This window comes from Sparus aurata, chromosome 3 (assembly GCF_900880675.1).
Source record: "Sparus aurata chromosome 3, fSpaAur1.1, whole genome shotgun sequence".
In the NCBI taxonomy this organism is placed as follows: Eukaryota; Metazoa; Chordata; class Actinopteri; order Spariformes; family Sparidae; genus Sparus; species Sparus aurata.
Window position 1 is genome coordinate 9,037,354 of NC_044189.1, and position 248,824 is coordinate 9,286,177.

Sequence of the window (248,824 nt, forward strand, 5' to 3'; positions counted from 1 at the left end):
TCAAACCCACAGGACTCGCTAATCTCTGCTGTCACTGTGCAACCATCAACCAATCATATCTCTGCTTTTTCACCACGGCACAATGCCAATATAACACGATTCCCTCTTTGAGACAAAACCTAATACCAAATCATATCAGTAAGTGGGAATTAGTTATAGTTATATAAATTACAGTTTGAAAACAGGGTTATAGGCTGGTGGGGATTGGCCATTGGGTACACTGGGAGAATTCCTTGCAAGCTGATTGGCCTGCAGTGTCAGGGTTGGCGTTAAAAATGCTATATTGAAATTGGTATGATCTCTTTCTGTCATCACGCCATCGGCTGCATGCACATACACATCAACACAGCCAGGGCATGGAGTGCGAGTGGTCGCAGTGTGGCGAGAAAATCGAAAGAGCAGGAGAGAGAGAGGAAAAGTAGAGCTGAGGGGGAGCACATCGAAAGGAGCAAAGCCCAGGAGGAAGTGCCGCTAAACGCTGTAAAATTAGAGATATCTTCACGAGCAGGACACATGGCGGGGCCACCCTCAGCACATCGCATCACAACCACCATTTAGGGATAGACGGGTTTTTTTCAGCCTGGCTGATTATCAGGGCCGATATTCAGCATTTCTCAGATAATTGGTATGTGTGTTTCTTGTGTCCGATCGCCGATAAAACTAATTGATTTAAAAATGCATTACTTTTGCTCTGATTAAGCACCTTTTCTCCGTCTGTAGTCACCACTATCACTACCACTATCTGATTGGTCTCGCATCACAAGCCTGTCAACGTTGAATAATCTGAATCCGCAAATTAACTAGAAACTGAAATGGAAGTCTGAAATGGTAAAATACCTCGAGATGTTACATTCAATCGCGGGTCGATCTCAATTTTGACGCCAACATGATTTTTTTCCTTGGTTAATGATGATCGGTATCGGCCCTGAAGAAACCGTATCAGTCGATCGCTACTTCTTCTTCTGAGTTGATTCCGTGTTATAAAAACCTCATTACGCTGTGAAAAAAAGAGGATGCATACACCTGGAAATAATCTGGAAAATAAAGACCTGTATACTTCTTTTTTTTCTGTCAGGTGGAAGACTCGCATTCAGAGCAAGCAGAGCACCATGGTGATAAATTCATTTCCAGTCAGAGCTCCGACGGAAATGCCAGGCGCAAAACAAACACTCAAAAAAAGATATTTATGAATATTTATCGCCGTAATTATGGCCATGCAGCTGAATCACTCTTAAAACTGAAGACACTTGGTTGCTTTGAACTATTTCAGAATTTTTCTAACTTGTAAAAAAAAAAAAAAAACGTTTTGAAATGTTACTGGAATAAACAGTGTACTTAGGAAAATGCAATAAAAACTCAGTTTAAGTGGTCGGTTGTGGAGAGACTGAATGTGGAGCCCCTGGTTGAAGGGCCAACATGTTTCCCAGTCTCTCTATAATAACTGAATTAATCATTTCAGAGGGCAGCAATACAGGCGAACACAGAAATAAACTGGAAGTTGGTTCATCTGTGCTCTGATATTTGTGCTCGGAAGGTCGCTGGTTCGATACCCCTGGTCTGCATGTTGAAGTGTCCCTGGGCAAGATACTAAACCCCGAACTGCTCCTGATGTGCTGGTTGGCACCTTGCATGGCAGCGACCGCTATCAGTGTGTGAATGTTTGTATGAATTACTGTAAGTTGCTTTGGACAAAAGCGCCTGCTAAATGTAATGGAGTGTGAAATAGTTTGGAATTTTTTGCCATTTCTTTTTCATTCTTATTCCAAACCTATATCAAGTAACGCTCTAAATGCACCCTAGCAATGGCTGCACGCCGCCATCAAATCTGATGCCGTCATGTCTGCAACCTAATCCACTTTCGATTGTGTTAATTTCATGTTAACATACCCGCTGATTGCTGTGGGGGATCCCTGATGACTGGGGAGCTCACATGATTAGGGATGATGTGTCAATGAGTTCTCATTGATTGACTGAAGGATGGATGCAGACTAATGACACTCGTGTGGTTGGGGGACAGAGTTGTGTGTGTGTGTGTGTCTCATCTCATTTCAGTATTTAGCCATCTGAGACTCGTACCAACAATAAACATCGCATCCCAAACTCCACATCCCCGAGGATAACAAGGCTTTTTCACGCCGTACCTTTATGTCACAGATGCGTTTATGCCTCCCTCTTCACATAATCTCCTTTGCTCTCTTTCCTCTCCCCCTCCCCCCTTTTTGAACGTCCTCCCTCTCTCCACCCCTCTGCTAAACCCGCTATCTGATGTGTTAATGAGGCACTAATGAGACAAGGTCCATCTTAATCTCGGGCACAGAACCGAAACGCCGGACAATTTTAAACAGTCCGTGGGATTAAAGGAGAGGAGAGAGGGGGGGGGGGGGCTTCACGAGTTAAGGGGCGTGAGAGAAACACACCGAAAGGAAAAAGAAAGTGAGAGAGAGAGAGAGAGAGACAAAGGTGAAAGGCAGAGTTGTATTATGCATGTGTGGCGTACATCAGTCGGATGTAGTGAAATGCTCCTCATGTGCAAATGGCTATAGAAAGTGAGTGGGTGGAAGGACTTGGTATGGAAAGGAGCGGTGACCCTGATGGGAAACAAATAATGAGGCACACTTAACACCCACACACTTGTTTTTAAGAAGACGACGGAGACGAAGTGCAACCTTCTTCCCTCCCGAAGGCTCCTCACTGTCTTTAAAGCCTTTTGCTTCTTTCATCTTCCCTCCCTCCTCTCTCTCTCAGGTCCGGTCTGGCCGTCCTGTGGCCGCCTCTTTGTCTTTGGACGTCCTCCCTGAAAGATGAAGGCTGTCCTCTATCTCTCTCGACTGAAACGCTGGGTAGCTCCACTGCAGATGTTCTGTCGCCTCCACCTCGCTCACCGCTGGGATCCCTCTAATCAATCAAGTCAATTACCACTGAAGTCTCATCATTTCCCCTCATCACGGATTGATTCGTGTTTGATTTACTTGAAAGTTTGCCAGAGCGACTTTATCCTGACTCGCCAGAACTCGTGGTCTGTAAAAGTTTTTTGATTCCCCCCCCCCCCAAACTTGGAAGCATAAATTAATTCAAGAGTAGTGACTTCCTTTCTTTTAAAGTGTCACTGCTGGCTTTGCTATGACTCAGGGGTTTGAGAACTTTTGACTTGAGGCGGACATGTAAAGCTGACAGCTGATTTCAGCTGTCCCAGCCTGAACTGCTGCTGTGAAGTTGCCCTCCCGCCTGCCTTCACACTCTTTTTGTCTGACGCCATATGTTGCTTTTTTGACCGAGATTCTGTCTAGGGATTATCTCGGGATTATCCAAAAGTCTCGTCTTCGAGCTCCAATCCCACTCCTGGCTCCTTCCCCTGACTTCTGATTCCCCTCTGCAACCAGAAACTTTTCTCTGGATGGTACAGGCAGAATTGTCCATCACCTCATTACCATTGTAATAAAATGCAAAACACTCTGAGCACAGATGGGTGGATTGCCTGAAACCGTTAATCAAATTGGTTACAGATGACAAGAAGTCATTTTCTGTAGAATGATAAAAGTGTAAATTAATTTCACTTACTGGAAATGTAAATTCCATGAACTATGAAATACATGTAAAGAAGGAAGACAATATTATAGGCCAGTTTATGTTTGACAAATATTTTTTTTGAGTTGAGGTCCACTGACTAGCTATCTCCAGTGAATGGACAACTTCTTGTTGTCTTCCTCATTAGGTACAGTTTGCTCAGTTGTAACCAGGTGGCTGAAGTATTAAACTTTGTGATATTATGCAGACCAGTTGCCATAGTGAAACGTTAGCAGCTAATGTTTTTGCAACATTCAATCTGAACTTGTCATATCACATTTATAGTACATTGTTATTATCTGTCGGGAGGGTGGAGGGCGGTGCCGAAGTTAGAGGCGACAAGGCTGCTAAGTCTGTGACAAGTCTGTTTCAACTTTTGTAAGGGTGACACCACTAGATATTTTGGTGACCTTGGGACAATTGCCAGCCATGTTTGTGGCAATAAAACTGGGTGTTTTTCATGTGACCTTGGGACCATCTTCAACCATGTTCGGAGACCATAACAGGTATTTTGAGGCAAAACACGATGTTTTCCTAAAACCCAACGGAATGTTTTTGTGCCTAAACCTGACCAGAGCATAGGCATTTTTGATATTGATCATAAAGAAACATTAAGTTGCAACAAACAGACGCTTCAGAAACCTGAAGTTTTAACTTTTCTTTGAAATGTAGAAATGTTCTTTGCCAACATTTATTCTGGCGATTGGGTTGTATCATTACCACTTTCTCTTTGAACAGAGACAGGGGTGACAAGATCCATCGACTCCTGGTTGATAGATTTGACCCTTTTTACAGTTTATGAACACATCAGAAAAATCTAGCAAGTGGATCCTTGAGTTAAGGGTTTATAAACCTGATTTGTTTTTATCTATTGTCTCATATGTAAAAAACAAAAACAAACAAAAACCTTATACTGCATATTGTTTTTCATTTGCTCCTGTTTGCAGTGTACCACTCTTAAATAATGATGATGTAATTCAACATCTGTTGAAGCCAAGCACTTTAGTTAAAAACTTAATTAAGTTGAATTACTTAATGTAATTTACTGGCTTTATGAGGCCAGTGTAGTAGCTACATCACAGATATATTACAAAAGATTAATCACATCATTTAAAAAGTTGATCAAAACATTGTTAATCGACTCTGTGTTCCAATTCACTTAACCATGACTGCATTTATGGTTGCAGCTTCATAGTGAAATTGAACTTTTTAGATATATTACAGTACACTGTAAGATGAGATCTGAGAGGTGCAGGGGGGGGTTCATGCAACACCAAAACATCAAAGACTCAATCTGGGGATCTGAACTGAGGCCAGTTTCTGATCAGTCCTCTGTGCGTGTGCCTCTTCATATCTAAATTGTTGCAATGTTGTTGATCCACTTGTTCTGTATGAATTCAGATTGGTGAGGAGCCTGATGTCTGTCTCGGTTTTTTTTATATAACAGTACAAAAAAATGGATGACCCTTACAGTTAATTCCACCCGTGTGGCTGCCTTTCAGTTATGCATATATTACTATATGTCATAACTCACAAGAGGAACTTCACAGCTAAAAATAAGCTTCAGCAGTGCACGGTAAGCAGCGAGAGATTTAAGCAATTTTCAGTTTTCCACCTTTACCTTTGCAAATGTGTATATTTTCCAACTCCATTGGAGTTACCGAAACATGTTAACATACACTTTTTTTTTTGTGGCTATATTCATCTAGTGGCGCAGAATGCATGCAAGAATACATACGATAACATACAGCGGGACTAAGTGACAGTGGGATTATGGGAAGTGGTGCCGCAGCAATCTGTCTCCTCGCTAACAGAACTGGGTCTCATGACACATCACGCCACGTGGGGAAAGTGTCAGAGAAGTGATCTCTTTTGAAGGATTTGCTGCTGTAATATTTAGGACACACGCGAGACACTCATAGGCACGCTGGCGGCGAGGTACACATTCACACACCCATACGCAGTGAGTGTGTAAAAAACGGCTTTTTGTACATAATGCACAGATGCTTTATGTACGTGCGCACACAGACACACATGCATACATAAACAAACACTGCAAATCTGCTCCGGGCGGGCATCCTGTGCACTCACAGGCACACCAGAGGCAGCTCTCCTGTTTGCATGCCAACTGTAACATACTTGAATTGTGTGAACTCGAAATCCACTCGGCTGATTTATGCAGGAAACGTTCAAAACAGCGACCTGCAATAGAGAGAGAGAGAGCGAGAGAGTGAGAGTGTGAAGGGATGCTGCCCCACTTGAAAACTGAATATTTATGACACCGTGACACAATGCACTCACACTAAGGCGTTCTCTCCCCCCCTCTCGCTCTTTCTCCCTCTCTCTCCTGTTTAAGTGATAAATCTCTTTTTCAAGGTTGGTATTACCTACCATTGTTTCATTTCTCACCCCTGTGTGTCCCTGAGCAAAATATACTGAATGAAGCAAAAAACTAAACTGAATTTAAATGAAGTCGCAGGAAACTGTAATATGAATATAAACACATCTTCCCTCTCGTGTGGTCAACAAACAGCAAACATTCTCCAGGCTGTCCGGCTTTCCCACCTGAGCTGACTGGTACGTGAGCGTTCACCTGCTGTATGTGTGGTTATTCCATCACTTCCTCCCATACGAGGAATGAGATATACGGACCATGCATATTGTATTAATATGTCAGCTAGAGAAGCTGATAGCGTAACCTAATACACTAATGCATAATGATATGTGGAACTATAAGAAGATTGGTTACGCTCCGGCACACACGGTAATGCGCTCTAATACATATGTATACACACACACACAACACCATTCCCCCTCATTCATAGCAGCTACCCTGCACACACAGCAATGAGTTAGACTGTGTACAAAGTATGAATGCTATGAATTTTTAATATGACGCTTAAACCATGATATTCTTAAAGAGTGGCACCTTAAAATCTGACTGTTTCTCGTATTTCATCAATATTTCAATTTAAGTTTTACACATTTCTGGATCACCCATTGTCGTCTTTCCAAGTTTCCAACATGAGAAATCATCTCGGTTCTACTCTTTGTACTAGTAATCAGTGCTTAGACAAGCTGTCAGATCCGTCAAATAGAAAATGTCTTATTCCCAGATGAAACTCTTGGCACTAAAAAGCTTAGTGTTTCTTCTGCCTGTCAGTGCTGACTGTCAATCGCGTATGACACACGTCTGCTGGATATAAAATCTAACACCTAACACAACAGAAATTAAGTTCAGAGAACCGAGATAGCGAGTGTAAAGAGTGAGCTGTATGTGCATGTGAGCGGCACTTAAGATTTTCTGTGTCGGAGACAAAAGCACTGACAGAAGAGCTGTGAAAGTATGAAGGCACTGGCCGTGGTTTATATTCAGCACAGTCTGATACCACAGTGTTGGTGTAGCTCCAGGAACATCGTGATTAATGTTGCTCCTGGACCATCACCAGATTATGTCTTAATAATACAACTTGTGGGTTAATGTTGTGTAAGGGTCTATTCATCTATCTTTTATCCAAGTTTTTTTTGCTAACCAAAAGCAAACCAAACTGTGACAGACAACTGAAATTAAAAACTATGAAACAGAACAGAAACAGAGGATTTAAGTTAACTTAGTTTAAAATAAATGAAAAAGAGGCTGTTATGTTCCAAACAGGATACAAACCTCAGTCTCGTAGGTGAGCGTCATGTACAACCCGCTGCATTTTGGTCAGTTGAAGTGATGGTCCGAAAGCAACATTAATTATGACTGATAAAGTTATTATTACAGGAACAACAATAACATGAGTTGCAACGGTTGGCTGCTATGTGAAAGTCAGGACTGTCAGTTAGTGCCGTTGCCCTCATTGGTGCACACCATGCGCACTTGTCGACCCTTGTTGGTGGCTCTTACGCCAACTGAACTTATAATTACGGCAGAGCTGTCAGTGAGAGAGATCACAAGAATATAAGCGTCAGCAAACCACTTCGGAGCAAAGCAGTCCTGTTGAGCTCCAACCAAGGGCAGCCACTCCATGGATTCACTCCTCTTTGTCTCTGCCTCTCTGCCAGTGCCATTTGCAACATTTGTATCAGACATATTTACGATTGGAAGTGGCTATATGAGCGAGAGTGGTGTGAATAATACGTTGCTTTATCATAGCGAGGGTTTGTATGTACACAAACGGCATAATTAAAACAGAAAAACAGTAAACTGGTGGTTCAACCATCTCCCAGCAGACGGTATTAATAAATGTAGCATGCAACTGAACAACAAACACACACGCACATATATATGCGTACACACAACACAACAAGGCTCATCAGCATAAATCCAGCATAACTAATCGCATTCAACAAAACATTGGACTCATTAGACGGTCAGCTCTCCCACGTGCCCGCTGAGGTGACAATCACCATCTGTATCCAAAGCCTTTTCATTGTGTTTGACAGTTGGAGCCAAAGGTCCCTTTACAGTTTATGTGGAATATATGATTTAATTTGATGCTGATTAAAATGCGTATCATGGAAATTTACATATAGATGTTGTAATGTGAAGAAACATATAATTATGTGTGTGTGCGTTAAACACTAATATGCTGTGATACATGTGCTATAGTGAACGATGTACATTATTCTTTTGCAGTAAATGGACCAAGGACACAGGCGGTCTCTGAGGGATACAATCGGTTGCCGTAAAGCCTCGCTAAAATTAACCGACCTTCAATAAACGCGTGAATGATTAGTGTTTGTTGGAACTGTTTAAGCAGGCCAGTTGCTCCAACCTACTCACAAATATCACAACTTTAGTAATCTGAATGACATGCAGTACGTAAGCCAAAGTCAAAATGTGTTTGCAGGTGATTCATCTTTCAGTTACGTTCTTTGGAAACAGACCAATATCATGCATCAAAAATAGCACTATAAAGAGCAATGGGGTCCAAAAAGGTTAGAGGCTGATGTTTAAGGATGGGTCGAACAAACTAAGTGCTAGACCAGTTCATGACCCATGTTAAACCAGAGCTCAGCACTGAACTTAGGTCACATACTGACCTTAACATAACCTTACCCCAATCCATGATCTTTTTCTGAACCTAACAGGCATGTTCTCACGCTGAACTCATGGTTAGGTTTAGGAAACCATCATCCTTTGGGTTAAAAAAAACAGTGGTAGATGATGTAATTTGAGTCACATAACTTAAGTGATATAAATTCATCACTCACGTTACGTGAAGTTATGTCATCAACGTATGGGAAGTTAACTATGTAAGACAATTTAAAAACAAACCACCCTTGACTCTTGGTCACAAATGGAACCCGAAAACCAGTGTATAACTCATCCGACCACCCTGACCGCTGCCAACTTGGACTTTTTTCGCTGATTAAGTGAGGAAGTGATGCCAGGGAGGCAATTAACCAGGCAGCTGTATTTGACACATTGGTAGTGAGAACAGGCCAGATTTGGTGCCTAAACCTAACCAAACTGTGACCTTTGCACAATATTAACAACATATTTACTTCCATTACTGCGAAGACAAGTCATTTGACGATGATGATAATCTTTATTGACCATAAACATGTGCAAATGGTCAATAAACAACTAAATCATTTTAGATTAATCAAGACAACAATGATGAACTGGACTCTTGGGTGACTGTACTTGAGCTAAAACAGATCCAAATACATACATGTGTCAGTAAAGTAATTATTACTTGCAGCTGTATAACCATTCCCTATGCCTGAATATAAAGGTTATTATGACTATGCAAATCTTTAAGATGTAAATTACAGAAAATGCAGCTGTTGCATCATATTCCTTAAAGTCTAAAGGTTTAAATGTGTACAAGGAAGATGCCTGATGATAACCTCACCGAAGTAGCCGCTCACCTTGCTGTTCTCTGCAAAGATTATGATGAATGATGAATTCAGAGCAAATGGCTCCATAAAAAATCACTCCGTTGTAACTGCTTTCCAAAAGACTTTTTGTTGTTGTTGTTCTCTCTGCACCAGACTCAACCATTCTTCTTGCAAACCTGCCAGAGTAAATGAAACAGACGTTTATTCCCTCAAATCATCTGCCTTTTTTATTGGAAAACTTTAGAAATTCAGCAGACCCTCTAAGCTTCAAAGTGGTGCTTCGTAACACGAATGATGTTATTCAGCATCGCTCCATGTCAGATGGAAAAAAAAACGTGGCCTCCCACTTTTTTTAAAAGCAGCCAGATGAGATGGAGTAGTAAATCTTTCACCACGCGAACTGTAGACACTTGCCAGGCCCCTGTGTGTACTGATGTGTTTTTCAGGGCGGCTAATTAAATACCTGTCTTATGACCTGTCCCCGATTATGATAATCGACTGCCAAGCAGGCAAGTCTCTGCAGATCAGACAGAGGATGTCCTTGTGATTAGAAGTGTAGCAGAGCAGGGGAGGACCAGGGAACAGATCATTAGTAGGTATAAATGTGGTAGCCCCACTCAGGGGGTCCTATGATCACTCCTGAGAGAGCGGGAGGCACGGGGAGAGGAGGAAGATTGAAGATTGTGTTTGTGTAAAGGCCTGTTTCCACTCAATTTTGTTCCACGGGGCTGAGGCGGAGAGGGGAGATGGGCTTTGGGGTAGATTAAACATCAAGAAGATAAGAAATGATGGATATCTTTACTCGAGCACCTGAGTCTCACCTGATCCGATTCCAAACTGAGTTACTTTGATGTAGAGAGCTGTGGGAGCACAGAGTGAGGCAATGAAAAGGCCGGGTTTCACCAGATATCCATTGTGTTTTTGAGACGATCACAAGCTGAACATGACAAACATACAAAACAATGGACACACTTGCCAGAGTTCATTATCCTGGCTAGATTAACCTGTTCAGCTTTTTTTGGGGGGGGTTTGAATGGCTAGGTCTTCTGGTGACCCGTGCCAGGACTGATTTCAGTAGTAGGTCAGCAGTCTCATGGAAAACTGGCCACACTGTTTATATTTGTACATCTTATGTATATACAATTCTTCATCTATATCTGCTCTAGCTCTTCCTCTTAGCTTTGTATCATATTGTTACAACACTACACTGTTATTACTGTTTGTTATACTGAACTGTCCTTGCTGTTTCCCTGTTTTCTTGGACTAATAAAGGATTTTCTTCTTCCTCTGAGATATATGAGATGCAATGAAATATGACTTTTTAAGTGTAATTAAAAATTCATTTAATTATAAAGCTGACATTTCTTTTATAAAGTTGAATTAACTCAATCTTGCTTTTAAATGCAAAACTTGTGTTGATACCACAAAGCAAAAAACAATATCAAACCAGTATCCAAAAAATGTATACACTTAGACTTGGAGGACTTTATTTATTCCTTTGGGAGGTTCCCTCAGGAAAATTGAAGCTCCATGTCACACACAGCAGCACTGACATATACAAATACGAAATAAATATACACACGCGCACATCTAAATAAATATAGAATATAAAACAAAATACATATACATGCACATCCAGCTGGTGTGTCTGGAGTGTCCTCTCATCATAAAAATGAAGAATTAAGTTGAAATAGTTACGTTCATGTTCAATGGGATCTGGCTCCAGAACAGCACATTTGGTGCTCGGTTGACGGGCTCAAATTAAAGGCAGTTGCATGGGAAGCCAGAAACACCTAAAGCTTAAAGCTGTAAGAAAGAAACACCTGTCATCACCTGAATTCACATCAGGAGCACCACCGAAGTTTAACCCCAGTGCGACTCAGTGCTGACAACGCTAACTCCTGCGACTCACCGTAACCTCAGGTCAGGGGGTTTAGATGTGGAATAGGTCTTCAAAAGTGTTAAAACCTGCAGAAACCTTTCTGTTGAGGTAGCGCAGCAAAACTGTCTGCTGTCACCCAGCCCCTTTTCTACATTGCGTACCCAGTCGTCATCGTGTTTTCATACAGTGAAAAGGCAGCTTCATTATACACCCACGGACCAGAATATCAGGCATTACTCCCGTGCTGGAATAATTAGTCTGTGGTATGATTTGATTTAACAACTTTAATTAAGAATATTAATCTTTAACCTGAAATAATGGAGGTTTAAACACCAGATTTTGACACAGGGCTCCTTTACGTGAAATATCGGGTAATGATGTGTTGTTCAGGGTTTTTAAAAACATTTGTTTTACTTTGATTGTACAAATTCCCTGACAAATACAGAATTAATCAACTACACACAATTAAACTGCCAAGGGAGGATTTTTTTTTTTTATCAGACCTGGGGAAGTGTTTTTTTTTATGTTTTGGATATTTGCATGTACATCTGCATTTTAAATGGATATCTCGTTGTCTGTTTTCTTTGTCTGTTGACGTTGTCTGCATTGTGTTAATGGTCCTAACGCTGCTTTCATGCTGCCCTCTCTCTTGAATGCCTGATGATCATCTTAATCGGATGTTAACCTGGTGAAGTAAAAGGAAAAGAAAGAAGAGGAAAAAGAGAATATGGTGGAACTGACAGAGGCGGTAAAACATGATGCAATGGGAAACAACTTTTCATACCATCTACAGATCCAAATATTAAGTGTTCTTTTACATCGTCAGTATTTTTCAGGTAAATAAAGGTAAAAGTCATAATCAGAAACAAAAGCATTTTATTTAAATGATTAATGATTAAAAATTGTGCATCTGCTTCCAGTCGATTTTTTTTTTTTTAAAACAGCCCCTCGAAAAAGGTATTTATGAGCAGAGGTCAAAACGAGATTAACATTTCTAGAAAACTGACTGGTGCTGGCAACTGTTGGTATGTTTACGTCATGCAAAATATAGGAATGCTGGGAAACAGAGATTGCATGATGGTAAATGCGATGTTAAAACTGCTCGGAGCGCTGATTAGGTCTGAGCCCTGGGATACGTGATGAGATTAGTTGCGCAGCCATGGCAACAATATCTGACCTTAATATGTATGGAATATATATAAATATATTCATAACGGTAATGCCTACCCGTTGACATGTGTTTGCGTGTGTGTGCATCACGTTCACATTGCACAGCAACTGTCTGTTACTGACATTCTCCATCTGTCACACACACACACACACACACACACACACACCCCATACAGATCCGGCTTCTAGACCGGCCCAGCGCCTGCCCTCTGTGCGCACAACAGAGTGCATGCTTTGTGTGTGCTCGGAGACCGCTGTGCTCTATTTGACATCATATTGAATTCGGTGGGTTGAAGACAGGGTGTTTGCTGAGCCTAATTTACCTGGGCTAGACCTCACAGAGGGCCTGGGAGGGGCTGATAATTAAAATGGCTTGCTGCTGCTGGGATGGAATATTCATGGGAGATTACTTCCACCCTCAAACATCCCTGCACTTACAAAAGATGCGTGTGAGTGTGTGCGCGGACATGCTTGTGTGAGCCGTGTTGAGTTCTAGACATCAGTGTGTTGTGTGTGTGTGTGTGTTTTTATTAGTCGGCGTGCGCGTGTGTTTTTGTGCTTGTCTACACCCCTCTGTGACCTTTCCCGTTCCCGGTAAAGTAAAGTCATCAACACACTGCAGAAGATATTCAGGTCAGTACGGGACACCGTACGAGAGATGAGATGAGAGACAGGCGGAGTGAGAGACGGACAGAGAGGGAAATAATGAAATTGACGGGTCCCATGAGGTGATGACAGCAGGCTGTCCTCGCTCGCTGATGGATGACAAATGCTCGGTGTCCATGTCTGTCAGCGTCGCCGCACATCTCTGTCAATACGGCACAAGTTAAACAGAGAAATCTGTCCTTTTGGGCTTTAATTAACTTTGTCACTGACATTTTCTCCCACAGATAATGTTTTCCTGACGTGTGAATCAGGTATGACACATTAGAAAATACCCAACCCGATCGCTGGAATAAATGGGAGCTCAATTCTGCCAAACCACAGACAAGTTAAAGCTTTACGCTTGCTCATATTGCGACTTTACATTGATTTAGACCCTTTTTTTTTATGTCTCTCTTGTCACAATCCTGTGATCATTCTCTGATTAGGTTTAGGCTTGGTTATAATTAAGAAAATGTCATGGTTTGAATTGAAATGTTAGTTTTGTTCACCACAAACACAGCTGGAAATTTCACAAGGTCACCAAACAGCTGGAGAAGGTCCGATATCCCATGAAAAATATCCACAATCAGGTCTTCACAAACGTAATTGTGGTGATTGTGGTTCCGCCACCACAATCACGACTGCAGATCGCCTGACGTCATGTGGTTAATATCGAATTTTTGTCTTCACAAACACAGCTGGAGATGGCCAGATTCCTGGGAAAAAATATCCAGCATTGGTCCTCACAAACACGGCTGTAAACGTTACGAGTTCCCCTTAAAAATACCTGGTTTCTTCAAAACAAACACGGCTGGAGAAGGACCATTTACAGATGTTGAGACGCCGTGGTCCCTCGACAACAAGGCCCATTTCGTCGCCTGTAACTTAGCCACCATCCTCTCCACCCCCGATGTGAAAGTCTGGTAATAAACATGTGACGTGAACGTAACATGGCACGTTTTGTACAAATATCAATATGGTATATAGCCTTTTTGACATGTACAACTAGACTGGACTTAAAATGCCATAAACTCAACTTTGCTTTCCTCAAATCCCTCTCAACCTGGACGCCAGAGGACAAATTTTCAAAACACACTCCTTGACTGACTTTTTCATGTTTTCAAGCTCAGCCAAATGGCCCGTGATGGCCATTCTCTTTATGATGTGTCCTTATGTGCCTGTGAATGACTCAATGTGTCCTTTGTGGGCAGATACTCAGTCTGGAAAGTCTTGACCTTTTTATCCAAGTGGGCGAATGGACTCCGCACCTCCGCTCAGCCTCTCTTTTTTTTTTTTTCTCCCCCCCTTCCTCTCCCGCTCTTCCTCGCCTCATTAGGGTGAATTTCAATCTGAGGCCATTAAGGAGCGCGAAGCGAGAGTCTGAAATGAGATGAAAACAGTAGGAAGGCAATAAAAAAAGCCTTGTTAGAAGAATTTTATTACCGTTGACTCGGCTCATCGTCTGGAGAAACAGCCTGCGTCACGCCAGGCGCTGGATCTATATCCGTCATAATGGAGCTGAAAAAGGACCTTTGCTTCTTTAAAATCTCCTCATATTTAATGCAGACAACGTGAGAGGGGACGTTCGCGGACATTTTCGCTTATTTGCAAAACCAACAGCAGTGAATTTCCCCTCTGCTGACGCCTTGAAACACTCTCCCGTCTCATCTTTTGTTATGGTTTCTTAGAAAATCGAGCAGCACATGATGTGACCTCCCTGGTATTTCGCGTGAGGCTCTAAACAGGAGCGTCTTTCATACAATATACCTGAGCAGACCTCGACTCCAACCATTAATCATAATTCCGTGGCTTTGTGTGCGCGCGAGAGATAGAACAGCAGATGAAGACACGGAGCAGATTGAGCTATTTGTTATCACAGCTTATCCCAACACCGGGATGCCCGCTATTATCCTGCCAACACTGGGAATGGCAGGTGGAAAATGGGATTCCTCCCTCTGTTCTGCTATTTTATTGGATTTCTACCCCCCCCCCTCCTTTATTCTTACTACCTGCTTTTTTTTTTCTTTTTTCTTGACGGATCGAGAATAATTTTCCCGCGTTGCATTCATGGAGGTCACGGAGACGAAAAAAAACTCTGAGGATCGCGGGCCGAGGGCGAGCTGGGAGGGGAGGCGAGGGCGGCTGACATGCTGATAGCGAGAGATAAACATTTTTCTGCGGCTGTTATCCTAGGTGAGGCTATGACCTCTCTGGCTTGTTGATTGTAATGTTTGGCCGAGGCGTTATCTCTCTACCGCAGAGAGCGGCGGATACTGTCTGGAATATTAGCCTCGCGTTAGCCGGGAGAAGACACTGGGACGCTCCAGCTTTGCTCTCCATAGGAGTGCGTGCACATGTGCGTATTTCTGAGTATGTGGGTGAACAAACACATCCGGTGTCGTTGCAGGCTGCAGGTTTGAAGGTATGGCCCTGCGTGTCACGCGGCTCGTTTTGCCTTTCGTTTTTTGCGTGGGAGAGAGAGAGAAAACACGAAGCTCCAGCGGCCTCGGCATGAATGGGCGAGGGGAAGACATGAAGCGTATATTTATCTCGGACCTGTATGCGTGCCTTTACCTCCTGAGGTCAGCTCACTGGGGGGGTTGAGGGGGATTAAAGATAGCGTTCGAGCAGATTCATTATTTATTCATCCACTTCCATCGACCACCACCACGCCACTTACATGCCCGTGGGTGAGTGCAGCGCAATTAGATCTCTGCAAATGAAGACGTAGCTTATCTGGAGCCGCGTGCGGGGATGAAACGCAGGCACAACGGGTTACTTAGCACTTTACTAGTCTTGTGTTCAGACGGTCTTGAAAGATCGGCCTGCAGGCTGGATGCTGTGTGAAGGATTAGGCGGCGATGAAGCTGAGGAGGACGTTTCGCGCAGAGTGCGTGATGCAATGGCATGTGAGAGAGGCAGAATGCGGGGAAAAGGAGATGGCATGAGTTCTTGGGGATTTGTGTCAGTGGGTGATTTTCATGTGCGAGTGGACTGTCGGCACGTTCCGGTGGTTTGTGCGTGGCGGGAAATGAGGGCATGTGTGCATTATGGCGTGCGACGGTGGCGTGAGCGTGTCTATATGCATGTGTGCGACCATCTCCATAGCCTCCGGTCAGGTTGTAGCACTTGAGATTGGGTCAACTTACCCCTGCCGAACAGATGGGGGTCAATTGGATGCACCCATGCAGAGCCAGCCTAACCTTGAACACTGGCACTGGGTGCAGGTTACCTTTCCAATTTACCCATGGCTCCCCCTGCCAAGTAGAAGAGCCATGCCAGCCGTAACCAGCCCCCTCCTCCTCCCACCCAATCTACAGCGCTCACAGCTGCCAACTACCCCCTAAGCTACCAGTCAGAAAGGAGAAAGAGAGAGAGAGAGATGAAGTGGGGGAGGGAGTGTGGAGCGTGTGAGAGAGACAACAGGAAAAAAAGGGCAAAAATTGGCAATAATGAGGATTTACAGTTAAAATGAAAGGAGAAAAGAGAGATGAAGAGGGGGCGTGGTGGGGACGGGAAGGGGAGATTGAGACAAAATGAGAGGATTGACGGAGAGAATAGGTTAAATTGGGGAGGATGTATTTGAGCGAGAGGGGCCAACGGGGAGGGAGAGGGAGAGCCTGAGCCCCGGTGGCTCTCTGGTGAGCATGCATGCAGGGCCTTCTGATTATTGTATCTCATTGGCAGCCATCGCAGGGCTCCCTTCATGTGTGCTAATTGTCCCACTGAAAAAAAAAATGCAGACAATGGATTGTCTCATATATGACACTGGTCACGATTTGCTGCAGGCGAAAAAAAGGGGGGGCGAAAGACAAAGAAGCAAAATGCCACTTTTTTCTGCAAGGGGGCCAATTACAATAAGCCGAGAAGACACTCTGTAGTGGCGAAAACAGAAAATTACTTCTACTGATGGTTTTCCTTTTTGTTGAAAATGTAATAATTACTACTTAATAATAGTTTTTTGGTATGCAAAACACTAAAAGAGTGCATTTTGTTTGCAAAATTGATCCCATTTTCCATAGAAAACTGAAAATGGACTTTTGACAAATGCAGCTTTGCCCTCTCTACTTCATCAGTAATTGGATGTGTGTGTGCATGTGTGTGTGTGTGTTTACCGCCAAAATACAACTTTTAATGGCTGCCCAAATAACCATCCAAATTAAAAATACGGAGGTTGCATAGATGTCGCTCCCGGGCGCTATGGTTTATAAACGCTGTCTTTTGCCATCAGCTTTGTCGATGGGTCAAATGAAGTGGCATCATAATGATGAGTTGAATTAGTTTGAATTGAGCTGAATCCAAGTCAAATGCCAAAGTCGGGCCATTAACACATTTTGACAGTTTTCAACAACTTTAACTGTGTTGCCGTTACAGCAAAAGTTTGTTTGGAACATGCCAGGGAGAGCTTGGACAGGAAAAACATGGCACATACACAAAATACAAAAGACAAGCTAAAATGAAATAGTCCCCCAAAAAAGGGCTGAGTCAAACAGCCCAGGGTTAGGTGGAGTGTTAAAGTTCCTAAATAAACAATTTTATGAAGAACAAGTACAGTGAAGAGAAAAGGTACCTCAAAGTCCCAAAGATGTGTCAAGCCGTCTGATCAGCCTCAGGAAAGTCCTTTTTAGAGCTGCTTGGATATAAAAGGACTTTAAAATGAGGTGTCTACATTCCTTCCAGAAGGCATTTCCTTAACGAGGCAAGATGCTGGGTGATAATCATCTCTAATGATATTTAGAGCATTTTGCTAATCCCTGTGAACAAATATCTGCATATGAATGCAGAATCTGTAGGCAAGGGACACAGTTTTGGTGCTGGCAGCATTCTGGTTTCTGTTTGTCCGCCAAGTATTGACCAACCGTCCGCGTGGAGAGCGAGGGAGGCAGAACAGCACCGGCCAAAATGCAATTCTGGAACCCATCAGCTGTCGCCTGACAACTATTTATACCTTATTTTAGCTCGTTTTAAATTAATCTGCCTCCACATGCGGATGTATGCTTGTATAAAACAGCCAAAAGGTTGTCTTGTGTCCATCCAAACAATGACATGGCAGAGAGGTCCTTGGCCCAGATCTCAGTTACCTGGATACACCCTGGCTGCACCGAAAGACCTGAAACATTGGCCGGGGCCCTCAAAGGCTAAATTGTCAATTGAGACAACATCTTATACAATCAGAGACTGGCATGTCGCTGAAGCCAATCTTTGTAAATAGAAGGGAAAGATGGCAGGATGTCACGGTTTGGATGTTTGGTTTAGTAATTTCAGTTTTATTTTATAGTTTATATCCTTGTTTTCTTCTTCTTCTTCCTTTTTTTTTTTTACCGCCTGCACCGGTTTTGTACTTAGTTTTGTTTTTCCTCTTGGATTAGTTCTGTTTGGTTGCTTGGATTTTGGATTTTGGACTCGGCTATCATTAAAGCTCAATTTAATTTTTTCACCCTGCCTGTTGTTCTGCATCTGGGTCCTGTTTTGATAACCTTGACAGATGCAGTCTTACCCTTTTCCTCTAATTCATTTAATCATCAGTTTTGGCAGGAGTCAAGCCACCAAGATGAACCGGGATAGAGATTTTTTTTTTTTACACAACTGTTAAAAAAAGCTTGCCTCAAAATCCCACATTAAAGGGGTGCTTTGTGGCACTTTGTGTAAGAGATTCAAACTCATAATTTTAAGATTTACAATATTAATGAGGTAATAACACAAACTCAGAAATATTTGTCATTGCCATAACTGAATAAACAAGCTGTTCTCAGAGGAAAATAAGGTCCAGAACACTGTTTGAAGCTAGGAAAGGTGGCCGGGTCCGCAAAATATAAACAAAGTTGAACTGTGTTTAGGGTCAGTTGGTTTATTCAGTCTTGAAAACAGAGTTGTTTACTTACTTTGTTTAGGCATATATATATAAAAGATCAGTCAATGAAGATGTTTCCCTTCTGTTTAAAATTACGTATTGCTCCTTTAAAGAATGGGAAGCAACCAAAAAAAAGAAAAAGGCTTAGCAGGACAACTGTTAAGTAGATATCCCCTCTCCCGGAGATACACACTGCATGAAAACACACAAAGTGATAGATGTTCTGTCTGACACTAAGATAATACATAGGGTATCTGATGCAGACAGATTTATGTGTGTGTGCGTGTGTGTGTGTAAGAAAGAAATGAGAGTATATACAGCAAGTGCTGTCAAGTCCGTTTAATTCATTCAGACACACACACACACACACCCACACGCACACACACACACACACACACACACACACACACACACACACAGATAAACACACCTCCACAATCCCCCAACATCTTCACACTCATCATGTTCAGAATCCGGTATTCCCCGTGTCCGGCGTGACAGATCGCAGACCGGGGCCAAGCGCTTCCTGGTTTCTGCTCTGCTTCTCCTATCAGAGGCCACCATCTCATCTGACACGGCCGGCCGAAAAGCCCGTCCCGTAATCACATCAGAGAGAGCAGAGGGAGTGACAAATCACATTACAAGCACTGACTCACTGCAGTCATTGTGTAGCCTCGGTCCCGTTCTCCGTCTTTGTCCGTATCTCCCTGAATGAAGATTCATGGTTTGGCCTGTGGGAGGAAGAGTAATGTGATAGAGAGGCAGGCTGCGAGTTAGACAGAATCAGTGTGTTTGTGTGTTTGTAGGTGTATGAAGTGTATAAAGCTGACAGTCAACAGCCCACAGGCAGTCGGGATTGGGTTTGGGTGGGCTGGTATATCAGCTGGCCCGCGTTGGTTATAAGTCAGGTGACGTCATTTCTTTACATTCACTGAACTTTTTGTCATCCATTCCTCACAGCCACGGAAGACAGCATATGTATTTGTGTTTGTGTGGAGGTGTGTGTTGATGTGAGGAAGCATCAAACCATATTCTTTTGATATTCATATACAGCATATATGCAGCGGTTGGGGAGGTTATAGTGAAAGAGTTCATTTGAAGATACAGTATGTTAATAAAATGCAGCTTATTCTTATTCATCTGGAGTTTCACTTTGAGTATCATCAGATGTATGAGAACACAGAAAATGTAAATGGTGATTTGTTATTAGCAAAAATGTCATTGATTAATTGTTAAAAGATATTAAGTTGCTGTAGGTAGATATTAGATCAACTGAAATTGATGGCTTATGTCTGTGCTTTGAGCCAACTTTCTAATTGCTTTACAGCACTCCATCAAAGCTGCTCTAATCAATATTTTTATATTACAAATAGTTTAACTGACTACAGTGACAACCCCACAGAGAATAATTACCCAACTCTGCAGTTCCCTTCAGCTCTTCTGAGCATTTTAGCGTCTTTCAGTTTACTGTTTTGTTTTTTTCAGCTTTTACCTCTTATCAATAGCCTTGTTTCAAGCAAGTGTAAACCTTCTGGGTGGTTTGAGGACTCCCATTCTGAAGCCTCGAACTTGGTGTTATGTCTGCCGCCATCTTGTTTTATTTTTGGAACAAGAAGTGACCCTACTTGGATGAAAGGCTGGAGCAGGGGAGGAGATCCAGATTGGATTTGACTTGTCAATCACAGGGTAGACGAACACTAAAGCACACCCTGTTTTATTGTCTGTACTCTAAATGGGACCACCTAACTCTAGAGCAAGAAGTCTTTTCTGTCTGTTTGTTTGTTGTTCACATATCTGGAGAACCGTCCATTCGATCTACTTCACACTTTGCAGGTTTGATGCTGAGGACCGATGGAAGTGCAGTGTCAAATTTGGCGCAATTTGGAAAAGCATCATATTTAGTTAAAACACACCTCTGAGCGCAGCTAGGACGCTCCCAGGACATGATCCCTCTCACATGATCTCATGGGGAGGCAGACGTAAACAAAATGGAGATTAGCGTGGCGCAACAACTTACCGAGGTGACGTGTTGCAGTGACAACAAAGCATAAGCAAGCTAGCCTTGATGAGCGGGGAGCTGCTAGTTAACGCCGGCCTAAAGGGCTGGAATGTTTACCGTTGCTTTGCAGCACCATCAGCTGCGCCACAAAACCTCTCTAATGGTTCTTGTGATCCGGCTCGGAAAGTATGGATGTTGTCATTCAGATTTAAAATCGTTAATATTTTTAAATTTGTAGACGTGAAACTTGCAATTGAGACCATAAACTCATGAAGAAACTGTTATTTTCTCATAAGCTTACATAAAATCAATCCTCTTTCGCCCCCTGCTAGCTGTTAGAACATTACAACACATTATTATGAATGCATTTTAACTTTGGATATGATATTTTAACAAGACTTTACTGCTAGGTCCTGGTTAAGAGGATGCCTCTTGCCTCCTAATTGTGTGTTTCACACTGCTCAGGTTTAAAATACTGAATTATGTCTCTGTCTTCTGAGGAATACAATGCAGCAATAATTTGAGTGGCACTGGCGACGCATCATGAATAAAGCAAATCATGTCCAAATCGCTTAGGTTACAGATAACCCTATTAGTGCAGTGCCTTTGGAACATAATTACAGCATTTTTTAGGCTTATGAAGCCCAAAGTTATGGATAGCAAATTTTGTGGAACAAACAGGGGAAAGAAAAAAAAGGGCCTTTTTTCCTGTGTCATTTACATAATTAGGATGTAGACCAGCGGTAGATAGCCAGGTAAATATGTTTTGGGGGGGGGGGGCTGTATGAAAATGACATTTTGAAAATGAGACAACTGTTTCTCTGTGCCGTGTTATTATGTCTGTATTCATGCTCCAACAGGCAAGGTTCTGGTGGTACTTAACTTTGATCAGACACACCGCTGGTGTAATATATTTTGGCTCATACTGAAGAGGGCCTAAATTGCAGACTGCAGGGGATTTTCATCTGGGTGTAAGATGTTTTTTTTACCCCGGGAACTTCTCTTCTCTTCTCTTCTCTTCTCTTCTCTTCTCTTCTCTCTGCATATTGATCTGTCAGCAGTAGAGCAGTGGGACATGTATGTATTCCTGCCTCCCTCCTGCCTGGGAATCCAATACACGAACACACACGAGCTACACCACGGTGCTGTAATACAAAAGCGCCACACAACGACAAGCACCTAGTTAAATCAATGTGCACCAGGTACAAACACGAACACACAAGAGAGACCCGAGGCTGCATGAAGAATGGGCTTCCTACAGGAGTCGGAGGGAGGGTAGTGAGATAGGAGTTCAGAGATGTTTAGAAGCGAATGATTGAGAGATCGGGGGAGATGAACGGAAGAGGGTCTGAGGTATTCAGGGCTTTAACAGCAGCGCTCGAAATTGTTTCATTTCCGCTCATTTCTTGACAGCGGCAGGGGGGGTTTACACGCTCGCATTGCATTTGTGTCTAACCTCCGAGATACTGTTTGTGTGTGCAGACACTGTAGATGCCTGCCGTCGAAGTCTATGTTGCAATCCAGACAACTCCCGTCGAGCTCCTGCAGGAAAATCTTCATTCCGAACGCCACTCAAAGTCAGAACTCCTGCTTGTAGTCTCGAGGCAAATCTATCTACCCCGACCTCGTGAGGGAAGAGTTGTCCGACGTCACACTACAAAGGCAGCACCCATGAGGACGGGGTAGGAAACGGGATATTTAGATACGTCCCAAAGTATAAATGTATAAATAAAATGTATAAGGGTGTCTCTTAACTCATGTTGGTTTCCCTCCTCTACTCTATTTTTATATGTAAGGGGGCTGAACTGCCGAGGGTTCACTCGTGTGTGCACTCGCCAAAGAGGCATTGTTTTTGTTAAGGTCAGCCAAGTTTTTTTTTATTAACTTTTAGCATCATGCAGCTGGAACGCTTTGAGGATGGAAATGGGAAGTTCGAACAAACAAAATTCCGACCTCAAGCCCTGACTGAACCGCAGCAGAAAAGACTAACCTTCCACAGCAGGTTTGCATCCATGAGTTTCACGGTCCTCTTGTCTAAATGTGAACTTAAATACAGTAATATTTTCAAGGTTCAGCAGATACTTCTGTATCTTTTGGCAGCAAGGCTGAACACCACAGCGGTCAGACATGGAATAACCTCCCATTCTTGCTGTTGAGAAATTACTTTTATCTGATTAATTTTTCTATTTTTTTGCATATTTCTTGTCAGTGGGTCAGTTTAGATTAAAAAAGTGTTTTTTTAACAACATATACAAAAGTATTAGTTTGGTTTTTCTTTTCATTTGCAGTTGTCCAAAAAGATGTAAAGTGTATAGTGTATACCAATACGTATATTTTGTTTATGTGAGTAACCATATGTGCAGTATGTTTTTTGCACTGTGCTCATGTGTACATTTATGCGCGCGTGTTACTGTGTACATATTATGTTTGTATGTGTGAATAATAAAGTGTTTTCTGTCCGCTGGAAGAGATCATTAGGGAGACTGATGTAAGCAAAGTGTCAACCGCGTGTCAGACGATATTTCCATAAGTGTTTTCTCGATCTCGAGCTCCACTTGTGAAGTGTGATGTCTGCGCCGTCGAGTACAGTCGGAGAACAAGATGCCTCTTTATCTACAGCAAGCCTTGCAAACCTGAGAGTTATGTGGAAATGAGAAGTCCAGGAGACAACACTTTGTTTCCCTGCATTTTCTATACAGATGACATTCTTGGTTGAAACACAAAGTTTCCCTCCGCTCCGACTTGGTAAAGTTTGCTGATCTTTTGGTCAAAGCAATAAGGGCATCAATTTCTGAGTCCAATTAATTTGCCACCAACCGTCTCCACAGTGCGCTGTAATCCCCCGAAAGCCTCAGGTGCCCATATTTGGCCTTTCATCTCTTCATTTGGGGCCGAGAGGGAGGAAATCCTTTACCTGATCTGCACACTAACTCCCCTCGTCACTCGCCACGCTTTACCCGATTTATGCATTTAGAGGTGACTTTTACACACTTCTAAAGAAACTGTTAAAAGTGTCATCGCATTTCATCGCGAATGCAAATGGCGCGCACAAAGCAATTTTGAAAAACCAGATGTGATCTCAAAGCATACGCACGTGCCGGAACACATATGTGCGCACAGTCACGCCCGCATGCAGCACAAGAAGAACAGGATCTTGGATGCGGATGAAAAGAAAAGACTGTCGAGTGCGAGCAACATGCCACACAAGCAAATATAAACAAAAAAAAACAATGTGCCAAAAAAATGCGCCGGCTCATAAAAACCTCCTTAAAAAGAAAAACTGCAGATTTTTTCTTGTGTCTACACAACCCAAATTTAGCTACATATTTAATGCCAGTGGAGGGTAGAGAAAGTTCAGCCAAAGTTTGAGAAACAATTTTTCAGCCACACGCCTCCAGAAATCATGGAGAGAGAGAGAGGGAGCCTGCAATCGGAAAGCATGAATATTCTGCTTTGAATTTGCATGTGCTTAGCTCCTCATCCTCTGGCCCACTTGTACCTTGCTCCGTAGACTGTAGGTATAATCAATTATGCAAATAGCGCTGTTGTCCCAGCAAAATTGAGCACCGTCAGCGCACATCGGAGACGTCGGGGAGGAGAGTCGCAGGATGTTGACACACCTTCTTATCTTGTACTTGTAAATAAAGCAAAGCTTTAAGTGGCCGTGCGTGTTTGGAAGTTGTCGGGTAATGTCAACATGCCGATGTTGAGACTCGACAACTTCCTTTTAAAGGACTGACTGACAGCCCAGAAACACGATCTTGAAAAAAAAGCGTCAGTTTTGCTGAAGTGGCAGAGAGGGAGTCCTGTGTCTTCCCGTCGCTCTCTCGCACAAGCAGTTTCAAAAGTTTGGTATGCTGAAGAAATTCTAGCAGAGTTAGCAAGTCACGATTGCTTGTTTTTTTGGATTTCCTTAATTGACCATATTGTTCACAGAGACGCAACACGTTGGCTAGGTGTCGCCTGCATGTCTTCTTTCCCCAGAAGCAATTTGAAGGGAAAATTTGGATACTAATAATGTTGGTATCTGGTCTCTCTTGGTAACCACGACTGCAAAGAAATCATTCATATTAAAAGGCCAATCAATGTTTCCCACAGAGCCTGTCCCATAATGATTGCCTACACTGTGGGTGAAGCTTTTTTGGTGGGATTTTTTTCAAAAGTTAAATTTCCTGTGTCACTCCTTACTCCACAGATGTCCTACAAAATGTCACCAGACTTTTTTTTCCCTTTTTCATCTGCCTACAAGATGCTTTAACAGGGGCGAGTAATGTCTGTGGGGTTTTATGATATCCTCACCTTATACCCTCGCCAGCGCAATGAAGCAATAAGGACATGATCCCTCACCGGCTTCCCACTTCCCATTGAGATTCTCAGAATAATGCCATTTCTTCCCCCAATGGATAATCACTTCAATCAAAAACCCCTTCATTAAAGCATGCTCATTGGGACATTTCTGTGTTTTTGACAAATAACTGCAAGCAGCATACCAATGCACAGCAGCCAAGCAGATAGCACACATGCGTGTTGCCAACGTTGGCTCAACGAACAGAAGTTACATCTGAAGGCGTTTGCTAATTGGGAACACGGTGAGACATCAGCATTCGGTCGACGGCTCACCAACGTCTTCCCAATTAGCAAACACTCTCCGTACTATGTCTTTCCAACATAACACCTACAAGGCGACACCTACAAGACATGTGTGTGCTACTTGGGCAAGCAATGGCTACTTTTAATGTATTCAGTAACGGAAACATGTCACATCCCTGAGCTTTCTTCAAGAGCTATACTGGCCATTTTCACACCAGGTTCAGTTAGGTCAAGGCCCAAAAAACACTTGGTTAGGGTTAGGAAAATATCATGTTTTGGCCTGAAATACCTGTCTCGGGATTAGAAATAGCATGCCCAGGGGTTAGTGGTTAGGGTTGGAAATGTTATGAGCTCCTACCAAAAATATCTGGTTGTTTCACCATAAACACCACTGGAAATTGTCCTGAGGTCTCCTTAAAAATATCCCGTAGCGTGACGCTTGCAAATGTTAAAACACAGTCTCGAATTGCAGTCACTGGCTCGGTTGCCTTCTCGTCTGTATCTCCACCACCACACCTCCAACTCTAGATTTGAAAGTCAGGTCATGTGACGTAAATGCGATGTGATACACTGTCAAAAAGATGCGTATAAATGTGAACATATTGGTGGTGTGCAGAAATGTTAACTATCAGCATTTTATCCTGCCGACTGGGCGGGCTGTAAAACCGAGAAAAAAGTCCTCTTTGGGTCTGACATCTTGTTCTAGAAACTTCCAGTTCCTTGAAAATTCCATCGCAATATAAAGTGGGGCATCATTTCCAGCCAGAACAAAACTATCCAAACTCTCTCTTTTTGTAATCATAAACAGCTCACACTGGGAGGCTTTTTTCTGCGCCGAGCTATCAGCTGTAATCTACCTCCAGTGATTCTTTTTCCGAGAGCGGCCAGAAAAAGAGAAAAGAAAGAAGATCTGCCATCTGTTAAGCTTCAAGATAACAGCGATGAATGCCTCAGTTCTTGCTGCAGTCCAATCTATGGCAGTGTATTGATATGAGATTGGCTTGTACTTTAAGTGGACCTCTTGGACCGGTGTTATCGCCAGCCTCCAACCATAATATTCATATTCATTTTTTTTTTTCGTAAGATCCAATCTTGGTGCAATTTGAAGTCCCCATCATCCGGCACCGAGGAGTAAACAGGGGTGATAAAAACAGTTTGACCCCGGTCATAGACCTCGATAATGCCCCTCATCTCTGCAGGAGTCGGGCTGTGTGGCTGTCTCTTTCTCTTCTCCTGGCCATGCATATTTCGCTCTGTTTATTGTCTCCCTCAGTCGGCCCCACGGTAACCTAATGTCTGCCAACCGTCCAGCCAATGCCGGGACCCCCTGAGCTGGACGGCTCGGCAATATGTGAATCTAGAATCTCTCTCCGTGGTGATTTTATGTGCTTTTTTCCACTGTATGTACTTTTGATACTTAAATTCTTTCCGCGTCTCCTGTTTTTCAACTTTTCAATTTGAGTCTTTTGCTCCTCATTGTTTCCCTAAAATTATCTTCTCATCCTTCCCCTCTGATATGCAAGCAGCTCCTCGCGGCGAGCGTCTCCGTGTGTGCATTATTTTCCACTGATGCTTCGTAATGAGGAGCGGCAGGAGGGTGAAGAGTTGATTTCTCGCATGTTTCTATGACTACGGCGAGCACAAAGTTTTACGTCTTAATTGCGGCGGGGGAAGATTTTTATTAAACCACCTCTGATTTTTTTTTTTTTCTGTAGCTGTAATCTAATTTATACACCCTGTGCGCCCTGCATTAGGAAGTCGCTTAATTACACAGCGCGCCACACGTGCCGGTACACATTTTCTTTATTTGTGTAGCGAGGCTGAACCCCGCGTCTCACAGCTAGGTCGGGGTGACTCTTGCAAAATAATAACTGTGTCTTCACGGTGACATGCTGTACATCGAGAACATGTTCCAGTGGGCTGCATTCAGACATTAAGGGCTCCTTGTTATTATAGCTCCTGCTACAGATGATGTAGTTTTTTCCAACACTACATTTACATACATCTAGCAGACGCTTTTGTCTAGAGTGACTTACAGTAATTCATACATGGCGGTGGCGGCCTGCAAGGTGCCGACCAGCACATCAGGAGCAATCTGGGGTTTAGTATCTTGCCCAAGGACACTTTAAAATGCAGAACAGGAGAATCGAACCTGCGAACTTCCAATAGCAAGACACTGGCTCTACCTCCAAGCCACAGCTGCCCACATAACAGGTCAATATCTGTACTTGATAAAGGAAAGCCCTCATCGGGTGAAGCTTTTGCATTCCAGTTCACAAAAAACCTCGCTCTTTAAAAAAAACGTGTCTCACTCTTGCGATGAAAAGCATCGACCTGAAGCAAAGGCTGTTCTGTAAATAGTTTTCTGATAAATAATAAATACAGCAGCTTCTGATCAACTCTGAGAAGTATTTCACCCCTGGAAAGATGGTCCGTGCATGAGACTGGGCCTCCTATGCAGAAGGAAGACAAAGATATATTTGAAATAAACAAAAGGAAAAAGGCAGCGGCGTCTCCAAGCGTAAAAAAACCTTCAACAACCAGAATGCAATAGCTGGACCCAATTGGCCACTAGACACTACCAACAATATTGTGTCACAGCCAAACATTGTACAGCTGTAACACAGAAGGTAGAGCGGCTAATCTAGTGATCGGAAGGTCGCTGATTTGAATCCCGGCTCCTCCTAGCTGCATGTCAAAGTGTCCTTGAGCAAGGCACTGAGCCCCAAATTGCTCCTGATGAGCAGCTGGCACCTTGCATGGCGCTCAGTATATGAACGTGTGTGAATCTGACAGGTGTTGTAAAGCACTTTGAGCACTGATCATTGATCAAACACTGCCTTGTTCTACTGTTCAGCCTCACTTTTCACAATACAGGAACAGGATGGAGCCACTTCCAAACTTGGCTAACTTTCTCTGTTGCAATCACACGGTAGGCTACGCTGAAATATATTTCCTTGAACAATTTGGGCAAGTTCATCAGCACTGCCTAACTTAGACAGTTTGATCAGAGTTCGGTGGGCCACCCCTCACTCGATCCACCTGGGAGAGAGAGTGGCGGCTCTCTTTCTCGATCCGACTGCACTCTTCGCGTCAGTACAATCTGTGGTTGACGCAACAGCGCTAAAATCTGCCAGACGACCCTTTGTTGATACAGATACGGATAATTTATTTGGTCTAACTGTTAAAGATACAGATGATGGTGTACTCGCTCATCCCTGTAAAAAAAAGACAATAACACTGTAATTTTGCAGCGCAGACTTTAAGGGTAGCCTCGCAAGAGTTTTCAAACAAGATATCATGAAATTACCTACACGGACACACTAACTGTGTGTGTGTGTGTGTGTGTGTGTGTGTGTGTGTGTGTGTTTGCAACCTGCACACACTCACGCAGGCGAAAAGAGGGATACCACTGCAATATAATCTGTCTCTCGTGATGTATTCCCCCCGGTGTCTCCCGAGACATCCAGCCCCTGCTGACGAACCAACACATTTTTCACTCTCCCTCGACTGCTCCCCCCTCTCTCTCTCTCTCTCTCCCCCTCTTCTTTCTCTCCATTTCCCCCTCATTCTTAAATCAATTGATTTTCTTTTTTCACGCCCTCCTCTCCCTCACCTCGTCTCCGCGAGGGGGTGAAAAATTTACATGACCCTAAAAAAAAAGAAAGGAAAAAAAAAAAAACTGCGGCTAATGGCTGCCGGAATCGTTCTGGTTTATTAAGAGCACAGAATTTCGATTTGCCGTGGGGTCTGACTCCTGCAGAACACACCACGCTGTGCTCTCCCCTCTCAGCTGGAGCTCAACACAGTCAGTTTTTTTTTTGCTTGTTTGGCCGTGTTGATGGTTCAAACTCTTGGCACATTGCCTAACATGTCCCCCCCCCACCTCCCTCCCACAGCTTTGTGGTAAAGATGAAACGCACTGCTGTATTTTCTCTTTTCCCCTTTTACATTTTTAATGAGGAACAATTTAAGTTTTTTAATTTTCTCAAACTGCAAAAAAAAAAAAAAGCTCAAATAGAGACATCACTTTGCAGCGCCGTCACTGCGAGAAGAAACGGCGGTAGGAAAAGCAGGCCAGTAAGAAGGGAGGATGGAGGGTATGCAGAGGGTGAAAAGGAGGAGGGGGGGGGGGAGAAAAAGGTGGTTATCGAAAAGGAAATGGAGGTGAAGGAAAAAGCAAAAGAAGTCACAGTTGTTCCATTTTCCCGGCTGTCTGAACTCGGCTCTAAAAATTGGAAACAGTGGCGTTCCCTAATCTCCCATCACCTGCACAGAGTGTATTCAGCCGTCTGATAAAACCGCCCCTGCAACCCCGAAAACTACCGAACACACACACTCGCACGCAGATTTAAATATAAAAGGATCATCCCTCTAAAGACGAACGCGCACGCACACGGCTCCATACGAACCAAAGCCGCCTGTGTAAACTGTATAATTGAACTTTATCTAAAGTCACGATAGGTTTGCGCTATCTGTGTTGATATTTAAAAATACCGGCACAAGGAGCAGTGGTGGCTGGAATAACAATCCCTTTGGAGGGAACGATATCGGATTCGGTTCCCGCCGAGTGAGCCGCCTCAGAACCGGCCTGCTGTGGTTGAGAAATGAGGCCGCCGGGCAGATGTCATATCCGGGGAATGTGTCGGCGAGCAGTAGATCACACTGTATATTCCTGATTACTTAGTCACAGGCCTTATCTGCAGACTGCCACATGGCTACTTGACAGTTGGCTTGGCCCCGCCATTACCGTGTCCTCCTTTTTGCGCCCCGACATCCCCCTCATTCTCCTGCTCTTTTTAAGTCCTTTCCTCAAATTTACATTTCACTCCACACCTTTTTTTTTTCTGTCTCGGTGTCCATCTGCTGTCTTTTTACTTCTGTTCCACTCTCCTCCCTTTTGTCACCCCTCCCGGCTAACGAAATTAAACGACGAGTTTCACGGGAGAAAGATAAAAAGTTGGTCAGTAACAACAGAGCAGGATTTGTGTCTCATGTTTATCTCTTTTGCCAAAAGCTATCTAATACTTTTCAGGATGGCTTAGCACTTATTATAATCTCTTTTTTTTTTTTTTTTTTTTCAAATGTTCCTGTCCTCTTAACTTCAGAAAATTGGAAGCGAAAATGGTGTAAGTGAGATCTTGTTTGTGACTAGCATTCAAAATCCGGACCCGCTGTGCCGCCTTGTTATTCCAATTGCCTAAGTGCTCAGGCAGAAATGTCAGGTCAGAAGTAAAGAAGCGTCCCCCGTCTGGAAACAGTGCCACTTCAAAAGCAACATCACCTCAATTACATGAGATCCTTTATTTTTGGCCACAGCCTCCGCGAGTGGTGTTATCAAGCTAATTGAAGAGTCTAATTCCAGAGCGAGATAGGTGGCGGCTGCTCTGAGAGAATTAATTTCAATCCAGCCATAACAACATCCAGGGGAAGAGGTACGGCGAGCAATATAAGCTGCTTAATCATCAACCGGCGTTTGAAATGAATATTTAAGGTTGGTGGAATGCTAAAATGGATTGGGGAGCATTTGAGATCGGAGCTTGTAAATGTCAAATATGTTGTCATTTTATTTTTGGACTTGAGTACTTCAGGCAACTTTTCAACTTTTCCCCTCCTCCCCAGCTTTGTATCACTGTTGCACCGTTGTCACAAAGACAGCGTTAGCAGCATGGCTAACACTAGCAGCTGTCCAAAGAAACAACAACCGTAACAATCTCAGTTCTGTTGGATGCAGGTTTTGTTTCTTACTGATCTGGTAGAAAGAATCAGACTTTCACACGACACCATCCAGAGTTGTATCTCGCTTTCTTTGCCTCCTCCATCAGCTGCGTTCTTTTTCTACTGCAGTGTAGAGTTTCCCCAGTTATTCCAGTTGTTCCTCCATCACCTGGAGATGGTGACCAGGTTGAACAATGCCTCTTCCTGTTTTGGTTGCACAACGGCAGAGGCACTTCCTCTCTGTCGTAATTTGACCTTCATTTCTTTTGGAAAGATTCTAGACCAATGGCACACTGAATAACACAGTGAAAGCGAGGCTTATTTATTTATTCATTTATAACTTATTTATGCCTCTGCAGGCCGATGATTGTATCAGTATTTAAGCAAAAACACCTTGTAATTAAAACCTTATTTCGCCCATGTCCTAGTTCCGATGTATATGAAATGTCAAAGAGTCAAAGAGTATTCTCATTTGTTGACTTCTCAGATGGTAAATTTAAATAACTGATCAAAGCCCACAGTCAAAACTTTCCAACATTTCACGTAAATAATTCGACGAAATTTAGGAAAACTTTTTGTTGCTGAACTTTTCTCTTCTTTTCTGCTACGTTAATCTCTTGACCCCTAAAGCGTATCCACCTGTACATCGTTGCAACAATCTGATAATGTCACATATAGTTTTCTGCAGATCAAGTTTTTTTCCTCTTGACACTTTCTAAGTACAATTTCCTGGTAATACTTTTGTACTTTTGTGTTTTTTGTATGTGTTGCTCCCTTTATCTACTGAGTTAATAATCTGAGCCCTTCCTCTGCTGAGACCACGTCCTGTCCCCGTGCGACTCTTTCATATGACCTTGGCGACACTATAAATTCCTGTACCCGGAACAAATTGCGACACCAGGACTCATTAGTTGATGGCAGTCGTCCTCCCGTGGGCTGCTTTACCCGCTTTTCTCCCAGGACGAGCCACCGGGACACCAGCGTGACCTGCTTCTCAAACCAGGCTGATGTACTGATAAAAAGTAACTCCACACCATCCTGGTTAACTCTTAAAGTTATAGTCCAGGTCTTTTGATGTGGGGTTTATGAGGCACTTATGCCTTGTCAGTATATCACCTACAGCGGATGACCGTCAGCTCTCCCTCCTGTGTGGAGAAGCAGCATGTAGCACCGGCAGGGAAGCGGAACACTGTCCTGCGAAACATACTGACGCAGAGAAGACGTATTTTAGCCAACTTAAGGAAGGCAGGCCCATAGAAATACATATCCATTTAAGTGTAAGCTACATTTTGAACATTTCTGGTGCTTTACATAGCTGGGTAACGCAGTGCGGGATAAACACAGCTGTGCTCGTGCGTAGGAATACGTACGTCGTGCGGTTGGGGGAATGTAGTCCCGCAGGAGAGGGCGGTCTGACGGCAATGTGAAGCGCCCAAACTGTTCGATAAATAGCGTACACTTCCTGTCGGTGCCATTCAGCAGTACGACCTCTCCTCCCTCTGACCTCGCTCTGACACCACCCGCGACGTTCAGAATCTGATTTACAGTCCAGCCCGCTCATAAAGGTTATCATCTCATTGGCATTAATAAAAGAAAAAGTATGATTGTAATAAATCCACTTAAGAAACCACAAACAGCCTATTAGAGAAATACTAATGAAGGTAATAAAAACAATCTGTCCGGAGATATTGTCGGAGCATACCGCTAATCTAATTTCATTACGAGACGTCGGTGTGATTAACGCCTGGCAGCTAATCGTCTCGTAAAGGGAACGGCGATTCCTCCGCACGCCCGTCTGAATGAAGAAAAGAGTGACGCCTGCTCCCCTCTGCCCATTTAAAGCGCTCCGTATCTGTTATTGTCACCACTGCTGTGTGTGTGTGTGTGTGTGTGTGTGTAAGTGTGTGTAAGTGTACTACATGTGTGTAGGCGCACATCTCTCTCAAAGACACATTAACACCTTTTCACTTGGCAGCGTTTAGAGGGTCCCATCTTGGGAATAACAGCTATGTTACAATACATCTGGGACCGGTGGCCTACTGTTATCAAACAGCCCCGCTCGCTCCAACGTCCCATTTACTCTCCTCTCCTCCTTCCCCTTCTCTCCCTTTCTCCCTTCTCACCTCCCACCCACAAATCCCCCCCCCTTCACTCCTCCTACGCTTCTCTTAAATCCCAGAGGGTGTCAACAGAAAAAATTACTGTGACATTATGCAGCGGGAGGAGAAAAGGGAAGGGAGGGGGGGCGGCGTGGGTGTCCAAGCTAGCACCATGTCCACACTAATGCAGTACAGTGATACCAAGAGTTGGGGCGGATTACTTTCTGAATACATATCACACATCATTTTTTTTTTTTTGGTAATCATCTCCACCAAGGAGGTTCTATTTTCACCCGTGTCCGTTTGTTTGCCACTCGGTTGGTTTGTCAGCAGATTAACACAGAAACTACGGCACTGATTTCAACGTAACTTGGATGGAGGACGGGTCTCAGCCCAGAATAGACCGCATGCGATTTTGGTGCAGATCCGGATAAAGACGGGATCTTTTTCCCACTTTCTTTAACAGCACAACACAGGGCTTTTGTAAATGTTTCGGTTGATAACACAGGGATCTTGGCTGGTATCTATGAGTCTGTAAACACTGATGCGAGTCACAGATATGGTGATCTTTAAATTACCGTTAAGCAGTTGCCATTCTAGTTTCAGATGTAATCTAGGCTGATTATATGTATTTCTTCTATATGATTAAATGAATTTGATGGCATGTAGTCCATTACCACCCATCCCATACTCGCTGGAGACATACGGAACGTATAAAACGGATCTACTCAACATAAACTGTGTAAGTGTGAGACCCACTCATGAAAGACGGCTGTCGCCTCGGTCGTCAGTGTGGCTTCATCTACACTTATCTACGGTGGCCCTGAGAGTCCAATGCACTGCAACTCAAAAAAATACAAATAGAAAAAACAAAAAAAAGCAAATTGAGAAAACGTTTTCTCCAGTTTGAAATCTAATGCTGCAAAGTGAGACAAAAACAACCAAAGTTATTGGTGGGAACGTGTTTTTAACTTGCCTATTTGCTTTTTCTTTCATGCATTGCGTTGAGCTCTCAGGGCCACCGTACTTACCTAATGATTCCATAACTCAGATGTGTTTTTCACACCGAAGGATTGAAGGCGAACATTTTGACTAATAAGTCATCTCGCGTTGAAAGAACAAACTACAAAACATCTCAAAACATTTAGTTTAATTTGACCGTGCTCAAAGAGAAAGAAGAATATTTGCGGAACCCAAATTCTTTTGTCTGCATCAACATTCTAGAATAACGTGCAATATTTACAATGTGTTGTTCTGAAGAAGCCCAGACGTACTTCAGATACATTTTTTGAGCTCTCAGGGCCACCGTACTTACCTGACAAACCAGAGAATAACACCAGATCATAGCCAATAATCACTTACAAAGTTCATCTTCTGACTGGATCAGTGCTATCAGCTGTTGTATTTCATCTCTATTAGCTTTTACTGTGAGATGACTTCACCATCGTATTGAAACGCAGCATATAGCAGGAGGTCATTGTGAAAAGCAGGGGATTGAGTGGAAGATGAAAAGGAAAAATATTTGGACATTCAGGAAATGTGAAGAGGGGAGAGAAGACGGGCTGACATGCGACAAAGATCCCCGGCTGGAATTTACACGGCACACGTCTCAGCTCCAGAGGCCATCGCGGCTCTCCGGAGCAGAGGTCTTTCCCAAAGCGACCCCAATTCCAGCTAGCTCTTGTAAACAGCATTTACAGCTTTAGCCAGCTTACTGTAGATGTAGTCTTAACCAGCATGTATGTATGTGTGTGTATATTCATGCCGACTCGCTCACCTGCTCTCCCTATTATCTCTTTGTTCCTCCCTCGTTCTGCTCGGCTGATTGCGGAAGCGGCCAGGGGAACGGAAAAGGTCAAGTGACTCTGCTCCATCCTCTCCTCGCCCTCCCGTCTCTCCAACATGTATGCGGGGAGGAGCGGGGAGGGCGGGGCGGCAGGAAATTGTCGCATTATAACCAAGCTGCTAAAACCGAGCTGCATCTACGGGTACGCGTGCTGGAATTGACATGTGTTTACCTCTCTGTATGCTATCAGGTTGTGATTTACATCTTTTTTTATTTTCCCCAGCGATTGTGCTTCTGTTCAATAATACAAACACATGGCTGGTGGTGTGTTGAAGGGGGGGGGGGAGATGCAGATGATTCAGCCTGCTCGTGTTGGCATGTTGACAGAGGCCAAAAGGGGAAAAGTGATGTGTGTGCACAAAGCAATCAAGTAAAATGGGGCTGACGGCTTCTCTCAGGCAGGCTGCCTATATTCAGTATTTATATTGTCGTCAACATTATCCTCGGAAAGACTGAATAGCTGGTAGCATACTGTGTGTGTAGCTAAAGCTAATGTAGGTTATTCCTCCGGGACATAGAGCTAAACTGTTGTCCAAACACTAGTAAAAAGTGTATGTCCTGATGTTCCATCAATACCGCAAATGTGGGCCTTGTAGTTTTTTCAACTGGTGGGTCTATTGATCTTTCTCTACTATTATCTGTGGAGTTCCCTCTAGTGGTACAAGAAGGAAATAATGTATATTTGTAATCTAAAACTTACAAAGCTGCTGTAAGAGACACATTTTTATTAGAATAAGAGACTGATAAGGAGTGTTTGGTCAGTTACCCTGGTCTCTCCTCTCCCTTGCAGTGCAAGAAATCGGGCAAAGGTAAAACGAACGGTTTAAAAACAATACAAACGTGGCTCTAAACGGCAACCATGAGGAGGAAGAAGTGCAGAGCAGGAGAGAAGTATTTCTGTTGAAACAGAAGTTGCCGACTACTAGCGGCTACTCCACAGCATCTGCTCGTGTCAGCAGCTAACTGTGCAAAATTGCAAGCTAAACAGGGTAAACAGTGTTTTATCGTTTGTCATATCGGTGGCTCCGGAGACAGAGACGTCGGATTAACACATATTTCAGGCTGCACCTGCGTGAACCAGATTTGGGCCGCCCGCGTCAAAATTAAAGTCTGGACACGCCGCCTCAATGAGCGCTCGGCACCGTGGTGGAGAACACCCAAAATTGACACAATTTCCGCGGCAGATGTGGTCGCGGCGGACGTGTGGCGAGAGAGCGAGAGGCACAAAGGAGAGTGTGTTGTGTGAATGCAGGTAAATGGACTGTGAGGAGAGAGAGAGAGAGGGAGGGAGGGAGAGACGCAGAGTGAGTGAGCGAGGGGGGCTGTTGGCCTCTGTCCTTGGTGAGTAATGACCACAGAGGAGGACAGATGATCATGTTCATCAGCTCCCAGAACTGAGGCTACCAGCCCCCCTGCTGGGGAGGATCAGTCAGCCTGATGGCCCATAATCTGTGTGTGAGCATGTGTGTGTGTGTGTGTGTTTGAGCATGTGGTTGAGTGGAGAGAGCGGCGAGAGGGGGGCTGGGTGACAACGACGATAATGAGTCTCACCGTTGATTATGGAGCATATAGGAGGGAGTGTGGACTGTGTGTGTGAGAGAGAGTGAGTGTGCGGTATTAAAAGTACTTATTACATTTATTACGGAGCTGTTTTATGTCCGGCCGTTGCAGGGCTTGCTTAAGGGGAAAATGAGGTGTGCTGACTAGCCTTTTCATTAGCACGTCATTAAAGTTTGAAAAGTAGCTAAATAGCAGCGCCTGGCTGCACATACTGAGGAGCTGCCAAGTGGAGGCTGCATATCATTAAGGCCGCTTCATGTTTTCGAGGAAGTTTCCGCGCCGGCCTTTGAACCTCGACTGTCTGATCGAGAGCCGAAAAAAATAAAAGAGACCTAAACTCTGGTTTTTCATTCAGGAAGCTGCCTGTTTCACTGTTTAGTAAGTAAAAATAGATGGATCGTTACGGTAATTAGACTGATAGAATTCCACATTATTAAGTAATTGTAATTTTGCAGAGCCACTTCAAGCAGAAAAGAATGAGGAAGCCACTTCGGCTGAATTCAATTACGAGAGCTGAATGTTCGCGATGATCCGTTTGAGATTTCTGACTGAACCGTGTGATGATTTTTTAAAAATGCATACGGTGGAGAGGTGCTCTTTGAAAGGCTGAATTGTGGTCACATCACTAGTTTTCACGCTATCTCGCTTGTCAATCAGCGATAAACTGTATTGCTTTCAAAGCTAAACTGTGAGGGCGATCAATTCCGGTTGTGTGTGTTACTACACCGATAAGAGACGGACCGGGGGGACTGTTGAGTGTAGTCTGTGTGTTGCAGTGATGCAAACTCTTGAAACATCACCTCCGTGCTTCAATACGTCTCTCTACTCGTCTGTATGAGAAAAACCACACACACACACACACAGACCTGGAAAAAGCTCGATAACGTTTGCTCAGTGCGGAAAACTATGAACATGACTGCTCACTTTAAGACGCATCAAATCAATAGTCCCCCGAGAAGGAGGTGATTTCCATCACAGAAATTATCTCCAGTCAATTTGTGGAGAGTGTGTGCAAAGAAAATGTTCAGTTATATCAAATATGCTGATTAAATCTGGTGTTAAGAGGAGTTTTTGCAGTGTTTTTCTTATGAGTTGGGGACACTGACACGTATTAATAGAGTTTTTCCTTCAAGGTTTTATCAAAAACACATTTAACATAAAAAAAGTAACTGTTAGATTGTATGCAAAGATGCAGTATGTTACTGTAGGGTGATTTCTATGTAGTAGTTCAGTTAGTCACATCACTTTTCACCTTTAACCTAGTGTCTTACATCTTCTTAATAGTATTTTCTGTTTGTTTCTGTACATAGGATTATTTATGTTCATCACCTCAGCCTCTTGATCATTTGCAACATTAGCTAGTCAATCAGCTAAGCTTACTATGGCTCTTATCCAAGCAAAATCTTTAGAAAACTGACAAAAGTGACTGACCTCGAAGTCTCGCCACTTGGCAGCCATCTTGGCAGCACCTCTGGTCAGCTGTTTCAGGCTAACGAGATCGGGCGTGTGTCTTACTTCACTGCATGTGCAGACTCACCAGTCAAATCTGATTTGAAAAAAAAAAGAAAAAGGAAATTGGTGACTTTGCCCTAAAATAAGATTTTAAATGATTGTTTCCCCCCCATAAGTGATACTTCTATCATGCATGTACACGATTTCACAGCACCGTGAGAGTGATATCCTCCGATTTCATGCATAACAGAAGTCCCAGCTGCACAAAAAAGCTTGAAACTGTCATGAATCTCATCCTAATCATAATCCTAACAAACAAAGGAGGTGAAATGAATGTTGATTCGCCATATGCATTTTCCTGCCCCCTTTATTATCTTTTCTGACCTTATACAATCTCCTCGCTACATCGCCTTAAGACCACACACGTTGAAGGCTCTTTAAAATTGTTTCCAACACAGTGGTGCCCTTGAGTGCGGTGCCGGGTCGGACTGGTACATTTGAAAATCCATATGATTTATTGGCCTTTAATTCTGAAACACCTTGCCTTTGAAAAGCCCTTGAATTGTTTCATGTAAGAGCACCAACCCCTCCGTACATTAAAACCTAAACTAAGGTTTCAGTGACTATCTTACTTTTATGTTTCCACCACTGTTCAGCACAAAGTGACATCCTTGCTTGTGAGTGTTTTCCTGTTGAGCCCTGTGCTAATGTATGCAGCTCATACAACACTGATGCCTGATGTTGGTCCATGATACAGCCTATGTGTTCCTTTAAATATGACAATTAAAGAAAGAAAGATCACTGAACGGTCTGCTACTGTCTCTGGTTGATATCAAAAGTCAAAGATTTTGTAATTCCAAAGTCTGATTATTTACATTTTTGTCCATATACATATGGTTTTACTATTAAAGGAACATTATGTAGTTTTTGAGGAAGAAGCTTTAAAAAGAAGAGAGGTATTTTTTTTTTATGTCTGAACAAACTAAACAAACAAACTCTCTTTGTTTTCATGACTGGATAAACAAACTGACCTTACTTTGTTTATATGTGGCGGACCCTGCCACCTTTCTCGCTTCAACAGTGTTCCGGGGAACTTATTTTTCTTGTTAATTCCGTTATCGGAAAAAATAAACATTTATGAGTTTGTATTATTACCTCATTAATGTTGTTAATGTTCAAATTGTGAGTTTGAATTTCTTCTCAAAAACTACACACTGCCCCTTTAAGTGTTCACATATAACTGAAGAGTCTGTCAATTGTGTGTTCCACTGATTTACACTAAGATGCTCTTCTTCTCCAGCTGTTGAGTTTGTTTGTGTGAATTGAAATCATAAAACTAAACCGAACCTCCACAACCAAGACAGGGAGCTCATTAAACAAGTGCGGAGAAATGTAAACTCTCCAGCTAAATCCACAAAAGGTCCCTGACTCACCCACACCTCTCTGTGTAGTGTGTAGCAAACGGCAGCACTGCGCGTTAGACTCTGTTGACTGTGGTGGAAACACCTGGCGCGGACGCCTCAGGTCGCTGCTCGGTGATAGGACGACCCTCCCGTACCCTCGCCTTCGCGCCCTACTCCATTGCGCTCGCCCGGTGTCAATCTCGCGCGTTAAACCCTCCCCCGAGATATGAAATAGGCCGTGTGGCTCCGTGGCTCCCGCACTATTTGCCCAGACGGCTTCCGCTCCGCTCCGAAACACTGAGCGCGTCTCTTGCTGCGGTGCGTTGCGCGCAGGCTGGAGAGAGATGACAAGAGCCCCGCGGAACTGGCCAGACAAACATGGATCTCCGTAAAACGCTGATTTCGGTGCTTTGGATATTATTGGTGAACCTGGAAGAAGACTGTCACGCCGAAGAAGGTATGTGGGGACGTGTGTGTGTTTGTGTGGGCTTTAATTTATTTTTATTTTTTTTGGCTCGGTTGTGTCCAAACTGGTCTCCGCAGCGGGCAGCGTTGATCCACGGACAGATGTCCGCGGCGGAGATAGTTTGGCATCTGCGCTTGTCCTGTGAGGAGACGCAGGTGTGTTGTTTCCGATGATGAGTGCGGAGATAAACAGCATTTAAAGTGTTGTTGTGCTTTTAAAAAAAAAAAAAAAAAAATCCCTTTTCTTCCTGACCATCGAGAGAGACGCGTCATCAGAAAGCTGACGGATTTACGCATCTGAGCTCAGTGAACTCGCAGCGTTTTACCCCGAAAATGCGCACAAACACGATTGAATCAGATTGTCAGCTTCTTTGTAACTAAACTGCCACTAAATCAAAATTAAATAATACATGACACAATAATACACTTGCGGTGCGGGAGGTTGTCCAAAATAAATAAATAAATAAATATTTCCAGCGTCTCCGTCAGTCTTCGCAGAGAGATGGGGAACGCGATGGCTGACGCGGACAAGTTGTTTTAAAGGATTTGCGTCCTAAACACAAACTGAGGCGCAATTCCATTCCTGTAGCCACACAGTGCAGAGCCGCTGTCCGCTTCACCGTCCCTGTTTGTGATTTATTCTGAAAGGAAAAGTCAGTTCCGTTCAGGAGAGCGTTCTCGCTGCGAGGATGAAATCCCCGGTGTGCTGTCACAAACATTCGGATCTTGTGCTGGGCTTTTTATTTTTTTTTTCTGTCACGGTATCTGTGCGCAACTGGTTTTCTTTTGTCTTTTTTTTCTCATGCCGTAGCTGTGGCACGGACGACAGGACGCATTAGGGCTGATGCCTTACTGCTTATCCTCTCCTCTCCCTCTTTCTTTTCTCCAGCACAGCTCCTCTCCAAAAAGTCAGTTACAAACAGCTGGGCAGCTGTTATTCTCAGACACTTCCTCTGTCTTTCCCATCAGTATCAAAACAGCAATGCAGGTGGCGGGTGGAGGGAGGGGGGGAGAGAGACAATGCACAACCCCACTGAGTCGTTTATCAAGATATAATGCCGGTGTGGGATGGGGATTTGGAATTGTGGGCTTGTTTAATTGCCCCTGTGCATCGGCACCGAAGTGTGTCAGAGAGCGAGGGGAGCTGCTGGGGTCCAGCAGTTTACCGGCGAGCCTGGCCGACTGCCACAGACGAGCACTTTCCTGCACGCACAAGTTGAACCTGCGCAACTTATATATCAGCTCAAACTCCCACACAGAGCTGCTCCAGTGTGAGTTTGTGTATGTGTGTGTTTGTGTTCAGGGAAGTGATCCTATCATCAGTTCCGAAATTGTGAAGTGGAAACCAACATAATGGCTTCAGAACCCCCCCGGGCTCTTTCTTTAAAGAAAAAAAAAACATGCATTTATTGGCCAGGTGCGGCTGAGTGGATTTTGATACACGCTCGTGCATGTGCCAGACACGCACACACAGATATACAGTAACCTACTTCTGCTCTATAGATAAAGTACATTTGGCAAGCTCACACACTTCGCAGCCATACATCATTGAAACGCGCATAATGCACTCCACCGGCACACACGCATGTCTGGATCAATGCACAGGCTGCGCTTGACACGTACACGTTGGCCTCGCATGCAAGCTTTCTCATGAAACACACACACACGAGCGTACATGCATCGTGTGACATTTCCTGGTACTTGAGGGCCCCCATTTATCCGAACGCTCGCACGCTCTTTGGATTCATCTCACGAGGACCCGCTGCCAGATTGATTGGGTTCCCTGGAATGCTGGGTAGCCAGGATTTGGATGCTAGCTTTTGTTTAATTGATGTTGTGACAGCGATTAATTGCTGCGAAAGCAATGTGCTCCTGAAGGCTGCTATTGGCAGCGATTCCTCCCCGCTGTTCGTAAGGATTTGGGGAGATAGGGGGGGAAAAAAACCTCTCGGGAGAGTTCCTTCTCCTTGGAAAAATTCTCCGCCACGGCGTCCGTGTTAATTGAGGCAATTTAGCTACCTGTCGACACGCATCCGGTTTCGAGTGCCAAAACTGCCACCGGAGACGGGTTTAACAAAGGAAGCGCGCGCATAAGTCTTGGCTGTAGTTGGAATTTTGGGGAGTTTTGTTGAAACCTTCAGGATTTACGTGACTTTTTGATCGCTATTCATAAAATTCCTCTTTCACAGACTACCCATGTGCCCTTTTTTAACGCTTAAGTCGCTTTCAGCCACGGTTACGCGGTCCACTTTGCCTCGCTCTCGTTAAATTTCTCGTCATGCGCCAAGACTACCTTGTGCTCAACATCTTCCTCCCCGCTCCACTCTTCTCCCCCCCCCGTATTCCTGTTTTCCTTTGTTCGTCTTCCCACTCTCCTCTCATGTGTCTTCCTCCTCATCCTCCCCTTCTCTTCTCCCCTCCCCTGTACACGCTTCCTGCATCCCGAGCTGACTTAGCAAACACTAATACGAGCGGGTGTCCACTACCCCATACCGGCACCTCGCGCACAGTCAATCTAGCCACTCCTACCCCCTCCCTCCCTCCCTCCCTCCTCCCTCCCCCCCCTTCCTCCCTCCTTCCCTTCAGGCCGCTTTTCTCATTCCCCGCACCTCACAGCTAACACACCTTGGCATCTCATCGGGATCTCATTTACTTCCCCCTCTCCTCCCTCTCCTCCCTCCCTCCCTCCCTCCCTCCCTCTTCCTCTGCATCCATCCATTCTGCAGCAAGCTGAGAGAGGGCACCGCGCTCAGGTACAGAACAATAGAGGCAGAGTGATGGAGAGGAGCCGGAGTGATTGAGAGCCCCGGCCTTAACCTGTGGGATCATCCTGTTTGTGCGGGCCGGAGCTTTTGTTTGATGCCCTGTCGTGTCTGAGCGGCCGGTCAGAACCGACTGCACCGCGCTCTTGGCAGGCGTTCAGCCCATTGTTTACCCGCAGCCTTATTACGCCGGTGCGCCTCGCGCCAGGACGCAATTTCAAATTTACAGCTGACATCTTCCGCCCATGATTCTCCATGATGCCGGGTGGTAGTTTTGGGATGAAGTCCCAGTTTTCGCACTATTAAACTTGACAGTAATACACAGCGGTTCATCAGGGAATGGTTCCCCCCCCCACCCACTGCTGAAAGATCAACTTAAAATGTGACAGGTCCTTGAGACTTCAAGTCAGCTTTAAAAGGTTGAAAGTGCCATAAAATGACTCATAAAGCCTCGGTGGAAGTGTGTCTGCGAAGGCCCTTATAAAGTGTAATTCTGCCTCCAATGCTCAGTGTCAGCGCAGGAGGATGCCTTGTCAGTGGCAAAGCCCAAAGTAAAAGTTAGTAGAAAAGTGGTAGTTAGGGGATGCAAAGTGTCTTGAGTCCGCTTGAGTTCTGCCTCAGCGTACCTGTCGACCCTGTCTGTTGGTCCGTGTGTGTGTGTGTGACAGCTTAGCATGCGGCTCATCTTCCAAAACTTACCGGGAACTTGTGATTCATTTGTTTGTCTTTAGTTTTCTCTCCTCTCCTCTCTGTTGTGGAGTCATAAAGGTCTTGGCATAAGCTTGTTTTTTTTTGTTTTTTCATCTTTCCGTTCAAGCAGAAATCTTTTGAACCCCGCTCCGTCAGATCTTCACCTCAATTTGCACTCCGCAGGAGGATCTTGGCTTCCACTTGCATCTTTTCAGCGAGTTCGTGTGCAAGCTTTCACCTCTGAAATCTTGCGCTGCATTCGGTCTGACCCTTCGGAGCGTCAGTAAATGTTGGCTTCTTTCCCTTGACCGCGATCTTTCCTTACCAAGAGTTTTGGTTGTCTAGTCATATATGAGTCACAATTCACCCTTTTTTGAAATGACACTCTCTCCGTAAGTAGTTTTCGTCAAGCTAACCGTCGGGGCAGGAAGCCTTTCAAGTAGTGAGGCGAAAACTAAAAGTTTTAGAGTCTTAAGTTGGCAAGAGGAGGTGAAAGGGTCCAACCCTTACGCCGGAGACTGCTGCCTCAGTGAACCCATTTGCGGTTTCTCTCGTCTCGTCTCGTCTCCGTTGCCGAGTCACGAGGTCTTGTCACAAGCGCAATTTTTCTCCTTTCAAGCTGAAACATTTACAGCCCACTTGGTCAAATGTTCACCTCAATTTTCACTGCCCTGGGGGGGATTTTGGCTTCCACTTACATCTTTCCATCGAGTTCATACTCAAGCGTTCACCTTTTAAAGGCTGCGTTGTGTTCGGTCCGACCCTCCAGAGCTTTTTTGTCCCTCGACCACAAACCTTTTGGTTGTCTAACCTTACCTCGACCGCAGATGCACTTCTCCAAATCCCAATCTTTCCGTAAGCAGTCCTGGTCAAGATACCCAAGTCGGACTGAAAATATCCCTCATCTGATATTCCGTGTTCAAAAATGTCAAGGTTTCGCAGAGTCATCCATTATCGATGTTCCGTCTGCTGGCGAGGGTGTGTGCATTTTGAAACCAACCTTTCCTTTTTTTTCGTTTGCCGGTGAAGGCAGCTCGCGAATACATCTTCAACTTACCAGGTCTCGGCTAACGTCACTTACGTTGTTATCCGGTTCCTTCGGTGATGTATCATTTAGCTTTAAAAACTGCTGTACCGAGATGGGAAGCGTCGATAATTCTGCTTACTGCTGACTTTAACGCAACATAATCAAAACATCTCTTCATTACTAAACTCCTCTCGTATGTCATATGATTACTGAATCATATAATTAGTACTTAGAAGCTATCTGATTGACTAATATTGGGTTTACCAGCAATTGCCAGACTGGCAGTGGAGGAGCAATCCACCCTCCCAGGCATCAATTGCGACTAATTGTCTGTGATTGATGCAGGCTTATTTCTGCTCTGCTGCCACTGCCGGGCCCTATGCACCGGTCCATCTTTGGCTGGCGAAGGACAGCCCTGGACCCACGCTCGGTTGGATCAGGCGACCGTGACCTCTGTGAGTGCGAAAGGTCAGAGTGATTTGCGAAGATGGCAGGCGTAGCGCGGCGACATTCTCTCGCCGAGGCCTCAGGGACGATGTCATTTTCTGGCGAGACAAGAGGAGGGGCGAAGACGGGGAGGGGAAGGTAGAGAGGGGAGGCTCATCCAAAAAAAAAAAATGAATGCATTACAAGCAGAGGCGCGCCGGGTCGAGGGGCGACGAATAAGGGAGGCCGGGTCGGAGCGAAAGCGGGGAACAGTAGATGAGGGAGTGACAGGAAGAAAATTGGAGGCTAGCGAAGGCAAGTGGGAGGGAGCGGGCGACGAGGGAATTGCGAGCTGCCACCACCGCTTTGTTCCGCGGCTCTCGCATGTTACATGTAATCAAACAGACCACGGGTTCCTGTAACGAGTCGATGCGGCGGCTCCTTATTTACCTCCCACTCTGCTGGAACACACTGACTGAGACTGATAGATGGATCGTGTGTGTAGCAGGGAAGTGTGCGTGACTATCGGATGCCAATAGGGTCACCTGATTTCTTTTGTTCGGGGTAAGGACAGCACAACAGCATCGGGGATATTCTGCTGGGTAGGCAAGACTGAGGAAGGGGTGTGTTAGAGTGTGTGTGTGGGAGTGTGTGTGTGTGCGCACATGTGGGAGGAAAGATGGGGATTTAGCAGGTGTTTCAGCCATATTGGACAGTGAGGAAGGGGCTCTGTGCAGCTGCATGATAGATGAAGGAGCTGCGGACTGCGCATCATTTTATTGATGAATCCATGCCAGAACGTCTTCTGCAGCTGCTGTGTGTGTGTGTGTGTGTGTGTGTGTGCGTGTGTGTGCGTGTTCGAATGCGACAGCCTCGGCCACTCTACACATTTCCCTCACATCTTAGTTTTCCCATCAGGCACCTTTTTTCTTCCCTTCTGTTTTTCTAATTTTTCAGCCGCCGTCTCTGTCCTCGCAACGTGCGGCACAAACAAACTGCTTTTTTTTTTTGTTCGGGGGCGATTTTAAATACATCTCAGCCGACTTGTTAATTACACCGGAATGTAATGATATGTCATTAATTTGTGCGGCTGATAATTAAATCGTGGCATCAGCAAGAGTAATATAGCAGTAAAGGGAGGCTGAGGAGGCCGGCAGCGGCGCGGGGAGAGCAGGAAATTAAAACACCATTTAAAAAGTACAATGATCATCAGTTAGTTGATTAATTGACATTAAATTTCTGTTAAGGATCCGATATCGTGTAATTTTATATATTAGAAATGGGATCCTGCAGTGTTTTCCCACGTTTAATGAATCAATCTGGAGCACTCTGAGAGCAAAAATGAAAGGGGAATATTATGAATAGCATGACATGAATAGGAAATGGTGGAAAATGTATAGTGTGCAGCTGCTGTAGGTGTGTTTATCCCTTAAAACAGAGGGTGAAAACGATCGCCTGACACTGCGGACCACATGCGAAGAGGAGAAGAAAGAAGTCTTTAAGCCGAGCTGCTCGAGCAAAATGCACTCGCGCTTTCATGCCGGAGCCTTATGCAAACATCTCAAGGGCCTGTTCTCTAAAGGTTCTTCAAAGGTTATATGCATAAAAAGACTAGGAAAAATATTAAGTTTCAAAAAAAAAAAAAAAAAGAAGAAAAAAAGTCCTCAACCACCCACACCGTCAGCATCCCGCCGCGGTTAAGACAGATTTCTGCCTGATTTTTTGCGATGGACGCCTCAAACTCATTATTCATCTCGGCTGCCTTTGTTGCGGATACTAATGGATTAGAGGAGTTTTTTGTTGGCAGGCTTTTCCGTCCTGAGGTGTCTAAAGTTGATAAATGTCACTGCCGTGTGTGCATGCGTGTGTGTGTGTGAGCTGGAGCCGTGCTCTTGGCAGAAATTTCAGCTCGGGGTGTTTTGCATCTAGAGTAAACACGCAACCGCATTAATGCGAGGCTTGATGTGGGCGGGCGTGTTGGGAATTGGACCGACAACTCGGCGGAGCTCCGTCGGCCTCCCACCCTCACGCTCCCCGGCTATTTTTCATTTGATTTCCTTGTTTTTGTCTTGATGGTGAAAAACATCATCAGCCACATCAGCCGGTTTCACGAGGATAGAGTTATTGAGGCGAGCAGGACGGGCGAGCTTTGTTCTTTCCATCTGTGACGGGATGAACAGGAGCTGCTGGTGAGACACGCCGCCAATCTGAGCAAAACACACCTGAAGACTCCCGTGCTTTTACTCGTTTCTTGCAAATTTGACCCTATCTGACTCCAAAGTGACTCAAATGAAGTCGACGTCCTGCAGTTTTGATCATGAACGCTCTGACGCGTCGATTTCTTTTGAATCAAGAACCAGCTTTTGTGAGGAAAATCTAGAGAAAGGAATTATAACCTCTGTGTGTGTGTGTGTGTGTGTGTGTGTGGTTGTTTGTGTGTGTGGAGGCGGTATTCCTCCAGAGGTTAAATGTGTTGACCTCCCTTTCAGATGTTGGCTCAGAGACCATCAGCCTCAATTGAGCCTGGTTTAGGCGGTCCCATCACACTGTCATGGAGGTGACGGAGGTCCTGGATCGCGCACCGACACAAACACACAGTTTGTGCACAGACTGTTAGCCACGCTTCTCCGTAGATCCACACGTTGTCTTCTGGGAAAATGCAGTAATCATCCAAACTTTGGTGGAAATTCAGACACATTTTTTTTTTTTTTACTTAAGTTTAGCCAAATACATTTCAAAAACGACAATATAGCTAATATGTGTTTTTCTAAGGTCAAAACTTGGAAGTTATGCAAGTTTCCAAACATGTATGTCTGTTGCATGTTGTATTTTTTCCACTCAGCACTTTTTTCTGACCATTTTATATTCACAAAGTTGCTATGAAAAAGGAAATGATGATCAAATTTTACATACATTTTAAAAAGTATTAATTTTGTCTGATATTGGCATCAATTTTGAACTAAGACTAGCTGAGGCCAAATGGTATCATCCTATTGTGTTTTCGAGCTAATACGTCTAATAATAAGCCATCCGCGTGCTTATTTTTTAATTATAAACCTCTTTATCTCTCTGTGTTGAAATTTCTATGACACAGTGCCTGCAGGTCTACCATGATTCTGACTAATTGGGAATAAAACCCAGAGTGTAATCATTCAAAAGGACCCGGAACTAGGCCTTTACTCCAAATGGTTCAAGAACAGCATTAAATTTAGATTTATGTAACTTTATATACGTTTTCAAGAATTATTATGAGGTTAAAGTCTGGTAATACCTGACTTCCCCCTTCCTTTGCTCCACCTCTGAAACTTAAACCTAAGTCCTTTTGGAGAACTTGCAGAATCCTGATGCTGCCTTGAATATGTTTGCGTGTCTTGGAGAAATGCTGTTTTTGTCGCCAAACGCGCTGTTGAACCGTTTGGATTGGCTGCAGCTGAGGCAGCGTTGTCCAGCGGTCCGTTACCCAGTTACGTAACCGTCACGTGAGCAGAACAAAGAGTGGGCTCCCATCTTGTTAAAACATGAGGCGCGGCCCTTTTCATGTTGTCCCTGTACCAAACCGGGCTGCACATGTTTCAAAGCCGCACGAGGAAAAAAAAAAACCCACATCTACTCACGCTCAAAGTTTCATGCTCCCAGCTGTCTTGCCCTCTTTCGAGCAACACACACACTGCAACACACACGCACACGCACGGCAGACCCTGCACACCTCAGCGTCTGAACTCTGCCATTAGCCTCCACTTCTTTTTATTTTTGCTCCGCCGTGTCAGTGTCCGCGTGGCTGGCTCGGGCTGAGGCCGGCTGGCCCCCGTTGAACGCTGCCTCCTAATGTTCTTTTCATGTCCGCCGGTTCTCCTCTGACATGTTTGACCCGAGGAGGCGCGCCGGGAGGACTCACTTTGAGCGTGTGTGTTTGGCGACGAGGAGAAAAGACTGCACCTTACATTAAACATGTTTATATATGCACATCTTTCTGCCAGGCCCTTCTTTTCTTCTCGCGCCCGTATCAAGCGCTACACGACGCCAGCGACGACTCTCAAGATATCTCTTCTCCCACGTCGTCTAATATAGATACAGTGGGGTAATGAAATTTTAATTACTTTCTGTAAGTTTTGCGAACACGTTTTTCAAAAGCTGTGTTATGTAACATTTGGGCAAGAATGGCCCGATCGCACGTGCTCGCAGCTATTCAGAAACACTGCAGCCATAATGACCCCGAGTCCTCCTCTTAATGTCAGCTGTTTGACTTTTTGACATTTTGATTTCACTTTTTAACACGTGTATATGATTGTAAACAGGAAGCAAAGGTGCAAATCCGTGTTTTTCTTCATTTGAATCTCATCTCAATTGTTCAAAAGAATAAAAAAACCAAACTGCTAATTTGTAGGGGCGCTGGTGCGACCGATGAAAGTGTTCACTCGCACTTGACAGATTTTTGGGCGCCTGTGCGACCAAAAATAGTCTGCACCCTGGAGTCATGCCTATATCACTGAGCCGAATCGAGCTGCAGTACAAAACCTACTCAGACACAGAGAGAGACTGAACACAGGCTGCTCTATTTATGTACGGTGCATTCAGGTGCTGGTTTGAAACCTGGGGCCAACTGTTGGCTGCTAAACAGCATTGCATTGTCGGAGCACTCCACCGATTTGGCAGAGATTTTGTCTTTTTTTTGTTTTGTTTTATTCCATGCAGTCTTCTTCCCTCACCAAACCTGCCGCCTTCATTACCCACAATGCAACTCTGGCATCCAACATTTTGGATGGAAATTTAAGTGTTTTATGCAAATGTAGCCATGAGTTGCGAGCAGAAATAAGGAGCGGCGCTTCAGAGGTCATGTTTTTTTTTTGGATTTCTGTTTTTCAGGGTGGAGTTCCTCTTTAATGATTATATAAATAAAAAAAAATATCAAGCGTGCACGTTGGCAATAAGATATTGCAAACGTGTTCATCGTCCAAATGCCCGCTGCTACTCAGCTGACTGTCAGGTCTTGCCATTTTGAAGCTCACAGTACCTGAAAGGACCACAAGACAGGACGTGTCAGCCGTGCACAGAACAGCCTGCAGCCGACTTTTCAAATCCAATCAGATTAAACTTCTTGGTCACAGCAAGGAGGATGACCTCACACTGACCAGAGCTACATGCTAATGTTTTGTTGTTTTTTTTTTTTTGTTTTTTTTTTACCTCTGGTTATATTTATTCTTACAACACATGGTTTTCCTGTCAGTTTGCATAATGACAGTGGAACCAGAAGATCTGCACTGGTCGTAAAAGAGGTTGTTGATGCTAAAAATCTATTTCGAGCCATAATCTGCCAACTGCACTCAATACAAGGGAGACAATATTCAGTGGAATCGGTTGTCTGAAGAGTTGTGTGCACACAATCACGCACATGCACCAGAATGATTAACACATGTACATCAGCTGGCCGGACGCTCACTGTCCTCCACCTGCTGCCAGCCAGCCGCCCAGCAGATTTGTGTCGTCCTTGTTTTTTTTTTCCCGCTCGCCATCCCTCCTTTCCGTCTCCGCTCTGAGGTGGTAATGACCGTCATGTTGGAAATGTGTCCGGCTGGGCCCCTCGTAAACCATTACCCCCGTGCCTAGGAAACCCCATTAATCTTTCTGGAGAGGCGTTTGACCTTTCAAACTCATTAACCACAGCCGGTGTGCAGACAGACGCGATTGCATACACACAAACCGTCGAAGCGCTCCACTTCTTTCTCTCCTCGACAAACAAACAGCAAGCGCACACAAAATGAAAAAAAAAAAGAAGCACGCTAAGGCAAATTTGGCTTATACACATAGGAGCACAGGTGAGGTTTTGAGCGCGCCGGTGTGTGTCCACCTGCCACTATCGCCTCCACCAGCTTGCCAACGTAGCCACGCGCTCTCTTTCTCTCTCTTTCTCTCTCTCTCTCTCACTCTCTCTCTTTCTCTCTTTCTCTCGTCTACCTCGTCCTGTCCTCTTCATCCTCTCGCTTCCTCACCGTGTGTGGGTTTGGGCAGTGACCTGGAAAATTGCCCGACCTTTTAATACGCAGCTTCCTCGGCGATGAATAAATACATAAATCGCGCGGCTCCGGCTCAGTCACTTTTTATGATACCCCTCCCCGTGCAACCCCCCCCCACCGCCACCCCACCCCCAGTCTTACCTCCCGCACACCTCATTGCATCCCCGTCATCTGCACCCTCTCCACGCCGACACGGAGGAGGGAAGCAGGGTGTCTTTGAAGTGATAGCCCCCCGCGGAGAAGACTATCCATAATGAAAGGGTGTTAGTGACCGGGCTGAGGGCGAGAGTGTGTGTGTGTGTGAGCGCAGCGTAGATGGCAAAAGGATGTAATGGGGGTTGAGTGGGCGAGGCAGGTTAACGTGCCAGCATGGGACCTGCTCTTCTCAGTGTATCAGACGGCGAGGGCGGGAGTGAGAGTGCAGCTTTGTAGGTGCCAGAGGATATAATGTGGCGGGTGGCAAGGAAGGTTAACATAGCAGCATGGGACCTGATCTGCTCGGTTTATCAAAAAGTGCAATAGGGAGAGTGGAACGGGCTGTGAAGGGCTAAGTGGTGAGGTGGGAATGGATGGAACTTATATCGTGCTCAGTTTACTGTAGGTCCAAACGAGGACGGGAGGGGGGGGAGGAGGAAACGAAGCGTGGAGTGAGAATATGGGAGGCAGTCGAGAGGCAAAAAGGACACGAAAAAAATCTGTTCGAGTGAACAGAAGTGCTCAAGAGTCGGCCGATAGCACAAAACATATTATATTTAATGTTAAATATTAACACTTTTATTTTTTCAGGACATAGAGCGTGTTCGATCCCAAATGGGAAAACTGATTGAAAGAGCTTTTAATTACGATCAGCGACCCTGTGTGGCGACTTTTGCGCCGCCAAAGAATGGAAAAAATACAACGAACGCATCAGAAAACTGCTTCAAAGACGCGTCTTACTGGCATTCAACCTGTGTGAACGCAGACTGTCAACTGGTGGTGAAGGTTACTCTGACAGTCTTGGAGGTGTTTCAAAGATCCTTTTCTTGATTTCTTTGAGAAGAGGGTTTACTCGTGGGGGATGAACCAAAAACCTGAACCGAGCCGATAACATTGCCGGAGATCCGTTTATCGATTTGCTTCGGAAGATGCTTCACTCTGGACAGGTTAGAGAGAAAACGATCTTGGTAACAAATGGAATTTCAGTCTTTTGGTTTGTTTATCGTCAAATGCCCCCAAAGATGGTATCTTTTGTTGAACTCTGGAAACTTTTGGTGAATCTTATTTAAACTCGACATACCTTATATCTGCAAAGAATTGGAAATTGGAATTGGAAAGAAAAAAGAACGATCTGTTGATCTTGACAAATACAGATGCGATTGTCTAACAAGTAGCGTAGCCCTCAGTGCTTAAATCATGGATTTCGTGACACCACTAACTGGAAGTTATCAGGAATATCTGAATACTTGAAAAGCAGACAATTTTTGAAACACCGAAGGTGCCCTATGGTCTTTTCTCTTCAACCAACCGCAGTTACGTTCACATTCAATTTTTTCCTCATTGAAATGTCCCTGTGTGTCCACATGATTGTTGGCTACAAAGCGCAGATAAAAGGTCAACAGCTTGCCAAAGGGGACCTTAACAATCCATTCCTATCAGCCTGTTCCGACTGCCACATCGTCACCCTGTTATTTCAACAGTCTACAAAAACAAACTCAAATCAGCCAGCCCAAGTAAAAGAAACACATTAGCATACTTTTTACACTCTCTTCATCAGTGACCTCTTCATTCTGGCTCTTAAATGATGATATTTGATATTTTAAACTGTTTGTGGTGCTGCTTGTTTTTGTCCTCGCATATATGTGCATGATGAATGCGCCTTTCCTGTCGCCTTTACGTGTTCGCGCTCTTGGCTACTTGCTATGCATGTTATTGTACAGACCATAAGTACATGAGTGAAGGTTTCTGCGTGTGTGTGTTTGTGTGTGTGTGTTCCCTTTGTGTGCCTGGTCGTGATTGCAATCAGAGTGTCATCAGTGCAGGATGGGTGGGTGGAGTGTGCTCCTGTTGTTTCCCGGCTCCCTGTCAGCTATAAATGTAAAATGTAAATGAAAAAGTCAATTAGCGTGTAAGCCAATCAGCGCGCCAACCAGTCAATCAGATCAGTCAGTTAACCAGCTGGCTGGATAAAGCTAGTCATTTAGTCAGGTAGCCTGGCAACCAAGCAAACCAGGAAGGACGTTTAGTCAGACAGCCAGCAGTCAATCAGGAAGTCATTCAGCCGATAAGTCAGCCAGATGCCCATTGCCACTTTGTCTTCTGGTCTGTCAGCCAGCGTGCCAATCAAAGAGCACGGCATTTGATTAATCGCTCATTTCCGAGAGCAGCTAGTGATTGTCTGTCAGCAAAACAGCGAGAGCACCAAAGACGTTTGTTCCTGCACTGTGTCTACAGAAGTTTTAGCGCGGTGAGATCTCACTGAACTCGAAATCTTGTCACTCTGAACCTACGCGATGCATCATCCCGCAGAAAAGCATCAATCAGTCTTCACTTCACTTCCCGTCAAAGCAGGAAAACATTGCTCCTCAAGCAACATACAGACTCAGCGAAGCGAGTGCACGTTTGCTTGTTTTTACACCGCGGGTGCCAGGACCAGGAGTACAGTAAGGCTGCGGAGGCTTTATTTGCTAAGAAAATATGCAAATGGAGCTGTAGCGTCGACAGCCATCCAAAACAGCACTGGAAAGCAAAACAAAACAAAAATTAAAAGGCGAAAAGAAATCGTCACCAACTGTTGCAAGTACAAAGTGTGTGCCTCAGCTGGAAGTCTAATCCACATTCTGGCTTCCAGCACCCTAAAGCACCCTTCTGTGATCTGATTTGGGATTCTTTGATGGAAAACTCTCTCATCTGACTAACTGGTGATGATGTCCGTGTCTTACAGAAAACATTGTTGCCTCTCTGGAAAATAGACTAAACAAATTAGACCATGCAAAGTACCCTCTCTAAATCACTTATCACAGCGAAGAAAATCCCCCTGCGGCCCCAAAAAAACGTCTCCCTGTTTGACACGACACCTTGAACTGCAGAACAAGGGCAATATAACTCTTTCTACTTTGGATTTTTCATCTATGGAGGTTTTTATATTTCTAAAACTTTCCTCGAGGCGAGAAAAGCGATTTCGAAAATCTGTCACATCATCATAATGTTAAGTGGAGGGGCAGGGCGGGAGGAACATCATCATGCACGCATCCAGCGGGGCGCATAATCAGGAAGTAAACTAGGGAGACTTTTTTTGGCGTATTTGCACGAGAGGCGCAATTCTGATTTCACTCAACAGCCAGCATCTTTGCTTTCGTCATCCAGTTCTATGGAAATCCACATCAGCAAATTAAAAGCTTGTGATGGCTAACGCGTTAGCAAACAAATGGAGCAACATTATCATCCCATAGAAGGCTCATTTTGGCTTGGTGTTCATCAGCTCCTGGGGAAAAGATCAGGGTCTTTAGCTAGCTATGTGAAAATGTTAGCGCCCCTTTGTCGCTTGGTCAGTTCAACTCTCCCTGTGTTGGCCGTTCGTGCTTGTTCGATGGAAACCATTGCCTACAGTCTTTTTATATGGTGGTTGATTACAGCCATGAGATTCGAGTACGCTGCATCTGCTTGCAGGAGAACCGAAACAGTCAGCTGAAAGAGGCTAAAAGCTGCGTAGCGCTGCGTAGTTGGGTGTCGATTCTCGGCAGCAGGCCTGACACTCGGAGATGCTTTTACACTTCACACGTGGAGACTAAAAGTGTAATTTAATTCATTGTTGATTTCAAGGTGATCTCTTAATGCAGGTCAATTCATCACAGTTCGTCTAGCTCGCTCGCTCTCTTCCTTTCTGTCTCTTTTTCCGACGAGACGTCGAGGCACACTAATGTAATTTGAAAGTCAATAACGTGACACTGGATTGCCTTTACCCTCCTCCCCGTCTCACCTTTAATTCATGCATGCGGGCTCACATGTTGTGCCGCCGCCTCATAAGTATGCACGCGCCTCACACACTAACGCCGTGAGCGCACACTCAATTTCCGGCTTGTAGCGCAAATACGACATGCAGTAATAAGAGAAAATGAATGTTTGATATAAAATATTGAAAAGCTTTTCTTTTCCTCTGCAGTTTAAGCTCTGAAATTATTACACGCCTTTTCCAGTTTCTCCCCCTTGGTCCAGCCTGTAGCTAAAGGCTAGCCATGGTTATTACGGCTCTGCTGAGGAGGACTGGGTGTATCGTGGCGTCTGTGTGTGTGTGTGTGTGTGTGTGTGCATCCGTTTTAGCAAGAATTGTTTTTTTCACGTTCTGTAATTGGTTTGCCCTCGCATTCAGTAGATGTGTGCGGTTGTTGTGCCTTGGCTGTGTTTTTCGGCGCGAGTGTGTGCGTCGCGGGTACACCTGCCATGGATGAATTGATTTTAATGGGGGTTACCGAGGGTTATTATGAGGTTGATGGTGATGCAGGCTGTTGTGTGCTCGCATGGTGTTCTTGTTTGTGTTCTCGTCGCCTGAAACGTCCAGCTTCTCGCGCTTGAATCCGGCGTGTGAGCGCCTCACCAACGCGAGCATTTCGTGTTGTTTGCTCCGTGAAGTTATTTACTGTACTTCTGAGCGTGGCTTTTCTTTGTCGGAGGGGATTATGTGCGCGTTAATTACTGTCTGTGCAAAGAGAGTCGTCTCTGTGGCGATGCGTGCTGGAGCGGTCAGATGGTCCGGCTGGTACGGAGCTGAGGTGAGGCAGATGGGTGAGGATGCTTTTTGCACAGGAAGTGGCAAAATAAAGTGCCTTCCTGCCTCTCGTCCTTTTTCCCACTCTCTCCGTCACTCTCCCTCAATTGCTCTTTCCATCTGTCTCTCCCTCCCTCTTTCTCTTTCGCATTCCCCGTCTAACTCGACGCACAATTGAACTTGGCAGTGTTTCAGGGATTGAGTGGCTCGAGTTAATGGCGAATTACCTGCCTCTCTGAAGTCTTGAGTGTGTGTGGTGTGTGTTTGGAGGGGGGCTAAAGTAATGGACTTTGCAGGAAGGTCATTTGAAGGAGCCTGCCATTAAATCACTAACTGCCACTAAAGCATTCAATGAAGTCTATTCGTTGGCCGGGATTGTGCGGATTTACATGTGAATGCAAATTGGTTACCAGTTTCGTGGAAAGTAATTGTCTTCCAGCACACACACAGGCAGCAACGCCGGCGCTCAACATTCAGTGGCGAAGCAAAGAACGACGCTGTGCTTTCCAACAACCGTCTACCTTACCGTACATGTTGTCGCCGTTGATGTGTGTCCTTGTGGGATCATGGGGGATGTTGATAATGACGCAGAGTGGCAGCACCACTCAGACGTCTGACTCAGATCATAACACACATGGCTTGAGTCAATTAACAAACTAACTGCCGTTTATCGAGCCAAGATGACTAAGGCCGCTCCCCCTCCGGCGCCGGCCTTGGCAATAGTTGCAGAGAGATAGAAAGGTTTTTTAAGATGCAAATCGGGTCCAGCGCCGATTAAAGACAGAAGCTGGCCATTAGTGTTTTCACCCCAGAGTCTGGTGTGATCTTGAGTCAAACCAACCGAGACATCACCCATGCGTTTGTGAAATACCGCGTTGAAGCCTTGATTTCTGCCTCACGACCCACACCATCTTGTTTTTTTGGAACCATTAGTGACCTGGACGTATTTGGCGGTTCAGGGGAGGATCCAACCGAGACCCTGTTTATTTTACTCTTATTGGGAAAATCATTTACAAAATGAACATCAAACTTTATTAAACAATACTTGAACCTGGTGATTGAGACCATAAACTCTTTCAGAAACTGTTCACTGGGGTAAAAAATGAAGTAAGAAGTGGCTCCATTTTCTCATAAGCTTGCGTACAATCAGGCTTTCTTTTGGAACCAGTGGAGACCCGGAACCCCCTGGGTCCCCCTGGTCCCCCCGTCTTAATTAAGTTTTTGCTATGGTACCAAAAGAAATCATTTCAAAAACTCATTTTCTAGCGAATGTTTCCTGTTTAGATTTAACGTAATCATCTGAAAAATAATCTTACGCCACACATTTCCAGTATCGCCCCTTTCTCGTGTTAAATCTCGAGGTTTCTCTTTTTCCGTCGTTGCCGTTTTCCTTCACTTCCCTCTGTGATTCCCTTCGCGTCTCACCGAGCCTGCTCTGGGACTGAAAAGTAGCCGAAAAATGCCCAACAGCAGAGAGTCAAAGTTAATAGTGAATACATTAGCATGTCCTTGTAAACTAAGTGACACAAGTCCCCTGTTCCTTCCTCTCTCTCCCCATATTCAGTAAATCAGCGGAGATGTATGTGAGGACAAGGAAAGTTTCCTCATTTACCGTACACATGTGACAGGCCTGCAGATGAACTACTCGCCGCCTCGGAAGTCGTTCTTGCTCCTTTTCTTTTCCCCACTCTTCCTGCATGCGAGCACACATACGCAGCGTGAAGGCGCAGGGAGCGCTTGCTTTTAGGCGGCCACCCCCTGAGAGCGGAGGCTGATGAAAAATTCAGCGCAGTTAGTCAAAGAGCGGCTTAAAGGAGAGGGCTGTTTGGTTTAGTTGGTCTCTTTCCTTCTTCCCATGTAATTTTTTTGCATTCCCCCTGCTCTCATTTCATTTTATCTCGTGTATTTCACTCTTACTCTTCCTCTCATGTCCATCCCGTTCTCTCCTCGCATGGCAGCAACACTTCCCTGTATCCGTGCGGTAAATGGAAATGGGCTGGTGAGTCTGCCATGGTTTCAAACAGGGTGCCCATTGGTCACCGGGCAGCACTTTTGTGGTCAACATTTGCCCGTCGCTTGGCTTGAACTCCGAACCTTCTGCTCACTGAGACCATGTGACCGCAGCGGTTGAATGTGTTTCTGACCCGTGACTTGGAAAGGGTTGAATTCATATGGTGAAGTGGCTGCTTCGTAGCAATTAACCAGAATCTGTCAACAAGAAAACACTGTGTTCTCTCTACAGTAAAAGCTGTTTTATGGAGGTTTGTAAAAAAAAAGTGGCTTATGATGCCTCTGAATTTCCTCTTTGTGATCGCTTTTTAATGCAGAAATGAAGTTAGACCTTTGACTCCTGTGGGTGGACTTTTCCGTCACAGATGGTAGAATAAAAATACTGTAACCAGTTTAATGCTTTCAGTTTTATTTAATTTTTTTTAGAACATCCTGTTCTGGTATTCTTTCGTAATGTTCGTCAGGTCGGAAGCCTGTTGAAGGTCTGTGGAAATTGCCGGCGGGACGAGGGCGGAGAGACAGGCGTCGAGGATGACGATTGAAATGCAGCCCGGGAGAGGACAATACTGAATCTAATCTGTTTATACAACCTCACCTCCAGTCTCCCTCCTGTCGCCTCTCATTTCAAACTTGACAAACAAACAAATATACACACTTGTGCATAAACACGCGCGCCGCCGTGCACGCCGCATCCACTTTATGAAAGAAACAGAGGTCCCTCGCTTATCTCGCAGGTGAAATCGGGAAAAATGGAAGTGTTGCATTTGCATTTTAATTTGCCCTCAATCAGCCATTGTGTTTGGTGTTGCGGCGAAATTGCCTGGTGTTTGCTCCTCGTCCCTATTTATAGGGGCTCCGTGAGAGACGGGCCCTAAATTCAAATCTGCCTGCTATCACAGTGTATGGAGATGAGGCGTCCTCTCTCTCTCTTCCTCTGTCGCTCATTCCGTCGTGCGTGTCCGTCCTTCTCCACCTTTCTTCATTTTTCATCGCTCTCCCTCTGTCTTAAATTATTTCTCCCTGCTTCTTTCCTCCCTTTTTTTCCCCCCACCCTCTCTCCACCTTTCCCCCCTCGACCGGCCCCACCCGTCCCTCATTGCTCGGCGAGTGAGGGCGCAGATTTCATTAGCGATGCCGTGCGCCGCGCTGCTTCGGCTCTGAAGGGCTCCGGCAGTCAAGGAATCACGACCCCGCTCTGCCCTCATCATCTGTCATCCCATCCCTCTTTCCACCTCACCGACGGCTCTGTCCCTCCTTTGATATTTCCCGCACTCCCTCCATCCGTTCTTTACGCTCTAGTCGTCTATAACGTGTCCATAAGCTGTCCGTGGCAGATGAAGGACCTCTTTCACACAGCTAACTGCTCCCTGGAGTCCGGAGCGGAGGAGGTTTAACCCAATAGTGACTGTTAACTCTGATACCGTTGTGCAGTTAGTGGACTGTGCATTGAATTTTGTTTCTAAAGGTTAGTATAAGGCAATTTCCACGACGAGAGATAATGAACGAGAACATATACTGTCCAACAGCTTGTTCGTGAAAGAGCTCCAACCTCACAGCGGTCTCCTCATCCGCTTCTCTTTAAAATCTCATACATGCGCATCAGACAGCGCCTGAGGTTTCATCCTCAGATGAAGCCATCTGTGCGCGATGCTAAAAGCACCTCATGATCAAAGCCCCAAATCAATCCATCATCCGTGATTTGCACACGAGGGTACAGAAACGGCTGCAGGCTGTCTGCCTGTAAAATGAGGTGTGCATACATTTGATCAAATCCCCCGACAAGCCACTCCAGGTGCTCCCATTGGTTCCTGTACCTCTCGGTCGTTTCGGCGCGACCTCTCACTCGATAGGCCGAGACCTCCGGGGATGTGACCCTTTGAGCTCTGCGCTGGGCGGTGTGATTGTTTGGTACAAGGTGTCATGGAGGACTTCGGAGGTCAGAACACATGACCTCTCCCCTTTAACCCTCAGGGATCAGGGAGTCAACAGCAAGGCCTTTAAGCTATCGGTATGGAAGTGCTGCGTTTGTGGATGCGGAGCATAAATTATAGCAGCATAGGAAAGGTGTGTGTGTGTTTAAAATGAAGTGGGGCGGAAAGAACCAAATGTACCAGAGGCTTTAGCCAGCCTGTTGTAGGGCTGTTTGCTGCTCTTGTTCTGATCCGGGTTCCAAAAGGATTCCATTGAAACATCTTATGGTGTAAGGGAGGAATTTTTTTAAAGATCTCAAAATAAAACCACAAAATACCCAAATGAAATGAGTTGGGTTTGAGGCACAAAATGACGTGGGTAGGTTCAAGGAGCGATCATGGTCTGGATTCAAATGTCTGCTTCCTAATGAGCTGATAAAACGCTGGGAACAAAACAGTTGACAGAATTTAGGGGAAAAGCCAGCTCGTGCTATCTTTTTCCACTTAGAACAGCATGTGTCAAACATCTCTGGCCTATTAGTCAGTGCTCATTATGAAAATGCTGTTTTTTTCCAGGCAATATCGTAAGCTCGTGTGTATTAATGGCATGATTAGCGAGAGCTGAGTCGTCACGTTGATGAACTATAATTACCTAAGGCCCCATCTGCAGATTTTTATCACTCAACGCGTTGCGTCTCTTGCTCACTACACGTCTGTCTTGAGGATCTGGCGTTGGCTCCGTTCCCACACGCATCCGCGGATTTGTAAACGAACACACGATGCGCCGTGAGAGGGAGGCGCAGCTGTCCTCCGAATTGGTTTCGACTCTGACTCGTTGGGAGTGGATGTGAACGGTGAGGGCCGAGAGAGATGTTAGGGAAAATGTGAGTCCCTGTGTGTATAGTAAAGACATATTGGATTTGCATAATTAATCAAGTGGGCGTCTGCATGGGTTTGTAAAATGTGTTAAAATTTTAAAGGAGCAGTGCCGATCGTCTTCGCCACGATGTGCTTTACTCTCCAACTTTTTTGGCAATCCATCCTTCATCGGGGGAGTACGCGTGGTGGTGTCTATTCGATACATCCTCATACCTGAACGACTCAGTAAGTTGGTAACCAGCGACTCAAAAAACAACAGCAACAGGCGTACTGCACCTTTTATGATATCGTCGTAATTTGGTAAACCATGTGCTTTTGGTTTCACACTGGACACAGACAGCGGTCTCCTGGATAAAAGTCCCATATTGATTATCCCAACTGTCTCCCCGACGTCCTCCCTTTGCAGACTTTTCACTCTTTATACTTCTTCAGCTGACTTCCTCCTGTGCTGCCGTAGTAATTACTATGGCCACAAGAGGTCGGCAGCTATCAGCAAATGTAAAAATGGTTCGTAATAAGCCACTTTCACAGTCAACTTATATGGTAGTCTTCCTGATGAGGTCAGGCTGCACAGATGGGTTTCTCTTCCTTCCTTCCTTTTTTCCTTCCTTTCTTCCTTCCTTCCTTCCTTCCTTCCTTCAAAGTCCGGTCATGTCATGTGAATCCGTTTACAGTTAAAGGCCATTCCCACCACCAACCCCCTTCTCGCCACTTTGCTCATTACCAGCCAGTGTGTGACAAGTCCAGGCAAGTGTGTGAATCCATTTAGAAGTTATGCATTTAGTGATAGGACCCTCTTCTAAATTTTTGCCTCCTAGGACAAAAAGGGTGGCCACTGAATGGTTGGAAATTGTAGTCTGGAATGGACACACACTAGTCTGTTCTTTTTTTTTCTTTCTTTTACTGATTATTTCGTTGCCATTTTTGTCTTCGTTGACCATTCGAGCTCAGATGGGAAAGCCAGGCTGAATCGAGAGCGAGATAGAGAGAGAGAGAGAGAGAAAAAGAGAGAGAGAGGGATCCTGCAGACACACACTGCTGTGTCGCAGCCACACACAAATGAATACCTGCTCCCACCGCAGCGTCACAAACCCCCACTCTGACAGACAACAAACTGATAATTTAAGATGGCAAGCTGGGAAAAGACATCTTGTTTCCCGCTGAGTTCCCCCACCACCCGCTCCCTCCCATGGAACCAGCGGCCGCCTCAGGCATTAGCACCCAGGGAAGTGTAGTAGCAGCGGCAGTGGCGGCCCTGTGGTAAACTGTTAGAGGGAAACAAGTAATTAGCCCCGCTAATTAAATCCTCCAGTCAGCCAGCGAGCCCGCGCTGTAGAACGCAGTCCTGCCTCTCTGTCCATTTACATAAACAGTAGAATTGGTCCGTTCAAAAATGAGGAATTAGCAGATTAATTCTGTTCTATTATCTGCCCGGCGATAAGCAAACAAACAATCGGCTGTGGAGAAACGAAATGGGATAATGACTCGTGGGGGGAGGAGGAGGAGGAGGAGGAGGGCGGGAAAGACGGGCTTGTGGCGCTCACCAGCCAGTGGCACAAATGAGGAGCGAGCGCCGACGCTGCCCTCTCACAGGAGCGGAAAGATTTTGTTCATCTGCGTCGCTGACTGAACTGTTTCTGGCCCTCGTGCGCGTTGGAAACGTCACCGTTAACGAGGTGCGTTGGCTCGGCGCTCGTAAACGCATTCAAAAAGCAAACTGTCCTGCGCGTCATTGCCTTGTTGTTGTTTCTTTTTTGCATTCTCTCCCACCGGGCTCCTGTGTGAGGGAGGGGAGTCATCAGTAAGGGAAGTGCTCTTTGTCCCTCATTAGAGCAGCTCTTTGATTTCATAAATTACTGACCTACTGCTGCTGCGGCTGCGGTTTGGCACAATCTGGCGTTCTAACCGCTCGCAGTGTACCGCCGCTGCTCCACTCCGCATTATTTATTTATCGCCTTGGCTTGATAATTAATAATCATGATTTCCTGCGGAGCTTTCCTCGCCGCGAGTGTGCGTCTGTGTGCCCGTCAACAACGGATCGCTCACTGGGGAGGTTCACTGTTTCTGCAGATTCCGGTATTTCCTCTTCAGCTCTGTTTAGGTCCGCAGATTTTTTTTTTTTTTTGGAGCGTCTTCCTTTCCGCGGTCTGTCGCGGAGCAGCCGCCTCGATTTTTTTCCGACGAGCTCCCATCTGATGTGAATCTAATACCACCTGCTGCACAAGCGGATCGTTAAGGGGTTGTCTGAAACCGGCTCGATGGCGCTTCTCTACTGCAGAAACTTTTTAAAGGACAAAAGGACTATTATTGCGTCTCATAAGTCTCCTCACATACACTCTTTCGAAAGGTGAACTCGACTCACGACTGGCTTTTCCCGGCGTCTCTCGTCTTGGTATCGCAAATCCTCGCGATTCTCCTGTCGTCTCGCACAGAAGTCAGGATCACCATCTGGACAGCCGTTCGATTCAGGGGAGGATTTCTCGTTTCCATGGTGCCTTCGAAAAAAGGAATAAACTGCAAGACATCCACATGAAACAAATACATTGTTTTGTAACAACACACTACACAGTTTGAGCCTTATCCAATCTGATGCCCCACATCGGTAGAATGCATGGTCTTTGCTGTTGTCAAGCTTTGATTTGAGGTTTTGGAGCGATGGTGATCTTGGTCACAATAAACCACATTTGAGTGCCGGTAAGAAACTGGGAGCATAATCGCCTCCCATATCAAACAAAGTTGCCACAATACCACAATTGGTAGCTTTGGTTAAGTTCTAGTAGACCGAAATGAAACTCAGAACCTCTTTCAATACAATGGCAAAGAGAAGAAAGGTCTGGGACACATGATAGCATAAATCTTTTCTCTTTTTGAAAGGAACTACTTGCACACAGTGCTGGTGTGGATAAGGTCACTGAATACAAACCAACACATTTGTAATCATGTTAATGTCTGTGCAGCCTTGGACTGAAAATCTGATCTCTGATGTGTTCTTTTAAAAGATTTAAATCCTATCAAATCCTAACCTGACCCGCTGGTCTTCGTTTTGGTGGATACAGCACTTGTATTGCTCTCAGGGCTTTTTCTTTGGTCTTTTTTGCCATCTCGATGATAATGTTCGGCTTCCCATTTTATCCAGCCGCGGCGGTGCTGTTCCTGCCGAGGTGGTCCACCACTCCTGCACGAACATAAAGGGATTTCTGTCAAAGTATTCTGACAATCGCAAGTCTGAAGTCTTGCATTTTGGTGACCCAGCTATCCTACTCTACAAACTTTTGTGGCTCTGTAACAGCGTCACACAATTTCCTCCTTAGCTTCACGATTTGCACGTCAGCTGTAGGGCTTTCACCCCTTTTCATGCAGAGATACAGATCTTTTAAGGCACTGCTGAAAAGACTGATGCCGTCCTCGTTCTTTGTGGGATTCTCCTCAAATAAATGTGCATGAACGTGACATTCAATCTCGTCTTTGCTTCTATTCGTTCTCTGTTATCTCATCCGTCATCCGTCCGATTGATCTGTTGCATGTTCTCTCTCTGTGCCCATTACTCATCGCTCATTGTTTTCAACGCCATTTATACTGGACTTGTGTCTGAGCGGACAGGCGGTCTGTTTTTCTGCCCTATTGACTGCCATGACCAGCCCGTCTTTTGTCCTCCCTCTCTCCCTCCTGTCCCTGCCTGGCAGAGCTAGTTATGGAGCCTATTGAGTGATCGACTGTCGGCCCCATCGATCCCCAAGGTTGCACCGCTGGCTATTGACGAATGGTCGCGCAGTGCCGGCCCTCCCTCCTTCCCTCATCTTCCCCCCTCTGCTCTTATCGCCTCCTGTATATTCTCTCCTCTCCATCCGCCTTTGCTTAATTTGTCACTCACCTCATTTCTCCCTCCACCTCTCCACCTTCATCCGCCTGCGAGTCCCGCCATTCTTCTTTCCCCTCTATCTCTCCCGCGTCCTCCCCTGCCGCTATCGTTCATCGATGCAGCAGAGATCGATGCGGAGGATAATGGCCGCCGGGCCCGCGGGGAGCCGGCAAAAGGTTGTACGGGTCCCGAAACGCGGGTGCCGACATGACTCGGATGATAAGAAGAGGGAGTAAAGATGAATTGATGGCCGGCGAAGTGAGGTGGGGATGTCGCTCAAGGTAAAAAAAAAAAAAAAAAAAAAAAAAGGAAAAAAGAAGAGGAAGCGAGGGGAGCAAGACAAGGAGAGCGACACAGAGAGAATCAAAGAGGAGAGTTGGGGTGAGGAGTGTAAGCCTGAGGGCAGCGATGAGACACACGGTGGCGGGAAGAGACGAGAGGGAAAGCGACGAGAGAGGAGATACCCAGATATTCTGAAGCTGGCTGACAATGACGTGGTTCACATGCCTTGGGTCCAGAGCTAGAATATATCGCAGATATTAGGACATACTGAGGATTTATTAGGGATCATTTCACACTGTTCCGAAGCTTAAAGGATTAGTTTAACCAAATCACAAAAATCCATTATTCTCCCTCATCGTGTGGAGTATCCAGCCATTCAGATAGTTTTGATTTTAACTGGTGACATGATGTGTTGCCCGCAGATGTTATGATGCCCACCTGATACAAAATTATATTTATGGTGCGGAAAATACCAAAAATAACCTGATGAAAACGTGAAAAGCAGCAGGATCATACTGAGCCTACGACGCACACAGCGGAAACGGCCCAAGTGATGAAATTATGTCAACTGAACCTTTACATAAGTGCTGGCCGATCATGATAACAGATCACTTATATTGTCCCAGACTTTAGATATCGTTATATCTTCGTATCCTTATGCCAAAACGACTTAATAGATCGAATCTGATGACGTGTGCAACTTTATACTTCCACTCTGTTACCACTTGGTTTGCAGATTCAGCTTATTCAGCGTTGAAAGGCTGAGCGAGACCAGAGAAAGGATGCTGCATCAGAGCCGGAGTATATTGTTTTTAAATTAATGTATTTCACAGGCAGTTGGACACAAAAAAAGACTGATACAAAGTTGTAAATCTGCTAGGTCGAAAATCGGCCTATCCCAACAAGAAAAGGTCATTTGGTTCGTGATGAGATGCTTTCAAAGTCGACCTTTATCATCGTTTTTGATGAGGACAGCCTCCATTATATTGTGATGTGGCATTATCTTTACAATACTGTCCATATAGCCAAAAAACAATATTTTAAGGCCATGGCCCCCGGTCCATGCCGATTTGCGTTATTATTTGAGTTATTCTCAAATGTGTCATCCCAGAATTTGGACACTTCAGACTTCAGTCCCGCATGTTTATGTTTTCCACGTATTCAGAAATATGGCATCAGTGGAGCGCGGTGGATCCCTAAAAACAGGCTTAAGTTAAGTGGGCTTAAAGAAGAGGTCATGGCATCGTTCTCGAATGTGAAATAATCTACTCTTACCGACATGCTCACCAGATGGCTGATGCGTATGTATTAACCTAGTTCAGCTGCTGCTTTTTTTTTTTTTCAAAAACATTACACTGGCCAAAAGATGGGAGGTTGTTTGAAATGAGCCGATGTGAGACCATTAGCGGACGGAAGGCAGCTCGGCCGCCTGCCCGAACACTGTGGCAGCGAATGTCTTGTGCGTTACGTCCCATGGAGAAAGAGGAGAGCGAGTGAGACGGTTGGCGAGCGAGGTAATGATGCACAGTGGGTGCTTATATGAGTGTGTGCAGGCTATATGCATGCAAATATTTACCTATGGTTTTTGGCCCCCGGGGAAACTGTCAGTCACGGCGCTAAGTGCCCTCAGATTGAAGCGGGTGAGCAGAGGCGATAATAAGAGGTGCGCTGAAGGAGGTTTTTTCCGAAGCGCGGCCGGTCGACGGGTGTGATTTCACACAGGATCGCCCAGTAAACATGACCGAGCGTGCAGTGCTGGTTGCGTGAGGAGGTTTGACGGACGCGTGCTGGATATCGAACGCGCTTGGTTGCTGTGAAGATAAATATCTTGGGCATAAAAACATTACAACACAGAAAGTTAGACAAGCAAACACGGCCCTTTCTCCTCCTCCGGCAGTGGATGTTCCCTGCCTACATTTAGTAAAGGCCACGTCTGCAGACGTTGTGTAAGACGAGACTACCTGCCTGTGTGTCATCTCCTAGCTGTTTCCTCTATAAACCATGTATCATAGCTTCCCGCAGCGTTTCCTGAAATAAAGAACACCACTGCTCGAGAGAAGAAATCATTACATTTGTATAAAATTCAATATTAGGCTCCTTGAGCTTGAGGGGAATCCAACAGCGGCGGTACATCACTTATTTACGGGCCTTTTATTTAATGAGAGGGGTAATTGTTTGAACCGTCATATGGCGGAGATGCTTCAGGTTCCGTCTGAATCAGCGCGGCAGGTGATTGATCACGTACGTTCGGAGCAGCACGTCGTCATGTAAGAGATATAAAGTGTGGGTAAAGTCAGGTGCTGATGTGTGAGGGAGAACAAAATAGGAGCTGAGCATTATTCAGAGATATCATTGTTATCGTGACGTGGCATAATTGTCGTCTTTTGTCCATTTATTTTCAGTCGCAGCATGTTTTACCTTTTACACAGCCGGCCACTGCTCTGTGGCTGACTTCTGATATAGACACCAACATCCAAGAGGGAATCCAGGCCCAGTGTTGGCATCCGTCCTGAGTGATCAGATCACAGGTTGCCCTTCCGTTCACACCTGACATCAGCGTGACCGTTTTATTTGGCACTTCATGTAAATAAATGCATGCATCACTGGGACAAACGGACATGTTTTTCACACAAAGATAAATCCCATGTATAACATTTGCCGAATTAACAAGACGCTCCAAATAATTATGGATTTGCTGTAGACAGAGTTTCATAAAGTTTATAAAGTTTCTCTTAACTCAACAACTCACTAAATTGAGGAATTTTTAAAGGGAGTCTGGGAAATTTCTCCACAGGCGACGGTGAGTTGCCTTTATTGTTTATCGCGTACATGACATGACATGTTTACCGTCCAAAACATGTGGTCTATTTTCATTCACTCAGTGTAAATGGTCAAATCAATGGAAACAGTTTGTTCGAACAGCTGCTAAATGTTGGCGGTGAAGACACACTTTAGACACAGAAGCGTACAAACTGACACCTTATACAATGAAAAGAAAGGCTTAATGTATTGCATTTGATGCCGAATTACCAAGAAGGCATGATTTATTGAGAATTTACCATAGATAATGTTTTACAGTGTTTATAAAGAGTCTCCTAACTCAACAAATAACATAATTACGTAATTTTTTTAAGGGAGTCTGGGGACTTTCTCCACAGCCGACAAACAAGGTGCTTTTATTGTTTACTGCTTATTGTATTTGTAAATCCTGATGACAATATGGAAAATAAAATGTTGCCTTCTTTCATAAACGTTGTGTAAATTTGAAATCTGTTGAAACTGTTTGCTGCCAAATGCTTGGAGGTCAAACGCAGACGTACTCGCTGGAGTTCCATCCAGCCTTTCCAGAGCGAGGAAAACAAGTCGTCATCAGTGAAAGCAGTATTTATGTATTTTTCGGTTGGTGTCTGCTGTAGTTTATTCCTTTACAAAACATAATGACTTTATTATTCTCGCCAATAACAGGCTGCTGTGGCTGCGTCTGAGACCTGTTGATGTTTTCGCTCTTTGTCTGGTTTGTGAAAGTCCTTCACTTCAGTCTTGATTTGAGTCTTGACGGATCTGACACATCGCCACTCTGGCATCCACTCATGTATCCTGAAATTCAAAATTTTTTGAAAGGAATCAAATTGCTTCGCAGATGCCTGGTGCTGTGCCACCGCAGAAATAGTTTGGGGTGTTTTGGGGTTTTTTTGCTGGTTCGCCCTTGTTTTTATCCTGAGGTCTTTATGCGACGCATTCATCTCTCGCCGAGTCTATTCTGGAAGCCTAATTTTCTGTGAAACAATGTTGTCGGTGTGTCTGCTTTTCAGTGACTGGTTGCCGCGTTTTGTTTACCTCTGCACAGCGGGGTGTTTGTTTGCTTTGCGGTGCACCATGGGAAGGCAGGACGGGGGAAAAAAAATGAATACCGCTATGTGTCGGTGCGGTGCGCGTGCTCATTTATTTAGTTGGTTTTGTGGACTTTCCTGAACCTCCCCGGGGGTGAGTGCAGCACGTATGCAAGAGGGGAAAAACGATAAAAAATAAAAGATAGGTTTGAGATTGTGCTGCGTGTGCATTGAGTGATTTAGGGTCCCGGTCAGACCTGTGTACATCAGCGCTGGTGCAGGTACTTCTCGTTCATTCAGTTGTCAGTGAATAAAAGAAAGACTGGGGAGGGGAGAAAAAAGACGGAGCCGGGAGGGGGGAGAATGAAAAGGGACGAGGAGAGGTGAATGCGGAAAGAAGACGACCTAATTTAATCCAAAGTGGTTCTCAAATTGAACCAGAGGGAAAACAAAGTCAGCACAAAAAACCTTGGAGCTCCTCTGCACTTATGTAACGCCGCCGCCTTCCCCCCTTTTTTCTCCTCCCTCGCTTATGAATAAGAGAGAAGGAGGAATGGAGGGAGCAAGGGAGGGTGAGTAAGGGAAAAAGACGAGGGCAGGAGGAGAGAAAGGAGTTGTCGGAGAGCGGGATAAAGAGCTGCGGCGAGGACAAAACAGACGGGAGGGATGAACATGTCAAGAGGGGCTGACAAACAAAAAACTTTTTACTTCCCTTTGTCATGCACACTCTCCGTCCCCTCTCGACGTCTCGACGTCTCAACGTCTCGCCGTGTTTTCGTTAGCTCTCCGTTGCGCTGACATCAAACCGTAAGGCCCCGGCAGGCTCTATTCAAGACCGTTGCCTGAATGAGTGTCTGGTTTAAATAATGCAGTCTGCTGGCTGCCTAGCTGGCTGGATTGAGGAGAGACTAAGGTAGAAGATGAAGGGGGGTGGTGGTGGTGGTGGTGGAGGAGGAGTAGTTGCACAGTGCTAAGATACACACTTGTATAATTTAACAGTCCTCTGAAAGGCTTGCAAGTTAGGCATTCCCAGAATTAAAACCAGGGGTCCGTGTGTACGTGGGAATTTAAACACACTGGCGTTCACATGCACACTGTACATACACCCAGGCAAGGTTTACCAGTCATGCATGACATATGCTGATGCAGGCGCACTTGCGTTACGAATGCACAAATTCCAAAGAGCATACACAACGTGAATAGACTGTGTGTGTGTGTGTGTGTGTGTGTGTGTGTGTGTGTTTGTGGGAGCAGACAGGAATGCCATGCACGCCACTTTAGCGTCACGCTCTGTGTTTCCATGACATTTGAAACAGTCCTCTGCACTCGAGAAAGGTTAACGTCGGAGCTCGTCGCCGCAAACAAGGGAGCATAATCATGTGTTTGTGAGTGTGAGCGTGTCACCGCGGGAGAAACTGAGGAGGTAAAGTTTGGTTCGCTGCTGCTGAATCTGCCTTCAATGGCTCTTTGAGATTACTTGCTGATATGTTTACATTTCTGTGAACAGATATCTCGGTATGAATGCAAAGTTTGAAGGCACTGAACAAGATTTTGGTGTTGGTCTCAGTTTTTTTTTTTTTCGTCCGTTCGTAACCGAAATAGTGTTGAGCAATCATGTTTGAGCAGACTTTGGTTGTATGAAGGTAAATGCTCAGTATGGCGAGCAAAAGAGGAGAAAAGCATTGGCCAAAATACAGTTTTGGAACCAGTCGGCTGTAGTCTGACAAAAATTTAGCATTTAATTAACTGATTAAAACATTTATTTGCATTCAGTCACTGTTTCTCGCCATTTACTCATACACATATTTACGTGTCTTAGGTTGGTTACCATATTTCTTTATCGTGTTGACATTACATGTTTGAGACCTGACTTTCATATTGGGAAACAGAGGGGGTGGTGGTAGAGTTCAGCGACAAGGCTGCCAAGCCAGTGACCACAGTTCGAGACTGCGTTTCAACATTTGTAAGCGGGAGACTGCTGGATATTTCCAGCTGTGTTCGGGGCGAAAAAACAATCCAGTTTTAAAAGCAGACCTCTTTGATTATTTCCCCCTCAACTTACCAAGTTGCAACATAAATATTTATGTTGTTTGAACATATCCAAGGTTTGCAGAAAAGTGCATTTCCAACATATTTTGGCGACGTGGTTGCTTTCGCATTACTCTTAATACTGCGCAAATCCAGCCGTGCATGTGTGTGTTTACACACACAAACCCACTTGAGTTCCTTCTGTATGAATAACCTTGAATTTAACTTGTGCCTCGTCTTCAGACACGAAGTACCACGCAGTCAGTGTGCTCTCTTCCCTTTATCATGTAAACTCTCTGATCCCTTATGTTATGCAAGCACATTTCAATTTGGCTCACTGAGCACCAAACACATGTACACTGACTGTCGATCGCCTTGACATTACAGAGATGATAATGTAGTTCCATTAATAACATAACATATGGAAACGTGGTTGCGTAAGGAGCCGGGGAAAATCAGCGTCACGCCTGTTTAATTGATGCGAAATACACTTGAAATGATTGTAAAAGCGTTAAAAGGAAGATAATTTGGAACAAAACAAGTAGTGAAGCATCTTGTGTTTTATTTACTGAGTTTAGTTCAAGGCTTATTATCTTTCCAAAAGCCTCTTTTTATTGGCCTTGTCGTACAGTGGAATGGAAACATTTGTTTGGTTGTTTTTTTTACTAATAGGCTTTTGATTTGAAAGACGGAGGGTTTAGAATTGTTTCCTCTGAGGTAGCAAGGTTGCAACTTTTGCGACAGAAGGTTAAACGGGCGGAGAAAACAGATGTATTGACTGTATTGCGGGTGTTTGAGCTCTACGTGGGCAGTAAACTTCTGGACGTAATGCCGCTTAAATTTTTATTTGAGTTCTGCAGGCGAGTCGTTTTGTGCGTTGTCGGGCATCGTATAAGAACGGGACGAAGCCCCACTGGAGCTTCATATCGCCGTGGTTCCATTACAGCTACTGATGCTGCACAAATTGCTCCTTCAGAAGTTAATTATTTGTGTCAAGTTCATTGCCTTAAACGCTTATGAGGCCAAGAAATGAACAAACTGTCAGTTCCTCCTTCATCTTGGTCGTTTAAATCGACCCCAAAAGTTCATCTGGCGTAGATTCAGTCCTATTTCTGTAACCGATGATGTTTCGCTCTTTTGGCAGCCGAGCTGAGTCATTCCAGCGTCTCCGCCTTTGTCTATATTTGACTGACATATCTCTTTTCGTCATCTCGCATCCTCTCGCTCTCTCCCCGGCCCTTCTCCCTTTATTTTTACATCTGCGAGAGTCTCTTTCACCAGCATGTCTGCCTGCTTGATTTCTGCCATGGACCATTCCAGAGTTTTTTTTTCCCCAGCACTTTGCTTTTAGTGACGTGACGGTTTCTCGAAGTGGTTTCTTGCATTTGTCCCTTTCACTTACCGCTCTGTCCGTCCTTTAAATAGTTCTGCTCGCACAGTCCGCTAGTTCCTTTAAATCCCGCGCGTCCCTCTGCTAAAAACCCGGGGTTAAAGTGGCTCGTCTGAACCTGAGCCAACAAGTCACGGAAGAGAAGGAGGTATTTTGGATTTCTGTGTCCTCGGTGTAACCTGAGATATTCCCTGATAAGTGCCGCTACTTTAAAGATAAGTCTGATATAAATATCACCCGGCCACTTTGAAAACCCTTCTTTTTTTCTCTCTTTTTTTTTTTTTTTAGAAGTTTGCCGTGGAAGTCGCTCCGACCTGCCTCGCGGAGGACTTTTCGCCTAGTTGCCAGCAAAAGCGTGTTCTCAGCGCTGTACCTCGGAGCCACTCTGTCGTAACAACAAGACCTGACAGCGCTCTAACCGCTCTCACTATATCAATCCGGACAACCAATTACAACCTTTTACCAGACCCAACAAATGAAAATAAGTTCCTCTGGCCTCCGGTCTTCTCTCCTCCTCTGTCTTTTGCTCTTGTGTCTCGCTTTCGTCCTCCTGGCTTGTTCCTTCCTTCAGCTCCTGAACCTTCAGTTAAACTTTCTGCAGAGGTCAGGTCTACAGCAAGCTTTGTCACTTTTAATTAAAATGTGAAGCTCTGGAACATAAAGACTTGACATGGCTTTGATAGTACAGCGAATTTTAGAACTCTCATTTAACTCGGGGCTCTCAGTCATCCTGTAGTATATTCATATATATATAATTCATTTCAGAAACGTGGAGTTTATAATCTGTTATAATGCATCAGAGCAGTTTGCTATATGTCTACAACTGGCTAAAGTTATGGTATTTACAACGCGCTGCTTCTTTCTTACCTTTCTTTTCTCGCTTCTGTCTATAAAGCATTATAACAACATACTAATACTGCAAATCTACAGCGCTGTTTAATCAGAGTTACAAGCACTCATTAATGTAAACAATAACCATAACGTATTATTACACAAATATCTATAATGCATTATATTGATAGAAAAGAAAATCTGAATCTAGGAGTTATACCAACTTATTGACACGTGTATAATTAGTCTACTTAAAGCACCCGGTGTTGCATTATAATAAGTTACTGTAATAGTGATTATAATGTTTTATAAAAAAGACTTTAATGTATCACAGCTGATAGAGAAAAAAATGTTTCTTGTTCTGTGACGAGCATTTACGACGTGGTATACCTGAACCTACGATGTGTTGTGGTCATTGTTATGAAGCATTCTAATAACTGTAGGCACTCTATGACGCATTATAAGAATGTCGTTAACAGATTTTTAACCAGCAGCTTCATAATAAGTTCTAGTTATTGTTATAAAGCATTATGAGTGTTTACTTACACAGCGCTGTAGTCACTTTGGCCTGCAGCTATAAAGCATTATGAGTGCTCAACTTGTACATTACGTCCAACACTTATACTATTTTATGAACCTTGTTATAAGCTGTCATGCTTGGTTACTGCAGTTCTAGTTCTAACGTCTGATGAATGTGCTGATAATGCATCTGGGACACAAATCTTTCCATCATTCTCTTTCCTCGGTGAGAAATGAAAAGAGAAGGAATGTCTCCGCCTCCGAGCTTTTGGAACATATTGTAATCAAAGCATCGCAGGTGTGTGTTTATTCACTCGCAGCAGGCGTTACTTTAATAGGATCCCTCTTTCTTCCTCAGGTGACTCAACCTGTCGCTCTCTCTCTTTCTTTTTTTTTTATTCCTTTCCTCAGTCAGCCCCTCATTCTCTGCCTGAACACACTTCTCTTTGCCTTCGCTGCCTCTCTGGCTCGCTCAATGACTCTTTTCTTTTCACACCCGCAAGCGCACACAAACATGCTTACACACACACACACACACACACACACACACACTGGCTTTATTCCCCCTGGAGGCGATTTGTCTTAACAGGTGGTCATTCAGATTCAAGACTGGCAGTGCAGGAGAGGTAGAGGGAGGGAGGGAAAAACTGACAATTACGGGCGGGAGGAGATGAGGAAGACATTATCCGCCGGGGACATAACGTACCCTGTGATGTCACAGTCGCTGCAATCAAAGTAGTAATAGCAACATCGATTTCTGCACAGAACATGTCGCATTTGCTTGAATACAGATTTAACCTTCACGTCTTTAATGACTTTTCAATTGTTGCTGTCATCCTTTTTCTTTCGTCTGCCCATATCGGCCGCAGAAAATCTTCATTTCAAAACTAAGAATGGGGAATAATGACCATGAAACACATGTGGTTGACGGAGGATTAGCACCTTGATGGTGCTAAGCAGCCCCTGAGATGTCCTCACACAACTTTTCTAACTTTATTACTGCGCTGGCTGGCTCAACAAGAGTGTGCATGCACTTATTTTGACATATTTCACCGAATTTCTTTTAAATTGAATTCTTAGTAAGCATCGGAAATGCTACTTTCATCTCGACGCTCTCTGCTCTCACATTCATTTCTCTCTCTCTCTCTCCCATTTCCTGCCTGATTCCCGTCCATACAGGACCTTTAATCAATTAGCTGAATTAAACTTCATCATCAACAAAAAAAAGGGGGAGAAAAAAAATCACTAATTATTGGCCCTTTGACTTAAAGTGGTTGTCAAGTGTTGAAATTGTGATTTTCATGGATAACCAAGCTATGGGCCATGATTAAGCATTCTGCCGTGATTGCATTACACTTGAGCCAAATGTGTAGAGTAGCTGCTAAACAGGGGCAAAAATAAGAATATGTTGATGAAGGTTCTCAGTCATCAAGGTCATGGTAAGTGCTGTATCGTAGACAACTGGTATAGCACTGAGAGAAAAACACATGAGTGGCACTTAACAAAGGACAGACACGAAAAGTATTAATGCGCACATGGTTCCAGTTACTCAAATGAGAAGATTTCGAATTTGGATGTTTTAGTAATTTAATTGTATTCGTTTTTTTGATTAAAATTCATCCCTTTTCTCTCTAGGAACTTGCTTTTGGCATTTTTTACTACTACTATTTTTCACTAATGCAATTAAACTGGAGACAGACAACCCTCCTGGAGTTTCCATGTGATGCTACCATTAGTGCCATTGGGTTAGGCATTAGCATCCAGGCTACAGCTAACTTCCTGGCCACTGTCCAAAGAAAAAAACCACCATAAGAATCCCAATTTAACCTAAAATCTCCATCTCAGTGCCAGGAAAAGGCAGAGTAAGATACCCTGTTGTATTAATCTAATGTCTGTGTCGAACCATCTGAAGTCCTGGTGGTGAGGCGAAACACATGTCACAGACTTTAACACAACGCACCCTCCATCATTAATGGACCCACAGTTAATGTCGGCCCATTTTCGCTCTTATTGTTCCACAGTTTCAGTCACTCCCTCTTTGCCTTCTTGGCCTACACCGCCAGGGAGGTACGTTTTCTATTGCAGTGTGTAGTTTCCACAGTTATCCCAGTTGTTCCGTTGTTACCTGGGGGGGGGGGTTGTGACCGGGCAAAATAATGCCTCTTTCTGTTCTGCTCGCGCTCCCTTTGTACCAATCTATACGTGAATGGTGTCGTTTTTCTGCAGCCGTCATACGGTGCAATCAGTATTTAGTTCAGAAGTTAGAGCAAAAAAGAAGTAGTTTGAAGTTTATGCTGCTCGACAGCCTATTTAAGGCACACGCTACATATAAAGGAGACATGCAGCGCACCATGATAGCATTTAACCATCCACCCCATTGTCATGTATCATGTAGGTAATTGCATGGTGGGCTTTAGAAAGCAGACGGCCGAGTCTCTTTACAGTATGTCAAGTTACAAGTGAAAGTTTAATGACTCTGTTGAAAGCAGAGCCCTGTTTGAAGTTAATGCACTCCGCTGTTAGGACGGCTATTATAGCACCGCTGGCTGGCTATCAGCAAAGGGTGTGTGTGTGTGTTTTAGCAGCAAAGTGAGTTCGCTGACACCATTTGTCTCTGAAGGTGGTTTATGTGTGTGTGCGCGCATTGGCTCCTGATTTGTGTGTGTGTCAGTTTATACACAGCATTTATCTTTTATGTGCCCGTTTGTGTTTTTATGTGACACTTCATATCCCCACCCATTTATCCTTTTTTATCTGTTCTACAGCAGTATTACTGTATTGCTCCTGTCAAACTATATATTATCTTCCCTCCCACGTCTTGGAGCGGCGGGGTGGTGTAGCAAACAGGAGGACCATTCTTCATATGAAGTGCTGCGAATGCGATTCGGGGCCCTTCCAAGTCCCTTGTTGCGGTCCCGCTCTAGAGTCCTCGGGCAAGGCTGTAAATCCCAGCCAGCCTCGAGGGTGCTCCTGCTTTAGTAATTCTGTTTAGTGGGGAGTGGAGAACCAGTCTGCCTCCTGAGGGATCAACAAACTGCACTCTGTAAAAACTTTGCAGTACGGATGTACACATTTCTCTATATCATTTGTGTCCATGTCCGAGTCTGTCAACCATCAAACCCTTGGGACAAGTCAAGTCTCTAGTCTCTCAAAACAAGTTTGAAATCAGGTCTGAAGTTGTTCAGACAAGTTCAAGTCCAGACTTCATTCATTAAGACAAGTCTAAGGCAAGCCTAGAGCAGGTCCTCTTCAGGGACCCAAGACACATTGACAGGTCCAAGTGAAGTCCCAAACCTGTCAAGTCTCAAGTTATTTGGACAGGCCAATACCAAGTTTCTGACAAAGGTCTAAGTAAAGTTTTCTAGTCTGTCAAAGCAAATCTCCACCCAGGTCTTGTGTTATTCTTTCCAAAATGAGGCATTAAGTCAAAGTCAAAGAAAAGTCTCAGGTTATTAAGAAGAGTTGTAATCAGGACCCAAGTCACATAGACAAGTCCAAGTCTCAAGTAACTGAGATAAGTGTAAGTCAAGTTTTAAGTCATTTAGTTAAGTCCTGGTTTAGTCATAAATCATACAGACTAATCCAAGCGAAGTCTCAAGTCTGTCAGAGCAAGTCACTGAGACGAGAACAAGTCAAGTCCCACATCGTTAAAACAAATCCTATCAAAGAAAGTCTGAAGTCAGTGACACAACTATTGTCTCAATGACTTGAGACTTGCTTCGACAGATTTTGAGACATGACTTGGACTGGTCTTTGTGACCTGATGCCTGACTACGACTTGTCTAAATCAGGCTTAATTTAGATCCACCTCAATGACTTGACACTTCCATAACTTACTCAACACTTGAGATGGATCTGATTTAAGTTCTTCACTGTCACAAAGACTCATGTCAAGGCTTGGGTCCGACTCCAAGCTAAGACTGAAGCCTTTGTGAGAAGTCTCTAGTCTGTGAATGCAAGTCACAGGTCAGGTATCGAGTCCTTGAGTCAAGTTCAGCTCAAGTCTCAGTCCATTTTGAGGGAAAGTCACATGTCTTTATTAACAAATTGCAAATAAAGATGCAAGTCCTTCAGGTCTATTAAACATTTTCTTATCACACTTATAAAGCTATTTGAGATCAAGTTCATTTAATGCATGTGATATTCTAGACTTAATATATGTACATGCCCGTTATCTAAGATTTAAATGTTTTGCTTTCGAATCTTACGGAAGTCAAGCTCATAAGACTCGAGTCCTGCAGCAGTAAAGTCCAAGTCAAGTCTCTATTTTTGTCCAAATCTCATGGCTACAGCTCCGTTATATCTTATTCTTTCCTTTCTCATGCCTTTGATCTCAGCTTCAGCCTGTTTAAAGTCTCAGTTTCCCCTCCACTCTTCTATTGTACAAGAAGGATAATGACTGGACAATAGTCGTCCCAGTGGTGCCTGTACTTATCCCGATCTCTGCACTCCCTCGTTGGGCAGGTTGAGCTTCCTGAGCCCCCGTTGTTGGCCTCAGGGTCGGGCCGGCTGATTAGTAGCCAGCAGGTCGTGGTGAGGACAGCCAGTGTAAGAGCTAATCCTGCCATGAAACCGTACAACATTACAGAGGCGAATTATGAAACGAGCCTCTTTCACTGGGAGCGATTTAAAAGCTCTTTGTTTGTTAGAATATACGGCGTTGCGCATCTGTGAGTTGTGTTTCAGCGGAGACGCGAGTGAATGTCTCAGGCAAAACGTTCACTGTTTATCACTTTTATTCGTCAGGCATGTATTCAAAGCAATGGATTCCATTTCTTTTTGTTCTCTCAACCCTTTTTTTCCCCTCTCCTGTCAGCTTACCTTCTTAGCTTTGAACATCTTCGTTGACTCTCAGTTTAAGAGTCACACACCCACACACACCAGTTCTAGGAGAAAGAACGAGAACCCTTTGGAGGTCCTTGAAAATGACCGCTGATACGGAGCTGTCCTCGTGTAACCTTCCACCACTTGGAAGGAAAAATAGCCACGTAAGAATCGGCTAGATGCTCGACAAAGGCCGGTCTTTAGCCTCTTCATGAGTGCTACTGCTACACCCTCACATTCTTTAGAGTATTTGACCTCAGCGCTGTTGTGAACATCTCTCCTACAGCTGCCTTGTCCCTCAGAGCTTGCTTTTGTTTCCATCGGAGTATCTCATCCTTGTGTGTCGGCAAGGCTGAGCAACTCAATTAGTACATCTCACAAAACCAGAGAAAGATGAAAGTGGTGGGTGAGGCGAAGGAGGGAGGTAGAAATGGAGGGCTTACACTCGAGATACACTTACCTTTCGTTGCAAAACAAAGACGAAGGCAACACAAAAAGATACCCTTAATCGCGCGCATGAAGGCAATCAGAGGCACGCAGCGGCACCATATTAAAATGTGCAATTTCAAGTGGAGACTCTACTTTTCCGGTATTGAAAACCTTCACAAAGGTCTTCTTTTAAGAGAAAAACACAGATGTTTTCCACTCAGAAGTGCACAAAACGTTCCTTTCGTGTTGCGGCTGTATGTCAGCTTTTGCATGCCTCTTATCCCAAAGAATCGTGCTCGGAGCTCGCTGAAGTAAAAGGCCTCGCGATAGCCTTCACCCTATTAGTGGGGTAGCTTCTTTGCCTCCTTGTGGTTATTGATCAATCTTTTTTCATTTTGGGAAAAAAAAACTTTTTCAAAAGGTTTCTAGAGACGGTCCTTTCAGACTTTCTGAGGAAAAAAGCTCTTTGATGCCCTCTTCGCATTTTTTAAAATTCACATCCAAGCGTGACCGAAGATAAACCACATCATCAAGTCTCCTTCTCTCCCAACACACAAACCAATGCTTTCTTTGGTTAGAGGTCCAATTTGTAAGAAAATTGATTGTTGAGGCTCTCTCGCAGCTCGTCAAATACTGGGTCCACCGACCCGAATCGTCAGGATTTGATGAGTCGGGAATGAGACGCAACGATCAAACTTTCTTACAAGTGGGACCTTTAAGCTCGATGATGGACTTTGACTCTTGTGTTGGCTGTGACTGTGCCTTTTCCATTAGTAATGAAAGGCAGCCTCATCTTGTCTGCCCTAAATCGCTCTGAAACCCAAATGGAATGACAAAAAAAAAAAGAAAAAAAGCAAAATTGGCTCACAGTTCCAAATTGTCCGTATAATGACGGGCAATTACTTATGAAACAACCATTAAAATTGGTGGTTAGTAGCTAATGTGTCACGGCTATCAGCGAGAGCTGTGTGTAACGGACGGAGAGGCTTTTGTTTCTTTGTCACATGTACTTTCTCTAACTTCGGTGACCCATCTGTCCCCTGCTCTGGCTTTCTTTGCCGAACTTTCTCGCCTTCCTCTCCGTCTCTCTCACTCTTATCGGCCTCTCTGTGTTTTCTCTCTCGCCCCTTCCTGCCCCTAAAGGCCCATTAGTCTGTCTAACTAGGCTGTGATTACAGGACTTATGTATTCAGCGTGTGATCATAGTGCCAACTTTGTCCTCCGAGTCCCTCTCTGACTGACTGACTGCTCACTAAGGCACACTGATCCCTCTGTGCATTACCCGCAGTATTCATTTATTTGCACTTCATGTGCTCCTTTCCCTCTTCTTTTTCCTTCCCCAGACATATTTTTTTTGTTTTGTCTTTTTCATTTTCCTCTTTCATGTTGGCTCTTCTCATAACCCTCCTCCGCTGATTATTTTTCTCTCGCCTCCCCGCCTCAGCCCTCCTCTGTGTCTCTCCACCACCCTTGGCCCTCTCCCGCTCTGATCTCCTCCAAACGCCTCTATGTTATCAGCTAAGCGCAGAGCCGTGCTTTGGGCACCCGGCAGTGTTAACCCAAAAACAATAAAGTTAAGTGTTTAGTAAAGGATCTCTCGCGGTCCAGCAAGGCTTCCCTGCACTCCAGCCAAGGCTGCCGGCGTCTCCTTTTCAAGCCAGAAAAGACGAAAGTATTCACTCGCGTTGGCTTCTCTGAGGAATTTGGCTCCCCAACTGTGGTGACACTTAAGAGCATGCCTTTTTTTTTTTTTTTTTAAAAGACTCTCAACTGGCATTTACTTCACCTCTTATTGATATTCTCCCTCCTGAGCTGAGCAGATGGAGTCATGGCCTCAAGATAAAAAAAAATGAACACCTCTCACGAAACGGTGTTTTCAGTTTTTTTTCGCAGCAGATTTATTCCAAAAAGTTCGGCCTCTGTAGAGTTGCGTTTTGACTGCTCTGTTCAAGTGTGAAAAATCCAAAATCTCACCCCCCCTCTTTTTGGTATGTCGGCACATCTCTGTGTCAGAGTCCTCGAAGCATGAGTCAGGAAGATTAAAGGTCTTGAGTCGCCACAACTTGAGTCACACTGCGTAGGTTTTTTTTTCGACTCCCTGCTCAGAAGGCCATCCGTGTGCCCGGTTGTTAATGTCGATACGGCCAGATATTTGTCATGTGGCGGCGGCTGCGATGCTAAAGTCATTTCAAGAACTCCAGAAATTGTCTAGGATGAGGAGGAATGGTTACTTGTCAAGGAGCTAACTGCCTGCTCCCGACTGCATCGCGCCGGTTGTTTCTGATAGCCCTTACAAGGCTCCGGCGGCGGCTGAAAGTCGAAGGCAGAAAAACAAAAGTCAAAGCCGAGCGACGCGCCGAAGTACCAGAGCAAAAGCAAGCACTTCTCAAGGATGAAAAATAGCCGTCTGTGCTCTGGGGTGGCTTTGTCTGGTTGTCAGATCTCATATTGCCTCAAGGCTGTAGGTGTTGGGAACGCTGCGAGAGAGCATGAAACAGTGTGTGGTGGTGTGTGTGTGTCGGGGGGTCTTTTTAAGCAGACAAGCTTAAAGCACGGGGAACTTTAACATCAGCAAAATCCCTTTAAAAATGAGGCGATAATGTGGCTCACCATATGCCGCTGCAGATGTTGATATTCCATTATAGATTAAGATAAATGTGCTGATGATGGCCTGCGTACGCCTGCTGAATGCTTCTGAGTACGGAACAAGGGCCCCCCCCCCTTGGACTGACAGCTCGTAGACATCATGACAAGTGAACTGTGGCGTCTTCACAGACTAGATTTATGGTTTTCTATTATTGATGAATCTGATGGATATTTCCTCGTTAACACTTTATCTTTGTGTCTATAAAATGTGAGGAAAAATGTTAAATTCGGGCTGCGATAAGGATTTTTTTCACTGTGAATTAATCACTCGATTTCCTTGATTAGTGGATTAGTCATTTGGAACGTAACATGTCAGAAAATGAGGACAAATGGCGATCAGTGTTTTTCCAAAGCCAAGGATGACGTCCTCTAATCCTTTGTTTTGTCCACAATCCAAAGATATTCAGTTTACTGACATAGAGGATCAAATAAACCAAAAAGATGTTCACCTTGAAGAAGCTGGAATCAGAAAATTCCGGTTCAGAATCATTCCTCTCAAACCGACAAGTCAACATAACTTTTTGAAATTCTTATTTGACATTTATTTGACGTCTTAAAGAGAAGACGAATAATAAATCTTTCACATTTACTATCCTGGGACGAGAGAATATTTGGTGTTCTTGCTTAAAACTGATGTGATTAATCAATTGTCAGATTAGTTGCAGATTGATTTCATTTGATTTTATTGAATTAATTTGTAAGCTTTGCTTCTAGAACAAGTTTAAAGTGTAGATGTCTTAGCCACAACATGCACTTAAAGTATCTAGTTTTCTAAGGTTTTATATCATTGTATATTGAATATCTTTAGGCCTTGACCGTGGAGACTTAACTACGCAACAATTAATACAAAAACTAATATTTTAAGTTGGTATAATCTTAAAATAACATTAGTCACAGCCTTTGTTAACACTTTCGATACCCCAAATGAAAGTAAAGATGGTAACAGAATGAACGTAAAGTGTCTAAAGAACACAAAGTCAAATTGTTTTTTCTGTTTGTTTTTGTTCTAGATAGATAATCATAATCATTAAAGTAAGTTTTAATTATGGCTGTCAGATAAATGCATTGCTTTATCTTCCCCTGAACACAAAAGTACAAGTATAAAAATGAGAAAGTGGCTTTAAATTTCACTTTAACACCATTATATTGCCCTGTAGGCTCGAATAGTGGTAATATCACTTCTAAATTAAACAAGAAGGGCCTGCCCATAAAATAAATGAGTAAAAAAATAAAAAGCTCAACTCTTAGCTGTCCCTTCACCTTGCTGTGTGTCGTCTATCTAAGCAGCTAATGCTAAACATCCCTCTGAGCTCTCTCTCTGGTGTGTTGCTGTCCGTGGTCCTGAAAACAGACACGCGGCTCGGCCCTGCTCTCTGTCCGTGGTGCTGAGAGGAAAACACACAGAGCGCTGACTTTTTAAGTACAGTGTTTCCTCTGCTGAGGGCTGCTCTTTGTGTCGCGGCTTGTTGTTGAAAGCCCCGGCTTAAGTCCTCAGATGGTATTAGTGCACTTATCAAAGGATGCGTGCAACAACAACAGATTCTGACAAGCCTGCCTCAGCGTTAATGGCTGAGTTTCATTGTGCCAAATGTAACATGTCACGCCACACTTACACTGTCAGGCATGAATTTAAGGCGACTCTTTCGCGCACTTTTGACAAACTTGTTCACACTGACAATATGAAGTAAATGGCTCTGTAAAACCCCCTCCTGAATTGACTCCTCACCTCTCGTCTGTTTCTTATTTCCTGCAGTGGTGCTGCTGAATTCTAAAGAGACTCAGGCAGAGCTGGGCTGGACGTCGTATCCCCCCAACGGAGTAAGTGTGCTTACCTGCATTTTTCATTGTCCGTCTGTTTGTTTGTTTTGCTCGCCAGCCTCCATGACTGCAGCTGCTCACTTTACATCTGCACACACCGCCACGTTTCACCCCTCCCTCCCTCATCCCTCTCTCTCTCTTTCTCTCTCTCAGTGTTATTACCTTCTACTTATCATTCCCTCTCCTTCTCGCACCTCGCTTCCTCTTCCAGTCCGGAGCTCATCATTATCATTAATCGATTGTGGTAATCCAGGCTAGGATACTGCAGAGTCCAAAACCCGCCACTCAGATATGCTACCACGGATAAATGGTCCCCCTCCCAACCCCTTCCGAAAACGATCGATTCAGCTTATAAAAAAGTGAAACGTTATGACTGCAAGACAAATGCGGGAGCCCTTTTCTAGAGGAGCAGTTTATCACCCGCTTCCCACCTGGAGGTCTGCCTCCCCATGCAGAAGATGTCTATTACATGAACTGCGCAATGCACACGTACAGTATGCACGGTCCAGTGTGGTGTAGTGTTTTGAATCATGGTCACCTTGAGGCGGCCGCTTGACCACATGCAAAGCTAAATCTAAGATTAATGGACTTGTGCGACTCACCTAGCAAGCCCCCGATAGAACCGAGGGAGAACACACTGCAGCCACTCTGATTTAGTCACCTTGACAGTAGTGCAGTATATTACATTACCGTCGCAGATAATCTGCTTTCGCTGTCTGGTTCGCTGTGTGTGTGAGAGAGGGAGAGAGATGGAGTGATGGCTCTCTGTGCTTAGTTTACCTTCAGTTCTGTCTAGTCAGAGTCTCTGTAAGTCAGATAGTGACACGGAGCTCTTATCATTCAGCCACTGGATGAATAATTCAGGCTACTGGGTGAGAAGTTGTTGTCACGTTAATGTTCATTTGCTATTTTCTTTCAGCTCTGCCACTATTGGGCAAATTTAGGGACTGTACTATAATTACCAGATTGTTGAGGGATGGTGGCAAGGCCTTCTCCATTATTAATGCTTGGCCCAGCCTTGACTAAGAGAAAAACTGCAACATCCTCACCCCAACAATTCCAAAATATTTTTAACAATTGGGAAAAATGGTGAGTAAATTGAAGTGCCCATAAGATTTAAGATGCTCTAACCCAATTTAAATCCTTAATTTGTTAACGGATCAACCATTTTCATACAACAGATTGTTGTCATCTGCATATGGCCGAACACACAACATGAACACAAAACAAGAATGGCACTCAGTAGAGTGTGTACCTCCACCAAGGCCCACAAGTCCTCATTTAATTAAATCGAGGATAACTCAATATCCTCTTTGTTACCATTACATGGCCGAAAACATTCTACTCATATGAAAACTTCATTTTATATGCTAGATCTGGATTTTTAGTAGGATCTGCATCAAATGTTTTTCATCAAGATCCATTTTTCCTATAGAAACAACCGAAAATGTAAAAATGTCAACAAATTGTGAAAGAATTTCCTGGATCTAATCCTTTTTACTGGATTGGCACCAAAAGTTAATGGGGTATATTCTGGGCTGAGACCCGTCATCCATGTCAAATTTTGTGGACATTCCTATATTAGTTTTTGTGTAATCCTGCTCACAAACCAACCAACGAAAGGACACAGGTAAAAAAAAACAAAAACATAACATCCTTGGCAGAAAGTAAATGTAATGTAATGTAATGTGCAATGAACCAATAAATAAAACATTAATCTGTGATGGAATTGTTAGAAGACCCGCCTCCGCTTGCCCCCCAAAAAATCCAGGCAACCCTGCGCTTAGCAAAAAGGTCAAAATACAAAACCCACCTCCTTTCAGAACCCCTGCCTCCTGATAATTGTATTACAGTCCCTTAACTGGTGGTTTTACTGGAACGAAGGGAACATTATGCTTTGAATTATACATTAGCTATTTTACTTTCAGCAATTTTTTGTCAGCAAATCGACCAACAACCATCAATTATTCAGATAAATAAAAGACAAAAAAACCCTTTATTACATCATAAATACATATATTTAAAAATGGAGAGATAGAGAATCAATCATTTCCGACGTATAACGATCAATGGTTCAACATTTCAAGGCCAGGCTGAGATTAAACGTGAACAAAAGAAGCTGTGTCTTACTGTGTCGTCTTTCTTAGGCGTTTCTTGGGAGTGACTCAGCAGAGCGTGGGCAGAAATATTTAACAAACACTCCTTTCAGATACCATTTACTTTTAATACCAAAGGCGTGAGGGGGGATCAAAAGAAAGCGACTGAGAAAGCAGCGGAGGTGTGACCCGCAGCTCCACGAACACCACTCAAGGGCTGATGTAACGACTGCGAGTGTGCAGTTTGTCATTTTCTCTGTGACGTTATTAAAGAATATAAGTGCAGGCACCCGCACACCCACTCGTCAGATTAAGTCATTCGACCTGATTTGACTGTATTTCTTCTCAGTCTGTCCTTTGACTCTTCATCATCTCCGTCGCCTCCCGCCCACCTCGCTTCACTTTGTTTTCTTACTTTCCTCTCCCTCACTGTTTTCTCTTTGTGTTGTTTTAACTACATCGTTCTCTGTGTTCCTATCTTTTTCCCTCCCTTTCCCACCCGTCTCCGTCTCTACAGTGGGAGGAGATCAGCGGTGTAGATGAGAAGTACAAGCCAATCCGGACGTACCAGGTGTGCAACGTGATGGAGCCCCTGCAGCAGAACAACTGGCTGCAGACAGGCTGGGTGGCGCGCCGAGGTGGCCAGCGCATTTTCGTGGAGCTCCAGTTCACGCTGCGCGACTGCAACAGCATCCCCGGCGTGGCGGGCACCTGCAAGGAGACCTTCAACCTCCTCTACGTCGAGACGGACCGGGACCTCGGCGGCGTGACCCGTGAGGACCGCTACACCAAGATCGACACCATCGCCGCCGACGAGAGCTTCACGCAGGGCGACCTGGGCGAGAGGAAGATGAAGCTGAACACGGAGGTGCGCGAGATCGGCCACCTCAACCGCAAGGGCTTCCACCTGGCTTTCCAGGACGTGGGCGCCTGCGTGGCCCTCGTGGCCGTGAGAGTGTACTACAAACGCTGCCTCGCAACCGTCCAGAACCTGGCAGTGTTCCCCGACACAGTGGCCGAGGCGGCTTTCGCCACGCTGGTGGAGGTGCGCGGCGCCTGCGTCAACAACTCTGAGGTTGACACGGACAGCCCTCCCAGGATGCATTGCAGCGCAGAGGGGGAATGGCTGGTGCCCATTGGGAAGTGCAGCTGCAGCGCCGGCTACGAGGAGGGACACAGCAGCTGTGAAGGTAGGGAATGGATAAAACAGACAGTGGGATGGATGGATGGGTGGATGGATGGATGAAAGAGGGGAGAAAACAAAGAGGGAGGAAACGTGAGGGATTGTGGAAGGATGGAAATAAAGAACAAAACGTAGACATGTTTGCAAAGTGGATGTGAAGGTGGGAGAAGGGAGGGAAGTTATTTAGACTTGTTGATATCTTTCCGCTCTTTGACAGAATAATAAAAAAAGAGAAACAGAAAAAAGCCTTCTGCACCATTACACTTGCAATACTACATTTATTCTCAATGTTGCCCGACTTATTGCCGAAACATCGCAATTATTGTAATATTGTGAGTTACTAGTACAACTACTACTACAGACGGTGTGCGGGAGTTTACTTGACACTTTTGGTCTACTTGTCCTTCTCCTATGCACCTGGCTCGTGAAAGGGATGTGCCAAGCAGGAGCAGACACAGGATGTTTTAGGGGCAGGGGCAAAAAAAATCAAAAGGGCACCAGCTGCATATGGTGGGGCACATTTTGTCAACTTGAAGGGAGCCCTAGAGGACACTTTATCATATTTAAGTGGGCACTTATGCCAGCTGTTTTTATTTTTATTTCTGAGCCTTTTGAACAGACAAAAATCTGCAAGCAAAGTTAGTTTAGTCAAAACTGAAATGATTGTCGATATGTTGGAAGAGGACAAAATAAGACAAAAAAAAGTTGGTGGCTGACGATTGAAATGATTTCACGACACTATGTCATGTTAGCAGTTGGCATCATAACTGTATAACATTATTAGCCTCAGGATGGACAGTTTTGATTAAAAAAAAAAAAAAAAAAGGAGCAAAGTTGATGCAGCAGAACCAGAGGTACTCTCTTCCTTAATTCTACATGACATTATCCACAGTGCAACTCAGTTCCAGGTGTGATGTGCTAATAGCGGCTAATATAGCCTCAAGCTGCTCCTCTCAAGCGGAGATGAGAGGCGGTGCTACAAAGGGCCGCCACACTCACTCCTTTCTGACTCCAAACCACTGGAATTTCAGATATTTTCTCCCCGAAGCTGTAAACATGCTTCAATGTGCAAAATTGACGGAGCTCCCCTTGAAGAAAATAATACCTTTTAGACTCAATTATGGACACAAAAAAAAGGCTTTAAAAAGATGAAGATTTCTTTAGTGAGACAGAAGAGAGGAAGACATGCGAGGAGAGAATGGAAAGCAGAAGACTAAGCGAGGCTGTGCAGATTAAAAGAACAGAGGGAGGATGAGAGAGCGGCGAGGGTTGATCCATATGAAAAGAGACGTGGGAGCGGCGGAAATATTGTGAGAGTGGTGAAGGATGGTCGAAAGGATTGCACATGAGCGGGGAGAAATCAAAGCGACAGCGCTGTTAACAAGCGCTGAGACAAAGAGGACGACGCAGAGTGGACATTACTCTTAAAGGACGGACAATAGGAGCGCAGGGAGGCCTTTTCTCGCTCGATCTCGGCTCATGTCTGCCCTTTTGTTCACCACTGACGCTCACGTCGATGCTGAGGGCCTCGGCGTTGCCTCGTTTCATGCGTGCGTTCGAAGGATGCTGTCACACATATCGACATGCGAGGCGTGGCGTGTGAACCGCAAGGCTGAACAGTCCGAACGTGTGACCCGGTGACTAATGTACTCTTTCCTCATCGAGTTTAACAACACAGCCTCTCCTCTTACATTTCCTTGTAGCCTAAATGGCCTCCGCATACACACACACAAACGTACACTTACATGGAGCGCTGTCGGTGTAAAGCCGGTGGGCGGCGTGGGGTGTAGCACTCTGACGTAAACACAGAGGGACAGTATTGGGATCTTTTGTCACAGCCCATTGCTCATACAGCAGCTGCAGTTTGGTCGGCTGACTGTCGCTGTTGGCTTTCACACCCCATCTTGCATTGTTGTGCAATGCGACGTGGGCGTTGTAGTCACCGGACAACAGACTGCGTGCATTTTAATTGAGGGCGAATTTAGTAGGAAGCGCTGAACTCTTCTGATGTTGTTCTGGTTGATGTTTGCTATCAGTGGTGTGTCAGATCTACCGCACCGACTTGCTGCTCCGTTTTTTTGATCTAAGGTAAAACCCCTGTTAGTGATCTTCACCTTGAGCTTATTGTGTTACTAAATCTTACGATGATTTTTGGGCGACTGGTGGCTTTGATCCCTGACTCTGCTGCGAGACACCTTTGTATCATCTATAATGTGCAAATGAGAGCATATTTTTATTTTGGAGCCCGACTGAGAAACCTCATCCAAATTTGAAAGTTGAAAGCCAGAATTGCAAATCCCAGTGAAATATGGTCTGAATGTGAATATTTAATTAAAATCTTCAAGTGGTCGGTGAGGAAACTCGCACTTTCTGGTCTTTTCAGTGGAAACATGCTCGCTGGGTATTATCTGATTATCTTTAAAAGAAGAATCTGTAATGAGAATGTGCACACCGCATGGAATCTGTATGATTGAGCACACTAATTAAAGGGTCACTCCATCATTTTTACACATTAAAGTGTGGTTACAGGTCTCGTGGAGTACGACTGCATATGTGAAAAAAGTCATGTGAAGCCATTTGTGGCTCCAGAGGAAGCCACATGTAATCTGATAAACTGCCTCCAGTGATATCACTCGGTGGCTAAGTTGCATTGTGGGTAATATAGGTGCCAGGTTTTTTTGAAAGGCGGTCCACTGAGCTAGCTTTGCACTTTTATAACTGTAAAAAACTAATATCAAAAATCAATATATCGCCTTTTCTGTTCCACTCATTCTTTCGACCTGATGCCTGCATTACCCACAATGCAACTTAGCATCTGAGTGACATCACTAGAGGCAGGTTATCAGAGTAGACGCGGCTTCCTCTGGAGCCACAAAAGGCTTTATACTACTTTCACACATAGCAGTAGTACTCCCGAGGACCTATAAACACACTTCAAGGTGTAAAACTGGTGACGTTACCCTTGAATTTATTAGAGGCATCGTTTTATTTCCATGTGCTCGTATTTTATCCCATTTCTTTTCATTTTGGCCTTTTTTTATTGCAAAGCTGTTTCAATAATGATACCATCAACAAAACCAGTGATTACCTTTCTAATACTAATTGGCGTTGATTGAAACACCGCTACAGACAACGTTGAGATAATGATGCGGGCGGCGTTCAGGGCCAGCTGCCGCGGCTTTGTTAGAGATCATCGAGCGACGTGGCACAATTCGTACAATCGCACCTCGTCTTCGCAGTTCTTTCCATCGACAGGTCTCAAATAGGCGGCGGAGCAGACAGAAGTATTGACGGGAAAATGTGTCTATATCCATTTACGGCTGCTGTGCGAGTGGAAGCCGAGGCTTGTCCCACAAACATTTAGATTTATCTAACGGCAGCCTGCGCACTCGCAACTTAAAATCTGATGAAAAGAGGCAGAGTTTTTAGGCATATGGTCGAAGAAGTTGTGGTAGAAATTGTGTATCTTTTTTACGATGGTGTTTTTGGAAGTACAACAAAGGGGGAAAAACAGGTGGGTAAGGGAAAGTGAGAGACACCTGGAAAGAAGACAGACAGAGGCAGACTTAGAAAGAAAAACGCTCCCTTCTCTTTATAGCCGCCTGTGTCCTTTTAACATTGGGCGAAGTTAACGAGGAGCCGTTACAGTACTCACGCTTCTCCCAACGCTTTGCATATTTTTCTGAACAAACTCGTCTTTTTAGTGAGCGACCGAAATAAAATTCAGAGTGAAATGAGAAAAAAAGTATTAGTGAAAGTAACTCTGTTGATCACAAATCATGCAGAACTTCGGCTGCCGTGCAGAGTGTCTGCCCTCCCGCTAAGTGTTCAACAGACGGAGATGAGCAGTACTCACTGGTATGGACAGTCGGGTCCGTGCGCACGCAAAGTGTGTCTTGCTTTACGTGTTTTTCGTAATTACCAACGATGCCTTTTCGACAGTGAAAGTGGAGCCGAAAACGGTGAAATCTGACAAACGAGAGTAGCGATGAGCAAAGTCAGGAGAGAGCAGGAACGAGCCAGGCGGACGAGGACGGTGGAGACGGGTGACAGCACCGCGGGAGATACCGAATCTTAAGTTCTTGACCTTCCCCTGGTGACAGTTAGGCGAGCGGTGGTGTGGTCTACCAGGTGACAGGGCCTGCCACTTTCTTTTAAGACTGATCAACGCATAGACACAAATCAACACACACACACACACACACACACACACACACACTTCCCCCGTAGTGCCTAATATCTCAGTTCAGCTGTAATGGTATGAATATGCAGCCCCTACCCCGACATCTCCCACCGCACCAGAGCTATTGATCAGCCGTAATGCTCCACTAAACTGAGGAATTGCGCTGGGACTGCTCATACACACATATAATAAGGACACACATACACACACACATCCAGCAGCACGTAGTCTGTGTGTGTGTGTGTGTGTGTGTGTGTGTGTGCGCACTCACACAGCACACGCTAACATTTTGCTTGATGTCATTCTGTGTGTGAGAGAGACACACTGAGGCTGCTGCTAGAAAAGGAAAGCGCCGCCACAGCTCGAGTGCGTCGCCCTCGCCCTGACGTACGTGTGCTCCGAGAACGCGCATTGGTCGACCGCAGTGAGACGTAAATGTAATGCATGCAGAGCACAATGTTCCGCTAATTTCTCTGCGTGTTTGCGCCACGGTCAGCGCAGCTCGTGGAACTACGTCTTATTTACTCCCGGGGTCTATTTCTGCGACGGAGTGAGTGCAAATGCATTCAGTGTCTCAGTGCGGGTCAATAGTATTGAATAGCCGGTGAGTAGCTGCTGATAATGCTGTAAGGAGATAGTGTTGTGCAGTGGGTACAAAGATTACCACCACACGCAGCCTTACAGTCCCAACAGACCCAGGCAACACTGGATTAATTTAGATTAAAGCAACTGCCAATGTTTGTTTTCTTCATGAAAAAAATGAAACCGAACAGGCCCGAGCTCACGTTTGTAGTCACATTAGCTCCATTAACAGGAACATGAAAATGCAGAAAAGTCAACACGGATCGACAGTCTCTCAGACAATAATGATAATCATCAATCTGCTGCAAATATTCAAAAGTGGAATGCAGACAAACATGTCAGCGAGGCTTTTCAATCAGTAAAACACTCAAATAAGAAACTCCCCTGCTTGTGATTAATACCTACTTGTAGTAAAAGCCAAAACAATAAAAATGCTTACGTTGGTTAAAATTCTATTTTGTCTCTTTAAAAGAACGAGCTATAAACTGTAGAGAGAGAGCGAGAGAGAGAGAACCAGCGAATGAATGGAGAGAATCCTGGCGTCTTAACACAATGACAGAAACACTTAATCCCTCGTTGCGGAGAAGTCTGGAACGCTGCGGTGGCACTTGACCAGCCGCGAGTTGTGAACGTGAAGAGGAGTATAAATGTGAATGAGGGCCTTGTTGGTAAATTAGCATATGTGCCCGGTCAGCTTTCCTCTTGTGTAATAAAGTGCTTTAGAGGAAGAAGATGGAATTAACAAACAGAGCCGTTAGGAGTGATATACTTGCAGTGGAGAAGCATCCACAGGCAGTGCTGTGTTACTATATCTTGACCCCGCGCGCAGTTGTGGCGGCGATGATGAGCACGGGCGTGTTTCTCGTCTCGTAATGAAGTGCCACCAGCGGGAACAGGCCGAGGGGAAGGATGAATTATGTAATGATTTTTTTACCTCGCGAGTGCCGCATTTCCGTGCGTGTGTCGGCGTCGCGCTCACGAGCTCCATCCTGTTCTAATTAAGGCGGCCCTGCTCTTTTTCTATATAATTACCGAGTGTGGCGCACGCCTTCAGCGCATTCTCTTATTATCTCCGTTGTTTGCTGCTCCACAAAACCGGCTCCAGGCGCATTCACCGCCCCGCTTATTCCTTCCCACTGCTATCCTTCTCTCTATAATTTACTGCACGCCTTCCTTCTCCTCCCCCGTTTTGCATCTTCACTTCCCCCCCCCCCCCCCCCCCCCCGTGCACTCCCCTAAGAAGTGTGCACTTAATTTCTATCCCACTGATCTCCGCCGGTGCGACATGACTTCCTCTAAAAGCGTCTGTTGGGTCGCTTTGGTTCTCCCCTAGCCTTCTTATTTTCCCCCTCTTTTCAATATTCCCTCTAGCATGCTGCTTTCTGTCTCTCCCAAAAACCTCTCCCCCCGCCACCCCCGTGAGGACCATGTGGCAAGGGTGAGATGGGGTGAGTCAGGTTAACGGGCTGGGAGACACTCATGCGATTCATCTGATGTGTGTATGCAGCAGAGAGAGAGAGAGAGAGAGAGAGCGAGTGTGTGTGTGTGTGTGTGCGTTCACTGGCGTGTGCTCTAATTCTGGCACCAGTGGCCATTCATATGTTTCTCAAGTCGCTCCCTCTGTTACGCTCATCCTCCCCTCTGTCTATTGTCACTTCCTGTCATGTCCTCCATGACTCTTTTGTCTCAGACAGGGGTCGCTTCCTATATTCGTTCTTGACTTTTGTTTTCTCCCCCACACCCCCCCACTCACTTCCCCTCCAATTGATTTGCGCCGTCACACAAAAGCTCCCTCTCAGCAACCGCCGTCGCGTACCCAATCCCCGCGTTCCCTCCTCGAGCTCCATCCATTCCCATTCCTCTCTTTTAAACACACTCTTTTTTACCCCTCTCCTTTATACCGGCTCCCTCTGGCTCGGTGCCAGCGCTGCCCATCTGGTCCTCCTCACCCCCCCTTCCCTCCATCCTCCATCCTCCATCCTTCTCCATCTTTCTCCTCTCCAGCCACGTCACCCGCTCCTGTTAGTCATCTCTCTCCCCAGCTTTCATGTTAAATAATTCACATTCACCAGGGGGAGACGGACAAATGTGTTCTTTTTGGGCCTGATGTATTTATTTAGTCAGCTGGTCATACAACAAGTGGGCGGGCGGCGTAAATACACACTAGGACTGACAGACGTTTGCCCGCACTGATGTAAGTGCAGAGACATACTTGTGTAGGCGCACATGGACCTGTGTGCACGTGATCGCTCGCTGGACGGACCATTAAAAATGTCTCTCGGTTATTGAAAATGCGAGCTGGAGGGAGGCCAAGCGCTCGCTATTCATCTTTCCCTGCCTTCCCTCACCTAGGGAGAATGATGCAAGGAAATAAGGGAGGGATGCAAAGGACAAGAATAAAGCAGATGACGTCATGGGTTTGGGTGTAAATGAAAGGTTGGTGGGGGAGAAAAAATATATAGTAGGGGAACACACGGAGTTGTAGGCTGCGCCGCATTAGAAGCGGTTGCATAAAATATGAGTTGTAAAAGCTGAGGATGAGTTCAAAGGTGCACGATGGCGGCGCGGAGAGATTCCTGAGAGGGATGGGAATGAGAGTGAAGAACAAGGGGAGGACGTCAGGGGAAAAACATGGGAAGAGATGCATGTTGGATGAGAGTAAGGATGAGAGGTTGGAAGTGTAAAACAGAGAAACTTAAAGGAGACATTATGTTTAAGCGCCTGTCTCTTTAAGGCTCCTGAATCCCCAGTCCACTCTGATTGGTCGGCTCACACATGCCTGACCCAGCTCCACTAACAGCAACAGAGCAGCTTTGCTATTTAAATTCTAGGTATAAATTATGCGAACACGTGACACGGTGACGTAGTGCGATGTCACAAAGTCACCAAAATAAAGGCGGGACTACTGACGAGGCGTTTTAGGAGCAGTGCTTTCTGTGGGAAACGGGAGCTTCTGTTGGACTTTGACCTTTTTTAACTTTCAAGATACTTTACATGCACAAGAACAGATATAAAACACAGAAGGAAAGGGAAAGAAAAAAGAAAAAGCGGTACAATCGGTCGTCTTTGAAAGATTAATGTTGATGTGGGGGAGAGAGAAAGTTCAGGTCGCCGGGGTTACTGATAAATAAAAGAGGCTAGAGATAAAGGATGTAAAGCAGGATGAGAAGATTTCAACTTTGGCCACGGGCAGAATCAAACGAGCAAATTACGACATCCCCTCTCTCCTCCTCTCCTCCTCTCCTCACCCTTACCACTTTCAATCCTTCCACATCGGACTCATGAATTAAACACAGCCGACATGAATGCATCAAAGTTAGAAAAGGTTGGCATCCAGCTTAATCATGTTGCTAACTCAACCGACATGACAGCCTCATTTCTCCTCCGCCTCACTCATGACCACTGAGCTGAATCGTACATCCAGTTAAGGATCCTGCGAGAGAAACTGTTGGATGGAAAGTAAATGACGGGTATGATGTCGGTACGGCATAAAACAAGATTTTTAAGACAAACAAGACAGCTAGCTTGTCGTTGCATTCTCTCCTTCCCTTCTTTTTCATCCGTTTTCTGTATTTTTCAGGAATTCAAGGAACAATTCAAGGAACATACCAAACCAGCCGATACGACACAGGTGGTTGTTTATAATATTACTCACCTCATGATTTATTATTTCAAATCATGGGGTTAAAACACAATATGTAAACCTTGCATAGGTGAGGATGAGAAATATAATGCTCCCCTTTGTCAGCAGTAAATAGAAATTAACTACAGGAGGCACAATAGAATATAAATCAAAATTGTGACAATGAGGGAAGATTAACAGCGCAGCCGATAACAGCAGCACTGTTTCTTTTTTTCCTTCTAGGACACACATTTTGCTGTAAGAGGCATGTTATTTTCACCCAACGACATTGTGCATATTTTTACAAATGATTGTTATTCAGTGAGAAACCATCCAATCTCTCCATTTTTGGTGATTTTGAATTCACACATATTTATAATCCTTCATGTGTTTAGAGAGTTCTCCTTCTGCTTAAGCTGAAATAAACAATTCAAAAAAAAATCAACCTGTTGGATTATCTGAAAAATGCATCGCCACGAAACTGAAAACAGAGCTTTTCTTCTTACCACATACAAAGTTGAGTTGTTAGTTTTTTCTAGAAGCCCTCTATTTAATCAGGCAAGTGCTGAACGATTTACAACAATTTAAAATGTAGAATATAAATTGTTGTAACTGATATAATAGCTTACTACTACCATGATAAGAATTTGAAATTATAATACCTAAAATGGAACTGAGCCAAGGCCAATGTCAAAGTTGATAGCCCTGTATCACTCTGGATATTAAACCAACCACGAAAGAAAATGGCTAATCTCGGGAATGTTAAAGTAAGTGAAAAAAAATAGTCTGGGGTCTGTGCCTTTATCTGGATCCACACCAAAGGTTAATGGGGTCTAGTCTGGACTCTAAGACCCATCCTCCATTCAACACTCATGAGACTCTATTAAGTCGTTTTTGTGTGATCCTGCTGACAACCAACAACCCTGCCGACCAAACCACCCACCAACCTGCTCCTCAACCAACCAAACAAACATCTCACCCACCAACCAACCGACCAAGCAACCAATCAGATGACGAGATGTGTGTATCTTTATGATCATGAAAATCTTCAAACATAGCATTTAAGAAGTTGATAGTTTGGTGGTGGAAGGCTGTGTTAACTGGTTGCATAAGAATGTGTTGCTGCTGTTTCTTTGTCTACACATGACCACGTGATCTTTTTTTGTTTTGTTTACCCAGACGAGAAATAATGACCCGACCGAGACCTTTCTGTGATTTTAACCTGCTCTGTCAAGTCACGTGCATCCCCAGCTGCCTCCGCTGTTTGTTCAAAGATGTGACTTTGGGCCGCATTTGCTGACGGGGCTCATTTTTTTGTAAATCCCGGGTGAGACTCTGACAAGTCGAAGGTTTGCTTGAGGACGAGCTGCCTCAAAGCCCCGAAGATAAGTTTGATGATGTCAGATTATGTAATTCATGATGTCCTGAAAGTGACGCGACAGAGGGACGCTGGTGCCCGAGACAGCTTGCAAGTACAGGAGCACATCCAAGCGTGTCATGTAGGCACAGCCTCTGGAAGTAGTCGAGCAGCTCATTCTCCCTGCCCTTCTTATCCCTTCTGTACACAGAAAAACCCATGCACAGATGCGTTCAAGCAACATGGCTGTCGTTCACGCGCATCCCTCCTCCTCCTTTTAAAAATGATATATTGCAGGTGACGAGGCACTGTCGAGCAATTGCCCTGCTGTCCCACAATCACCTCTTCCATCCCCATTCAACCTCCACTAATAACTTTCCATCTGTTCAAAATTGATGTGGGATCTCTCGATATATCTGTCTGATCCCATTTAACCTCGGCGAAACCTACTTATTCTGTGGAAATGCTCAAAAGAAGACGAGCACAGCGGCGCACGCAACCATTCACAAGTAAGACTTAACAGGAATGGCTTTAAAGCTGTAATTAAAGGTAGCATGCGGGTCTCGGCTTGGTCACAAGAGCGAAATGAAAAAAAAAATATCTTTAATGTATCTAAGTCAAAAGGTAAGTGGATTTGCAGAATGAGTCTGGAGGGTGTTTGTCGCGCATTGGAACCGCTCCATCAGTCGTGTTGATTAATGAGGATTATTTTCATTGTCTTGTTGGAGTCACATGAGTCACACGGTGACACCTGAGTTGTCTTGAGTTAAATGAATCCAAACCCGATGGGGTGAAGTGTTGTGGAAGCGATAACAAAATGAACCTGCAGTATCATGAGATCCCGACATCCCACCAGTGACGCTGGACGTCGGTCTATATAATGACGTCATAGCACATGGTGTGTTTTTTGTTTTAATTTAAATGGCCAGTGGAAGATGTATCTAATAGTTGTGAACAAAAATTTAAATACAGCAGACACCAACTGCAGTCGACAAAAGCAAGGAGATTAAGAGGGAGAGAAATTCCCCAGACTCCATTACAAAATCTCTACATTTTGTTAGTTGTTGAGTTAGAAAAACTATAAAACATTTGTGTAACACTTTTTCCGACAAATTCTTAATTATTTAGGACTTCTTGTAAATTCGGCTTAGAGAAAGTTAGTTCTAAACCCATTGTGTCTGATACAGATGTTTCTCAGAGGAGAGAAGCATATATAACACGGATCTACCGGCGGTGTAGTCCATACACTTGATTGATTTGTCAAGTAACCTTAGGCTTCATGATCAACGACAGTTGTCATATCGTGTGGAGAATCAACTGACTGTTTTAATGATGACATTTTGAGAGATGCTGCTTCCCGTGTCCACGCATCCCACCATGGACGTATTAACAATCCTGGACCCAGTGTTCCAAGATTGGGCTCCATCCATGTCGTTGCTAACATCTCAGGTGCATAACATGAAATAATTTCATGGTTTTCAGGTCATGGAGCATGTGCATGAGCCGCGTGACGGATGATTATCCAATGCTAAAAGCGCAGTCGTCATTTATTAGAAATAAACCTCAGATGACACAAACTCATATTGTGCATTTGTACATGTGTGCTCGCATGTGACAGACTGCGATGCCATCACTGTTTGTGGCTACTCTATCATATGGGACCGTGTGTGCCGGCTGTTGTCTCTGTATTCACAGCTCTGCAGAGGGGCCTGCCGTGAGGACAGAGTGCCCTCCCCCCTGGCTGCACAGGGAGTCTGGCCTGCCAGCCTGTGCCAGCTTGGCTCTCCATCCCCCCGCCCTCCTCGTTTTGTTGCTGTTCGCCGTCACCTAACCTATTGCGTGTCCTCCGTCGTACTCACCGATACACACCAGAGCCCAATAAAAAATAACATTTCCAGTCCACCTGCGCTCCCCCCCCCACCCCCTTACATGCACGCTCGTAACTGCACACGCCCACACATATGCGCGTAAACATACACTGGAGTTTGCTTCGACACGTGCATTTGCACATCCACACACTCGCACAGTAGGACATGCGTGCCCGAAATGCAAACAACACCACATATGCGCGCTCAGACATGGGCCCACTCCCACTCTCTCGCAGGCTCATGTGCGTTATTTGTCCGTAACCCACTCCATCTGTTTCTGTCTTCACGCCTTACCGAAGGCTGCTTACCACTCAGCAGACACACACACACACGCACACACGGGCTCATTGTTTTGATGTATAATCATACACAGTTCCACAAACACCTGCAGTCCTCTTATTGACCAGACAACCCATAATCCCCTCAGACGGACGGGCTCATTAGCACCCGGAGGCTCACGCGCCACCGAGCGGAAACATGAAGAACATAAATCTAGACTTTCACTTTTGGCTGAATCCTGTTTTATATTCTGGTGGAGATGTGGGGGATTTGGTGCACACGCAGTATCAATAATTGGTACATGCTCTCTTTACACACATCCACTCATTCGTTGGTCTTTCTCTCTCTCACGCACACACACACGCTCTCGCGGTGGGGAGCAGCGTGAAGTGATTGGCGTCCTGAGGCGAGTGTTATGGGTGACATTTCCACTGTGCTGTGGTATAGAGGTCTCCTGCCGAGCCTGTGGTCCACCGGCGCACCGAGAGATTGGGGGGGCGGGGTGAGGTGGGTGGAGACAGAGATGGGGTAGAGAGAGAGAGAGAGAGAGAGAGGGAGGGAGGATGGCAGACGTGGGTTATCCCGTATACATGCATGTGGACGGGGCCTTAATGCAATGAGATTTCCTTGATTGCCTTTAAAACTGTCGGGTTCTCTCAAGAGTAGCAAAACACGACTGCCCACACACAACGCAGATAAAAAAAAAAATTGAGAGATGACAGCTTGAATGTCTCGGAGCTTTCTTGTCTTGGCTTGACAAGGTTTAATTTTCCTGTGATGTCCAAACACCACTTTGCAACAAAGTGGGACAAGTGACCACCCCTCTGAATAGAAAGTCTAATCTTTGTAGAAGTGTCTCTAAAAGGTACAAAATTATAACAATCTTTCTGGTGCCTGGATCCCTCTTAGGTTGCTTCTCATACTCCAACAACCCTTCTTACTCGTTGTTCTCATCTATATCTTGTAGTATTGTGTTTTTCAGGTCACTAATTTTATTTTGGGTGACTACTAGAATAGGTTTACATGCTTTAATGCTCAGAAAACACGTAAGTCCTCGCTATGTGTTGTCCCTTGCTCTGATTGGTCAGCTCAAACATGCCTGAGCCAGCACTGCCAACAACAACAAAGCAGCTGTGCTAAATTAATTCCCGCGTGCCAAACTAGCTTCTAGGCATAAAAGTGCCTATGTGTGACACGGTGTCATAGTGTGATGTCACAAAGTCAGGGAATTAAAGGTGGGTATACTGACGAGGCATTTCCGGAGCAGCTTTTTCTGTGGGAGAAAGGAGCTTCCGGGGGTTTTACCTGCGCAAGAAGAAAATGTATAAGTATAATATGTCTCCTTTAAGATCTTATTAAAACACTTGCTCACGGTCTGTGCTATAGGAGACAGATTCCTCCCGCTGTACAGATTACAAACCATCTTTGGTGGCAATACATTTTTCTTTAGTGCTGAAGAACAGCCACCAGATGGTGGATCCCGTTGACATACTGTATATAAAGATGTCTCCACTTCCTGTCTCTGTACAAAAATGGTGCAAAAATGTGCTGCCATCTTGTGTCAGTGATATCAATCTAGACCCACAGTCTGTGATCGGGTTATGGAGTTCCCCCGCCAATCCACCCACCTGACTCATAGTGAGCCAGGGCTCACCTGTCAGTCATGCTACCACCCCCCTTTTTATAACATCAAATTACTCATTAAAACCAAAATTGTCAAGAGAGATGTTTTGGCCTTTACACTTGGAGGGCTGTCATGTCATCCATCTCTACATACGGTAAATGGTGGATCCCCCAGAAAGAGAAAAAACTTGGACTGTAGTAACGTCAGAGGGAAAGTGATTTAACATCTCCTTTGTGGCGGTTATTAAGATAATAAAGTTTGTAACTCATAGTGAACGGTGGCAGAAAGTGACAAGATTGGCAGTTTTCTCTCACCGCTATCGCCTGAGTGCCAGCTTATCGGGGGAACCTGCTGTAACTGAAAAGTGACATGTGATAGCTTTTGTTGTGAATGGGTGCTATATGGATCAAATTTGACCCGACGTGGTCGTAAAGGGCTCAAAATGTCACTGTCACGATTTGACAGCGGGACGGCCCTGAACCTTTCGCAGTCTACCTGGGAACGTGACTCCAAGTCTGTGAGCGCGGACGTTAGGATCGGGCCGTTAAGTCATTGATCTGATTCACCGATGTTCATTATACAGTATAGTGTCTCAGGTTCTATTGAACATTAGCCAAATGAAGCTACTGGTCATACCAGACCGAGTTAGACTATAACTTAAAAACCCCTGGGTGTACTGAATTTAAGAAAGAGCCGTTTTATTGCTTGTGAATTAAACTTTTTGATTTGTTGGAGTAATATTGTGTAAGTATTTTTTATTTTTTTTCCAGAAGTTAGTCTCGCTTTAAAGTTTGAAGAGAGGTAGCTCTGGTTGTGTTTCCTTTACCCACAGTGGTTACTGTTTGCTTGTCACGGCTCAGCTCCTCGTAGGTTTCCTGTTTGGATCTTCTGCATCCGACTCAGAGCTTCAAAACATCCCACCAGACGTCTATAGGTGATCTTAAAGTCCATCATTTTAACCTCCCGCCTTAATTCATTAGTAATCAAGTGATGCATACGCAAAAAATAAACATCAGCACGCAGGCGGAACGCTGGCCTTCGTCGAGAATGCGATGTGTAGGTGCATGGAGCTGGACTTTTCCCCACTTTCCCCCTCGTTCCCGTTCTCACTCCGGGTCCCTGTGCGAGTTGCGCCGCTCGCCATCCAGAACAATGTAAATCTACTGTTGAATTAGTTATTTTCCCCTCGCTATCATCCATCAAGCAGGGACACGCCGAGATGGCGGAGTGCGGAACAGTGCGAGAGTCTGTGGTGCGCAGTGAACCGTCGCCGTATTTGCACAGATTGAAAGAAATCAGACACGGGGAAGCACGAGTTCACACATGCTTACCCATGCACTTTTTGTTAAGCCAGGTTCACACACGCACACACAGAAAATGTTGCACGAGGAGTTATCGGTCGACCCGCTCATGCGCGACATTCATGTGTACGCACAAGCTGTACATCTCAGTTTAGGCACCCGCCGCTGTTGCCTTCCCTTCTAGCGTGTGCGCTCACGATGCATATGTAATGTCCGGACGGAAGCATGCAAACACAGAAACACACACACACGTGCTTGTTTGTCAACACAGACGCTCAGTGTTCCTTATCATTACACACGGAAAAATCACTCGAGCGACGTGTGTGTTTAAGCACGGCCCGACGCTCGTGTTCTACCTTTTTGTTTGGCTCTACTGTATATTCTGTGTGTTTGTGTTGACATGGCATTGAGAAGACAAACACACACACACACAACCGACCAGACACACCAAATCAATGCAGTGCGTGTCACGCGGTTTTAACTGGCCCCGGCCAGCGGTGATGGATGGTGTATTTATGAAGCCCCCCGTTCCGAGCTCTGGATCAAGGTGCTGCGGGCGTCATCCAGTGAGACCGAGAGAGGGGACGGGTGGATCAAGGGGATGAAGGAGGCAAGGGTGGAGGGAAGAGGGAGACAGCGGAACGGAGGGATTTAGGGCTGGGAAGGGAGAGAGTCGGAAGGGCGCGAGGGAATGAGAGAAACAGGGGCCTGCTTGGAGGGAAGGTCATAGTCGGGGGGGGGGGGGGGGGGAGTCCTGCTGAGCCAGGGACATGTCGCATAAACACACACACACACTGGAGGGGCGCATTTTTTAAATCCCAAAAATAGTCCCACATCTTGCGTTGCACTCTGTAAAGCATTAGTTACCTCCTCAGCATTTTTTTTTTCCAAATCAAAAAACACTAAGAGGACGCGAGGTGCCGGCTCGTTGCGGAGGCTGTGATGGATGTTTATTATCACACCAATTAACTCGACAGCTCATAACTTCCCCGAGTGCATGCACATGCCTGCAGACGTGCGCACACACACACACACACCCACACACATGCCCCTCTCTGTTTTTTATTTGCCCTTCCCCCCTCGTGTTATCTCATCCCGCCAGCCTCATCTATACCGCATCGTTATTTCTCATTTGGCACGAGGATAAATCTCATCCCGGTTTATGGGGCAGCAATTGTAAGTCAGATAGACGTAGATACACCGGCCAGCGGACGATTAGACGGAAAGACAGATGGGAAGAGGAGGGATAGACGGCGAGAAGCGAGCAGACTCGCTGCTAAGTAGCAAGATGAATAAGCAGGTGGGCCGCCTGCAAGACGGACAGACGCGCAGTTGCTGGCCGTTAGATAGGAAGACAAACGTTTTAGCATGACAGGTTGGCGAGTTTCAGACAGAGTGGAAGCAGATCGGAGTTTCTGGTTACACAACCGTTTCCCCAAAGTGGAGTTTCTCTCGAGGCTCGAATAATCTCATTAGTTGAGTTGAAGCCCAGGAAGTAAGAGCCAAAGAGCTGGTTCCGAAATATTTCGGCTTTCACTTAGTAGTAGTCGAGATATGACAAGAAATGAGGAGGGGGGAAGGGTGGACTCGGACTTGGGGCGTCGCAGTGGTCAGCAGTTTAAACATCAGGAGGCCAAGGAAGTGTTTCTTTCATAATACGGACAATCCAAATACATTCCTGCACACACTACATCGATAAGGCTTACGATGTTGCTGCTTTACCTTTCGCCTTTCTCTCTTTCTCCAAGCGTTCGCAAACCAGCGCTCCGGTTTCCAGCTTGGAAAAGGCCGTGACAGCAAACCTACACACTCCAGTAGTATCGAGTCCTCGGCCCGCCAGTTACAGTGTTTACAAAGCCGAAGAGCTGTGTGTGTGTCAGGGTCCGGCTCAAATCCCCACTCTGACAAAAGGCAGAGTTTCCTCTCGATTTCCCCCCGAACAGCACACCTGCTAGCTTTGGAATGACAGTTCCTTTTTACCTTTAAAGGCAGCGGCTCTGTATGTGGCGCCTGTGTAAGTCCGCTGGTCGGAGGGGCTCGCAGGAGGCTGACTGTCAGAGCTGTAAGTGGCAGTAAATGAACTGAAGGCTCCCACTTTCTCCTCTTCATCCCCAGAGTGCCCATCTCCTCTAGGATGAAATTGACACGGGAGTAGTTACCCAGTGGAATCAACTGTACTACAGCCATAAATGAAGGGGAGGGGGGGCATTGTCAATTGTTAGGATTTAGCTCGAAATAGACTATTTTCCGGTGTTGGAAGAAGTACTCAAATCTCTTGCTTAGGCCAGCCACATGCTCCATATGGCATACGTACATAGACACGAACGCAAGACACAACACAGACGCTTCGAGCTGTGCAGGATGGATTTCCGGAGTTGCTGCGTTCTGCAATGTGTCGTCTAGAACTCTGAATGCGACGCGAGCGTGGGCTGCACCCCGAGCGCCGCGCGCCCGACACGACAACAGAAGCTGACCCCTTCTGTTCGGGTTCACCTCCGCCCCGAGACGATCGCGGCTCACCAGTTTGACGAGAAGCTCCGGCCGAACGCGTCCACCCGGATCGGCATATTTATTATGACTCCGTCGCCTCTCCTCCTCTCTCCTTCTCCACTTTCCTTTTTATCTTGCAGTGGGAAAGAGCGCTACGTATTCCACCAAAGACACAGCATTTGTTTACGGGTGCGGTCATGGAAATGCCCCCATCAATCCCCCCCTTTGAGGTCTGACATTTGCAAACTCCACCTGTGCGTAAGAGCACACGTCGAGTCTGCTCACCGGGGGACTCGCATTCGTGCCAGCGGGGCCGAGCATTGCCACTTGCGTTCTCATTCTTGCGCTGACCATGTTTCTGGCCTTATGTGGGGGTGACAGGAATGTACGTCGTTTCTTTACAGCACTGCTGCTTTTCTTACAGACTCACGCCGTCTGTTGTCAGTCCTCACAGCACGGCAAACTAATTGTGCCTTTAAAGCTTTCTTGTATTTTAAGCGATTATCCTGTACCCCCTACGGGACCGGTCGTTCTGATAATTAAAGAAACCCGGCTTCATCGGAATTAAAGTCGTATGCCCCTCGGTAAAATCAAGCATGCCTCATATTTGCTCAACATATGGCAGCGCTGACAAAGAGAGCCACTTGATACCGTTTGTTCATTTTAAAGGAATCGACCGTTGCTGCAGGAATGAGTCCGTCCCCGTGCAGCAGATGCCTCACTGCCTGCCAACCTGCCCCGCTGTCACGGAGGTGATGTCCTCTATCAGGATAGGACAAATTGACCTGGCCCCCGGGGCCGCCCGAGGGGACACTGCTGACTGTTCCTATAGCGTCTTCATGAGCTGTCATCTGCAGAAAAAAGCTCCGCCAGCACATCTCACTTAACCGACAAGGGAGCGCACTCTCAAGCACACTTTACACCGAAATGTCAGGGACAGAGTTCTCAGCATGTGGTGCATTTGCATAGGAGATGATGAAGTAGGTAACTTCTCGGTGGGTCTAGCAATTTTGCAATGATGACAGGATTTCTGGGAAAATAGGGAAAACGGAGAGAATGCACATAGCAAGTTACAACCGGATGCATTCGACTAAAAATGTATTCTAGTCATTCCAAACGCATCCTCGAGCCAGTGGAAAGTTGGCCGGTTCCGAGCATTAATGTGGAGCTTCGCAGCAAAACAACGATGCAGCATTCTCCTAAACGACTGAAGTAAACAGGGACATGTTTTAAAATGGAAAAAAACAGTCAAAAAGTCATAAATAACACCATAATCCATAGTCAGGCATATGTTGAGTCTCCAGAAGCCCCGGGAGCCCAATTTGACTTGAAAAGACGTTATTTAACCTCCTTTTTTACAGCCGAAATCTTTCAAATCTGTAGCTGATAAGCTAAAAGCATTAGCTGGCAGCCCGTCCGAAGCAGCTGCACGGACGTCAAGGGTGCAAAATAAAGTCTTTTTTCAAATCAATTTTGGGATCTTGGGGCTTCCAAGAAACGTGGATTATGCCAGATGAGTTTTTTTTTTCATGATTTAAAACAAGTCCCCAGCTACTTCAGTTGTGTAGGAGAATACTGCAATACTGCTGTCTTTGCTGTGAAAGCTCCAGAAATGTTTTGCGGAGGACTGAATTTTCAGTTTTGGCTGAACTTCCCCCCTTTAAGGAACGAGCAGGGAACCTCGCAGAATGCATGCGATCACGTTCAGTTCAGAGAGTTCAGTAGCTGCTGACGAATAGTTGAGTTGCACTGACAGAACAATTTCGAGCGTCTCGCTGGCTGGGAGCAGAGACTTCGGTCCATTTCACCTCAAGTACAGATAAACTTTCCGTTGCAGAAAAAAACTTTAGTCGCCATTTCGTCAAATTGCACGCTTGATTGCGGTAATGCTCGCGTGCGCGCGTGCTCAGCTGCTTTGTTCTGAGCAGTTGACTCCGGCGGTGTAATTAGCACCAAATCACACAGTCCTTTCCAGGAACCTTCCTGAAACAATTACGCAATCTGCTGGAAGTGCGGTGAAATATGCTCAGAGTCATTGTGCATCCTCGGCGGGTTTTGTCATTGAACTTTGACTAGCAGCTCCGGTGAGCTCTGGTGAAGGCATGTTGCGGTATTTAGCGAGTATGTGTCTCTGAGCGCGGGCAGCTTTAGTGTCGTGGTTATGTGTGTGTTTGTGCGTGTGTCTTGAGGGAGTCGTGTCGGTGGCGGTCTCGCTTTAGCGTCCCCCTCCATCTGTGCGCTTTGTGCTACGGTTCCCCAGAGGCCCTTACATAGTCTCTGATGGAACATCAGAAGCCTCCACCTGTAAACACTAGCATCAATAATCTCTCTCTCTCCCTCTTTCTCTCTCTCTCTCTCTCTCTCTCTCGTCGCCGGGGCCGACTGTTGTTTATGTGCCTGTAAAATTCAATTAGGCTGCAGGGGAGCGGGCCGGCCTGCATTACTGCCTGCCAGGGTGACATTTCATTTGCAATGAATCATGGGGCCGGAGGAGGACCGGGGCCGGCGAGCGAAACAACACTTCTCCTCCTATCTGTCCCCTTCTCCTCCACTCGCGTGCTTCTTAACTTACTTTACACCCTCTCCCCGTACGTCTGCTGCATAAAACCTTCCCCGCCTTTGTTTTTTTCCACCATCCAGGGTCCCAGCGCCGAGAACAAACCTCCGGGGCTCAGCCTTGTTTACTGTCTGCCGTCCGCGAGAATGTAGTGGCGCATTCGCGGCCGCTTTTATTCTTCTCGGTCTTTGTTTGTCTGCCGCCGCCGCCGTTTATCACGCTGCTTCTCGCCGCCTTAGAAGACAGGTTACGCTTTTTTTTCGCTTCCCCTTGAGAAAAAGATGCGGTACACCTTCCTCCGTTTGTCTCCCCATGCCTCATTCTGATTGAGGCCAGGACCTCAACATCCCAGGCCAGCTTCGTCTCCACCCTGAACCAAAAAAATAAATAAATAGAAAAAATCGCTCATCAAATTTTAGAATGTCTCGCTTTGCCCAGCAAAAACGGTGTAAGGCCACCGCCACCCCCGAAAGGTCTTAGACAAGGCTGGCTTTACACGGGGGACAATAAAAAAGAATTACACAGAAGATTTTCTCAGAGTACGAGTCAGAAAAAACGCTGGATTTAGGGGTAAAAAAAAAATCTGCTTAAGACAACAGAGAGAACTGTAAGATGAGAAATTTGCTCTTGTGCTCATTAAGGCGACGTAAACAGAGGAGAATGAATGAATCGGGGGGGGGGGTTGCTTTTGCGAAAAAAGGAATGTAATAATGCTCTAAACGAATGCATAAAGTGCCCGCCTGATTACACAGCGAAGGGGATTCCACATAAATCAAGGATAAACTGTGTATAATCTTATGCAATGCCGTCCACGCTGAGGAGGTATTAGTGTCGCCCCTGGAAGCGCGCTCGTGAAAAAAACACACACTTGTAGTTTTGAATCTACCAGAAACACGGGCCCTGCGACTCAGTTTGTTTTTTTGGGCACCGGCCCCGTGATTTAAGGGGAAACCCAAATGCACGCCATTAATAATGCATGATAAGTGCTCTGATTTTAGCTCTGCTTTGTTCTTTTGTTCTTCGCCTGAGAGCAAAGTTTGGGTGTTTTTTTTTTAGCAGCGTTTGTTCGCGTGAGTCGGGACAGGAGTGTTTGTGTGAGGTTTTGCTTCTCTTTTTCGAATTCTTGTATTTGTGTGTCCGCGTAGGGCATCCGCAGAAACGTAAGAAAGGAATGTGCCACCGTCCCCCCCCCCCTTGTCACTGGGTCGTCTGAGGTTCAGTGTGCAGAATGATGCATGTGCAGTTCGACTCTAGAATGAAAAGTTTCTTTGTGCATGCCTTGAATCCGAGCATTAGGATTTTGTGACGTTGCAACCTCCGGCACACGTTCACTGAGAATCTGCGACTCAGTGAAGTGGGTAACATGTCGTGCCTAGTTGTGATGTTTGCATTTTTAGAGATTTTTCAATGTGGGAGGAGGTTTTGCATTTTCCAGGATGAAAACAAACAAGTTATTTGAACTTTCTTGTGAAAAGGAAAATTCCAGAACAAACTGTTATTCAAAGCTGAATATTTTAATTTGTCTTAAAGTGCGTCCTCTTCAGCCTGTTGATCAGCCTGTTGATAAGCTGCTCTCTGCTGTGCTCAAGGCTGATGTACGCGCACACACACACACACACGCACACACACTTACTTTCTAGTATTGAATTACCCGTCAGCTTTTATTTCAGTGAAGAAAACACTGAAAAATGCCAGGCGCCTTGACTTTTCAAATCTTTGTTTAGTCTGAAAAAAGTTCAAAAATGAATTAAAAATCAGTCTATAGAACAGAACCTGTCAGGAGCCTGAAATCTGTAATAAAGATACTTCACATTTTCTTGGCTCGATTAATGGTAATTAAATGATTAATCCAGTGACAATCCAGTAATTGATTGTGTGTCTTTAGACGGGGTTCCCTTGGCTCTTAAAAAAAACAAAAAAAACTTGAATGTTGGTTAAGAATTAAGCAAATTGAGCTGATAAATTGTCTTTAATTATGTTTTGTGAATCCCTCATGAGCAGCAGCTGCATATTGGGGCTGTGGTAATGCTCATGCCCGCACTGTTTGAATGTACTGTTGAAGTGCTGAGGGTCTGAAAATCTTAACACCATTTACTGGATTAACGACAGGCCAGCTGAGATAACACGTCCCTTCACTCGTCTCGCACTTTCACACATGAAGCGATCGGCGTGAATGGATCGATATGCAATATGGAGGAATCACGGGCCGACGTGTTATCTATACCGCGATGGTCCCTCCTGAACACTTTACGTCCCTATAAATCTGCCCGGTCTTCAGTTTACCAGCCATGCGACGGTCATGTGACGCAGGAGCGGGCCTGTGATCAGGTTGGATGGAGGTGGTAAATTTGCAGCACCACCAGCAGAGAGGAAAGGTGGGACGGGGTAGGGAGGGAGGGAGGTGTCCCTCCATGTGACGCCCCCGATAAGGCAGGTTCACCGAACAAACGGTAAATTTCCCCCACCTTCTCCCAGAATGCATTACAGTTCCGCAGGAGCGCGGCTGACCTTCAGGTGTCAGTATTTACATGTTATCAGGCCGATGTGTGTGTGTGTGTGTGCTCATGTCGGTTGCACGTATGATTGTTCTCTGAACTCCGTCGGCTTAAAAACAAATCTCATTTCATATTCCGGGTGAGATGTTCCATGCAGATTGCTTTTTATAATGCAGTTATCACCATGACACACACACACACACACACACAAACACACACACGCGCGTACAGAGAAACACACACTAAAACACATGAGGGCGATTCTCTCGTCACCTCTCTCTCCTCCTTTTACTCCCTCACACGCTCGCTAACACACACACACACAAAGACACACACACACGCTTAATGTCCACAGTGAGTCCGCTCCCAGTTTAGGGATGAGCCCCGTTGGGAAGGTGATCTTTGTTTAAATCCAGTTGTCTGTGCTCCCTCCTAATCTCCTCCCTCAGAAAGAAGGGATTTCTCCGCTCTGCGTCCGCTCACTGATGTGATTTACACCAGGAGAGGGGAGGGATGGAGGGATGGAGAGAAGAAAGGATGGAGGAGCGGTGGTAAAAGTGAATGATGGGAGATGGATGGGATGCGGGAAAATGTTATTCGTCTTCAAAAAGGCCGGGAACATAAAGGGAAAGGATGGCGAATGAAAGGGGGGAGTTTGCGTAAATCCGCTGGGAGAGAATCCTGTTTAACTTCCACGCGTGTGTATGTTGCAGGATCTTGATTAATCGATAGCATCCAGTTGAGATGCGCTGCGCATTCAAATTGACAAACACACGAATGCATCTAACTCCCAGACGTTCATTGAGAAAAATACAGCAAACCTGTCTCAAAGTCACATAAAAAGACATTCTTTACAGTGGGAGGGAAATATATAACTCTCCCAGGACATTCTGTCTTCAAACGATAGGATGTCATTCATACCGTGTCCAATCGTTATGGTCTGGATAAGGGCAAAGTGGCGTCCACTCTGAGTTTATATCTCATAGTCAGTGCAACATAGCGAGTCAAAGCTACCATAGATATGTCTACAGAACAGATGCCCCGACAAACCAAGCCAAAGCAAAGCCGATTGTTAGTGTAAAACTGATAAGGTGGCCCTCGATCGATCACAAGATGTCTGATGCTTCCTGAGCTGTGGATATAATCTGAACATCTGGGATCTGAACATCATGGCATCACTCTGCGCAGACAGATGTGCTGTTATTTTGTTCCTCATTGCAAGTTTCTATAAACAACTTTAACATAAGTCATCGGCGACTCCGAGTCTTCTTCATCTCTCCCGAAGGGTCAAGCAGGCTGAAATTCCACAACATTTACGGCTACATTTACCCCATAAATATCAAATTTGGACCTTTCCTTCGATAGTGATCCTGTTGATTTTTGTCTGAAAAATTGTCAATAATTGATGCGAACTGACCAACATATATAAACAAATATACTGCAGGCAAGCTGTAGCCCAAAACTACAGTAACTATGTGTCATACAATATAAACAATATATACATTCTCACCATTGCATATTGAAAAGTTAAGCAAAGTTAAGTTGTAACATAGAGAAATGTAAAGTTTCAACATATCTGTGGTTTGCAGAAACATACCTTACTTCTACATTTATAATTGCGATTGAGTTGCAAATTTGATTATTCATGAGCTTGATGAGTGATTTGCGATCCAGGCCTTTATAAAATGTTTGAAGCTACAGATAAACAAAACAGACAATTATTATTATCATATATATATATATATATATATATTTATTTATTTTTTTGCTGCTGTCCTACAACATGTGTAGCACCACTGGCATGCCGAATGTTGCCATAGGATGAGTGACCCTGAGGGACGGGGAAGGAGGCTGAAGAGGTTGGTGTGTTTACCAGGGAAACAAACGTACTAACTTGCCCAAAATAACACATCTACAGCCTGCAATAAAGAGAGGTTGCATATGTGAATTTGTGATTAAAAGGAAATCAGGAAAAGGAAGCAGTTTCTTTGTGTTGACTTTGTTGGTATATAGAGTGTAGAATGTGTTGGATCAGTCGGTTATTTCCACCCAGAAGGTTCTTCCTGCCTGCACGGACTCTGCATCTCTAATTAGAGTTTGACTGGCACTCCGGGTGACACACTCAGCGTGTTCTGTGCTCTGCATTGCCCAGGCATTCTGCATGGTCAAACAGCATTACAGAGATAATTCCTATTACCCCTACACCTAACTGTTCGTCTCCTCTCAACAGTTTTTTTTCTCCCTCTAACTTTTCTCTCGTTCGCCTTGCTCTCCCTGCCCAACCCTTGCCCCGACTCGCTCTCCATCTCCGCCGCTCGTCTTCACCCTTCAGCCGTTCTTTCTCAAAGACAAAAAGTTTCTTCCACCCCTGTCTGTGGGATTGGATCGATCCATCCTCAGACCTCCCGCCAGTGTCCTCGACCGCTGGGCCAAACCATTAAACTCGGCATGGGGGGATTACGCCTCGTTCCTCTCTGTCTTCCCCTTGACTTGTCCTCCTCTGCTTCCCCATCGCTCCCCCATCCCTCTAACTGACACTCTGATGCCGCCCAATTCTCTCTCTCTCTCTCTCTCTCTCACTCGCTCCTTTTCTCTCCTTTGATCGATACCTTTGCTTCCTCTCCACTTTTCTCCCCGCTTGTCTGCTCTTTCCGTGCCCCCGCGTCCTTCAGCCACGGTTGTGTGTGTTGGTGTCGGCGTGTTTGTCCGAGGGCCCCTCCCTGCAACTCGCAGGAGGAAGATGCCAATTAGCGCGCCGCCACGGGATGCTTCTGCTGCCCGGCTGCTGTGTCCGTGTGCTCCATATGACTTTGTTTTCTGTTTGGCCAGCTCCTCATTGTACGCTGCAACGAACATGCAAGCACAAAAAAAGTTAGGAAAGATTAGTGTGTGTGTGTGTGTGTGTGTGTGTGTGTGTGTGTGTGTGGGTGTGCCTATTCGACACTGTGACCCAGAAAAAGCCGCCCCCCTGACAGGGTGAGTCAATACACAGTGTGAAAAAGGCAATAACCCCCGGTGGCAAACCTCTTATCTCTTATCTCGTCCTCCCCTCTTTATCCCTCACTTTTCCGTCTCTCTATCCCTCTGTCGCGGGGCATCGTTCTCTCGCTCTCTCTCTCTCTTTTTCTCTCTCTCTCTCTCTCTCTCCACCTCCACTCGTGTGTGTCTTTGACCCCGGAGGTTGCCTTGTAAAACACCCATGGCAAGAAACAAAACAAAAAAAAAGTGAGAGAAAGGAGGAAAAAAAACCAACAAGCAAATCAATAAGGGAGAGAACACAGTCGGTTGACATGGTCGAGCTCTCATGAGAGATTGTTTGCTAGTGTGTGTGTGTGTGTCTGTGTGTGTGTGAGTCAGAGTCTGATTGAGAGCGGCTTGTCAAATGTAGTTTGAGTCCGGAGCGACGCGCGCTGTCACCTCTCGATCATGTGTCAACACGTCTGACACGCGACGGCGGATCGCAGATCGGACACGCGTGTTTTACGTCCAGACAGTGGGACCCGGGTACCGTATGCATGACCAGTCGCTTAGCTCCCACATCACTCCCTCTGTGTCTTTACACACTCCGTCGGCTCTCCTCGGCGTGGTGTTGTGGGATTTGTGTTTTCCTCTAACCCTGCAGAACTCTCAATTCCTGCTGCCCTGCTCCCTGAAGACACATTTGTCACTTTGTCATTTGTCATTCTGGAGTCCCCACGGCTGGCTGGCTTCGGTGGGTGTGTGTCAGTGCTCGTGTGTGTGATCTGCTGGACACAGCACAGCTGCAGCCCTCATTCTGGCCTCATTACTTCACACTTCACCCCTCTCTCCTCCTCCCAGCTCCACATAATCTCTGTCTCCTCCGCTTCCCCTCCTCACTATTCACTCGGCCTCCCCCGGGCCGCTGTCCTCCTCTCCATCCATACCTATCTCGCCTCCTGAGATGTTTCCCTTCACCGCGGCATGTATGGTTCTCTTCTCAAGCGCTTGTCGTGCTCACAGTGAGGCTTAAAGACACCCGTGGGTTTTGAGCACGGAGTGACTTCACAAGGGGAGGAGGCGTAATGTGAAACATGGTGAAACAGGACTGTAATTATGTCAGTTCAGTGGCTCCAGTTCACCCAGATAACAGCAAAATGTATCTATAAGTTGATTTTCTCACTTGTTTTGTGTTATCTAGCCACAGATCTTTTGTCTGGATAATCCACAGGCTTTAGTTTTCCCGAAAGTTCATTTTTGCAAAAATAAACGGTCCCAATGAAATTCGACTCGCCTCCTTTAAACATGGTCGGGTACAATCATGATTGTAAGTGACAAGAAAAAGATAAGGTGCCGTAAACAAGAGTTAGAGCAAAGGTGTCGTAAAATTTTACTCGCACGTAAACAAAGAAACTGGATTCCCATTAATGTAGACCAGCTGTCAAATTAAATTGAATTAATTTCTGCCTCCAGCTTGGCCAAAAAGAAGTCCCCATTGGAGGTACAACGCAGTAGTAAATCTACACACACACACACACACACACACAGTCCACCAGAGCAAATGCAAAAACTCTTTACTATTGTGTTCTCATACTATTGTGGTTCAACACCTGTCCTTCGCCTCTGATTGACAGCTTGTGGTCCTGGTACTCCGTGCTCAATACATCCAGCAAGTTTTTTAATGGGATAAGGCGGTCAAAGCAGTGGAGTTCAACTGATAGTCACCTACTTCCAGTCCAGAAAATGTATTACATCTGACAGAGAATTCCGATGGGGTTGTGATGGCTTGTGTCTGCCAGTGGTTTGTGAGATGTAGTTTGCCCAGTTAACACACCAACCTATTAGGCTGTCACATTTGCACATCTCTTGGCTAGCGAGAAAGAGCTCTGCCATCCCAGTAGACCGGTAATGAGGCCGAAGAGGTTGGTGTGTTTACCAGGGAAACACAACTACATGACTAAACAGTTCGAACCAAGGATAGAGAACGCAACAAACACAAGCCAGCCAATCAGAGGCGGAGTAGGGCGGGTCTGGCAATAAATGCAGTACAGTTGAAAAAGTGAACAGAAATAAACACGTTTTTCATGTTCGCGTATCCAGGCGATGCAAATCAACCACCAGCTGTGTACCCCGAGGTGACTGTTGTTGTCAGTGTGACATCGCAGGGATTCAGTCTATAGAACGGTGCTGCTAGGGGTTGCTCCTGGCAAACAAATGTTTGACAGAAACCAACAAACTTTTTTGTGATCTGCTTAAACAGACCCACTAGCACGGCTCCTCTTTTCTTTTATTTATTTATCTCCCTTACTTACACTGTCTTCGGTCATCACTAATTCATTACCCCCCTTACCCTTTTGCCCCCACCAGGGTAGATGGTATATTTAATTCATCACTGAGTGTTTGTGTGTACGTGAGCTTATGTAGCAGTTATTGCATTGGCATTATGATGAGATAGATGTGTGTGTGTGTATATGTGTGTGTGTGTGTGTTGCTTCAGGCTACCAGGAGTGGGCGAGGCAATCGGGGGAATTGTAATAGAAGAAGAAAGGGGTGAGGCCCTGACTGCCCTAAAGAACAGAGTCCCTGGTGGACACGCACACATACGCAACTATCTAATGTCTTCCTAGATCTCCTCCTATAGCACGAAACTTCCCTGAGGCTCAAAATCAAGGCAAAAATTGCACATCCACACAACATACATTTCCCACACGCTACATGTAAGAGCAAAACCCCTGGCTGGCACACACACACAACATCTCATGCGGCCTATATGCTTCACACATGATACAGATAAGCATTCCCGCATGCACAGGGAATCACCCCACCTCCTCCCACACTTATAGCCCAGGATATTCCACACACACACACACACACACACACACACACGCTCGTCCATACTTTAAATACGACACTCAGTTTTTACGCATGTTGTCCCAAGCCAATCGTTGTGCATTATCAGCGTAGCCATGCTGCCTTTATCTCAGCTGAAGCCTCTTCAGAGCCGTGCGTGGTGCCTGTCACAATCCCTTCACCTCAGCGTCGGTGAAATCCTCCCAGGAAAAACACCATCATTAGCTCCTCCTTAAGGGAGCTCTCCGCAGGGGGGAAAATAAGCAGGGTTTTTTTTTTTTTTTTTTTACATTTGTTAGAAAGTACGCAAGCTGGAATTCCTATTCCAGTCAATTTGAGCAATGAAAACAACAAGCTTATCACTGGGGTTCGAGTCGTGGCTGGAGGGCTCCATTCTGTGCCTGTGACTCTCGCTGGTCTCCTCTCGGTTGATTAAAGAAGTGGCGCTATCATGGTTTCCCCCATTCTGAAGTATGAGACAACAAAAGAAATGCCATCTTCTTTGTGATTTATTTCACACCCGTGACTGGCCGTGCATTTTTATCAGTAACCGAGGAACGGCTAGGCGATTGCATCGAGCTGTCATAATGACAGCGGTGCCATTAGCGCTGGCTCTGTACATGAATGAGCTTGGCTGTGTGTGTGTATGTGAGTGTGAGCGCAAGGTTTATAGACCATGCTAAATGTCCCTGGGATGTGAGCCATGTCGTATGGCCGCTGTCTGTCTGTCTGTCTGCTCTCTGCAGCACAGCACTGATAAAGCATGAAAATAACAGAGGCACTAGTCAAGGACACACTCATCTCTCTCCCTGTCTTCCTCCTGCTATATAGATTTCTCCGTCTTCCTTCTCTTGCGCTCGCTTCATCTCTCATCTTTGTCTCTCTCCCCACCCATCTGTCATCTTTTGATCCCTCTCTCTCTGTTTTTATTGGGACTGTCTGCCTCATTTTAACCATACTCTTTGCTCTGGTTTCTTAGTGCTCTATCTATTCTACTTGGTTTATTCACTGCCTTTTCTCTTATTATCTATCATCCTAGTTTTTCTCATTCTGACTGTCAAAGACACCACTGTCCTCATACCTGTGTGTACCTTTGTTCTTGGGCAGCTCATTATTGTCTGGGCTGGAGTCATTATTTCCAATTAAGGAAAGTTTATATTACTTTGAAAGATGAAATTAACCAATTTAATCATTAAAAATGAAAAGTTAAATTCACAAGATATAAAATGTACCCTTATGCAATTCATCACATTCAGTGATTTTCCTTTTATATCGTTACTTGGCCTGGAATGACCAGTAGCATATGGTGGCTAAAATAAGCTATGAACGGAAATGTACTATTTCTATAGTGGCAGCTTGTGGCCAAAGTTGCTCCTGTTTAGCAAAGGTTTCAGAGTCTGGCTTAAAAAAAAATCTTAATGCTGTCGACAATGTGCATCCAATTTTTTTGCCACAGTTTGCACAAAGCCCTGCTCTCATCCGACACCTGTGGGATGAGTTGATACACCAAGTGCGAGCCAGACTTTAAAGGAGTAATTTGTAAGACATGGCCAGGAATTTCGTTTCAAACATTTAAAAACCGAGAGTGAAGAAACTGTAATGTTGATGTTATTTCTATGTATCTGCCATGTCTTCTTGTCCTCCTGGTTAAACCGCTGTAAATCGCCTCCATACTGTGTCCTCTCTAGTCAAACTCACATCTGTCTGTCTCAGAGGCTGTGTTCAGTCTCCGTCTGGTGTCCAGCCGTGTTCACTGGGTGGCCTGTACACTGAGCCCAGCTGCCCACGGTGACCCCCCACTTGTCATCTGAGGCTGCTGTGTACGAGCAGACTCCCTCCGCTAATAGAGCCACTTAATGTAGCTCCATGCCTACCTGAGGTCCTTGCTAACAGCAGGTAGTCGCTACAGGAAAGACTTGCAAGTCCAGTTTGGTGGCCAGTTTATCTGTCCCCTACGGTTTTTAACCTACCTTTTGAATTCTGGCCATTTCCTACAAGTTACATCCTTAAACACCCAATGCCAAAGGCCGACCTAAGCATGCTTTCATGGGTGAATAATGAGATGAAAAATCTCGTTTGGCCATGTAATGTTAGTAAATGCATAAATTTGGTAGCTGTGTATACATTTTTACTTTAGGGCACCTAAAATATGCCGTTATGGATTTTATAGCATTGGTAGTTAAGCATGGGCTGTCAGAAATAATCATGGTGTGATACTTTATTGATCCCTTAAGGGGAAATGTATTTTTCTGTTCACAAAGGTCAAAGGTCAGGGTCAGCCACACACCAACATTTTGTGTCTGAGGCCCAATCCACTTCCACCTGCTTTGGTCCTCGGAGGAGTATTGACGGATTGATTCGTGCATGTATGTGTTTGAACGCTGAAGCCTTTCTGAGTGCTGCGCGGCTAGATTGAATTGTGTTTTTCTCCCACGGAGCAAAACAAGTTCCCCGCTGCCTCCGACTAGAACAGCCTCTTTAATTGGGTGCTATTTCTCCCTCTTTATTCATCTAACGTATATACACCTGTTTGTTGCGCAGGCTGCACTTGAAATGAACCCCCTTTCATTGTGTGTTTGTTATGAGAAAAAAACTGGGTTGGACAGATGAAAGCGTGGAACAAGAGTGCCCGTGTAACACAGCGAGATGAAGGGCATGAAGAAGGAGAACGGGGTAGAAGTGTTGCTTTGGGAGTGCCATCTGACTTTTAAGTAGCTGTCAGACTGTGAAATATCTGTCTAAGCAGATCTGAGAGAATGCGACCGAGCCAGGGTCGCTCGCTGTCTTGTGGACGGCGAGAAGATGAAAGATTCCCCTTTTGCATTTCAGCCCCTCCGTATTACCATAATACCAAATTTACTGGCGGTTAGCGATGGACAACAAAACTTCCGTGAGACGCTCGCATCCTCGGCGACTGATGTTGTGCGCCTTACAAGTGCCGCTCTTAAGTTCAGACAAAAGCCTGTTGCGCGCCATCAAAAACGATCGCGCGTGCTCCGTCGCTACCTCCTCATCTTTCTTTTTAATGTTGAAAAGAAAACCACTCCGCATCAGAGAGCGATTTAGAGGGCAGGGAGGCTGCAAATCAACACCCTCGGAATGAGAAAAGAGGGGGAAGAAAGCAAGCAATGGATGGCGACTATGATGGCTGATGTGTTAACGCCCACCGCTGCCAACCCGCTTGAACTCCTAACAGGGTTTCCTTCCTCCCTCCCTTTCCCTTCCCGTCCCGTCACTCTCTTTTACCTCCTTTTCCTTCGTTCTGCCTCTTCTGCTCTGCCTGAGGCGCATCCTCTGGATCAGATCTGACTTGTCACGAGAGCACAGTAATCCCTCCATTACAAGTGACCTGCCCAGAGAGTGTGGGTGTGTGTGTGCGTGCCTGTGTGTGTAAAAGTCAACGTCTCTAGGGCTATGGCCACGACTGAATTATTCATGAAGCATGTTTATTCCCTCTCCTTTACTCCCATTCTCTCTCATTTGCCACTCTCCATCCCTGCACCACCCCAATTCCCATGTTGTTCAGCCCCCCCCACCTCTCTCTCTCCTTGTCTGACCCTGCTGCAGGGTGCTAACCGACAATCAGCCTCACACCATGTCAGCATGTTTAACGCACACCGTATAGTATATATAGACTTGGTGTGTGTGTGTGTGTGTGTGTGTGTGTTGGACATGTGTTGGCGGGGGGGCAAGGTTGAGGACACAAATCTTTATCTCTTGCTCTCGGTGTGCGGGTGAGTCCGACAGACAGTCGGCGGGGTGGCTCGCCAACTACAGCTCTCCATACCTGCACTCACGGGATGGCATATAATTCTGATACAGACGCAGAGAACACACATGGAGAGAAATGGAAGGTTTGCTGTGAACTCACGTGACCCATTCAAGTTGTAGTCATTTACCATCTTTGTAGTTTTAAGGCTAGTTGTGTGTTATTGATTTAAATGCCATTTCAATTGATACTGAATTCGGGTTTAGGTCTCCCTAGTGGAAGTGGAAGCTACTCCTCTGTTCGATATCATTGTATGGGGCGCAGCTGTGGCTAAGGGGTAGAGCCAGCGTCTTGTTATCAGAAGGTCGCTGGTTTGATTGCCCGGGTCTGCATGTCGACGTGTCCTTGGGCAGCCACTGCCATCAGTGAATCAATGTATGTAGGTATGTATGAATTAATGTAAGTCACTTTGAAGAAAAGTGTCTACTAAATGCCGTAAAGGAAATGTAAATGTTGGAAACGAAAATTGTAGAGCGCATACCTCTGCCAAGGCCTAACCGTGCCCATCAATTCAATCAAGCCAAATCCAGCATGACAAATGAAACATGTCAAATCAAAGTAATTTGTAGATACCAGCCACCTAAATGTGTGTGATTTTTCTCATTAAGTTCCATGCATCCTCCAAAAGTGGATGGGGTCTAGAAGAAGAAGAAGAAGAAGAAGAAATGATGACAATAATTATAACACAGATAAGACATGTTTTGATTAAAACTGTGTGCTCTTTTTAACAAAAAGTTTGTTAAGATACATTACGACTGATGCCTCAGATCCTCAGACGGGGAGTTCTAGAGCTGAGGGGGCGCTGAAAAGCCCGCTCCCTTTAAATCTTGAGCCCAGACTTGTGATCAGCCAGCAGAGCCATGCCTGAAGGATCTAAAGGCTGTGCTCCGGCTCATGGGGGAGCAGCAATTCAGCTATGTAGCTGAGAGCTAAACCAAGCAAGAGCTTTGAAGGTGATCAGTAAAATCTTTCTGGTTCTCTAAAATAAGTTCTAAAACTTGCTGTTAACCAGTGAAGATTTGATCTTGACTTGTAGAATTTGTTAAAAGCCCGACAGCTGAATGTGTGAGATATCGTTTTGTCTAAACCCTGCATCGAACGAATAACAATGACCTGACCTGAGATAGCATTTTATCGATAATTCGGCTAATCGATCATTTGAAGGGATCTCTAATCTCATCTCAATTATAGATGTCATCTAAGTAGAAACAGTGTGTGCTGTGTGTTTCTGTGTCTTTGTGTGCATGGCTGCCTGCTTGTATGTGTGTGTATAAACACATGTGGCCGGCGTCTGCTGTCATTGATCTGCAGCGACCTGCGATCAAACACAATTAGGTGTGAATTCTCCAGATTGTATATCGACATGTCCCCTTCTGCCGCCGCCGCTGCCGCTGCCGCTGCTGCTGCTGCTGCTGCTGCTCCGTGTTTGTGTGTTCATACTGAATCAATAGCTACGGAGACACTTCACACACACTTTGGAAGTGTTATCGCGACGAGCTGAAGCTCTATCCGGTAGTGAGGGCTTAGAAATTAAATGCAGGTGCTCGCTATTGTAATGGCCTGGTTTGACCAGTTGTAACAGAGTGTGTGTGTCTCATGCAGACGTACACACATGTACATGCTCACTCCTGTTCTGTCTCCTTGTGCCATTTTGTATCTACTCATCTGACCTCTTTACATTGTGTGTGGGGTTGCACTTGTCTCAGCATTGATCAGAAATGGTCCGCATCTCAATCCTGTATCGATTCAACATTGTGTGTGTGTGTGTGTGTGTGTGTCCACCACATACCTCTGTGCTGTGTCAAAACCACAGAATAGATTCATTAGTGCCCCCCCTTTTCCGGCATCCCCTGCCAACTGTTGTCTTGGCAACCTTTGTTTACCCCGTCATTCCAAGATCAATCTAATTGGCGAGCTGCGTCTGACTCCGAAGCCTGCTCTCTCCCACCACCCACCACCAGCAGCCAATCACATTCACTCAATGAGGGGAGAGGTATAAATAAAAGGAAAGGATGGATGTGGGATTGAATGACTTTTGTCATTTATTGACCACTGTGTTTTGTCTCCCAGCATGTTTTCTGTCTTGCTGTATTCGTGTAGATGTGTACTTTGTATGTATGTGTGTGCGTGTTTGATGTATGAAGTGTGGTTTTATAGCCCAGCAAAGGTCATGCATTATTTGGCTTTGCCGGTGAGTGAATACAATATAATGTATGTCCTATTATCCATTGTCTCCGTGTTTGGCTCTCACTGTTTTTTGTGTGTATTCTAATTCAAATTTTAAAAGGGCTTTATTGATATAGAAAACACATGTTTACATTGCCTAAGCAAATGACACAAAACAAAACAACAAATAAAGAATGGAAAAGTATATACACGCAATATAATACTTTATACACATATAAAGTGGCCCTGAGGGTCAAAACAAAATACCATTTCAGAACACACAACATTTATAAAAACACAACCTTACACAAAACGCATTGCTCAGAAAACACAATATATCAGACAGCACAATATTTTACAAAAGCACAATATTTCACAAAACACAACATTTTACAAAACACAACATTTCACAAAACACAATATTTCTTAACACACAATATTTCACAAAACACAACATGTTTTTCTGAAATGTTGTTTTTGAAACAGCTGTTCAACTGAGTGAATACAATCGTACGTATTTCCTTTCATTCCACTGCAGATTGTTTTGAGTGTGTTTGTGTACATGAGTGGTTTCGTGTATGTTTGTGTGTCTTTATGTGTGACCGAGGAGCGATAACTAAGGGGTGGCTCTGCTGAAAAAAACAAGCAGAATAATTCAAACAAAGACACTACGCTCGTATCCAATCACAGAGGGGCATGCCTTCCCCCCTTTTGTTTGAGCGCTACCCGGCAGGCTTCGTGGCCATTTAGCTTGGTAAGTACGAGTGCGGGGCCCATTTAGAGTCATCAGTTCCCATTCTAGTCCAATTAGACTGGCTCTCAGTGGTAGGTATCATAGTAACACAAGTGTCTTGAGGAAATACTAATGAGGACTCTTCATAGACACAGTTGGAAGCACACACACACGCTAAAACACACACCCAAATACAAACCAACCAGGCTGAAATCAATATTTGGGTACACAGAGTGGCATAGCTGGGCAAGCCTGGCAAAGCTAATGCATTAAATTGAATTAGCGACTCCGGTTAACAACTCATTACGTAGCAACAGCAGTTACGGAAGTTATTCATCCAATAAAAGAACAATGAAAACCTCTGCAAACAATATTAACTGTTAAAAGCTGTTTAATCATGTAAAACGGAAGACTGTGTGCGTGGTTATGGTTTGTGGCTCCCCTCTGCCGGGGCTTTTTTTTTTTGAGGAGTTGGACGATAATCAGAATGTGCCGCCTGTAATCAGCCCACATCATTTGCATTGTCTAAAGTAATTTGCCGTAACATGTTCAGCTAGCAACACCGCTCATGCTAATTGTTTGTGTTTGTTGCCAGTTCCCATTTGCCGCAGCAACTGTGATTTAACACGCTGGAGCTGGAGGGAAAGAATTTCTTCCCGTGTCACTCACTTGCCTTTAGTTCCTTCAACGTTGGCTGCCTGTTGCCGCATCGAATTCAAAACCCTGCTGCTGGTGTACAAGGCTTCGGCTCCAGGCCTGTGGCCCAGACCAGCCTCTGATCTCTGCTCTGCCCCCTACAAGCTGCTTGGCTGCCCCTACTCCTTCCCATCCCACACTGACTCCCAGCTCTGATCCCAATGCTGTCCAGTAATAGAATGACCCTCCCCCTCGCCCTCTGAGGCCCTGCAGAATCAACCCCATGTCCCATCATGTGTTGGAAACTCGTCTCTGTGAAAGTAACCGTCCTGTTCTGCACCGTGATATTTCTGGTACTTATTGGCTATTTCTGATGCCTTGCCATGTCTCTGCCCCGCACTTAGACACCTTTGTTCCGCTGTCCACATACGTGAGATGATTTGCTTGTTGCAAATTGATGGAAGCGGCAAAATTAGCTTCGCTGATGTCACTGACAAAGAGTACAATGGCTTGGGGCGCCCTTTCGCTCAGTTGGTAGAGCGGGCATCCCATTTGCTGAGGCTCTGCAGCGGACCCGGGTTCTACTCCCGGCCTGGGTCCCTTTGCTGCGTGTCACTCCCCCTCTCTCTCTCCCTGTTTCCTGCCACCCTCTTCAGCTATACTATCAATAAAGCCACGAAAAGGCCAAAAAAATACTTACAATGGCTTAGAATGCAAAAAGGACAGGAAAAAAAAAGCTGTAAACACAAGGCTGACATATCATCATCTCATAACGCCGTTAGCGGACAGTGTTTCTGTCCAATATTCACTCGCATTCTAGCTCTGGTTTTGGTCTCCACCGACTGCTGAGGGAACTGTTTGGCAGCTAAATGCTCCACTGTGTTCTCCAGAAAGATTTTAACTTTGTCTTTGTCTTAGGTTTGCGCTGAGATACAAACGGTGATGTTACGGACTGTAGAGTCAGAAGAATTACCCGTTGATGTCGATTTAATAAAAATATCGCTTACTGGAGCTTTAAGTATAGCACAAAAACGCATGAAGTAGTCCCTAATTAATGCTTTGAGATAAGATGGGAAGACAGTTTGAATGACTTGTGAAAAAGTTGGGGTGGCGAGACAGGTTTCAGATCCTTTTAGAAGTCTGAAGGTTTGATAAACTGGGAAATAGCCATGGACGCATTCTGCATCTTTGTGTGATGCACATATTGGAGAAATCTCTGAAGTCCAACTCTGAGTATATCTGTGCGTTAGCAGGGTGACAGCGCTGACATCTGCATCTCTCGACGAGCTCAGTTCGTGTGTGTGTGTGTGTGTGTGTGTGTTCGGCGTCGAGCAGAAAAGTGGACTTGGCTGTGTACGCGATGTCGGCGATGTTTCCTGTCTTGCTCGTGTCACTTCCTCTCTAATAAACTGTCATAGCGTCTAATCTGCCCAGCTGGCACTGTCAGAACATGTGTCTGGAATGAGTAGGATGGAGTCAGTTTGTGTGCATGTGTGGGGTATTTTTTGGAGGAGGATGGATAAGAATGATATTCAAAACCCTGAATTGAGGACAGTTTTAGGGTTTTAAATGTTGGAATTATGCCTACGTTAGTGTCTAGTTCATTTTAGGTGTTTAGTAATACGGACACATACAGTGTCTCTGATGGTTAAAACACAGTAACATTTCAGAAAACACAACATTTTTAAAACACTCATCATTTCACAGCGCTAGGTCAGCCGTACCTCTGGAGGTAGAGCGGGTCGTCAAGTAATCGGAAGGTTGCTGGTTGTATTCCTCGGGTCCTTCGTCTGCACATTGAATTATCTTTGCATGGTGGCCCTCCGTCACCAGTGTCTGAATGTGAGTGTTGTAAGGGTTTTGACCCTCAGGGGCCACCGTACATTCATATAGACCGTACTGTATATAAGGCAGATGGGGTCCAGTGCAGGCCCCAAGTCAGCAGTAAATGTACTCTACCCTGCAATTTTTGTTCCTACCTATTGATGTGTTCAAAGCAGCGCTAACAGAAATAGTGAACGCTAATGAGCTCCTTTTGTCAAAGCCGACGCGGTTGTTTGATACTGAACCACGTGGCGCCTGTCTGTTATCAAGAGCTAGGCTTCCGAATCCAATATATCGCTGGCAACTTGTTCGTGCACTTACCAAAGCCAGCACCGGGCCATTTATCTCAATTAGAGTCTGTCTTTGTGGATACTTTGTCATTCATCATCCGAGGCCCGTTCCAAGGTTTAAAAGACTCTTCCAGTCAAAACAAAAAAAAACAAATTCCACAAACTGATTTCTCAATTTTCCGATCAATATTTGGGACAGTTTCTTTGTTCTGTTATAAATACGGGTTCATTCGCAGTTGTCCAATCTGGCAACCGACTGCGACCGATTTTAAGCCTCCGGTCCCTTTTTTGTAACCTGTCTTTTGCTTGACTGTGGATGGGGTTATTAGTAAGTGACACCGTCGTATTAAGTGAAGGAACAAAAAAACTGCTTTTTCAGCTAGATGAAAATATATGTGACTTGCCCGACAGCGAGAGAAAACAGGAGTAGCGAGTTGATGGATGTACGTGTGGGTGGGTTCTTGTTATGAGCCGTGAATGGCGACAACTGAGGTCTTTAAAAGTCAGATTTTCATGAGTTAAACGCCTGAAAGAAAAAGTAATTCAAATGCGATATTATTTTTGATTTAACATCTTCCTGTTCCAGAGGTTTACAAGTAGTTTTTTTTTTGTTTTTTAGAAGTTTATTTCTTTGCTTAATGTGTTCTTATCACAGTTTGAGTTGCTGTAATTCTTTGTGATTGTAATTATTGGTGCTTCTGAATGAAACATTCACAGTCATTTTGCTGCTATTTTAGCTCCGGGACACATTCAACTTAATCAAAAATGCACCCTTAAAGAGGAAGCGGAGAACACTCGGAGTATAAAGGAAAAATCTAAAAGGGGGAAGCTGAGTTTGTGTACGTATCAGTTCTGAGTGTCTATTCAACCCTCCCTGCAGGCTACCGTATATTTCTTTCCCCCTCAATCTCACGGAGACGTTGTAGATTCCGTTTTGTCCCGTGACACCCAGCAGGACGTCTGCAAAGAAAAAAATCCTGCCGTCAACCCGCCTGAGTGCCGCATCGAGTGTTTTTGTGTGTGCACGTGTTGGCCTGTCGCGTGCCTGGAAAAATACACAGAACACTCGGCGACAAAAACATCAACCTCACAGAGAGGGAAAAAAAAAAAAAGACCTTCGTATGAAAGTCGGCGTTGTCCTTGTAGGAGGTAAACTCGCCTGCTTTCACTCCTCTGCGTGACTTGGAGGAGCAATTGAAGCGGGGCAAGACTGACAGAGAGGGAACGGGAACATTAAATGCCATAAACCCTGCGAGCTAAACAATAAAAATGTCCAGAGGGACTCATATTGTGTACCCTTCCATCGCCTCCCTCAGCCAGCCTCCTCCTCCTCCCCGCTCTGTATTCCTCTCCAGCCTTCGTCCCTTCCTGTCCTGCACCGCCTCGTTTCTAGAAGTGAGCTGAACTCGCTTGGAAGATTGGGTCCAGACAGGCCTGATTCCCTTTGGTCGTGTCGTGGTCATGTCGAATCAAGCTCCAAAAAACGCCTCGTACCCGTCTCCCTCAGCGTCCCTCTTCGAGTTGTTTACAACATGCAGCAGAGTTCGTCTTCTTGCACACAACCCGACACTTTTACGACCGCTTATTCGCTCGCTGGATGTCTGTGGCGGCCGCTGCGCTGGATCTTGTATGTTGTTCTACACAACAGCGTGTCCTTCAGGCTCCAGATGGTGTGTCCCTCAGTGGTGCTCCTTCACTTTGTTCAAAAACACCAAGTAGGGAACTTAAAAACAACTCTTTTTGTTCCCCGACACTGAGGTTGCAGACTTGCTATTGAGGTTTATATCAGAAGTGGTGGAGGTCATCTGTGATTCAACCGCGTCTGTTTTTTTCCACGGAATTCTTTACTACTTCTGCCAAAGTCAAAAATCGACTGTGTTAGAATACGGCAGGCATCAAAATAAAGAGACCAAAAGTGTTTCATTTTCAGATCTATTTTTTTTTCGCTGGATAGAATGAATGCATTAAAAGTAATCCAGGTGATTGTTGCCAATAACTCAGACAGGAAGTGTTAGTGGCCTGTGCAGGGTGTCCGCGGTTCTAGGCACTTGAAGCTCTTGTATATGGAGGACTAAAGATGCTAAAATCAGAAATAATTAAATTAATCAAAAAATGAATAAAATATATTACAAAAAAAGTGGGCAAAATGTTACAAAAAATGGTAAATTGACTCATTAAATGTTTGTATTAAATTATATGTTTAATTTTTCCCCCACCTTACATGAATTTGATGTATTTTTTTCCTAATTTCAATTTTATTCTCTAATTTATTAATTATAAATGTATTTATTAATTGTATTTATTAATTTCTGTATCCTCCCTCTGAATTTCCCCCTATTATCGCCACAAACTTAATTTCATTTTTCATTTTTCCATCCATTTCCACTTCTTTACACAACTAAGGAGGCTAAAAGGTTATTAATTCATTTACTGAGCCATTTATTCGTCATATATTATTCTTTATTTTTTTCTGATTTTGGCAGTTTTAGTCAGTCATATTTGAAACCCCGTAACTGAAAAAGAGTAAGACCAAGGAGATGAGGACCAAAATATTGTTTTTAAATATACAGTATATATACTGTTTATCTCTCTCTCTCTCTCTCTCTCTCTCTCTCTCTCTCTATATATATATATATATATATATATATATATATATGTATGTATATATATATATATGTATGTATATATTTGGCCTTTTTATGGCTTTATTTTGATAGGACAGGGTCATAGAGATGACAGGAAATGGGATGGGCGAGGATGAAGCTTTTACTCTATCAGCTGAGCTACTGGGGAGCAAACATTATTTTTGAATTAGATTAAAAGTTTGTCTCTTTGTTTTCATATGTTTATGGTGTAGATTTATAATAAATATTAGGTGGAAAAGGTGAGAAGAAGCTGGTCCGTCTGAAACGTGTTCATCCAAAACAAAGACACGACAAAGGAAACAGTAGGATTTCAGCATCCTTGGAAACCGGCTCAGTGACTCAGAGCTACTTTATCGGTACATTTTAAGACTTAATTAAAGCAGGTTTAGTTGTGTCAACATTTGTTCCATATAAATCCTGCTGAAGTCTTTTATATGTATATAAGTATTTACTGTGCTTGACAACTTCTAGACTTGGAATCCAAACCCATTTCCATTTTTATATTATTCTTGTTCTCATAACCTGTCCCAGAAAATGTGTCGTGTCACTGCCATGAAACAACACACATCTCCGAGCACTTATTTCTGGGAACTTATCCTGGAAACAACAATCTCTGGCAAATCTGATACCTGCAGTGATTATGCCGCGGGAACACATAATACCAGGAGCGAGAACCAAAGTGAAAACAGCCCATAGTTCAAGGGATTCAGGTGGTTTTACTCGCTGATAGTTCAGGCAGATAATTCCTTATTCTTTGGGCCCTGAAAATGATCTCGGCTCAGGGCCTGTAATCAGAATTTTATTGTGGTTTTAGCCGTAACCCCCTGCTGCTGATTCCCCTCATTGTTATGGCTGCTGCTCACGGCTCTTTGTATACAATCTCCAAAGGTGCAAAAAACTCACACGCTTCTTCTTGCAACTTCATCAAAGACTATATATTTGCGGTGTCACCATATGCTTATTTCATCTAAACTCTAGACAGACTGTAAGTTAGCGGATTGGGGGGGGGGAGAACTAACATGAAGCAAACTGCCAGCTCGATGAATTTCCGGCAAGAAAAAAGCTGGAAGCGTAGTCGGAGAAAAAGCCTGCAAATTATTAAGTATTCGAAGGGAATGGTGGTGGGTGTTTCCGCTGCTGGGTTTTTTTCTGCTGGATGATTGTGTGCAAGGCGTGTGTGCGCCGGGTCCCGACTCAGAGCCTGTGTGCGTGTGTTTGTGCGCGCGTTGATGTTTTCATTTTTTCGGCTTGGATCGCGCCCCGTTTCCTCGCAGAGTCGGAGCGATCCCACTCGCTCCCTGCTCTTTCCTCGGGGCGTGTGGATAGTGAGAGGTATTAATGCAGAGGAGTGGTGGGAGGAAGGAGAGCGAGCGAGCTGGAGAGAACATGTTAGAATTGGTGGGGGGGGGATGGATGGATGGACAGAGGTGATGAAGGGTGGTGAAGGAGCTGGATGGACGATCGGAGGAGAGTGGGCGGACGGGGTCAGCGGCGGGAGCAATGCAGATCAACAGCGGGCAAGAGGAGGGTGGACGGGAGGAGAAGGCTCGGATCCAGATGGGAAGGCATTTTGGCAAGCGGCCTCCTCCCCTCCCCGACTGGCCCGCAACAGAAACGGCCAGCCATGACCCGTCCAGCCCTGCCAGGAAGAGATGCTAGTTTCATCTCTTCCAATAAAATCCCTCTCACTCACACGGCATCTTCGCTTCTTTCTTCCTCCCGGCCTAAACTTTCTTGCGTTGTTTCAGATAGTTCACCCTCTGATGTACTCTGCTTTTAATCAGCACGGTTCGACCGACTGCTCGGGCCTTACACGACCCCTATAGGGGGGGGAAAAAAAGGGAAAGGGAAAAATTCACACCCTCTCCTGTCCCAGTGGTTCTGAGTACATGTTGCCTCGGCGTAAGCTAGATTCGTCGTGTACCCCGAGTCGACCCCTGCGCGCGAGGACGACCGGCTGATGTGCCTAAGGCGGCAATGTAACAAGGACGTGGCGCGGCGGAGGGCACGGGAGGCGGGGGGGCAGCGCTCGCCGTGTGTGAAGCGAGGGAGAGGGAAAGAAGAGACAGAATAAGTATGTGTTGGTGGCAGAGGTCGAGAAAGGGATGCACCGCGTGTGCTTTTGTGTTAGTGAGTGTGTGTCCGGGAATGGGGAAGCCAGAACGGTGAGGTCACAGGATTTCTTAATAAGCTCAGTCAAGCACGCAGAGGCCTCCACAATGCTGAACCAGGACGCCAGGAGCCCTTTCTTTTCTTTTTTTTTTACGAGACATTTGTTCCAGGAAAAAGGGTCTGACGATACTCGATGACTTGAGTGCGTAATTCTTGGGTGAGAGATGTGTGAGCTTGTCATTTGAAGCTGGGAACGGACGCCAAATGGAGGGCTGAGTAAAAGCACTGTGGTTGAAGCTGTGTCATCTGGAGCTCTGCCGTGTATCTTGTGTTGTATGCCTCCGTTGTAGTCTGCTAATTAACTATAAGCTTATCCCATATACATGCTTGTGTATTTATCCGCGGGTGAAAACGGTCCTCAACAAAAACACAATTTTCTTCAGTTCGAGTGACATTTAAAAGAAACTACAGTGCCCAGCTTTTTAAGGAAGTAATTAAGGCCAAATCCCAATAAACCCCTTGACCCTTACACTTACCTTTAGGGGGAGGGTGTCCTGATTCTTGTTAGGATATAGAGTTTGGGCTACATGGCCAAAGCTCCTGGGTACTGCTCATGGGTGCACGGCTTACTAATGTTAGCCCGTGTTTGCCTTTACCTCGCTAGTGGCCCCAGGTTTATGAAACAGTGTTCTTTTTAATGTGATCGATTGGTGACGTATTGCGAGGGCTATTCCTTTACACCTCCGAGAAATAAATGTTACTTGCATTGCGATGAAACCAGGATTGCCGCAGTAAAGCGCGAGAAATCACCAATGTTGGAGGCGGCACAAGGAAATATCCGGTCGCGTCTGTTTACGTAAAAGCCAACGACTACCGCTCATGTCATGTGAGGGTCTCGAAGGGTCGTCCTTGTTCATAGGGAGAGATTTCAACCGCTACCCCTTCAAACTCTGTTTTGCGAGGCAAGTGAGCCCTCGAGGAGGGGTCAGGGTAAAAACTGGAAATGGGGCTGCCAGGAAACAATTTGAAGGATTGTATTTAAGATGTATTTTCCCCTGATGGAATTCTCGAACAGCCTTACCATTTGATCTCGCCATTTTTACAACAATATAGAGAAACTCAATAATGAGCCGCTGTACTGTACAGAAGTAGAGAAATATCCCGGAGTAAATCACTGGGAAGCACGGCGCCGAGTCGATACTGCGTACAGTTTTTGGTTGTATGGAGAACAAGGACTTGAACCGTATAGTAATCACCGCAGCCTTATTCCTACAGCAGCGCTCCCAAAGCGAGGCCAAGTTATAAATACTGAGAGACGGGGTTATATTGAACCTCACACAGAGACACACCTACACTCACAGTCCACTTCGGCTCGCCTCCCAGCCATAAAGGAGCTCCAAGTGAGGAGGATGTCAGCCAAACAGGAAAAAGCAGGGATTGAGTGAAAAAGAAAGCGGGGAAAAAAAAAAAAAAAATGCAAAGGGAGGAATGGTGCTGCAAGCGCTTCAGGGGAAGGACAAATCGATACGCTCACACACATAACACTCCCACGCACCAGCTAAATAATGCTGCTAGTTTGTCTTTCCTTCTTCCTCGGTGACCTCGGTCATCCTCGCATGCTGGGTGGAAGAGTTTATTCTTGTTTTGCAAAATTACAGATTTTTCAAACAAAAAGTTTTCTGTAAATTGTGTTTACAAGACCGCTCCTGCCTGCTTTCACGCTATTAAAAAGCTTTTTTATTAGCTTGCCAGCCCTCTTGAAGGACTCATTTTCTTTGGCACCAAAGCCTCTGTTGTCCCAAATTGGCACTTTCAATCCGTTCCGTGTGCACATGCTTTGCTTGGAGAAACAGATCTCTGGTTACGATGTGACGGGGAAATTTTTGATCTCCAGCGCTCCGGCATGTCAAGGTCAGGAGCGTGGGCAGCGAATCAGACTACATTACAGCATCGATTACATCCCACCATCAGCGGTGCTGCAGCACATGCTGCTGCGAGTGTTATAAAGCGAGATGCATATGTTTAAGTGTTGCACAGTTTTAGCTCCAGCCGTGGTCAATGGCTTGTTGCTAAGTTACTTGACTCGGTGCCAGGGTTTATTTTGATAATTGGCCTTTTCCCTCGCAGCGCCGGTAGCGAGGCAGCGAGAGTGGAACTTTGATTCTCTCAGCAGCTGCATCTGAATTTTTCCAAGATCGAGGCGGCGTTGTTTACAATGCTGCCCTGTTCCAAAGAACCTCTCCGACTGTGGCCCAACATGTAAGCCCAGATTTGGACGACGCAACTGAGCCCTCATTATCCCGCTGACAAGTGGTCCGCGTGAAGCATTCAGTCAGCCCTCATCAGTCGCTGAAGGAAGATGTGCTTAATTTTCCGGCTAAATTCTTCCGGTCATATACTCGTGAATGAATACCACATGAGCTGATACCAATGATTATTTACCTCACTGCAGGCTGTTGGCAAAGCGGGCGCAAACTCTGCTGCTCATTCTCGTTAGCGGGCCTCGACGCAGCAACCGTGCAGTTACACGGCAATGAAAGTTAAATGGAAAAACAAAAGGATCTGGCATAGACGACTGGTAGACAGCTTACACTGAAAATCCAGATGCTGTTAAAGTCCCCTGATTCTGATATGTAGTTTATTTTGCCTGTTGTATTTTCCAGTTTAAGCTGTATTTTTTTTCCCGGCATTGCAAGTCTTTCCTTTGCTCCCAGCGGGGGTAAATTATTTTAATCAGCACGAAGGCAAAATCTCTGTCTTATGTAATATCTCTCTAGAGGTGGCGGAGAAACACTTGTCGAATGAAGCAGCAGCAGCAGCAGGGATGTGGATGTGCAGCCGGTGCGAGTGTGAAACAGGCCGCTTTAACTGGACCGCCTAGTGTCAGCGTTTGATTGTAACCAGCGCCGATGGCCGCTGCAGTGTGTGTGTCGGCCCGCTTTACCCAAATTATGACAAGCACCGCGGTTGTCCGCGCAGCAAATTTTCACATCAGCGCCGCTGCCATTATGCCTCTGGTTCGTCCGACGAGTCCTTCTTAACAGTAATTTATGTTCTACTCATGTGTAATGCAGTGGGATGACAGTGTCTCCTCCATCACGCAGTGAGTGCATAACTCTGTGCTTATTGGCTGCATGTCAAAACCCACAATTCATTTAGCCTAACGCCGCTGGATATTTTTTTAAGGGAGACTTTGGGGTAATTTCTAGCTGTGGAGTAAGTCGGGCCATCTCCAGCCCAATTGTGAAGTGTGTGTGCGACCAAAAGAAGCCAAAACATGTTGTTTTCCTCACCCTAACCATGTCCCTAAGCATCCTTTCTACACAGGTGCAGCACTGAAATTGAACTTAAAGAAATGTAAAGTTGCAACATCACGGGAAACGCAGTTGTAACGCCTGGCGATGGAGTTAACCCTCGTAGGCTTGACGTGATGACAGTGAACGCGTCACGGTGTCGACGGTCTTAAGTCCTTGAGTGCACAGTCGGGAGGGATAACATTTGGATTCATGAGCCGCCGTGCCAGTGTGTCAATAACTGCAATTTCCTCCTGTCTCTGGAAAGCCTCCACTGGAGTAATGAGGGGTTTGTGAGACTTAACTTGAAAAGTAATGAGTCAGGTAGTTCATAATGGCGCTTTTTATTGCTCACCCTAAGGTTTTACACCGGCACAACGACAAAAAATGAAATACACAATCTAGATTTAGGGGGTTTGGCTTAAAACCTGATTTTCTTTTTTTTTTTTTTTTTTATGGAGCAAATAAACGAGGGGAAAACCTGCGTCGCACAACGTGTTCTAACCGCACCGACAGCTGCTCCATCCAAATACGTGCGCGTGGAATGCTCACCCGCCATCTTTAAGTACAGTCCAACTGCTCGGCGTCTCTCCCACCACCTGCTCGTCTACTTCTCCTACCTGCCTCGCGCTGAATCTCGCTCTCCACCTCTCCGCCTGCATTAGGCGACGGATGGTGACAACACCGAGCGAGGCGGTAAATAATACGGCAAAGTGGGTCTCGGAACGTCTGTCGCGTCTGCTTGGGCAGCATGATTCTTTTCGTTTTAGGCAGTCGGGGCCTCTGTTAGGCACAGGTTATTAGCTCCTCTCTGCCCGGCAAATAGGCTGCCGTGTCAGATGCGCTTCCCCCCCCCCACACCCCCCACACCCTCCGCCTGAGACCGCCGTCGACGAGGACACACACACGTTGACATGCACACTGGTAAAGAAGTGTGTGTGCATGGAGCGATGCACACATGCGATGTTATGCTTTCTGAGTCACTTAACTCGATGACTCACCGTCTGGTTCAGTCCGTCTCCGCATGCTACAGCGTCTGGACCATAATTCCCATGCTAAGGCCTCGGTGGAGTTTTCTGAAAGTTGTGTGTTTTGTGTGTGTGTGTACATGCCAGAATAAAGACTGCACTCAGAGCAAAGTGAAGCCTCAAACAGCCATTCATAAAAGTCAGACTGATGGCTGGTCTGCGAACCTTTCAGGAGATGGTTGGAGGGCTCAGATCGGAGTGTGTGTCAACGCTTTTTTTTTTTTTCTCCAGAAAACGGGAACAAAAGTTGTAACAGACCAAGAATATTTCACTTTCTCTCGTCTCGCGCCAACCCCCCCCCCCCTTCATCTCTTCCTTTCACCGTCCCTTAATTGCTTGACTTCTATCCCCCCGACTCGACTCCTCATGACGCCATCTCGCATGTCTTAATTAAACGGCTGCTTAGAAAGAGGAAGGCACTGAGTGAACGAGGGGATGAGTGTGTGTGTGTGTGATGGCGGTGGTGGGGATTAATGAAAGAAGAGTCCGTTAATTACACAACAAGGTCAAGGCCGCTTTACCTTCACAGCTTAATTGCGGCCCCTGATTGTGTTGCGAGGCCTCATTTTTAATTCGAGCAGCAGGCGGACTAAACTACGTTAATTGTCCGTAAAGTGTGGTTGCGCGTACGCGTTTATGTCGGAGTGTGCGTTAAGGTAACAAGTGTGTGTTTTATTGGGCAATCCATCAGCTCATCCTCGACAGTGAAATATCAGGGCAGGGTTTACGGTGTTTCAAGGAAACTCGTTTGATGAAAGCACAGGTGCGAAGGTGCCGTGTGTGTTTATCGCGCCTGTGTTTATATTTGTTTACGTACAAACACCAATTATGAAGAATTTCTTGTGAAAATGAAATTTTTGCAGCGCAATCGCTCCGCTGTGTTTTTTTTTTTTCTTTTCAAACTTTTTTCAAAGAGCTCCCGGTGCATAATCAGCAGCTCATTTTCATTCTCCGTATTTTTCTCCCCTTTTTTTATCACGGGAAGCAATTTCTGAGCTGCGATTGTCGAGGGGGAAGACCTTTTTGACTGTAAACTGTAGCAAACTGGAGCGAGAAGCGGTAGTTTTTGGATGCCGGGAGACGTGAAAGATGAGGTGAAGATAAGGTTAAATGATCTTCCTTTTTTAAAAATAATTTGGTATTTTTTGGGGACGTGAATGACGAGCCTTACACATTTTTTAACGCTGGTTTTTCTGTGTTTGTATATGTGTGTTTTGATCCCTGACACGGAGCTCAGCCGGTAAACCCAGTGGCGGGGGGGGGGGGGTGTTTGAGGATCGGCCCACCTCATCCATCTCCTTGATAGACCAACTGTTCCTCATCACGTGGGGTCTCGTGCACACACACACACACTTTCACACATGCACACGACCTACACACCCCTCTAAAAATATTCTAACTGTCGTATGCTGTGACCGTGACTCCCCCCCTGCCAGTGAAAACACTTAATCAGCCTTATGGTCCAAGTTGACCCCCTGCCACTATCTTCATCCATCTCTTCACGCGCTCAGCTTTTTAATAACTTTGGATCAGGGTGATGAAGAGGGATTAGATTTGATGGTCAGCTGAACACAGGACTGTGCGGTGTAGAAATCGCGCAAATATTATTGTTCTTCAGCAGCCAGAAGTGTGCTTGGAACGTCTGAAACCAATGGGTGGTAGCATGTATTTAGAGTCGGTCTGTCCTGCCTTTTTATGTCTGTTTTCAGACAGGTTGGGAAAAAGCCAGATTCCTATTGCTATTAGGACAAACCTATGGAACCGCTTCACTCCATTGAGCCAGATAAAATGACTGGCTTTTCTTTTATATTGGCAGATTATATTGAATGAGAAGCATCGAGAAAGAGGAGTCTTAACATTATCTATTGCTTCAGAATCAGTGCAGTTTGACACATAAGAGATGTTTTGGGAAGCCAAGCGCAGTACCTCCTGAAATCACTTGTTTGTGTATGCATGAAAAGGAAAAAAAATATATTGATTTCCCATTCTCCCTGGAGAATGTTCACTGACATCTGACCTCGCAGCCTCGGTTCATACGTACAGGTTAGATGTCAGATACGGGTCAGGCTGGTGAACCGGTGTGGCTCTCATCGTGTTTGCCGGTATGTGCATGTTAAAAAAACAAATATGCAGGGCTCAAAAAATATATGACTGAAGAAGTGAGCCGAATGCTCAGTTTGTCAAGAAATAATAAAGTCATGAAAAAGTAAACACCTGTATGATGTAACCCAATTGCAATACAATACCTCTGCATTAAGAAGCGCCTCGCTCAGAACGTCCAGATTCCGTTGCCTCGGGTTGTTTGTCTCGACTGGTTGCGTTTTGAGTCTGCACCCCGTGGTTGCGATCCGTCGGATGGCATATTTTGTCTCTCTTCATTCACACATTTGGAAGAGCAGAAATCACGGAGACACCTCACAAAATACTGCAAACCAGCTGAACGACACGATGGGCAAAAATAACCACAGAGGCGCATTAAGTACTGCAGTGTTTCCCACACGTAGACTTCAATTTCACCGGATGCCCAGGTATATTAACGGGCGTCCAATTGTATTTTGCAACCAATTTTAGCATTTGGTACTTAATTTTTTTGTATCTGTCAGGGAGAACGACACCATCAGAGATCGATTAACTAGTGGACAATCTTGGTTGTCCCCCCTGTAAACACACCGATTGCGATGCCACCTCAAGAAACTTGAGTGCACCTGGTTGTTGTAATGTCGATTTTGGGCGACTTTATAAAAGATTATGCCGACGAGTAAAGGAGATAACACTGCTGAGAGAGAGAGAGAAAACAGAAAGGAGAGGCGAGCAAGTGTGCGACAATATGATTAAGGCAACCCTGCGTAACGTAGGCAAACTCTTGAGGTGGTTTTAGAGGAGAGATTGAGCTTTGAGTCTAATTCCAGGTTGTCAAATACCAGTTTACTACCTCAAAATATTCAGTTTGTTGTGTTTAAATCAGGCGTGTACGACAATGTAAAGGATTTCTAGTATAAGCAAATGGTTTTCTCCGCTCTCGGTAGAATCTGTCAGGAAAAAACTCTTTGCATCTAGAATACGCACCTCTAATCCGTCATCTGCAGTGGATCCTCAAACACACACATTAGGCCCTAATATGTAGTAAAAGATGCACACCGCCCCCATAAAGACACTCATATACATAATTACACTTCATAAGTACACAGAGATATGCACCTTCTCCATCCTGCTCCCCTCTAAGTGACTCTAATAGGTGTGTCTTCCCGGGTTGGAGAGCTATCTGATTACCCTTGACCTCCTCTTCTCGTTTAACAATAGGACAAGATGCTACATTGAATGAGCTGCTCTGCTGTTCCCCCCCCCCCCCCCTCCGTTCGTTCTCCTCCTCTCAGCTGTACTTAAGGATACGCAACAGCAGCAGCTCATCCGTCTGAACTCTCGGGTGTCAAATTTATCAGGCCAATTTGTCCATATCTGGGTCACAGTCTTTATGAAAATGGCTGATTCGGATGAGGCGAAATGAAAACGGGAGTGTCATTAGCAGGCCGAGGCTCATTCAAGCTCGCAAGCCCAGATTTGAATAGCTGATTTCGCGAAAGGAATCAAATGAAATCGGCGTGTCACAACAGACTCCAGGCCGGAGATTATGCCTGTTAATTTCCATAACGCGCACACACACACAATCGAGGGGTCTGTAAGCAAACAAACTCCCGTCTACTCCCTGACGCTTCCACCACCAGCGAATGTGATTAGCTCCTCGGTTGCATGTATTATTAATTTTTTAGGAAATGTAAAATCTAGGCGTATGTGTCGCAGCGAATCAGGCTCTGAATCGACTGTAGCAAACAATATTTTCAGGATTGCTCACTGTTTTCTTTGTCTGACAGCTCTAATTTTGTGTCGGCGCACAAATATTGGCAGCGTTGTCACATACAGAAACCCTCGCAGTAGAGACGTACCGCAGACGCGCACTTGATGCGTTTTTATACACGAGAAATTGGAAGTAGTGAGGAATTGCATTACGCGTTGCCGTCGCAAATGGGGGGAGAGATGTTAGTGTCTAAAACGCTGCTGTGTGTATAACCTTCGGCAGCATTACCAATCAATATTACTTCTCTTACCTAAGCTTATCTTCGCTCTCGGTTCTGAAGGTGGAATTGTGTTTTGGTGAAGTATGACAGGCGGGAGGGAGAGACGGGCACACGCACACACAAACGCACATCGGGCAACGCGTGCGCGGCGGCATGACTGTTGAGAAAGAGCGGAACATTGAATCTCATTTCGCGAGCGCTCGACCTGAAATTGCCTGACATTCTCATGCAAACACGTCTGCTGAATCGCGGCTGATACGCTTATAATGTAAATGACTGGGATGCTCTCCCTGCTTTTTTTTTTCTTTTTTTTTTTGCTCAAACGCATACACTTACTCACACCCAAACACGTAATCCGTCACCTGAACATTAACTGAACTGGTATCTTTTTTCTCCGAGCTGTTTTCCCCCGTGTAGGCTGGGTGTGTGCAGCAAAGGAGTTAAGGACTGTCCATCTGGATGCGATGGTGATGGTGATGATAGTGGGTATCAGTGGGACGTGAAGGCTGAGAGCCTGCCAATCAGTGTCATCTCTCTCCCCCAAATATCGTTCCTTTGTGTCCATCAGGGGAGCCATTTCTTGTGTGATTTTGCGGCGTTGGGCCTGCGTAGGCACCTAGGCCCTTCTGTGTGTGTGTGTGTGTGTTTGCTTACTCCACACACACGTGCAGCTGCATGCAGGTGCCACGTTACTTTGATAGGCACGGACAAAGATAAAATGCCTGTGTGGGTTAGCTAAATAGAAGCCATCCATCACACACGTGGCGAGAAAACAAAAAAAAAACAAAAAAAACACTTCAACACGGTGACCGCTGGGCAAGGTTGCAGGTCCCGCAACTCGGGGTCTGGTGATTGAGTAGAGGTTCGAATGAGGTCCAAAGTTAGGCTCGGAAAGAACGAGGTCAGAGTTTGATGGTGTGGCGATAGGACTGTGTGTTTTGTGTCTTTTATTTATCTAGTTGGTTAGTGGTTAACAGTGGACACCGTAGATTGAATTTAAAGATAGATGACATCTTCCCGCTCTACAGAAATAAGGCTACGGGTGCTACAGCCTTGTGCCGGTAAGGGTATTTAGAGCCAGTAGTGAATAGGTGTTAGAACGATTGGTAGCGAGGGTTTACCCATACAATTATTGGCAGGTCGCAAACACATTTTCACTGTGCAAACAGCCACCGACTGTATCAGGGTTTATAAACACTACGCTTGTTAAGCCAAAGCAATTTGCCTGGAGCCGACGTGACTGGGCTGATCGGCCTGAAAACAAAAAAGCTATTTAAAAGCAAACTTAACAGAAATTTGAACACTCTATCGTTCATCAGGTTGATGAGAGCCATTTTCATCTCTTGTTTTGTTAACGTGAACACTGCAGTCAGCCACCAGGGGGTGATCAGGATCTCATCATAGTGTCCATCTATATACAGTCTGTGTTGGAGACAGAGGCCGTGTCCGAGATCACTAACTACCCAATATGTAGCGGGTTAGCTATTTTGTAGCGCTGTTCAAATGCATGCCAAGATTTATTATACATGATTGTTGGCTCACAGTATCCCACAGTGCATCGTGAAATGTTGGGAGCGACTGACGGTCACTAACACAAGCATTATATACCATCATGGAGGGGTAAAAATGACGTCGGCGCTGTCCAAAATTGTATTTTCATTTGACCAATGAGCTCATTATACAGTCTGCTATATATACCTCCCTATAGTTAGTAGGGAGCAGTGAAAGAGTGGGTGATTTCGGACAAGGTATGCCTCCTGGACCACAAGGTCTTGGGGATATCCAATACAATGACTGCCTCTGGTCAGGGTCAATAGTTTTGCACTTTATTAACTTTTAATCATATTAAGTTTTTATCACAATTCCAAGATGGGAACCAGTAAATTGTTCAGCCGATGCTAATGTCCTGATGAGGCTGAGAGGCTTCATGCCAGAGCTGCTGATGTGCCAATCGGGGCGAAGAACTTGAGGCCCAGCCCGCGATGATGATGCATGTGACTGAGCTGATGATGTTCCAATGAGGCAGCGAGGTGACACTGAACCCCGGCCGTATCTTTACACTGCCAACTGCCTTCGTAATGCTGCCGAGAATATATTTGCATAGGATTATCTGAATGTAAAGACTCTCTCTAAAACCTTGCGCATATGACGAAGAACAAAAAGCAGGTTAGTCATGAATTCAATCCCGGAGACAATGTGTATCCTTATTCCGGCCCACTCCGGGAAGAGAACAACAGCTTAATACCTGAGATGTAAATGAACAGCGCATTCATGTGTCTGCGAGACGGGCAGGAGAGAAAAGGGGGGGAAGGCGATAATATCCTGAAATTGTCTCCCCTCGCAGTCTTTTGTTCCGCAGCCTCTGATAAATCCTGTGAAAATGATGGCTGGAGCAAAAAGTAGGGATGGCGAACAATAGAGGAGAGAAAAAGGAGATGGAGGGAGAGATGGAGGGAGGGAGGGAGGGTGGGTGAGAGCAAACATTATAGAGGGATGGCGGGGGGGAGCGAGCAGGGGGTGGGGGCATTTGGCAGAGAGCAGAGCTGATAGCAGTCAAGAGCTATTTGAGAAGATGAGATGGGAGAAAAGGTAAACGTCAGAGTGACACAGGTATTAGAGGAAACACTGGGAGAGAAGAAGAGGAGGCTCTGTCAACAGCCCGTGACTGACAACTGTGTGTGTGTGTGTGTGTGTGTGTGTGTACGCTGCGTTATGTATGTCAGATCCTCGGCCTGGTGACTCACTGTGTTTTCATAAAACACAGATATGCATCCTCCGTCCATCTGTCAGATCTAATCGTGTGTACGCATACGGGAAAAAATACATTTGGTTATTTATAGCGTCATTTAAGACGTGTTGGGAATACACTACACGCCATTATACCAGCTATGAAATTGGCGGTTGATGGGTTTCTTAGAGGGACAGTTTACCCCAAAATTAAAAAAAAATATACACACAAACTTTTTCCTACCTGTAGTGCCTTTTATTCATCGTGTTTTATTTGGTGTGGGTTGCCAAGTTTTGAAGGTAACTTCGTGGCTCTCCGCCAAATATGAAAAAAAAACAAAACCTTTGAAAAAAACTCAACAGCAATGTCTCTTCCAGAAATCACGACCCTGTAGCTCAGTAGAATCCTTGGGCCTTTTTTTGAGAGCAGTTTCATGTAGGAGGTCTTTTATTCCTACAGAACTCAACCACATCTGCTGGATGGATCGGCACAGACAATCAAATGACGTCCCTCCAGCGCCACCCTCAGGTCAAAATTCAACTTTTTAGTCGTTAGCAAAGTGGGTAAAACTGCAGGCTTTGCTATATTACAACGGCGAACCTGTATAATGGCTCAACCATTCACATATCCAATCTCCCACTGATGGAACAGCCGTGGGAGCATTATTTCTATATTTATTTTCTTGCCCAAAGATAATCAGACATGCAGCCAGAGGCAGCAATGGAACCACTTGACCCTCCTATCAGAGCAGCGGTCCCCTGCCTTTTATGCACCACGGACCGGTTTCATGTAAGACATTATTTTACGGACCGGGGGTCTTTGCAAAGTAGCTCTCCGAAGACATTTGTTTTCCACTCGTTTCAGCTAGTTTGAGGGCTTATTTTTTGGGGGCGTACCGTGACTGAAACAGGTACGCGTCAAGCACGTCAAGGGAAACAAACGGATGTTATTAAAAGGGAATCCGTTTTTTCGAAATAAAACAACTTTCAGAGTGTGATCGTCAATTTAACCAAAATAAAATAACGTATAAGAAATAACGGCCGGTACCGGTCCGCGGCCCGGTTGTTGGAGGCCTGGTGGTTGGGGACCACTGTATGAGAGGATGTGAGCATGTTAGCACGCTGGTGTTAGCATTTAGCTCAAAGCATCCACTGTGCCCAACACGACCGCGAACTCCTTGTCCTGTTTGTGAGTTGTCCAAATATTCAGCTGTAATAGGTGTGTGTTATTTCGTAGTTTTCCAACAAAAAGCTGTAATGGATGTAAACGCTGAATCTCTCTCTGACGTATGTATCTGACTGAGAGTTTCGTGTTTTGATCCTCTCCCGGTTCAGGTGTGTGTGTGTCTGTCTGGATGGGTTGCCTTGTCTGTTCCTCTCCCTGCACCTTCTGTCTCACACAAACAGCACAGACCCGGCGCTTCTTTGCGCTGTGATGTAACACAACAATGGCTCTTTGTTGTGTCCGTTTTCTTCTTGTGATGTAACCGCTCCGCTCGCTGTTAAATGTTCTGTGTGTAAGTGTAGTACGCCTTGTGTGGAACAAAAAACAAAAAAAAAAAAAAAAAGCTGGTGAATACATCTGTGGGTGTTTACATTCACACGAGTGTGTGAAATTGTGTGTTTTTGTGTGTGTGTGTGTGTGTGTGAGCACTCGGCGTGTCGGGCAGAATTAGACATGTCTCCGGCGTTAAGCTCAAACACGGCGCCGCTGACATTAATACCCCTGGCGGCATTGTTCGCTAGTTATCCTCCTGTGTCTTCTGTGTGATGTCAGTCCGTGGTAACCGGGGCAGAACAGAGAATAAAAAATGATAAAGCAAAGCGTTGACCTGAATGGCACGGCTCAGAGCCTCCTCCTCTCCCCCCCCCAACCCGATTACACTGTGAGGCAGCAGCCAGTCAGTGGGTAGACCTGAATGAGGTCTTTACTTTGAGCTGATAGCAGGGATTTACGCTGTAATTCGGGTCTCGGTCGTATCTTCAAAAGCAGCTAGACGCGCGGACGGGTTATGACACCGCGTGTAGCGCCGGAGAAAATTGTTGTCTTGAGAAAAAGGCGGATCGCCGAAAGTGTCGAGAAATCACTGTTTTTCCCCATCAGTCAGGCCCGTGACAGCAGAGAAACCTGATGCCTGATTACTGACGATTGCATTCTCAACTATACGGACCCCGAACAAGAACGTTTTGGTGCGTTTCTATTTCATCTGTGCTCCTGAATCAGTAATTCATGCTCCAGATTTTACCGTTTGCGCGCTCAAATTAGGCTAGCAACTTGTGTTCTCTATTTAATAATTTGTGCGGAAAGGATTCATTCATTCCTGATCTCCATTTGCTGTCCTTTTTGGCATGAGACAGCTTCCTTTTTTCCGTCTCGCTCGCCACCCATGCCAAGCCACTCCTTGATGAAAACTATACAGGAGCTGTATGTCCATCAGTATTACAGATACAGTGCAGCGTATTACTGCGTATAAATATTTGGAGACGGTTCCAAAACCACAAAACAGACCTTCATGTGGCCGCTCGCACCTTGCTGAGTCCCGTGTTCACGTTTCACGGAGTAATCTGTTCTCTTATGAAGCTTTAAAGAGCCATTAACCGTCGCTCTGCAGCAGGGGGAAAAAAAAAACACGTGTCACTCTGATTTAAGAATGGACGCTTTCACGCACGTGGCCTAGCGGCGGCGACTTTATCAATCATTTATAGGGGACAGAACAAATCCCCTCGCAAGACTCGTTAATAATTCAGACGTTAACCTATGAAGATACTGTGTGTTTTCTGTGTTTCATTTCAGCAGCTCTACCTTGATCGAGCACGTTGAATGTTTCATTTTCGGCTTCCGCAGAAAAGAGGCCCCCCCGTGAAAGAGCAATGATGACAGAAACTCCAAATTTCCATTCTCTGTCCATTAAAGAACATGAGTTAGAGATGCAACAGAGGTTCGTAATGATGTTGAGGGTATGTGAAAGGAATCCCTTTAGACACACATAGGGATGTTTGCATGGCACTGGGGTTCAGTCCACCGCTTTGTTTCACAATGAACCACTTCAGTCTCAAAATGATAGTTTTGTAGTGACATCCGTGGTCCCAAGTGGATGAAACAAGCAGATTTTTATTAACCTCTCTGTCTATTCATCGATTGCCAACCATGACACTTCACACTTCTGTTTTTAAGCAGACAATTATTCCACAAATATTGAAAAGACTGCGATGGATTTTGTCAACAGGCAGGCATTCATGTTTCCCATCAGGAGGACTCAGAGAGATCCATTTTGGAATCCGCTCGCTTTTCATCTAACACCGAGGTCAAGATTGTAACGCGTTCAGTACTTCCATAAAATCTCATTCGTCCTGAAGGAGAATAACATTCCCGTCAGCCTCATCCCGTACTTTGTGTATAGTGTCAGCATTCTAACCAGCTGAATCACCAAGATCGCGACGATGGTAAACATCGCCATGTTGGCATTGTGTCTGTTGGCGTGTTAAAACGCGCCTTTGTGCCTAAGCCTCACAGATAGGCACTTCTCACCACTGATATTTGCTCAATCAATAGAAGGAAAAAGTGTCTTTGTGTCCGGGTGCTTTACGAGCTGTCAGAGAGAGCGTTTTCCATTCATTGTTTGACTTCTACTCAAGTCTGGGGATTCACACTGACAACCCTTCAAGCCCCCTTCTCCCCTAAGCTCCAGGATATTTCTAAATCTACTCTACATTTGGCCCCGGAGTTAATATCTTTAAACATTTTAGTTCTGGTCTAGAGTGGTCCAAATCCAATTCTCCTCAGCCTAAGAGTCCCATTATTTAGCTAATGCTCCCATTTTTTTTTTTTTTGGCGGTGGTGGTGTGTGTGTGTGGGGGGGTGTCTGGTTCCATCCCGTTGAGTCCAATTTCGACCGGTCCTCTCCAGTAAGACTCATCTGGGTGCCATTACGTCATCATTTCACAATTTTTTATAAATTTGATCCAACCTGAAACACTTAAACACACCAATCAGTCATTTCACTGCCACACGCCTCCCCGTCTGACCTGGAGATTCGTGTGTGTGTGTGTGTGTGTGCGCGTGTGTGTGTGTGTGTGTGTGTGTGTGCGGAGGAGACCTTGAAAACTGTTTGATGGTAATGAGAGTTCATTTTGTGGGAGTTAAAGCTGCCCACCAGCCGAAAGAATTAGCATCGGAATCAGCGTCAGCCGCACAGAGGACACTGATCTGAATTGGGGCTCTTTGAATTATTGATTTCCACCTGCTGGAATCACTTCCTGTCTCCCTCGTCTCTCTCGCCATCGCCTCTTTTTCAGCGCTTTTTTTCTGGTTTCACGTCTAACGTCTAATTGCCGTTTATCGTCTGTGTTTTTTTGTATTTGTACAAAAGTTAGGGGTTTTTTTTTGGTTTTTGTGTGCGTATTTGCGTTTATCTCCCAGTGGATGTGTCAACATAACAGCGGGGGCTAAGCTGTGTGTGTGTGTGTGTGTGTGTGCAAACCCCCCTTTGGTGATATTAATATTAATTAATGTGCGCTGTCAAGGAGGCAAAGAAACAATTCATTGCTCACATTTATTGTATTAAGTGCCTCATGATTTATTAATGGGCATGTTTAAGGTTAGAGAAAAAAGAAAGGAACGGGAAAATTAGAGAGAAGGGCAAACTATAAATTGATTCCTCCCACAAAGACAAAAGTCTATTAAAGTCATTTGTGAGCCCATTGAAATGTGGATTCTTTGGCCTTTTTATTCATTAGCTGGTGAAACTGTCCGGCGTGTCTCAATAGCGCCATTTTGATCATGAATATCTGGCTTTCATTTATCTGATTAGATGGATATCAAGTTTTATACCAACACCCACAGCTCGACAAGCCGGACTCGCGTCTTTGAGCGGTTCACGCGTGGCGATTTGGGGACACGGGAGAAGGCGCTGAATTGCAACTGATCTGGGGCTTTGTTGGCGATCTCCAAAAACCATCTTGTCTGAAGCCAGACCACCATTTTTTTCCGAACCTAACCGAGCAATTTTGGTGTCTAGATGTAGTAAAATGACATCACGATGCTAGCCAGTTGTTAATTATAGTTTCCATGACGATGTAAGGTCACCTGGCTTAAAAAGACACGCAAAAAAGTTTAAAATGCGTGGCACGAGATCCAAAATCTTCTTTAAAGGTTGGTGGTTGCGTATGATCCGACTATAGATGACCTCAGTCTCGATCGCCGTCACCGCTTCCTTCAGTGACACACATCTGTGTTTATCCGTCTATCCGTCCGGCTGAAGGAGTCCACTCTCCTCGTACATTACGGCGCGTCCCGTCTTTCTGTCTCTCACACGCCATCTGTCTGTCCGTCGCCGTCTCGCTTAACAATCTCTCGCAGCAGTTGGTCTCCCGCCTCATCCCCCCCCCCCCCTGCTTTATATGGGCTTGGCATGTCGCTGCATATCTATATTATTACACCTTGAAGGAATATGTCTCTATATGTGAGCGTGCGCGTGTGTGCGTACATGTGCTACCATGTTCCATTTAATCGAGGCTCCCTGTTGGCACCCGGGACAAATTGATCAGTTGGTTTGCCAGCTGTCCTGGCAGATCTCTCCTTCTGTCTCTCTATTTCTCAAACCAACCCCCCTCTCCCTTTTTTTGTTTTTTCTTTTCTCCCCAGCGCTCTCGTTTCTAGTTTAACTTGTATACCTTGGCAATGAAAGGGATGAAGAAGAAAAAAAACGCGTCTTCTAATAACTGGAGTGGTCTTCCTTATGAGCATCTTCTTTTCCCCCCCCCCTGCCGTTGGACGCATTTCAGAGATCCCACATTCTCCCATTGGCAGATGGCTGCCGGCCCGTTTTGACTGATGTGACCTTTGCTGGCACCGGCTGTTGGCGGTGGCCGTCGAATGATGCCTCGCTGCGGAGAATGATGGGCAGCGGGCGACGCCAAGCTTCTTTTGTTATCTGAGCTGCACATATTGTCTTGATACACCCCTATCATTAGACACACATTTCCGAGGTGGGCCGGCGAAATGTGTATCCACGCTGAATTGAGGAGATAAGTCAGAAAGAAACGCGGCCAGACACGAACATGGCTAGCCCGGCTTTTAAGCGTGATAGGTAGAAAATGCGAAACCCATTTCTCTTCTCATAGATCTATGCATAATTTCGCCTTGATTCGGGTGCTATTCACGCTTGATGTCCTTGGCGTGGCGAGGGAGGGATAGTGGCAGCACGGTCAGGAACAAAGAGAGTCTACTCCAGAGCTGCTCGATGGCGTGTGTGTGTGTGTGTGTGTGTGTTTTCTGTTATGTCCCCGTGCTTGGCTGTGCTGTGAGCTGAAAGCGAGAGGCTTTTCTCTGTGTAATGACAGATATTAGAAAGTCGATTACAAGGTTCTTACAGCCTCAGATACGCAACTCGCAGGCACACACACATGTAGACAGGCGCAGAAATACACACTCGCGTGCACACTCGCTGTAGCCGGAGCCAGGAGAGGCTGACAAGGCCCGCTAATCGATGTGTGATGGCAGGCCTTTTGTGCGCGCGTGTGTTTTGTTAGACCGGCTGAGTAAAAAAACGAGGCGGGATAACAGAGGCCCCGCTTCATTGCTATGCCCGCGTCTTGATGAACGTCCGTAAACCCCGAAGCATTCTGGGGACAGCAGCCTTTGTGTACGCGTCTCTGCACCCGCCTCGGATTGCCTCGCATCGAACGCAGGCCTGTCTCCCTCCTCTCTGCCGACTTCACTTAATTCCAGCGTGACACAGAGGTAGGAGACGTGTTCCAGCAATCCTCGAAAATCTGCGGCCATCCCTTCAGATGTTGTCCGCCGCTTGGTGTAATAAGAGAAAACAACACAAAATCAACTCACGAGATTAAATATATTACAGCTGACACAACCATTCACCGTCTAAATTACGTTTTCTCTCTTTTAGCCAACGCAGACTTAAGCTGGATTGCCTTGTTTAACTCATCTCAAAGCACATAAACCAGATTAAACTCACCAAAACAGCCTTGATTTGTCTTTCCGCAAAACAAATATGGCCGGCTGAAATGAATCCCTTTTTTCATCAATGAACATTCTGTTGGTGGATGAAATATATCTGGGCTAACATGCTATCAGCAGCTAGTTGCTACGACCAGTCATAGCTACAGAGCGAAGAGTAAGCAGCTGTTAGCAGTTAGCGGATAGGATTATGGATCCACTTCGAACATGGTTGTGGTGTGATTGCTAACATCGCTAACATTGGCTAACAATTTATTCAGCTCAGTTGGCTAGCTGGCTAATTGTAGCCACTCAGTTGGCACAACTTTGAATAAATCTTCTTGATTTTTTTGAATTGTATTTATTGTCTCGACTGCACCGTAGTCTTGCCTTGTGTTTTTTGTTCTCCAGTAGTGAGATGACACATTGACGTTTCGTCATACAGGAAATTGTTTGGGTTTCTTCTTTTTTCAGCCTTATTTTCATTTATCAGAAAAACTACTTAACAATGAACCTGGGTTGTCTGTCTTATCCGTCCACCCGTCAGTCGACGCATCTACCCTTCTAGCCACTTTCCCTAACGTGGGAAATTCACTCATGGAAAAAGGAAAGCCTGTTGGAGGTTGTGCGGGTTCCTAATTGGAGGAGAGAGGGTTAAATTAAGGGAATAAGATGAGAGGGGAGGATAAGAGACGGTGGGGGAAAGGCACGGCAACGCTAAGAAAAAGAAAAGCCAGGGAGAGTGTTAAAGGGATAAGAAAGACAGATGTGTTAGGAGCACAGGAAGAGAGCGAAGGAGAGTGAGAGAGAGCATACCAGCGCTGTTAGAGTCGACTAGAGTAGTTCAGTCTCAGATGAGGGGGAGAGCGGAGCGTCGAGTGCGAGCCGGCTCCCTGATTTCACACCCATTATCACCTGCTACAAAGGCACGGCGAGTGGAAAATGAAGCCGCATAGAGGGAGAGTGTAAAATAACCTGTTTTTTTATTCCGTGTGTTTACACGCCGCCCCGTCGTCACACACACACACACACCGCATTGATGAGCTCCTGTGTTACACGGTTGTGTATTCTCACAAGCCACGCAACGTAAGGTCACGGGTGCTTATCACCCTCGCCCGCGTTCTCACCTTCCTCACTCTCTCTTGTGTGTGTGTGTGTGTGCAGCAGTTGAGTGTCACCTACTGTAGAGGGAGATATTGGGAGGAGGGGTTGGGAAGCAATCAAATAAAGTGGGGAGATGTGGAGAACAATATTAAGTTTTGGGGGTTTTTTTTCTCTTTTTTTTTTTTTTTTTGCAGTTGTGTTCCTGCACACGCAACGCCTCGGCTTTGTTTTCTCGCGCTGCGCTGGTTCAGATCCAGCAGCAGCCTTTGATGCCATTCGCCAAGGCCACTGATCACACGTAATGCCAGAATTGTGTTTGTCAGATGGATTAAGCCGAAGTCTCCTCCGCTCTCTTCCCCCCCCCTTAATCATATCTTTTATCTTGTCTTGTACCTCCCTGTGGATTCACTTGCTTTCTGTTTTTTTCCCCCCGTTCATTCTTAATTTTCTCTCTTGTGAATTATAAGGGAGATTATGGGGCTTTTTTTTTTTTTTTCTCCTTCTTTCTCGGGGTTTAACGCGCTGCTAGACTTAGCGGAGAGTTTCTGTGCAAAGGGGGGGGAATTGGCTTTAAATTATTATAAGAGCTGAGGAATATTTCATAACCCTCCTTTTGTAGGGAGAACTTGAGGTTTCGAGTTTCTTTCGCGCGCGATTCATGTGTTTATCCCCTCTGGAAGTATTTGCCTTCACAAGTGGCTTCTTCTTGTTAACAAAAAAAAAGGAAAGAAAGAACTGTAAGATCATATCCAACACATCCTAATCTCTCTTTTTTGTTTTCTCCAGCGTGTCCCCCCGGCTCCTACAAGATGTCCTCCAGGCAGCAGGAGTGTTTTCCCTGCCCGGCCAACAGCGTCGCGGAGGATGAAGGATCGGTGGTGTGCGTGTGCGAGGAGGACCACTTCAGGACGCCCCTGGACACGCCCTCGGCGCCGTGCACAAGTAATAAGATCGCACGCTTTTATATTCCCGCCCGTGTGGCTGTTTTTTTCCCCGCATCATTTCATCTCGGCATTTTCTTGAATAATTTCCCGTTTGTGATCATTATCCCACCAACCCGTTGGAGTCTTTCGTATCTCCGCTCTTGGCCTCTTCATCCATAAAGACCGCTCTGCACCCCCCCCTGGTTTAACCCGTCCTTCACCCTGCATCCTTTCAACCGCACCCCCCCCTTTTCTCATCTCTTCACCTCTTCGTCTGACCCGCGCCCACCTCGTTTGGCTTCTGTCCCATCATCCATCCTCATTCTCCCGTCTCCGGGCTCCTCCTCATCACCCCATTTCCATGTCTCTCATCTCCACCGCCCCCCACCTTCACCTCTCCTTCACCTCATATCACTCCTCTAGTATTGTATTCCTGTCATATAGAGAAAAAAAAATCACCTAAGAACAGTTTTTGTGTTTATTCTAATCATCCCAGATTGTCAACCAGGATCAGGGGATTTATTTGGACGGTTTTAGCTGCAGTACCTTTTTATAAGAAACCATTTTTCTTTTTAGATTATCCTTCCAAATCCATGTAAATTGTCGCCAACAATACCCCGTCTCTCACCTCTTCCCTCACAAAACCAGCAAACCTGCAAAAAAGAGAACTAAATCTTAACTTTAAATTATGCTGCACCACACTTTCAAACTAGTTTAACTTTAGGCATCAATTTGATCTGTGCTTTCGTTAAACCTCAGTTTAGTTTGTAGTCTTAAACCAAGATTAAATTGAACATGTTGCACCAAAACTTACTGAGACTGATCCAATATTACTTTAAACACTTGAGGAAGTTCGCTTTTTAAAGGACAGACATTATCCTCTTTTACAGGTTCAGAATAGGTTTACATGCTTTAATGCTCTAAAGATTCATCCGTTATCTTGCGGTGTTTTAGCTCCTGTCCCTTTAAGGCCCTCCTCCTGAATTCCCAGTCTGATTTGATTGGTCAGCTCACACACGCCTGAGCCACCACCACTTGCTGTGTCTCATGACAACTCTGTCATCTTCTCAGCTTTCAGTTAGCCTTATATGCCCATTTTCTAACATGAAGATGGGACATGGTGATGTCAAGAAGTCACAACCAGATTGCACGGGCGGGACTATTGACGAGGTGTTTCAGACACTTCAGGAGCAGTGTTTTCTGCAGGAGTGAGGAGCTCCCGTTGGTGCAGACTTATCTACATATATAACACGCTGATGGGAAGGAAGAAAAAGAAAAAAACATCCTTGAAACCTATACTTGAGGAGTCTGAACTTTTAAAACGGCTGCTGTTTTTAATGGATTGAGCAAAGAAACGATGAAGTGCTTCAAAGAAGGTTAGGAAGGATAAAGAAGTTAAAGGACGGACTCAACTCAGTTGGGTTTTATAATGCTGCTGAATTTCTTTCAAGATGCACGTTCACCAAGGACACAAAGATCTGACTAACTGTCAAACATGGCGGGGAAAGAAATGCAGCTGCACCACCAGCGCTCCTGCTCCAGGTGGCTTTGAGAGCCACCGGATGATTCCAGACGGTGGATGGGAACCTGTTTGGCCTTCACAACTTCACTGCCTGCCAAAATGTCCACAGAGTGAGAAATTGGATTCTTTATAGTGCACGTTCCGCAGTTTTCACAACCAGATTGCACGGGTAGGGATCTGGGCCTGACTGCTGAATAGAAATACACTTGATAGCTGCAAAAAACAGACTTTTTAAGTAACTGTCCGGTATCACTCAAAGTACCTACGGGCCCCTGAGCAGGTCAGTGTTACATTTTCGTCATCTTGATAGATCTTGAAGGCGCACTATGTAGTTTACAAGAACAAATTCAAACACAGAATTTAACGTTTGCAATATTAATGATGCAAACTCAGAAGTATTTATTTTTTTGATACCAAATAAACAAGCTGTTCTCAAAAGAATTAGGTCCCTAGGACACTGTGTAACCCCAGGTGGCAGGGTCTGCCAAATATAAACAAATAAACAGTATGAGATGGTGTTGTGGTTTAAGGGAAGTTTGATTATTCAGTCACGAAAATATTGAAACATGTTTTATTTGGTGTATTTAGGCATTAAAAATCAGTCAGCGAGGATCTTTCTCTTCTGATTAAAATTTCCTCACCAAAACTACGTACTGTGCCTTTATTCTTTGGGCACGTCCATGACTGTATGTGAGCTGACACCAGATGCAGTCATCCGTTAAAATCCAGTCCTCATTTGATCAAAAATCGTGGAGTTGCTCTTCCGCGGAGAGAGCGTCCTCGTGACCTTGCACAATAATTTTATATTTTTAAGTGTATGCTCCCCCTCTGGACCTGCGCTTACACCCTTTCTATTCCATCTAATGGTATACATACATTAAGGGTCCGTCCACAACAGCCATTTTCTCTGCCTTTTTAACCTCCATCCCTTTTATCCCCCATCAATCCTTCATCCTACCTCCTCACATCAGGTCAAAATTATACAGTATCTCCATCCAAAAAGGCCCATCACCCCATTCTCTCCATCTTTTTGCTTAACCTTGTGCATTCTCTCCATATTCCTCCACCTTTTTTTTTTTTGGCCTGACATTACAGATCCATTTTCCGCCGCACATCCATTATCCCTCCCATTCACCGGACCACCCTATCTTCTTCCACCCCCTTTTCCTCTTGACCCCTTGAACGCACATTTCCCCTCCGCGCTCCTCGTCCCGTCTGCTCGGCTCAGCCGCTCATCGCTCTTCTTCCTGCCGATTGCCTCCTCGCATTTGCCTTCCCCTTCATCCCTTCACGCATGTTATCACCCCATCCCTCTTTCCTCTGTCAAACCGAAAATCTCATCCCTCTGTCCTCGAGCGACAGAGTCCATAATCTCATCCCTACTGTCCGCGCATTATCCGTTCATCCCTCACCTCTTAGCTTTTTCTCACCCTGTCTCGCGCACACCCAGTACCTCTTTGTCTCCAATAAAGATGCACTACAAGGCCAATAAGACAAAGACCATACAGAGGAGGCCTATTGATTCCTGCACGGAGACCGGCTTATTGATATAGCTTAGTAATTAGATGGAGGAATAATGGGCTCTATATCCTGGTACTGCTCAGCGCAGTAAAACCTTAGGGTCACTCGGTCGGCGCGCGCGTACGCGTGTTTGTATACATGCACATTCACACGTGCGTACATATATGTGTGTACATCAGTGTGCGGTCATACTAGCTTTTTACGCTAACTGCGACGGAGGGGTGTAATTACAGTATTGATCGCTGAGCTCTCTGATCCCTGTGTGATAACATTTATAGGAGCCTAATGACCACATTAATTATGCTATTGATTCGGTAATTATGATCACCCCCAGATTCGGCTAATCCGCCGCATGGTGCGGATGAGAAAGAGAGAAAGAGGGAGAGAGAGGAAAAAGCTGATGACTCAAGAATTAGATATAAAGAAAGGCGGGTTTGATGTGTGCGCCTTATTATCGAACAATTAAAGAATAATATTTGATTTTATTATTTCCTGTCGACATTAAAGGCCTGTGAAATATCTCAGCTCGACCGTGTTTGCCACACTTGTCTCCTTGAAATAACAGACCCTTGACTCTCACCTCACACAGCTTCATAATTTCAAATGAGAGTCATGATGTTATACTTCCTGACACGTTTAATTACCATTAAAAACGATGAATATTTACAAGAATCCCATTACAGCACACTGTTGGCAGTGAGGAGCCAATGGAAATGCTTTTTTTTTTGTTTTTATTCAGGTTCGGCAGAGTGGAAGTACTGCTGACAGGGCAGTGACTGTAGCATGATAACTATAACGAAAAATATATCTTAAAGTAATGCATAATGTTTGTCAATGCGTGTCCCTGTAAATGGGTTTTTGAAAACAGTGGGAGCTCCCCAGTGGGAGGATGAAGTTGTAGCATAACGATTTTAACTCCTGGCAGAGGAAGTAAACGCACACATGCAGACTTTTCATGGACCTTAATGGAAATGGTGGGGGAAAAAAACAAAGGTTTGGAGGTTTGGATTTGCCTCAGAAAATCTTTCAATGCCTCTGGAAATATAAATGTATTCTAAGGATGGCATACATTTGAACAGGATACGAATTAAAAGGTGGGATGTAAAAAAGAAACGCGACACACGTCAAATTCATACTAAGGGGCAGCATATTACCTGAGTGCTAACTGCTGCTTACTGTGGCAGCCATGGGCTAGCTAGCTCAGTTAGCCTCGAAGCTAGATGTCTGGACAGGGAAGCACCAGTGACGTGTTGGGTGTTCACACTGCTAGTACAGGAGCTTTGGACCACGACAAGTCGGGGGTTAGATGGTTAGCATGCTATGCTAGCATGTCTCTACAACACAAAATATCGATGTCATATAGTCGAAACGGTTCTTTCTTTGCATTCAGTTGATCATTTTAGGTCATTGGAATCATTTCCACTAGAATCTTACATGTTGCACCTTTAACATGTTTGTGTTCAAACGATTTGAGCTAGCAGATACAGGCTACTTGAGACAACATGGCAAGCATGGTCTTTTGATGAGAACTAGATACAGTGTTGGAGGCTGAGCCCAGTCTCTTCCTATAAAGCTGCTCTGCGGCACATAAATCCAAAAAGGCTCGACTTCCCGGGTATAAAATGACCCGTATCATCTACATTGTTGGACCCAACTGGTTGATTGCTTCAAAGCCTGGCACTCTTTCTTGGGGATATCATCGCTGGCTAAAATCTGCTAGCCAACATAATACCTAAAATTACATTCCTGTATTTGTCCCAGCCAGTATGTTTTTTTAGGCTTATATGGCAAATATTGTAAAAACAACATCAGAAACATGTTTGTTTTGGAGCAGCAGTCATGAGGGAGCCAGAGAGTCACTTGGGTGGAGGGGGTGGAGAAGGAGCCGAAAAGATGGCAACAGATGGAGACTGAAGGAGGGCAAAGGACGGGAAAGAGTTGCAGAGGTCAAGTTTCAATAAGCTGCGCACAAAGAAGAGAAACTTCAAGAGAAAAAAGGGAGTGCAAGGCAGAGGACGCACCAAAGTAGAGAAGGATGTCCAAAAAAAAAAGGGCCCAGCTGCGTCTGCATCAGCTGTGTGTGTGTGTGTGTGTGTGTGTGTGTGTGTGTGTTCACACTGCGAATGCTCCCTGGGCTTACGTAACTCCGCGGCCCCACGTGTGTCCGGGAGCAGGACGCAGCTGTGCGGTGTGTGTGTGTGTGTGTGTGTGTGGTTGACGTGTGATGGCACGCACAAGGCAGCACACCTTCACTTATTCATCTCACAGCACATGCACACACATACAGGGACACATATAAAATTCATGACCTTTAATGGACCTTAGCTCCATTCGGCCTCGCTGCGCATTGGACCTGCAGGAAAAAAAAGGCACGGGTCAGCCAGGACACTGACTTGGTAATGAGATACAGTCCTCCGGCCTGACATTTCGCAGCGATTTAAATACTGGACTGTATACTTTTAGCTCTTTTGTCACATGTGGTGGTTAAAACGCTTGAGTTTTTTTTTTTTAATTGCATCCAAAGCCCTGCGCTTCGGGGCGGTGAGTGATGTAACTTTCCCGCAGATTTCATTTGGCTTTGACAATTCAAGCGTAATGCAGACGTACGTTATAATTATCTCACCGCAAACTTTGACATACGCAGCTCTGTCACAGGCGGCTCAGACTGCTGCGATGCGTCTGGAATATTAAAAAAAACAACTCATTTTCTAAATCAGAGTCACGTTCCAGGAGAGTTAAAAGCCTTCTCCATGACAACTCACCTTTATTTACCGATGGTAAGTGGAGGATTTGTTCTGCGCGGCACTGTTGACGTAAGTGCATAATGGACAAACGTATTATTCATGCTCGTGCACGCACACACACGCACTCAGATAAAAGGCAACGTCGACCGCCTGATTGATAATCCGCGGGTTGGAAAGAGTGTTTTTGGGGGGTTTTCAGCGAAATGAACGGCCGCCGGTTCTTAGAACAACGTCCTCTCCACTCCGTCTGCATCGTCGATAATCCCTACTTCACAATAATGCCGCATAGACTCCACGATTTCAATTGCCCGTTCCCATTACAGCCCCAATGGTTGCCACCAAACCTATTTCTTAACACTAAATCCTGGATCAACCAAGATTATCATACATGATGTGCAAACTGAGGCCCTGCAGTCACACCGCAGCACCCGGCGCACTCAGACCATCCGTCACGTGAAAAGAGCTTTAACAACGCGGTGCTGGAGCTGTCTCTTTAAGCCGTGCAGGTAATGTGTTATGGGCAAAGGCGTTATTGCTTTTATTGATCCGGGGAGGTTTTACACAAACCGTTTTTTTTTTTTTTTTCTCCAGGAAACGCCTCGCTTCATATTTACAGTCACAGATTACAACAAGTGGAGACCAGGAGGTCATCTTTTAGGGTGAATGATGCTGTTGCTATGTTTTGAAAAAGTATTGGTGTTCAGGCTTACAGAAAGTCCAGTCCTAACTCTATTTCTGCCAGAATAATACATTCTTTAAAGGTGCTATATGTAAGAATTGACCACTTGTTGAATTCCTGCTCCAAGCCCATAGGGGGCAGCGTATAAAGAAGTGCTAAGCGCAGCCGTTAGCTAGCGAGCTCATAAACCATTGAGCTAGCAGCCGTATTAGCTAATGGATTGTTGATGTTGTTCAATATCGAACTACCGACTGTTGGGATGAAGTCTGGATCGGGGCTAGCTGGTTAGGATGCTAACTTTAACAGATATCCCGGAAACACAATACACAGATGTCAAAAGTGTTTAGTTTCCTTTTAGTTCATCTTTGAATGTCTTAAACCAAAATTCTTCCCTACGGCACCTTTAAGGGTGTAACAATGCATGAACAAGCAATTTCTTTACTCTTTCTTGTCTCTCCAGGGCCACCCTCCCCGCCTCGAGACCTGGTCTACACCCTGAAGCAGTCCACGCTGATCTTGGAGTGGGCCGCGCCTTCTGACACGGGAGGCCGGGCCGATCTGACCTACAGCGTGGGCTGCAGGAGGTGTGTCGGCAGGCAGTGCGAGCCGTGCGGTGCCAGCGTCGGCTTTGTGCCCCAGCAGGTGGGCCTGACGGAAAGGACGGTGACCGTGGTCAACCTTCTCCCCAACACCAACTACACGTTCACCGTGGAGGCCTTGAACGGGGTGTCGGAGCTGCTGCCGAACAAGAGGTTCTACACGCAGGTCAACGTGTCAACAAGCCTGCCCGGTGAGTCCCAGTTCGCTTGTGCAGAGTGTGTGTGTGTGTGTGTGTGTGTATTTGGTTATACACATGAAGGAGTTTTTGCATTTTAAAACAAAAGTAGTCTGCAGGCAACATACAACAGCCGAGCGAGAATGTGGCCACAGCACATGAAAATGTTGCTCAACTGAAACATACCAGCACACTTGGACGTCTCTGAGACTCTTTTTGCATGAGACCACATTACGTGTCAGCCGAGAATGAATTTTTAATCGGCCTGCGCCGCATTTGTATTCAATTTGAATATCTTACAGTAGGCTACATTCAAGGGAACTCTCTCTTGCAAATTCGAGTTAATTTAGCAAGAAGCTCTTCCAATGAAATGAATATTTGTGCTGTTTTGCTATAGATTGTGCTGCTGTTATCATTTAAATCCCTGGCTGTGAGGAAAAAGATTATCTCCACTGCTACAGGATGTGATCTTTTTTAAATGAGTTTACCAAGGAAACTTAAAACCATAGCCCCGCACAATCCTACGGCCTTCGCTGTGTAGAAAAACCTCTGACTTCTGAAGTTCTGTTTCATAAACTCATTAATTTCTCATAACATCGGCGGGGAGAATTGTCAATTCAGCAAGGTGTTCCTACACACACACACACACACACACACACACAGAGTATATGCATATCCGTACTTTCATAGATAAATAGATTAATGTCTCGGACACACAGTGACCGTCAAACTCGCTTGCGCATGCAGCAACATTACAGCTCCAAGCACACAAACACAACCACATGTGCATCCTGCAGTGATTTTCATTCAGGTGCTACGCTCATAACAGCACAGCGCCCCCCGCCCCCGTACTAACGGTGCACCCATCGCTGCAGACAGAGCAAGAAAAGTCTCGCCGGTGGAGGTGATCTCATTTTCATCAGCACAAGTCTTCAGCAGGCCATTAGCCAGGGGCTTGAAAAAAAAGCACTTTGCCAAGTAGCCCTGTCAAGCAGCTCCGCGACGGCACTATTTGGAGGAGCTCAAGTGTGAAAAGACCAAACACACTCAGACACACACACACACACACACACACGCACACAGACTAATAGGAAAAACCCTACAGGAACACACTCCGGCTCGTACGCCGACAAACAAAAACCCGCACACCCATCTACGTGTCAGACCCACTGTGCATATATATTTTTTGAAAAATCTTTGTTTACCCTATTTGTTTGATTATCCTTTAATTGTGAAAACGCCGAAAGAAATATTATCATGAGTCATAATGAAGCAAATGCGGTGTGAAGGCGGGGAGAGACTGACAGGTGCTGCACACGGAGGCAGGCGATGGAGAAACAATGAGGAAGTGAGGAAGATGGAGTGTTTTTGTTTTTTTTTGCCACTAATTGGAAATTAGCTCGAAGAAATATGCTGCATAATGAATGGAGAACTGTTAGTCATATGTGGGTGCTTGGATGGCAGCTGCACTCCATATGGGTCTGTGGCTGGTGTCAGGTGAGCTCTAATAGTTTGCTTTTGATAGAAGAAGAACTCTCATCGAGGAAGGAACCATGCATGATTTAGTTCATCTGTTCATGAGTGGGGAACATGATGGTGCGGACACAGAAGGGTTAAGAAGATTGCTGAAGGGGGGATTTTTTAATGAGTGTGTTTGCTTCTTAGTGGCCCAGATTATCTTGTTGACCAACTGTAAATGTTATGTAAGTGTAACATCTGGACGTGTGGACCGCGCGGGGTGACTAAGAGGCTAAAGGCTACAGCTTTACGTGCTACGTATGCACCGCCTCATCTCATTTCGCTGGGTTAAAACCGCAGCATTTTCCTAGAAAAGCAATCTTGTTTTTGCAAAAACATTAGTTCAGTTTTTTTCCACTCAGCATGTCTGACTTCCACTAATGATATTTCTATTTTAAAGGTGCAGTATGTAAGAACTGGCGGCCTGGGGCGCCTGTGGCTCAGGGGGTAGAGCCAGCATCTTGTTAACGGAAGCTCACTGGTTCGAGTCCCCTGGTCTGCATGTCAAGGTGTCCTTGGGCACTTTGAACCCCTGAACCCCAAATGTAAATGTTGTCGAATTCATACTCAAAACAAATGAGGAACAGGGAGTCACCGCTAACTGCTGCCTACTGTAGCCACAATCAGCTAGTTAGCTCAGTTAGCCGTGCAGCTAGCAGTCCCGACTCAAAGCTGGAAGCGCCAGGGTGTTGGTGTTTACATCGCTTGAGCAGGAGCTTTGTAACGAGACGGACCAGGGCTAGCTGGTCGGCATGCTAACAGGAAATTTTTTTATGCTTTTAAACAAAAATTCTTAGCGTACATGTTGCACCTTTACGCAATATTTGACCATTAGAGGGCAGAAAAGTGAAAAACAGGCTCAGAAACACAGGCTGTGAATGCTAGGAGTTGCTCTGGCAAACTTTTCAGCTAATATTTTCCTTCTTATGCATCCAGCAGACACAAAACCGCATGGTCAAGTTACTTTAGTTGAATTTCTAACCACCTGACAAATTAAATTAAGTGTTCGCTGTCACTTTGACCCCCTTCTGAGTTGTGACATCCTGAGAAACAACCACAACCCTTTGTTCGCTAATTACTCAACCTTCTTCACCAGTCACTGCCCTCCTTCGAATCCGCGCTTTATTCATTTCTCCATCTTGAATCTTTGAGTGCTTTCTCCTGCCGGGTAGATTGTGTTCCGTCTGCTTCTTTATTGGAGGGCTAAGTAAGAGCCGCTGGCCAGTAACCCCCGAGCTACAAGGTATGGGACGCTACATCAGAAAAAAGGACAAACCCTGAGGTGATTAGTTTCCCCGCGCCGCAACGGTTCTTTCAACCTTTCTTTCAACCTTTCTCCCTTTTATCTCCTCGTCCCTGTCCGTCTGTCTCGTCAGCAGTTGCCATGGCGTTGATTCGGGGTTATTATGGGGTATTAGGGTGTGAGCTGTCCCGCTAACCGTGTCATCCAGAGGGATTGGACAAGGGGTTAGCAGAGTGTGTTTGCAAGGGGTTTTCAGAAGACTTTGTGTGTCAGGGAGGATTTAGACTGACATTTGGTGCGGGGTGCTTAATGCTGCCTGACTGTGTGTGTGTGTGTGAGAGAGAGAAAGAGCTTTTGAAAATGGTATTTGATTTTGAAATGTGCTTTAGAATTATGTCCCGCGTGTCTCACGTGTCTCACCTCTCCTGACGCTCCAGGCTTCGGACCAGACCTCGGCTTTACACACACGACCAGCAGAGCATGGTCCAGATCAGCAGCTAACCAACCAAAGATCCCCCCCCTAAACCCCTCATGCCGGCTATCCTCGATGTATGGCCGTCCTCAGGGGGTCAAGTGGCTTTGGGTTCGGTGAATGTCAGCAGTCGCGCGAGGAATTAGATCAGGCGGACTTTATTTATTCCACAGCGGGGAAATTCACTTGTTGGAACAGCTCAAGATGCAACAAGTACAGGAGGAGTCGGACAATCTGCTCGGTCGTATCAGGCGTGGGAGGTGTTTTATCAGGTCAAACTTGAGATGGATTTAAGATGGAATATGTAACATTTTTGCATTAGAATGAAGGTTTGATGAATGAAGGTTTGATTTGGTTGGTTGTTGCTACGACTTCCAAGGGGAACATCAGATGATACGTGAGGAGGGAAGGTGGCTAACCTGATTGAACAAAACGTGAATAAAACTTTTTACCTCGTCTGTTAACATTTCCGCCGAGTCACGTCTGGTTGGCGGTTGGTTGCTTAACAAGGACGTCGACACTCCCATGATCCCACGCTGACGTCATCAGTCAGAAATGACATACTGTGCATTTAAACTTCCGAAAAAACTTGGTAAAAATGTAAAGTCATTATCTTTAATTTAAAGCAATAATTGACATTTAAAGGGCAACTACACCAATTTTACTTTAATGTGTGTTTGCAGGTCTTGTGGAGTACTACTGCTTACGTTAAAGAAAAAAAAATAGTGCAAAGCCTTTTGTGGCCTCAGAGGAAAGCTGCATGTAATCGGACACATTGCCTCCGGCGATGTCACTTAACAGTATGTCGTTGTTGCATCTTTTATGTTGCATACATTACCCACAGTGCAACTTGGGTTACACGCAGCTTCCTCTGGAGCCGCTAAAGGCTTTACATTGCTTTTTTTTTATTATTATTATTACTGTGCAGTCGTACACCCCAAGACCTCTAAGCACACTTCAGTGTGTTGAAATTGGCGGAGTTGCCCTTTAAATTTCACTTCAGTTACTCTCACCCTCTTTCACGTGCCAACCTCTTTATCGCTCTGTTTCTTGGTTGTATTTCCGACTAGAGATGCAGTCCGTTAGATGGAAAAACATTTTGAAAAGTAAGTAAATAAAATGCCAGACTGACTCAACATCCGGCCCGTTAACATCATATCAGACGGCTCGAACATAATGTTTCCCCTCCGCTTTTAGCATCACGGCCTCAAGCTAAACCCGCAAGGACTACGCGTGCGCTACAGGATACGCGCAACATATCTTTCATGTAGGGGGAGCGGGCGGTGTAATTGTCAGAAAGAAATCGGGGTCAGGTGACGGAATCGATAAAAAAAAAAAGAAGAAAAAGTTGTTTTTTTTTTCTTGCGCAGGCCTCAACTTTGTGTCCGTACATTCGTGTGTGTGCAACCCCACACCGAGACTTTACACCATCAAAACTCACTGACCTTTATGAATACTGCAGCGGGGATTTGGAGCAAAGCTAACACATAGCAGCACACACACACTCTCTAGCTTTCTCTCTCGCCACCTCATCATCTCTTTATTACTTTTCTTCTTTTTTCCCTCCCCTCCTCCTCCTCCCCGGCCCTCATCCCGATCTCTTCTTTTTTTACCCTCCATTTCCTCCCTCATTTCCCCCCACCTTCATCCTTTCCTGCTCTCCCCATAAACTCACTATTCTTAGATGGTAATTTCTCTCCTTCCTCCTTCCTCCTCCTCCTGCCTCTCCATCCCCGACCACTCTCCCCCCGCTATCTTCTCCTTCTCTCGACGCCTTTCGCCTCGACATAATCTCCGCTGCCCTCTTCCTCCTCACCTCTCCTGCTCCGCTCTCTATCCTCTCTGCTTCAACTCTTTCCCTCGCTCCCCATCCTCTCCGACTGTACCATATTTGTTTTTTTCCGGGCGCAGTAAGCTTGTTAGCAGCAGGGGGTATGGCTTAGCTGGCAGCTGAGGGGCCAAGAAAAGCCCGAGGATTTAAGGGCATGGTCTGAGATTGGGGTATAAAAAAAAAAAAAAAGGTGCTCAGGGATGTTTTATTACGGCCAAAAAGCCCGAACCACACACACACACAGACACCGAGGGGGTCGAGCTGAGATTCATGCACAGACTAAGATTGAATTTTCTTAGTGGGTGAATACTGAAAACTGAATTTTTCAATCGAGCGACATTAAAACCAAATGAATTTCCTTAAAAGCGTCTCCTGGAGCTGGATTCTTGCACATGAACCGTGGAAAGAGAAGTGGATTTTTTCTCCCAGACGAACGGGTTTTTTAAAAAAAAAAAAAATATTATTTATTTTTTTTATCAGAACTCTCCAGGCCACCGAGGGGGAAAAGGGGGGAGTTTTGCACGGTGTGTCATGGATGGGTGGATGGATAAAAGGAAAGAGAGAGAGAGAGGGTGGGGGGATAGAAAACAGGCCTGGGGTTTGCGTGAGGAGATGGGGGCATGGGGCTGGGGTAAATGGGGGGATCATTTTTGCCCTGGGCTCATGGGGCCCCTTATCCAGCTGTGGATAAGACATGCATATGTGTGTGTGTTTGTGTGTGTGTGTGTGTCTATGTGTGTGTGTGAACCAGGCCATACACGCATTTACACGTGTGCGCTTTATGCTCGCGTGCCGCACCGCTTCACGCTTGATTTGTGTATGTACAAGAAAAAGATGCGATAATGACATCTTGCCTCTGAATTGTTCACTGTTTGTGTGTGTGTGTGTGTGTGTGTGTGCGTGTGTGTTCAAAACACACTTGGGTTGAATGTCTCGGCCCCCAGTGGTACATCCAAAGCGCTTTAGCTGAGGCGAGGGGTGGGGGGAAGATGGGAGGTGGGGAGGCTGCGGAGACGGGGGCGGAGGTGCGGGTCAGGGAGGAGGACGGATTGGCATTTCAATATCCTGAGAGGATTACGGGCCGGGCTTTAGATGGCTGGTCCCCGCGGAGTTACATTTGCCCGAGAGATGGGTGCATAAAAGGGAGGAGAGGAGAGAGGGATGAGTAAAGAACGGGGCGGGGAACGGGGAGAGGTGAGGCATTGTGAGCCAGGGAAGCCTCACGCTGCTTCAAAATGGCGGGCACGCAGGAGAAACATTTTTCTGTCGTCTAAAGCGATGGAGCTTTCTGATACTTTTAAACAAGCGGCCCGGAAAAAAATTAAGAAAAAAACTGCGCAGGGAACGGGTTTACGAGTTCTTGTGCGTGGAGGTGAGAGGAGGGCAGGAAGGTCTCGAGATGAGAAGGAAGGAAGAGAAGCAGAACATGAAGACGGAGCGCAAGCGGGGAAAAGTGAGACAAGCGGTGCGGCGTATATAGTTTAACGCACTTTAGTTAAGGGAGGCAGAAAGCGGAGGGAATGTGGTTAAAATTCTGGTTTGACTGGTGGAGGAAGCTCACGGATCATTTACTCAAGTAAAAGTGTCAAAAGCACGGCGAGAAATGACTCTATTCCTCTGGTTTAGTAAAGGTCACGCATTTAAAAAGCACAGTCTGCTGAATGTACTCAAAAAATGACTGAAGTACCGACTCTATTATTATATTATCACATCAATCGACAATATATATATAAAAGGAGAAAAAGTTCTCGGGGGCACAAATATGTATTCATTTTTGGGGAAAATTCTTTTTTTTGTGACATATCGCTGAGGATCAACGCTTTGGGCCTCGAGCAGTTACTTAAAAAAAGGTGTCTGAGAGCTTTAGAAGTCTGTTTTTTAAATTGTGATCAGCTCCCAGGCATCTGGAAAGATGACAACAAGCCTGAAAAGGTTTGGATCCACTGCTAGAATCTTGTATTTCGTAAGCTTATTAAATGTAGCTGTTGGCGGCAATCGGGTCACTTTTGACGGTCACGTTTTTGGCCCAAAATTGATATAGATGTAAAGTGTGGGTGCCACATTTGGGGACACAAACCAGACTTGAGACTGATTTCAAGACCATTTGTAAAACGGAGATCTGTGGGTCAGTGGCTGAGGTTACACTGTAAAGTCAGATTTTGAGGTATACCTCGAAAGTTACCAAGTAAAGTAGACTAATAGTTGTTAAGTTGTTAAAACTTTTTAGTTCACAGAAATTAAATGTTATCGTTTGCATAGCGTTACTTGGTAATTCTGAGGTCGTCAGTTCCTGACTTTTAAAGTTCACAGTGTAGGGTTTGGGCCTGGCCAGGGTTAGGGTTTGGATTAGACATGTAGGGTTAGGGGTCAGGAAATAAACTGAAGTCCATGTAAAGTCCCCAAAAAAGTATGTCTTTGCATGCCGATTGGCCAAAAAAGGGGCGTGGCGCTAGAAGGAACCTTTATTATTTATTAATGTAAAGTGACAAAACTTAATATAACTGGCTGGAGTATCATTTCGTGTGATGTCAGTAGAATATCGCATGTTTAAATGAAAACAAAAGAGCGTAAACGGAGCGACAGAGCTGACGTAGCACCTCTCACGATTTCCTCCGTCCACGTTCCACTTTCGACAAGTCGAATATTTGCAAGTCTGAATTAACGCGGGATCACACCGCCGCTCAATCATCACTCTCAGGTAATGTTTGTTTGTTTTTTTCCTCTCCCTCCGCTGATTGAGCGCTCGTCTGCATCTCTGTCGTTTAGCCTCCAGTAGCCATTTTCCTTTTTCTTTTTTCCCCTCCACTTTCACACCTCTCCGTCGTCTCTCCCCTCTCCAGCCCCTCTGTGTTGGAGGCGTTTGGATCCTTATTCTGCCTCCTTAATTAGAAGTGATGGGGAAGGTGAGGCTTCAGCGGGCACCAAATGAATAGAGTCATCAAGCTACTTTTCAGGACTATAGCCCAGCCACTTAAGACGCTTTTTCACCCTGTGATGGGAATTTTAATTGCCTGCCTCTTGGCTTATAATTGGAGTCTATGAAGAGGCGCTCTCAGGGTCTTTAGTGTGTGTGCTCTGCGTGTGGATTTTACAGGCCGTTTCTTGTTGTTCGGGGAATTGTGGCGGAGCAGAAACAAAGCTCGCAGGTAGTTGATGACACGCTCGCGATGCTATCCTTCGCAATCAGAGTATTTTACACGAGGCTCGAGGGCTCGTATTTGATGCACGTCTTTCTCAGGAGTGGAGGGGGAGGGGGGCGAAAACGGGTGAGCACGCCAACTTGAAACGTTGCAAAAGGAAAAAGTTCAAACTTCAAAACCGCTCTCTCATTTCCTCCGTCTAATGCCTTGTGAGGTCTCGTTCGTGCCTCCGCCGAGCCAGCCGGGGCTGTTGTTTGCGTGCCATCTTTTTTTTTTTTTTTCGCACGTTGCTGGAGGCGAGGGGAGGTTGTCGGCGTCCCGCTGTGCCGGAGAGAGAGAGAGGAGATGCAGCTGTCTGTCTGAATGACAGCGGGCTCTGATAAAGCAGTAGGTGGGAGACAGACAGTTCAGCTCATCAGACCGGCGATGCACACACACACACACACACGCAGATACATCTCTTCATTCACTCTGACACTTTTACATCATCTTCAATCATAGATACAGCTCCTACTTTTCTTTGTGCACGACTTTTTAAAATTTTTCGCTTTCAATCTCAGTAAAAACCTAAAAACATGGTGCATTTTTGTTTTAATATTTAAAGTTCTTATTTTCTTTTACATCTGCGGACGTCCTCTAGATGTTTTTATTTCTCGTGTTGGGAGGGTTTACGATTGACCTGATAAAAATTAAAAATGCCGTCAGTAACTTAACGCAAGTATCACAATAATGAAGAAATGTAGCCGGATTACTTTCCATTGCTTTTTCGATTACCATGCACACATACCAACATGTGCAAATAGAAAAAGGAATATCAATACACTCTGTCAGAATACACAGTTGAATATCATTCTGTCTTTTTAAATTGCAGTCCTGTTTGTAAACCCCCCTTTTTTTGTACTGAATTCATCTGTAATCTGATTGCATCTCTTTTGCCGCAACGTAAACAGAATACAGTTAAATATTTATTCTATCTCAATTATATAATACGGTTACATGTATTCCATCACTCCCAAAGCCTCTCTTGACCATTAGACAGTTATATTAAACTAGTTTACACATTTAGATTTGACATATAAAATATATGTTCAGCTCAAAAAATATGATGTGACAGTGCTGCAGCCTTCTCCCAGACGACTGAAGAAGATGGGGACTAGTTTTTAAAATGTTAAGAGAACAATGGAATAGAGCATGAAGTGGCACACAGAGCTCGTCCAGCTTCTCGGGAAGCTTTAGGATCCCGAATTGATTTGAAGGGATACTATTTAAACCCGCGACGCACCCTTGTACAGCAGCTACAGTGAAGGTTTTTGCTTTAAACCTCTTGAATAATGTCTTTTTTTAAGTCGATTTGGGGATCTCTGGGCTCACGCCTGACGAGCTCCGCGGAGGGGATGTTTTGTGGACTGCAAAACTTCATTGGCTTTCTATCAGCGCGGAGGGGGGGAGCAGATCATGACTGAATCCTCCTTTTTGGGTGAACTTATCCTTTAAGTAAAACCATCTAAGCACCCCCTCCGGCGCTTTATTCTCCGAACCCACAACACACTTTTATAAGATCGCCTCCTCTCTCCGCATGTTTGGCTCGCACTTGCCTTGAATTTGCACTCGCACCGAAACCTGAAAGAGGATGCAGAGATGTGAGCGTACGTGTGCACGCATCCGCTCTCCTTTGCAAGTCTGCCGGGGCAGATAGTGTTTTTTTTTCTACACCTTCTTAGCCAAAACCCCTGCAGCACGATTTGGTCAGCCACTGTGTGTGTGTTTGCGCATGTGTTCCTGTGTGTGTGACTGTTGTTTTTATTTGTTTGAGGCTTCAGGCTGAGGCTGTCTGGCTTGACGGACATGTCGCGAACAGACCAATGCCTCTGCCTTTAGGCCGAAGCACACTGGGCCCGGAGAGTGTTCTGAGTCAGTCAGTGTGCAGCTGTCAAGAGCAGTTTAAGCAAGTAGGGCCAAGTCGTTCTCTCCCTGATGGGGTTGTGGGATGCCAGATTTGACAGATTTCCTGGCCGAGCCAACAGGTTAAAGGTGGTTTTCGGGCGTTCAGCGGGTCCTTTGTCTTAAAACCATCCTCTAATCTCACCCGACAAACATCCTATATGCCATCTTATTATCCGTCATGTGCAGGAATGTTTCACATCTTCATTGTTAGCTCATATTCAGGACCTGGTGTATTTTTTTTTGCACAGCTGGATTATGTTGATCAGGCCCTTTTTGAATGCATCGCACAGACGGAGACTCTTTGTCCCGCTCGCTCATTCGCTCGCTGTTCTGTGCTTTCTCTCGCACGCCCACCTGCTGACTGACACATTTAATCATTCCATCACTGAGGCGTGCTCTCCCTCTCTCTCTCTCTCTGTCACACACACTCTCAGACACGCACACACATGCACGCAGCGCGGCGGATCAGTCCCTGCGACATGTAATCTTGTAGTTTAGATGGAAATGTGTCCTCTCGAGGTGTCTTCCCCGCACCATTCCTCCCTCTAACAGACAACAACATCCCAAATTTTGTCCTTGTGTTACGCTCAGACAAGACTCCAAACACCTCACCTCCCGTTTGCCTTGCTTTACTGACATGAATGGTAATGGCTCTGCTCTCTGACAGCATCTGGTCACCCCGCCTCTGAAGCAGGATCCCAAATAATATCATTATCCCTGTTGCTCTTTCTTACAGTACGTTCCTACTTTGGTTATTTGCTGCAGAGCAGAATAATTGTGTGTATGGATGTGTATTTGGGACGAGGGCGTCCAGGTGGCTGGATGCTGATAGGGCAGATTAGACTGAGTGTTGAGCGGGGACAGGTTGCCAGATAGCGCCCCGCTGCTGAGGCGGGCTGATAGCCGCAGATTAAAACAGCAAGACTCGCTGCGAGATAGTGAGACCTGGGTGGGGGTAGCTGCTCTTCTGTACAACATCGTTAGATTAGGATGCAATCACATGCATGCACGTATAACCACCTGGTGAAGGGCGGAATAAAGATGTGGAACATTTGAACGGAATAGTTTTGGACTGACGAAAGTGTAAAGCTACTTCACCCACTGGTTTGAGGATGACTGTTTGGAGCCTCGAGTTTGGCATTACAGCTGTCCCCATCTTGGATGGAGCTGGGGAGGATATCCTGATTGGAGCCTGAGAATATGCTGTGGTGACAGCCACACCCTGTTTATTGTCTAGTTTACTCTAAATGAGACCAGAATTTGAGACTTGCAATCATAAACTCCTCAGGAAACTGTTTAGTGAGGTAATGATTGAAGTTAGAAGTGGGGCCATTTTCTCATAAGAGTCCCTACTATTGGACGTATTTTTGAAACCACAGAAGTTGCCGCCTAATGGCCATTAAAAATAATGCAGGTTTAAGACCCTTCTGCATTGGCTCCACTTTTCAGGCACTGAATTATCGCTTCTTTACTCCGTCCTTCCATTTGATTGTCAGTTTGTCAGCAGGATTACACAGAAACATCTGAACCAACAAACTTGGATGGACTTGGAAAGAATCCATCAACTTGGAAGATAGTAGCTCAAAAAAAAACATAGGGGGCAGCACATCACTTGGCTAACTTGACAACTGCTGCTCTTTGCTAGCTATCCTTGGCTGTAGCTAGCTACTGTTAGCTAATTAGCTCATGGCTCATGGATTAGCCAGTGGAGTTTGTCTGAACCTTGACCTCGGACCAGTTTAGCAGCCTGAGAGCGAACATGGCCAGATCTCCTGACGGTCCGTTAGATGGCAGGTGATAAAGAACGGAGGTGATTTACAGCAACTCCGATCAGGAGAAAAGACCCAATCTTACTTAATGAATTGAGGCTTTGTTTTGAACAAACCAGAATGATTGTGGAACGACAAACCAAGACCGTTCTGGTGAGTTTTATTTAGTTTTTGTCCAGTTTGAGAGAACGGCGAAAAGAGATGTAAGTGTACCATCTTTCTTGACATTTTGGGAGTTTATTCAGCTCATTTATGAGTCTAAAAGCTCTCCTTTAAGGCCCTTCTGCATTGGATTCACTTTGCAGACCCGGAGGCTACATCTATAATTTTTCAGTTCGCTATGTCTTTATTAATTCAATCCAAGTAGTGAATAATGAATATAAAATCTTTGGAGATGTTTATGTGCGTAGGCTTACTTTAGAACCCGTTAGAACTTATTTAGATCTCATGGCGAAACGATTCACTTAGGTTGTGTCATTCTTTTAAATTTAGATCAGGGATTTACGCGAGATTTCTTTTCATTCTCAGTGATCTTATTGCAGCGGCTCAATGTAACTCTCCAATATCTCGCCTTTTTCTTGCATCAAAGAGCTGCTGAAAATCTCTTCTGTGCTTTTAGTTGAGTTGCTACAGGATTCCTCCACACAAACGATATTCGAATGCCTCCATCAGGGGATTCTGACTTCAGATAGTCAAACGTCCGTCAGCGGGATATTTCAATCGGTTCCATTTACTGCTTTTTGCATTGATGAAAAGTTTAGTATGTAGCCTCACGTCATTGTGAAGTTAAAGACAGTGAAAATATACGAAAAACCCACACAACTACTTCAAACTTTGATGACTTTATTAAAGTGGCGCTTGTGCAAATGCACGCTCCGCTGGGATTTTGGATACCGCTGAGAGAAATGCTCGTGGCGGTAGGTGTCTAAAAAGCCCCAGGGACAGCCAAACCAAAAGAAAACACAATGTTCCCGCTCGTCTGCTGTCAGTCACATAAATCGATGCACTTCACTTTCAGTTTAACCCCGGGGTAGAAGCCCGTGGTGCTGTGCCCGGAGGGAACGACGATGGCTTCCCATTAACCCTTTGAATCTGAACGGGCCTGTCAGATACGGCTCTCTCAATCACACCGTCCTACGACTTACAGCTGACACACTCTAAAATCTCGTCTCTCCGTCCCTAACACCCGTGCAGTCACTCACTCTTTAATATGCGTAGGCACACGGGAGCGCGTAATAAGTTCCACGCGTGGCGGGGACGGCGAAGAAGTAGAACAATGAAACCCCCCCCTCCCGACAAGATGGATGTCATCTCAGCAGAGGCACAAACAGGCCTGTGGGGAACAGCAGATTCCCCTGAGAGCAGGGATGGAGACAGAGCTGGAGCTGGGCTGGGGAAGTGAGGGAGAGATAAGGAGATGGAGAGACATTGAGGGAGAGAGAGAGAGAGAGTTTCCAGAGAAAGAGGAGGAAAGTAAGAACGACTGCGAGATGTTCAGCCCGTCGGCCCTGGGGAGAGCAGCTCCTCTGCCTGTCTCCTTTGATAACGGCACACAGATGCCAGTTGCACCTGAGCTGCCTCCGTACACATGGAGCCTACAGCTGCCATTTTGTGCCAAAGCCTATTCATAGATCTACCTGCCACAGAGACCAAGAGCGTAGAGGCTGCCACATCACCTCCAGTGTGTGTCTGCGGAACTGGTTCTGAGGGTCTGAACAGTACCGAACAGAAGATAGATTGACACATGAACTCAAACCCAGAATTCAAAACAACACAAAAGTGGGACAGAACTGTTATAAAACACTGAAATCTCTAGTGTCAAATTTTTATCTCGTAATTTTCTTTAAACCGAAAAGAACTCACTGGTTATGCTGGCTTAATAAAATGATTAAAGTTTTTGATTTCTTTTTCTTTTTGTGTCTTTAAATTATTCAAATAACATGAAAAGCAGCAGAACTTTCACTTTGTTGTCTGGAGCCATGTGAAATGTACCCGCAGTCTCAACAAAATCAGAGTCTATAAAAACCTAAATATGCGCGCCTCCTGTTTGCCATCTATTGCACTTCCTCAAAGCCTCACTGTTTTCGCTCTCATCGCGGCATCCCTTTGAAGATATAGACCATTATCCGTATCGGTGATTGGTATGTGTACGGCGAGGCTTTCATGCTGGATCTTATCAGGAGTCGTATATATCTCGGTGACGAGTGCCTATCAGCGTGTCCGCCCGTGTGATTTCGGCTTTATGATGAGGCTTTGAAATCGTCTGTCGTGTACTTCCGCGGCGGAGCCCGAGAGGCTTATTGCCCGCGGGGCCATCACCTCTTCTATATTACTTGTGAAAATCATTGTGCAATTGTGTGTGTTTCTTTGCGCGAGTGTGTGTGTGTGTGTCCACAATCCATTTCAGATGGCACTCGGTATCGATTTCTTCCTCTCAAATGCAGCAACAAAACCAACACTGCCAACTGGTTGTTGTTGCCATGTATGCTCATGTGTCTGTTTATTGAAGTGGTGCCTGTGCAGTATATGTACTTATGTATGTATAGGCAGAGAAAGAGGGAATGTAAAAATATGAACAGAAGTGTCTACAGGATGCAAAATGTCTCACAGATAATGAATCCTGAAACTTCTTTACAATTCTGTGGTTTATTAATCAAGTGTCTAAACTACAACAGTGACAAACAAGAAGATCCTCATTATATACACTCTTCTCCTGAATGAAACATCTGTATCCTCACTCCGCTGGGTTTTTATGAACTATGACGCAGTTGATCCAGGGAATTAACATGCGTGATCTTTGGCGATCTAATAATCACCGGACGGCTCGACAGGTCACACCTGGCATCAGCCTGTGATCACGTCTGACTTCGGACACAAAGACGGAAAGAACTTAATGTGTGACGTATGCCGAATTTACAAGAAGGCCCAAGTGATAACGAATTTGTCGTAGACAGTGTTACGCAAAGTTTTTAAAGTTACTCCGAACTCAGCTGCTCGCAAAATTGAGCGATTTTCTAAGAGAGTCTGGCGAAGTTCTCTCCCTCGCCGTCTCCTAGCTCTTGTTGACTGCGGTTGCTGCTTTGCGGGGGCTGTGCAGCAAAAAGGTTCTCAAATGAACTGATAACGATGTCAATCCTGGCCATTCGAATTAATACCAAAAACAATGAATGTCACGCACGATGTCGTCGTCACACAGACCAATCCCTCTGCGCCTCCAGCTGTGGCTGACTTCCCGCATCCCCGGCTTGTCTGCCACATAAAGTCCCAGCCCATTTCTTTTAATCTGCACAGGTGGAAACACGCACCTTAACCTGGTGTATCACTTTTATATTTGAGCCTTCAGGTGATTGTGAAGTGTGTGTGTGTGTGTGTGTGTGTGTGTGTGTGTGTGTGTGTGTGTGTGTGTCTGTTGATAGAGAGCTCGTGCGCACCTGTTTTTCTCATGTGTCAGATTGAGCTGTGTGATCTGGGGTTTAGAGGCAGGCACCGGTCCTATGCATAATTCAGCGCACGAGGAAGGAAAGAATAGCAAACAATAGCCCGCGGTTGTAGGTGGGGAGAGCAGGTTGACACTGAAGTTTTCTCTCTTTCGCGTTTCGGTTTCAGAGACATGGCGGGAGGAGAGAAGAAAGTGTCTTTAAGCGCTTCCTTTGACTCTAAATCAGCGTTAGACTGCCCAGCTCTGTTTTCTCTCTTCATGTTTTCTCGGTTTCTTCAATGTTCGTCCTTTAACCACCTGCAGACTCATGTGTGCACTTTCATATCTTACTCTTTTTTTTTTTTTTTTCACCCTGCTTTACATTTACCGCGAGAGCCTATTTTCATCCGCTCTATATGATGAAGTCCTGCGGAGATAAAGTCATTTCACCCCGAGTGTTTATTTACAGTCCCGTAAACTCTTCATTAAATCATTATCGTAAACTTCTCCTTTAGCGCCTTTCTTCTCTCCAGCCACCCCTCCGCTGTGCCGCTCGCTGTTTGTCTTAAATTGCATTTAGAAATCTGAAGATATTCCCCTCCAATGACTCGATGCCTCAAAGCCAACTGTGCATACTTTCAAAAATGCCACTAATTGGCCTGATTAAAGTTTTTCTGAACGCTTTGAACGTTTAAGTAAGTTTTTTTTTTTTGAGTCTTTTTCATGTTGGAGTTGATTGGATGTTGGGTGCGCGTGTTGGGTGGGTGTGTTTTATACATGGACTGCTTTTGGGGACGAATTCCAAACCTGTTATTTGGGGAGCGCTTGAGACGAAAAAAACTGCGTCCCCCCCAGTTGGGCCGAAAAAGCTGATTTGCGGGTCAGTGGTTAAGATAAGGGTTAGAAAAAAGTTTGGGGGGTTTTTTTTGGGGGGGGGGGATGGGGTTAGTTGAGCAGACACAGACGAGTCAACATGTGTGTTGGGTTTAATTGATTACTGCATGTGTTTTAATAACACAATGACAGCTAACTGCACAAGCTCAGTGTCACTGATAGACCCCCCCCATACATGTGGTGCCCTTCTTATTTATTTTTTGCCCCTGACCCTCAAACATCCTGGGTACGCCACTGCTCAGTGTTATTTTATTTTTTTGAACAAACATTTAATGGTGAATTGTGAACATGCTCACTAGATTTCCCTTTAAGTATTGGAACTAGCATTTTTTTTTTTAAAACCTTCCTATAAAAGAAAAATCTGAATGATGATTTTTAAATTTTTTTTAAATTTTTTGAAAAGCAGAGCCACCTCCATGTCTCCTCCACTCTGCTGGGTTTTGGCAGTCGCACAATTCGATGATGGGTTTCGGCGCTCCTTGGCGGACACACACACACACACACACACACACAGATACAAACCCACCCTCTTTGCCTCTGTGATACAAAAATTCACACAAGGAGTCACCATGAATAATGGATAAATACCTGTGTTTTCATAGACATCAAAAGACAGACAGATGGAGGTGGACAGTGAGAGAGGGAGAAACACACACACACACACACACAATTCAAATGTGTCTTTGATCCGCCGCCTAAAAATGATGATAATATCCTGCTGTGTGAGAGCAGCACTGAAGGAGCTGCACGGATGTGTGTTTGCATAGTGTTTTTCCTTCTCGCGCGTGAGTGACAGGCAAGAACGTATTCATTAGCGTGGCCGTTTTTCTTTTTTTGTTTTCCCGCGGAGGAATGCGATGAATTGATGGTTAGAGGTCGGGGTGGAAGAGAGGAACAGGAAGTGAGCAGGTCGAGAAAAAGGAGAGCGGCTGGGCTGAGAGGGGGATGGAATCAACACGGAGGGGAAACTGCAGGAACGGGACACGTCTGCCTGAGGATCAAGTGGGTTTTTTTGAAAGGGAGTTGGTAGCGAAAGGCGTTTTAGATAAGAGAAAACAGCAATAATTATCATCCAGTACATAAAACGATGACAGAAAACACCCTCCAGCTCCCGAACCAAACCTAACCCCGATGGCCTCGATGACTCAGCTCCTCCCAGGCATAAAGGCCTTTTGACTAAACTAACTGCACCCCTTTTATTTCTCTTAGTAGTTCTGAGTGACAGCCTACTTTGCTACTTCATTATACAAGGCCTAATTAGCACTTAAGCAAGAGTGGGTGGCGCCTGCTGATTATCATACTATGTGCCGCCTGTCACATGTTGACAGAGAAACAAAAGAGCCGGTCTTTCCTCGGTAATGAAATTGTTTTTTGCAGCGCGCGCTGCGATCTGAATTTGGGGAAACGCCTTTCGCCCTGATAATTCATCTTCTCTTCTGCTCTCTACGGTGATCAATACGTGATGAAATATGTGTCGGGGTCTTTTTTCGCCGCGGCTCTCTAAGATCGAGTCAGAGAGACGTTCTAAGGTCCGTTTGATTGAGAGGGCCGGAGAGGAGGAGCTCAGATTAGGAGCGTCTCTATCCGTTAGTCCCGTGTCGATGCGGACCTGTCAGTCAATCCATATCTGTATTGATCTATTGTCGGTCCCCAGTGTACAGGACCAGACACTTGGTCGACGCCACACACACACAGACACACACGTTCAGACAGAGGAACGTACTCAGTGTTGTGCGATGAAGTCTTCTGCTCTGACACGTTTTATTTCTTAAGAGACTTTGTGCTCATCATTGCGTTCTTGCAGAATTCAGTGTATGGCGCCCTTGACCGTTTCCCTGCACAGTCCAACTTTGTCTAAAAACTGGAGATGCAGGAGAGTACAAACACTTCTGACATCCTTGAGAAAATAAAAAAAAACTCCTTGGGCTACTGTGTTTATATTGAATGAGACTGGAGACCCCAAAAACTCATCTCTCGTCTTCTTCTCCCTTTTTCATCCCTCCCTCCCCCCCTTTTCTCCCCATTTGTAGCGCCATCGCTGATCAGTGCGCTGCGAGCTGAGAAGATCGAGCAGAAGAGCATCACCCTGGTGTGGAGGGAGCCCTCATACCCCAACAGCAGCCGCACCGAGTATGAAGTCAAATACTATGAGAAGGTGAGACCCGCTGTTACATCACAACCTGTCCACGACGGTGCTTTTCACTTCTGTGCGTGTCCGTTATCTCTATCATGGATGAACACTGACAGTAAAGTCTGAAACCCTTTACTGACAGACTTCTGCCTTCAGCATTTTCTACCTCCCACAAAAAAATCTGTTTAATTTTTTAATAACAAAGACTTACATTGGTTTGCAGAAACACTGGGCTAAATTTAACCACTTGGGCCCGCAGGCTTCACTTCGGACAGCCCTGCTCCTAGCGCATTTTTCTCCACGTACTCTTCATCATTACTAGTAAATATAAAGTAAACTTCGATTCCTTATATTAGTTTTTGTTTGTCTAAATTCTCTAAGAATCCAGCAAATCACTGGATGAAAGCAATGAAGGAATATTCTAATTCCATTGTGTGGATGTTGCAGATTTCTAGATATGTTGAGGTAAACACAAAATCACTGTTACATAGTTTTGTTTACCAGCTAGCTGTAACTTAGCTAGGCTGCACGGATTTAGCATTAGCTGCTTCATAGTTTTAGCTGATAAAGTAATTTGTAAATACAAGCTGGATTAATTAGCTGACGCTACCCACTCGAGACAGGAGGCCCTGCAGTTTGTCTGCGTTAGCAAGCAGGCTAACATTACTTAACATTAGCTAGCTTAAACCACACCATCATACTAGATGTCACGCCTCGTTATTTTAGCTTTGACCATAGACTTTGTTTGACTCTGATGTTAGCGCTTGTTGTCATTAGCTGATTCCATTTCTAAGCTAACGTTAGCTTGTGCTGCAGACTTGTTGACACTGTATGGGAGCTGAAGTGATGCACGGCACTCGGATGTCACATTCTTTGGATTTTCCTGGAAAAACTCTTGTCTTGAACTGCTAACTATTAGCCTAACATGTCGTTCAAAAGTCATTCCAGTGCATTTTCAAGGGCCAATCATGTTGAACCCAGAGTCCATATTGGCCACATCTTCTTTATGCTTTTATGGTCATGGTTATGCTTCTATAACCACTGTAATTTCATCTGCCCTATCCCGCCCATTTAACACAACACTTTGTCAGATTGTGGCCACCCCGTCAACACTCATAGTCTTCACAGTAAATCCGTCATGCGTGTAAACCACAGCTGTCACGCTAACGCCTGCCCGTCTTCATACGCTACATTTTTCTGGCAAGGCCAGGTCTTTGTATTTTGGCTGTGTCACACTCTCACCCATTTTCACACCTCCTCCTCATCTCTATGCCTCACCATATTTTATAAAGCCCTCGCTCCTCGCCGCTCGACTCCGACATCTTTTGGGAAGATTTAGAGCGGTGATGGGCGAGGAAAGAACTGGAGCTGTATTTACGACACAGCGTTTTTTGAAAGAATAAGATGCCCGCGTGATAACCGAGGGGAAAGAAACAGGTTACCGGGTGTATTACGGACAGATGACGGGAAAATGACTCGGCGGATGGATCCTCGTAAGAGCTCGGTCGTATTAAAAAAAAAAACTGAACGTAGGTGCTTTGTGAGGAGAGCACGGGGAGGCGGATGAATGGAGGGATTGCAAGGGATGAATGGAGAATAACTGAGATTGAGACAGGGGCATCGTTGACAGGCCATGAAATGAAAGACCGACTTCACTGCAGCAAAGAGCCTATTAAAGCATAAAATATGGCTCTGTCAGGGAAAAGGACTGTTTCCTCCATCTTTTCTTTTTTATTATTATCAACATGCAGCTTTACAGTATTGGCCCACAGTGTGCTTATGGTATTTCTGAAAGCCACTTAATTATCCTTTGATAACACTGTAATGTATGAGGTATTAATTTAATACGGATCATAACAAGTAACACATTGACGACGACAATAATGGCTCCCACTGGCGATGACTAACAATGAAAAATCGCTGTTTATTCATAAAGCCAAATTTGCAAAGTGCCATCTCTGACTCTGCTGTTGTTATTTTTTTTTTCCTCCTCCCACTCGTCTTTTCGGAGAACTTCTCCTCCCCGTCCTCCTTCGTTCTCCTCACCCTGTCACATACTGTATTAGCTCACTCCACAGGAGTCACTCATTATACAGTAGCCGCCATTCTCGCTTAATCTCTTCTTTATTTCGCTCTGCCCGTGTCCCCCTTCTCCGACTCTCCGCTCCCTTTATTCTCCTTTTCCGAGCAACACTCTTCTCGGACGTAAGTTAAAAAGCAATAACGACCACGCGCGCCGTCCCGACTCCTCATTACACTCATGTCCTCCTGCTCTACCTCATTTTACTCCCTTGCACGTAGATCAGATTGATCACCGGAGCTCTCTATAACACATCACCCCCCCACCCCACCCCAACTCGGAGTAATCTTATTGACACGCAGAGGCGTGACTTGCACAAGACACAATAAGGACCGCTAGCTGAAGCGAGGCGGAGATGGGACGCAGATTGCGGGAAAAAAAAGAAAAAAAAAAAACAGGCGGGAAAACAAACGTATCAGACGACGAGCGGAGCTAATCGCGTCAGTGCCTGTCACCCACTCGCTGCCCTCATTGTGCCCACTTTTTGCGAGGTGTGAGTCATTTTCGCAGAGAGGAAAAAAAACAAACGAGCACCGTCTTCCTGTTTGCGTTCTGAAAGACCCTCTCTAATGAACAGAGTCGCTCCTCTGTCACTGTCTGGGTTTCTTATCATCAATTATTTTACAAAGCGGAGAGTCGTACATAAGGGTTGGTTCGCTTTCGTCTATGGGTCGATACGGTTGGTGGGGTGTAGTTTGGTCGAGGGGAAATAGTTCCTCCGTGGAGCTGCTCACGGCAAGGTCTACGGATGATCTTAAGTAACCGGATGGTGAGCTTTTTAAATGTCTTCCGTTGGCGCCTTTGAACACCACAAGCCGAGCGCCACGCAGCTCCATCATATTGTCGAGAAGACAGACTGCAACTCGCACCAGAACAACCCAGATGGATAAACAGCGCTCCAGTTAAGAGGGGTTCTTCGGGGTGACTGCTCCCTTTAACGGAGACCGAACTTTGCAAAACTTTTCTGAAACTTTTCGCCCGACTTTTCCGGAACACTGAGCCGCTCTCTGTCGATAAATGAAACATTACCAAAGACCTTCGACTCGGTTACAAAATTGTCTCGCGCGCCCCCCCCCCGGCGTTACAAACTGTGCCTTGGAAAATGAACAAGGCGTGCATTCCACCTACTCGTCTCACTCCTTTTCCTCCCTTTGCCCTCCCGCCTCCCTGTCTTTTGTTTCCTCCGTCTCTGACTTTTTTTCTCGCTCTCTTGTCTCCGCAGGAACAAAAGGATCAGAGTTATTCTACTGTGAAGACTGCCGCCACACGGATCAGTGTCAACAACCTCAAACCTGGCACCACATACGTCTTCCTCATCCGCCCGTTCTCCACGCCGGCCCCCTCCTCGCCCCTCTCCTCCTCCCCTCTCTCGTCCTCCTCCTCCTCTTCTTCTTCTTCTTCTTCCTCCGCTTCCTCATCCTCCTCTACCTCTTCCTCATCGTCCTCCTCCTCCTCTCCGCCGCCCATCGACTACGGAGCGTACAGCGCTCCCCTGGAGCTGCAGACACTTGGCGAGTGTGAGTACCCGTTTTTTTTTTTTTTAACGCCTCCTCCCCTCCTTCTCCTCACTTTCTCTTCACTCCCTCCTCTCGGCGCCGGCAGGCAGATCGGGATGGGGGGGGGGTTTGCGTAGGCACCTGGCCAGCCCACACAATGAGGCGTGCCGCTAGAGCGCGAGAGACGGAGAAGGGGGATGCGACTGTGTCTGAGATTATGTGTGAAGATTTGAGGTTTTACCAGTAAGCTGTGAAATGGTTCCTCTTTGTCGGGAGTTGATACCAGCGTCCCTCGTGCCACCTCAGGGTCTGGTGTGTGTTTCATGCCTCGCACTCCTCACAGATTCTCTGTTTTGAACTCGTTCTTAGTCTTCCAGGACACGGATTCGTTGCGCTTTCATGGTCTTGCAACATTTTACACAGTTGAACTCACCTGAGAGCTGCCCCGCGACAACCACTGTCTTCCACAAGTTTGGCACGAGACCAGTTTTAACAACAGATTATTTATTTATTTTTCCGAGCGGACGGGGGCTGCGTGCTTCTTTGTTTCTCGCTTTAGGGTTAGAGGTCTTACAGTGGTTGCACAAACTTTTTTTTGGGACGATGCATATTCAGTTTTCTTCGTTTTTTTTGCCTCGGGCGGGATCGACGGTCAAACGACTTATGACCCGAGTTCTCACAAGCCAGCGGCCATGTGCGAAACACAGACATGCAAAAATATTCTAAACAGTGGGGGCAATACATTATCATCAAGATTATGGCATTTATCTGTCAAGTGAATAATGCATCAGGGAATGTAACCGGTTGAAGGTTCACTGAAAGAAAGCGGCGAGAGTCGGAAGGTCCGCGGCAATATCGAGGGGAAAGACTCTCCAAGCTCCGACACGTTATAATGAATGTTTTCTTTGGCAAGTGTGAACAATGAAAATGATGATAAGTAAAGGCTAGTTTATGCTCTGCTGTGTCCCAGGACTGTAAGAACGTCTGTAAGATCTGATGAGGTTCAAATTTAAATCCTGACCTCAGAAAAAACAGCAGCTGGCAAAAAAACCCAACAATTGTTTCCTTGAATAATTCCACAAGTCAGCAACTTTGAGCCTCAACTTTTCCAGTCTCCGCAGACGATGGGAAGGAATTTTGGTCGGGTCGTTAACAAAAGAGGTTCAGGAGAGTTCAGGAGTATTTACTGAAGCTCAATAGAGGAGAACAGATGTAAGAGCCGCAAGTGACAACACTGTTTTGGGAGGGAACAATTTCTTTAGGCCACTACTTTTCACTCATCCGTTCATATATATGGATTCTATTGGGTGTTGGAATCTTATGAAGAAACCATTCTTACTTTTACTTATATGAGGCTGAAAAGTGTCTGAAGCCAAGTACATTACAGTATATCTATTGGCCTTGGCTGCCCTGAACGCTGAGGCAGTGTTATCAGGACAGCTGCTGTGTCCTAACCAGTCATCCTCAGTGATGAGGAAGCTCTGACAGAAACTGTGACATCTTAAATCTCCTTCAGGATCAAGGAATTTTGAGATTTGAGTTAATTTGAGATCGTACGCAGTTACAATAATTGTTCAGTTGCACCTTAACTCCACCAAGTCTTGGGGGGGGGGGAAGTAGTGTGAGGCCTCCTGTGGTTTAAGAGGAAGTTGCCAGGAAAGTGGCACTCATTTGAGACATTGTTTTGTGGCAACGTTTTGAAAAATGTCCACTGGCCTTGCACTTGCACTCCAGGTGCACAGTTTATGGACAGTTTAAAAACAAATGATCAAAATCGGCACGCGTTCTTCTTCTTTTTCAAAACATGCTGCCTACATTACCCACAATGCAACTTCGCCACCGAGTGACATCACTTGAGGCAGTTGATCAGATGACGTGCAGATTCCTCTGGAGCCACCAAAGACTTTGAACTACTTTTTTCACATAGCAGTAGCATGGTTGTACTCACCTGTACACAAGACCTGTAAACACACTTTAATGTGCCAAATGATTTAAGTCGCCCTTTAACGATCAATTGTTGTGAGTCTGTGCGATCTCAACTCTGAAGTAGCGGTCGTTGTGTTGATCACACGATCAATAAGGGGGGATCTGTGAAGGAATATGAGAAGTCTTTAGATCGGTTAGAAAAAGGGGGGAAAAAAAGGAGAAAACTAGAACCGACCTCCACCTGCTGATGAACGACTCGTAATGTGATTTAAAAGCAGCGGAACAGCTGCAGGTGGACGTTAAGATGAGACTGTGGTTCTGGTTTACTACTCCCATCGGTTTTAATACAGCCGGTGCTAAAAGTATGTTGTGCGTTACAGAGACACATGGTGTCGTTTCAATTAGCGAAGCAGAATAGAAGCAAACAGCGTAATATAACAGGGTCAAGTGGAATGTTAATAATGTGGAGGAGGGCGTGGGTTCTTCTAAAATAGCCTCCTCTCTAACCGACTTCCTGTGAAATTAAATCAGCCTTTAAGGTCATCGCCTTATTATTATTCCTCATCTCCTGTTCTTGTTCACACTTAATATAAAGTAATTGAGTATATGTGCGCTGCATGCCGGCGCGCTGAATTGCGTTGTCACGGGGAGACGGCGAGCCTGTGCTTCAGGTAAAGTGTGTGTTTTTGTTCCTGTGTGTGACGAGTGTTTTGCGTTTCCAGTGGCGCTGGCATCCAGCGAACAGAGCCCGGTGGTGATCATCATCGTCGTGTCCGTGGCCGCCCTGATCATGCTGCTCTCCATGGGCGTTGGGCTGCTGATCTGGAGGAGGTAGATATGCATACACAGACACGCATCAAACCAATCGGCTCACCATCCACCATCCACTTCCTGCGAGTCATTCTAAGACTGTAATAGCCTTAGCGTGTCACACAAACGCACAACAACACGCACATGTGTGCAAACACTCCATCGCAAAGTACAATCACGTACTCTTTCAGATCATAATCCAGATTACAGTAATCCGGCGGTAGGAGGAGCCCCTGTGTGAAAGGAACTCGAGTTGCGCCATCACCGGCGACACTCATCTTCTAATAGGCGACATAAAGAAGACAGTTTGATAATGCCGCCGTCTGTGTCGGAAGCTGGCGGGGTCAAAACCTTCTTTGATCATTTTTTTTGGGGGGGGCGAAGAGTTCATCGTTCTTTGCTGTTTAATTAGCTTTCACAGAGGAGGAGAGGGGAATTTCTGGAGTGGCAAAAAGATGAGAGGGAAGTTTTAAAGCTGTGTCACTTGCATAACACTTGACACGAGGAGCACTCAGGCCAGGAGTTTAAAAAGAGGTCAGAACTCCTTTGTGATCCTTCCATTAAGAGCGGACGGCCCGGATCTATTATTTCCATTTAATTTAAAGCGAACGGTTTCGGAGGGTTGAAAGCAACTTCAGTGACCTCGTTTTTCAGCCGCGGCTCAAAAATATTCAATCAAGATACTTTCAGTCGGGAGGGTTCCGCGGCGGCAGGAGGAGACCGTTCAGACGGCAGCAATCAGCGCAAGAGGCCTTATTGCGTTAATTCCAAATTATAGTGGCGGCGGAGAACACTCGAGCACAAATACTGTGTTGGAACGGTGATAACCATTATAAAATCAGGCAAGTGGGGTGTTTTCAAAGATAAGATTAGCCAAGAATTTAAATTCAGTCATTTACTCATTCCAGCGCTGATGGAAAGTCAGGTGAAGATTCATAGTCCACAAAGCTAGAATAGATGGGGGGGAAAAAAGAGTTAAATAGAATGGCCTCTTACAACTCGTCCAGTGCAATCCAATTCTCTGGAAGCCTTTTAGAAACCAAATATTTCACTGTAGCTGCTAAGCTAAAAGATGGACAGCGTGCCCAGGGTGTTTGTTTGTTTGTTTGTCTTCCGCAGTTGTTTTGGAGCACCCTTGTTAATTGTGAAGCTCTCAAAATGTTTTTCGGATTATACCAACACTTGGGTATGTAGAGTAAATTGGGGTGAACTAATCCTTTAAAGTTACCCCCTAACACTTGATGATTTGTGAAGCTTCAGGTTGTTAGCGGACATTAACGCAGCACTGAAATAATATTGCGGTATTTTTAGGCTGCATCTCCATACACAATATCTCAATAACATAACTGCTACACAGGAAAACATCACAAGACTTTCGATCAGATACCTCAATATCACTAATGAAACAATGTTCTTGAGATTATAACTATACCATATTTATCACAAAATGGCAGAGATTTCTTATAAATATCACCAGTAATAAAGATAAAGTGAATAAGATGTATAAAGTCAAGTGTGTTAAGCTCAGAAAGTGACATCACTTAACTGTAATGGAGCCTTTAAAACCAGGAAAGACGAAACTTATGTCATATGACAATACAAAGACATCCAAAATCTCCACATCCAATCGACATCCAGAGTCTCATATCACGATAATGATATAATATCAATATATCACTTATTGTAGCATCACTATTTGGCAATTAAAGGAGCACTACGTAGATCTGGGAAATACATTTTAACAGAAGAGAACCGATTTTTATTTATTTACGCCTGAACAAACTAAATAAACAAACTCTTTGTTTTCGCGGCTGAACAAACTGAGTACACAAACTGACCTGAAAGGACAACACAATCTCACACTGTTTACTTGTTTATATTTGGCGGACCCTGCCACCTACCTCGCCTCAAACAGTGGTTCTGCAGACCTCATTTTCCCCTGAGAACCGCTTGTTTATTCAGTTGCGGAAAAGATAAATTTTTATGAGTTTGTATTATTACTTCATTAACATTGTAAATATTTGAAATTTTCAGTTTTAATTTATTCCCCCCAAAAAAACTACATCGCGCCCCGAGGCTTTGTTTTACTTTGTGTCAATCAAGCCAACCACTCAGTGCATTCCTAGTGTCAACTGAGCGCTGTTATTGTCTTCCCGGGCGTTGTGATGCCATTGTCTTGTTTATTGCTCACTACAGTATATCTCACCCATGCTATACTATCATGTTTAATTCATTTGAGCAGATAAAGTGAGGGGGAGGATCTGAGGGGGGGGGGGGTGGGGGTTATTGGAATTTCTGCTTTCCGTTCCAACCGCTTTGCTCTTTGACTCCTGTCCAATTCTATATTCTGCCAGCTCGCCTCACGCACACCCACGCGGGAAAAAAAAACGCGCACAACTCGCGCAATTTACACTTTACACTCCATCACACATGTGAGCGCACGAGCAAAGGGAGCACATATCGACTCCCACACTGTTACGAACATGGCCAGAAAACTATTGTGTGTTTTTTTTTACATTTTTTTTTTTGTGTGTTGTTTTTGCATTTCATTTGGCCGGCATTCAATTGACATCTATCCAGGGAGATTTTCTGATACAATGCGAGTGCATTTGTTTGCACAGTTCGTGTGCAGTCCCTCGATTCTTTGCCTCTGCGCACACAAACACAAATCCGCATCGGCGCCACTTCTCAGCCTCGAAAAAGTACCTTTCCACCTTTTTCCTCCTACCTGTCTAAAGAGGGGGGGGGGAGGGATTGGGATATAGAAACCCACCGGACCGATTCAAAATACACACAAAACACTGCAATGATGGAGTCAACCGGGTGTAGAAATGGCTTCTATTCACTAGTGGCAGCTCCATACAAAATGCTGCTGTCACTCAAGCATCAGTGAAGGAATATATGGGGGGGGGGGAGATCTAGACGCAGATACACATGTGCGGATCACAGCTAAGTGAAGGCAACATCTGTGCAGCGGGAAAAACACAGAATATGCAAAAAAAAAATAAAACTGTACACGAGTGTTTAAATACGCTGTTGCTCTGTGGGGAAAGGTGGTGTCATCCCTCGTGCACGGCACATTACTGAATAATAACGCTCTCTCTCTCTCCTTTATTCCCATCCCTGCATTCATTGCAAGTGGTCTCCATTGTTCACCGCTGCTGGACCATTAACTTGCTCTTCGCATTTTTTGCATAGAGACAAAGAGCGAAATGGCCTGATGCCTCAATTACCGCGCTCTCGTGTTTGCAAAGTGAGCCAGCCCCCGGCTACGGCTGGAGGCTCTCCGTTACATCGATCCGCCTGATCACACAGACGCATGCAAATGAGTCCCGCTCACACACACACACACACACACACACACACACACACACATGAAGGCATGACACAGGCGGTCACACGCACTTAAGGCACACATCCACATATATGGAAATCTACACTCAATGTAAGGTACTGGTCAGAAGCTGTGTCCAAAACACACCAGCAGCATACTTGTATTAGTGTGTGTGTGCAGCACTTCCCCTCAGGCTACTCGATGGCAGGTGGTATAACACCCAAAGCTTCCAGTGCAGTTTTTCATATTCATTTTCTTATTGTGTGATGTTGTTCATATCATGTATTTGTCTTGTTCAAGTACCATGTCCGGCTCTTCTGGTGCTACAGGTGTCCAAAAATGGCCGTCTTACTGCTTCAGTCTCTTCTAATCGTTCACTGCCGGGGTCTTCAGCTTAAACTCACTAAAAATGGGCGACTGTTTCTTCCACGTCGCTGATAAATGAGTGATTTTTTTCTGTTTTCATGCCCCTGCCTGGACGATACCCACGGCCTGCTCAGTCCGCCTGTTCATCCATTTGACCCATTCCTGCAAACACAATATCTCATAAACAACTCGAGAGAATTTCTTCAAGAAATGTCCACGTAGAGTCCAGATGCACCAGACTTTTGGCTCACAGGACCAGTATGTCAAAACATTTTACACAAATGTCTCAAAGGATTTGAAGATTAGTGACATCTTAATATTTTGCCGGCCATTATTGAACGTCTTGTGTACGGAGCAGCATCTGGACCCGTGTGCAGCGACATATAACTAAGATGCTGTTATTCTGGTGTTGTTATTCTGGTGTTTCACGTCTGATGTCACACAAATGCGCCAGAAAGGGGAACAGGGGAAATAAAAGCAGCGTTTTCAATATCTTCTACTCCCGTCTAAAAGGACGTCCTTATTGTGCTGGAAAAAGGGCTGTAAATTAACATGTCCTCCCCTTGGGTTTCCGATGTTTTCCATCGCAGCCAATCAGAGCTGAAACAGATAAGTCACCATCAGTATCGGTCAAAAGACAAAAGCCAGATGTTAATGGGTGCTGGTGGGTATTTTGTCCAGTGTGAGACAATCGCATTACCGTGATGTACATAGGAATGACTCCCAACAAATGATGTATGTCAGTAAGAATAATGTGGAGAATCATGGAGCCAAACACATGAAACGCACACACACACACACACACACACACACACACACACTCCCAACATGCAGTCCATCGGTGCCTGACGGAGTTTGATGGAACCAGAGTTCCAGAGCGTTGCCCAGACATCCTCCGAGAAGCCCAGGCTCGACTGGTCAGCGCGGGGATTGTTTACCCTTCGCCGGCCGCACCAGCATAGATGTGTGTTTCCCTTGCGGTTGAATGTGTGTTTGTGTGTGTGTGTGTGTGAGATAGAGTTACAAGTTATCAGGCGCAGAAGATGGAGAGGCGATCAAGAAGAAAAGGGGGAAATAAAGCGGAGGGTCATTTCATAGGGCCACTGAGTCTTGGCGACACAGCGACAAAAGGCGGAATCCGAGGGATGAAGAAGGGCGAGGGAGGGACGGGCAGGCCAGGAGAAAAGGTCTCGAGCCCTGTAGTGGAGTTTCCTGCCTGTCTTGTACAGATCAGTGCTCTCGTGTCTCAGAGAAGCCCCCCTACCACCAGACCCAGACATCCTGCATTTTATATGTGAAAGTTGTCCGTGTCCGTTTTGGAAATATGTCCTCATGAATTATTGACACACTTCTAAGTATAAACCTGTTAATTACTCTTAACCCAAATCCAAAAACTGCCTTGTAACCTGTAACCAGTCTTGCCGATGCTTAAAAAAGATTGACGGCGGATTAAAAAGTAGATTTTCATTAGTAGTTAAAAGTAGATTTTCTGACATCCCCCAAATTCTCCATGTGTTTTGCCCTACATAAGTCCCCGCTGGCCTCAATTCCCTCTGCTTCGCTGGTACCTGTCAGCTAGGATTCTATTCCGGCTCTCCCACCTATTATTCATATTATTTCCATAACCGCACTTTATTTTTTTGAGGAGAATTCAGGTACAGAGAGGAGAGAGCGGGGCGTTGAATAGGCTTCATTTACATGGCATTCGTTCCCTTTTTTCTTTTTCTCTCTCTCTTTTCTTTTTTTTTTTTTGCTTTAATGTTCTCGCCTCAAAACACTATTGTGTGGGCTGCACATATAATCACCTCGAAATGAGAGAGAAATTTGAATTTACAATCCGTAAGCATATAAGTATAGGGTAAGGTTAGAGGTAATTTTCTCATCTGAAGCCACGATGGCTTGTGAGGACAACACGTTGAGTTTAGATTACCGTTACATTGTTTTCAAGCTGTGTGCCTTAGATAGCATTTTGCCCAGACGAGGTGCAGCTAAGAAAACCCTCGGTTATCAAACACTATAATGAAAAAGTATGCAGTTAGAAGCTTGGTACACATTGAGTAAATTGGGCAAATTTGACCTAAATGACCCAAATTCTTATGTCAAAACCAGAAAAAGACATTTTCCAAGTTGGCCATGTCGACAGTTTAAGGCACAAGGCTGGCAATATTCCATATCTTTAACTCCGCCAGAGAGGGAATGTTTTGTCTTGTGTCCATTTGTTTGTTGGTTGGTTGGTTGGTTGGTTGGTTTTTCCAGCAGGAACACAGATTTCAACAATGCATTAAATATTGATGAGAGAAATCAGGCAACTTCAGGTGACTGGTATCTATGACCTTGGCAGACATATGCGCTCTATTGAGTGCCATTCTAGTTATTCGTCATTTCATGTCACCCAAAGCTTGTGGTAGCTTTGTGCTATGAGCTCCGCTTTTCCACCAAAAACGATATAAAAAAACCAAACACATCATTGCTCTGGATGAAAAGTTGGCTTCAACTACTATCCAGCTGTTTTAGGAAGTTATTGAGCCTTAATTGAAAATGAAATCGTATTTTGTGACGTGTTTTAAAAAAAAGATTTAAATCATCTTCAATTGGACGTCTTGATTAGGCTCAGGGCTGAGGGCCACAGACGGGTTGGCAAAATAGGACGTTGACGAGTGACGGACTAGCAAATTGGCACTTTTTGGTCGTTCTGTGGGATTTGTTGACAAAAATGCACATACAGAACAAAAACAATAGGATATAATATTTATATTTAGGTTAATTTAATTCTTAAAGGACCAGTCTGCGAAAAATCCAAAAATCCCCGCCTGTGAGCCATTGTTTTTGGTTTTTCCCATTTTGGCTACTGTAGAAACGGGGCGGTGCAATATGGCCGACTCTGCTGAGGTGGACCTGCTCCCTCTGTAGATAAAAGGTTCTTAAATTCAGGTGATTATTCCCTAATGACAACATAATGATGAATACGTTATTCCCTAAGTTCCCGCACACTGGACCTATAAGTTTGGTTTTCAGCAGTTTTACCTTTGCTCAGTTAAAAAAAAAATCTGAAAATGACAAAGACTAAACCTTAAGATGAAAACTCCTGCCAGAATGAACATTTGATGAGGCTGAGCTGACGGCGACGGAGTTTGGCCAGAATCTTCAGTGTTTTGGCATCGGCACGTTTCTCTCTCCGCCATCTGGTTCTTCTGAAGTGTGAACATTTTAAAAAACGGGTCCAAAATTCTCGCAAATAAAGGGCTTAAAATTGGAACCAGATCTGGGAGGGTGTAAAAGAGATTCAGGAGATATTTTCAAAACGGGGAATATGTGTTTTCATTGTAACGATCATTTTATCATCTTTCCATGTTTTTTGTTTTATTTGGCGGCATCCGTCATTTTTCCAATTATTAGAATTGGGGGAATGGATTCATCAATCCAAAGTTGTATTGACTGACCGTCTTTTAAAGTAATGAAACGAGCCGGAGAATTGACATTGGCACTCCCTCCCCTCCCTCCCCCTCCCCCTCCCTCCCCCTCCCCTCCCCTCCTTGTTTTTTTCCCAGCAGCGTCTGCTCGAGCTCCTCCAATGTAACTCCTGCTAGCGTGGTGCTGCTCTCGACCTCCTTCTCCACTCTTCCTCCTCCTCCTCCTCTTCTCTCTCCTCTTCCTCCCTTCACACAGCTGATGCCCAGGTACACTGGCATGTCTGCACTCCTCCCCCCCCTCCTCCTCCTCCCCCTCCTCCTCCTCCCTCCTCCTCCTCCCTCCTCTCCTGCTTTCATTCCCCTCCCAGCCGTCCCATCATCTCCTCTTGCACCCTCTGCGCTTCTTTTTCCTTCTGTCTCTAGCTGTCTTCATACCAAGAGACTGATAATAAGCCAAAAGAATTCTCTTTTTGTCAAGCTGTTTGGCCCAGTTCCCTCGGTACTGTATCTGAGGCGAACTTAAAAAATGCGACGGAGACTGTTACCGTTGAATTATTCCCAAAAAGAACTACTCTGCATCTGCCATTTCATTTTTGTCACATCTGTGACATTTCGAAAAAGAAGTGATTGAAATGGAATGGAGGCAAATTATTCCTATTCTTCCTTATTTCCTTTCTTAAAGGCTCATTTGCCTCCTTGTCTCCTCACTTCCGCTTGCTGCTATGCCGCTCTTCCACCATTGCCTTGCCTCCTTCATCTTTAGCATCCTTCCCTTCTCTCCTAGCTCCCTCCTCTGCCCCTGACTGTGCACTTGACGGGCTATACTAGGTGCCTTTTTAACTATTTCTACTTTCCTTATGTACCCTTCTGCCCAATTACCCTCTTTTACCAGCAACCTCTTATTTTCTTGTCACTTCCTCTCCGAACTTCCCTGCATTTCCTCTCGATGATTCACCCACCCTCTTCGCCCCTCGCCCCCGTGTCATGTTCCCCGTTACCTCTTTCCCCCATCCTTTAGGCATCGTGCATCTTGTTTCCCCTTGTACAGTCATGCCCTTCGTCCTCGTCTCCCTCCCGTTTTTTCTCCCCCACTTCCTCCCCTTTACCGCTGCGCTCCCTTATCTATTAATTCTTGTCTCCTCTCCCCTGTCTGGTATCTCCTGCCCTGAGGATCTGTGCTGCATGTGTCTGCTGGTGTGTTTTGACAGACAGGGTCCTGACCTTGTCTCAGACCCCGCTGCTACACGGGCTGAGGGATGTGTCAGCCTCGCCCTGGATCACATCTTTTCCCAGGCGCAAACACTCACAGGGACACGCACATGCAAAAAATGAAATCCCACAACCCTATAAACACAAGCACGCACGCTCGCATATTTTTCTGCGCCCACGCGCTTGCGCGTGACCCTATATGACGGGTCCGTCGGCCTCTCTGTGAACTATGAGCACCGGTTCCGTGTGAAGCGCTGATGTGTTCTGACACTCAAATTCGAAAACGCACAAATGCAGCTCGGTGACATCGGTCCTGACCTCAAGTTTTAACTTCAACGCGTTGCAATCAAAAGTTGAGAGTGCTTCCAACAGGATTTTTGTGAGACTGTGGTGGGTGGACTTCGGACTCTCTACTCTCCCAGATTCGAAAAGTTAAATTTATTTTTTCTCTTCATGAACGGAATAGCTCTGCCTCGCTGAAGGTGTAAACACCAACTCCAGCTTTGATACGAGGGGGAGGCAGCGTAATGCGTGGGCCCATTGGACCGGAGTGTGTGTGTGTGTGCGCGCGCACATACAAAGGGAGGGCTTAACTGACTGGGAGTGATAGACGCTTTGCTGAAGAAATGGCCCAAAAACACTTAAGAGCTCTTTAATGCTATTGCGGCAGGTGAGAACATATTTCTTTAGACCACGGCTGGCCGCCTCAGTCGAGGTAATTAATGGGAGACGGTGGACTCCCACGTAACACTTGTTGATTCGATGCTTGCAGATATGAACTCATGCACAAACAAACCATATGGTCAAAGAAATCATATCGCAATTACTTTTGACGGATCTCTAGATTGCATTTTTCGCATCACCACTTTGATTTTCACTCGAAAGGATGGATTCAAATCACGATGCTGCGACGTCCTTCGGGGTCTGTACCATTCAAATCAGGTTTTCCGAACAAGATTTGTAGGCCAGGGAATCTCTGCTATGCTGCGGTATTTCATCATAATGCTACTTTATGAGACAAATTACCTTATATGAAAAAAGTTCAGCTTCTGTGATTTATACGTAGATAAATTGAACTGTGCAGGCCTGCTCCACACTCCTGCGATTAGTCCTTCAGGCTGTAGCTGGAGGAACAACCCCAAAGTATTTTTGGTCAAACATTTCCGTACATATTCGGGATATATTTAAAATCTATTTTACCAGCACCCAGTTTGAGAGAATCACACTCTGATGTGCTGCATCAAAACTTTACCCCACTTCCCTCCGCTGCGCAGTATCCCCCCCCCGTGTCTTGTTTTTTTCATCCCTCGCTCTAATCCAAGTAAGCATGGCGCTGCCCCTCCAGAATGTCTGTTCATCACTTGTTAATCTCTCACTTACAGTATATGTGTGTGTGTTTGTGTGGACCGCATGTGTGCGAGGCCTAAAGAGCCAAGTTCTCCTCTATAAGCCGAAAAGCCATCAGCTCTCAGATCATAGAGAGGCTCTCTCCTCTTTAGGCCCCCTGTGGTAGCGGGGGGGATGAGAGATAACCTAGTGTACAATCGCCCATGTGTGTGTATACGTGTTCAACTTTTTATATAAAAACTCCATCGGGGCGAGACGACAGTGCTAGCGTATCAATCACGGGGGCCCCATCGGCGAACGTCGCAGTCAAATCAGGCAGGATTTTGCACTTTTCAGCCTCAGATCTCTGCGCTGCCGTCGCATCAGGGATCCGTTCTGAACGCCGCTCCGTATCCATCTCCCATCTCCGCTATCAATACTTCTCGTCTTCGCCCTCTCTCATTTCACAGTTATTGCACATTTCACATAATCTGTCGCGAGATAAACAGCAGCTGATTCTTGTATTTGTTTGTGTCTGACAACTGGGATAAAAAAAGAATTAAAAAAAAAAAAACCCGTCTGATGGCTGTCTTTGTTTTCTCTTTTTCAGACAATGCGGCTACAGCAAAGCTTCTCAAGAGGGAGACGAGGAGCTGTACTTCCAGTGTAAGTGACAGCCTTGATCGCTCTATTATATTGCAGATGTATGTGTGTGTGTGTGTGTGTGTTAACTCTGGGTATTCAAACTTCGGGGACAAGGGGGAGGAAACTCTCCTTCTTCCATATGCTGGAATGCGTGTGAACAGACACACGGTCGCCTGCATCACCGATGACTTTTGAGGCATCGGCGCCACAGCGGCATTAATTCTTAATTCTGAGTGCACGCTTAGCCAACTCTGAGCGCGCCGACACACTCCATTAGGTGGTGTGTGCGGCTGAGTTTGATGGGGGAGAGATTGAAATCAGGAGGAGGGGAAAGATAAAGAGCTGGAAAGCGGGAGGAGGGGGGAGGAGAGCGCCGCGGAACGAGGCGCGCAGGCAGACAGAAAGCGGCAGCCGAGATCCCAAAACGGACGTTTAATGTTGTTGTTGTGTGTGATGTCGTACAAGGTTGTAAATGCTGCTTTTTTTTTAAAACTCCGCTCTCAATAGGCTTTTTTTGTTTGACAGTGACAGAATGGAAGTAGTTTGACATATCTCTTCCCCCGTTTGTGTGCAAGTCTGCGTGCCAGCGCTTCGCTAGTGTTGTATGTGTGCGTGCGTGTGTGTGTGTGTGTGTGTGTGTGTGTGTGCGTGCTCATTTGCGTTGTTTAATCTCCCAGCATGCTGAGCCCCTCTGGAGAGGTTTGGAGCACTATGCCTGATGAATAATGAGCCGAAGCCATGCGGCTGGGAATTAAATCTGCCCAAACAAAGACTTGCCAACAGCTGACAAGCACGCAATACACACACAGAAACGCGCACGCGTGCACACACACAAACACGGAAAAAAAACCCACACATTTTTGGCACCGCTTTCCCGACACACACACCTTTTTTTTCTCAGTAGAACACGGACACTCCAACACATTTTTGTGCTCATTATCCAACAAACACACACTCTCTCTCCTGAGTCCACTTCGTGTTCCGTGACCGTGGACTGTGGTACAACGTGCTCTCGCGGTGCTGCAGGTCCACCTCGTGTCACGAAAGCCTGATTTAAAAAAAAAAAAGATGTCACCCTGCCCATCTGTTCACCCCGCAAGACTCTTAAAAACCCACTTCACAACCAAAGTTTCAACACGGAAGGACCGGAGAGGCGGCGAGAATGGGCGGATAAATGTGTGCGATGAAGAAGCGGAGGGAAGAAGGAGGGAGAGGGGGGAGCGTGAATGATTGGGTGAAGAGGCTTCGGCGAGAGGGATGGAGTTTGAAGAGGTGAGCTGGCAGAGATGGAGAGACTCATCACAAGTGACACTGCTCAGAACATTAGTTTCATGTCAGAGTGTGTGACCTAGAAACATGCAAAGCAGGGGGGAGGGAGGGGAGGGGAGGAAATCTGCCATCTCCATTAGCGGACCGTTTTTTAGATATCATCCAGAGTTTGATTGCATGCATGAGAGGGGGGGGAAGGTGTCTCGGGAAATGAGTGGGGAAAAAGATAACAAGACGTTTAATGATAAAGTTTGCGGCCTTTGGTTTCCAATGAAAATGTTTGGGGCCCGGGAAGCTAACCCGGCGGTCCGTGGAAGATTACGCAGCCGAGTGTGAACATGCTGTTTCCCCTCAATCGCTCGTGGCAGTGACACAGTTAACCCTGAAACTAATCAGCCTCGGAGCCGATGGAGCGTGCGTCTATCTGCGTGTGCCGTTTGCAGCCTATACGAGGAATATGAGCATCCCCTTTTGTGTGTGTGTGTGTGTGCCGCACAGCTGGTTTTTAAGCCACAGCAGTGTGTTTGAAAACCCTATTTGACAGGAAGGAGCCTTCGATCCTCCACTCAGCCGCGGCCTTGAATAGAAAAAAGGTTTCGTTTGCTTCATAATTGGACTTTTGGCTTTTATTTGTCGATTTGTGTGTGGGTACACAAACATGTCTGGAAGTGTGTTCGTCCACACTAGCGAAGCATGCGTGTGTGTGCGCGCTGGATCAATAAGCCGTTATGAGGCAGCCAGTATAGGATCCCTCAGGTCGATCGAGAGCTGTAATCACATTTCAGAGCCTCGGCCAGGATTTTGGGAAATCTCCCAGGCCTTTTCCTGGAAGATTAGCCTTAACATGCAGTAACAAGGGTCAGAGGTCGGCTAATTGAGAGCTATAGCCCATTGATTAATGGTTATTGGCTTTCTTATGGCTAGTTTATTTGCTAGTTGTTAGTGTTAAGCAGAAGCAGTTGATACAGAAAACAAGGGGCTCATCGAGGGATCAGGCAGCGCTTTTGTTTTGTCGAGTACAGTCAAACAGTGGGGGTCAATATCAGCGGCGGTTCGAAATGTCAGCCGAAATTTCCGATGGTTGCATCTCATTAGTGTCGCAGAAGGCAGTCTTGTAGAGGTGCTTAAATGAAATTAGCCGGGGTAGTCGTCGATAAGACTGGAAAAGGCAACGTTAAATAATTCATCTGTTTTGAATTTAGATGCCAGGTTTTCTGTTTGAAAGGGAAACTCCGCCAAGAGCACATACCTTTAAAGTGTGTTTGCAGGTCTTGGGGAGTACTACAGCACGTGTGGGAAAAAAGGCAGTATAAAGTGTTTTGTGGCTCCAGAGGAAGCTTCGTGTTATCTGATAATTTGCCTCCAGCGATGTCACTCATTTCCTTTTTTCTGTGATTAGTTGTTACATCTTCCCCTGGGTAGGTTTTGAACTGAGTAGGCGTATGAGTTAACAGTTAGAGGCAAGAATAGAGGGTGTATTTTGCAGCCATTGGCGTGTAGTGACCTGTAGTTTCCCCGGTAAACACACCGACTTATTCAGGTGTTAATGTTTAAAATTGGTTATCAAATGCTGTTGTTGCATTAAAGATTAACATTACATCACTTTTATTGTGTCACATTGTGGATAGAAGACATAGAGTGATGTTATTTTTGGGATATTTCTCTGCTGATGTACCTAAGTTGTTCTTTTTGGAAGGCACCGTGCAGTACTCAAACTGACACCAAAGCAGCCAGCCAACTCTGAGTACCGCTGCACTTCAAGGTTTATCTGCCTCAGCATTTTACTGTCTGTTTTGTCCTGTCCCAGTTTCTGACTGAAGATTATGTTGCGTTTTTGTGCGTGGTATTTTGCATATGTCTGTGTGTGTGTGTGTGTGTGTGTGTGTGTGTATGTATGTGTGTGTGTGTGTTAATGAGATAACATTTTGGAAGCAAGCAGAGAAGACAAAAAGCCCTCGTGGAAGAGCGCTGTGATCTGTTTAAAGCCGTGCGGAGGAAACACAGAGTCGGCTATGAGAACTCGGAGCCTTTGATCGCGGTCTTTTCTCCCTCTGCCTCTGGAGTTCGCAAGGTCAAAACAGCCAAAAACAGAGCATCTGAGCTATGAATGCATAATCGGGAGCAGCTTGTATCTTATTAATTAAAAAAAATAATAAAAAATCACACTGAAGCTACTTGGAAAGAGTTTAAAATGTTTTAAACATGCCAAACTGAGCTTTTTACAGTATTCTTACAGTTAATGGGGTTTGAGAGCAGAAAATGTTTCTGCTATGTCAAAAATCAATGGCAGAACTCAAGTATTGATTTGAGTCTTCGGATCAGAGAGCAAAGAGTTCTTTCCCAGACACAACATTCTGGTCTAATGTTGAACAATCATACAGAGAGAAATTCTTTGTCCGAGGAGGCAGAGATACCAATTTCTCCTCTGACTGTAGCCTCAAAAGAGCATAAAATGATGCAGACATGAGAAAATATTTTGCTTTGTGTTAAGAGAGAAAGAGGAGCACCACCAGGGCCACGGACGTCTCTCTACACTAAGTAAACAGTTGGCTAGCTATCAGTATTTACTTGCTCATACACAGTCTAATGGTTTTTGAATCTAAGACTAGCTCTTTTTTATCTATTTTGTGCCTCGTGTGGGCACTTTGCTGCTGGCGCTCCAGACTTTTATCTTTTTATGCGTTTCTTTCAGCAGAAATGCACGCGGACCGCAAATGATGTGTTGCTGTCCCGTTGATTTTATGTTCTGCGGAAAGTCTCGTCTCAGCAGTACACTCTGAAATTCTTTTTTTTTTTTTTCTGAAGCGTGTCTTATATTGTGCATCTTTCCTTTCAGTTAAAATCCCAACACGGAGGACCTACATCGACCCGGAGACCTGCGAGGACCTGCTGCAGGCCGTGCACGCCTTTGCCAAGGAGTTGGACAACTCGAGCATCAAGATAGAGCGAATTGTGCACACAGGTGTGTGACCGGACGTGGGAAGGAATCAGAACTGCTGCACTTAGGGGGCACTTCAAGGGGTGTAACGGTCCACTGAAGTCGTGTTGGGTTGTTCAGTTCAACCGGGAAAAAAAAAAACCTGAGATAGTTGGAAGAAACTGTTGGCAAGGCATGACAAGTTTATTTTAACTGTCGAACACTACCAACACACCGTCCTCCGATGGTTTTCCTACACGGCTGATTCTAAAGAAGCAGGTGTAATGTGTCTTCTTGTTCTTCTCGGATCAGAAGCACGACAGTTAGATGTTCTTTGCAAGACTGCAAGCATCAGACCATGACGTCCGTACCTTGACGGTTCGGGACGAACACATGTACCGTTACACCCCTAGGTACTTCTCCACTTTAGCATTTGAAGTAGCAAAGGCACTGATATCCTAACTTTAAGACTATAGCATGGGTCAATTTGTTAAATGACTGCATTTTTAATCTCCCATTGTCGTCTTTTCTTATGCTGCGATCGATTGCAATTAGGGAAGTCCAATAGTTCCAACTTCTAATCTAAATGTCATCAGTTTGTTGCGGGCGTCTATGTTCGGAGACTTTCTCAAACTTTTACAAGGCGAGTCTCTGAACTTCACAAGCATCTACTGACCTGATTAGCGCACTTTAAAAGAGACTGGGGGAGTAGGCTGGGGCCATGTGCTTGCAAAGACTCCAGTCAGGTACAAATTAAATGAATGGAATTGGAAATGGCAACGACCAAGTTGGCACAAGACATTGTCCTCACAACACAAACACAGGATATTCTGTTTCTGTTGACTAACTCAGGCTAGAAGTATCTTGACTTCCGACCTGAATGACCGTTCTATTGCACTTTCCATGCTGGAGGTCATTTTTCATCCAAGTACAGTGGATGTCAGCATTAGACCCTTCCTGACAAGCAAATGCCCACGTCTTTTAATCTCTATTTCCTAAGTTCATAACACAGGCTGTAGTTAGAAAGTCTCAAGCCCCATGACATGGGAAGTTGGTGTGCATCAATCGCAACGTGCCAAATTGTACTCCTTGTGACGAGTCCAATGATCGGTGTTTGAAATGGGTGGAGGGCAGCTGGGTAAGAGCAGCACATTGGGTACAGACAGATTACAAAAGTGTGGAGCATGCACTGATGACATTCTTTTGTACAAATCGGCAACCGCAAGCAAAAGATTTCTTAACCTTTGCTATCATCCGGATTCCTAGAGTATTATGAAACAAGAGAAAGATGAAACACGGTATGAACAAAGGCAGCAAACAGAGCAGCGGCCACGAGCAGTGGCAATAATCTTGAGGCAACACGAGGGATTTTTTTTTTTTTGCACCTCGCTTCAACCTGGCTTGATACAAATTGCAGAATCCAGTTCAATCAGCCTGGCATCGGACAGATCGTTGCCAAAATCACACCTGGCTGTTCTCTGGCTGTAATATCTGCCTCGTCTCTACTTGATATTCCTCCATTTCACCTGCACCCTGAACCCATCTTTGATGTCGCTTTGATCCTTTTGTATTTCATGTTCCTCCCGTTCCTCCCCTCAGCGGTGTCTGTTCATTTGCGTCATCTCTCTTTTTCTATGTTTGTATTTCTCCATCTGATTCTTCACCAACCTTCCCCCCCCCCCCCCCCCCCCCACCTCTGTCTACACCCGATTCATTCCTTCTCTTCTTCCGAGCACACACATTACTCACCATCAATCCAACTTGTAACACTTTGCCCTTTTTCTCCGCTCCCCGCGGTTGCTGATCGATCGGCAGGGATCATGAGCTCTGTCTGTCTATCTCCCCCTACAGGCGACTTCGGGGAGGTGTGTCGCGGCTGCCTGAAGCTGCCCAGCAAGAGAGAGCTGCCCGTGGCCATAAAGACGTTAAGGGCCGGCTGCTCGGACAAACAGCGGCGCTCCTTCCTCAGCGAGGCCGGTATCCTGGGGCAGTTCGACCACTCCAACATCATCCGGCTGGAGGGAGTCATCACCACCGGTAAGGAGGATGGGAGGGAGATGAAGCAGAAAGCAGACGGTGAAAAGCAGAAAACCTCTGGGGAAAAAACAAAAGGAGAGTGGGTGAAGATGAAAGGAAGCTTAGAAGAAGGGGGGGGAACACCTAGGGTTTAGGAGGATCCAAGGAGGAATGGGACAGTTTGACCACGTCCAGTATCACAAACAATCATCACTTCTATTTCCAAGGAGGAAGGGATGGGAGTAGGAAGCAGAATGAGAAGAGATTGGGAGCTGGAGTTAGACCATTCTGATATCGCGTGTGTGGAAGGGAACTACGGAGAGGGATCTGAAGAAAACTGTAGGAGTATCAAAGGCGATGAAAGGTGAAGAGAGGATTGGGAACGAGCGCCGCGATACGCCGACCACTTCAATATCACACGAACGGAGGGGGTCAGCGCTCGCAGCGGAGAGGGCGGGACGAGACGAGGGGAGGGGAGGGTGGAAGAGAAGAAGAGCGGAGAGCGGGGGTAGCAAAGGGTGGACGGCGTACCCTCGCAGCAGCTGAGCTACATCAAGGCCCATTTTACCGCTGACAGATAGCAATTGAGGTCCTAGAGCGAAAACTGGATGGAAGGAGCGGGAGGAGGAAGAAAAAAAAAACCCGGAAGGGAGGAGACAGAGGGAAAAGAGACGTGAGAGACAGAGAAGATGAGGTAGAGGTTAATGGGAATGGCAGGTGAAAGGAGAAGCTTTAAAGAGTTTGTGAAGTTTTTGTTGCTGCCGCATTGATGCTCAGTGTGGTGTGTGTGTGTGTGTGTGTGGGCACATTGCCCGAACACACTCTGTGCTCAGTAGGATGGCAGCAGATGTGCAGGGTACAGTAATTGGTGCTAGAGACCCAGCGGGGCTCTGAGATCCACTCCAATCTCTCCCACCATCACGTGCACACACACACACACACACACACACACACACACACACACACACACACAGTCAGTCCCATATGCTCACTTTCTCTTTCACTATCGTTGACACACACACCTGCTTGCTTGCCTCCTCACTTGGCATGAAATCACACATCCACGCACACAAACAGCACACACACACACACACACACACACACACACACACGCACACACACACACACTCTCACCCACCCACCGACTGTTAGACTACAAATCACCTGCTTTACATCACTTACCCCCCGCCGGATCCTCACTCGGCCCTCCTCCAGCCCTCCACCACCTGCGAACAGCAGCCGCCTCCTTGCTAATTTTCCCATCCGTTCACCATAATTCAAGGCCACATGAAAATCATGGGTGTGTCCCGTTCATTCACAGCCCTCTCCCTTTTTTTCCCCCTCTACGATGGGATCATCGGCCCAGGATGAAATGATGGCTGCTCATGTTTCTGCAGTCCACTGATGCGTTCACATTCGTACGTGTCACAGGCTGTCACATGTTCCAGATTGATTTTTCTACAGAAAGGGTCACATCGTGTTCACGTTACACGTTTATGACCTGGCGGTTTTGTCGGGAGGTGGAGGGGTCACGGGTGGAGTTATGGGCCAAAAGCTGTGAAAATGTGTGAAACTACCGGATATTTTAAAGAAGACGTTTGAACAATTTCCAGCCATGTTTTTGAAGCGACCATAGCAGATACTAAGAGACAATTATCTTTCCCTAAGTGGATGATGTACCCAATCCTAATCAGACCGTAAGCACAGAGCTGTTACCACATTTGAAGAGCAAACGGAACCTAAGGAAACATGAAGGTTGCAAGATATCTGTGGTTTGCTGAAACATACACTGCCGACATTTATTCTGCCAGTTGGGTTGGGATTATAGTGGAGGATAGAGGGAGCACTGAGAACTAATGCGTCAATGTCTTTATGCACAGTTCAAAGCTGGTGCATTAATTAAGAACTGCAGTCAAGCACATACATCATATCCGCTTATACTGTCAAGTAACTACGAGTTAATCTGCCCCCTCTGCAAATCAGAATCCAGAGTTCACCGTGGCCATGGTACCAGCCCCGGCATGCAGCCACTAGTGTCATCAGGGGGCCTTTTCTGGGATATTGTTTTTGCCTGTCACATGGTGTTCCCGCTCAGCTTAGCAAAATGCCTCCATGACAAGGCGGTTACACCACTCTGACACTTCATCTCGATTTGACTGACATGACTCTCCAAACTAGTTATAACATACAGAACAATGGCGTCCAATTATTAAAGATTATCACAAACTAGTCTAGCAAGCAGGTTTAATCATTTGGGACAACATTTTACAAGTTTTACATCGTCCGGTGGCTCTTGAAATTAATCAAAAACCAAAAACATTTTTGCCAAGGTCGTCTGTATGAGAGGAATTTTAAGATTAATTAACCTTTTTAAATGGAATAAAACCACACAGAGGCAAAAAAAAAAAGAAGTTGCGTCTTTGAACAACTTCAACCATTCACTGTAAACTTAATGGAGCAACTGTACAGCATGTGTTAGCATACATACATTACAATGGAATTCAATTGCATACATGCATAATGGAATAAGTATATATATATATATATATATATATATATATATATAAAATCAAACATGGAGATTTATAGTAACAGCAGAAAATCAGTCAGTGGGGATTTTGTGTCAGTTTCACACTGAATTGCTGTTGTATCGTTGCCACACACTCTGTAGCGCAGTGTCACTGACTTGCATCAAGTGCCTTTTATACTTCCAATCTAGGAAATAACCTAAGAACAGCAGTTACCGTACCAGGTTATTGAAGATGATCTGCTGATAGTGGATCCTGCCTCAGCTGGCATTTGTTGGATTCCCCTTGCATTTAAATCACAGCGCACCGCTGACACCCTGTTCTGTGCAATTTTACCAAGTATGATTGGATGTAATAATATTTGTCCTCCATTTCTTTTTTTCCCCGGCAAGAATATGCAAGATTTTTATTTTTTTCCCTCCACCTCGACAAGTGGTTATATCAATTTTCACCGGCTGCTCTGGCAAAAAGCGATTGAGTCCGTAATAGGGACGGTTTTAGCGACGCGCCGTTCGAAACAGTCGGGTTCGGTTGAGTTCAGGGCTTTGCTTTTCAATATGTATTCAAATTATGACCCACGAGTGCACATGAGTATATGAATTTGTGTTAGTGTGAGGCGCACAAACAGCACTCATTAGTCCTCTCCTCCCTCCGCTTTTTCGCGACTCATGCGACATCCTTTGAAATCCATTTTTAGCAGCCTTGTTTGTGGCTACGTGTTATCCGCCCCGTGCCACCCGCTGACATTCGCTCTCATTAATTACGTGACATTACATGGCCGGTGTCTCAGCGCTGACTCACAGTTCCCGTTTGTCGCTGGTCACCTTTTCACTATAGCTTCCTGAAAAGCTCAGTAGGGGGCAGACCATCGATTGTGGTTATTGAAAAACTGTTCTAGATTTGCATTTTGCAGCTATCAATTTGTTCAGTTCGTCATCCCGTCTCTGCCTCCCATGATCCACTCCTCCTTCCTCCTCGTTCCCTCTCTCCTCCGACTGCTGCAGTCTTATTTTCCTCCTCCGTGCACTTCATAGCACTGCTGGATCTCTGCCATCTGCGCCCGGGCCCAGTGTGTATGTGTGTGTAAGCATGCGTGAGTGCGGCTGTGTACGAACGCGCCGACCTGGTCTGTGTCGGTCTGTGTGTATGCGCACAGATTGTGTGTGTGTGTGTGCGTGTGTGCGTGTGTTTGAGGGTCGTTAAACTTGCTGAGACAGCCAGGGCAGCACACAGGTTCTCCTGACTTCACCACAGTTCACTGGGTGAGGAATGGCTTTGCACAATGCCTGCCGTGCTGCCAAGTGGACTAGACTCACTTTATTCTCTCCCTCCCTCCTCCTCCTCCTCCTCCGTGTTTCTGTCTCTATTACCTCTCTCACTTTCCTTTTGTTTTTTTCTTGGTTTCTCTCCATTTTACCCCAATTTCACTTATTTATATACTCTGCTGTGTTGCTCTCTTTGTCTTTCCCCAGGTAACACCATGATGATCATAGAGGAGAGCATGTCTAACGGATCCTTAGATTCCTTCCTGAGGGTAAGTTTATGCTCGGGTTTGGAAATATAGAGATATTATGTTACTGTCATGCTAAGGTGTGGAATCGCAGAATAACGATGAGGATATGATGATGACGATAGTATCACGGTACAGCATGTACTGTAATAACTCATACAGTGCAATACAATCATCTGAAGACACATCCCAATGTCTGTCCAACTGAAGGATAGAAAATAAAATACGTACTTGGTGGTTTGTACCTTAAAGAGCCCGGTCTTGTATATCTTGTGGCAATTTTGTAACTTAATTTAAGGGGACAAAAATTGACCTTTTCAAAAAAAACTGAACATAAATTAACCTTTTCTCCTTGTTGGCCCTTATAAGCTACACATAGTTACCTTGAGGTCCAATATTTATCCCTTAGGGGACAGATATGGACTACTACTGTACTCGTTTTCTGACAGTGTGAACTAACAAGTAACCGCTGCGAAACGTAGCTGCCTTTTCGCAAGTTGGCTTAGTTAGCCGCAGCTAGCAATCTAGACGGGGAGGTGAGAGACCCAGGGGGGAACGTTGGTGTTTACAACGCGAGCACTGAAGCTTAAGACGCCAGGGTAAGTCAGGGCTAGCTGGTTAGCATGCCAGCTTCTGTGCATACCTTTTAAAACACGAAACATAGATGTCGTAACTTCAGAACTGTTGATCATTTTAGTTACGATTTGCATGTTTTCAACTGAAATTCTTAAATGTTTCACCTTAGGCCGTATCGACATTTTGTCTCAATGTTTTGTTTTTGTCTCTAAATATGATACGAGACATTTTGGACATAGCTATCATGATATGGATGATGGTGTTGTGCTGTGTATTTTCTGAACTTATCAGACTGTTATCAGACTACTGCTTCTCAAACTTGCCTTCACTCATTAACTGATTATATCCACATTACAGATGGTTATCAAAAATGTCATTGTGTTTATATTTTGTTAAAGCCCTTATAGTCATCCCTACAATATTGTCACTATCAATACTAAAATATTTCTTCAAAAATATAGGCATATTTGATTTTTTTCCATAATGTCCAGCTGTAGTTTTATGCATTTACCTTAAAGGTAAACCCAGACGTCTTTCCTCATCACCTAATAACATAATGAAGCCTCGTTATTCTGTTTATGCTCATCAGACGATTCACAAACAAGGCATTTTATTCTAATAAACCTAAATTCACTGTTCTCATGATGTGGTCCTGTGGCGACAGTACTTGTGCTTATTAGCTGTAATAAGGAAAACGCAGCATAATTAGCCACACAAATGGAGTGTTTTCTGCTTATAGATGCTGTAAGCTTCTGTAAACAGTTGTTGTGCCCCTCTGCTCTGTGAACCACCGCCGCGTGGTTTATAATGATAGGAATTAATGGCCTGTTTGCTTTTATTCTCCAAATAAAGGGATTCAGCTCAGCGAGCACAACATTGCGCCCTAGTAACAGACGTTTCATTCATCCCCCCCCCCCCCCCCCTCTATTCTGCCTCCCCTTCTTCTCATTTTCCATCTCCTTCCTTTCCCTTTTGCCTCCCATCACCTCAGAAACACGAGGGCCAGCTGAGTGTAATGCAGCTGATGGATATGCTGACCGGGGTGGCATCGGGGATGAAGTACCTCACCGAAATGGGCTTCGTCCACAAGCGGCTCGCGGCGCACAAGGTGAGGGAGCAGGTGGGAGGAGATGATAGAGAAAGAGGACGAGGGGGGTGATGTACATCCAGGCAGGTGGATCACCGGACACAATTTGTTCTCATGTGAAAACATCTTCGACAATCGCTCGCCTGCAGGTTTTTGTTTGAGTGCTTCATGAAGGGACAATGCAGAGGAAAGCCGCTTTTGTCACATCCAGGTCTCACGGTGTGGCATTTTCCTAAAAGAGCCCGTCTGTCAAACTGTGAATGCAGTGATCACATTGCAGAAAATGAAGAACAGGACCATTTGTTCTTGTAAACAATCAATTGTCCCCGGTGCGATTAGAGCTTTTTGCCCATCGGGCCGATGCGCTCTCATGCTGAGATTGTTTCCCCCCCCAACAAATGTTACCAATGCTAATCAGTTTGTTTTTTTTTTCGCACTTTTCAGGTGCTGGTTAACTCCAACCTGGGCTGCAAGGTGTCCGGCTTCAGGCCTCTTCAGGAGGACAAGATCGAGGCCATCTACACCACACTGGTAAGACAAAAAACCGAAAATCTCTTCCGGATATTTTTAAATTCATTATTTTACACTTTCTTTCTAATTAATGACCCTCGAAGCAGCACAAAGCCAAGTTCAACCGTGTAGGGTGATATTTTTTAATGAGCCTTAGACCGAAACCGCGAGTTAACACACATCATGTGTGGTTCAGTTGAGGTCATATAATTAAGCTGTCAGAGGGGGTGAAAAAAAAACTAATTATTTCATTGCTTTATTTCCCTGGATATTTTTGGGCTCTATTCAAGGTGAAACCACTCCTCTAAAGATTCTTTTGATCTACGGAAAATATGTTCAGAAAGCCTTTCAAAGGGAATATTTAAGTGCCAATTTTTTTGAACTCTCTACGTCCTGTCTTACCTCCCCTCCCCCCCCGCAGCACGGAGGGAAGAGCGTGGTGCTGTGGACCGCTCCGGAGGCCATCCAGTACCACCGCTTCTCCTCTGCCTCGGACGTCTGGAGCTTCGGCATCGTCATGTGGGAGGTCATGTCCTACGGAGAGAGGCCCTACTGGGACATGGGCAACCAGGATGTAAGTGTGTGTGTGTGTGTGTGGGATAGGGAGGGTGGCTTTCCATTAATCTCTCCAGTCACTTCCTTTATATTGCTTTCCTTCCTTTCACCTACGCTCTATCAATGAACTCTGTATCCGTGCCCGGCTTGGATCTTATTAAGAGAAAGCCAAGAAGCCACGGTACGTCTGAAAGCTTTCGCCGGGGCCTAAGTCCCCCACTTTAAGTCTGCATCAGCTCCATGACCAATCCTGTTTTCTCTTAAGGACGCGTTGACCCCCTTCCAGTGGCCTCCGCCTGTCCCGGAGTGCCATCCCGCTTTTGAAAAAAAAAAACTAAATCCCCCGGAAAATTTCTTTAAGGAAATGTAAAGCACTTGCCATTTGAGGGTTGAAGAGATTGTCCAGTCGATAGGGACCCCGCCGCTTGTCACCAGAACTCTATTATTTCCAAGCCGACGTGGGCGGGTGCTTTGCCGTCGACGCTCCTACCTCTTTCTCCCTTCAAACAAAAAAGAGGTTGTTTTTGCCCTATTATTTGAAAGAAAAGTCAGGCTTCTGAAGTGCATGATGCAAGTCTTCCAAAGACACAAAAGAGAGCAGTTTTTTTTTTTTCGAGGGAGCTGTTTTATTCTTTCACCCGAAGCCGACAACACACAGGAGCACGAGAAGAGGTGGATGCTTTTAAGAGTTATCATCATTTCATCAAGTCCAAAAAAAAAAAAAAAAAAAAAAAAGCTAAATCATGCTAATGCCCTCTCGGATTACATGTCATCGGGAAGTTATGCCAACAATTTATGCGGGCAGGTGCACGGTTAGAAAAGCAACGGGTTATTAGCATGTTCCATTTTTTTGAATGTCCAAAATGAATATGCATGAGTTATTCAGCAGGCACAAGAATAGTTAGCTTTCACAGCGCCGTGGTTTGTTTTTTTTTCTCCCCTCTCCCTCTGGTGCCCTTTCACAACGCAGACTAAAGTTTCCTCTCAGCCTCGTTCATATTATCAAACTTTCCAATTGAGAGGGCAAAGGTCGAGCTTGTATAGCGACGGGGATATTAATCCGCTTTAAATTGATACATTATATCATAGCGGCATTGTTGGTCGGCCTGTCCACCTGTGATCCATCGCGACCTTTACCGACCGACTTTGATTAAATGGAAAATGTCAAACGCTGAAAAGCATTTTATGAATGCTCTTTAGTGAGATACGAGCTCAAGGGGGCTGAGAGGGGCGGTGAAGTGGCAGTGGTGGGCGGGCGGGTGGAGAAGAAGAGAAGGGAGAGGGCGCTTCGGGAAGTAATGCCACTGATGGATGTCATTTTTGTGATTACGCTCCGACTTTATTTCCTCCTTTCAGGAGATTGTATTTCTCGGGGACTCGGGAGGAGGACGTATCGCATGTTCGTAAATGTATTGGGCGCAAGTCTCTCGCGAGGCGCTGTGGTGGACGGGGGCGGCATTAGTTTGATGGAGGAAGGAGCGAGGACCATTGAGGCGGTCCGGTGGGAGGCTTTCGTGCTCTGCTGTTTGAAGACGGGGAGGTTTCTTGGGCGATTAAAAGGGGCTCTGTGTAACAACGCGTAGTCATTTACATCTATTAATCACTTTTTTTATCGGCCATATGTGAGCGGATTGTCATGTGATGTGGAAAGTGAGACCTTCTCAGTCTCTTTCCATTGTCTATACATGACCACCTGTTGATGTCAAACTCAAAAACACACAGGGGGCAGCGTATCACCACAGTTACCGCTAACTGACTGTAGCTGCTGTTAGCTAGTCAGCTCAGCTACCAGTGCAGCTTGTACTTCAGTTATCCGTACATACGAGACCTTTAGGTTGTGTCAGACTGTCTCCCGTCAGCTAACAGAGAGCAACAGTTGCTAGCTTTAGTTTAGAGAATGGAGTCTCCTAACAATCTAACAACAGGCTTCAGGCACAACACAGAAGTTCCCCTTCAAAGAAAAAACAGCTGAGCTGGGATGAATCATTGTATTTGGAGGCTTTGGTGGCACAGGTATAAGAAAACAGCGGCTCTTATGCTCAGTCTGTGTCACATCTGTTATCATCTGGATTGTTTTTATGATTCACGGAGCTGTATTATTGGAAATTAAATTATTATTCTGAACTTTCCTGCTGATAGGAGCCTGTCAAATATCCCGTAAAGTGACACTAACACACCAAATATCCTGCTGAGTGACCTTTCAATCCAGATTTTGTTTTGCGCGTAAATCCCTCGTCTCTTTCGGTTGACAGTTGCCTCTTTTTGCCGTACGGATCAATGTTTCTGTAGCAGTTCAAGTCGCGACATCACTGCGGATTTGTAATGACCTCATATTATTCGGGTTAGCAATATCTCTCCGAGAAATCCTGTTTGTTTTGCAGCTGATGCTGGCTCGCGCGCTGGCCTTAAAGGATGCCGCCTCAAAATAAGGTCGACAACTAAGAAGCGAGAACAGTGCACTGGCACCATAACCGTGGCGTAATTAGCGAAGTGAATTAAGAGAGAATGGAACAACTAACACCTTTCTATTCTTATTTATCAGAGTAGGACTTTTACCATCCAAAGGCTCCTAGTCTTGGCAGCTAAGCAACTCCACTGTGAAGAAAAAAAAGTTTAAAATACCTTACTCAACTTTTTTTTTTCTAAGTAGGACAAATCTTATTCACTTCCCCACATCCTGCTCCATGAGTCACCCACTTGCTCTTTTGGGAATTGATCCAATTATAGTAGAGGTACTTAAAAAATGCCGAACACCGCTTCCAAATTTTCTAACCTGTTTTTTTTTTTTTTTTTTCCTCGCTCCTGTAGGTGATCAAGGCCATCGAGGACGGTTTCAGGCTGCCGGCTCCGGTTAACTGCCCGCAACACCTCCATCAGCTGATGCTGGACTGCTGGCAGAAGGAGAGGACGGAGAGGCCCACCTTCAGCCAGATCCACTCGGCCCTCAGCAAGAGCATCCGCTCCCCTGACGGCATCGGTTCCTCCACACTGGCACGCAGGTGAGGCCCCGGTTGTCTCTGGGCTCGGCATGCGCCTCATTCCTACACGTTTCTCCATGTAATCGCCGCCGTTTCTCGTCCTCTAGAACCCTGAGTTCATCCATCACGCTAGCGGAGAGGCCTCTCCCCTCCTTCCCTTCCTTTAACTCAGTGGGGGAGTGGCTGGACGCCGTGGACATGGGCCGCTACAAGGACAACTTCACCGCGGCGGGATACTGCTACTTGGAGTCCGTGGCACGAATGACCGTACAGTGAGTGGCTTTTCTACAGCTCTGTCTCCGTGACCTTTCATTTCCTGTTGTAGAGAGGGTGGCTGAGTGAGATAATAAGAGAAGAGATCATTAAACAGATAACTGCATGAATAAATAAGTGACTTGGGAGATAATGTCCGTTCCTTTTCTCCTCTATTATTGATTTCCTTTTTCATTCTGAGCTTTTAAAGATAGTATTTATAACTGACTGGTGCTCGGGGGGGGGGGGAGAAATGAATACATCAGAGCTGTTACAATGACCTGATCAACAGAACAAACATCAGCAACCGTTCTGATGATGCATTAGTTATTAAAGCATTGATCCGCAAAGATTCTCCAGTTCGAGCGTCTCAGTTGCGAGGAGTTTGCTGCTTTTTTTTTTTCTTCTGTAATACATTTTTGGGTTTTAGAGTTTTATTATTTCATGACATTACCTTGGGCTTTAGGAAATTATAATGTAGCCTCACAAAGCTATAAATTAAGAAGTGGTTTGATGAAAGCGAGTGGGTTTGTTATGTTTGTAGAAAATCCCTCAGCATCAAATGCAGAAGAAAAAAGTTTGGATCGTATGAAAACATTTGACAGGCTACCCGTCTGTCTGTCTGTCTGTCTGTCTGTCTGCTCACCTGCCGCTGCACTAATGACCGGAGTCTTCCTCAAGGCAAGGTGGATATGTTGCTAAAGCTATTAGCGAGCTAGTCAAACAAGAATAGCAAATTTTCCAATCCTAGCGAGCTTGACAGCAGTAACTACTAACAATGGCCATGTTCGTTGTTTGCGTTCATTACAATGAGGTTTTCTAACATGCGAGTGAGGCACAAAGTTAAAAAAATGGTTGCGATGGTTAGCGATGACGGCGATGTGCTGCGTCCGAAGCACACAGCCCCTGAGCCTGTTGCTCAGCAGCTAGCTAACTCGGTAACACGAAGCACACAGCTGCCCCCCCGAGTCCAATGAACTTCTCAACTTTTTCCTCTATAACCTTGGTAAATCTTGTTTCTCTGTTTCCGCAGAGATGTACTGAGCCTTGGCATCACTTCCCTCGAGCACCAGAAGCTGATCCTGGCGGCCATCCAGACCCTCAGAGCCCAGGTCATCCAAATGCACGGCCGCGGTGTGCAGGTCTAACGAGCAGTCGACGCGCCCAGCCTCACCCTGCTGCTGCTGAACCCCCACCGCGTACGTGCAGATGGATGATGGGGTGGAGAAGGGGAGAAACGAGAGTGAGAGAGAGCGAACAAGAGCGCTCCCAAACTGAAGGAAAGATGAGCAGATCTTTCTTCCGACTGCACTCCTCTATCTACTCCCCCTTCCCACACGTCCTCATGCCTTCCTTGATCCCTTACTTCCTTTTTTTTCTACGAGTCCATCCAGAGATGAGCGAGAGCGTCCCCGTCGCGATTGCGGAGGGGGGATAGCAGAGGAGTGACGTCACACGGCGCCCCTATTTTTTTTTTGTGACCTCCATATCTGCACTTAAATAACCGCGTCAGCTCCATCTCACTGGTTCCGGATCGTCGCGTAAGCCGACCTGTGAGCGAACACGCCGGTTTGCTGACGAGCGCTCAAAGAAACTCTCACATTTTGGGTGGAATTTCCCTTTACCATGACATGAATTCACTGCAAAACAGTAAAACAGTAAATCAGTAAAGCCGGCAGGGGGGGTGGGGGAGACTGTTTTTACCGGCACCGGACAATATACATTACTCTCTCCTCAGAACTGGCACTGCTGATTTCACATCAAAACAGGAAAACGGATTTTTACGAAGATAATCGGAGCGCCATGCGAAAGAGTAAACGCACGGAATGTAACGTTTCAGAGCAGCGGCTTGAGAAGAGCACGCTGTCCGGCGAGTCAGTGGACGATGCCTCGGCAGCCTCCAGTTTAGTCCCGTCTACGGCGCGCGAAGAGTGCCGGCGGGACAAAAAAAAAAAGAGCTACAGTAAGTCATGGCTGACGCACGCTGTACTTTCAGGAACGTCAGCCTGCTTCTCTTTTTTTTATTTTTTTCCACTGATGGCTAAACAAAAAAGCTGCAGGACACAAGTGTAAAGGTTGAAAAACGTGTTTTTGATCGTCCGTTAATTTGTCGTACGTCGCTTTTGTTAGTTTCCTTTATCTTCCTCCTCCTCTTTGCTTTGAAGCTGTTTTTCTCCGTGCACTTGAAACATCACACTTTTTTTTCCCCCTTTTATAGCCTGCTGAACGTCCACACTCGGTATTATAATCCTCCTCCTCCTCTGAAGCCTCTCCCTGTTTTGAATACTGTGTATCGAGCGAAGGCCTACTCTGGAAGACCGGCCTGATTCAGATATTTATCCATATTATTTATTTTACGTTTACAGACTGTTTAACGCAAAATGTGGTCGGAGAAGAATCGAGGAAGGTTTATTTATTCAACTAGTATTTAAAAAAAAAAAAAAAAAGAAGAAAAGCAAAGCGCTCGTCTCTTCTTGTTTCGTCGATTTTATTGTTTTGATTATGAGTTGATCGGTTGTTAAGCGAGGGGAACACTGGAGGATTGTTACTGTCGGCACACAGTATCTGTGTATTTTTCTCGAGCACTGGATTAAATACCGTTCATTTTTACATCTTACCATTGGATATCCCCGTGTACATTACTGTGTGTGTGTGTGTGTGTGTGTGTTGCAGTATGAAGACAGTATTAAGGAATGTCATATGGATTGTTTCTTTTCTTTGTTGGATTTTCATGTGGATGCTGATATCATGCTCTGCCATACGACGGTATGTGGTTGCACTTTTTTTCCCCAGAATCCTCTCCTGTACAGTGACTACACCCCCCCCCCCCCCCCACGCGCCTTTTTCTTTCCTATTTCGATACGGGAGACGCGAAAGAAGAAGTTTATCGGGGCATTATTTGATTTTCACACACTTTCACATTAGAGGGGTTACCTACAGTTTTTTTTTTTCGACTGGAATATTGTTACTGGTTTGTGTTTGGTTCTCTCTCTGTGACCGTTTTTGTCAAATCGAATAGTCTCGAGTCGCGCACACGTTGACATATCTGAAGAAACACGCCGAGGGGGTCCCCTTTGACAAACGCACACATACACGAGGACTATGACGACACACACACACACACACACACACACACACACACACACACACAAGCAACAACCTGGACCTCGTCACCACGATGAATGAAACTCCCATTTCTCTCCCCTCCCCCCTCTCCGTTACTGTGACCATCATGATATATGTTTAATACTGTAAATATGTATTTGAAAATGCTGAAATCTATTTTTATAATTTGTTTGAAGAACAACGTGTTGAATATAATATCTGCTCACTGTGTAAGGGTTTTATTTGTTTTGTTTTTTTGAATCTTAGGGCCATAGCCAAGAAAACTCTGGTGTTTGGAATATAAAACTGGAAAAAAAAAAAGTTTCTTTTTTTCGTTAGTTTTTCGATGATTTTTACCTGTTAGAAGAAAAATCTGATGGCTGTTGCAATATTGAAACGTGTTATTAAAAAATCTCCAATACAAGCGAACTTTTTCTTGTCTCCTTGTCTCCCATTGCCCTCATTCAAAATGAAATGAACCTATTAAAGCCCAGCTAATGACTTTGAAATTGATTACATTTGAAGCATTCTGGTCTGAGCTATAGATTCCAGATTTATTAGTATTTAAAACATTTACTTTTTTTACACAGCTTGCCTCGCTATGCAATAAAAACTTTTTAATTGTCTTAACGGTAACGGTCAGTACACCCAAATTACAAAAAAGACTGATGCAGATAATCTTGGTTTAAAGGTACCTAATGGAGGTTTCAACTTAGAAAGTGAGTCTTGTGTGCCTGGTACCTAACCAAACTGCAACCATTTCACTAAAGAGCTTTATTTTGAAAGTGTTACCCCGAGATGCATTCCTATTATTACTGTTTTGACTTGTCGAGATGGCATTGTAAATGTTTTATGAGGGAGGGACTGCACTCAACAGAACTGTGAGACCTCAAGAGTTCGTGCATCCACACGTGATTTTTACGGGTAAACGCTCCGGACCGGCTTTCATTTGTCGAGGTTTGAGATTTGTGCCGCCATCGCAGTACAGTGGAAGAGAGCTGAAATTCATTAGTGGTACTACAGACATTGCAAATGTATATTTAACAGATGGGTTTAGAAAAATATCAACAGCAAAATCCCAAATCTGGCGTTTTAAAGTAAGAAAATGTTCTGTTGTTTTGGGATTTTTTGCCATTTGGGTGAATCAGCCCTTCACAGTAAACCTTGGGTTCCAGCGTGTTGCCTGAGGAAACACAGGATCTGTAATGAGCAGCTGAACGGTTTAAGGTGAACGATAAACTCCAAATTTTACATCTACTGTTCAACTTCACTTCTGGTGCTCGGGAACGAACCAACGGCCTTTTTGGAGCTCACTCATTCCCTCGAACCTTCGGGGGCTACCCGGGCCTCTCGTACTAGTGGTACTTATCTACACGTAACGAGGTTAGCGCTCCGAATCCACTCACAACACAATTCAGCTCTCAGTTACCTCTCCTAGTCCTCTCCATGTGGCCTTATAAAGTCTCTCCCTCCCTCTCGCTCTCCCTCTCTCCGGGGCAGAGGTTATATTACTTACCGCTTTATTACACAACACCCACCTTTAGACCGGCACCGAGCACATGGGGCGATATTGTAAATGCAAATGAACTTTTTGCGTGGGACTGGTGTGGGCAGCTGCGTGGGTGGGCAGGAGTGAGTGACGCCGCCGCTGCTTTGCCCGCCCGCATGGGGTCAGCACGTGTGTTGACGATCCACGGGCATACATTTGAGAACGAGATCTTTTTATTTATCTCACAGAGTCGCTTCGGCAAATCCATACTTTTTTATATTACGGTCTTATTGGAGCTGAGGATTGGAAGTTTGAGACTTAATGAGTTTCATCTCCCAGCCGTCGCCGGCTGCCGCTTTTTTTTTTTCTTTCCGAGGCCTCCCACGCAATCAAACATCACCTTCTCCTTCAGATGCCGCTTTAGCAGACTCCAGCATCTGAACTCCCGCTGCAGTTGCGCAGGGATTGGCTCGTTCATTATCGGAGGCTCCCCTTAGATTTTCTTGCATGATTTTAAAGACTGAATGCGAGGAAAGGAAAAAAAAAAAAAAACACAAAGAGGCTTATTTACATGTCAGGCTCATTAAGATTCTGTCTCAGAGACGGAGACGTGGCGACTCTAAAGAAATGTTAATGCCTTTATTTAGATGCACTGCCAAAGATACAAAGCTCATTTTCACATTAAAAGAGTGCGCACTGCCAATATAGGCCGCAATCGGGATTTGGAATCTGTATGATCTGTATGAAAATGTTTCCCCATCTACATAATCTAAATTATGAAATCCTAATAAGTCTCGACACTTGACTCCTACCTGCTCCGGGTCATGAGCCATCGTAGCAGCTGCACACATGCCAAATGAGCCGAGCAGCGGGGCATAATCAACTGCTTTCTGCCTCCCATTCCCTGGTGGTGCAAAATAATGAACGCTATTCATTTGAATGTGATGTCTTAGTATGCAAACATCATATCCCACAGTAACTCTCCTGAGCGGCGAGGGGGGGTGGAGGGGGTTTGCGTTAGTTGGTATTTTATCAGGCTTCTCACGGTTTCGAGCGTAAATCTTCAATCAGATTTGGCTGTTTATTCACTGTAAATGAGACTGGGACGGGGAGACGGGCGGGGATCCTTCCAAGAGATTACAAGCGAGTCGTGTTTCAAAATGCAAAATGTAGATTGCCGTACCTGAAAATCCTCGGGCTTGCTCAAAACCGAGACTTCACTCCAGACAAGTTTAAGGCCTCCGGATAACCCGGAGGCGATTCGACTACACGACGTATGATGCAGCAAACGAGAGGTAGACTTCATTTAGCGTCAAACTCCACAATGAAATATGGAGTCAACAGTCCAAAGGATGTGACTTTATAGACTGTATCTGGTGCCTCAAGCAACAGCAGCTACCATTAGTTTAGACGATCATCTTCCAACACAACACAGAAGTTTCACCAAACCCCTCAATAGTTGGGTTTGTGATCCACCAATAAACGCAGCGAAGAAGAAGAATCGTGCAGCGACAAACACGTCGCCGCTGGTGGTGGACGGTTTTTACCATTTCAGGGGACGACAACATGTTCGCAGGCTGCAGTACAGACCCACAAGGGCTCAGTGAGGAAGGGAAGACAAATCTTATTGCCGATGCGAATTATTAAATCATCCATCTTTGCTCACTGCATCCGAGTCTCAGGTGTGCATAAATAAAAGTCAGAAACTTATTTTTAATAGACAAAGATGTGAAATCCATATCAATCCCTAATGAATCCCGACTAGTTTGTGAGTTTGAGTCAATAAACCGGCAGAAACGCAAAAACTTCCTTTTTGTTCCAGCTGCTCCAAATTGAGTTGTTTTTCTGCCTCTCATATCATTTCAAAATAAATGTTCCTCCATTTCTGGACTGTTGTTCAGAACCAGAGCTCTGGCGCCAGTTGTTATGAACAATTTTCACCATTTCAAATTTTACAGACAGTTCCTCCATTTATTTACAGTGAAAATAATGATTAGCTGCAGCTGTAATTTGGTTTCAACTTCCAAAAATCTGAGGATTTGCTGCTTTTTCAGTTTTACATTGACAGAAATTAAATCCATTTTGACGCTGGACTGTCGGTTGGACCAAACATGCGACTTAAAGACGTCACCTTTAGTTTTCGGGGAACCTGGAACTTTTTTTGTTGTTGCTTTTTTTTTACAATTTTGTAAAGTTTTTCTTTTTTTAAATTAACGAATCGAGCATCGTTAAAAAAAACTGTTTCATCAATCGATAATGAAAATAACAGCCCTATACACTCGGACCTGGACGTCACACTGCTTCTCACCCAAACCAGACATTCTGATCCGCTCCGTCGCCGTCAGATCCGACCCCTCAAAGTTCAAAATCCAAGAAACATTTGCGGCTGGAAAAAGAGAAGACATGTTCAAGAGCAAGAAAGAGGCGCACGAGAAAGCAGACAACACCTCTGTAAAGACATTAGTGATTCCCAGCTGTCTGTTCGGAGCCCTCTCTCCCCCCTTTCTTGTCCTCCCCCTCTATCCCCCCCAGCTCCCTCTGCTCCGTGTGAAGATTAAAGCAGGCGGCATAAAAGGGGGGAGAGCAGTCCACCTCTAAGCTAGTGTGAAGGGGAAACTTCCCCCAGCACAAAAGTTCTGCTCTCCGCTCTTTGCCGAAGCGTGCCGCAGCTCAAATCGGCTTTGAGAAATTAATCCTTGCATTATGGAGGGGAGTAAAGTAAACAAACCGGGGACAGGATGGGGACCTGCGAGTGCGAGTGTGAGACCAGGGAAGGGGAGGAGGAGGAGGAATGAGGTGGTGGGGATGCTGCTTTTGTAGGTAGAAAGCTTGTGTTTCTCTGGAGGAGGGGGAAAAGAGAGGGGGAAGTTTGTGTGAGTGCGTGAGCAGAGAGAGAGGAGGGAGGAGTGAGCCGACGAGGTGACGAGAGCGTGAATGAAGCAAATGAACCAGCAAAAGCTTCTTCTCCCCCCCCCCCCCCAACGATCCTCTGGGACACTCCTGAGAGAAGAGGAGTCGCAGCCTTTTTTCTGTTTTCCTGCAGCATGATCTTAAAGCCCCCGTCTCTCTCATATGTCCGGCTTATTGCTGCCATTGTCTTTCCCGGCTTCACTCAACCACTCGGCCCCTGTGGCAAAAGAGTCATTGTCTGGCAAATCCTCCTCCTGGAGCCCTTTCTCCGCTCTCTCCCCTCTCCTCTCCTTCCTTCCCATCCTATCTATCCACCGAGAGGGTACTTAGATAAGGCGCAGGGTTCAGAGCCTGACGAAATCACAACTTCCCACTGAGCAGAGATTAAACTCTGAGTGACCGAACAGACAACTTCTCTCGCTCTGTGGCAGACGGGAAGCTGGCAGGGAGGTTTTTCCGTCTCTCCTCTCCTTTTTTTTTTTTTTGACAGTTTAAACACCCGTCTGTCTGGCCGTCTCCCGAGACTTTCCATAAGTGCACTTTCAGCCTCTCTCCGCTCGTCTGCGCGTCGCCTCTCCGCCGCCTCGCCGTATAGCCGCTGTCCATCATCGCTCTGCATCCCTCCACTTTTTTTCTGCACAGAAAAAGATCTACGCATCTTTCTCCATACAACGAGTCCTCATTCTTGTGTTCCGCTTGTGTTTTACACAGATCCTACTTGTCTCCAGCTGCCGGTGACTGAATCCCCCCCCCATCCAGTAGGCAGATGGACCAGATGATAGATAATAAAAAAAAAAGGATTTAGCAAAGTAAGTTTCGTTCTATCTGTGGTTATTTTTACCCCACGAAATCCCTCTCCATGTAGCCACTGAGCAGTGACACTAAACTGACACTCCGCCTTTGACCTTGAAGTGTTAGTGGAGGGAGCAAAGCTTAGAGAGGGGGGAGGGTTTGCAGTCCCACACTGCCACTCGGTGGTCAATGTGGAAACTGCACCTCAGTGTAAAGACTATTGTGGTGGGAAGCAGCTAAGAAGATTTCCTCAAGTAATGTTTAGTAGTTCCTCTGATGTAATCACTTTTTTGCTACAGTTACTGATTCGACCTATAGTTAATTAGTAGATAAATATGTGATTTACGTTTAAAGCATATGATCACCTTATAAAACATTAAAGGGATCACAAGATCACAGTTAGTTTCGGCTCTCCCTGCAGGTTAATCAACAAGATAGAACATGTTAATTAGCGAGCTTTAGAGGTGCTGGCAGCCACTTATCACTTCCTGCCTCTGGCTTCAAATTCGCCTCACATACATCAGAGTTGTTTCTGATCCTCTCATCTGACTCGTGGCGAGACAGCTAAATGAGCACATATACCAAGATCTCTAACTCTTTCTTCAGAGTTGCCATTTGTAAGAAAAGTTGATATTTTTTTCTAGTTTCATCTTCAGTTTGTCAAAAGTGTCAGCTCTTAATGAGTTGGGAATGAGACTCAAAAATCAACCTTCCCTACGGACAGAACATGTTTCAGGAAAAGGTCACCCAAAGATGAAAATTCAGTTATTATCTACCAATGGAAATTGGAGTGAAGTTTCTGGGGCTTCACGGCAAGACAGTGTTGCAGTCCTCTCCTAAACAGCTGAAGCAGACGTTGACTTGTTTAAAAAAAGAAATTGAGATCTCTGAGCTTCAGGATACCTGGACTACGCAGGAAAAGCTGTACAGATCCATTTTATCTTTTTATTTCTCCCAGAAATGTTCTGTGGACTACGACATCAGACTTCCCATCGGCGCTGGGGAGAATAAATAATGACTGAATTTTCAATTTAGGGTGAACTTCTCCTTTAAGCATTAGCCTGCCAGATAAACCCACTTGGCCGTATGTTCTTTGTATGTGCATTTTATTCCTTTTATTAGCTAGGGAAGTTAGAGGTGAGGAAACAAATGCAACTAAAGTCCCCTGCCAGATTGGAACAGGGAACCTCGCAGTACGCGGATGTCACCCCTAAACCACGGGGTCCCCCGGGAACCCCTTCACTGATGCTTTAAAGTCATGCTTTAAAACGCTTCTTCCTCCCAAAGTGCTGAAGGATTCCAATCTAATTAGATCTGCTTTACGAAATAATATTTAGATTCAGTACTTATGGATTATGACACATTAGACAAATATCAGTACAAACAAGAGATTTTATTGAAAATTGTTCATCCAAACTTTAAAATTCAGTTCTTAAATTAGAGCGTGCATTCAAAATAAATTCATAATCTTTTAGTGCATTTCATTGGTATAAGGTAATCTACATTCAAGGGTTGTTTCAGGCAGTATGATGAATGTCTCAGATTTTTATCACACCGTAGTCATTAATAAAGCTGTTTGTATTGTAGTTGTTCATTATTATGTTTCTTATGATATGCCCATTCCTTTTTTTCTTACATCTTTCTCTAACTGTTCACTATAGATGTACCAGTATTTTCTTATGTTTCACAAAAGTTTTAATATGTTTTCTTAAATGTAAAAAGAAGTAACCTCTCATCTCTTTAAAAGCCGCTCTTCACCGTGTATATCTGGAAGCTCTCTCCCTGTCATTATCTCTTCATTCCTTCCAGCTGAGCCCAAGTGTCTCAGCGATGAAGGAAAAGATGTGCGTGTCTTCCAGGATGGCCTTGGCGGTGGGTTTCCCTGCACCGTGCCCACTGCGGGTGTCCACCCTGACCATCAGAGGCTGACGCTGCCCGGGGCTGCTGCCCACTCCGTGCTGCAAGGCAGCACAATATTTGAGGGTGTGGAGAGGCACCACACGATCATCGTGATCTGCTGTCAGAAGCAGGACGGCGGGGTAGGGAGGGCCAGAGTAAGGTGGAGGAGGCAGATTATGGAGAGGAGAGTACCTGGAGAGAAGGTGAGGAAGAGCAGTTGGAAGGAAATGTGAGGAGAATATGAGAGTGGTTCATGAACCTTAGTGCGCGATTCAGTTGCCCTGTTGGGATTGTTTGGCATATGTGGGTGTGTGTAAATCTGGAAACAGACCCTGGAGATTATTGAAACTAACCAAGACTTAACACACAACAACTATTTACACCAACATGCTCAGATTCTTTCAGTCCTGAGATCCACAGAGAAGAAAATAATGAACAACTGAGTAAATACAGAGGACAACACATGATCAAAACTATAAATTCCCAAAGGTATTACTTGCTTATTTCATTTCCTTGCTGCAGTCAGAGTGCAAAATTGTGCAAAAATGCTAAATTTGGATCAGATGTCAGATGGAGAGACGTGGGCAGCTCTTGCGAGGGAGCTGTAGGTGAGTGAAGTGAATCTCAGGTGAGCTGCAGCTCTGCACGGAAACCTGGATGAACTGCTATATAACCTATTTGTTGTTCATGAACCAGGCACTATTTTAACATTTGTATGAGTGTCTTCAGAGGCTTCATTTCCCTAAAATCTGCACGCAGAGTGCAAAGGCGTTTTGATAGTTTCATTTTTTATCTCCCCTGTGCCTACATCCTATTTTCTTAGATGGTCTTCATATCCCTCAAATCTCTACAACATAAGCTAAAATGATGTGTGAGTCAAGTGACCACAATGACTGATAAAATCATTTAAACAGTTTTAGAAAAGCGACCCGCTTCTCTTTTTCCTCTGCGCAACAACGCATTTCACGTCACTTATATGCACATAACATAATGACTTTATCATGAGTGTACAACAAGACGCCACAAAAAAAGAGAAGTCTTAGACTTCCGTTCTAAAAGAAAGACTCCTCGAGCTATTATAGTTTTTATTTCACATGGATTTAAACACGATCAGGCAAGCAATCTCTGAGGTCGGTTTTTATCAGGGTTAATTATTGCAACATTTTGACGAGACTGATCAGCAGCAGATAAATTATGAGATTTGTTGATCAGCACGCATATTACAACTAACTGACTTGGGCTGGGTCCACCTTGGTCTGATCAGTTAAGACAGCAGAGCACGCAGCAGCCACTCAGTATTCTCGTATGTAAATATAGTTTAATAGTTTGGTGTGTGTGTGTGTGTGTGTGTGTGTGTGTGTGTGTGTGTTTTTCATACTTGATGAGCCACTTGTACTGCTCCGGATCGTCAGAACAGCCGTAGTCGGTGGTCCAGGCGTGACCGATGGTGAACTTGTGGAACTTCAGCATATCCATCACCCCCACCTCTGCCACAGCACAGCCGAACAGGTCCGGACGCTGGTTCACGCAAGCCGCTGTGTGTGTATTGAAAAAATCTGTGTTACACACATTCATTCACTTTACTCTACACTGTAGGACACAATCACTCCTAAATAGCTACTAACACACCAGGGAGGGAGGCATTAGTTGGGTTTGTGTGATGCCATATGGCAGCCAGCCTTTGGTAAATGATGTGACTAAGCACTGTTTAATGTGCTGTTTAATAGCTAAATTAATTGCAGCTAAGCAGCTAACTACTGTTAGATGAATTTGACATTACCAATTATGCCAAAGATGTGATCTAAAGAATACAAAGCATTCTGATCAGGACAGCTCAGGCCAGAGATGGACGAGTGATCTTAGCTGGCTCACAGTTGGCTTCAGACACATGGAGACTTGCAGAACGCTGTGTGCACCGTCAGTAGCTTCAAGGGCTGAATTGAATTGGGGAGGATTTAGAGTAAAAAGCTCCATTAGCAGATTTCAGCTATAAAAAATGAAGAGCAAGACTCCCCCGCTTGTAAAATTTGATTTCCTTGATGTAACAAATAAACTGTTGTATTATAGCTTCTGGGCAATACCTATTAAAACCCTTCGCGCTTTCTTGTTCTCTGTGTCAGGGCTTCGCACACAAAACACAAACACCTTTGAACTCTGTACGTACCCACGAGCAGCCCTCCATTAGAGGCTCCGTTGATAGCGATGCGACTGGCTGTGGTGTAGTTCTCCTGGATCAGATACTCCGCTGCACACTGGAAGTCATCGAAGCAGTTCTGCTTGTTCCCTAATGTTCCGGCTACAAACACGCATGAGAAGAAGACAGAATTAAAACTAAATCAAACTCAAGTTTAGTATTTTCTAACTGACACTGTTATGGTTTTTCTGGATGTCTGTACCTTTGTGCCAGGTGAGGCCGTACTCGCCGCCCCCTCTGATGTTAGCCACAGCCAGGATCCCTCCCAGGTGTCTCACAAACAGCAGGTAAGCAACACTGACCACAGACAAGACAGACAGGAGGAAATGCATCAATGTAGGTGAGAACAATACAAAACCTTTTAGCTGCATAAAATAAAAAAAAAATAGATGCTTTCAGAGTTTGAATTAGTAAATGTTGCATTTTTATTGGTAGTAATAAATACAGTTAAACCTTACTTTTAAAGTATTAGTTTAAAATCACATTAAGATCACATTTCTATTTTATCCATTTTTAAAAAAGAATTCAATTGAATTTGCACTATAGTGACATATATGTCTGAATGAAAGCATTTTAACAGTTGGCGCTGTGCCTGTTGTGCATCAAACGATATAGTCATAATAGCGACTTCTTTTTCATTGGTGCACATACAGTGTTTCTCAAACACCACTAAGCATATATTTGTACCAGACCCCTGTAATTTACAGAGAAATCAAACACAGAGTAGACCCTCATATTTTTCTCCCTGTATTCCTGAAGTATCTGACAATGGCAGGTATGTTGAAAACCATGGCAACAACCAGCAATCAGCTCACCTTCATGTGCTATACAATCAAAAAATCCCATATCAATCTTCTCTTACTACACTTTCACATGTTATATTACTGTATGATGTGTATTTTGCTAAAACATGAGAAACATAATAAACAGTAAAGATGAATGGTTTAAGAGCAGAGGAATGTTTTGCAGAACAAACATGACCAGCCTTTTAAGTTTTATAAAAAGTTGGTATATCCATTCTTCTTTTACCCCCCTTCTTTGCACATTTGAACAACAATGGTTGGTCAATTAACTGATTAGTCAATTGAAAGAAAATGAGTTGAAAAAGTTTAGATAATACATTAACCATTTAAATAATTCCTCAGGCAAACACTTCAAACTTTTGCTGGCTGCAGCTTTTTGAATGCGAGGTTTTGCTGCTTTCCGTGTCATTTATGATAGTAAATGAAGAGTCTTTGGGTTTTGGACTGTTGATGGGACAAAAGAAGTGATATGAAGACACCACTTTTGGCTCTAGGACATTTTCACAATCATTTTTAAATTAAAAGTTTAATCATGGCAATAATTGAAAGATGAATCTATAATGATAGAGGCCTAGTGTTTATCTCTGTGTGGTTGGCTTTGTCAGTGAGTACCAGAGAAGAGAGTGGCCACACTGGTTTATGCGCAGAGCAGCTGTACTTACTTGTAGTATGGTTGTATGGAAGACTCAAAGCCTCCATAGCCGTAAAGGAAGACAGGATGAGTCCCATCCTTCACAAGGCCCTTGGCGTGAACCAAGAACATGGGGATCTTGGTTCCATCTTTACTCGGATAAAACACCTGTAAATGTATGAGAGAGGATGGGTTTAATCAGTCTGTTTGTCTCTCGATCAGGAAGCAACATTAACTTTGTTGTTCAGCAGCTAAATGGCTAGAGCTTGCTCCTTAAAAGATAACCACTGTTATAATTTTCAGTGCATCTCTCTTTTACATAACATATCTTATATCAATGTTTTGAAACTAAGGTTTTGACTGAAGTGAAATTCAAACACACCATATTCTACTTCCTCAACCCCAGTGAATATCTGCGTCATGACATGAATAAGCAACCGGTTGGTGTGAAAACACAACAGGAACAACAACAGAGCTGAAGATGACGGGGAAATCCAGTAAGTAGAAAGAGTTATGTCACCTGGCTGGTCTGATATTCCTCTTGCTTGATGCCTTTTACCTCCACCTCCCTGAACACTCTGGGCTCTGCGTTTGGCTCACTCAGATCACAGTGGTAAATGATACCTGAGCACAACAGCACAAACAGCACATGGACATGATTTAAGACCGGTTTTTACATATTTAGAGCGAAAATGCAATGATGTAACACATGCTAATTACAATTTAAATGAGATATCCTAGTATAGACTACTACATCCAGTTTTTAGTATTTTCCTTTAAGTATTTGTTCAGATATTTGATACATTATTAAAAAGTTGTTGTTGAAGTTGCCATTACAGTAGCAATACAGCATTATATATGTAGGATTTCAGATTTATTAGTTTTTGTCGATCAACCGAAGATTGAGCAACAACCATTTTTAAATTTGTCAAGCTAAAATGCCAGGAAAAAAAATGGATGCATAGATGGCGACAATTTTCATAGTTTTTTTTATGTGGGATTATTTTACAGTTATTTAAATCATTATAATTAATTTAACAAATCTGAGAAAACTTGGCAGAATGACAGAATTACCTGGGGTAGTGAAGGAAGTGAACTTGTAGAAGAATTCAGAGTGTTTCTTCTTGCAGCTCAGCCCACCCACGGTGCCGACGTCCAGCGGCAGGTCCCTGACGTGCTTGCCTGTGGACAACTCATACACCTGCAGGATATCCTTCACGTCATGGAGATAGTTGACCAGCAGGTGGTGCTGGTTCACACAGGAGACGGAGCCTGAAGATTGACGTATATAAAAAAAAGGAAGTGATAGAAAGTGAATAAGACATTGTGTAACTGGTTTTATTGTAAACACGGTATCCAAGGGAAACAATATCCTTGTTGTTTGTCTTCCTTTCTCTTGTTACTGCCAGTGTCAATTTTCTCTCTGCCAGGTCAGAGAGGAGGTATCATGATGGTATGAAGCCAAATATAATGGCTATGAATTGAACATGACTTGACATATTACAGCCAAATGTTGTTACAAAGAGAACTTTGGATATCTCTTTTTATCAGTCCATGAATAAGAAAATACTGTTGACAGCCATAAAAAAATAAAATGTTACATAAATCAGGCTATGAAATATATATGAACAAACCCCTGCATGAAAACCTGACATAAGGAGGAGTAAGACTGAAGGGGGGATTTCTGGCTCAGAGTCTGAGAAAAAACTTAAACAGCCTGTCTAAAGGGCTTTTGTATATAAAAACAATCTGAAATGTAATTTATTATGATGCAAATGAGGCTATATAATGTGCTAAATGTGCTGATTTGCATACATGTCAAGAATGGAATACTGTATTATTGAAGCAAAAATATTCCAAAATCTCTAAATTGAACAGTGCATGATAAAAACAAAAACAGTATATCACCTGTAGTGTGAATAACTTAATAAATCCATTCACTGTGACATGATGAATTCTCATCAACAGCCAGCAGGGGGCAGTCTAATATACTAAAAGTGAGATACATGTTAATGCTTAACTACAGTCAGTGGTGCTACAGAGGCTGCCTTTGCATGGTTACTCTGTTTATTACACATAATAACACAGTTCCTTATATGGTATTTTCCGGTTGAGTGTCCCCAGAGTCAATGAAAAAACTGAGCAAACTGATCAGTGACTACTGACATACTTCTACGCAGTCTGTCACCAAAAACCACTATCACCACAACAACAACCTGGAGTTCAAAAGATGTGAAGAGTTGATATGGGAGATTATTAAACAGGTGACTGACCTATGTTAACACACTATCATCTTCTGTAATCATCAACTCATTGTTGGAGCAATTTGAATGATGGAAAGATGGAAAGATATACCAGAGGGCGTCCATGAGACATTGGACAAAGTTGTTTACATGAGTCCTAAGAGAGGCTTTGAAACGGCTGCAACCTTCCTACAAGAGCATTCTGGCATTGAAACACAGATTACAGCAGGTTACATGGAAAAAAGTTCTGAACTGGCCTGCTGCTAAAGCTGAAAATGTTTCCTTTCTCCAGGATTCTGTTTTATTTCTGATTTGCAGGACATGAGAGAACTTAACATGTCTGCTAATCTTAAAGTTGTCATTTCAAAACCTCCTTTTAAACTGAGGGCACGATTCAGAAGCACAGCATGTGATATTCGCGAAAAACAAAAGTGCAAACTGAACTTCAATGACACTGGCACTACAGGTCAAGCTCTTGTCTGACACAATTTTGGGGGACATTCAAGCCACTGAAAGAGGAAGGCATATCAAAAGGGATGTGAACCAAAAAAAAAATTAAAAATAAAACGACTGTGAACAACACACTTGTGACGACCTCAAGCATGAGGTGGCGCGTGTGATTACGCATAAATAAAATTACACAGCAAAGTGCATAAACACCCGAAGTGTGTCCTTTCTGCTCCGTAACCTTCTAAGGTAACATGCAGTCTCCAGCAGTTGTCCACTTGCCATCCCTGCAGCTGCAGTTCAGCCACTTTATCAGCCAAATACAGCTGTCCATCTCCCTTTTCTTCCGTCTCATCATAATTCATTTTTTCTTTGCAAAGTCGCTCTCCAAAGACGTTTGTTTTACACTCATTTTAGCTAGCTTGAGGGCTTATTTTTTTAGGGTATACCGTGACTGAATCAGGTACGTGTCAAGGACGACAACAGGAACAGACGGATGTTGTTAAAAGAGAATCCACTTTTCAAAATAATACATGAGTATGGTCGTCAATGTAACGGAAATAAAATAACGTATTTTTTTCTTTCTCTGCGGCCTGCTACCAAACGACCCATGGATCGGTACCAGTCTGCGGCCCGGTGGTTGGGGACCCCAGATCTAGAGGACTGAGAGTCCATAAGCTTCTGGACAACAAGACATGGTTAACGAGTCCAGAATTCTTGTGGAAAGCGAAGGAAACATGGATGCACTGCAAGGTAGATTCCACTATAGAGGATGTGTACAGCACACCAGTCAGCTCGTCATGTATCATTCTGATTGGAGGAGATTGCAGAACAAACAAACAAACTGCAGTTGCATGGATATTGAATATAAAAAATGCTCTACTTGATTCGAGTAAAAAAAAGAAAACAACTTTTTGCTCTCTGGGAAAAAGGTTTGTCAACTGATGAAGGCGGGGGAAGGTACATCTTCTCTCGGTTCAGATTAAGGTATTGGGTATTAGGTATCACTCACACCAACGCAGCCGCAAGAAAAATAAGATCTTGTCAAGTTGTGCCTTGTGAAAGGAAAATGTGTGGGCAAAAGATGGCTGCCCTTCACAAACAACTCCAGACTTGCCTCTGTTCACCACAGTTCACCGAAGTTCACCAACGTGGGGGAGGACTTTCCTATCTGAAATATTATGGAGTCATCTTTGTGTGTAGGACTTCTATCGCACCGTTCAGTTAATGCCAAAACATCAAAACATTTCACGGGAGCAGAGAAGGTAGAAAGCAATTTGAGAAATTAACAATGGGACAATTGGACAATTGAGAAAGCTTTACTGTACGATGACAGTGGACTTTCAACCCACCCACAGCCTCACATCAAGGCGGTGCTTGGAAAAGCATGATCAGGCTGGTCAGAACTGACCCATTACCAAAGTCTCTGAGAACCCTAATGACCTGGGACCTTTGACGCCAAACCATCTGCTCACATTGAAGAGGAAACCGATTTTCCCCCCAGGCTTGTTTGACTGTGAGGACCAGCATGCAAGAAGAGGATGAAAACAATAGATTTCAGATCTATTCTTGAAAAGATGGTCCCAAGAATACCTTGCCAAATTACAGGAAAGACAAAAGTTGAGCAAACCCAAAGTAATCAAGAGTAATCAAAACATTCCCTCACAGATCATGCATTGTCAGATCTGTTCAAATTCAAACAAAGACAAATATTAATTAGAGACCAGTGACCAAACTGTGTCTATTGGTAGAAAAGGGTGAACTTTTTGTATGAAGTTTTGATATGTTAACCAGAGTTAAAAAGAGTTTCATGTTGTGGTTCTACATTTTGAAAATAATTTAACTTATTATTGTGTACATGATTGTAATGTTATGTCTTGTACAGCCATAAACTATTATGGGCCAGTTGTGTTGGAGCCATTTTAATGATGACCTGGATGGCGCTGTGTGGAATCATGGTAGTCTACTTAAGTGTAGGACTAATTGTAACAGGTGTGGTGCACAATGAGGGTCTACGGTTTTTGACCGTGAGACTGTGAAGTTGGTGTTTATTATAAGAGATTTTTTGGCATAATGTGAAATAAATGGATTGACATATCCGATCATAGTTTTTTCGCAACGTGACCATTTTTTTTAATCATAGCAGCTGATCTACATCTATCTACACCAGAGCAACGGTGCGTCAACATGCATGAAATTATTTGTTTGATACCATGGCAACGAGTGTCTCATGCTGTTGAGACCAGTCATGCTCATTACTAAACATTGTGAAGTTGAAAAGTAGTTCAAAACATTAGTTTACATGATCACATTATTCATTAAAAATCTTTTCTCAAACAGTGAAGTTGGTGAAAACAAAAGTAAAATTATCGCCATCATTAACACTTTACTTGAAGTCCCTATGTTAGTATTTTTACGCAGACATTTAATAATACTTTATATAACACACACTATATTGTGTTACATAGTCTTATAAATGCTCAATAGGTGAATGTGTTTCCTAATAATTCAAATTAATTATAATTTTAACATTTCTGCACCTTTTGTCATTACACTATTTGTTTAATTGCCTCAAAATCTGTACTAGTGTGTGCACACGTCTTACAACCAGAATCAAGATTTCTTTGCCAAGTGACTGCTTCGCTGTAACTGTTGTGCATACGACAATAAAGAAGTTGGAAATATTTCATATTGGGGTACTCATATTATCCATTAACAAGTTTGTTATTAGCATGCATATTAGCAGCATTTTTACCCTTTGTTATTTGATATCAGGAACACCTAACTTGACTGATACAATTAACACTTGTAACTTTGTGTTTATTTAATAGAAATGGACTATTTTTGAAGTGTATTATTAAGGAAGAATGACTATTCTTGTGGTGCTACTGCCGTATAAAGCCCATACTAAGGTAAGCATATTAGGATCATATTTATGTTCAACAACTTCCTTACCTGCCATCTATCTATAAAGTATAACTAGGACTGTATTGAGGGGAAATGCTTAATTAATGACCTAGTATTTGCAGAATAAGGCAATAATAAGTGCTTTATAAAGACTAATAAAAAGCCAATATGCTACCAATATTCATGCTAATAAGAAAAACGTTAATAGTAATGGTTACTAAGTGTTAACAAAAACATAAACATAAATATAAATCTAGGCAGAAGTCCGGACGTGTATATTTCCATCACTCCACCATTTACCATCATTCAAATGACTCATAATAAAAAAAAAGGGTTAGACATAGTGCTTATAGACCAAGTTTCACTTTTTGAGTTTGCTGTGACGAAGTCTTCAACCACAGACTTCCCACTTGTTGTGGTTGGACTGTCATCGAAACATTAGGACAGATATTCAGCAAAAAAAAAAGGATTTCGCAATATTCTGAGATCGGAATTGTGGAACTACAATTCCATGTACAAGCCCTTTACGTCTTTCAACACTTGGTGGAGTTTTCACACGCTCTGACACAAGCCCACAGTGGTCATAGTGACATAAGTCTGTTTTATAAGCTGCTGTATGAAAACTAAGACGTATTAGTTTTCTCCTGTAGAGAACTGATTCTATAGTGGTAGACTACAGAGTTGACTTGGCCTTCTACTGTATATTCTATTGAAATTTTCATTCAGTCTTACCCAGGACATCCTTGTCGTGCTGTGGAATGAGGGTGGTCCAGTGCTTCCTGTCTGGCTTCTGGATATCTATGTTGATGAGACAGTACCGAGGAGCATCCAAGTTGGAGTGGAAAGTAAACACAGTTCCCTCATTGGTAATATACGAGTACTGGGCATTAAAGTTGTCCACAAGTTTGACCCAAGGCAGCAGGCCTGGAGAGGATGAATAAAATGAAAAATAAACAGTGTGTTTTATTAATGCATAACAACAAACATCCAATAGCAAGTAGCAAGAGAAATAAAATGAAAGATCAAAAGCCTACACTGCAAAGTCATGAAGAAATGTGACAATAAAATAAGAACAAGTCTAAAAAACAGTAAGATACAACATGGCAGTTATTCAAATTATGAATCATGTCCTTTTTATCTCCATCACAAATCAGTGGGACACGGTATTGATTCAGTGTCTTCCACAGGAAAAAACTCAGCCTTCCCACACACCTCAATCATACTGGCTGCACACATCACAAATAAAATTCTCACCATTTAAAAGTGTGAAATTTCCTGTCTGTGGGGGTGAGAGATATTTAAAAAAAAAAACAGCTGCAAAGTAGATTTTGAAATCTCAGCATCTGATGCAATAATAGTTGAGTCATTGGCGTTGGCTACAACTACTTTACTGTCGATACAGCAGGTTTTTTTTGTGTGCCATGAAGCTGGAGGGACGTTATTGTGTGCGATCAGAAAAGCTGATGTGGTTTAGAATAAATGAAAGTTTAAACATTTATGCTAATTCCAACATGACTGTCAAAGCAGTACATCTACGACATTGACTGCATATTTTGATAATATATAGATATGAAAGTGACTTTTCACTTTGTAAAAATAATCGCTAACCCTTTTGTCAATTGATCAGTCTATTAAAATATATTTTCTGTAGTTCTTAATCAGATAAAATTGTTAACGGAATATCTTTGGGTTTGGACTTTTGGTTGAAAAAATTAGGACATGGTAAGACATCACCTTGCAATCTTGGAAGCTGTAATGGGCATTTTTTTAAATAATTATTTGCCGTTTCATGAACTACATGATCAATTGACTTCATCAGAAGAAAATTGGGCATATAAATACAAATGATGTATGTGGTTCTTCTTTCATTTTTATGACAAGCTTTATTTTCGAGAGATATTCTAAATATCATTTGCACACATATCCTTTTGTGCCCCAAACCATCAATTTTAATTTGGGGATCAACATTCACCAAGGCTTGTAAAGTCTGAAATACCAGCTTACATCTGTTCTTCGATCAATTTAAGATTCACACGTACAAGTACAAGTACACGTACAAGTACAAGTACAAAAGTGCCACAGTTGGTTTCAGGATTCCTTAATCATCTCTTATCTTACTTTTCAAGAAAATATGTCAATAGTTGTGTTTATGTAGGGTTTAAATCTCAGTCGGGAGTTTGTTACAAGGAGAGAGACCTTTGATGCCATCGGGGAGCTGCTGAAGGTCACAGTACCACAGCTGGTTGACAGGCTCACAGCCTTCAGTGATGGATAAAACAGCATATCTGCCATCGTCTGATATCTGGAAACAGAATTGAAAACAGAGAGGTAGGAAAGAAGCAAAGAAAGATGGAAAGAAAGGCATGTGATTATATGAATGTAGTCTCGTTCTTAAAGGAGAACTTCGGTCGATTTAAACATGCAGCTTCATTGCTCAAGCTACCCTTGACTTGCGAGTACCGAAGACGCGAACAAATTTGATCCAGCCATTACAGAGCTCCGTGAACGGAGACGTAGCATTGAACGCTAACAGCATGGGGTCAGAACTTTAGACTGTGTTTTAAGCGTCTTACCATGCTCCACATCTCACACCAAAAGTTATGCAACATCAGCAGACACCTTAGCACACAGCACTGTAGCGTGTATGACTCAAAATGAATAAAAAAGTAGTTAAAACAGTGTGTTTGTGCAAGGAGCTACTTACCTGTTTGTTGACATCCGTGTGTTCCGGTAGCTAGACCAAACTAGCATATCCATCGAGTGTGCACTTAACAGGCTTAACAGGCTATTGTAAGGCTCATGGCTCATGACAGGCTGTAACATGGACATGTACATTATGAACATAAACACGAAAATGCTGGATTACGTTTCCGTCTCCGCCAGTGAGGGAGTAAATGCACGCTCGACGGATCAGCTAGTTTGGTCTAGCTACCGGAAGACGCCGATCTCAACAAACAGGTAAGTAGCTCCTTGCACAAACACATTGTTTTAACTACTTTTTTATTCATTTTGAGTCATACACGCTACAGTGCTGTGTGCTAAGGTGTCTGCTGATGTTGCATAACTTTTGGTGTGAGATGTGGAGCATGTTAAGACGCTTAAAACACAGTCTAAAGTTCTGACCCCATGCTGTTAGCGTTCAATGCTACGTCTCCGTTCACGGAGCTCTGTAATGGCTGGACCAAATTTGTTCGCGTCTTCGGTACTGGCAAGTCAAGGGTAGCTTGAGCAATGAAGCTGCATGTTTAAATCGACCGAAGTTCTCCTTTAATAATCTTCTCAGGCCTCCTATTGATGGGCATGGCACTCTCTTCCCAACAAATGAGCCAGGTCATTAATCCTTTCAAAAGACCAAAGAGGTGAGACATAAAAATGCCATGTGATTAACTCCAGCTTCAGCAGAAGGAGTTCTCTTAAATGCTATTAGAAGATTTCCATGTCTAAGCACAGTATTGACCCCATTAGCTTTTGGTGCTGAACTGGTCAGGGTTAGTGTGGACTGGCTCACTTTCAGTCATTTCGATCATGTAAAAGATGCGTTGTGGTTGTACTTGAATATGACAACCATTCGGTGAACCTACCCCTCTCTGTCCAGCACTTTCAAACATCAATAAAGCCTATCTCACCGCACAGATGTTGTCTGCCGTTAAACATATTAAGAGCCACGATCAGCTGTCTGACTAGAGAAAACTGATTTTGAAAAAGAAATGCAACTCCAAACCAATGACATGCCGATCCTCAAATGACTAATACTGTACATACTACATATCAGATGACCTTTGTGTGTGGCAAAATATGAAGGGTAATGTGTGGCAGAATTCTGATTAACAAATTACGCTATATGGCAGAGTCTCATGGAACTAAGATCACAACCTTTTCAATTATTAGAAGTTAATAGACGTCCCCCGGTAATATTAGTCCAATGCAAATAGTGCTCAAATCAATATTTATGGCAGCCAAAGACCTTTGTACAAGTCAAAGCAGGAAAGGTGTAAGTGCTACTATAAAAAAAAAAAGATGGCTCTGCTGACTTTTTTTGTTGGTATGCAATTCTTCAATAGAACTTGCAACAACAACTTAATAAGTCATTAATGAAGCTTCACATGACCTTGATGCAAATTGGTAATTATGATAAGAGTTTATAGATTACTATGGACTTACAGTTACTGAGCTGTGCCACTTCGGATGTTCGGGGAACTCTGCAACAAGAATGTCTTCTGACTGTTTAGTGCCCATGACATGGTAGTAGAGCTTCTGGTTGATGTTGCTGGTGGTCTCTGTGCCTTTTAGTGAAATACAGATGGATTAAGTCTTTAAATACATTTGTTACATTGTTAAATGGTTTGCTTAAATATGTTGTTTCTTTGAAAGAGCATGCATGTAGGTGTATGATGACTCTTTCCAACCATCAGTTTTGCCTTCTTGGGGTGGGTAGCAGTTGTAAAAGACACCCTTGGCATCGTGAGTCCAGGCCAAGCAGCTGAATTTAACCCTCTCCAGTACATCAGGCAGTTTGGTAAGGTCATCGGCCTTCATGAAATGGACCGTTACCCAGTCTGAACCACTGCTGCTCAAACCGTATGCAAAATATTCGCACTCCTCAGACAGACGGCCCACTGGATGGACACAGGGACAAAGAATGGGGGATTTAGCATGGTACATGTTTCTCTCAATGTCAGGGTATTTGTGCTTTTGTGGACAATAAGCGTATCAACTCTGGCTCACTCTTCAGTGCCACAGTCCCATCCTCAGAGAGTTCATTTGGGTCAAAAAATACAGTAGCAGGTGCGTCCAGAGAGTCCTGCACATACAGCACACTCTGGTTCTGGAGACCTTTGTTGTGAAAGTAGAAATACCTGGAAACAAAAACAGGAAATAAGGTCACAACAAGTATTGTTTCTTTTTCTTTAGACCTACAATTCAGGTTTGGCACTGCACAGACTATAACCCTTATGAGAGTGATTATCCATCAGCTAGTACCTTTTCCCTCTTTTGTAAGGACAGCTGTATTTCTGGTAGTCATACAGCTCAGTGAGACGCTGGTGGAACTGAGGCCGGACAGAGCACTGCTCCAGGTACGGCATGGTCAGTTTGTTCTGCTCCTCAACAAAAGCCTGAGATACAAAGGAAGAATGATGATGGATGAAATTTGGGGATATGTTGGTTAAGGAACAGCTGTTTGCAAGAGATCAACACATACCATGGATTCTGCACCATCAGGGTCTTCCAGCCATGTATAGGGATCACAGATCTTCGTCCCATGGTAGTCATCCATCTATTGCAAAGGCACAAAAAAGTTAAATGGGAACAAACATGCAACCATCAAGCAATAACAACAACAACAACAGCAACTGTGTTTAATCTTTGGCATTCAAACTTGACGGAGAGGATGTCCTAGCACAAAACTATGGAACTTCATTTAGAAAAACACATTTCTGTGGCACGGAAGAGCGTCTGAGAAAATGTGTCATACCTTACTTGGCATGCCAGCTTCTCAACTGGTGAATGTCATACACTAATTTCCTTTGCTCAACTCTGCCTGAGAATTTTAACTTAACTTGGCCTCAATTAAAAGATATCAAAATGAAAGGGAATATGGTTTTGTTGGTCTTAAAGAGATGTGTTGATATAACATTTATGTTTGTTGCTGCTGAGACTGCAGAAGGGATTGAGCATACTTAAGAAAGAAAAGTAGGACAAATGTATGTTGTTTTTTTTACATACATTATAAGATACAGACTCATGACAAATTAAATGAAAAACTTAAATACATGAGTAAACAACTACAACCAAAGGTGGCTCTGTAATGCTTTGGGGAGTATTTTGCTGGTATTGTTTCAGTCCACTTCTTCCCTGCAAATCTAAAACTGCACAGTTAATCAAAAATATTAACCAAATCTCAAGAGCGAAAAGGTAAAATGTGAAAAAAAACATTATAACAAATGTAGACATGTCCTAGCCTTCAAATTTGGTTCTCCAGATCCATGAAAATATGCTTGTTTGGTACAGAGTCCAACAAATGTCACATCACCATGAATTTAAGAGTTTTTTCAGTGAAAATGTAAACTCTGATGCAAAAATGATGATTCCCACTAATCCTGAATCACATTGCAGTCATAATACCTGTCAAAATAATCTCAATTCAATAATCACAACATCTTATCAGTCTCCAGATCGCAACCTTTCACTGAAGGAACAAATCAACTCTGCAGAGAATTACATGCCAGAGGGCAAATGTGGTGCTCATTATACATATATAAAATTCTGTTTCCTAGAAGCCGGATGGCTTTTGCTCATTCCCCAACCTATGTCTTCTACTCAGTCATATTGCAAAATAGCTGCTGGATTGTGTCCATCTCTGACTGTGGACTTGCTCAAACTGGAACCAAGTCCACAACAGTTGACAACAGCCTGCCTTTCCAAGGAAAGAGGTAAAGAATGCGTCATCACATCAACCTTTTGCATATTCTTTCACTTTGTGCTGAGATCCAGCATTTATTTTACTGTTATTCTGCACACAAAAGGTTTTTTTTTTGTTCCTCAGGGACTGTAGTGCCAAAAAAATACCCTCAATTAATTTTTATTTTTTTATTGGATCCATTCAGTCTGTGGAAGGCCTGAATTACATTTCCGACTCAGAACCGGTTTCAACTGACAATTCCATCGGAATTGTACGCCTCCAACGTTGTCGATTCTTCTCAACGATTCTCTCATTTCCCTGCCTGCACCTGGTTTTTCTGAAATCTTGCGTCGCTGTACATTTTCGTCAAACTCTCTGCGAAGACTCAGACCTTCAACAGCAAGGCAGCATCATGGAGAGGAGGAAGTGAAAACAACAAATGAGAAATAGCTTTGATAAGAATGGCTGCCATCCCTCCAGTAGAGTTCCAAGGAGCTATAGACTCTATGCCAAGGCACAAGCAAGCTTTGCTGGTGGCGCAACACCTTAATAACTTTTTTTACATCTTAGTTTTTCATGTAATTTGTCACTTAGCAATCACATAGGCTTGTAAAACCAGCAGATACCTGACTTCAGGTATTGGAGTCGGTAATGTGAATGCGACATTGAAAAGATGTCCTCACTGAAGGAACAAATCAACTCTGCAGAGAATTACATGCCAGAGGGCAAATGTGGTGCTCATTACACATATATAAAATTCTGTTTCCTAGAAGCCAGACGGCTTTTGCTCATTCCCCAACCTATGTCTTCTACTCAGTCATATTGCAAAATAGCTGCTGGATTGTGTCCATCTGACTGTGGACTTGCTCAAACTGGAACCAAGTCCACAACAGCTCACATCAGCCTGCCTTTCCAAGGAAAGAGGTAGAGAATGTGTCATCACATCAACCTTTTGCATATTCTTTCACTTTGTGCTCAGATCCAGCATTTATTTTATTGTTATTCTGCACACAAAAGGTTTTTTTTGTTCCTCAGGGACTGTAGTGCCAAAGGAAAGGGCTGTCTGACTGCAATGTTAAATGCTAACAATGTTCAAAATATAGTGTAGACTTAAACATCTTTTTTCTTTAGGTGTTCCTTCTTTTAGGTGGTCAAAAATATGTTTTGCTGGCGGTGCCATTTAGAAGTACAATGCTCTGCTTCCCTGCCAGTGCTCCACGCTACTTCTCCACACAGGGGGAGAGCTGGCAGTTATCTACTGCAGGTAATACACTGACTAGGGATAAGTACCTCATACAACCCCACATCAAAAGACTAGAAATCTCACTTTATTTTGTCACTTCCTCCTTTGAGATGTGACAAATGCTTGTTTGTCAAGTTAAAGGATAAGTTCCCCCCAAAAATGCCATAATTCAGTCAAAATCCACATGTAAATGGAAAGCCAGGTGAAATTTCATAATCCACAAAACATTTCTGGAGGTTTTAAGCAAAACACGATTGCTGTCTTTTCAAGAAAAGAAGTAGATGGGGACTTTAAAACGTAAAAAAAAAAATACCCTCAATTTATTTTTATTTTTTTAATGGCTCCATTCAGTCTGTGGAAGGCCTGAACTCCCAAATTGGTTGTAAAATACCTTATTGACTTTAACAACTGTCTGTTTTATAGTACAAATTGTTAGGGGTGGGAATTGAGAACCGTTTCCGACTCAGAACTGGTTTCAACTGACCAATTCCATCGGAATTGTACGCCTCCAACGTTATCAATTCTTCTTAACAATTCTTTCATTTCCCTGCCTGCACCTGGTTTATCCGGTTTTCCTGAAATTTTGCGTCGCGGTACATTTTCGTCAAACTCTCTGCAAAGACTCAGACCTTCAACAGCGAGGCAGCATCATGGAGAGGAGGAAGCGATCTAAAGCCTGGCTGCATTTCACCAAACACGATGAGAATTCTGCCGTGTGTAATCAGTGCAATGCTGTAATATCATGTAAGGGTGCAAGTACCAGCAACACGCTAAAACATTTGTCTACCCAGCATGGAATTAAGCACCAAGAATGTCATGTGTTCGTCTGCCTGCGTACGAGTGCTAAGTTAGCACTCGTACGCAGGCGGTCGAACTAATTTATTTGGACTATATTTTCTTTCTTCACTATATCTTGTCAAGGTGTTGTTCAGTATGTTTGAGTTGAATATGTTCATGTTCAGTCTGGTGCAATTATAATTTGGGAAAAAAATAAAATGGTTGCTTTTGGTGCAGAAGACTGTGTAGAACTCCTTTTTTGCCACTCAATTAACTACTCAGGACTCGATATGAGAATTGATAAGGAATTGGATTGATAGGCATAATCGACAATGGCACTGATATTGATAAAAACTTATCAATTTACACCCCTACATATTATAGTGTATTTCAAAGTCTACCTAAAAGTACACTTGCACTAAAATTCATCTCTTTTTCTGTATTCCTTAATAGTAAATAGGGTTTAAGACTTAGATTAGTCAGTCATTTTGCACAAACATTCAGACAATTTAAGATTATAGATTAAAGTCATTGCCCCTCATGCGATTTCACCAAAACCGATTCAGCCTGTAATTCTCCACTAGTTTATTATTCCTGAGTGTTGAAGGCTTTGTGAAAAAACCCTCTAAATCAAAATGTTGGCAGACAACACGAAATAATAACACGGATGAATCATTAGGTGAGTGTGGGAGGGGTGACGTGGTGCCTTGAAAAGAAAAGAAAAGATGTCAATGAAGTTTGGGGGTTTTGCACGAAACGCGAGTAAAGTGCACTTATTGGGAAACTTAAAACACCTCGACTGCCACGGTGGGAGCGACGTGGACATGTTGAACACGTCGCTCCTCTCTGGGACAGTTTGTTCCGTGTGTCTCCCCCCTCCTCCCCGCTGCTCCTCAAGTTTTGTTTTTGTTTCTTCGTATCCTCGCCATTCGCTTTCGTAGCCCTAAGACCACACTGCGGTTTTTAAGACTCGTCTTTCTCTTCCTGGTCTCGCTTTTCTCGTGCTTGAACCGGAGATAACCACTGACAGACAGACAGACCTGACAGAGAAAGCAGCCAGCGGGACTTTGACACTGACCTTAGTCTCATCTCTTCTCGCAGCCGGGTACTTAAACGCCATGACGGGGCTCCTCTGTGTCACTGAGTCGCTTTGTGCGTTGCTACTTTGGTCTCTTTTTCCTGGTTTTATTGTTCTGAATGCGGCGCCGCGACCAAGTCAATGGGGCCTCGGAGTGAAAGTGAAAGCATTTTCACATACACACACACACACACACACACGTATCGTTTGTACAAACCGCCCGAGCCCGTCCTTACACAGGAAATGATGTGTCACCCAGGCCAAGACATGCCAGACGCGCAGTACGTGAGTGCTCATGTTCAAAACTAAGTACAAATTCGAGATACTTTTATTTAATCAGAACTGCATACTTCTACTACTACCTCAGAGGCAAATATTCTACCTCTTACTCCACTACAGCTGTAGTTAGTGGGTCATTCTCCAGAAAACTTACATTTTTAGACAGGCAAAATGTCTAAAAATAAAGAGCCGAGCGAAGGACCCTTCCGGTTGAATCCATGGAAACTTGTTTATGAAAAACTCGTGAATGGAGATACACAAATCATTTTTTAAATTGTGAATTGTGCCATGAATCACACACATGATGTTTATGAATTAAAAAAGATATTTTTTCAAGTTTATAAGTAAATAAAGCAAACCAGAAGAGACAGCCAAAGTCACGCCCCTTTCCGTTGGACTATCTGGGACAACATTTCGGAAAAAAACTTTGTATCCAACCGTTTCCTCAGAAGTAGGGGTGGGCGATACTGCAAATTTTGGTAATTACAGTGCCAGTATTGCCGATGCCGATACCGATAGTGATTTCTTTGAAAATGACTGATCATTGAATGATTTTGTACTTTTGCCTTTAATGAGTTGATCATGATTATGATAATAATAAAACACAGGACAAAGATTTTAGCCAATAAGAAAATAATATTTAACATAATTAAATCTATAACCTATCTGCATGTAGCCTAAATAGGAATACTAATGTTCTTTCAACAGCTACAAAAGGGTAAATATACTCTGCCATATTCATACTTCAGGTATGAGGTAGGCAATATATCTAAATATAAGCATATATTTTTGAGTTCCAGTAAAACAATTAAGATTTATTTCAACTGTCTGAATATATGATAATAGTTTACGCACTCTGCTAATATTACATCGCTGACTACCAGTTACACTAACAACATTAATTAATGCTGGAAATAACTTTCACTTCTAGAAATTGTGGATATTGTGAACCTGATCAGGGAGTGGCGTGAGAGAGGTGGAGAGGAGCGCTGCACATAAGAGGGACGCTGCGCTCACACAAACTCTGTGAAGAAAAACGAGTGATTTGCTGAACTTATAGAAGAGAAACTACAACAAAAATATCGATCTCATCACGCTAGTATCGATCTGATACCAATACTCACCTTGTTATCGATACTATCGATATTTGGATCGATCTGCCCACCCCTACTCAGAAGCCTCTGGGTGCTGCCATGACAGATAACTACTTGCGCCTGCGGCTTTCTGTTTCCGGTTGCGTTGCAACTGCATGACTGACCGATGCCGCCAAGCTATCCCTAAACAACTAGCGTTATGTCATAAATGCATCAACCACTTGGACAAACATGTCCGTACCCTGCGCCCTACACGCCATGCTGAGGAAGGGGGAACGTAGACTAGCGTGGCTCGCGGCTTTGACACTAAAATAAATATTTGGGTTCATGAATATCTTCCTCAGAATAGCTGCTGCATTCAGAAATATAAACTGGCTGTGTTTCTTCAACAGTACTATTTTGTTACTGTGCAGGTAGTTGTATGCCTCTGTGCTTTTGTAACTTTGTAATTCTCCGCTGTCAACACCTTCAGAAAATATAAGATAATTAATTACGTCGATGTAGCTAATGTTGGGCTAATGCTTCATGTCATCTGCCCACTCCATGAGAACTGACGGGTGAGACACTGTTACAGAACTGTCCTCACGACTTATTAAAATGTCCGTACTGTGTATCCACCTCTGATTTTTATCCATTCTGTCGTTTTTTTGAGTTAAAAGCCGGTTTTTAGAGCGAGCATGACAGCTACGCTAGCGTAAACTCCGAGTTCAACCGGAAGAGCATAACCGAATACCGCTATGAACCATGTGTAAACTCACAAAGTCAGGAATAAGGTGGATAGTATTGAATAGAGAGAGATAAATATATTTTTGATTGTGCCACGAATTACATATATTATGTTTGTGAATTAAAAAAGATAATTTGTCAAGTGGATAAAGTCCAAAATAAGGTCAAATAAAGGAAACTGGAAGAGACAGCCGAAGTTACGCCTCTTTCCAGTGGACCATGGGACCTTCATCTGGAAAACCTTTGTGTGGTAGTGAAGGGAAAAATTTATTTTAAATCCAATTTTAACTGCACCATAAATCACACATGGGATGTTTGTGAATTAAAAAAAGAGGATTTTTCAAGTCAATAAAGCCCAAAATAAGGTAAAATAAGAGAAAATGGAAGACAACGCCCAAGTCACGCGCCTTCCGTTGGACCCCTGGGACTTCATAGGTCCATAGAACTTATCATAGAATAAAATTGTGTGTATGGCAGTGAATTTTGAGGGCCAAAATATTTTTGATCCCACTTGAATTGTGTCAATAATCATACATTTCTCAATTTAAAAGGCCATTTTTCAGCTCCAGTTGTAGTTGTAGTTTTTCATAAAACTAATGAAACAAAAGACACAAGTAATTATAAAGACTACACAGCCAACAGTTGCAGCAGTGACGTTGTCACCAAAGCCTGTAATTTAAACATTGCGGAGCTGGTCCTGTATTTTAGCAGCTCACAGAACTGACAACTATCCTTTTACATTACAGCAGTTGTCAATATGACCAGATTTATTGTGATTTTCATCAGCTTTTTGTGTGCTGAGCTGGCGGCCTAGTTGTTGTTTATGATGTGTGTTGAGCGAGACGATGTAGTTAACCAAGCGGTTTGACACAAAACTACATGATATTTTACTTAAATGACAAACTTTGAAAGTCTTGATTTGAGAAATTGTCTTTTAAATTAAATATGGTGGTCGAAAATAATTAGCTGATCCCATTTGAATAGTAGTTGTAGCTCAAGAGGTAGAGCAGGTCGGCAAGTAATCTGACGGTTGCTGGTTAGAATCCCAGCTCCCCCTAGCTGCATCTTGAAGTGTCCTTGAGCAAGATACTGAACTCCAAATCGCTCCTGATGAGCAGTTGGCACCTTGCATGTCATCAATGTAAGAATGTGAAACAATTTTTAAGTTGCTTTGGACAAAAGCGTATGCTAAATGCACTGAAATGTAACATATGATGTTCGTCAACTTAAAAGATCATTTTCAAAGTCAAGAAAGTTTTAGTTTTTTATACAACTAATGAAATGAAAACATTGAAAATATGTAATTATAAAGATATATTAGCAGCTCACAAAATTGATAAACTACCCTTTCATATAACTGCACTTTTCAATATGGTCAGATGTATCGTGATCTTCATCTTTTTTAACACCTTTTCTGTGCAGAGTTTGCGGCCATGTTGGTGTTGGTGACGTGTGTTGAGTGAAATTATGTATTTCACCGAGCGGTTTAACACAAAACTAAAATTTTTGGAATGATAAAGAAAGAAATAAAGAAAAAGGAGATGTGGTGCAGATTGGGGTTTCAAGACCTGCCTGAGTGTGAGCAAGGGGAAGTTGCTCGGCTTGTAGAAGGCGTGTGAACTGAAACACTGTTTAATCCAGTCGGCTGCACCTAGCTCATTTTTTGTTGAATGTTTTTAATTATTCAATTTATCGTATGGTCTATAAAATGTCAAATAAATGGCCATGATTATTGTCCAGATGACGAGATGGAGTCTTTTGCTGTGTCCATCCATCCGAAACCCCAAAAAGCCTATTTATAATCAGGGTGACATCGACAGAAGGAAACCCTAACATTTGAAAAGTTTGTACTTGCAAATGTCCATCTTGACATTTTACTAACATATGTATTAATATCAAAAAAATAACAATTGAATGATTAACCGTGTAACGATTTCAGTTTCGAGGGTTTTGCTTGAGAGAACACAGCGGTCGAGTATGTTTTACATCAGTGGCTCCCAAATGGTGTGTCGAAGCACCCTGTGTCCAGGTGTGCCATGGGGTTTTGTTACAACCATGGATTATTATTGCAATACACGACTATACAACGAGTAATGGACGAGTCTTTAATTTACTGTGTCAGTCCTTGGGCACAAACAGTTCAAAAGCCACTGTTACAATTAATTTCAATCTGTGAATGACGTGCAGTATTATAAATTAGGCTAAATTAGCCCACAGTTGTGTTATTAATTTGTCTTTCTTCCTTTGTAATGAAATAAACTCCATTTCTCTCTAAATCAAATGTGCTAATATAGTCATCAGCTCTTTCATCTGGTTTCTGTCTCCAGGTTGCCTTGTGTTGTTCCCAGTTCAACCCAGAATGACACATACACCAAAAACCACAAGTACAAAGATGCCTGTATTTGAAAGCCTTCCAATGTAAGTTTTATTGGTATGTTTCAGTCACTTTTCCAAGTCTTAATGTCAAACCACAAGAAATAACTCCCGACTTTACCGGAAGACTCTGTGTGTGAACTTCTTCCATGGGAGACAGGGTGCTTTTCCAGCAGCTCACAGGGGAAAAGTGTCATTCCGCCACCTTAATTCTGCCTATGTGCTGTTTTTATGAATTAATCTGCAACAGGTTTGAAGGCAAAACAACATGTTGAGACACTATGTGCATCCTGGATTAACACCCCTCAAGATGGAGGGGCCGGGAGAGGAGGAGGACAGGGGGGGGGGAAACGCAACTGGGCGAGGGAGAAAGAACAAAAACAGAGTTTCAGACGCGTAATCTGTCTAATCCAACAAAGCTGTGAAAAACGACTGGGGAAGAGAGGGGGAGGAAAGGAGGGGAAAGATGGATGACGGGGAGTTAGAAAAGAGGGCTAATTTCAAACTAATTTAGCTAAGGTGATTAAGTGAGACTGGCTTGATGAGAAAATAAGCTGTTAGAGGGCCCCTGACCTTATTTCAGTGTATTTACCTCTGTGCCTCAATGGCGGTAAAACGTATGTAAAATAATACAGACGCCTGTTGCAGTTGATGCTTGAAATGTTGTGGTTATAACAGATTATTTCTACTTTATTTACAAGAAATGGAGAAGCTTCAGTCTTCAGTCTGACAAGATGACACATGCTAGTATCGTTATCTGATTGCAGAGCTAAAAATATGACACTGATAAGAGCCACACCTGTTTTATGTTATTATACGTTACGATCAAATGACTTATTCATGACCCGCTGAGATTGCTGCTGTGTTATCATTTTCCTGTGCATCATCTAACCCTTCAAATGCTAAAAAAAAGAAAACCCTCTCTTCTCTGAGTTGCATAAGCAGTAACAATACAAAGGCAACACTTGGTGCCAAAGTAGCCCACTTAACACCGTGTTGAATCATAGCTTCGGTGATTACCTAACAACTGCACGGCAAGTGCTTTAATTGGCTGTAGAGTCTGCAGAGGATCCCTAATCTTTGGGGCCGCTGGGGATGAAAGTGGACCAGGCCAAGCCAAAGGCAGATGGGCTGTTATGGAAGCAGATATTCGGGGCCTCAGACAGCCTGATCCGTCGCTGAGCCCTGCAGCGGCACGACTAGGGCCAGCTGGGCTGGGCTGGGCTAGGCTGGGCTGGGCTGGGCCCCTTTACGGCAGGCCGGCTTTGGCCTGGCCCGTGTCGGCGTGCTGTGCAGATGGGCTAATTGGCTGGAGTGACCCAGGTAGTTTGCCAATCTGCGGAGACAGAGAGATTAGATTAGCCATGTCAGATTACAGTGGAGTGGAGTCAGACAGTGTCATCTGACCGCGACGCAGCTCCAGACTCACCCACTGAGAGAGGGAGAGGCGAAGGGGGGGAGCTGTTGATGTTGTGAAACAGAAAACAGGACGGAGATGGAGATGACAAAAGTGTGCGACTGAAGGTGAATAAGAATGAAAAAGAGACAAAATATTTAAAACGTGTGTGCCAAGGGGTCAATATAAGACGATTTCACACTAAAAACTCATAATCCGTGGTTATAACGTGAACTCGAGTCTTTAAATGCTGCAGCCATATTTGAAATTGTAGAATTAAGACAAGAAAAAATGTGATCCTATGTAAACACACACATACGCACGCACACACACACACACAAATGAACAACATTATTCACCCGCTGACCCGCTCCCTTAACAGATGGTGCAGAGTGCAGCCACTGACACACGTAATCCGTTATTGTTCTGAATATTTTGATTATCGTCCCCCCCGGGTTGTCATTTCAAAATCATACACAAATCATGCCCTAACCTTCGCCTGATCCCGGGCTTACGGCAGCGCTCAAGCTAATATCTTTGGCTCGGGGCCTCCAAAAGCCCTGTTGTAATATAACTGAGAGTGCTATTCCATAAGCTTCTCATTTTAGAAATTGACGATGTACAGATTTGTTTTATTTCGAGAGCACAACAAGAGGCTCGGGGGGCGGGGGGAGATTTTGAAGAAGGTGTTTACAACCGCACGAGTCAGACTTAATCCACGGATGCACAAAATGCTAATATTTCCTTTTTTTAATCACATTTCAAAATGTATTGCTCTTTACCTCCGTTGGTGCTGTGATTCGTCTCTTTATTAACTGTTGCTCTCCATGAAAAATAATGATATCAGCCCCTCTGAACGAAACAAGACACAACAGAGATCATTTCTGCATGTCCTCCAAAGCCGGCGAGCCCCGCCCTCCTTTTATTTTAATTAAACCCATAATCGGTACATGCGGCCCGACCTTAAATGAGTGATAATCGATAAAGACCACGGTGGTAGTTGCGGCCTGATGCCGAGTATTGATCTGTGGTTAATGTTTTTGTTCTGCGCTACGCATGAGGCCCCGGGGACAATAAAACACCGGGGAGATTAAGACAATTAGGGAGGTTGATTGTTATCCAAAAGACGAGTAGAAGAAGAAGAAGATTAAATGAGGAGATTTAGGTCAAAGTGGTGATGTCCAGAGGAAGGAAGGAGGAGGGGCAAGGAAAAGGTGGAGGGAGGAGGAGGAGGAGGAGGAGGAGGAGGAGGAGGAAGGATTGGGGTCAGAGAAACTGATCGCTGTAGCCTGCGAGGTTTGCATCTGACTGGGGAAGAGAGTGATGGTGGACGGGTGAGACCGATGCCTGGCAAGGCCGCATCGGATTGACCCACAGAGCGAGGTGGAGTGTCACCTAGTGTGCTTCACCTGATTTCCTTAGCGGGGCACGCCTGTCTGGGGATTTTCCTTATCTGTCTAGACTTCTGAATCAGCACTGCCTGCTCTGGTTGTTTTTCTTTTCTTTCTCTTCTGGCTCACTCTCATCCCGCATCCTCGGCTTCCCCCCCTTCCTTTTCTGGAAAGCCTAATTAGCAGACATTTTTATTGATCCGCTGGATTTGGTGCTAAAATCCCCTTCCCCTCTCTGTCTGCCAGACAGATCTTGGCTAAAGTCCTCCTCTTTAGCTGGTGGTCTGCGAAGGTTGCGCGGGGGGGTGGGGGGTGGGGGTGCACAGGGGCCCACCTGTTGACCACAAGCCAAAAGCGTGCAGGACCTCACTGCACCCTTACGTCACCCCCTTTCTTATCCCTGTTCTCCCCGTCACACCATCCTCCTAAGTCCTCCAATACCCCCCAGTGTTCCCCTCACTCGACTGTTGTTGGATTTGGGCCCCCGCTAGACATTAACTGCATGCGCTGTAAGTTAGCAATAATTAGGGATTTAGGCTGGAAGAGTCTCATTAGAAACTCATTAGTTCAGAAAGTAGGGGATTGCGGTAAACACCCTCTGATAACTGAGTGGCATGGAAAGATTATGGAAGCATTATAAATGACAAATTAGCACAATTTGCCGGCTAATGAGCCGTGATCTGTGAGCACCGTCTGCACGTGTAGTTTGTCGTACCTTACAGCTGATAAAACCAACATCTGCAGCTAGTTACACTGTATAGTTTTTTTATTGATTTCAACTGGAGCACATGAACAGGTATTACATTGATAGATATGTATCATTTTGTCTATTCTACAATCATAGCAGCATGGCAGGGTGGGAGGCAATAATGTCAATTTACTCCATGGCTGGTTTATTTTCTAGTGTATCAGTGTATGTGTATGTATTCCATTGAATTTCCATATCTGTAGCGTACTACTAGCGAACTAGGATGACACTCAGTAAAGCACAACAGTCCACTTTATCTGCACCAAACTGTACTCACTCGTAAATACCAGCCACCTTCAAACACCGTTTTTGTTTTTTGACATCAAGATCCATGGATCAGGTGCTGGGAAATTAACTAACATGGTAAAGGAAGAGAAATTGTGAGGGGAAAATGAGAATAAATCTTGAAACCGTCCCTTCATCCAGGTCCAGCCCTTAAAAGACAATTCTGGGGCCGAGACACATCACCCATCAAAGTCTCGTAGAAATCCTTTGAGTAGATTTAGCATAATCCTGCTCACAAACCAACCAACAAACAAATGTAAACCGGTGGTACAATAACCTCCTTGATAGCGATACAAAATAAAAATAAATAAAAATAGAATCCAATACACTGCTAAAGGTTAAATCAACTATTTCGGCTTGTTACTCTTTACAAAGAAGTGTTTTTTTTTAAATGTTGACATGTTATGTAGATTTTTTCTGATGACACTTACTTACTTTAAAAGGTGCTACGTGTGAGGAAAGTTGATTTTGAACGATTTCATTCCAAACTCCTCAAAAGCGCCATTATTTGACCAATTCGGAATGAGCCAAAAAAAATCAACATTTCTGATAAAAAAAAAGCACCTTTAAGTGAGTTTTTGACCTCACCTCTTCCACCGCTGCTGCATGATAAAAATGTCTTGTTTCAAACCGCATAAACGGAAACTAAAGTGAAAATTGCCCTGTGCCGGTTGGATGACTAGCTACATTAGATCCGTCTCGTATTTTGTTTTGTCTGGCTGCGGGATTGATTCATCTTTCCACCTGTCAAAGGTGCTCAGTCCTCTGGCAGCATGTCCCGCAGCGACTGTGAGGCAGAGGAATCAAAGAGACCTGCTGTAGCGTGTGTTGTGGTGTTTTTTTTTAATTGCACGTGACTCAAAACGTGGGTGTTCACGGTACATTACATCAGATTACACACCAATTCAATTTGAAAAAAAGGCTAGTCGTTTGACTGCAGGGCTATGTTATATAACCCATTACAACCCAGTGATGTGAACACACAAGGAATCTGGTAAATACATGCGCTTACGCCGAGATGCTTCTGCTACTACTGCTTCCCTACTGCTGCACTTCTGTAAGCGTGAACTTTCGCATGTCTAAACTGAGCGAATCTCAGCGTCATTTTACAGATACATCTCACACACGTCTCTTGATTCAACCTTTTTTTAGTCGCAAATATCTGCCTTCAGGGCCGCGTGCGCTCAGGACAAGTGTCAGGAGGCGCTTCGTGTTTTCTGAAAAAAGAAGAAGAGGCTATCCCACAGAGCGCGCACCGCAGGACAAGGTGTCGTATGTGACAGCAGGCTGAAACATCAATACTAAGAAAGTAAAGTTGCAAATGTCTCTTTTGCGGCGTGTCGCTGAGCAGGACGCTTAGTGTCGACATTGCCAAGCGCGAGCAGTGTGTCGGGGTCAGGAGAGGATACGAAAAATGGCAAGGAAATAAAACACAACACAACGTGTCATTTAATTTCTAATCTACTAAACCAGCGGCATGTGATTATTTGTTGGTGACGGATAATAGAACAGATAGCACACCTCCTCAAATGTCAACACAAGTGCTGAAAAATCCCCCTTTTACCAGACAGTTTAAAGTTACCATAAACACAGGCTGATTAAGATGCTGCAGATAAGGATGCTGCTTGTCGAGGCCTCTGGCTCGTCCGGCTTCTTCCTTCCTCTTCTCTGATGGCATGCAACCCCAAAGGAGGTGTGAAAATGACATCGGTTATTTTGGTCTGTCACAGTCACAGCCTCCGAGAAACTCGGCGTTGTTGCTACAGATTCTGGTGAGAAAGTGTGAGCTCTCACTTGGTGTTTACCTTATAAGGCCAAGCCGACTGGCAAAAAAAAAAAAAAAAGGCTGATAAAGTGCTCTTACGCTCACATCTGTTGTCACATCTACTGTAGTTGATGACTGGGACATACAGTTACGGTAAAATGGATTACAGTTCTGCAGCCAGTTGTCAGTGCGACTTTTGAGTCATTGATTGTCACTGATTTGCAGCAGGGCAAAAAAAGACAGGGACACGTAGGGACAACTGCTATTGCGTGCTATGAATAAACGCAGTGCCCGCAATTACGATGACCAGACCGATTCTTTGAAGCCGCTCAGTCCGTCATTAAGGAACTGACTCATGAGCGACTCTTGGTCCTCCACCCGTGCCTTCTGACAAGCTCTGTAATAAATAAATAAATAAATCAAAAGTCTGTGAGGATCTATTCGTGTCTGCCTGGCAGTTACTGCTCACTGCTGCAGGCGTCTTCTGTGAGCTACACCGCTGGTTTAGCTGCTGAACGAGAGCCGGGTCCCTTCCCTGCCGCAGCGGTTCCCTCGCCCTGCAGCCTGGCCTCTGAAACGACTTTGTTGGCTTTGTGTCTGTCACTGCAGAGAGGCCTCGCTCGCGCTTCAGCTCAGGGTGTGTGCTTTTGCCTAGGCTACGTGATCACGCCGTCCCTGCTGCAGCGGTTCACTCATGCACCACACAGGAGCAGGATTAGGGTGAGCAACATCCCTGCCACCAACACGCTTTGCATCGCGTCGTCTGCAAAGGAGCGATGCGCGTTTGGGTGGTCTATACGTAATCGCCATATCACAGAGTTCATATTTCAGAACGTCAGGTTCAGAGCTAACAACCGCTGAGCTGCCAGCTCATTTGTTGATTTCAGAAACGCTTCGCCTCTTGTCCTGTGATGTCAATTGATGATGTCAATGCAATGCTCATTGATCCACCTCACTCACATATGAACTTTGGTTGAAGTCATATTGAAAACATCCCCTCTAGTTTATTATTCATCTGGCGTCACAGGACGCAGGACCTTTAGGGAGAAGCGGAGCATGGCTGCCAAATCAAACAGCCCCTCTTTACCGTCTTTACTTTCATTTTCATTATTGTTTTTACACCTCGCTTCCACAGAATCAGACGTGGCAGTGACAGATGGAGGAAAGAGAAGTCTGCTGTTGTTAAAGATTATGCATCAGGATTGCAAAATTGCATTTCAAATCATACCTGGATTATTTATGTTGACCCTCCTTGACCTATAGATGGATTTATATAGATAGATATAGATTTTCGCAGGCATATGTAAAAATGATTGCTCCCATAAGCTTTAAATCTGTCAATGTACCTGACGTTGCCACACAAAGGCATCTTCCAGTGAAGTAACAATATCCCCCGGAGTCATTGAACATGTCAAACAAGTTCTATTCTTTGGACGAAGCATAGAAGTTTGCCAAGTCACACTCTATGATGACTAGTCCCTGCAAACGAAACGTGTTTCCTTGGAACATTCTACTTCGGAGGGAGGTGTGTCTCGTGTGTCTCATCTCATCTGTTGGCATAACACATTAGATCAAATCTTCCACCCGCATTGATGACAGAAGAAGCATCCCGGGAACAAACTCCGGCTTTAGGATTTCACGCTGCTAACAAAAGGACTTCCGACCCGCAAAAAGACCCCCCAAGCCTCAAAACAAAGATGCTTCCAGGAAAACAATTGCCTCAACATGTTAGTGACCAAATGCAATAACATAATCTTACATATTTAAGGTTCATCAGCGGGGGTTAATCCTCCCTGGTTAAAGGGATCTAATGTGAAGCTAAGCTGCCCGACCTCAGTAAACAACAACGCCGCGGAAAAAAAAAAAGACGTGATGTTTCTCCGCCCACTTCCTATAGGTCATCTGCTTCCTGGTAATGTAGACGCGGTTGGTTGCTAGGGACGGCAACTGCAGGCCCACGGTAACAATGCATGAACAGTGAAATAATCCTCTTTTTGTTTCGAAGGATCTGCCGCTCAGCTGTTTACTGTTTACCGCCGCATTTGGAAAAAAACACCAAGCCGGGGGGGGGGGGAGAACCAAGAGAATCAGAGGGATTGGGGGCACCGAGAAACTAAGAAAGACAAGAGCGGTTGATGTAAACAAAACATCACCGCGGGTCTCTTGGTTATATATATTTTCGAGGAGTGCCGTGTGTCCACTGCAGAAGGAAACCCTAAGCTCACAAGAAAACAATGTGTGCTGCTCTCATTTCTTCCGTGACCGGGGTTTTTATCACTTTCATTCTCAGTGAAAGAAAAACACTCCACCTTAGCGACACATGTCATCATGTGAGTTTCTATCACCTGCTGTTTCCTTATTTTGTTTTCGCCGCACCTGACCACAGTGTGACCTTACAAAAGTCCTGTTGTCACTGCCTCATTGTCTTTGTGGCAACAGTCTTAAAGGTCTCAGTCCCGGCTCACTTGGCAAACACCAGGAGCAGTAAAAGGAGTTTGGTTACCTTGCTGGGTAGTTGTAAAATACCTAATACCTAAAATAAAATACCTGCCACTGTTCTTGTCATTTTGGTCAAACGTAACTGTAGATTGTACCCACTTTCGGTCAAAAACATTTTTAGGTTGCCACAAGCACTGCCGGAAAGATTTCCCCTTAAAATATATCAAGAGGTGTCACGCTTCCAAATATTCAAACGCAGTCTAGAAACTGCCATTAATGGCCTGCCAGATAA

The 248,824-nt window shown here is 44.7% G+C and overlaps 2 protein-coding genes across 4 annotated transcripts; one reads left to right on the forward strand and one right to left on the reverse strand.

The window, feature by feature from the left end:
- The first annotated feature begins 39,699 nt into the window (after positions 1–39,699).
- On the forward strand, positions 39,700–210,652 carry epha10 (EPH receptor A10). 3 transcript variants are annotated; one of them, XM_030412556.1, is made up of 19 exons: positions 39,700–40,071; positions 82,927–82,991; positions 85,605–86,277; positions 148,581–148,736; positions 155,644–155,973; positions 174,218–174,342; positions 177,621–177,915; positions 180,543–180,651; positions 187,879–188,007; positions 190,886–190,941; positions 195,026–195,151; positions 196,958–197,143; positions 201,123–201,184; positions 202,728–202,844; positions 203,268–203,354; positions 203,755–203,907; positions 206,697–206,887; positions 206,974–207,138; positions 208,152–210,652. In XM_030412556.1, the coding sequence occupies exons 1-19, from the start codon at positions 39,993–39,995 to the stop codon at positions 208,264–208,266; spliced, it is 3,219 nt and encodes a 1,072-aa protein (XP_030268416.1). In that variant the 5' UTR covers positions 39,700–39,992; the 3' UTR covers positions 208,267–210,652. The 3 variants fall into 3 exon arrangements, with proteins under 3 accessions (XP_030268416.1, XP_030268417.1, XP_030268418.1); XM_030412557.1 differs by having other exon boundaries at positions 187,882–188,007; XM_030412558.1 differs by lacking the exon at positions 187,879–188,007 and having other exon boundaries at positions 39,701–40,071.
- Positions 210,653–216,786: 6,134 nt separating this feature from the next.
- LOC115579481 (prolyl endopeptidase) lies at positions 216,787–236,275 on the reverse strand. The gene is made up of 15 exons (XM_030413029.1): positions 236,037–236,275; positions 231,739–231,813; positions 231,519–231,652; positions 231,264–231,394; positions 230,945–231,154; positions 230,700–230,821; positions 228,735–228,840; positions 227,271–227,462; positions 222,016–222,213; positions 221,462–221,565; positions 220,973–221,109; positions 219,710–219,804; positions 219,478–219,609; positions 218,692–218,848; positions 216,787–217,505 (listed from the first exon to the last, which is right to left on the reverse strand). Exons 1-15 carry the CDS (start codon positions 236,076–236,078, stop codon positions 217,211–217,213), a joined length of 2,130 nt encoding a protein of 709 aa, XP_030268889.1. The 5' UTR covers positions 236,079–236,275; the 3' UTR covers positions 216,787–217,210.
- Between the last annotated feature and the right edge of the window lie 12,549 nt (positions 236,276–248,824).

What these genes read in the sequence shown, in the direction of transcription:
- epha10 (XM_030412556.1), top strand. Translation starts at nt 39,993, where the DNA reads ATGGATCTCCGTAAAACGCTGATTTCGGTGCTTTGGATATTATTGGTG. An exon ending in GGGCTGCTGATCTGGAGGAG is followed by an intron (nt 180,652 to 187,878) that starts GTAGATATGCAT and finishes TTTTTTTCCCAG; the next exon opens with CAGCGTCTGCTCGAGCTCCT. An exon ending in GTGGCACGAATGACCGTACA is followed by an intron (nt 207,139 to 208,151) that starts GTGAGTGGCTTT and finishes CTGTTTCCGCAG; the next exon opens with AGATGTACTGAGCCTTGGCA.
- LOC115579481 (XM_030413029.1), bottom strand. Translation starts at nt 236,078, where the DNA reads ATGGCGTTTAAGTACCCGGCTGCGAGAAGAGATGAGACTAAG. An exon ending in CGAGAAGAGATGAGACTAAG is followed by an intron (nt 231,814 to 236,036) that starts GTCAGTGTCAAA and finishes CCTTTGCAATAG; the next exon opens with ATGGATGACTACCATGGGAC. An exon ending in CGGCCTCACCTGGCACAAAG is followed by an intron (nt 219,610 to 219,709) that starts GTACAGACATCC and finishes GCGTGTTTGTAG; the next exon opens with CCGGAACATTAGGGAACAAG.